Source organism: Oncorhynchus nerka, linkage group LG13, assembly GCF_034236695.1.
Source record: "Oncorhynchus nerka isolate Pitt River linkage group LG13, Oner_Uvic_2.0, whole genome shotgun sequence".
In the NCBI taxonomy this organism is placed as follows: Eukaryota; Metazoa; Chordata; class Actinopteri; order Salmoniformes; family Salmonidae; genus Oncorhynchus; species Oncorhynchus nerka.
Genome location: NC_088408.1, coordinates 41,460,642 through 41,748,999, shown reverse-complemented (window position 1 = coordinate 41,748,999; position 288,358 = coordinate 41,460,642). Strand labels below are relative to the sequence as shown.

The 288,358-nt window shown below is 41.4% G+C and overlaps 1 protein-coding gene across 3 annotated transcripts; it reads right to left on the bottom strand.

Annotated features, from left to right (window-relative positions):
• Nucleotides 1–84,422: 84,422 nt before the first annotated feature.
• adgrl2a (adhesion G protein-coupled receptor L2a) lies at nucleotides 84,423–283,887 on the bottom strand. 3 transcript variants are annotated; one of them, XM_029677042.2, is made up of 23 exons: nucleotides 283,563–283,887; nucleotides 248,692–248,865; nucleotides 181,756–181,969; nucleotides 155,787–155,896; nucleotides 145,993–146,793; nucleotides 127,647–127,955; nucleotides 126,934–127,037; nucleotides 124,229–124,414; nucleotides 123,527–123,565; nucleotides 121,626–121,809; nucleotides 120,746–120,868; nucleotides 120,120–120,325; nucleotides 112,452–112,625; nucleotides 111,625–111,834; nucleotides 110,614–110,834; nucleotides 109,916–109,982; nucleotides 102,256–102,347; nucleotides 99,761–99,929; nucleotides 93,830–93,958; nucleotides 92,936–93,032; nucleotides 91,118–91,246; nucleotides 89,920–89,937; nucleotides 84,423–86,960 (listed from the first exon to the last, which is right to left on the bottom strand). In XM_029677042.2, exons 2-23 carry the CDS (start codon nucleotides 248,789–248,791, stop codon nucleotides 86,140–86,142), a joined length of 4,503 nt encoding a protein of 1,500 aa, XP_029532902.2. In that variant the 5' UTR covers nucleotides 248,792–248,865; nucleotides 283,563–283,887; the 3' UTR covers nucleotides 84,423–86,139. The 3 variants fall into 3 exon arrangements, with proteins under 3 accessions (XP_029532902.2, XP_029532905.2, XP_064882501.1); XM_029677045.2 differs by lacking the exons at nucleotides 89,920–89,937; nucleotides 91,118–91,246; XM_065026429.1 differs by lacking the exons at nucleotides 89,920–89,937; nucleotides 91,118–91,246; nucleotides 92,936–93,032 and having other exon boundaries at nucleotides 86,841–86,960.
• Between the last annotated feature and the right edge of the window lie 4,471 nt (nucleotides 283,888–288,358).

The window sequence follows — 288,358 nt, the reverse complement described above, 5'->3', positions numbered from 1 at the left end:
GCAGTGCAAGTACAACAATGTCAATGTGTTGATAGAACTTTGGTAGCATTTTCCTAACATTTTCTTTGTTAAAACCCACAGCTACAATAAATGCAGCCTCAGAATATGTGGTTTCCAGTTTGCACAAATTCCAGTGTAGTTCCTTGTGGGCCGTCGTGTTATCGGCTTGAGGGAGAATATACACGGCTGTGACTGTAACCGAAGAGAATATGTTCGCATTTGATTGTCGGGTGAACAAAAATACTTGATTTTCTGTACGTTATCACAATTACACCATGAGTAGTTAATCATGAAACATACAACCCCGCCTTTCTCCTTCCCGGAAAGTATTTATTTCTCTCTGCGCGATGTACTGAGAACCCAGCTGGCTGTATGGACGAGGACAGTATATCCAGAGAGAGCCATGATTCCGTGAAATAGAGTATGTTACAGTCCCTGATGTCTCTAAGGAAGGAGATTCTCGCCCTGAGCTCGTCTATTTTATTGTCCAGAGACTGAACATTAGCAAGTAATGTACTCGGAAGAGGTGGATGGTATGCACACCTCCTGAGTCGGACTAGAAGTCCACCTCTTCTCCGTCGGAGACGTCTTGGGATAAGTTCAATTGCCCTGTGGGGTACCAAAAAAGGATCCAACTCGGGAAAGTCGTATTCCTGGCCGCAATGCTGGTGAGTTACCACTGCTCTGATATCCAAAAGTTATTTCCGGCTGTATGTAATAACAAAAAAAACTTTCTGGGCTAATAATGTAAGAAATAACACACAAAAAAAACAAAATACTGAAAAGATGCTTAGGAGCTAGAAGCAGAGCTGCCATGTCTGTTGGCGCCATCAATACAGTATGGGACACCATAAGAAGGGATGACAACTAACATGTACCACCAGACAAAATGCTGATAGGTAAAGTATCTGTATTGGTTGTGAATGACAATAGAAGATAAAAGACAAGCATAATATTTGCACGTTGTTATATTAGCAGAACACCGCTTCTACAGTATTATGTGAAGGATAGTTTATTCTACATGGAACGGTTACACTTGAAAGTGATCAAAACACTTTTTCTGAATACCTACATAAGTTCAGCAATTGCACTCAACTCATATTACTCTGTAGGCTTCCTCCTGGTGTCATCTTAATGTATCTCACATCTGCCTGTAGTTATTGAACTCTGCCTGCTGACCCGTGGGTTGAGGCAAACTCAGTCATATCCAGGATGGAGTGTCATGCACTCCACCTCTCCTGCCACCTGACTACACCTGTCCATTACCTGTAATACATTACATAGATGGAAGGAACTTCATGACCCACTGGAGACTTGAAGAAAGAACCTCACCCAGAGAGCTGTGCATGTCAGTGTGTGGTTAGACAACCAAATCCTTAAAAAACCCACTGAACTTCTAACTCTTTGCAAAGCGTTAATAGAATTTAGGATGACATATTCTGAGATTCCTACAGAGGGCGCACGAGCATAACATTTTGCTCTATTTTTCTATCTCTGACTAGTACCCAGAGCAATTGACAGAAAGTGAAAGCTAAAATATTAGAAAGTATAAGTTAATACATTTATTGAGAAATTCTACTCAGATAACATTTTGCTTTGAAGTATCCATTCTAGAACATGGAGGTTTTTGTCCAAGAGTTTCCGCGAGCGGGCGCTATGCTAACTGCTAACTGCTAACGCGACCCTAGGTTCATATGGCGATTTTGTTAGCCCCATGCTAACCCTGGTATCAGTTATGCCATGGTGTACCTCCTTGAGCAAACCTATTCTTTACTAAGAGTATTGTAGCCCATTTGCACATACAGTTGAGACCAGAATATTTCAGTAATTTCATGTTCTTTACACATTGAGGTGACATTGCTATTCTATACACACAGATACACACACATAGACAGTGTTACACTTAGAATAGACCATAGAAATGGCACTATGCATTCGGGCGTGTAGCGTTCTCTGGGCATCCACCAAACCCAGATTTGTCTGTCGTACAGCCAGATGGTGAAGCGTAATTCATCACTCCAGAGAACGCGTTGCCACTGCTCCAGCATCCAATGGCGGTGAGCTTTAGACCACTCCAGTCAACTCTTGGCATTGCGCATGTGGATCTTAGGCTTGTGTGCGGCTGGAAACCCATTTAATGAAGCTCCTAATGAACAGTTCTTGTGGTGGCGTTGCTTCCAGAGGCAGTTTCGAACTGGGTAGTGAGTGCTTGAACCGAGTACAGAAATTTTTTACACGCTACGTGCTTCAACACTCGGCGGTACCGTTCTGTTAGCTTGTGTGGGCTATCACTTCGCGGTTAGCCGTTGTTGCTCCTAGACATTTCCACTTCACAATAACAGCACTTACAGTTGACTGGGTCGGCTCTAGCAGGGCAGAAATTTGATGAACTGACTTGTTGGAAAGGTTGCATCCTATGATGGTGCCACGTTGAAAGTCACTGAGCTCTTCAGTAAGGCCATTCTAATGTCAGTGTTTGTCTTTGGAGATTGCATGGCTGTGTGCTCGATTTTATACACCTGTCTGCAACAGGTGCAGCTGAACTAGCCAAAACCACTCATTTGAAGGGGTGTCCACATACTTTTGCGTGTATAGTGTAGTACCAATACTTTTTGAGTGTGGACTGTACTGTATTGCATTATGTTGTATTATATGGACAGGAATTATGGACCTCGTTCAAATCATGAAGCTGGGAGAGAATATGTAATTTTTTTATTTTATTTTACCTTTATTTAACCAGGCAAGTCAGTTACGAACAAATTCTTATTTTCAATGACGGCCTAGGAACAGTGGGTTAACTGCCTGTTCAGGGGCAGAACGACAGATTTGTACCTTGTCAGCTCGGGTGTTTGAACTTGCAACCTTCTGGTTACTAGTCCAACGCTCTAACCACTAGGCTACGCTGCCGCCCCAGGGGTATTAGCAAAATATATATTTTGAAATATAATTTACATTTACATTACATTTTATAATTAGTAGCCTGACGCATATACCGTGGGGCAGACAAAATGAAGAAAAAAAATCCAGAAAATCACATTGAGGATTTTTTATGAATTTATTTGCAAATTATGGTGGAAAATACGTATTTGGTCACCTATAAACAAGCAAGATTTCTGGCTCTCACAGACCTGTACCTTCTTCTTTAAGAGGCTCCTCTGTCCTCCACCCGTTACCTGTATTAATGGCACCTGTTTGAACTTATCAGCATAAAAGACACCTGTCCACAACCTCAAACAGTCACACTCCAAACTCCACTATGGCCAAGACCAAAGAGCTGTCAAAGGACACCAGAAACAAAATTGTAGACCTGCACCAGGCTGGGAAGACTGAATCTGCAATAGGTAAGCAGCTTGGTTTGAAGAAATCAACTGTGGGAGCAATTATTAGGAAATGGAAGACATACAAGACCACTGATAGTCCCCTTCGATCTGGGGCTCCACGCAAGATCTCACCCCGTGGGGTCAAAATAATCACAAGAACGGTGAGCAAAAATCCCAGAACCACACGGGGGGACCTAGTGAATGACCTGCAGAGAGCTGAGACCAAAGTAACAAAGCCTACCATCAGTAACACACTACGCTGCCAGGGACTCAAATCCTGCAGTGCCAGACGTGTCCCCCTGCTTAAGCCAGTACATGTCCAGGCCCGTGTGAAGATTGCTAGAGAGCTTTTGGATTATCCAGAAGAAGATTGGGAGAATGTCATATGGTCAGTTGAAACCAAAATATAAACTTTTTGGTAAAAACTCAACTCGTCGTGTTTGGAGGACAAAGAATGCTGAGTTGCATCCAAAGAACACCATGCCTACTGTGAAGCATGGGGGTGGAAACATCATGCTTTGGGGCTGTTTTTCTGCAAAGGGACCAGGACGACTGATCCGTGTAAAGGAAAGAGTGAATGGGGCCATGTATCGTGAGATTTTGAGTGAAAACCTCCTTCCATCAGCAAGGGCATTGAAGATGAAACGTGGCTGGTTCTTTCAGCATGACAATGATCCCAAACACACCGCCCGGGCAACGAAGGAGTGGCTTCGTAAGAAGCATGTCAAGGTCCTGGAGTGGCCTAGCCAGTCTCCAGATCTCAACCCCATAGAAAATCTTTGGAGGGAGTTGAAAGTCCGTGTTGCCCAGCAACAGCCCCAAAACATCACTGCTCTAGAGGAGATCTGCATGGAGGAATGGGCCAAAATACCAGCAACAGTGTGTGAAAACCTTGTGAAGACTTACAGCAAACGTTTGACCTCTGTCATTGCCAACAAAGGGTATATAACAAAGTATTGAGATAAACGTTTGTTATTGACCAAATATTTATAATTTGCAAATAAATTCATTAAAAATCCTACAATGTGATTTTCTGGATTTATTTTACTTTTCTCATTTTGTCTGTCATTGTTGAACTGTACCTATGATGAAAATGACAGGCCTCTCTCATCTTTTTAAGTGGGAGAACTTGCACAATTGGTGGCTGACTAAATATGTTTTTTGCCCCACTGTATATCCATCTTGAACAGGATTAGGCCTTTCTATTTTGGATGCAATTTGAATGGAAATGATGGCGAGAAAGACTGTGAGAGAGTGCCCGCGTGTGCACTGACTTAAGCAACTATATTTGAGTGATAGGCTGTTTTAAAACTCTGCAGCTGCAATTTTCAAAATGCTTCTTTACAATAAAAAAAATAAGGTGACCCCCAATATTTGTAAATTAGACTATGCTGCAGCAAATGTAGTCCTACCTTTCACAAGAAAAAAGTACATGCATTGTGAACTATGCTCCATAGGCTACTGAGATGCGCTGTCTATCCCCACCCTGAGCGTTGATGATTGATCATGCAGATGGCAGAGTATAGGCCATAGCCCGTAGAGATGCCAGATTTAGGCATATCATTTAACAGTTCCATTTCACGTCATGCTGTTCATATAAATCATTTATTATAATTTACCCTTTCTCACAGTTATTTTTCCCAGGAAAAGGGAGTGGGTTTGGGTGGGAAATCTGAGTAAATATTAGTAACCTGGTTCCCTCTATTCCACCCTAGTCCTGGTCAAGGGTTTCTTGTCTTTCTTCAGTTAGGGGGTGACTGCAGCTGTTTTGAAGAGTGATGATACCTCCCCGGTTGCAGGCGACTTGTTGATTAGGGTGGTGACAAACTGAAGCAGGTTAGATGAGCAGGCTTTCCCTAGGGATGAAGGGATAGTGTCAAGGGAGCAAGTGATGGACTAAATTTTAAAGATGATTGACTGCACAGCGGTGGACTTAACTTCTGTGAAGTTGCTGAGGGGAGGGGCTGTCTGGGTTGGGGGCTCAAGCGATAGAGTCCAGGTTGCCTTAGAGGCCATGATGTTTGTTCTGATGGTGTCCAATCTTCATTTTGTAAAGATCTGAGAAGCGATTGCACTCAGGCATGAATTTTAGTTTAGTTTTATTGTGCATAAATGTATACAAGTACAATAAACAAACAACAAATCAATGCATTTGGATTCAACTGGAAGGTAAGTAATTGAACTGGAAGGGAAGATCGATGATCGAAGATATAATGGCATTGACATTAGGAAGCATTGATGATCAGATGAGCGGAGGATGGAGCCATTCAGAGTAGAGGCAGTCAGATCCGTACCCTCAGCAGTGCACCTCGCTGTTCACTCACATTGTCACTGCTCCGGGCTGTAGATGGTTACCTAGCTAGCTGGCTAGCCATTCCTCTCCACTATTAATGTGTAGCACCCACTTGAAATATTGGATAAAGTATGAGAGCTGTCCTCGATCCAACCTTTGAATAGTTTCTACATCAAAACTCGTGAAAATGCTTACACAGATACAGACGGTATGACTTACTGACTGGACTGTGCAACAATATTCACCTTTCCTTTAATTTACGGTATAGGGGACGCTTGCGTCCCACTTGGCCAAAAGCCAGGGAAAATGCAGCGTGGCAAATTCAAATAAATTCAATAAAAATCAAACTTTCATTAAATCACACATGTAAGATACTAAATTAAAGCTACACTCGTTGTGAATCCAGCCAACATGTCAGATTTTTAAATGGCTTTTCGGCGAAAGCATAAGAAGCTATTATCTGATAATAGCACAACAGTAAACAAAGAGGGTAGCATATTTCAACTCTGCAGGCGCTACACAAAACGCAGAAATAAAATATAAAACATGCCTTGCCTTTGACAAGCTTCTTTTGTTGGCACTCCAATATGTCCCATAAACATCACAATTGGTCCTTTTGTTCAATTAATTCCGTCCATATATATCCAAAATATCAATTTATTTGGCGCGTTTGATCCAGAAAAAAACAACTTCCAAATTGCGCAACGTCACTACAAAATATTTCAAAAGCATGTAAACTTTGCCAAAACATTTCAAACTACTTTTGTAATACAACTTTAGGTATTTTTAAATGTTAATAATCGATCAAATTGAAGACGGGTCTATCTGTGTTCAATACAGTAAGACAAGAAACCAAGCTACTTTTCAAGTCTTGCGCAACTCTCAACAGTGTTATGCAGTTCCTAGATGGCCATACTTCTTCATTGCACAAAGGACTAACCTCAACCAAATTCCAAAGACAGGTGACATCCAGTAGAAGGAAGGAACTGAAAAGAAGTTCCTAAGAAATATTGTTTCCCAATGAGAACTCAATGAACAGACAGAGACCTCAAAAAAATAATTTATGAACGGTTAGTCCTCTGGGTTTTGCCTGCTACATAAGTTCTGTTATACTCACAGACATGATTCAAACAGTTTTAGAAACTACAGAGTGGTTTCTACCCAAATATACTAATAATATGCATATCTTATATTCTTGGCATGAGTAGTAGGAAGTTGAAATTGGGCACGCTCTTTATCCAAAAGTGAAAATGCTGCCCCCTATACCTTAAGAAGTTAACTTTCCAGCCACAAAATGCCCATATTAGAAAGTCCTACACAGAACGTGAAATCATCCTGCTTTCATTCAGCTAAGGTAAACTCATTCAACCAATTATAATTAATGGGTTGAGTACTGTAAATTAAGTGTTATGAATTGTGGTCTGAGGACCACATATTATCCTCCGGACGCTGTATGGCGAGGATAGTTGTGCTGCAAGACCATCTTCAGACGCAATTGTTAGAGAAGTGTAATCTAAGTATAGGAAAGGATGAAACAGAGTCTGTGCTGCTAGTAAGTACAGATAGTAGTATAAATCCTGTCACACAGTCCCCGCAGCTGGACAACTTTCTCATAGCTTCTGGAAGGAAATGCTGTAGGAATGCTCAACCAGTGTCGCTCATTCAGCCGACAGAAACGTTCAACCGGTTCTCCCCATTAAAACACAAACTTTTTTCCAAATTAACTCCATAATATCGACAGAAACATGGCAAACCGATGTTTAGAATCAATCCCCAAGGTGTTTTTCACATATCTATCGACGATAAAATCCTTCGTGGCAGTTGACTATCTCTTCTGAAGAAATGGAACGCGCATGGACCTAGAGATTACGCAATAATTTCGACACAGGACACCGGGCGGGACACCAGGTAAATGTAGTCTCTTATGGTCAATCTTCCAATGATATGCCTACAAACACGTCACAATGCTGCAGACACCTTGGGGAAACGACAGAAAGCGCAGGCTCATTCCTGGCGCATTCACAGCCATATATGGAGACATTGGAACACAGCGCCTTCAGAATCTGGGGCATTTCCTGTATGAAACTTCATCCTGGTTTCGCCTGTAGCATTAGTTCTGGGGCACTCACAGATAATATCTTTGCAGTTTTGGAAACGTCAGAGTTTTGTCTTTCCAAGGCTGTCAATTCCATGCATAGTCGAGCATCTTTTCGTGACAAAATATTGTGCTTAAAACGGGCACGTCTTTTTATCCAATAATGACATAGCGCCCCCATAGGTTGAAGAGGTTAAGCAGCGAGTCGGAGTCAGAGGCCAAGCCTTCTCTGGTCTTCACTCCTCCCGTTACGGGGTCTGAGACGCCAAAGACTCCCACCATTAGCTGTGAAAAATTAAAAACCCTAGTCATAGGCGACTCCATTACCCGCAGTATTACACTTAAAACGAATCATCCAGCGATCACACACTGTTTACCAGGGGACAGGGCTACCGACGTTAAGACTAATTTGAAGATGGTGCTGGCTAAAGCTAAAACTGGCGAGTGTAGAGAGTATAGGGATATTGTTAACCACGTCGGCACCAACGATGTTAGGATGCAACAGTCAGAGGTCACCAAGCGCAACATAGCTTCAGCGTGTAAATCAGCTACAAAGATGTGTCGGCATCGAGTAATTGTCTCTGGCCCCTTTCCCAGTTAGGGGGAGTGATGAGCTCTACAGCAGAGTCTCACAACTCAATCGCTGGTTGAAAACTGTTTTCTGCCCCTCCCAAAAGATAGAATTGTAGATAATTGGCCCTCTTTCTGGGACTCACCCACAAAAAGGACCAAGCCTGGCTTGTTGAGGAGTGACTGACTCCATTCTAGCTGGAGGGTGGCTCTCACCTTATCTACGAACATAGACAGGGCTATAACTCCCCTAGCTCCACAATGAGATAGGGTGCAGGCCACGCAGCAGGCTGTTAGCCAGCCTGCCAGCTTAGTGGAGTCTGCCACTAGCACAGTCAGTGTAGTCAGCTATGCTATCCCTATTGAAACCGTCTCTCTGCCTCGACCTAGGTCGGGCAAACTAAACATGGCGGTGTTAGCCTTAGCAATCTCACTGGAATAAAGACCTCCTCCATTCCTGCCATTATTGAAAGAGATTATGATACCTCGAATGTCAACATAGGGCTACTTAATGTTAGATCCCTCACTTCCAAGGCAGTTATAGTCAATTAACTAATCCTGATCATAATCTTGATGTGATTGGACTGACTGAAACATTGTTTAGCCTGATGAGTTAAGTGTGTTACATGAGGCCTCACCTCCTGGTTACACTAGTGACCATATCCCCCGCGCATCCCGCAAAGGCGGAGGTGTTGCTAACATTTATGATAGCAAATTTGAATTTACAAAAAAAAAACATTTTCGTCTTTTGAGCTTCTAGTCATGAAATCTATGCAGCCTACTCAATCACTTTTTAAAGCTACTGTTTACAGGCCTCCTGGGCCATATACAGCGTTCCTCACTGAGTTCTCTGAATTCCTATTGGACCTTGTAGTCATGGAAGATAATATTCACATTTTTGGTGACTTTAATATTCACATGGAAAAGTCCAAAAGGCTTTTTGAGCCATCATCGACTCAGTGGGTTTTTCCCAACATGTCTCCGGACCTACTCACTGCCACAGTCATACTCTGGACCTAGTTTTGCCCTGTGGAATAAATGTTGTGGATCTTAATGTTTTTCCTCATGGAACCCTGACCTGTTCACCGGACATACTACCTGTCCCAGACCTGCTGTTTACTCCTGAGGTGCTGACCTGTTGCACCCTCGACAACTACAATGATTATTATGATTTGACCCTGCTGGCTATCTATGAACATTTGAACATCTTGGCCATGTTCTGTTATAATCTCTACCCGGCACAGCCAGAAGAGGACTGACCACCGCTCATAGCCTGTTTCCGGTTTCTTCCTAGGTTCTGGCCTTTCTACTTTTTCCTAGCCACCATGCTTCTACACCTGCATTGCTTGCTGTTTGGGGTTTTAGGCTGGGTTTCTGTACAGCACTTTGTGACATCAGCTGATGTAAGAACGGCTTCATAAATACATTTGATTTGATTTGATATATGAGTCAGGCGCTGTCCTCAAAGACCTTTCCTAAAGAAGCTTTTTTACAATTATGAATTTGGCATTGAATTACATTTTGACCTCTTGTTTAATATAAAATGAAATTACAATTATCTTCTCTACTGTCTTAGCTGTTTTCTATTCAGCAGATAGGGCCCCTGTTTGTGTACCACACTTTATCTATTTGTCTGGGAATTTGGAGATGAGTTGTATGGTGGACCTTGTATCCCATGCAGGGTATCTTTGATTTAGTCCTGTGAAGGACATTGTTTGCCAGGCATGAGTAAAATATCCCTCTTGTTTATAGATATTTTTCCCACCGGTACTATATTTGTTAGATGGGCATGGGGAGCCTACAGCTGTTCTCTACCCTCAATATGGCTAAATATATGCAGAAGCATTGGTACATATCATTCATTTATAAGTCAAGAAATTGATGTAGAACCTGCTGATTTCCCCTTTATGTTCAACTCTTTAGGTCTTAAAACATCCGTAAAAATGTATATTAAGAATATCCTAATATTGATTATGTGCATTTATTCATTTACAGTGAGCTCCAAAAGTTTTGGGATAGTGACGCAATTTTTGTTGTTTTGGCTCTGTACACCAGCAATTCATATCTGAAATGATACAATGACAATGAGTTTAAAATGCAGACTGTCAGCTTTAATTTGAGGTTTTTTTCATCCATATCGGATGAAACGTTTAGAAATTCCATCACTTTTTGTACTAGTCCCCTCCCATTTTCCGTCACTTTTATTGTAAATAAGAATATAATATGTTTCAAAACACTTCTACATTAAAGTGGATGCTACCATGACATGGTTATGGATAGTCCTGAATGAATCGTGAATAATGATGAGTTACAGATGCACAAATATCATACTCCAAACATATATTTTGGGTAGGAGTGGTATTATATTTGTGCGTCTGTAACTTTCTCACTCATTTGAGACACAGACATATGTTCTGCTGACCAGTAGATGTTGGTGGGGGGAATTGAATACAGCCATTTCCAAACATCCTACACAGGTGTCTGATGTTAGGAAGTGGCATAAAATACTTAATGGGAAATGATTTGTTCCAGTGTTGGTCACTAGCTAACTAAATAGTAACACAGGATAAACATACACACTTAATACAACAAAAACAGGTCCCTAGCGGACTGACAACAATATGGCTGCTTGTTACAAAAGACATAGAGAGGGTGAGAAAGAGAGAGGGACAGAGACACTTAACCTCTTAAGTCGACCCTCTACTTTTTTGAACATTCTGTTAAAAATCGCGCAACATTTCAGCGCCCTGCTACTCATGCCAGGAATATAGTATATGCATTTGCTTAGTCTGTGTGGATAGAAAACACTCAGACGTTTATAAAACTGGTTAAATCACTGCTGTGGCTTTACCAGAACGGCATTTACATCGAAAAGCACAGGAAAAACTGATCACTGAAAATGGGAAAATATATCCATGCGCTACTTGAACCCATTGATAAAGGTGAACCACAATTAATTGACTGAGGTTGCAGTACCTACAGCTTCCACACGGTGTCTAGAGTCTTGTCATTTCCCTTCAAGTTTTTTCTTGGTCAAACATATGCAGGGCACCGTATCTCCTCAGGTCTAGGACCGGATATTTTCGTTGAGTTTCTAGCCGGACATTTTTCCAGACGGACAGCTAATGATCTTTACATCGCCTCCTGATGAATTTTATCGCTTATTAACGTTTACTAATACCTAAAGTTGCATTACAAACGTATTTCGAAGTGTTTTGTGAAAGTTTATCGTCGACTTTTTGAATTTTAAAAAATGACGTTACGTTTTGAAACGATGTTTTTTTCGTTTATCACACAGTCTACATATAACGATATCTTGGCTTTATATGGACCGATTTAATCGAAATAAAGACCCAAATAGTGTTTATGGGACATCTAGGAGTGCCAACAAAGAAGATGGTGAAAGGTAATGAATGTTTTCTATTTTATTGTGCGGTTTGTGTAACGCCGAAATGCTAATTATTTTGTTTACGTCCCCTGCGGGTCTTTTGGGGTGTTACATGCTATCAGATAATAGCTTCTCATGCTTTCGCCGAAAAGCATTTTAAAAATCTGACTCGTTGCCTGGATTCACAACGAGTGTAGCTTTAATTCGATACCCTGCATGTGTATTTTAATGAACTTTTGAGTTTTAACTAATACTATTAGCATTTAGCGTAGCGCATTTGCATTTCCAGAGCTCTAGTTGGGACGCAAGCGTCCCGAGTAGAAGCAAGAGGTTATCGTTGGTAAACTTTGCACATGAACCGCAAGCCGCTTGGAGTAAGAAATCATGGATGTATTTACGTGAAAGGCCGTATCTCTCGGAACCGTGCCGCCTTGGAAAGGGGGTTAGGCCTTTTCGCAGCACACTTGTAAGGCTCTGATTGTCCAAAAGGGGTTTCTCTGTTGTTCTGCTCTGCAGTCGTCCGGTATCCGGTGACTTGTCGTGTAGTCCTGAACAGAACTACAGTGTTTATTGTACTTCCATTTGCTCTGAAAGATGCTTCTTTGAAGATAGGCTAGCCGGTCATGTCAATAGTTCCCAGTGGGGTGATGAGAGTTGCGTACTACAGTGATTTGAGAAAAGAGGTCGAATGGTCCCACTTAAGTTCACTTTTCCAGATACTTTACTTAGGACAGCTAATCAGCCGTACCGGTGATTGTCCGAGAGGTGACTTAATCGTCTCTACCTCGTTTTGAGATTCAGAGTTCGAACCACTTTAAACATGAGCTGCAGCTCTACGTCTCTCTGGTCTGATATGTTAATTCTTAACCCATAATTTTATACAGTTGGTTCAAAAGCGGCGGTTCAGTCAGGCTGACATGCTCTGTGACCTCAGTCAAGCGGACAGTGACTACTTGCTGTGCACAGTTATAGAAACTATTTCATCTTATAGTTTCTAAAATCACATCCCTCTCTTAAAACGTGTTATTGCTGCAATACCCCCATCAGGATAAGTGTCAGCAACAACCGCTGAATAGCATAGCGCTACATTCAATAAATATTACTACAAATATTTATATTCATGAAATCAAGTGCAATATAGGAAAACACAATTTAGCCTTTTGGTAATCCACCTGTCCTGTCAGATTTTGAAATGATGCTTTACAGCGAAAGCAATCCAAGCGTTTGTGTAAGTTTATCGATCACACGACAAAACATTAAGTACACTTAGCATCAAGAAGCTTGGTCACGAAAATCAGAAAAGCAATCAAATTAATCGTTTACCTTTGATGATCTTCGGATGTTTTCACTCACAAGACTAATGTTCCTTTTGTTCCAGAAAAAAAAAAATTATATCCAAAATACGTCCGTTTGTTTGTCGCGTTATGTTCAGAAATCCACAGGAAACAGCGGTCACGACAACGCAGAAGAAAATTCCAAATAGTTTCCATAATATCCACAGAAACATGTCAAACGTTTTTTATAATCAATCCTCTGGTTTGTTTTTAAAATATATAAGCGATAATATATCAACCGCAAATGTCTTTCACAGTAGGAGAGGGAAAAGAAATGGCTGCCCAAACTCTGTTGTGCGAGCAAAACTCATGTGACCACTTGACGCGATGTTATCGTTCTGGCTCATTTTTCAAAATAAAAGCCAGAAACTATGTCTGAAGACTGTTGACACCTTGAGGAAGCGATGGGAAAAGGAATCTGGTTCATATCCCTTTAAATCCAGCAAGGGAGGCTATGGAACATGGAGTTTTAAAAATAGAAGCCACTTCCTGTTTTGATTTTCGTCAGTGTTCCGCCTGCAATATCAGTTCTGTTATACTCACAGACAATATTTTGACAGTTTTGGAAACTTTAGAGCATTTTCTCTCCAACACTAATAATAATATGCATATATTAACAACTGAGACTGAGGAGTTGGCCGTTTACAATGGGCACCTTTTCATCCAAGCTACTCAATACTGCCCCTGCAGCCATATGAAGTTAACAAATCTACTTTCATAATTTTTCATATAGCATGCACAATGCACAGGATGGAAACTTCGTACATGTAGTGTGTATACTGCGGGTGAAATCGAGTCTGGTTGAAGTTATTTATTCCGAAGCTGATATGACCTATTTGGATCCTTACAGGAGGGTCATGGCAGTATCCTCCATGTTGTGGGAAGGTTGTATGCAAAATAACCATAGTACAGCCACACTCTCACCAAGCTCTAAGAAACATAAGGTTCTCAGAACATTGCTGCACATCAGTTATCTAATTACAGTACCAGAAAATGAGATGTTTTGCATAGTAGGCCTAATCAACATTAATTTAAAGGCGAGTCTACTCTGTTGTTGCTCGAGTGGGCAAGGGAAAATGTTTCCTGAAACAACAGCAAATGTGTTTGTATGTAATGTAATGTAATCAGCGATGCCAGTGCTCTACCTTTTTCGTATGTACTATTTAACATGCAAGCCATTTGCAACCATTTCCAGTAACGTCTTTGGGTCCTCCAGTATGTTTACATGATGTTTGTGCCTGTAAACTGGCAAATAAATTTTGGAGCCACGTGCCAATCATTTTCAAACCTGTGAAAATGTTAGCCAAGTGCCTTTGAGAGCGCATTGTCAAAACCTGGTTATTACAACTGACACACTTTGTAGAGCTATGGATGAAGTTTAAACCCCTTAAGAGTCTATTGACATATACAAGAATCCCAATCAAAATGCATCAGTTTAAGCTAGAGATGTCTGGGGGTTTGCATGGGCTGCGTCTCAATCCACCGCATCCACCAATGTCGGCCTTCTGCATCTGCGATGGAAGGTGGCTGAGCTAAGGCGATATTTGTCAGATCATGAAACATCACCACAAACGGTCTTCCAAATGTATGTAGCATCCAAACAGTTTATGGAAAGATGAGACTCTCACAAACATGATGGTGTTAGTTAGCTAGGTCTAGCAAAATAGGTTATTTATCAGGTATGTGGAGAAACCTTAGTATGCTAGCCACCTTCAGTTCAAGACAGTCTAGTAGCAGCAATAGTTGTCAACATATCTATTTAGCTAGTGAGCTACCCTCATTAAAAGAGACCAACGTGGTGGGGCTATCCCCTGACGTTCTTACATTGGGAAAAAATAGAACTCAGAGCAACAAAATGGTATACGATGCACTGCATTTTTGGAACAATGGGGAAATTAATTATGCTTTGAAAGTTGACAAACTTATAAACTCACTTTTGAGAAAATGGCCTTTGAATGTTTTGGTACGTACTGGAGAGCTCTCTACACCAATTCAGCATTGTTCACATCCTCTTAAACCAGCCCCACCCATCTCTTTAAGGATTCACATGTGAGGTCATATGCTAAACAGTGAGTAGTGTAGTAAAGATTAAGACTAAAAGTGGTGGTAGCCTACAATAAAAATTCCAGGTAAACAGAACGTTTCCAGATGTAAATATTTTATAAATATTAGATGATGCTTACCCAGACACACTTGTCTAAATTGATGGGTTTTGTGAAAGAAATGCTATAACCCCCTGCCATATCTTGCCTAGTGGATGGGTCTCTACAGAAGGTGTAAACGGTACAGCCAAGTGGTTACCTACATAGTAGCAATATCAGAAATAGATAGTGTCAATATAAATAAAATAATATACAGTATGTACAAGAACAATAACAATATCAGTGATAGATGAGGTAGTTATATGCATACAATCAGGGGTAAAGTGGCTGAGCAGCAGGATAAAAAATATACAGTAGCAGCAACGTATAGCTTGTGTGTTAGGAGTGAGTCATTTCAATAAAGGCACTGCATATAGTGCTGATGACTGGTCCATCCGAACAACGCATGAACAAGGGAATCTATATTCGGAGAGCCTGTTTCTGTCCTGCCCTTGACTTTGGTGCAGGGCGTGTGATGTTCGTAGCCTCTTCATCGCAGATCTTTTCGAAAACATAAGTTTGTCTAGCTGTGTCCAGTCCAGGAGGTGCTTGTACAGGCAGGCCATCCATGGGAGGAAGGATGTCAGCGCTGTACAGCAGCTGAAACCTGATCCTGACCGAGTCCGAATGCTCCTTGGCGACAACAACACAAGGCTCCAGAGCATCAAAGCTGTAAAACAGGAAAAGACATTACAATCTTGCACAACATGAATTCATCTCCCAAGTTTAAATAAGAAGAATATGCTCATACAGTGCAATGAAAATGATATTCACCTGAAGTGCTGGTACTGCCTGAACTGTGGCAGCGGCCTGAAGTACAGAGTCAGGTGTTGTTGCCAGCCATAGCTTTCCACCAGCACTGTACCATCCTCCAGTCCAACCTGCTGTGGGATGTTGACTCCTATCACAGTGCTGGGTGGTGTCCTGGTAATACTATTGCATTATCCTCTGCGTAGTTGTTGATGAAGTTCACCACTCGCACCACTTGCTGCAGGTATAACCTGTACTTGCTTCGGACAGCTCTCTTTTGAAAGACTTGTCCTGAAGACACTCCTGGTTTGTCTTGGCTGTGTGCTTGGGGTTGTTGTCCTGTCGGAAGGTGAACCTTCGCCCCAATCTGAGATCCTCAGTGCTCTGGAGCAGGTTTTCATCAAGGATCTCTCTGTACTTTGCTCCGTTCATCTTTCCCTCAATCCCAACTAGTCTCCCAGTCCCTGCCGCTGAAAAACATCCCCACAGCATGAAGCTGCCACCACCATGCTTCACTGTAGGGATGATGCCAGGTTTCCTTCAGGTGTGACTCTTGGCATTCAGGCCAAGTAATTCAATATTGGTTTCATCAGACCAGAGAGTCTGGTTTCTCATGGTCTGAGTCTTTTAGTTACCTTTTGGCAAACTCCATGCAGGCTGTCATGTGATTTTACTAAGTGATTTCCGTCTGGAAATGAAATAAATGCCTGATTGGTAGAGTGCTGCAGAGATGGTTGTCCTTCTGGAAGTTTCTCCCATCTCCACAGAGGACCTTGGGAGCTCTGTCAGAGTGACCATCGGGTTCTTGGACACCTCCTTGACCAAGGTCCTTCTTCCCCAATTGCTCAGTTTGGCAGCGGCCAGCTCTAAGAAGAGTATTGGTGGTTCCAAACTTCTTCTATTTATGAATTATGGAGGCCACTGTGTTCTTGGGGACATTCAATCCTGCAGAAATGTTTTGGTACCCTTCCCCAGATCGTTGCCATGACAGAATCCTTTCTCGGAGCCTTACCAACAATTCCTTCGTCCTCATGCTCTGACATGCACTGTCAACTGTGGGACCTTAAGTAGATAGGTGTGTGCATGTCAAATCAAATGAATTTACCACAGATCATGTCCAATCAATTGAATGTACCCCAGGTGGACCCCAATCAAGTTGTAGAAACATCTCAAGGATGATCAATGGAAGCACCTGAGCTCAATTTCGAGTCTCATAGCAAAGGGTCTGAATACTTACATAAATAAGTATATCTGTTTAGTATTTTTTTTTTTCACAAAAATGTCTAAAAACCTGTTTTCACTTTGTCATAATTATCGCCATCAAAATAGGAACAATATTTCGGACACACCCACGGAAACTATAGCGCTAATGCTAAGATGTACCATTGCGTTAGTTTTGTTAAAAGAGCCCCAGATTGAGTTGGGTGGTACACAGCAGTGGTACGATCCTTAACACGTAGTTTAAATCAGTTTCCTATGAAACTGAGCAGTTACTATAAGGGGTTAAAATGCTGTTAAAACGCTGAATCACCTGAGAGGCTATTATTTTAACTGGAGAAGTCTTTCGTGAACCGGAGTTAAAGAAAAGTGGGTCTAAGTCTGGCCTTTTGCCCTGCAGTCGCTCACTAAACGGATAGCTGCTGGCCCTAGACAGCTTCATGACTGACTGCTTCTCCATGCAGGAACCGATTTTTCACATTACAGCTTGGCTCTGCACCGGATACGCTAAGACGCATTTGCCCATATAGAGAAGTGACTCTGGACTCACTGTGTGTGTAGTGTACGTGTCTACCTTTTTCTCACTTGCTGAAACATATCCGTCCAAATTTGACAGCACGAAGCAGACAGCCATGTTGCTGAATTCTGATTATCTAAATGCTCCGAGGCCTGGTTGAATAGCACTGCAGATGTGTGAGGAAAAAGAGCAGCCCTTCACATGCCTTCATACTGCATAAGGGACTCCCTGCCACTTTCGAGTGAAAATAATGCTCACTTGTCAATCTTTCCTGAGCCAGTCAAATACTCCAGTCCCTTTGAGACCACTTGAGGTGTATGCTTTGATTCATCTAGGGCATGCCTCAGAGGAGATGGGACTGCTGTATCAACTAATTGCTTCCAAAAAATAGGTTACAAATATAAATAAATAATACTGTAGTTTACAATTGACATAACCCTCAAAGTTGATTCTCCTAAAAAATGTCAACCTTATTATTCTCTCACCCAATATTCCTTATCTTAGAGAGTGTATCGGGAGCAATATGTAATGTTATAGTCATTTAATGTTAGAGGTTAAAGCCTTGAAACCTGATAGGGGGATTAAGTGCTCAGACTAGAGAGTATTTAAGCCCCCATCCATTTTGCACGACTTTTACATTGTAATCCACAGGAACATGTTCAATAAACCAATTGTCCCAAAGCTTTTTAGGTAATCAGATAAATCACTGCTCTGATTGCTCAAATAATCATGTGATGAATCATTCACTACACTGTTGAGTACACAAAGGCGCTGGCTACATCCAGACATAGTTATCTGCATTCCAAACAAAGCTACAATATATATGAGTTTTAACAGATTTTTCTGTGCACCAAGGCCAATGAAGGAAAGTATTTGTTGCAATGAGGGGACCAGTCGAGTCCCCACATTGTCCAGTCTTGTCTAAAGCCAATCTGTATGTCAGTTTGCACAAAAACTGTCATGCTGGTCCGAAATCAATTTTCAAAATAGAATGATTTAAAGTGGTGTTTTTAGTTCATAACCTTGAGAGAGACATCACTCAACTACTAGAAAGCCCCTTTTATAAAGTTAACTGTCTTGGCTAATGACAATGCACAGACAGACCCAGAGCAGTAAACCATGTATGTAGCCTACAGTGATTGTGTTAAGAGAGAATTTGAATCATGATTACTCTCATGGGAGGTGTTAAATGGGGAAATGTATATAATTCTATCTCACGGAGTAAATGAAAGTTTAGCAAAATATTTGCGGGTAATATAAATCACAGTCCATGTCAATATTTTCAACCTTGGAGAAGTTTCCCATTCCATAATACAAATGCCATGGAAAACATTCTCCAATAAAAATGGAAAAGCAGAGTATCCCATCCGGAAGCTCATCATTAAATATGAGATTTTTTTTCTCAGGGATTGTCATGCAAGTTAAGGAGTCTGGTCTACCAGAACTATGATTCTAATGATATATGTTTGTTAAATTGTTAATGCCCTGCAAATCCAACGCATTTATGATTGTGCTAAACCTTTATGAATATACCATATTAATATTGACACCGGACAATCCTAACGCTCATTTAATTTTTGATTTGCTATTTATTAACCTTTATTTAGCCAGGGAGTCATGCTGAGACCACGATCTCTTTTGCAGATAAGCCCTGCATGAACACATACATAAACAACAATTACACTATACATTAAAGTAAATATAAAACATGAAAAGCAAAACACATTCATATGATACAAACACATTTTTCACAATCTTTTTAATAATGTTTGCATACAGTGGCTTGCGAAAGTATTGACCACCTTGGCATTTTCCCTATTTTGTTGCCTTACAACCTGGAATTAAAATAGATTTTGGGGGGGTTTGTATGATTTTATTTACACAACATTCCTACCACTTTAAAATGCTTTTTTTTTTATTGTGAAACAAACAACAAATAAGACAAAAAAACAGACAACTTGAGCATGCATAACTATTCACCTCCCCAAAAGTAATTTCAATGTTTCCCCTTAAACCACTTGAGTGTTCATTTGGCACTATGCTTAGGGTCATTGTCCTGCTGGAAGGTGAACCTACGTCCCAGTCTCAAATATCTGGAATACTGAAACAGGTTTCCCTCAAAAATGTCCCTGTATTTAGCTCCATTCATCATTCCTTCAGTTCTAAACAGTTTCCCAGTCCCTGCCGATGAACAACTTCCCCACAGCATGATGCTGCCACCACCATGCTTCACTGTGGAGTATGATGTTCTCGGGGTGATGAGATGTGTTGGGTTTGTGCCAGACATAGTATTTTCCTTGATGGCCAAAAAGCTCAATTTGAGTCTCATCTGACCAGAGTACCTTCTTTCATATGTTTGGGGAGTCTCCCACATACCTTTAGGTGAACACCAAATGTGTTTGCTTGTTTTTTTCTTTAAGCAATGGATTTTTTTCTGGCCACTCTTCCGTAAAGCCAACCTCTGTGGAGTGTACGGATTAAAGTGGTCCTTTGGACAGATACTCCAATCTCCTCTCTGGAGCTTTGCAGCTCCTTCATGGTTATCTTTGGTCTCTTTGTTGCCTCTCTGATTAATGATTAATGCCCTCCTTGACTGGTCTGTCAGTTTTGGTGGGAAGCCCTCTCTATGCAGGTTTGTTGTGGTGCCATATTCTTTCCATTCCTTAATAACGGATTTAATGGTGCCCCGTGGGATGTTCCAAGTTTCTGATATTTTTTATAGCCCAACCCTGATCTTTACTTCCCCACAACTTTGTCCCTGACCTGTTTGGAGAGCTCCTTGGTCTTCGTGGTGCCACTCGCCTGGTAGTGCCGCTTGCTTAGTGGTGTTGCAGACTCTGGGGCCTTTCGGAACAGGTCTATATACAGTGCCTTGCAAAAGTATTTGGCAGGGACAGGGAAGATGGTTAAAATTGATGGGAAGATGGATGGAGCCAAATACAGGACCATTCTGGAAGAAAACCTGATGAAGTCTGCAAAAGACCTGAGACTGGGATGGAGATTTGTCTTCCAACAAGACAATGATCCAAAACATAAAGCAAAATCTACAATGGAATGGTTCAAAAATAAACATATCCAGGTGTTAGAATGGCCAAGTCAAAGTCCAGACCTGAATCCAATCGAGAATCTTGTCGAAAGAACTGAAAACTGCTGTTCACAAATGCTCTCCATCCAACCTCACTGAGCTCGAGCTGTTTTGCAAGGAGGAATGGGAAAAATGTCAGTCTCTCGATGTGCAAAACTGATAGAGACATACCCCAAGCGACTTGCAGCTGTAATCGCAGCAAAAGGTGGCGCTACAAAGTATTAACTTAAGGGGGCTGAATAATTTTGCACGCCCAATTTTTCAGTTTTTGATTTGTTAAAAAAGTTTTATATCTTTATGTTTGAAGCCTGAAATGTGGCAAAAGGTCGCAAAGTTCAAGGGGCCGAATACTTTCGCAAGGCACTGTATACTGAGAACAGGTGTGTATATACACAGACATCACCTGACACTCAGATTGCACACAGGTGGACTTTATTTAACTAATTATGTGACTTCTGAAGGTAATTGCTGGCACCAGATCGTATTTAGGGGATCCATAGCAAAGGGGGTGAAAACATATGCATGCACCACTTTTCCTTTTTACATTTTTTAGAATTTTTTGAAATGCAGGTAAGTTATTTTTGTAATTTCACTTCACCAATTTGGACTATTTTGTATATGTCCATTACATGAAATCCAAATAAAAATCAATTTAAATTACAGGTTGTAATGCAACAAAATAGCAAAAATGCCAAGGGGGATGAATACTCTTGCAAGGCACTGTGGACCCCAATAGGTCCACAGACTACGCAATCGCAATCACACTGCACACTGCCCTAACCCATCTGTACAAGAGGAATAGCTATGTAAGAATGATGTTCATCGACTACAGCTCAGTATTTAACACCATAGTACCCTCCAAACTCGTCATTAAGCTCGAGACCCTGGGTCTCGACCCCGCCCTGTGCAACTTGGTCCTGGACTTCCTGACGGGCTGCCCCCAGGTGGTGAGGGTAGGAAACAACTACTCCACCCCACTGATCCTCAACACTGGGGCCCCACAAGGGTGGGTTCTCAGCCCTCTCAGCCTGTTTTATTATGATTGCCAAATAACTCTGAAGGTATGCGGGGGCACGTGATGTCATCACATACAGAACAAGGCACGGATGTTGGGAGGTTTAGGCCTGGCTCGCAGTCTGCATTCATCCCAAAGGTGTTCGATGGGGTGGAGGTCAGGGCTATGTTCAGGCCAGTCAACTTCTTCCACACCAATCTCGAAAAAACATTTCTGTATTGACCTTGCTTCGTGCACAGGGGCATCGTCATGCTGAAACAGGAAAGGGCCATCCCCAAACTTTTGCCACAAGGGTGGAAGCACAGAATCGTCTAGAATGTCATTGTATGCTGTAGTGTTAAGATTTCCCTTCACTGGAACTAAGGGGCCTAGCCCAAACCATTAAATACAGCCCCAGACCATTATTCCTCCTCCACCAAACTTTACAGTTGGCACCATGCATTCGGCAGGTAGCATTCTCCTGGCATCCGCAAAACCCAGATTTATCCGTCGGACTGTCAGATGGTGAAGCGTTATTCATCACTCCAGAGAATGTGTTTCCACTGCTCCAGAGTCTAACGGCGGGGAGCTTTACACCACTCCAGCAAACGCTTTGCATTGCGCATGGTGATCTTAGGCTTGGTGCAGTTGCTCAGCCCTGGAAACCCACTTCATGAGACTCCTGACGAACAGTTATTGTACGTTGCTTCCAGAGGCAGTGAGTGTTGCAAACGAGGACAGATGATTTTTACGCACTACACGCTCCCATTATGTGAGCTTGTGTGGCCTACCACTCCGTGGCTGAGCCGTTGTTGCTCCTAGAGATTCCACAATAACAGCACTAACAGTTGATTAGGACAGCTCTAGTAGGGCAGAAATTTGACAAACTGACTTGTTGGAAAGGTGGAATCCTAAGACAGTGCCACGTTGAAAGTTACTGAGCTTTTCTGTTCGGGACATTCTACAGCCAATGTTTGTCTATGGAGATTGCGAGGCTGTGTGCTCGATTTAATACACCTGTCAGCAATGGGTGTGGCTTAAATAGCCAAATCCACAAATTTGTAGGGGTGTCCACATACTCTTGACCATGTAGTGTATCTTTAAAGTTCCACTCCACATTTAATTCTAAATGCTTCATGCTTACTACATATATTTTTGCAACTATAAAATAATGTTTTTTTGCAGAACAAGGATTGTCCTGACTTTCAATAATGTCTGAATTGCTTAGCCTGTTGCTTCTACCCTCTACTTTTTTGAACATTCTGTTAAAAATCGCGCAACATTTTATAAAACTGGTTAAATCACTGCTGTGGCTTTACCAGAACGGCATTTACATCGAAAAGCACAGGAAAAACTGATCACTGAAAATGGGAAAATATATCCATGCGCTACTTGAACCCATTGATAAAGGTGAACCACAATTAATTGACTGAGGTTGCAGTACCTACAGCTTCCACACGGTGTCTAGAGTCTTGTCATTTCCCTTCGAGTTTTTTCTTGGTCAAACACATGCAGGGCACCGTATCTCCTATGGTCTAGGACCGGATATTTTCGTTGAGTTTCTAGCCGGACATTTTTCCAGACGGACAGCTAATGATCTTTACATCGCCTCCTGATGAATTTTATCGCTTATTAACGTTTACTAATACCTAAAGTTGCATTACAAACGTATTTCGAAGTGTTTTGTGAAAGTTTATCATCGACTTTTTGAATTTTAAAAAATTACGTTACGTTTTGAAAACGCTGTTTTTTTCGTTTATCACACAGTCTACATATAACGATATCTTGGCTTTATATGGACCGATTTAATCGAAATAAAGACCCAATAGTGTTTATGGGACATCTAGGAGTGCCAACAAAGAAGATGGTGAAAGGTAATGACTGTTTTCTATTTTATTGTGCGGTTTGTGTAACGCCGAAATGCTAATTATTTTGTTTACGTCCCCTGCGTGGCTTTTGTGTTGTAGTGTATTGGTGCATGCTATCAGATAATAGCTTCTCATGCTTTCGCCGAAAAGCATTTTAAAAATCCGACTTGTTGCCTGGATTCACAACGAGTGTAGCTTTAATTCGATACCCTGCATGCGTATTTTAATGAACGTTTGAGTTTTAACTAATACTATTAGCATTTAGCGTAGCCATTTGCATTTCCAGAGCTCTAGTTGGGACGCAAGCGTCTCAGGCAAGCGTCCCTATCTAAGGTCTTCGAAAGCCAAGTCAACAAACAGGTCACTGACCATCTCGAATCCCACCGTACCTTCTCCGCTGTGCAATCTGGTTTCCGAGCCGGTCACGGGTGCACCTCAGCCACGCTCAAGGTACTAAACGATATCATAACCGCCATCGATAAAAGACAGTACTGTGCAGCCGTCTTCATCGACCTCGCCAAGGCTTTCGACTCTGTCAATCACCATATTCTTATCGGCAGACTCAATAGCCTCGGTTTCTCGGATGACTGCCTTGCCTGGTTCACCAATTACTTTGCAGACAGAGTTCAGTGTGTCAAATCGGAGGGCATGCTGTCCGGTCCTCTGGCAGTCTCTATGGGGGTGCCACAGGGTTCAATTCTCGGGCCGACTCTTTTCTCTGTATATATCAATGATGTTGCTCTTGCTGCGGGCGATTCCCTGATCCACCTCTACGCAGACGACACCATTCTATATACTTTCGGCCCGTCATTGGACACTGTGCTATCTAACCTCCAAACGAGCTTCAATGCCATACAGCACTCCTTCCGTGGCCTCCAACTGCTCTTAAACGCGAGTAAAACCAAATGCATGCTTTTCAACCGATCGCTGCCTGCACCCGCATGCCCGACTAGCATCACCACCCTGGATGGTTCCGACCTTGAATATGTGGACATCTATAAGTACCTAGGTGTCTGGCTAGACTGCAAACTCTCCTTCCAGACTCACATCAAACATCTCCAATCGAAAATCAAATCAAGAGTCGGCTTTCTATTCCGCAACAAAGCCTCCTTCACTCACGCCGCCAAGCTTACCCTAGTAAAACTGACTATCCTACCGATCCTCGATTTCGGCGATGTCATCTACAAAATGGCTTCCAACACTCTACTCAGCAAACTGGATGCAGTCTATCACAGTGCCATCCGTTTTGTCACCAAAGCACCTTATACCACCCACCACTGCGACTTGTATGCTCTAGTCGGCTGGCCCTCGCTACATATTCGTCGCCAGACCCACTGGCTACAGGTCATCTACAAGTCCATGCTAGGTAAAGCTCCGCCTTATCTCAGTTCACTGGTCACGATGGCAACACCCATCCGTAGCACACGCTCCAGCAGGTGTATCTCACTGATCATCCCTAAAGCCAAACATCTCATTTGGCCGCCTTTCGTTCCAGTACTCTGCTGCCTGTGACTGGAACGAACTGCAAAAATCGCTGAAGTTGGAGACTTTTATCTCCCTCACCAACTTCAAACATCAGCTATCCGAGCAGCTAACCGATCGCTGCAGCTGTACATAGTCTATTGGTAAATAGCCCACCCATTTTCACCTACCTCATTCCCATACTGTTTTTATACTGTTTTTATTTATTTATTTATTTACTTTTCTGCTCTTTTGCACACCAATATCTCTACCTGTACATGACCATCTGATCATTTATCACCCTAGTGTTAATCTGCAAAATTGTATTATTCACCTACCTCCTCATGCCTTTTGCACACATTGTATATAGACTGCCCATTTTTTTCTACTGTGTTATTGACTTGTTAATTGTTTACTCCATGTGTAACTCTGTGTTGTCTGTTCACACTGCTATGCTTTATCTTGGCCAGGTCGCAGTTGCAAATGAGAACTTGTTCTCAACTAGCCTACCTGGTTAAATAAAGGTGAAATAAAAAAATAAAAATAAAATAAAAATAAAAAGGTAGAAGCAAGAGGTTTTTAGCTTTTTTTGGTTGGCTGGATGCAAGTTTCATCATCAAATTATTTCCATTTTCAACTGCCATACCATGCCGTCATGCAGCCAATAAAGATGCTCTCGATCTTTAGAAGTTTGTCAGTATCTGAGGAGCCATGCCAAATTTCTTCAGCTGCCTGAGGAATATGACGCGCTGGTACACCTTATTTACTGCTGTACTGGTGTTATGGATCCATGTCAAGTCTTTAGTGATGTGTACACCAAGGAACTTGAGGCTGCTGACCCTCTTGATGATCAGCTACTTAGTTTTACTGGGGTTGAGGGAGAAGTTGTTGTGCCGGCACCAAACTGTCAGATCTCCCCGTTTCATTGTTCATTGTCAGTCCATCAGCAAACTTTATCATGGAGTTGCAGTCGTGCTTTGCCATGCAGTCGTGGTTGAACAGGAAGTACAGGAGGGCACTGAGCACACATCCATGGGGGGCCCCTGTGTTGAGAGTCAGTGTGGGCGAGAACTTATTGCCTTTCATCGCGACCTGTGGTCTGCCAGTCTGGAAGTCCAGGATCCAGGGTGGTGTTCAAGTCCAGGGCCCTGAGCTTGAATACAACATGTATATAGTTTTGCATGCCATTTCAAATCAAAATCCAATATTAGTTGTCACATACACAGATGTTATTGTGGGTGTAGCAGAGTGCTTGTGCTTCTAGCTCCAACAGTGCAGTAATATCTAACAGGTATTATCTAACAATACACACAATCTAAAGTAAAGGAATGGAATTAAGACTAAATATTTTGAGTCAGAGCTGCATAGACCACGATACAGTAGAATAGGACAGTATACATTATATACATATGAGATGAGTAACGCAAAATATGTAAACATTATTAAAGTGACTAGTGCATCCTCTAACTAGCATCCTCTAATGTACTAGTGAGGGCTTTTTAACAGTCTGATGGCCTTGAGATAGAAGCTGTTTTTCAGTCTCTAGGCCCTGGCTATGCTGCACCTGTACTGACCTCGCCTTCTGGATGATAACGGGGTGAACAGGCAGTGGCTCAGGTGGTTGTTGTCCTTGATGATATATTTGGCATTTCTGTGACATCGGTTGCTGTAGGTGTCCTGGAGGGCAGGTAGTTTGCCCCGGGTGATGCCTTGGGAAGACCGCACCACCCTATGGAGAGCCCTGCAGTTGCGGGCGGTGCAGTTTCCGTACCAGGCAGCGAAGAAGCCCGACAGGATGCTCTCAACTGTGCATATGTAAAAGTTTGTGAGGGTTTTAGATGCCAAGCCAAATTTCTTCAGCCTCCTGAGTTTGAAGAGGCACTTTTGCGCCTTCTTCACCACACTGTCTGTGTGGGTGGATCATTTCAGTTTGTCAGTGATGTGTACGCCACATCAGTGATGTGGATAGTGGGGTGCTCCCTCAAGTCCACTTGCTGTTTCCTGAAGTCCACTTTCAAATAAAGTATCGAAAGCACATTGATTTCTTATGCTTTTGTGTTGCACCAGCTTATTCTTCAATCAACAAGTGGCTGCTGATAACACTAATGCTGAGCGCAGATGAAGTGCACCGATTTCCAATGCAGATAATCATCTTGTTTATTATTCAGATTAGCCTCTCGACTGTTGATTATTGCTGATGATCAAATATGTACACAGGGACGAGTCAATTCGCAACGCATCTTTAATGAATTGGACCTTTGTTTTCCCATAGTGAGCCTATCCCCGGCCTTGTTCCTTCACACATTGTTTCACTATTGATCAGGATAGACATCCTTAGACAGATAAAGAAACATATATTTTTAACTTGACTGCTCTCTCCCTCCCATCTCTTTTCTTCTCTCTAGCTATCCCTCCCTGGCATCCTCAGGGAATGTGCAGGCTTGGTTGGTGGAGGTCCATTGAGCATTCTATCAGTTGAGAGGAGGCAGTATCCGCCCATGTCTGTTGCCCTGACCCTAATGGACCTTCTAGCACCATCAACCAAGTGACACCAGTGTACCATTAAGGAAAAACATTTTCTTCCTTCCACGGAGAGGTCCCATAGTGGCACAGGGAGAGCACTGCGATATGACTGACACCGGGTAACAAACACTTTGAACTCCTGAACAGGAAATTAATGCAGGGAGCACCGCTCGAGGCACAACACGTTGCATGTTGCACACTTAAATTGACACGTCTTGCCAGATGACATGCTGATATCCCGTTATGGCCTAAGCACCACTTGTGATTCTCTATGGTTGCTTGTCCTGGCGAGCGCTTGGCACATTGTTGTGTACATAAAGACAGACGTTGCAGATAGAAGGCCAGGGAATACAAATGGGGTTTTAGGTAACCTCTACTTCAGAGCAAATCTCAACATTGAACTGTGGTGGTATTAAAAAGCTATGAAAGGGACCATGGTGCTAATCAAAGAGACCGTTGAATTCAAAATACCTACGTGACAACCTACACGTGGAATATCTATATTAAATATCTAATATCAGCAATTGATCTTTGTGACCAACAGCTGTAAGCTACTGCATCAAAGAGTGTCCATAATGTGGTTTAGACTTCATATCACCTCCAAAGTGAAGCTCGTAATGTGCCCAAGACAAAACAGCCATTCCACATCTGTCAGGATCCCCCTGGCTGTACTTAAATGGCACGAACGAGGGCATGTTTTGTGAGGATGCCCAGGAGCGACCAAGCATATGTTATATAAATAAATAAAAGTTTCTTACAAAAGTATTCAGACCCTTTGACTTTTTATAAATTTGGTTTCGTTACAGCCTTATTCTAAAATTGATTAAATCATTTTTTCCCTCATCAATCTAAAGACAATACCCCATAATGACAATGCGAAAACAGGCTTTTAGAAATTTGGGCAGATTTATTAAAGATAAAAAAACAGAAATAAGTATTTACATAAGTATTCAGACCATTTGCAATGAGACTCGAAATTGAGCTCAGGTTCATCCTGTTTCCATTGATCATCCTTAAGATGTTTCTACAACTTGACTGGAGTCCACATGTGGTAAATTTAATTGATTGGACATGATTTGGAAAGGAACACACCTGTCTATATAAGGTCCCACAGTTGACAGTGCATGTCAAAGCAAAACCCAAGAATGCACAGTGATTCCGAAAAGCTGGTGGTTTACCCAATAAGTTACTGGGAGTTTATACGTAGAGTGTGTGACTCTCTTTGTTTTTAAAGCAAAAACCAAGACAGGATTGTGTCGAGGCACAGAAAATAGTGGCCTCCATAATTCTTAAATGGAAGAAGTTTGGAACCACCAAGACTCTTCCTAGAGCTGGCGGCCTGGCCAAATTGAGCAATGGGGGCAGAAGGGCCTTGTTCAGGTAGGTGAACAAGAATGCAATGGTCACTCTGAAAGAGCTCCTGAGAAGATGGGAGAGGGACTTTCCAGAGGGACAACCATCTCTGCAGCACTTCACCAATCAGGCCTTTATTGTAGAGTGGCCAGACGGAAGCCACTCCTCAGTAAAAGACACATGACAACCCGTTTGGAAATTACCAAAACAAGATTCTCTGGTCTGATGAAACCAAGACTGAACTATTTGGCCTGAATGCCAAGTGTCACGTCTGGCGGAAACCTGGCACCATCCGCACGGTGACGCATGGTGGTGGCAGCATCATACTGTTGGGATGTTTTTCAGCATCAGGGACTGGGAGACTTGTCAGGATTGAGGGAAAGATATTTTATGAAAACCTGCTCCTAACCACAAAGCTAAGACAATGGAGGAGTGGCTTAAGGATAAGTCTCTGAATGTCCTTGAGTGGCCCAAACAGAGCCAGGACTTGAACCCGATCGAACATCTCTGGGGAGACCTGAAAATAGCTGTGCAGCGACCCTCCCCATCCAACCTGACAGAGCTTGAGAGGATCTGCATAGAAGAATGGGAGAAGCTCCCCAAATACAGGTGTGCCAAATTTTTAAAAACCTATTTTTGCTTTGTAATTATGGGGTATTGTGTGTAGATTGATGAGGGAAAAAAACTATTTAATCATTTTTAGAAGAAGCCTGTAACGTAACAGAATGTGAAAAAGTAAATGAGTACTTTCCAAATGCACTGTATACTATTGAACACTGTCGATGTCATATCCTTGTTCTCCACTGTCACGTCCCAGTCCTTGTGTGACTTTTTTGAAAAAGCACTATAATTGATCACTTTGTTCAGTGTGATGGTAATGATGCAATACCATAAGACATCTGTATTTCATAGAAAATAACATATTTAGTTCTGATGCACATCAAAAAAATAATAAAGCTTTCATTTGACTATTTTTCAAAGAGGTGCATTAAGTATTTTCAAATTATGAAAATGTTTAATATTGAAATACATAGCAGAAGTTCAAAAGTCAGTATGTGAGACAGCTGCCTTAATGAAATTCAGTAAAATCCAGAAATAAAATACTTGAAAATGGACATTGAAAAAGAGGCAAAATCATGAAGTTCAGCCGCACTTTAAACATGTATTTTTATTTTTCAAATATGTTTTTTTAGATTGATAATTAAGAAATGCAGAAGCAATAACTGAAGCCAAGGGAGAGTTGTGTTGGGGAGTTGGTTTAATGGTGGTGTCTCTTGTGTGTGTGTTCATGCGTGGCATGCGTTTGTACATTCACTCTGCTAAAACAGTGCACCAGTACAGGGCAGCAGGTAGCCTAGTGGTTAAGAGTGTTGGGTTTGAATCCCTGAGCTGACTTGGTGAAAAGTATATTGATGGGCCCTTGAGCAAGGCACTAAACCCTAATTGCTCCTGTAAATCACTCTGGATAAGTACATCTCCTGAAATGTAAAAAAGTACTCCGTTACAGTGACTCACCCTTCTAGATAACTTGAAACAGTCTAACCTGGTCTTGAAGTGGCCTACACTAGCTTGTACTAGTCAACTTCTCCGCCAATTAGCTTCACATTACAAAGTTTCTTGGGCTACATAGGGACCGTAAATGAATTATACAATGTAAATTGGACAATACCTTTCAGCTGTCTCATTCAATTCTTTGTGTATGAATTTCTACAATTTGTAGTTGGTTTGAGGTTTTCAAGTCATTGAAATTTGGAGCTATTGACATTTAAAAATATATCATCTTATGATGGTCCCTAACTAGCCCCATAGGGATAGTGAATACTAAACCAAATTGACCATGGGCATTATGATCAGGTTGTGTGCAGCTGCGCTCCGAATTGATGATTTGTTTGGTGCTGGCAGCTGTGGCCATGAATTGAAATGTAGTACAATGTTCAACCCTGAACCATTTGAATCATACAATATCATTTAGATTGGAGTTGAAAAAAACTTTTGTTGCCACACACCAGTAGTGGCACAAGAGTGTTGGTTTGTCAAAAGCTGTGAATTGAGGTGACAAAGAAAATGTGGTCAATTGATGCATGGAGCAAGCAACAAAGCAAGCATCTGACTACATTTTTACATGATCTACTGGTTAAAACCATAAAAATAGGTGTTATCCACACATACTGTATGTTGGTTGTCCAGGAAAACATGATATGCTACCATTAGCATACATTTTCATGTTTTCATGGACAACTTAAAAATCATGAATAACATAATGCACCCTGTCCAATGATAGAATGATTAGCAGCATGTACTCTTTACAATAATTAATTACAGCATGTACATTTTTGCATTACTTAGATATGCAAACTCTTGTTATTACTGAAATGCCCCCCAAAAATTGACCGCATTATTTTCAGAACAGTTTAAGACTAGTTTTGACATCAGCGGTTGTGCTAGTGGTGATAGCCTTGAGTGAAATAATGTGTTGATATACATCAAAAAGTGAAATTGATTTCTTGAAATGCATTCTTATTTTAATAAACTGAAATTAGATTAGATCTCTCCACACTTCACTCATGTTATATTGAAACTGACCCAGGGTTCAGAAGATATTAAATTATAGAGGATGAATTCCTCGATCTCACGAATCTCAGATATGTTTATATTTTATTATTTTATGTCTGCCTCATTTAATTGCTTGTGAACCAGATGACAAAGAACACTAAATAAAATAACTGACCTGAATTAAAATGACATTCTAGATCCTACACAGCGTTTGATAAATGACAATATACAATCAAAGCATGTATGTACTGTAGACCTACAGTACATACTGTACACACCTACTCTTTTCTCACATTGCTTTAGACAGAAGACTGAACCACAATAGTCTGTGTTTCTAATACTCCTGAAATGAATTGAATACAGCTGATTTTAATACAGACATACACTATATATACAAAAGTATATGGACACCCCATCAAAAGAGAGGATTAGGTTATTTCAGCCACACACACTGCTGACGGGTGTTTAAAACCGAGTACACAGCCATGACATCTCCATAGACAAACATTGGCTGTAGAATGGCCTTACTGAAGAGCTCAGTGACTTTCATAGGATGCCACCTTTCCAACAAATCAGTTGGTCAAATTTCTGCCCTGCTAGAGCTGGCCCGGTCAACTGTAAGTGATGTTATTGTGAAGAGGAAATGTCTAGGAGCAACAACGGGTCAGCTGCGAAGTGGTATGCCACACAGATCACAGAATGGTCCCGCCGAGTACTGAAGCACATAGCATGTGAAAATCGTCTGTCCTCAGTTGCAGCACTCACTACCGAGTTCCAAACTATCCCTGGAAGCAACGTCAGCACAGAACTGTTAGTCGGGAGCTTCATGAAATGGGCTTTCAAGGCCGAACAGCCGCACACAAGCGTAAGATCACCATGTGCAATGCCAAGCACTGGCCAGAAATGTTGTAAAGCGTGCTGCCTTTGGACTCTGGAGCAGTGGTAACACGTTCTCTGGAGTGATGAATCAGACTTCACCATCTGGTAGTCCGACGGACTAATCTGAGTTTGGTGGATGCCAGCAGAACGCTACCTGCCCCAATGCATAGTGCCACCTGTAAAGTTAGGTGGAGGAGGAATAATGATCTGGGGCTGTTTGTCATGGTTCGGGCTAAACCCCTTAGTTCCAGTGAAGGGAAATCTTAACGCTACAGCATATAATAACATTCTAGTCAATTCTGTGCTTTCAACTTTGTGGTAGCAGTTTGGGGAAGGCCCTTACCTTGATCAGCATGACAATGCCCGAGTGCTCAAAGTGAGGTCCATACAGAAATGGTTTGTTGAGATCGCTGTGGAAGAACTTGACTGGCCTGCACAGAGCCCTGACCTCAACTTCATCTAACACCTTTGGGATTTATTGGAACACCGATTGCAAGCCAGGCCTAATCTCCCAACATCAGTGTCCGACTTCACTGAAGCTCTTGTGGCTGAATGGAAGCAAGTCCCCGCATCAATGTTCCAACATCTAGTGGAAAGCCTTCCCAGAAGAGTGAAGGCTATTATAGCAGCAAATGGGGTACTAACTCCATATTAACGCCCATGATTTTGGAATGAGAAGTTACTTTTGGTAATTTAGTGTAGATATCAGACGACAGAACAAGCAACACAAAAGCTTTGACTACCATGGTCCTTTGTGGTTCATTTGATAGGGTATGAAGCTTGCAACATCAGCATCGTGGGTTTGATTCCCATTGTGCCCACCATACTAAAATGTATGAACGCACTACTGTAAGTTGCTTTCTATAAAAGCGTCTGCTAAACGGCATTATAGTATATACTATAGCTATAAACGACTACATTTCGAAAAAAGCTAAAAGGCTTTGATAGAAATTAGCGCTCTCCATCCCATTTACCAGCTCCTTGGACCCAATGGGACTTCTATATCAGGATTAACATGACAAGGTTCCTCCCTGAATCCTAATTAATACAGCCGAGACATGAATAATATATTTAAAATCTTGTCTTCTCAGACACCTTGCACCTTTGCCATCAGCAAGGAAACTTGGAATCAATATGATGTTGCAATACATACCTTTATTCTGGTTACAACCTATTTTTCCTCAACTTATTAATTAAACAAGTATGCCCAAGTCTGTTTTATGGAACAAATCTTCCTCTCAGTATAAATAGAGTTCCCAGAAAGAGTGTTATTATTAACAAGTAGGATGAATGATCAGCAGCGCTTGGTATTTTGTTCATTGGAATAGGGAACTGGCATTTTATTACATTCCATATTACTTATTCAAAACATTGCAAATTGTTTCCTACATTTACTACGACATGTAACTCATTATGGTGAGATGATTATTTTCACTATCAGTATGTTGCATTCGTATCGATCACAAAACAAGCTTTGCAAAGTCGATGAAGTGGTAATAATTCATGCCCATATTCTTTGTGCTCACCAGCGAGGTTTAAATATTGAACAAATTATGAAACATTCTCTTTTATTAAGTTAAAAGATGGATAAAATGTAGAGTGAGAGAAACACAAACCCTGAGAGAGTTTCAAATACATATTTTAAAGTCCAGGAATGACCTTCTGAAAAGACTTGATTTTGAATTCAGAGGCCTAACTGGAGATCTTGTGATGTTCTGGAGTGACAAACTATTGTCCATATAGGTCAAAAACACTGAAATACTAAAAACATACTACACAGAGCCTTTATTAGTCGACATTTTAGACATGGTTTCTCAGTCTTCTCCTCTTGATCTGCTCTATAAGTTGCCTGACCTACAGTAATATTCGGGTGATGCAGTGAAGGGATTGAGCAGAATGGAGAAGCTAACCGCATGTAAATGACAATCAGATTGTATACATAGTGGCCATTTAAAAATAAAAAAAGTTTATTACACTGAGTGTACAAAACATTAGGAACATCTGCTCTTTCCATGACATAGACTGACCAGGTATATTCCAGGTAAAAGCCATGATCCCTTATTGATGTCACTTGTTAAATCCACTTCAATCAGCGTAGAAGAAGGGGAGGAGACAGGTTAAATAAAGATTTTTAAGCCTTGAGACAATTGAGGCATGATTGTGTATGAATGACACGGTCCACCATCCAAAGGACATCCAGCCAACTTCACACAACTATGGGAAGCATTGGAGTCACATAAAATGAAGACATATTATTATTATTACATTTTTTTATCATGTGGCTGGTTTTCCTTTTGTAGTCTGTGATTGTAGACCCTGCCATTTACGTCTCGTGTCTGAGCAGTTGAATTGAGACTCCACTACGTCTCTGTACTAACGATTTGCCTGTTTTATTGCCTTACGTAGGGAATAAATACACTGTTTCTCCTATATTCCCAGTCACCTTGCTATGGTTAAATGCGGTGGTTCACGCTTTCAGTTTTGCGCGAATCCTGCCATCTATCCATGGTTTCTTGTTAGGGTAGGTTTGAATTCACAGTGGGTACAACATCTCCTATACACTTTCTTATAAACTCAGTCACCATATCAGTATATTCGTCAATGTTGTTCTCAGAGGTTACCCGGAACATATCCCTCCACGTGATCAAAACAATCTTGAAGCGGGGATTCCAATTAGTCAGACCAGCGTTGAATAGACCTTAGCACGGGTACTTCCTGTTTGAGTTTCTGCCTATAGGAAGGGAGAAGCAAAATGGAGTCGTGATCGGATTTTCTGAAGGGAGGGCGGGGGAGGTCCTTGTAGGCATCCCGGAAGTTGGAGTACCAGTGGTCGAGTGGTTTAGCAGCGCGAGAACAACAACGTCAATGTGTTGATCGAACTTCGGGAGCTAGTTCCTCAAAATATGCTTTGTTAAAATCCCCAGCTACAATAAATCCCTGAACTAGGAACCCGACCGCTGTACGGACTCAGACAGTAATTCCCAAAAGAGCCATGTTTCCGTGAAACAGAGTATGTTATCCCGGATGTCTCTCTGGATGGAAATCCTCACCCTCAGCTCGTCAACTTTATTATCCAGAGACTGAACATTAGCAAGTAATATACTCGGAAGCAGTGGGTGGTGTGTGCGCCTCCTGAGTCGGACTAGAAGTCCACTCTAACTAAGTACCTCTTCTCTGCCGCCGATGTTTTAGGTCGGGCCTCTAGAATCAGTTAATTTGCCATGGGGAATACGAACAAAGGATCCGATTCAGGAAAGTTATATTACTTGTCGTAAAACTGGTAATGCTGGTGAGTTACCGCTGGTCTGATATCCAACAGTTCTTCCCGGCATTATGTAATAACACAAAAACATTTCTGCCCTAATAATGTAAGAAATAACACATAAAAAAGAGGAAATAATGCAGAGTTGGCAGATGTATGGTGAGATGCCGGTGGACACTTTGAATAGGTCAGTAGCTTATAGAGTAATTTGAGAAGAATGCAATTGCTGAATATATTTAGATATTCTAAACTAAGTGTTTTGATAACTTTCAAATGTAGTCACAGGTCCATGTAGAACAAACAACCCTTTACATAATAACATATAAGCAGTGTTCTGCTAATATAACAATGTGCACCTCTCACCTTTCATTTTCCTTCGCAGCCGGTACAGATATTGTGCCTATCGGGATTTTGTCTGGTGGTAATGGGGCTACCTTCCTGTGTTGTGTCCCGAATACAAAAGGAGTTCCCTGATCCTGTTGCAGAATAAACTGGGTTTCTCCCTCCCCATATTGACGGATCCCATTCAATTCAATAACTTTAAAAAAAATACAAGTAAAAGTTGTGTCTAGTACAAAATGTGCCTGGTCTCTCCATTTAGAGACATCAGTATCAAGCCCGTCTGTCAGTCTGGACTTCATCACATCATCTTGCAAGTCTCCATGTGCTGGCTCCATACATGTTTTTGTGAACACATTCACACATAGTTACTGTTTTATTACCAATGGCAGTTAAGATGGGTAATATCTGATACACAAACTATGTTGGAGTTTGAACAGGTCAGATAAAACCTACCCAATTATGGTCTCCCCATCAAACGACTGAGGCTGGCATCTGGCAAAAGCATCTATAGTCCTCTCCATCTGTAGAAATTGGCAGAGTTGAGGCAGAGTGCATCAGTGAAGCATGGAATGAAAAGGGTGTTGCAAATAATATACATTTCTGCTGTACTGTTATATTAGTAATCACCTTCAGACCCACAATGTGGATGTGTTGAGTGCCAGGTCTCTTTCCATTCAGAGAGTATCAAGCCTGTCTGTCGGTTAGGACTCCATCACATCATCTTGCAAGTCTTCAAGTGCTGGCTCCATAGATGCATCTGTGAACACGTACACAGTCACTGTTCTATTACCAATGGCAGTTAGGATTGGTGATATCTGACAAACAAACATATACTATGTTAAAGTTTGAACAGGTCTCCCTCTACGACCGTTGGTGAGCAGGCAAGAGGTAATGCTGGAGGCAAGGTCCTTGCCTGTGCCCCGTTTATGGGCATGGCAGCGTAGATCATCTCCTGGCCCCTCATTAGAGATACTGGTCGGTCACACACAAACACACACACACAGAGCACACAATACCGCATAATATCAAAGCAGAATAATGTTTTTCGAAATTTCTACAAATTCATTTCAAATGAAAAGCTGAAATGTTAAAAAAAAATACCCAACAAAATCCATTAGTTTAAGCTAGACATATCAGTTTTTTTTGCATGCGCTGTGTCTCATTCCATCGCATCTGCCTATATCGGCCTTCCGCATTGGTGGAAGGTGGCCGCGCTTCAGCAGTGTTTGTCAAACCATGAGACATCCTGAAAATCGGTCTTTTCACGAAATATCTGTAGCGTCCGAACGGTTTGGACTACAAACTATTATGACCACTCTATGGAAAGGGAAGACTCATGAACACAATGTTGTTGCTCTACGACCCGCACAGGTGTTATGGGAGCATCATGGTTTGGGCCTGCTTTTTTGCCTCAGGGCCTGGAAAGCTTGCTATCATCAAGACATTTTGCAGGAGAATGTAAGGTTATCTGTCCGCCAATTGAAGCTCAACAGAAGTTGAAACAGGACAACAACCCAAAATCAACAACATAATTTTTTCTGTTGAACACTCCTCAGTTCACTGCCTGTTCAGGGGCAAAACAACAGATTTGTACCTTGTCAGCTTGGAGGTTTGAACTTGCAACCTTCCGGTTACTAGTCCAACGCTCTAACCACTAGGCTACCCTGCCGCCTTCTGGAATGTCAGTCCTGACCTCAACCCGATTGAGATGCTGTGGCATGACCTCAAGAGTGCGGTTCACACCAGACATCCCAAGAAAAATGTGGAACTGAAACAGTTTTGTAAAAAGGAATGGTCCAAAATTCCTCCTGAACGTTGTGCAGGTCTGATCCGCAACTACAGAAAACGTTTGGTTGAGGTTATTGCTGCCAAAGGAGGGTCAACCAGTTATTAAACCCAACGGTTCACGTACTCTTTCCAACCTGCACTGTGAATGTTTTCACGGTGTGTTCAGTAAAGACATGAAAAATTATAATTGTTTGCGTGTTATTAGTTTAAGCAGACTGTGTTTTTCTATTGTTGTGACTTAGATGAAGATCAGATCAAATTTGATGACCAATTTATTCAGAAATCCAGGTAATTCTAAAGGGTTCACATACTTTTTCTTCACACTGTATGTAAATTAGATATTTCTGTACTTAAATTTCAATACATTTGCAAGAATTTCTAAAAACATGTTTTCACTTTGTCATAACAGGATATTGAGTGTAGATGGGTGAAAAAAATAATCACATTTATCCATTTTGAATTCAGGCTGTAACAACAAAATATGGAATAAGTCAAGGGGTATGAATACTTTCTGAGGCACTGTATATTATACATGGTGGTTATGATAAGCATGGAAGAACCAACCTGATCGCTGCATTCGACTTTCTAAGATTCCTTCAAATATCATGATATGTGAAGTGAAATTGAATGCGAAAAGCAACGATCAGGCTGGTTCCACGTGGCAAGGTTATGACAAATTTAGTCCTGTGTAGCTCAGTTGGTAGAGCATAGAGCATAGTGCTTACAGTGCCAGGGTTGTTGGTTTGATTCCCATTGGGGACCAGTATTAAAATGTATGCACTTGCTTCTCTAAGACACTATGTGAAATGTAAGTGTCCTCCCTATTCCAATTATAGAAATGCTCACAGAGAGGGCATTTCTGCATGATGCTTAGGATCTCCTTGCTGGTCTTCTATATGTTGCATGTTCAACTGCAAACTAGACATTTCTCAAACAAATGCACCAGGCAAAACTCATAAACAATGTACTTCCTCATCTTATGAGGTGGTGTCAACTGCGAGGGCCTGTGACATTGTGATACAATAGGCAGCCAAGTGGTAAATTACATTTTGTTGTAAAGAATTGACAAAGCGTTGTGATAATGCACTTCACAACCAAAATGACTCTACTACTTGTATCTGCTTGGCTGGTTAATTAACCCACTGGTTTATCAAACCAGTTGATTTATGTATTTATTTTACCCCCTTTTCCTCCCCACTTTCATGATTACGATCTCGTCTCAATCGCTGCAACTCTCCAACGGGCTCTGGAGAGGCAAAGGTCCAGTCATGCGTCCTCCGAAACATAAGGATCCTCCCCTTTTTTCCCAATTTTCGCCTAAAATGTCATACCCAAATCGAACTGTCTGTAGCTCAGGCTCTGGAGCAAGGATATGCATATTATTGATACCATTTGAAAGGAAGCACTTCGAGGTTTGTGGAAATGTGAAAGGAATGTAGGAGAATATAACACATTAGATCTGGTAAAAGATAATACAAAGAAAAAAAAAATTGTACCATCACTGAAATGCAAGAGAAAGGGCATAATGAATTAACCTAGCCCAAGCGCAATTTAAACTTTGGCCACTAGATGGCAGCACTATTTACACAAAGTTTTAGAGTGATCCAGTGAAACCTTGCAGATCTATTCAAAATGTTGTGTCAAGACTGACCAAATGTGCATAATTGGTTTATTCATACATTTTCAAGTTCATAATTGTGCACTCTCCTCAAACAATAGCATGGTATTATTTCACTCTAATAGCTAGTGTAAATTGGACAGTGCAGCTAGATTAACTTTTTATGGCTGCAGGGGCAGTATTGAGTAGCTTGGATGAAAAGGTGCCCATATCAAACGGCCTTTTCCGCAGTCGTAGTTGCTAATATTTGCATATTATTAGTAGTATTGGATGGAAAACACTCTGAAGTTTCTAAAACTGTTTGAACGTTGTATGTGAGTATAACATAACTCATATTGGCAGGCAAAATCCTGAGTTGAAATCAAAACAGGAAGTCCGAAATCTGAGCTTGTATGTATTCACCAGAGTCCCCAATGAAATCCCATTGAGATATGAATGATGTTGCACTGCCTAGGGGTTCCACTAGATGTCAACCATCAATAGAAATTATAATGAGGCTTCTATGTTGTTGCGGGAGTAAATGAGAGCAGAATATATCAGCTGTCCATCAAGCAGCCATTTTGTGATCCCACTTTTTCCTCGTGGTAGTCACTTGCGTTCCATTGCTCACGAAGACAAGAAGGAGTACTCCGGTTGGAACTTTATTGAAGCTATATGTTAAAAACATCCTAATGATTGATTCTGTACTTAGTTTGAAATGTTTCTTCGACCGGTAATATCACTTTTTGAAGTTTTTGTCCGATATAACGCTGACCAGAATTAGCGTTTGGATATGTATACCAAACGCTCTAACAAAAGAAGGTATTTGGACATAAATAACGGACATTTTCGAACAAAACAAACGTTTATTGTGGACCTGGGATTCCTGGAGTGCTTTCTGATGTAGATCACATCAAAGGTAAGGGAATATTTATCATGTAATTTCTAGCGCCACCCCCCCTCCCCAACATTCCGCTGAAAAGGCAGCGTGGGATATTCAAAAATATTTTTGGGAAATATTTAACTTTCACACATTTACAAGTCCAATACAGCTAATGAGAGATAAACATCTTGTTAATCTACCCATTGTGTCCAATTTAAAAAGAAAATGTTTTACAGCGAAATCACAACATATATTTGTTAGATCACCACCAAATCCCCCAAAACACACATCCATTTTTCCCAGCCGAAGATGGTCAGAAAAGCAGAATTAGAGATAAAATTAATCACTAACCTTTGATAATCTTCATCCGATGACACTCATATGACATCATGTTACACAATACATTTATGTTTTGTTCGATAATATGCATATTTATATCCACAAATCTTGGTTTACATTGACGCCATGTTCAGAAATGCCTCCCAAATATCCGGAGTATTACAGAGAGCTACGCCAGATAACAGAAATACTCATCATAAACTTTGACGAAAGATACATTTTTTACATATAGTTAAAAATGCACTGCTTCTTAATGCAACCGCTGTGTCAGATTTGTTTTAAAACGTTACGAAAAAAGCATACCATGCAATAATCTAAAACGGCGCTAAGACGTAACAATATTTCTCCGCCATGTTGGAGTCAACAGAAATAAGAAATTACATCATTAATAATAATAAAGGTAAGGGATACCTTTGATGATCTTTCATCAGAATGCAGTGCAAGGAACCCTAGTTCCACAATAAATCGTTGTTTTGTTCCATAGTGTCCAATTAGCTGCTTTTGCTAGCACCATTAGTTCACATGTCCAAAAGCTGGTGCTGGTCCAGGCGAACTCGGACGAAAACTTCAAAAAGTTATATTCCAGGTCGAATAAACTGGTCAACTTAAGAAGAGAATCAATCTTCAGGATGTTATTTTCATAAATATCCAATAACGTTCCAACCGGAGCATTCGTTTTTGTCTACAGAGTCATGGAACGCAGGCGATATCAAAATAAATGTGCGCAACCAGGAACTGGCATTCTGACAGACCAGTGACTATTTCCCCTGCCATCCGGTCATACATCACACTAGAGGCTTCATTCCACGTTCTACTGACTGTTGACATCTAGTGGAAGGTGTATGAAGTGGAATTAGATCCATATCTCGTTTGGATGTGGATAGGCGATAACTTGAAATTCGACCAGCCCTAGAATTTCCACTTCCTCTTTGGAAGTGTGCCTGCCATATTAGTTCTGTTATACTCACAGACATAATTCAAACAGTTTTAGAAACTTCTGAGTGTTTTCTATCCAATAGTAAAAAATAATATGCATATATTAGCATCTAGGACAGAGTAGGATGCAGTTCACTATGTGCACGCAATTCATCCAAAGTGAAAATGCTGCCCCCTATCCCTAACAGGTTTTAACGGATAATCTCTGCATGTATGGTTCCCACCGTGATCATAACCCTAACCCAGATTTGGTGCACCTGTACTGACCTCGCCTTCTGAATGATTGTGAGGAGAGCAGGCAGCGGCTCAGGTGGTTATTGTCCTAGAAAATATTTTTGGCCTTCCTGTGACATCGGGTTTTGTAGGTGTCCTGGAGGACAGGTAGTTTGCTCCCGGTGATGCCCTGGGAAGACTGCACTAACCTTTAAAGAGCCTTGCAGTTGAGGGCGGAGCAGTTGCTATACCAGGCAGTGATACAGCCCCACAGAATGTGCTCGTGTGTGCATCGGTAAAAGTTTGAATGCTTTAGGTGACAAGCCACATTTCTTCAGCCTCCAGAGGTTTATTAAGAGGTGCTGTTATGCCTTCTTCACCAGACTGTCTGTGTGGGTGGACCATTTCAGTTTGTCTGTGATGTGTACGCCGAGGAACTTCAAACTTTCCACCTTCTCCACTACTGTCCCGTCGGTGTGGATAGGGGGATGGTCCCTCTGCTGTTTCCTGTAGTCCACTAGCATCTCCTTTGTTTTGTTGACGTTGAGTGTGAGGTTATTTTCCTGACACTACACTCCGAGGGCCCACACCTCCACCCTGTAGGCCGTCTCATTGTTGTTGGTAATCAAGCCTACCACTGTAGTGTCATCTGCAAATTAGAGGATTGAGTAGGAGACGTGCATTGCCACACAGTAATAGGTGAACAAGGAAGTACAGGAGAGGGCTGAGAACGCACCCTTGTGGGTTCCCAGTGTTGAGGATCAGCAGGGAGGAGATGTTGTTTCCTACCCTCACCACCTGAAAGCGTCCCGTCAGAAAGTTCAGGACCCAGTTGCACAGGGCAGGGTCGAGACCCAGGGCCCCGAGCTTAATAATGAGTTTGGAGAGTACTATGGTGTTTAGTATGTGAATAGGATATTTAGTATATGTGTAGAGTATGTATATTAGAATAGTATATATATAGATAGTTTAATAGGATGGTATTCACTAGCATACAGTATATAAATATTAAATTAGGAAAACAGTATGTAAACATTATTAAAATGACCAATATTTCATTATTAAAGTGATTAGGGATTCCATGTCTATGTAGATAGTGCAGCAGCCTCTAAGGTGCATGGTTGAGTAACCCCGTGATTGCGGTGACGGTGGCTGAGTTCAGGGCAGGGTACTGGGCGGAGGCCGGCTAGTGATGACTATTTAACAGTCTGATGGCTTTGAGATAGAAGATGTTTTTAATTCTCTCTGTCCCAGCTTTGGTGCAGCTGTACTGACCTCGTCTTCTGGATAATAGCGAGGTGGACAGGCCGTGGCTCGAGTGGATGATATCCTTGATGATGTTTTTGGCCTTCCTGTGACATCGGATGCTGTTTGTGTCCTGGAGGTCAGGCAGTGTGCCCCCGGTGATGTGGTTTTGGGCGGTTCAATTGCCGTACAAGGTGTTGATACAGCTCGACAGGATGCTTTCAATGGTGTAAAATTTTCTGAGGGTCTTAGGGGCCAAGCCACTTTTCTTCAGCCTCCTGTCTGTGGGTGGGTGGACCATTTCAGATTGTCAGTGATGTGTACGCCGAGGATCTTGAAGCGTTTCACCTTTTCCACCGCGGCCCCGTCGATGTGGATAGGGGTGTGCTCCCTCTGTTGTTGAGCACACAACCTTGTGTGGCCCCTGTGTTGAGGATCAGCATAGTGGAGGTGTTGTTGCATACCGTCACCACCTAGGGCACCCCCCCACCCCCCGGACATGCGGCTCCAGCTTCAGGACAACGCCAACCAGGAGGCCCCGAGGGCGAGGAGCTCCTTGAAGACTGTTGGAAAAGCATTCCAGGTGAAGCTGGTTGAGCGAATGCCAAGAGTGTGCAAAGCTGTCATCAAGGCAAAGGGTGGCTACGTTTTGATGTCTTCACTATTATTCTACAATGTAGGAAATAGTTTAAAAAAAGGAAACCCTTGAATGAGTAGGCATGTCCAAACTTTTGACTACTACTGTATATACTGCAAAGTTGCTTCGAGCTAGAAGCATTGCTGCCATGTCTATCAGTGCCATCTTCAGGGAGGTTGACATAATTATAATCCAATCCCAACTTTAATTGACTCATTGTGATGCACTGAGGTTCTAAACTCCATTTTAGACGAGACTGACTTTTGGACCAGAACTATCATATTTATACTTTGTAGTCAATTTAGCTTTTTAGGGGCAGTTGCTCTTTAATCACCATGTGCAGTCTGTGTTGTACCATTTTGGACTGAAATATTCACGGCATGTTTTCACCCCTTTTCAACTTTGACCCTGGCCATATGAATTACCTGTTCTCCCTGGAGCAAAGAAAGGATGGGTGCAAAATTAAATATCAGCCTGTGTGCTGCCTGTCTGGCTCACTTGCATTATTTCATCTCCATGCTTTGCAAAGTAGAAGTCGCTCTTATCCTTTTTCATTTGAAATCCTGCATCTGGTAATTTCATAATTATGGGAGGGGATTATCGGGCCAGCAGCTGGAGCTGCAGGTTAATTGGGTTTTTCACCTCTGTGGGACTGGATCTAAGTCTCGAACAGGCCGCAAATCCACATATTTGAAGTTGAGACAGGACAAAAGAGCGTTAGAGAAGAAAGAAGCTGCATAGTTAAAGGTTATCCTTTAACTTAAAGACTTCTAAATAAGTTACTCTGCACTGTGAGTTGGGGTTTGTGACTCATGAGACTTTTTTTCAATCACCTTCATCCACCAATCGGATGGTATCCATGCTTGGCACGGTGTGGTAGGTTCACAGATGGTGTTGCTACAGTATGTTGGTAATCCCTCCTCAACAGTGAGAAGTTGCATTGAACAGGTCACCATCACAAACACACTTGAATATGGAAGTGGAGAAACTAGGAATGAACATGGTTGCAGAATGAGAATATGGTTTGTATCATCTGAATGTCATTTTTCAGTTGATCCTAGTAAGACACCTTATTGATAAAATGTTTGTGAAACTTGTATTATCACTCTGCATTCATTCACCTGCACATTGTTCCTGTATGAGGTAAAAATCGAATCCAAAGTAGATCCATACCATCAAAATACCAAAGGCCACATTATTTATATGTACAGTAGCTACATCCCCCTTCATTTTTCAGTTCACATACTGTGCTTACTGTGCTCAACTTCTCTTCTGATAAATATTAAAACATAGCTCTACTGCAGAAGCTTCCAACTTACCAAACTTTGTTGTTAAAGTATAAAAACATGAAATACCGAACCTGTTCACAGCAGTGGTTAACTCTTGAGTTTCCTTAGGTCTCCACTGAACTAGGCACAATAAATCCGTTTTTAGTTTGAATGCACCTCATTGCTGGAACCAACTACAGAAGAAATTACAACTGGATGTTCTTGTGGCACTCGGGCTATTTAAATATTGATTGGGGACCTTTGAACTGAGGAAGGTAACCATTTTTTTTTTTTATATTTGTGTTGTGCTGTATTTTTATTTTATTTTTACTTTGTATCTTGTGAATTGTGTCTCATGAATTCTAAATGCAGGGCTCCCTTGTGAAAGAAACCCTGGTCTCAATGGTGAGTCCCTATTTAAATAAAAGTAAAACAAAACAATTACAAATCACTCCCAGTGGTGGCTAACGGTAGCTGAAGTTTTTTGTAGCTGTTTAATGAAAGCTGAACCATGGATTACAATTTATCTGGCCCATTGACTACCTTCAGGATGAGGAACCATCTAATATCAAGTTGGAAAAACCTGAACTTCCCCTTAAACTTCCCCTTTCTTGGGGGCGTTAGGCCTTCTTGAAGGTGCTTCAGCACCCCTCCCTAGCGCCATCCATGTCTGCTCCAAGCCTACCTACCAACTCCACACATCATCAGCATATCAGTCCTTTCACACTTTATCCACCTTAAATTGACACTCGGGGTATGATGTTGCAACGGTGTGCTTCACACATCTGCAACATGATAGCACCACGACCAAAAGTTAGCAAGTGTTTTTGTTAGGCGTATGTGACAGTTCGCTTGGCAGCCCCAGCTATTTTGCACAATAAAAGTCATTGGGCTCATTCGGACGGATCACTTTTGTCAAGACATTGACCATCGTTAGACACCGCCTTTGAAAGTGTGTTGCATTATGGAGATAAACATTTTCCAACTTGATGATTACATGTCAACTGCACGAACTTTACAAAAATCATGTGATCAAAGGTCATGCAGTTTTTGATGAAGTCACCTTCAAGTTGCTTCAGTTGCTTCTCACCAACTACACCATGCAGCAATCACCTTCCTTTTTGGAAGGTGCTATTTGCAACAAATCATTAGGGTGTTTTTTGTTTGACCCATGCAAACATGGCCAAAGATGTGACTGAAACAGGAACCAAAATTTGTCTCGATTCTAAAGCTACAGCGGATACAAATGAAAGTGATAACTCTCTAACCAATTAATTTTACACACGTTATGTTGTCAGTTTCTGAGTGTGTGATATGGAGGTATAGAAAAGTTTATTTAGAAAAACTTTTAGAAACAATAGCAGCTACAGGTAACTGCCAAAATAAAGGAAACACTTGAGTAAGTGAGGGATACAAAGGACATATTTTAAAGCAGATGTGTAACGGTCGTCGTCGTCGTCTGATGAGGAAGAATCGTATCAAATCGCAGCGTGGTAAGTGTTCATGACTTTTATTAAACTGAACACTAGAACAAAATAATAAAGTGAATAAACGAAACCGAAACAGTCCTGTCAGGTGCAGAACACTAAAAATAACTACCCACAAAACACAGGTGGGAAAAGGCTACCTAAGTATGGTTCCCAATCAGAGACAACGATAGACGGCTGTCCCTGATTGAGAATCATACCAGGCCAAAACAAAGAAACACGAAACATAGACAAATGAACATCGACTGCCCACCCAAATCACACCCCAACCAAACCAAAATAGAGACATAAAAAGCTCTCTAAGGTCAGGTCGTGACAAGATGCTTCCACACAGGTGTGGTTCCTGAGTTAATTAAGCAATTAACATCCCATCATGCTTAGGGTCATGTAAATGCCCAGTTGCCCATTATTTTGGTTACCATGGCTAGAAGAGTTCTGTGATTTTGAAAATAGGGGTCTAAAAGGAGCATAGGGGATTAAAGGGGGTGTGTATGTATGTGTGTGTCTGTCTGTCTCAGTCACCAGATCTTAGTTTGTACGGCCTATCCCGACTCCCTGTGAACCCCGCTTACCTCCTCCAGAGAGATATTTGGGGAATCTTGCTACCTGCCTGGGTTTTCTATCTCAGCACTCGCTTATTTTTGAGCTACAGCCATCTCTGTTTTCTTCAGACCGATCGAAGATGGAGTATATAATTACGCTAATGTCGGGAAGGGCGCTCTCCTGGGCTATGTTGTTCCCAAACTGCCAATCTGCCATGTGCGGTCATTTGGAGGAATTCATGGCAGTGAAGTATTTGAGTCTCCGGGAGCAAGGCGGACAGCAAACTGCTTGACTTACGTCAAAACTCCCATAGTGTGGCAGACTACGTGGTCGACTTTCAGACGTTGGCCACCGAGAGTGCTTGGAATCCGGAGTCTCTTTTCGATACTTTTCTGCACAGATTATTTTAGGAAGTTAAGGATGAGCTAGCTGCTTGGGAACTGCCGGTGGACCTTGACTCCCTTATCATTTTAACCATTAAAATTGATGGACGCCTAAGGGAACTCAAGCCTGAGAGGAGGTCTGGTCTCAGGCACACTCGTGCACCCGATATGGCTCGTTCACCTCCTATGGAATCTGTACGTTTCCGAAGGCAGCTCACCCGAGAGTAGTCGAAGCCACCCGAGCTCTCTCGTGAATCTACGATACGTGAGTTGTATACTCCTGAGCCTATGCAGTTGGAAAGAACTAGGCTATCAGTTTGGGAGTGCTCACGGAGGATGAACAGTAACTGTTGTCTGTACTGTGGAGGGGTAGGACATTTTATAGCTACCTGCCCTATTAGGAAACCCTCGTCTTTTTAGCTGGTCACCAGTACCATGGTGAGTCAGACTTGGAGTTCCCTAATTCCCATCACCCGCACAACCCTTTTTGCTCTTGTGCTGTGGGGAGACCAAGCTAAGTCTCTCCGAGTGCTCATTGACTCTGGGGCTGATGAAAATCTTAAGGTTACCACGATAGCTTCGGAGTTTGGTATTCCCACTCAGTCTCTCTCTGTGCCCATGGATGCTAGGGCACTGCACGGCCGCTCTATTGGGGATGAGGGTAGCAAGTTTTAAGTTCCTCGGCATACACATCACAGACAAACTGAATTGGTCCACTCACACTGACAGCGTCGTGAAGAAGGCGCAGCAGCGCCTCTTCAACCTCAGGAGGCTGAAGAAATTCGGCTTGTCACCAAAAGCACTCACAAACTTCTACAGATGCACAATCGAGAGCATCCTGGCGGGCTGTATCACCGCCTGGTACGGCAACTGCTCCGCCCTCAACCGTAAGGCTCTCCAGAGGGTAGTGAGGTCTGCACAACGCATCACCGGGGGCAAACTACCTGCCCTCCAGGACACCTACACCACCCGATGTTACAGGAAGGCCATAAAGATCATCAAGGACATCAACCACCCGAACCACTGCCTGTTCACCCCGCTATCATCCAGAAGGCGAGGTCAGTACAGGTGCATCAAAGCTGGGACCGAGAGACTGAAAACAGCTTCTATCTCAAGGCCATCAGACTGTTAAACAGCCACCACTAACATTGAGTGGCTGCTGCCAACACACTGTCATTGACACTGACCCAACTCCAGCCACTTTAATAATGGGAAATGATGTAAATATATCACTAGCCACTTTAAACAATGCTACCTTATATAATGTTACTTACCCTACATTATTCATCTCATATGCATATGTATATACTGTACTCTAGATCATCGACTGCATTCTTATGTCACTAGCCACTTTAACTATGCCACTTTGTTTACTTTGTCTACATACTCATCTCATATGTATATACTGTACTCGATACCATCTACTGTATGCTGCTCTTTACCATCACTCATTCATATATCCTTATGTACATATTCCTTATCCCCTTACACTGTGTATAAAACAGTAGTTTTGGAATTGTTAGTTAGATTACTTGTTGGTTATCACTGCATTGTCGGAACTAGAAGCACAAGCATTTCGCTACACTCGCATTAACATCTGCTAACCATGTGTATGTGACAAATAAAATTTGATTTGATTTGATTTGGATGTCACCAATAGTACTGTGCCCGTTCAATTACAGGTTTCTATTAACCACAGTGAGACAATAGTTCCTCCTCATTACATCTTCCAATGTTCCGGTTGTGTTGGGATTTTCCTGGCTCCAAAAGCACAATCATGTGATTGACTGGACCACAAGCTCCATCCTGGGTTGGAGCCCATTTTGCCATTCCCACTGCCTTCAAGCAGCACAGCCTTCCTAAAGTTGTCTTCCTCTGGATGTTAGCAAGACTGTGGAGGTCTCTACTATCCCCACAGAATACCATGACCTCCTGGAAGTGTTCAGTAAGGCACGTGCTACTTTCCTTCTCCCGCACCGTCCTCATGACTGTGCCATTGATCTTCTCCCGGGCACTACACCATCTCAGGGTCGATTGTACTATGTCTGGAGCAGAGGTCAAAGCTATGGAGGAGTACATAGAGGAGTCTCTGGCCACTGGGCCGTCTTTCCATCTGCATCTCCTGCCGGCGCATGGTTTTTCTTTGTGAAGAAGGACAAGACCGTGCGCCTGTGCATTGGCTAATGGGGACTTAACGATAGCACTGTCAAAAATGGTTACCTCTCCTCTCCAGCATTTGAACCTCTCCAGGGGGCTACTATGTTTTCCAAGTTGGACCATTGGAATGCCTACCACCTGGTTCAGATACGCGAGGGAGATGAGTGGAAGACAGCCGTCAACACAGCCATTGGACATTGAGTACCAGGTTATGCCATTTGGACTCTGACGCTGTCATCCAGGCTTGGGTCAATGATGTGCTTCGGGACATGCTAAACTGGTTTGTGTTCGTGTACCTGGACGACATCCTGTTTTTTTTCCCGATCTGCCCAAGAACATGTACTCTGTCAGACAGGTCCATCAGCGCCACCTGGAGAACCAATTGCGAGTGAAAACCGAGTGTCAGTTCCACCACTCTCTACAATCACCTTTCTGGTATATGTCATTGCTGATGGCGATGTTCAGATGGATCCTGGAAAGGTGAAAGCAGTGGTGGATTGGCCTCAACCAACATCCAGGACGCAGTTGCAACGATTTCTTGGGTTTGCAAACTTCTACCACCATTTCATTCGGGATTACAGCACCCTGGCTGCCCCCCTCTCGGCACTCACCTCCCCCAAGGTATCGTTCAAATGGTCTCCAGCTGTCGACAAAGCCTTTGGCCCTGCAGCATCGGTTCACAACAGCACCCATCCTCATCCATCCGGACCCCTCGTGTCAATTTGTGGTGGAAGTGGATGCTTCGGTTGTTGGCGTGGGGGCCATCTGTCCCAGCGATCCACCCAGGACCAGAAGCTTCATCCCTGTTCTTTCCTGTCCCATAGGCTCAATCTGCTGAAAGGAAGTACGATGTTGGCAACCGAGAACTCCTGGTGGTAAAGATGGCATTGGAAGAGTGGAGCCACTGGCTGGAAGGAGCAGAACAGCCATTCCTGGTCTGGACCGACCATAAAACATGGAATATCTCCGTATAGCCAAGCGCCTCAACTCCAGGCAGGACCGGTGGTCCCTCCTGTTCACCAGATTTAACTTCACCATCTCCTATCGCCCAGGGTTTAAGAATGTGAAACCTGACGCAGTCTCCCGCCTATACAGTTCCTCTGCCACACCCTTGACCTCTGAAACCATTCTCCATACCTCATGCCTTGCTGCCACTGTATTGGGCTATTGAGAACCTGGACCACGAGGCACAACACTCCCATTCTGGACCTGAAGGGGGCCCAGCTAACTGGCTGTTTGTCCCTAATCCAGTCCTGTCTCAGGTCCTGGAATGGGCTCATTCCTCCAGGCTGACCTGTCATCCAGGGTCCCGTCGCACACTAGCCTTCCTTTGACAACGTTTCTGGTGGGCCACAATGGTCCCTGAAGTCTCTGCCTTCGCCACCGCATGCACTGTGTGTGCTCAAAACAAGACTCCACGGCAAGCTCCTTCTGGCCTCCTGCACCCCTACCGGTCCCTCATTGTCCCTAGTCTCATATCTCTGGACTTTGTCACTGGACTTCCTCCATCTGATGGCAACACTGTAATTCTGACAGTAGTCAAACGATTATCCAAGGCCACCCATTTCATCCTCTCCCCAAACTACCTTCTGCCAAGGAGACGGACCAGCTTATGGTGCAGCGGATCCATGGACTCCCGGTAGATGGACTCCCGGTAGACATGGTCATTCTGCACCCTTATTGTGTCATCGGCCAGCCTTTCATCCGGATTCCATCCCCAAATTAACGGTCAGTCGGAACGAGCCAACCAAGACCTGGAGACCACCTGGAGACCACCGCCACAACCTGAAGCTGTCAACTGGTCTGGGTGGAGTATGCCCGGAACACTCTTCCCAGTTAGTTCTGCCACGGGACTCTCCCCTTTCGAGCGCTCAATGGGGTATCAGCCTCCACTCTTCCCTGATAAAGAGCAGGAGGTCAGCGTACCCTCAGCCCAGATGTTTGTCCGCCACTGTCGACGTATCTAGAGAAGAGGTAGGGCGGCTATTCTCAAGACCAACTCCAGGTATCGTCGACAAGCGGACCGTTGCCTGACTCCAGCTCCCCACTACCACATTTAGCAGAGGGTATGGCTGTCCACACGGGACCTGCACCTTCGGGTAGAGTCCCGCAAACTGTCCCCCCATTTTATTGGTACTTTTCCCAGCTCCCGAGTCCTGAGTTCCACTGCTGTCTGTGTCTTGCTACCCCATACCCTCCATATTCACCTTACATTCCATGTGTCTGGAATTAAACCCGTGTCTCACTGTCTTTGTCTTCTGTCCCCAGGCCCCCCGTCTCATTGATGGCCATCCGGCATACACGGTGAGATGTCTCCTGCGTGTTCAATCACGGGACAGGGGTTTCCAGTACCTGGTTGACTGGGAGGGTTACGGTCCGGAGGAGAGGTGCTGGGTTCCCGCTAGAGACATCCTGGATCCAGCCCTCATCGCCGATTTCCACCGCCGACACTCCGGTCAACCAGGTATGTGCCCTTAGGACGCCAGTTGGCACCCCTATGGGGGGTGGGTACTGTCACACCCTGATCTGTTTCACCTGTCCTCATTATTGTCTCCACCCTCTCCAGGCGTTGCTTGCTTCCCCAGTGTATGTATTCCTGTTTACTGTCCCCCTGTGCCAGTTTGTCTTGTATGTCCAAGCCTACCAGCGTTTTTTCCTGCTTTGCCTTTTCTCATTTTTCTAGTCCTCCCGGTTTTGACCCTTGCCTGTTTCTGGACTCTGTACCTGCCTGCCTGACCATTCTGCCTGCCCTCGAGCTGCCACTCTGTACCTCCTGGAATCTGGTTTTCACCTCTTGCCTGTCCACAACCATTCTCTTGCCTATTCCCTTTGGATTTATTAAACATCTTAAACGCCAGCCATCTGCCTCCTGTGTCTGAATTTGGGTCTCGCCTTGTGCCTTGATAGGAAGGGGTTTTAAGCATGTCTGATACGGGACCTGCATGGCTAAAATAATGCGGGCCTGCCTACAATGTATAGATAAAAAGGGAATGTCAGCTCACTGTTTTACTCCTGTCAAACCTTACATTTTAATAAAGCTTTGGTTATTAAGATCTAGTTCTAAGTGGTCTCGGGAGCCAAACCCTTTATTGACAGTCTTGACTTTTTTTGCGATTGCATTGGGCTGGACAAAAAAAAGCCTTCAATGAGAGGGGAGGCTAAGCTTGGTTTTTAACCTCTTCCCTCTACTCGGGACGCTTGCGTCTCAACTAGAGCTCTGGAAATGCAAATGCGCTACGCTAAATGCTAATAGTATTAGTTAAAACTCAAACGTTCATTAAAATACACATGCAGGGTATCGAATTAAAGCTACACTCGTTGTGAATCCAGGCAACAAGTCAGATTTTTAAAATGCTTTTCGGCGAAAGCATGAGAAGCTATTATCTGATAGCATGAAACAATACACTACAACACAAAAGACCCGCAGGGGACGTAAACAAAATAATTAGCATTTCGGCGTTACACAATAAATCGCACAATAAACCGCACAATAAAATAGAAAACATTCATTACCTTTCACCATCTTCTTTGTTGGCACTCCTAGATGTCCCATAAACACTATTGGGTCTTTATTTCGATTAAGATATCATTTATTTAGATATCGTTATATGTAGACTGTGTGATAAACGAAAAAAACATCGTTTCAAAACGTAACGTCATTTTTAAAAATTCAAAAAGTCGACGATAAACTTTCACAAAACACTTCGAAATACTTTTGTAATGCAACTTTAGGTATTAATAAACGTTAATAAGCGATAAAATTCATCAGGAGGCGATGTAAAAATCATTAGCTGTCCGTCTGGAAAAATGTCTGGCTAGAAACTCAACCAAAATATCCGGTCCTAGACCTGAAGAAATACGGTGCCTTGCATGTGTTTGACCAAGAAAAAACTCGAAGGCAAATGACAAGACTCTAGACACCGTGTGGAAGCTGTAGGTACTGCAACCTCAGTCAATTAATTGTGGTTCACCTTTATCAATGGGTTCAAGTAGCGCATGGATATATTTTTCCATTTTCAGTGATCAGTTTTTCCTGTGCTTTTCGATGTAAATGCCGTTCTGGTAAAGCCACAGCAGTGATTTAACCAGTTTTATAAACGTCTGAGTGTTTTCTATCCACACAGACTAAGCAAATGCATATACTATATTCCTGGCATGAGTAGCAGGGCGCTGAAATGTTGCGCGATTTTTAACAGAATGTTCAAAAAAGTAGAGGGTAGAGGGAAGAGGTTAACCTCTGTAGGGGTCCCATCTGGCCAACATCCAGTGAGGTTGCAGAGCGCCAAATTCAATTATAGAAATGCTCATTCTAAAAATTCAGAAAACAAAACATATTTTACATAGGTTTAAAGATGAACTTCTTGTTAAACCAACCACAGTGTCATATTTCTAAAATGCTTTTTTGCGAACGCATACCTAGCCCAGAACATACCTAACCCAGAACATATCCCAGTTGACAAATTATTACAAACAGTACCCAGCCAAGCAGAAGCGTTACTAAACTCAGAAATAGAGATAAAAATGAATCCCTTACCTTTGATCTTCATATGGTGTTAATCAGAAGACATTCATTTACTCAATAAATGTTCCTTTTGTTCGATGAAGTCTCTTTATATCCAAAAACCTTCGTTTTGTTATCACGTTTTCTTCAGTAATCCACAGGCTCAAACTCAGTCAAAACAATCAGACAAAAAAATCCAATTGTATCCGTAAAGTTCATAGAAACATGTCAAACGATGTTTATATTCAATCCTCATGTTGTTTTTTATCCTAAATTATCTATAATATTTCAACCGGACAGTAACGTCGTCAATATAAAAGGTAAACAAGAAATGCACATGCGCCTGAAAAAACTCTGCGTCACGTTAGGGCCCACTCATTCAGACTGGTCTTACTCCCTCATTTATAAGAATACAAGCCTGAAATGATTTCTAAATACTGTTGACATCTAGTGGAAGGCATAGGAACTGCAAATTGAGTCCTATGTCAATGGATACTGTAATGGCATTGAAAAGAACAATACAAAACCCCAAAAAATACTTCCTGAATAGATTGTTCTCAGTTCTGTTATACTCACAGACACTATTTTAACAGTTTTGGAAACTTTAGAGTGTTTTATATCCAAATCTACCAGTTATATGCATATCATATCTTCTGGGCCCCGAGTAGAAGGCCGTTAAATTTGGGCATGCTTTTCCTCCAAAATTCATAATGTTGCCCCCTACCCTAAAGAGGTTTAACCAAATTAAACAAGATGGTATACATGCACAAAAGGCTACCCTTGTTCCATACGCATATGGACAGTGTGCGTCATGGCTGGATAGGCTGCGTTTCCGCATGACATAACCAACTGTTACCACTAAAACCAGCTTTTGGTTGGTCTTAAATATCTATATCAGTGCTGCCTGAAATTAGCACTTTGGAACATGTTTTAAGGACACCTCACCTCTCCTCTCCAATCTGAGCGCAATAGAGCTAATATAAGACAGGTAACCTGCCGAACCTGGCGTTAGTGTTGGAAAATGCTAGTGAGACAGTTTTTACATGATGAAATAGCAAACTAATGTGCATTTGACATTAGCACCGCCGTAACACCAGCCGACAATAAAGCCATATGTTGGTGTTTCCTTTGTGCAATATAACCTAAGAAATTAGGTTAAATGGCCAGAGATTCTTATGTGGCTTAATTATAGGCTATCGCTATTATTGGACGATGCCAGCCAATAGGCCAGACATAGTTTGAAAGAGAGCCAGAGTTGAAGCAAGAGCGGACACTTGAACTCAACCTTAGCTATGTTTTGCATATAGCCTACCTCTTAGGAATGGGAAGATTTCCTGGCAGAGACAAAGACATGGGTTTTCAATATTTAAGAAACTATGAGCTAATCATATATTAATGATGTTCATTTCCTTGGAAAGAGGCAAACTGCCTCATTCTTTTCCACCGTAAATATAGCCTAGTCTAGGCTATAGGTTACGTCTGTGCTTAATTGAGATGACACGTATAGGCACACTTAATCTTGCACGCCCAAAGAGAAAAGGACAGGTAGCCTACTGAACTTGAAACAGCAAAATTGATGAGAGAGCGGACACTTGCACTTCTTGAGCTACATTTTGCATATAGACCTACCTTTTAGGAGTGGAGCGGAATGATTTGCAGGCAGAGACCAATAATGGGTTATCAATATTTAATTTAATTCCAGACAGTGTAGTAAACTATAGCTTATGACATTCAGGAATTGTATTTATTCGGAAAGATAACTGTCCCTTGCTTCTCTGCATATAGCCTACTCTTTTTAATTGAGACGACACAAGCTAAAGGCACACTTGATCTTGCACGCCAACTAGGAGAGGAGAGGTAGTCTAGGTACTGTACTTGAAGCAGCAAATAATATGTGTGTGAATAGTGCAACAGAGGTGATTGTATTACAATAGATAGGCTAACGCGTACAAAACAGAAAGACAAAAAATATGCAGACAATTAACTCTTTTGAAAACCCAGTTCAATACTCTTCCAACTTCAACACAGCACGGGATGGAACAATGCCCTTAGTGTACAGGAAGTTCATAATTATTGATCCTTATTAACAGATTATCATTTTGATTGAGGTTTTACAGAAATCCAATGTCTGTCACAAAAGCCAGCTCTTTTTGGAAAACAACATTGGCACCTTCCCAATACATTTTGTGATTTGGAGAAACCCTTGATTCTAGAGCACAATCAGTATCAGAAAGGTTCATCATCATTCATCAACCATAACATTTACAAATGTATCAATAATAATTTAAATGTGATCACATTGTGAGTAGCTGGTAAGAGTTTGCCAAACATGACAACCCTATTGTCAACAACATTTGTCAGCTGCCAGTGTGTCTCCCCTTTCAGAAGTTTACCTATCAATCACAATTCATTTCTCCTGATTCTGCTGACAGTATTCTATCCCCAGAGACCGTGTTCTCCTCTACGGGAGAGCCAAAGGGCCATGCGTCCCTTGACTCCCATGGCCTTCTTCTAAATCAATGTTTGACAAAGTGAGTCTCCACCGGTGCTTGTGGGGGTTATGGAGGCTCTTAGATTGAGAAGGCCACACACAAGGCTAGAGGGGTGAGTTCAAACTCCCTGTTTCACCATGATAGCTAGCTAATCCTGGATCATATTGCCCCTTAATAATGAAAATGAACCCTGCGTGCCAGCCAAGCTTGTCTGTGCCTAAGGCTGCAATGTCAGGTGAACAAACTGCAGTGAGAGGTGAGTAGTGGGTTGACTATTTGTTTTCTTTTATGTATTTTTTTCTTCGTCTGAAGACGGGCTATAGTCAGGCACTCTTCGGGGTAAAGCTTAAGTTTGATTAATGAGCAATATTTGATTTAATTTAACCTGAAATCACTTTTCAGTTATTAAGTTATGCATGGAATATAATATGCCAAAAGTTTACAGCATTTGGGGGCCCTAAGCAAGATTTGGTCGGGGGCCCCCACCACGAAGTCGGCAAAACATTTTAGTGGCTCCTCTCTTGGCGGCAGAGAGGAAATTGGGTCGCTTTAAAGTTAATTTCTTGCAGTTCTAACATTTTTGCCATGGGATGGAGGGAAAATGTTACAGAAACTATATCTAAATCCAAACGTTTTTTTCCAGCAGGCTACTAAGAAATGCACATCCCATGTTTACAACAAGCTCTCACAGTCTCACATCAGAATTCAATGTTTGTCCATGTTTCACAAATGTCAAATTTTGAAGTGTTTAAGGTTAAGTTTAGGCATTAACACAGAAATCTTGAGGTTTGGCATTAACTCCAAATTGTTAAGCTTACGGTTAAGGTTTGGCATAGGCTTAAAACAAAAACCTAAAAAAAACACTTTATTGCTGGATTCGAACATGATGCTTACGCCCATCAGCCATCCCCAACCACAACACCCTAGCAAAACCGAAACCTTCTTGAAAGTAAAAGCGCTCACTGTAGTTGCCCGTTTCAACGTCATCACCCGACATCCTCAGACAAATGACAAATACTGCATTGTATCACTGGTGGCCCGGCTGTATGTTTAAGAGGGGGCTGTATGCATATTTTGCAGATTAACCCCACACATTTTTGGTGGACTGACAGTGGAATCATATTTAAATATCTTCCTTTTTAAATGAAGCCATACAGAGTTGGCAGCCATTTTAATTTCATCCCCCAGAAAAGGTAGATCAAATATTACAGAAAATAATATGGTTAAACAATAAGGCTATAATATTTATGAAGGACATTGTAAACAAGGACGTTACCATTGTCACACAAGTGTATGGAGGTGTATGCTCAATATGTCACGTTCATTATAGGGATCGGACCAAGGCGCAGCATGGTATGCGTACATTCTTATTTATTAAAAGAATGAAACACTGAACAACCTAACAAAATAACTAAATTAAACGTGAAACTATACGAATAGTGCAGACAGGCAACTAAACATAGAACAAGATCCCACAAACACCAAAGGGAAATGGCTACCTAAATATGATCCCCAATCAGAGACAACGATAAACAGCTGCCTCTGATTGGGAACCATATCAGGCCACCATAGACATACAAATCACCTAGACCTACAAAAACCCTGGACATACAAAAAACCTTAGACAATATATAAACTAGCGTATGCACCCTTGGCACACCCTGACCTAACCAAAATATGAAGAAAACAGAGATATCTCAGATCAGGGCGTGACACAATACAAAATTATAACCAACTCATCATGGTTCTACCACAAAATTGGAAGAGGCAGTAGAAATGAACGAGTCTGTCTGATACGCATTAAAAACCATAAATGGCTTAAAAGTGTTTGTATAAATAAAAAATATATAGCAGTTTCACTTAAAGTCAAAAGGTTTGAAAGCTATGTTGCATAACTTTCAAGTCAGTTGGGAACAGGTCTTTGGTGTCCCAATACCTTGGCATCGGGTCTATGAACTAATATATAAAACAATTGAAACATCAATCTGTTCATTTCCATTTAAGCTGTTATATAAAATACTTGCTAAGACATCACAGTAAAATGGAGGGAAGCATTGCAAAAGGAAATAGCAAAATTGTATTATACTGGGAAAGATGGATTCATCTGTGGACATCGGAGGGTGCTGCAGAACCCCCTGAAAAATCACAAAAAAATGTACTAAAACTGTAAAAAACATAGATATATAATTTCTTCACAAAAATAGTGCACTGTGCCTTTATTAGTTCTGTATTAGTGAAGCGGTGTACCCATCTGTAGCACAGGTCAAACATTTTTTCAGCCTAACTCCAAATGGAGTCTGAAGGAAAAAACACACATGGAAAAGTGGTAATATAGGTACAAAAAAAATAATTCACAAAGCCATATTCATTTATTGTGTTATCGGTTTCATGATGCTTGTGTCTACACCAAAGTAGATAATTTTAAGATTGTTCTATATATAAGTTGCGGCCTCTATAAGCTTCAATATGAGGTCCTAAACCTAGCATGAAAGTGCATCCTTGTAGATGTGTGGGCTAATATAGTCAATGTTTGCTTTGTGGTAAGCTGACCCCATAGCTAAATTGAGCCAATGGTTCAGCCAATGGCAAGATGGGCAAATTGAAGTGTTTTATTGCTGGGATATGAGGTAATGACAGGGCCTGGCCTGTGTAAAAACACAAAAGTACAAAGTGTTTGTTAGGTATTAAGCCTGTGTTAAAATATGCTTAAAATGATTCAACTACACACACATAAAAATATTGTGTTGAATTGTGTTTGGGAAAGAAATATAGTTTTAAGAAGGTAGTGGTAATATTTCATTCAGTACAGACATTTGTAGGCAACTTAACATTCCAACCGCCAAGACAGTCCATCTGACCGTTTTCAATTTTGTAATTTCAAGAACTCCAATTCAATAAAAACCTTGAACCCACTTGTCCCTGACTTTTCCTAAATATGTGTATTTTACACTCTTTTACCAGAACATTGAGATAAATATAATTAAAAAAAACATCTAATTCTGATGATTTCTACCTCAAAGTGCCATGATGGTCAAAATGAGCATATGCATATGTAACAGAAGAATAGCCTGGCCTCAACAAGTACCAATAGTAAAGTAAATCAATTTAATATACACAAAAAGTTTATTAAGAGTTAGGAAGGTCATAAAAAACCTAATACTAAGAAATGTATTTCAAAAGAACAGAATAGCATTTTTCTAGTTTTATTTCAGGCCTACAGTTTCTGTGCTTATGGCTTTTCCATGAAATCAACTTGTTCATTTAGCAGACATCACGCGCTTATATTCCCCTGCCCTACCACAGTCAGCACACATATATTTTAGAGTAAGAATATAATAGAATATAACAGCATAGAATAGAAAGTATATTTTTCCCAAATGGCTATAGCTTATTGTCACAAGTACTCAAATGAGGAAGGAGTTATGGGAACACATGGAGATGCAGTTATTGTAGGAAAAAGTTGTATTTTGAAAATGAACCCATCCGTGCAATTTTGAGATAATTCTGGCAAGATTAGGTTCAATTAAAAACCTCAGAATATACTTTTTTTTCCTCGATAGGGTATAGCAATCAAATCGTATGGCCTGCATGGGCTTCTGGAGGATTATTGGAAAAGGTACTGTTTGGCAAGCAAGCTCTGTTCCCTTCTTTGTCAATAAATGCTGAGCGGGTCAACAGTCTCTTCATTCTCAATTTGACAATTGATAATATTGTCACCCATCAGACCTGTCAATTTTTGTCTTTATCTACTATATATTCAGTGTCTTCGGAAAGTATTCAGACCCCTTGATTTTTTCCCAAAATGTTGTTAGGTTACAGCCTTTTTCTAAAATTGATTAAAAATAAATAAATCAATCTACACACAATACCCCATGATGACAAAGCAAACCCTTTTTTTAAATAAAAAACTTATCACATTTCCATATGTATTCAGACCCTTTACTCAGGACATTGTTGAAGCACCTTTGGCAGCGATTACAGCCTTGAGTCTTCTTGGGTATGACACTACAGTGGTTCCTCAATTAAAAGTTTTCAGATTATGCCGTGGGATTTCGAGGTCATTTGTGGGTACCCTGCGTCACTGCTTCATTGCGCCAGACCACCGCAAGGGAGAGTTAAAGCATTGATTATGCTTTTGGAAGCTGTACATTTAAAAAAAATATATTATATTCCATTATATTCTTAAGATATATGTGTATGTGTATAATATAAGCAGCGAGTGATGTTTGCTAAATAATCAAGTTGATGGCACAGTTGTAACGGCGTTCGTCTGTTGTTGAAAGAGAGTCGGACCGAAATGCAGCGTGGTGGTTACTCATGATCTTTAATGAATGAAAACGGAATGATACATGAAATAACTTATAACTATGAAAACAACAAACGGAACGTGAAACCTAATACAGCCTATCTGGTGAATACACAAAGACAGGAACAATCACCCACGAAATACAATGTGAAACTAAGGCTACCTAAGTACGGTTCCCAATCAGAGGCAACGAGAATCACCTGACTCTGATTGAGAATCGCCTCAGGCAGCCAAGCCTAACTAGACACACCCCTATTCAGCCGCGATCCCAAATGCTACAAACCCCAATACGAAAAACAATAACATAAACCCCTGTCACACCCTGGCCTGATCACATATATAACGAAAACACAAAATACAATGACCAAGGCGTGACAGAACCCCCCCCCCCTAAGGTGCGGACTCCCGGACGCACCTCAAACCATAGGGAGGGTCCGGGTGGGCGTCTGTCCATGGTGGCGGCTCCGGCTCGGGATGTGGACCCCACTCCATTAATGTCCTTGTTCCTCCCCTTCGCGTCCTGGGATAATCCACCCTCTCCGCCGACCATGGCCTAATAGTCCTCACCCAGATCCCCACTGGACTGAGGGGCAGCTCAGGACAGAGGGGCAGCTCGGGACAGAGGGGCAGCTCGGGACAGAGGGGCAGCTCGGGACAGAGGGGCAGCTCGGGACAGAGGGGTAGCTCGGGACTGAGGGGCTGCTCGGGACAGAAGCAGCCCGGGACTGAGGGGCAGCCCGGGACTGAGGGGCAGCCCGGAACTGAGGGGAAGCCCAGTACTGAGAGGAAGCCCAGTACTGAGAGGAAGCCCAGTACTGCGAGGAAGCCCAGTACTGAGATGAAGCTCAGGCAGGTAGTAGGCTCCGGTAGATCCTGGGTGGCTGGCGGATCTGGAAGATTCTGGTTGACTAGCAGATCTGGAAGATTCTGGTTGACTAGCAGATCTGGAAGAGACTGGTTGAATGGCAGATCTGGAAGAGACTGGTTGACTGGCAGATCTGGAAGAGACTGGTTGACTGGCAGATCTGGAAGAGACTGGTTGACTGGCAGATCTGGAAGAGACTGGTTGACTGGCAGATCTGGAAGAGACTGGTTGTCTGGCAGATCTGGAAGATTCTGGTTGACTGGCAGATCTGGAAGATTCTGGTTGACTGGCAGATCTGGAAGATTCTGGTTGACTGGCAGATCTGGAAGAGACTGGTTGACTGGCAGATCTGGAAGAATATGGTTTACTGGCGGATCTAGCTGCTCTATGCAGACTGACAGCTCTGACTGCTCCATGCAGGCTGACAGCACCCTGCAGACTGGCAGCTCTTTGCAGACTGGCAGCTCTGGCTGCTTCATGCAGGCTGACAGCACCCTGCAGACTGGCAGCTCTCTGCAGACTGGCAGCTCAGGCTGCTTCATGCAGACTGACAGCTCCTTGCAGACTGACAGCTCCTTGCAGACTGGCAGCTCTTTGCAGACTGACAGCTCTGGCTGCTTCATGCAGACTGACAGCTCTCTGCAGACTGACAGCTCTCTGCAGACTGGCAGCTCAGGCTGCTCCGAACAGGCAGGAGGCTCCGGCAGCGCAGGAGAGGAGACAGGCTCTGGCTGTGCTGAACAGGCGGGAGACTCCAACAGCGCAGGAGAGGAGACAGGCTCTGGCTGCGCTGAACAGGCGGGAGACTCCGACAGCGTAGGAGGGAAGGAAGGCTCTGGCTGTGCTGAACAGGCGGGAGACTCCGACAGCGTAGGAGGGAAGGAAGGCTCTGGCTGTGTTGAACAGGCGAGGCGCACTGAAGGCCTGGTGCGTGGTGCTGGAACTGGAGCTACAGGATTGAGGACACGCACAGGAAGCCTGGTGCGGGGAGCTGCTACCGGAGGACTGGTGTGTGGAGGTGGCTTTGGATAGACCGGACCGTGCAGGCGCACTGGAGCTCTTGAGCACCGAGCCTGCCCAAGCTTACCTGGCTCGATGCCCACTCTAGCCCGGCCAATGCGAAGCACCGGGCTATGCACCCGCACTGGAAACACCGTGCACGCTCCATAGCTTAGCACGGTGTCTGCCCGGTCTCTCTAGCCCACCGGAAAGCACAGGGAGTTTGCGCAGGTTTCCAACCTGGCATAGCCATACTCCCTTCTAGCCACCCCCCAATAATTTTTTTGGGTTGCTTTACGGGCTTCCTTGCCAACCGTGTTCCCTCGTATCGTCGGCTCCTATCTCCGGCTGCCTCTTTCTTGGGACGGCGATATTCTCCCGGCTGCGCCCAGGGTCCTTTTCCGTCTAATATCCTCTCCCAAGACCAGAAGTCCTTATATTGCTGCTCCTCACAATTAACAGGGAGAGCAGGCTCAGGTCTGACTCCTGACTCAGCCACTGTCCCTCTGAGCCCTCCCCCAATACATATTTGGGGGTTACTTTCAGTTTTCGCTCTGCGCCGCCGTGTTTTCCTTTTCAACTCCATTCGCCTATAGCCCTCTTCACACTGTTCCAGCGAATCCCAGGCGGGCTCCTGCACTCTCTCTGGGTCGGCCGCCCACCTGTCGATTTCTTCCCACGTCGTATACTCCATGCCATTGCTGTCCATAACGTCCTCCCTTCGCTGCTCCTGCTGTCGCTGCCTGTAACCACGCCGCTCGGTCCGTGAGTGGTGGTAGGTGATTCTGTAACTGCGTTCGTCTGTTGTTGAAAGAGAGTCGGACCGAAATGCAGCGTGGTGGTTACTCATGATCTTTAATGAATGAAAACGGAATGATACATGAAATAACTTATAACTATGAAAACAACAAACGGAACGTGAAACCTAATACAGACTATTTTTTTTTTAATAAAAAATAATTTATTATCTTCAATACCATTCATTCTTTACAACTCATAATTTACATACATACTCAAATAATGGTATTTTAATTAAACTAATTAAACTAAACATAAACCCCAAACAAAACCTCAGGGAGCATCTTCCTCCCGTTACCCTACAAAATACCTCTCCCTATCTCCCGTCCCTAATCTATCCTCTTACAAATCTAAATGACACCCAGCCCTAAACCCCTCTTCCACCTCTCCCGCGCAGCATGCTGCCCCCACTTCCTCTCCTCCCTCTTCATCCTCCCCTCAAATCTCCTTCCACCCTCCTCACTATCCCTTCCACCCCCAATCTTTCCCTGTCTTCACCATGTTCTGCCTTGCTTCCCACAGCCCCCGTTTAAAGAGACTCATGAGAAGCCAGAGCAGAAACCTGTCCCTATCCGTCCCTCTCGCTCTCCCTACACCCCTCTAACCTGGCCCACGTCAATACAAAATCCCCCTTTACCAAACCTAACAACACCCGTGCCCTAGCCCATACTACTCCGGCAAACGCACAGTCCCAAAAGACATGGTGCACAGTCTCCTCCCTGCCACAAGAGGATCTTAGACAGGTGGGGGATTGCACCAAATTATACCGGTACAAGATGGAAGGTACCGGCAAACACTTATGAAGGCTCAACCAATTCAGGTCCTTGAGTCTGTTATCCAGACCCCGCGCCTGCACTCCCTCCCAGACCACTTCCGAGATGCCCACTACAGGCGCCGGACTCCCTGCCTTTCTGACCTCCTCGTACAGGTGCCTGTGATCTAAACCTACTCGGGCAACTTCAACCTCAGGGTGCGCACGCAGCCACTTGGCCGCATGACCAAAGTGCCACGGCAGCTGTTCCGCCCGAGGACCCGTGTTAGACCACACCATTATGCTTCTCGCCTGATACGAGAAAAACACCCGCAGGAGGTAACCGGACGGGTGTATCACTGGCTGAGCAAGCTCCGTTAACAAGAAAGAAACAAAAATTGAGTCCAGCTTGAGGGGAAAATGTGGTACCCCCCCTACCTCCCTCCCCGATGGGACAGATCATGCGTGCCCTGGCGACCCACTCGCACCTGCCACTCCACATAAACTGAAACACAAGCCTCACTAGAGGCCTCCTCAGACAAGCTGGCAATGGGTAGATGTATGCCAAATACAAAAGAGACGGCAACACATCCACCTTTAGGACCAGGACTTTGCCCATAAAAGACAAATACCTAGCCTTCCACATTGCTAGCTTCCTCTGTACCACTGCGATACGCATGTTCCAGTTTAGCGTCGCTGAGCCAGAGGTCTCAAAATGGACCCCGAGAATCCTCAGGGCCCCTTCACAGAGAGATAACCCCCCAGGCACATCCGTTCTACCGCGCCATCTTCCGAAAAACTTGACGGAAGACTTTGCATGGTTCAGAACTGCTCCCGACGCTCGGGTGAAATCCCCAAAGATGGCAAGGGACCTTGTCAGGCACGAGTCCTTGCACAACAGCAAGGAAGTGTCATCGGCGTACTGCGTCATCTTAACACGCAGCCCACCACTTCCAGGGATCAGCAAGCCTTCCACCCCTGCATCTGCCCTAATGGCAGCCCCCAGAGGCTCCATGTACAGAACGAAGAGGAGAGCCGAGAGTGGGCACCCCTGCCTGACCCCAGACGAGAGGTCAAAAACGTCACCCAAGTGACTATTTACACTAACTCGGCACCCCGCTCCGACATATAATGTACGAATCCATTCTATAAACTTCTCCCCAAATCCTAATCGACCTAACACTCTGAATAAAAAGGATCTATTCACGCGATCGAAGGCTTTCGCCTGATCTAGCGCTGCTACCATTAAAGGCAGACCTCTATCTTCAACCCAAGCGATGGAGTCCCTGATTAACTGTAGGTTCCATCTAATAGAGCGTCCCTCTACCCCGCACGTCTGATCCTCATGAATGACGTAGGGAAGGGCTGTGCGCAACCGGTCTGCTAAAACCTTTGCAAGTAGCTTGTAATCTACACACAGCATGGTCAACGGCCGCCAGTTGCCAAGGTCTGTTACTTCCCCCTTCTTATATAAAAGTGACAGCACACCAACAGCCATTGATTCCCCCCGGGACTCCCATCTCAAGGATGGCCTTCAAGACTTCGAGGACCACTGGTCCAAGTATACCCCAAAACTTGAGATAAAACTCAGCCGGCAGCCCATCTATCCCAGGCACCTTCCCTTTTCCCATCCTCCTAAGAGCGCTCTCAACCTCTTCTAGTGAGATCTGGGCCTCCATCACTTCTCTAATGTCCTCTGGCAACCGCCTGGACAAGTGTTCTAAAAACACATTTCCCTGCTCTACATCTATTTCCCTTTCCTTAAATAAACCTTGGAAATGATCAGTTGTCACCCTGACCATATCCTCTGGTTCTCTAACTATACTACCATTTCTTCCCTAACACCATGCATTACCTTCCTACTCTGTCTTGCCCTAACCAACTTAAAGAACATAGCAGAACAAGTCTCATTATGTTCTAGAAAGCCACTATGCGCACGCTCAAGGAAAGCTCGAGCCTTCCGCTCCTGCAACTCCCTGAGCTGCGCCTTTAGGGTTGCGGATCTCTCCCAGTCAAACGACCCACCGAGGTTGCCTGCCTCGTATTCGAGTTCAATTAACCTCTGGATACGATCCACCTCCCTCCTCTCCTCCCTTTTTTTCCTCTTGCAATACCCTATTATAAAAGCCCTAATCCTCACCTTAACTAATTCCCACCACTCTAACACCCCCTCACACATGGACCGGAGGCCCTCAAGCCTCCAAAAGAAAACATAAAACCCGTCAACAAAAGCCTGCTCCTCCAGCACATCCCGATCTAGCTTCCAGTACCCTCTACCAAAGAGGCAGACTGGCGACCCCACCTGCAGGAGCACCCCGTTGTTATCCGAAAAGAAAACAGGCAACAGCCGCCCAGACAACTTACCCAAAGACCTGGGTACAAAAATATAGTCGAGCCCCCGCTCAACCCCCCTGGAGTTACGCCATGTAGGACCGTCCATTTTTGGAGTAGTGTGCAGACCACCATCTACCAGACCATGGCAAGCCATTAGCCTGGCAATGATCCCCCCCTATCACTAATTTCCTATTTGTGACACACAGGGGCGTCAGACAGTCCACCATCTCCCTCCTGTCTGCCACCACCTGTGGCCCATACACCACCACTAATCTAAATGTACAATCCCTTATCGTGACATCCACCCCTATAACCCTCCCCTGCATTACCACAAAAGAATCCTCCGCTTTTACCTCCCTGTGCCCACACAAAATCCCTACCCCCGATGAGTGCACCCCCCCAACACCCCAAACCGACTCCCCCTTGTCCCACTCCCTCTTAAACCTAATAACATCCCCTCCATCCCTCAGGTGAACCTCCTGTAAAAAAACAAAAATCAAACCCCACACCCTCCAAATAACTAAAAACCGCACTCCTCTTAACAAAATCCCTTAATAAACCCCTTACATTTAAACTAACAAAAGTAAAATTAGACTCCATGAAAAAAAATAAAAACATGTAATACACTCAAATTCTAAACCCAGACAGAAAGAAAACATAAACAGGAGACTCACCCGATGCCCCCCTGCTCCATATCTACCGGTGAGAAAACCATCCGTAATCCCGACATCCCCCCCTCTTCCTCCATCACACCATCCCAGGATGCAGGAATAGTGTTTGGCTCCGGGGTGCCCTGCACCCTGGGTCTACCCCCGCAATCCTCCCCCTCCCCAGTGTTGCAGCTGGTTTGGAAAAAAATTGGGGAGGCTGAGTCCCCAAACAAAAAACTCCCCACCTCCTCTTGTACCCAGTCCTGAGTCTTATTATGTGTGTCCCCACCCAACAGAAGTTGAGGGCCTGGGGAAACCAGCAGCAACCCAGAGGTTTCTCCCGCCCCATCACTCTCTTGGCCATCCCTTCCCCTCACTGTCGGCCAATCGCCCCTCCTCTTCATACTCTTCTTTGATGATGGCGACAGTGGAGAGATACCACCCTCCCCCGCCAGCTCCTCTACCATACCCCTCATCTCTTCCACCAGGGCACTTTCCCCCCAGTCCACTTTCTCTTCCACCGTCTCCTTCTCCACCACTCCTCCCTCGCTTTCTTCTCTCTCATGCTCCTCCACTCGGTTGCCTTCTTCCGCTGCTTTTTCTGGTTCTCCTACTCCCGTGCCTTCAGTTTCCTTCTCTCTTCCATCCACCGCTTCTGGCTCCTCCTCCTTCCTTGTGGCCTTCCCCTCTGGACCTGAACTCTGGTCACGAGGCGTGCTTCCTTCCCCTACTCTTCTTCCCCCATCCCCCGCTCCTGCTCCCCCCCAGCCGCAGACGCATATGACCTCTGACGGGCCGGGCACCCCCTCCACAGGTGTGCTGACGATCCACACCCATGGCACGTCTTAGGCTTGTCACAATCCCTCGCCTCGTGATCCTCAGATGTACAAAATCTGCATTTTCTTGCACTGCATGAGGCGAATATGTGACCGTAGGCCATACAGCGTCTGCAAAATGGGGGCTGACGTGCATAATACAATGTCCCCCTGTCAGCCCCTAGGGAGAACATAGCAGGAGGATGGAGGTAGCCACCGTGTCCCTTTGGGTCCTCTCTGAGGAGGGCCTGGAAGCCTCTCCTCCCATTCCAAAACCCAAGGGAGTCTTTGAGGTGCCTTGCTAAGGAGACGTTATCCATGTATCTCCCCAGAAAAGCCCTCACCTCTTCGTCCTTAACGTAAGGGTTGTAAATGTTGACAGTTACAACCCTAAAGTTATTCTTCGCCAGGCTTGTTATTTCGTAGTGGCACATCGGCCTCTCACCTCCCACTGCTCTTGCCCTTCTCAGGATATCATTGTGTTTTTCCTCTGTATATAGTGCAATGTCGTATGCTCCCTCCAACGAGTTGCCTTGGAAACAAAACACGTCCTTCACCGTCAGCTTTAGAATCCCCATCAATATTATCCTTCCAAAGGATTCCCGTCCTAAAGGCTCAAACTCATTTTCCTTCCAAGCAAACCGAATCGTGTTGGCCAGCCCAACACCGACCGTGTTGATGTATTTAGCACCATCTCCGCAAGGAGAATGGCGCTCGTTCTCTTCTCTTCCAAAACAAGTGAAAAGAAAAAACCAAGTGACTGAGCCTAATCTGGTGAATACACAAAGACAGGAACAATCACCCACGAAATACAATGTGAAACTAAGGCTACCTAAATACGGTTCCCAATCAGAGGCAACGAGAATCACCTGACTCTGATTGAGAATCGCCTAAGGCAGCTAGACACACCCCTATTCAGCCGCGATCCCAAATGCTACAAACCCCAATACGAAAAACAATAACATAAACCCCTGTCACACCCTGGCCTGACCACATATATAACGAAAACACAAAATACAATGACCAAGGCGTGACAACAGTCATATAGCCTCGGCTCCTACATAAAGCTGAGTGACTCACCCATTCGTGGCTTTGGATCAAAATAAATTAGTACCAATATTCTTTCTGATAGTTTAGAAGTGAAAAATAGAAAATAGAAGTGATTATAAAAAGACACAACTCCACAATTGATTGCTAGTTTTGGTCTCAAATAAGCATGGTCTGTAAAGCGTGTGCAACTAAAATAAGCTATTTTTGTGGAAAACACAAGGAATATATAGACCTAGACCTATGAACACTTAAAAAAACGGGAGTCAGGGTTAGTGCTTTGTGTATTATATTGGTTATCCTGACCTGGGTGCCTTGTATTACAGTCTCCAAAAGGAAACATATTATCACCGTCCTTTCATAATGCATCCTTATTTACAAAGAGATTATTATTATTAATATTAACCCTGAATTATAATGATATTAAAGCCCCTTAGATATTCTCACAGATCAGATTTGCCCTAACGACAAATGCCCATTAGATGTTAATTTAGAATCCTCCAATCCTCTAAATTGTATTATTGATGGAGAGTCACGTCATTGACGGAGAGTCAGGCGGAGAGCGACCTGTTTAAATTATATGAGCAAAAAATATTCAATTTGATTTGGAATGGCAAGCCAAACAAAATTAAAAGGGCCTATTGTCTCACCCTATGTTCAAGAATGGCCCTTTTCCACTTATTCAGATTAAAAACGCTCACTTTCGGATATTTGAAAATATAATCTCCAAAATATTGTTGTTTTTTCAACAAGGACTTGAAAATGAGATTGTGAACTCTGCAAACAACGTTTCCAGTCGGATAATAAGAATGGTATATGACTGCATTTAATTCCTATATTGGAATACAAAAGAAGCCATCCATCCACCCATTATGGGCTCTTAGCAGAACCATAGACTCTTACCAAGGAGAGTAGGGGGTTGTATCGTCAAATTCTCAAGCCAAAACGTGTTGATGTCCTTCACCAGTTCATCTTTGCTTGTAGGCTTGGCACAGTTACGGATTAATGTTTTCCGTTTATTCCCAAAAAGTTAGATTGAGTTTAAATCAGGAGACCTACAGTTGAAGTCGGAAGTTTACATACACTTAGGTTGGAGTCATTAAAACTTGTTTTTCAACAACTCCACAAATTTCTTGTTAACAAACTATAGTTTTAGCAAGTCGGTTAGGACATCTACTTTGTGCATGACACAAGTCATTTGTCCAACAATTGTTTACAGAAGGATTATTTAACTTATAATTCACTGTATCACAATTCCAGTGGGTCAGAGGTTAACATACATGAATTTGACTGTGCCTTTAAACAGATTGGAAAATTCCAGAAGATTATGGCTTTCGAAGCTTCTGATAGGCTAATTGATATAATTTGAGTCAATTGGAGGTGTTCCTGTGGATGTATTTCAAGGCCTACCTTCAAACTCAGTGCCTCTTTGCTTGACAACATGGGAAAAGCAAAAGAAATCAGCCAAGACCCCAGAAAAAAAATTGGAGGCCTCCACAAGTCTGGTTCATTTTTGGGAGCAATTTCCAAACGCCTGAATGTACCACGTTCATCTGTACAAACAATAGTACGCAAGTATAAACACCATGGGACCACACATCTGTCATACCGCTCAGGAAGGAGACGTGTTCTGTCTCCTAGAGATGAATGTACTTTGGTGCGAAAAGTGCAAATCAATCCCAGAACAGCAGCAAAGGACCTTGTAAATATGCTGGAGGAAACAGAAACAAAAGTATCTATATCCACATTAAAACGAGTGCTAGAACAACATAACCTGAGAGGCCGCTCAGCAAGGAAGAAGCCACTGCTCCAAAACTGCCATTAAAAAAAGCCAGACTACGGTTTGCAACTGCACATAAAATCAAATCAAATGTATTTATATAGCCCTTCGTACATCAGCTGATATCTAAATGTGCTGTACAGAAACCCAGCCTAAAACCCCAAACAGCAAGCAATGCAGGTGTAGAAGCACAGTGGCTAGGAAAAACTCCCTAGAAAGGCCAAAATCTAGGAAGAAACCTAGAGAGGAACCAGGCTATGAGGGGTGGCCAGTCCTCTTCTGGCTGTGACGGGTGAAGATTATAACAGAACATGGCCAAGATGTTCAAATGTTCATAAATGACCAGCATGGTCGTATAATAATAAGGCAGAACAGTTGAAACTGGAGCAGCAGCACGGCCAGGTGGACTGGGGACAGCAAGGAGTCATCATGTCAGGTAATCCTGAGACATGGTCCTAGGGCTCAGGTCCTCCGAGAGAGAGAAAGAAAGAGAGAAAGAGAGAATTAGAGAGAGCATACTTAAATTCACACAGGACACCGAATAAGACAGGAGAAGTATATAACAAACTGACCCTAGCCCCCGACACATAAACTACAGCAGCAATTTTGGACAGAAAGTTTCTGATTTTTGCAATGTTACGTAGATGGAAAAAAGCTGTCCTTGAAACAGTCTTGATATGTTCGTCAAAAGAGAGATCAGGGTCCAAAGTAACGCAGAGGTCCTTCACAGTTTTTTTTTTGAGACGACTGTACAACCATCAAGATTAATTGTCAGATTCAACAGAAGATTTCTTTGTTTCTCGGGACCTAGAACAAGCATTTCTGTTTTGTCCGAGTTTAAAAGTAGAACGTTTGCAGCAATCCACTTCCTTATGTCTGAAACATAGGCTTCTAGCGAGTGCAATTTTGGGGCTTCACCATGTTTCATTGAAATGTACAGCTGTGCGTCATCCGCATAGCAGTGAAAGTTAACCTGTTGCTTCTACTCGGGACGCTTGCGTCCCAACTAGAGCTCTGGAAATGCAAATGCGCTACGCTAAATGCTAATAGTATTAGTTAAAACTCAAAAGTTCATTAAAATACACATGCAGGGTATCGAATTAAAGCTACACTCGTTGTGAATCCAGGCAACAAGTCAGATTTTTAAAATGCTTTTCGGCGAAAGCATGAGAAGCTATTATCTGATAGCATGTAACACCCAAAAAGACCCACAGGGGACGTAAACAAAATAATTAGCATTTCGGCGTTACACAAACCGCACAATAAAATAGAAAACATTCATTACCTTTCACCATCTTCTTTGTTGGCACTCCTAGATGTCCCATAAACACTATTTGGGTCTTTATTTCGATTAAATCGGTCCATATAAAGCCTAGATATCGTTATATGTAGACTGTGATAAACGAAAAAAACATCGTTTCAAAACGTAACGTCATTTTTTAAAATTCAAAAAGTCGACGATAAACTTTCACAAAACACTTCGAAATACGTTTGTAATGCAACTTTAGGTATTAGTAAACGTTAATAAGCGATAAAATTCATCAGGAGGCGATGTAAAGATCATTAGCTGTCCGTCTGGAAAAATGTCCGGCTAGAAACTCAACGAAAATATCCGGTCCTAGACCATAGGAGATACGGTGCCCTGCATGTGTTTGACCAAGAAAAAACTCGAAGGGAAATGACAAGACTCTAGACACCGTGTGGAAGCTGTAGGTACTGCAACCTCAGTCAATTAATTGTGGTTCACCTTTATCAATGGGTTCAAGTAGCGCATGGATATATTTTCCCATTTTCAGTGATCAGTTTTTCCTGTGCTTTTCGATGTAAATGCCGTTCTGGTAAAGCCACAGCAGTGATTCAACCAGTTTTATAAACGTCTGAGTGTTTTCTATCCACACAGACTAAGCAAATGCATATACTATATTCCTGGCATGAGTAGCAGGGCGCTGAAATGTTGCGCGATTTTTAACAGAATGTTCAAAAAAGTAGAGGGTCGACTTAAGAGGTTAACATTATGTTTTCGAATGACATCCCCAAGAGGTAAAATATATAGTGAAAACAATAGTGGTCCAAAAAAGGAACCTTGAGGAACACCGAAATTTACAGTTGATTTGTCAGAGGACAAACCATTCACAGAGACAAACTGATATCTTTCCGACAGAGAAGATCTAAACCAGGCCAGAACTTGTCCGTGAAGACCAATTTGGGTTTCCAATCTCTCCAAAAGAATGTGTTGATCGATGGTATCAAAAGCAGCACTAAGGTCTAGGAGCACGAGGACAGATGCAAAGCCTCGGTCTGATGCCATTAAAAGGTCATTTACCACCTTCACAAGTGCAGCCTCAGTGCTATGATGGGGTCTAAAACCAGACTGAAGCATTTCGTATACATTGTTTGTCTTCAGGAAGGCAGTGAGTTGCTGCGCAACAGCCTTTTCAAAAAAAATTGAGAGGAATGGAAGATTCGATATAGGCCGATAGTTTTTTATATTTTCTGGGTCAAGGTTAGGCTTTTTCAAGAGAGGCTTTATTACTGCCACTTTTAGTGAGTTTGGTACACATCCGGTGGATAGAGAGGCATTTATTATGTTCAACATAGGAGGGCCAAGCACAGGAAGCAGCTCTTTCAGTAGTTTATTTGTAATAGGGTCCATTATATAGCTTGAAGGTTTAGAGGCCATGATTATTGGCATCATTGTATCAAGAGATATAGCACTAAAACACTTGAGTATCTCCCTTGATCCTAGGTCCTGGCAGAGTTGTGCAGACTCAGCTTTGAAGGAATACGCAGGAGTCCGTAATTTGCTTTCTAATAATCAGGATATTTTCCTCAAAGAAGTTCATTAATTTATTACTGCTGAAGTAAAAACCATCCTCTCTTGGAGAATGCTGCTTTTTAGTTAGCTTTGCGACAGTTTAAAAAATAAATTTTGGATTGTTCTTATTTTCCTCAATTAAGTTGGAAAAATAAGATGATTGAGCAGCAGTAAGGGCTCTTCGATACTGCACGGTTCTGTCTTTCCAAGCTAGTCGGAAGACTTCCAGTTTGGTGTGGCGCCATTTCCGTTCCAACTTTCTGGAAGCTTGCTTCAGAGCCCGGGTATTTTCTGTATACCAGGGAGCTAGTTTCCTATGAGAAATCGTTTTAGTTTTTAGGGGTGCAACTGCATCTAGGGTATTGCGCAAGGTTAAATAGAGTTCCTCAGGTGGTTAACGGATTTTTGTCCTCTGACGTCCTTGGGTAGACAGAGGGAGTCTGGAAGGGCATCAAGGAATTGTTGTGTTGTCTGTGAATCTGAGCAGATTATTTGTTGCAATTGCAAACGTAATAAAATGGTGGTCCGATAGTCCAGGATTATGAGGAAAAACATTAAGATCCACAACATTTATTCCATAGGACAAAACTAGGTCCAGAGACATGTTGGACAAAACCCACTGAGTCGATGATGGCTCCGAAATGTGAATATTAAAGTCACCAACAATTAGAATATTATCTGCTATGACTACAAGGTCCGATAGGAATTCAGGGAACTCAATGAGGAACGCTGTGTATGGCCCAGGAGGCCTGTAAACAGTAGCTATAAAAGGTGATTGAGTAGGCTGCAAGGATTTCATGACTAGAAGCTCAAAAGAGGAAAACATCATTTTTTGGGGGTAAATTTAAATTTCCTATCGTAAATGTTAGCATAACCTCCACCTTTGCGGGATGCACGGGGGATATGGTCACTAGTGTAACCAGGAGGTGAGGCCTCATTTAGCACAGTAAATTCATCAGGCTTAAGCCATGTTTCAGTCAGGCAAATCACATCAAGATTATGATCAGTCATTAGTTCATTGACTACAATTGCCTTTGAAGTAATGGATCTAACATTAAGTAGCCCTATTTTGAGATGTGAGGTATCACGTTCTCTTTCAATAATGACAGGAATGGAGGATGTCTTTATCCTAGTGAGATTGCTAAGGGGAACACCGCCATGTTTAGTTTTGCCCAACCCAGGTCGAGACACAGACACGGTCTCAATGGGGATAGCTAGGCTGAGCTGACTACATGGACTGTGCTAGTGGCAGACTCCACTAAGCTGGCAGGCTGGCTAACAGCCTGCTGCCTGGCCTGCACCCTATTTCATTGTGGAGCTAGAGTAGTTAGAGCCCTGTCTATGTTGTTAGATAAGATGAGAGCACCCCTTCAGCTAGGATGGAGTCCTTCACTCCTCAGCATGTCAGGCTTGGTCCTTGTCGTGGAAATTTCCTCGATTTACCAAATCATGAGAGCAAACCACACACAAGTCAGAGTTAGTTATCACAAAGTCCATCTTTAATCATATGAGCTCCATCACAACCCTGTGACTCTCAGATCAATTCAGTGTCTACAAATGAATTCTCTGAGAGTCCCTTACACATTGTAACTGAGATCCTTTATAGCAAATACACACGTAGCCAGACATGGCCATAATTTATGGTTCAGCTTTGATTTGATTTGATTTGAGCTTTGTCTCCTAAACTATGTATTTTTCTCAAACTCAGAACCATAAACCAATCCTCCATATCAACAGGCATATATCAAATCCATCCTATCTTGACAAGATCACAGAGACACATTGACTGGCACACAGACATTGTGGAGCCAAGAGATACACGCTTGACCTCTCCCCTCTCTCCGGCCCAAATAACTTAGTCTTGACAGAGAACAGATACTGCAACCCCGCCACAGTATTATACAAACACATTCTGATGAGAAGTAACTTGCAAACATATGATGAATATAAAACATCTTACCTATGTTACCAACTAATTCTGATTATTCCCCAACATCCTGTTTGTGGGTGAGTCCCAGAAAGAGGGCCAATTATCTACAAATTCTATCTTTTGGGAGGGGCAGAAAACAGTTTTCAACCAGCGATTGAGTTGAGTTGTGAGACTCTGCTGTAGAGCTCATCACTCCCCCTAACTGGGACGGGGCCAGAGACAATTACTCGATGCCGACACATCTTTCTAGCTGATTTACACGCTGAAGCTATGTTGCGCTTGGTGACCTCTGACTGTTTCATCCTAACATCGTTGGTGCCGATGTGGATAACAATATCTCTATACTCTATACACTCACCAGTTTTAGCTTTAGCCAGCACCATCTTCAGATTAGCCTTAACGTCAGTAGCCCTGCCCCCTGGTAAACAGTGTATGATCGCTGGATGATTCGTTTTAAATCTAATGCTGAGGGGACAAAGATCATACTTTTGGAGAAATGTCCTCTGTTCTGATGAAACAAAAATATAATTGTTTGGCCATAATGACCATCGTTATGTTTGGAGGAAAAATGGGGAGGCTTGCAAGCCAAAGAACACCATCCCAACCGTTAAGCATGGGAGTAGAAGCATCATGTTGTGGGGGTGCTTTGCTGCAGGGGGGACTGGTGCACTTCACAAAATAGATGGCATCATGAGGGAGGTAAATTATGTGGATATATTGGAGCAACATTTCTAGACATCAGTCACGTAGTTAAAGCTTGGTCGCAAATGGCTCTTCCAAATGGACAATGACTCCAAGCATATTTCCAAAGTTGTGGAAAAATGGCTTAAGGACAACAAAGTCAAGGTTTTGGAGTGGCCATCACAAAGCCCTTACCTCAATCCCATAGAAAATGTGTGGGCAGAACTGAAAAAGCGTGTGCGAGCAAGGAGGCCTACCAACCTGACACAGTTACACCATGCAAACCCGGGTGGCAGTGTGTTTTGGTCCGAGCAGACTCTTTTCCGGCTTACAGACATCGCCAGCTTATTTCTATGGTACTACCCATTCTAGGGTTAGGACTGTAACCACCAGAGGACTTGAAAATGAGTCGGAGCTGAGAGGAACACCAAAACTTGGTTTCAGTGCATTTTCTTAAAAACAAAAATGTATGTAGCCGATCAATGTGTAGGCATACTTTGTAATAAAATCGACAATTGTGTACTATAAACGTGAATGTGTTTTTGCACAGCATACAACCATGCCGACAACCATCCGTGGAGATCAGGGGACAAAGAGCTAGACAACAGGCCGCAGCAAAAAAAAATGCATGGTTCCACAGAATACCAATTGGGATGGATCCCGAGGCAAATGTGGCTTACCAGTGAACCTACGGGTGTTCATCATTAATTCTGTCTCAGAAGTTTCTGTCCATGACTGATACAACCCGAAAAAGCATTAAACCTCTTCAGGATTGGTATCTCATCCACGGGATGGTTGAGCTAATGTGCGCTATTATGATTAGCATGAGGTTGTATGTAACAAGAACATTTCCCAGGACATAGACATATCTGATATGGGAAGAAAGCTTAAATTCTTGTTAATTTAAATGCACTGTCCAATTTACAGTAGGTATTACAGTGAAAGAATAGGTCCTGAGCTACAGGCAGTTAGATTTGGGTATGTCATTGAGGTCACCGAGAAAGTCTGGACATGGCCTGCTCTCCCTTAAGTAAGGAATTAGGCACTTTACCATATTTACTACATACTGTAGGCTATGTTTACTTGTCAGACTGCACAGTTGCCTAATAAACATATGCAGGCAGTTTCCATCTTCAATATGCTTTAAATGCTTTATTATCCAAATGTTTAAAGTGCGTGTGGGCGACCTCATGCAACCGCAAAATGTCGGATAAAGCATATACTGTATAGTATTTCTTCATCAACATCTTTATGCTTTCGTTAATAAAATAATGATAAAAAACTTTGAAAATGCAGATGTTTATGAGGTTGGGAATAAATATCACCGAATGACAGAAATATTGGAACAAAGTAGGCTAATGAAGGTAAACAAATTGTTGCTTACTGGAAAACCAGTAGGGATGGTGCAAGGCTTCCTAATTGCCATTCAGGCCAAAGAGTTCAATCTTGGTCTGAGAGGCTTTTAGGTGCCTTTTGGCAAACTCCAAGCGGGCTGTCATGTGCCTTTTACTGAGGAGTGGCATCCGTCTGGTTACTTTACCATAAAGGCCTAATTGGTGGAGTGCTGCAGAGATGGTTGTCCTTCTGGAAGGTTCGCCCATCTCCAGAGAGGAACTCTAGAGCTCTGTCTGAGTGACCATCGGCTTCTTGGTCACCTCCCTGTCCAAGGCCCTTCTCCCCCGATTGCTCAGTTTGGCTGGGTGCCCAGCTCTAGGAAGAGTCTTGGTGGTTCCAAATTTCTTCCATTTAAGAAGTATGGAGGCCACGGTGTTCTTGGGGACCTTCAATGCAGCAGAAATGTTTTGGTACCTTTCCACAGATCTGTGCCTCGGCACAATCCTGTCTCGGAGCTCTGCCATGCACTGTCTACTGTGGGACCTTATATAGACAGGTGTGTGCCTTTCCAAATAATATCCAATCAATTGAATTTACCACAGGTGGACTCCAGTCAAGTTGTAGAAACATCTCATGGATGATTGATGGAAACAGGATGCACCTGAGCTAAATTTCAAGTATCATAGCAAAGGGTCTGAATACTGAATAATTCTGTTTTTTATTTTTTATAAATTTGCTAAAACTTTTAACAACCTGCTTTCGTTTCGTCATTACAGTGTATTGTGTGTAGATTGAGGCTCTCAAAAAAATATTCAATCAATTTTAGAATAAGGCTGTAACGTAAAATAATTTGGAAAAAGTCAAGGGGTCTGATTACTTTCCGAGGAATGAAAATAGCTGTAAGTAGCAGTAGAAGACATACTGTTGTCCGTTAGTTTACTCTAATCAGGGAAGGATGGTAGGGTTGGGGGAAAAATTAAATAAGGGGGTTGAGAATTACGCAAACAACTAATTTGATTGAACCCAAAATGTATCTGCAATATTAAAGTTGAGAAATGTCTCTCGCTATATTTAAAAAAAATATTTTATGAATTATTGCTTGAAACATCTATTCTGATAACAACAATATTCTAGGGTGGACTTATATTTATTTATTTAAAGAAAGCTAATCTCAACACGTCCAGTCTTTACTTACAGGAACCAGTAATCACATATCACTTGAGAGCAAGGACATATTCAAGATATGACATTTAAATAATACCTGTATCAACACAAAATGGTCAACTAACCCAAAATGGTTTTGGTCTGTGGCATTTCACAACACTCTCATTTTGTGTAAAACAAAGAGACACATTTCAACTTGACTGTCCATGACGACCAAGGAGAAGGATGATTTTAATTCACTTTTATTTAAGCAGGGTAAAAAACACGTTGAGACCTATGTCTCATTTGCAAATGTGCCCTGGGAACAATACAGAAAATAAAATTGCACATTATAAAACACCAAATTAAATAAAGTAAAATAACAGTAGCAAGACTATATACAGGGAGTACCGGTAAAGAGTCAATGTGAAGGGGCACAGGTTAGTCGAGGTAATTGAGGTAATATGCATACAGTACGTAGGTAGAGTTAAAGTGACTATGAATAGATAATAACCAGAGAGTAGCAGCAGTGTAAAAGAGGGGGTTGAGCGGGGGGGGGGCAATGCAAATAGCTGATTAGCTGTTCAGGAGTCTTATGGCATGGAGGAATAAGCTCTTAAGAAGTATTTTGGACCTAGACTTGGTGCTCCGGTACCGCTTGCCATGAGGTAGCAGAGAGAACAGTCTATGACTAGGGTGGCTGGAGTCTTTGACAATTTTTAGGGCCTTCCTCTGACAGCACCTGGGATATAGGTCCTGGATGGCAGGAAGCTTGGCCCCACTGATGTACTTGGCTATTCGACTACCCTCTGTAGTGCCTTGAAGTCAGACGCCGAACAGTTGCCATGCCAGGCAACCATGCTCTCAATGATGCAGCTGTATAACTGTTTTAGGATCTGAGGACCTTTGAGGATCTTTTCAGTCTCCGAGGGGGAATATGCTTTGCCGTGCCCTCTTTACGACTGTCTTGGCGTGTTTGGACCATGATAGTTTGTTGCCGATGTGGACACCAAGGAACTTGAAGCTCTCAACATGCTCTACTACAGCCGCGTCGATGAGAATGGGGGCATGCTCGGTGCTCCTTTTCCTGTAGTCTACAATCATCTCCTTTGTCTTGATCACGTTGAGGGAGAGGTTGTTATCCTGGTCTCTGACCTCCTCCCTATAGGTTGTCTCATCGTTGTTGGTGATCAGGCCTACCACTGTTGTGTCGTCGGCAAACTTAACGATGGGGTTGGAGTCATCACTGGCCATGCAGTCATGGGTGAACAGGGAATACAGGATGGGACTGAGGATGCACCCCAGTGGGGCCCCCGTGTTGAGGATCAGCATGGCAGATGTGTTGTTACCTACTCTTACCACCTGGGGGCGGCCTGTCAGGAAATCCAGGATCAGTTGCAGAGGGAGGTGTTGAGTCCCAGGGTCCTTAGCTTAGTGATGAGCTTTGAGGGTACAATGGTGTTGAACGCTGAGCTGTAGTCATTGAATAGCATTCTCAAGTAGGTGTTCCTTTTGTCCAGGTAGGAAAGGACAGTGTGGAATATAATAGAGATTGCATCATCTGGGATAATGATGTTGATGTGAACCATGACCAGCCTTTCAAAGCACTTCATGGCTACAGACGTCAGTGCTACGGGTCGGTAATCATTTAGGCAGGTTACTTTAGTTTTCTTGGGTACAGGGACTATAGTGGTCTAATTAAAACATGCTGGTATTACAGACTCAGTCAGGGACAGGTTGGAAATGTCAGTGAAGACACTTGCCAGTTGGTCAGCGCATGCTCGGAGTGCACGTCCTGGTAATCCATCTGGCCCAGCGGCCTTGTGAATATTGGCCTGTTTAAAGGTCTTACTCACATCGGCTACGGAGAGCGTGATCACACAGACGTCTGGAACAGCTGATGCTCTCAAGCATGGTTCAGTGTTGCTTGCCTCCATCGTGAGCATAGAAGTAATTTAGCTCGTCTGGTAGGCTCATTTCACTACGCAGTTCGCGGCTGTGCTTCCCTTTCTAGTCTGTAATTGTTTGCAAGCCCTGCCACATCCGACGAGCATCGGAGCCGGTGTAGGACAATTTAATCTTAGTCCTGTATTGACGCTTTGCCTGTTTGATGGTTTGTCTAAGGGCATAGCGGGATTTCTTATAAGCGTCCGGGTGAGAGTCCCGCTCCTTGAAAGCGGCAGCTCTACCCTTTAGCTCAGCGCGTACGTTGTCTGTAATCTATGGCTTCTAGTTGGGGTATGTAATTGATTAAGCCAGTGACTTATGTGATGTACTCCTCAAGGCCATCGGAAGAATCCCAGAACATATTCTAGTCTGTGCAAGCAAAACAGTCCTGTAGCTTAGCATCTGCGTCATCTGACCACTTCTTTATTTACAGTCACTGGTGCTTCCTGCTTTAGTTTTTGCTTATAAGCACGAATCAGGAGGATATAACTATGGTCACATTTGCCAAATGGAGGGCCAGGGAGAGCTTTGTACGCATCTCTGTGTGTGGAGTATAGGTGGTCTAGAGTTATTTTTCCTCTGGTTGCACATTTAACATGCTAGTAGAAATTTGGTAAAATGGATTTATATTTCCCTGCATTATACCCCGGCCACTAGGAGCACCGCCTCTGGATGAGCATTTTCCTGTTTGTTTATGGACATATACAGCTCATTGAGTGCAGACTTAGTGCCAGTATCGGTTTGTGGTGGTAAATAGACAGCTACGAAAAATATAGATGAAAACCCCCTTGGTAAATAGTTTGGCCTACAGCTTATCATGAGATACTCTACCTCAGGCGAGAAAAACATTGAGACTTCCAAATATTAGACTTTGTGCACCAGCTGTTGATTACAAATATACACAGACTGCCACCCCTTGTCTTACCGGAGGCAGCTGACCCATCTTGCTGATGCAGCGTAAACCCCGCCAGCTGTATTTTATCCATGTCGTCGTTCAGCCACTACTCGATGAAACATAAGATATTACCGTTTTGAATGTCCAGTTGGTAGGATTTTCGTGAACGTAGCTTGTCTATTTTGTTATCCAATGATTGTACGTTGCCTAATAGGACTGATGGTAGAGGCAGATTACCCACTCGCGTTGGATCCTTACAAGGCACGCCGACCTACGTCCCCAATATCTCCGACTCTTTCTCCTGCGAATGACGGGGATGTGGGCTTTGTCATGTGTCTGAAGTAAATCCTTTGCGTCCGACACGAGAAAAAAAATCTTTGTCCAGTACGAGGTGAGTAATCGCTGTCCTGATATCCAGAAGCTCTTTTCGGTCATAAGAGACGGTGGCAGAAACATTATGTACAAAATAAGTTACAAATGACGTGAAAAAACACACAATAGCACAATTGGTTAAGAGCCCGTAAAACGGCAGCCAACTCCTCCTGGCGCCTTTCATCTTCACAAGGTAGACAGTTGATCCAGAGCGTACAAGGATTCACTGGGGGTTGTCTGGTCCTCTATCAAGTTGATTAGCAGCTGGGAGAGGGACGAGCAGTTTACTTACTGACCCAGGTCTATTAAACCAACATTTCTTTCAAACAAAAACAGAGGACAGAAAATTTTGATAAAAAGCATGCCCTATCTCATTTTTTCAGTAATGATGTCAGAGTTCAGTATAACCTTCTTGGGTAGGGAAGCATTTAAAAGGAGCGTGTTTATCTGCAAGTGATATAAAAATAGATGACAAATGCTCAATTGCTAATTCAGGGTCAGGTATACACTTGATGGTACAAGTCATGCATAAACGCTTGGGCAGAAAAGTTTTTAAAATGTATCTTCCTAATAATACAGGGATCAGAATTATGTTGTCTAGTATCTCCAAAACAGGCTATAGGACAATGATCACTAAGTTTGCAAACACACCAAAAGACACATACTTATGTGGGTTATTTGTGAAAATGTAATTCAATCATGAGGCTCTATCTAGATTTTTCACATTTAACTGAGTGGGTTTTGTGATCAGCTGGGTTATATTAAGATCAAAACAAATGTTCTTAAAGTTATCCGAGATCGGTGTCAGCTAGTCCGGGTTAAACTCACCTAAGACCACCAGTTCAGATGATAGAAAAGGTTGTAAATGCTCAACTAGGATACTAATCCCATGAATTAAAGCAGCAGTGGGCCTATACTGTACACTCCAGCAACAAATACACTCACATTTTGTCTCCTGCTCATATCTAAAACCAGGATTTCACATTTCTGAGGTATAAGAGCACATGATGCTACAAAAGTGGATTTTACTTACATCGCCACCCCTCCACATTTTCTCTGAAAAGATCAAAAAATCTTGTAATTAGCCATGTCAATATCAATGTCCTTATCCATGATCAAATCATTTAACCAAAACAAGAATGTTTGTGTTCATGTCATGCATCCAGTTATTGATCAAGTCAATCTTTTACATCATACTTTGCACAATTAAATGTCACAAACCCAGCCCTTCGCCAGACTTAAAAACAGCAGGGGTATCCATATTTACCGTAACCAGGTCGTTATAAACTTGATCATTAAGTAAGTCAGGAAATTTCATAGGAATAGAAATTAGATTATCAAAGCTTGCCCCGATGGGCCTACGGCTGCATCTATTTGGTGGCTGTTGAAATGAAGATAGGGATAATGTACATTTCCTTGACTTGACTAGAGTATTTCAACGTGAGGCATCCTTATTCAAAATTAGACACTCATCCAGATGTTTAATTTCCTCAAGTAAAGTAATGATCCTCTTCTTGGCAGCATTTAGTTGGTGGCATTTGACACAGGTGAAGTTTTCAAAAAAGTCCTTCACTGGGATTACTGTGAACATGTCACATAAAAGGCATTTAATTGCCTTATGGTCAGCGATAGAGTCAAAGGAGTTTTCACTGCTTTGTGCTGATTGAACACCCTTTACCCAATTCAGCCATTTTGCTTACCAGCCAATAGGCTACTAAAAGGTTACTAAAATGATCCAGGGACAAATATAGAGGTCCCAGCACTGTGGCTATCTGCGTCGCTGGATCCAAAATAAATAATAAAAACTGGATATAAAATACTAGATATAAAATAAAATGATATAATAATCATATAATTCAAAGTATTCACTAAAACCGTTTGTCAGAGAACCACCATGGGAGCATTCATCAGCTGTTTCCGTTGATAAACCGAGAATGTGAGAAACCCGAGAATTCGCAGTTAATAAATTGTCCCTCTGATAATTGCAACAATATCTCACACTCAATTATAAGAAAAGCAACATCAACAAAGTTTATGCAACTTAAGAGTATAGTTCCCCGAAATTGAAGTCATTAATTTGTAATTTGGGTGAACTGTCCCTTTAATGTGAACTTCCTTTGACAGTGAGAGCGTCTTGGCGGTGCAGATCCTGAGTCATTTCCTTCAATGGCAAATGATAAACAGTGTAATTTCCAGATTCCCTGCAGTGAGCTGTCATCCTGCTCTAACCAGTGGCTTATTTACACTATTAGAATGTGTCATAAATTAGCAATACCTGAGGCATTAACCAAGGACTGACTTTTGTCCTCAGCGGGAGTGGGCATTAATTGGTGCAAATATGTGTCATAAATAAGACATATTTACTGTGATTACTGTATTTCTCCAAACCGCCTCCAACTATAACAGCGACCCTTGTAAAGCATCAGACTCATTTCCACTTACATATTATTAAAAAGCCAGCTGATGAGTTACAGAATTGCATCACCTAGATTTTAATGGTGTCTGGTGAAGTGCTCAATAATATACTAATCGGACAATGTCATGAACCGGTGTAATTTTCGAACTTTTATTGGAGTGTTACAACCACACAGAGGAACATTTACAATGTAATTTTCCTACCTGAGTTTCTCATAATTGAATCACATGGAAAGATTTGGCTTATCAACACATAAGGTGAAATGAGCTTGACTAATAGGCAAAGTCTTTGATAGAAAACAAAAGCAAAGCAATCCCTCTGAAAATATATCACTGATAACCTTCCAAGGTGCTTGGGATGTACTCATGACTTGAGTCAAAAGTGTATTTTGTCCATAGCAAAATAATCAAGCCTAAAACTTCTCCAATGGTACAAAAACACAAAACATTAATAAAACTGTCATTTTACAAAAAAATCTCACATTTATTTATTTGTTAAACAAGTGTTGAACTTTACATTTGTCTTTATTGATGGGCCCCTTAATAGCATGTTTACATAAAAAGAAGGACTATGTATACCAGTGCTGGAAAATATTACATTTTCCAATGTATAATCTTTTGAAAATATTTCAATAAATAAATGTCCATACCCAGGCAGAAGAAATACATGTATAATGAATAAAAATGTTATGGTAAATGTTTTATCTCGAGTGGATGTTAGTCTTGAGTGGCCCATTTCTATGTCATGATTGTCTATCCAATTAGATTATTTAAATCAAATTCACCCCCCAGAAAATGGCATTGCATGACTTTCATAGGGCACTGTTGTATTCCCACTTTACTAAAATAACGACCTTTTAGCAATATAAAATCATATAAATTTCAAATGGACAACATACTGTATATGAATTCAGTATGGAAAAACACTTCACAAGTGGAAAAAATTAGTATGCATTAACCTTGTTCTTTGTAGACTTATTTTGTTTTCATCTGCTTTTTTTGTTCAAACATACAATAATGAATGATGTGTAAGAACTATAAACACATTTTATAACATATGTGCAACTTTTACACAATATTCTCTTCAAATGTTACATTTTCAATTAAAAGGTTTCTTTATATTTACGGGTTTCCATGAATTTTATTTTACACTAGCAAAATATATATTAATTTTGCCATTTCCCTTGACAACAGCTCAATTGAGAAAATATAAGGCCTGGGGCTTGATTGCTAGTGGTTAATCCAACCTTCACGGTGATGGGGACAACTCTAGGATCCAGGACCTTATATTCCTAATTAATAGTCTGATCAGGAACACCATCAAACAAATAAGTCCTTATCCTGGTCCGAGAGCTTCATTTTGTATGTAATACGAAACGGGCTTGACAAGGATGGTGGGAGTGTATGTACAACCTTTGGCCAGAAAAAACTGCTGAACTGGATTGGCCGATAACATTTTTTAAATAGTTTTTTATATCCTTTTTTAAAATGCAACAGCAGCAGAATAATTAAATACAGAAATGGCATGTGTCTTAAATTGAACTCTGCATTTTATATACAGTCTGTTTAAAACTCCACTCCAGCGGTCGGGGTAATGTCGCACTGCCATCGCAGTGCACTTAAGTCTGTTGGTTTGTGAGGAGGATGGGGTGTGGCGAGTCTGGGGGGGAGAGGAGTGACTGAGTGTGTGTGTGTGTGTGTGTGTGTGTGTGTGTGCGTGCGTGCGTGCATGTTGGGGGCTCTAAGGCTCTTTGAAAAAAACTTCCCCGGCATCTCTCAGAGTACAGTACTGTTTGTCCTCGAGGATGTCGGGACTGCAGACAGGGGACGATGAATTAAATATATTTTAAAGGCTTGTCACTAACTGCATCTGTCCTTCCCGTACATCTCCTTCAGGGATGCAGCCCTCTTTAGTAATAGGGATGATGTAACCATCACTGTTTCCTCTACTTATCTGGTAGTATGCTTGAAGCTGGTGTCCTGCTCCTAAGTTAGGCATGCTCTTGTAGTAAACGTCCTCGTTCTCGCTCCTCTTAGAGGGGCTCGAGAGGTCCTCCAGCTCCTCCGCATCAGGGCTGCTCTCGGGGTATGGAGAGTCCCTTAGGGTGGGCATACTAGTGTACAAAGAGTCTCTGTTTGGGGACTGTAGGCTGTCCCCGTGCTCGTTGGTCGTGAGCTGGCTGACGTAGCTCTCCAAGCCCCCCTCAGTGGTCTTCACTCTCTTCTGCGGCTGGTACAGAAGTGAGTGAGTCCGCTGGGGGATGAGCGGGGCCTCCAGCTCCCGGTGGTGCAGCTCTATGCCCAGGCCCACCGGTGTGTTGATATTGTGGCCGTGCACCAAAGATGAGGTGTCAGCCACGATGACGTCATCTTCGCTGCTGCTCCCGCCCACCACGTCCACCTTCTTGGACGATGGAGGAAGAGGAGCCCCCCGCTCCACATGGTGGTTGTGGCTCTTGTTGCAAGCCCGGAGGTTATTGTGCACCAGCTCCGATATTAGCATTTTTTCAAAGGCTGCGTCATCCAGGCTGAGTCCACAGTCCACCACCTGCACACTGTTGCCGTAATCCCCGTTGCGAAGCGAGTAGCTATTGTTAAAGTTACCATTTAGCGGTAGAGTATCCATTGCACTGGTGTCCCTGGGATGGTTCAGTGTGTGTGAGTGTCCTGGAATGAGAAAACATATGAGGGGATTTAAATTAGTCACAACCATTCTTCTGAAAGCAATATGAAAAAAATGAGAAAAGTGGTTTAATGCTGTTCAGGACGCTGGAGATAATTTGGCACAAGACTACGATTCAGCTGTACCAGGTTACTAATTAGACAATCTGTAAGGAGAATGTGTATGTATGCATATACACAATGAACAATCATTTTACATTCTCAGTTATGGGGTAATTTGGAAAATGTTTGTATATCATGAACTAATACTTTCTCTAAAAGCCTTTCCAATTCACTAAAATATTCTGCCTTTGACTCTCTAGTAACAAAGGGACAGAAGTGATCCCAAACAACATTAAAAAACATAAAGAAATCATGAAGATCACAACACACATGTCAGAGGTAAATGTACAGGGCCCGGTTTCCCAAAAGCATCTTAAGGCTACGTTCATCATTAAAACCTTCGTATGAGCATAGTTAAATCTCTGAGCTGTTTCCCAAAACCATCGTTACTAAATATGATCTTGAAAACGTTTGGTATTTAACGACTGCTTCAGACCACTTGTAGAATAGCTAAGTACATCGTTAGATTGTTTTTCCCCCTTCCGTGTCACTTTATACACAGAAGGTCTCAGCTAAACACAAAATCAAGATGTTTATCTGTCTTTCTGTGACCGCTGAAAGCTTCAGAACGACGTGACAGTGACGACAAATACAAAGTTGCCCATTTCTTTGCATAACAAGCAAATGATATAAAGACGCTTCAAATGAAAACTGAGAACTGTATTAAAAGATAAATACAGTATAGGCTACATAGATCTATATATTTGAATGACATTTAAATACATTTTCATGTTAATTCAATTGAGTTTTATTTAGCTATTTGTACACTACTGTCTGTAATTTTTGCCTCAATATATTTCATGATGTGTAACGTGCGCAATGATGTGAAAAATCTTGATTTAGTGCATTATTATAGGGTAAGCATTAGAATAAGCCACCTCAATATTTACAGTCATAGGTGATAATATCTCTCTAGGAACTGATCCGTCGTCAGTATTGTGGAATAATTCTAATGTAAAGGTATGTTTTGAAAGGGAGGAACGCTGATCTGAGAGCAGTGCTTCCTTTTTTTTCTCTCGATCTTTTCAGTTTCGACAAATGCCTCAACGATGCACTTAGCGAACATTCTCTCTGCGTGGTGTTTTGGGAAATGCATGTTACATTTTCGTCCGTTGTAGGAAAGATGCATCGTTAAAACACTCGTAAGCCTAAGTTCCATCACTATCAGAAAACCGGGCCTTGGTATGTAGCCACAAATGGGCAAGCTACGACATAGACAAGAAGTTGTCTAGCAACTCTTTGTTGGAGGTGACAGGGAAAAATAATGGGAAAATATGAATGTATACAGAAAGGAGAGTCATGGTCAACACGGACAGCCATCTTTCTCACTTCAGGGCCCACAAGCACCATCCGACATCACGACAGACAGCAGGTGGAGAGACTCACTTTGGACAACTCACATCATGTTTGTCTGTTCAGGCTATCTGGCCTAAGAGTAGCTGATGTACAAAAGAAAGTAAAATGATTTATTGTAACATGAAGAATCACTGAAAGGAAAAAAATTAAAACATAGCAACTTAGTTAGAGCAAGGGTTCAGCAAATTTGATTAACAAGCAATCAAAGCTTTTTTTAAAGATTAAATGCCACCAATTTTTATTTAAATTGTTTTAATAATTTAAATTTATTTTGGCTGTATTTGTTTAATTGAGTGGTGTCTGAGTTGTGTTTTTTTGTATTTTCTCTCAGGCAAGGTCAGAGTTAGCCGGCAGCCCTGCGGTTCACATCAGTCAAAATGACAGTCCCCAGTGTACGCCCGGTCTCTACAAGAACAGCCCAAGAAAAACACAGCTGGGATGGTCAGATGCAGTCATGTTATGAATTTCTGTATGCACAGGGCCATGGAAATCAGGCGGCGATAGAATAAATATTAGTGGGGTGTGATTGGAGAGAGAGGTTGTGTATCTGCCGTGGCTAACACGGCTTTGGCACAGAAAGAAATTGCGAAAAACATTTCTATAAATTCCTGCCGCAGATAGAAGAGAGAGATTAAGAGGAATGGGTATTTTATGGTGACATGCTGTTGTTCAGATAAGGGGATAGACCATTTTTGCAGACCAGTGGAGGCTGCTGAGGGGAGGACGGCTTATAATAATGGCTGGAACGGAGCAAATGGAATGGCATCAAACCATGTATTTGATGTATTTGATACCATTCCACCCCAGCCATTACCATGAGCCCGTCCTCCCCAATTAAGGTGCCACCAACCTCCTGTGTTCCAGACACACCGACATGTAAAACAGACATCACAGAGTTTAGCGGAGATGAGAGGAGAGAAATGACAAGAAAGGAAAGAGTGAAAGAGGACAACAAAAAAAAGGATTACAGCTGCTACCATGACGTTTGTACATTTTGTTTATGCCTCACTAGGAGAACAATTTTCCCCACACAGGTGATGTCTGGAGAATAGGGGAGAGATGTGAGGGGAATGTAACTGGACACAGAATGCTGAGTGCCACAGGGAACGGCATTCACGTAGGAAGCCTCTCTTCTCTCAATTCACCCAGGAAATATTCTTTGCCACCCCAGTAACAAAGCTACAGTTGATGTCTGCAGATCACAAACTACTTATACACATCCAAGAGAAAGAAGAAGAGTATCTGAGGTATAACAAAACCATTCTTTCTCCGTTGTCTTAGATAGCTGTTGGATCCCAAAGGAATGCAATATTGGAAAGTAGTATTTTCCTATTGGTGGAATATAATTTGGTTGGTATAGTTTGTGAACCACTTGCCCACTGAGTAAATGCCAATGACCATTGATGTACCAGGGAGTTGTTGTTTTTAATAAGCATGCTTAAATAAATTTACATTTGATAGGCAAAGTTAAGTTTTACTCCCATACTTGTCTCTCTGTAGGTCACTAGAGGGAAGCGTAAGGAGAAAGCAAAAAAACATGACAAAATATACAATGTAATTAAAAATGTATTTTTTAAAAATTGCATTGCATTGCATTGTAACATAATAATCCCAGCACACAAATTGAAATACTGGACTAACACGTAATATCTCATGATCATTTTCCTAAATGAACTGTTTGTTTATCAAACAGTGTCTAGTGACAGTTGTCAGAACTGGTATCTGTTTATACCTGAAAAACATATCATTGATCAAAATCAAATGTTGATTTAAATCATGGTGTGTCACATTCATGAATACACAAATATTCAAGTACAAACTGAATATTTCAGCTTGCCTGTATTGTAACGTATACGGTTTAAGGGGTAAGTTCACTCCAAAACACAAAATAAATAAATAGCAGAAAATCTTTTTTTAAAAGCTTAAGGAAAAAGCATAAATCGATAACAAAAAACTTTTTTTTTTAAACTTAAATTGTCATGTTAAATTCTAATTTAAAAAAATGTAAAAATCATTGCATTGTACCATAATAATCCCTACACACAATTTGAAATACTGGACAGACACATTTTAAATATCATGATCATTTAGGTAAATTAACTGTTTGCTTATCAAACAGCATCCAATGATGATTGTCAGGATTGGTATCTGTTCTGTTCTTTGCGTCACATTCATGAATACACAAATATTCAAGCACAAACTGAATATTTCAGCTTGCCCGTATTGCAACGTATACGGTTTTAGGGGTAGGTTCACCCACAAAACACTAAATAAATAAATCACAAATCATCAATCTCAATAATCCTGCAATTTCAGAGTACAGTTTGAAAGGCTATGACAATGTTCATACTGTCTTTCATGGCAGTACATGGCAGTACACTGAATCACTTTATCTCATTCAAGAGAAACTTTAAAAGATCTAAATGTGAAACTGCACACCAGAGGTCTCTTAATAAATCACAAACCAAGTCATACACACGGTGCTTTCTTACAACACCGATTTCAGCAACCATTGTCTGTTACCCATTTGGGGATCCTGCTGAGATCCAGATTGGAAGATGATACTCGATAATGTTCTGATCTTGATAAGGCCACAATAACTCATAAAAAAACTAGTCAAAGTATAAAAAATGAAGAGAGAAGAAGAAGTTAACTGTACGTCAAGAAGTGTTAAGTAAGCACACCTGGAGAGTTAAACACTGGAGCCCTGGGAGCGTTACATACGACTGTTTCAGCCAGTAAGGTGTTATAAGGGTTGTTAGTGCCTTGTGGTCGAAGAAGAGGGTTTGTTAGAAGATAATTGCCCGTCATTCCTGGAGGCGGTAAGACAGAAGAAGACAGATCAGTTTTTGGCATTGGTACAATGAGTGCTTTTTGGGGTGATTTATGGAACAAAATGTCAAGTACATCTAAAACTGGGCTATTATTTTCAGAGTAAATATTGAATTTTGGAATTTTTTGGGGAGGACAGGATATTAATATTATCTCTGGATGTCACTTGAGCAAAGTGTACAGGCATTTTGTGGAAGCAAGGATTAGGATACAGAGGGGATATAGAACATCTAAACAGTCACTACCACAAAAGGCACTTTTGTTCACCTCATTCTAATTCTACTACAATCTGCTATGTAAATGAGAAGCAATGTAACAACAGAACAAAATTATAAAGTCAGCCTGTTTGTGTTTTTGTTATTTGACAAGAAAGGTAACTGGTGAAAAAACTATCCTCTCATTTAGCCTTCTATTGCTGTGGATATTAATGAATTGTTAAAACTGCATTATCAGGTATTTTCTGCATTGCAACGCTTTTTTTGTCCATTGCTCCTGCTAGGCCACAGTTTTAAGTCGAAGTCCTATGATGCAATTGCTTGAAACGTGTACACAACAAATGACCACACCCTTGTATCCTTAGTAAAATATCACACGAACACTAACTTCACCTGGATGCCAATACTTTACAATGTCAGATTTTTTCTTCAAATACTCAATTCACCCCGATTATAATATTATAATTGATTTCTTGCATCACGTTTAAAAACTAGACATTTCCAGTCACATTGTTATAAGATGTGTACTAGAGAACCCCATCACTCTTGTAGGGTATTCTCTGAGGATGTTATAATGACAAGGAGTGGTTTCTGAAGAGCGGGCCATCCTCAGTACAGTGTACTCAAGTGTAACTAGGGTAGTACACTGGAGCATGATAGATAAATATAACCTTAACATCTAATATACCGCTTATCGGGACAGAAAAATATTGACAAGATGAAATTCAAACTACTGTTTGTAACATTTTACCTCAAGGAAATTGAAGTGTGAAAAATAATAAGGGGGAGTTTGGGAGAGGGAAGTCAGACTACCTCAGGCTAACCTCTTTCCTTGCATACTTGGAAAGCCATTTTAGAGCCATGCCGAGCCGTAAAGGCTGAACAACACACTAAGCACTCAGGGTCACCCAGAGTTGAACATCTTCTCATCATCATACTTGTGCTCTGGCTAAATAATAAATGACAAGGTTGTTTTCCTCCCTCCTGAATCCTTGAAATAGCAGAGGTCCCCTTACATACCGACCAAAAAATGTGCCCCTGCGTGTCAAGCAAACATAGGTCTAAAAATAAAAACAAAACTTTATTTAGAGTTTGTTGGCATTTCCTTCTTCTTCTTCCTCTTCTTTTTTTAATGGACTGAGCCACATGAACTTTGGACTTAGGACAAACAGTACAGTGGCTGCCCCAATTCGTGTTCGACATTACTGCCCAAAATGACAGCACAAAGTATTTGAGGAAGGATTTCTGTAATCCTCAGTTGGCAGAACAGAACAGGGAGACTATCCTTGCTATCCCTTTTAGCACAGTGCCGCAAATCTTATCAAGCCCAAAGCATTCACTACAATTTCTCAGGATGTTAGCTCCTCTGTATGAAATCATTGGTACTTGAAAATGTATTTTATGTCTCGATGATTGTGAATGGTGTGTGAAGAAGAGATGAGGTGTGTGACTGACCTTGGTTAAGGGTGGAGGTGCTGTTGATGTCACCTGAGATAAAGGAGGACTCAGATTGCTTTCTTACGGTGTCATTCCACATTCTCCTGATACGGCTCTGTCAGATTAACAAGGGACAGTTATTAGGACTTAAAGAATCCTGTTCACTGTTGAGATCAACTTTCATTAAGTTTGCTGTATGTAGTGTTCCTGCATCGGCGAACCGACTCTTCACACAAAGTGCAACAAGTGCAACGTCTGGCCTCCACACATTATATTAACTCAGGCTTTGAGTGACTACTTTTATACTTCCTGTCAAAAGTAGTGGATGTAATAGGCGGGTGCTCCATAAGTTTTAATGAGCCATTAAGATGGAAATGTCTTGTGACGGTTTGTCTTTCTATTGCCACTGTGACAGTGGTTAGAGCATTGTCTGCTATCAAAACATTTATTTAAAAAAGTGGTTCAATAGCAAAGGAATAACAAAGGAATTAACATAAAATTGAATTTGCATTCTTGTTTTTCAAAGGGTAAAAGTGACTGCAATGCTCTCAAATAGCGCAAATAGTTCCATGCACAGTGGCGTTAGTGAGAAAAAAGATAAAAGCGAGTGCTAAGGGGTAGAGTGGAAAAAGGTGCACATGCAATACAGTAGATACTGCGTGAAACAGTTAGCTTAATTTAAAGTATACATGTCACTGTTTAACTACGGTCTGTGTTTCTGGTACAATTACATTGGCCAGCGGTCTTGAAAAATATAACATTTACTGGGCGCTCTGATGGATTCAATGGATTCAGAAGTCATTGGAGACTCTCCTAGTTAACTATTATAGGTGATACTTTGCGGTAAACTGGGTTTATGCCAATCTACCCTGACATAAAGATGAATCCCAGTCAGAATCCCCGGTATAGTACCTGTGTGCCTGAGGAGTAGCGTGCACTTGTCCTTGTGGTGGAGGTCTTTGTTGAGCTGTGTGAGCTCTCAGTTGGTAAGCCACCACAGCAATATGTGTGGCGGAAACATTTGATGTACTCTTTACGGACCTGTGGAAGCAAAAAGAAGGGGGCGCTAAGTCAGTGGCTATGTTTATTTTGTGTGTACCTTTTGTTTGCGCTTACAGTGCTTTCAGAAAGTTTTCACACCCCTTTACTTTTTCCATATTTTGCTTTGTTACAGCCTGAATTTAAGATATATTAAATTGAGATGTTGTGTCACTGGCCTACACACAATACCCCATGATGTCAAAGTGGAATTATGATTTTTAAATTCATAAAAAATAAAAAGCTGAAATGTCTTGAGTCAATAAGTGTTCAACCCCTTTTGTTATGGAAAGCCTGAATAAGTTCAGGAGTAAACATTTGCTTAAAAAGTGACATAATAAGTTGCATGAACTCACTCTGTGTGCAATAATAGTGCTTAACATGATTTTAAATGACTGCCACATGTCTGTACCCCACATACAATTATCTGTAAGGTCCCTTAGTCAAGCAGTGAATTTCAAACAGATTCAACCACAAAGACCAGGGATATTTTTTAATGCCTCGCAAAGAAGGGCACCTAATGTTAGGTGGGTAAAACATGTAAAAATCTGATATTGAAAATGCCTTTGAGTATGGTGAAGTTATTAATTACGCTTGGATTGGTGTATCAACACACTCAGTCACTAGGGTCCAAACACATTAATCCACTTACTTTACATATAAAACAAAGATAAAACGGAACATCATACAACATTATTACACCACTTCATATCTACAATACCAGCATACAACAATATTACAATGTACGTGTGTATAGAGTGCGTGTGCTTACGGTTGTTTGCGTATGGATTTCTGTACTTTTGTCTGTGTCTCTTCACAGTCCCCGCTGTTCCATAAGGTGTACTTTACCTGTTTTTTAAAATCTGATTCTACTTCTTGTATCAGTTACCTGATGTAAAATTATGGACAGACTTCTCCCCATCTTAGCTTCTGTTGTATTAATATGTTTTGACCATGACAGTTTACAATCCAGGGGTACTCCAAGAGTTTATTCATCTCAACTTGCTTAATTTCCACATTATTCATTCCAAGATGTAGTTGAGGTTTAGGGTTTTAGTTTTGAAATATTTAGAACTTATTCCTTGCCACCCATTCTGAAACTAACTGCAGCTATTTGTTAAGTATTAAAGTCATTTCAGTTGCTGTAGTAGCTAATGTGTATAGTGTTGAGTCATCTGCATACATAGACACACTGGCTTTACTCAAAGCCCATGGCATGTCATTAGTAAAGTAGAAAGGGGCCTAAACGGCTGCCCTGAGGAATTCCTGATTCTACCTGGATTATGTTGGAGAGGCTTCCATTAAAGAACACCTTCTGTGTTCTGTTAGACAGGTAAATCTTTATCGACAATATGGCAGGGGGTGTAAAGCCACAACACATATGTTTTTCCAGCAGCAGACTATGATTGATAATGTCAAAAGCCACACTAAAGTCTAACATAACAGCCTCTGATCTTTTTATCATCAATTTCTCTCAGCCAAGTCATTTGTGCTGTGCTTGTTGAATGTACTTCCCTATAAGTGTGCTGATTGTATGTGGTCAATTTGTTTACTGTAAATAGGAATTGTATCTGGTCAAACACATTTTTTTCCAAAAGCTTACTAAGGGTTGGTAACAGTCTAATTGGTCATATAATGGCTGTGATAGGAGACAACTGAGGATGGATCAGCAACATTGTAGTTTCTCCACAATACTAACCTAATTCACAGAGTGAAAAGAAGGAAGTCTGTACAGAATAAACACGTTCCAAAACATTTATCCTGTTTACAATAAGACACTAAAGTAAAACTGCAAAAAATCTGGCAACTTCATGTCCTGAATTCAAAGCGTTATGCTTGGGGCAAATCCAACACAACACATCACTGAGTAACACTCTTCATATTTTCAAGCATGGTGGTGGCTCCATCATGTTATGGGTATGATTGTCATCGGCAAGGACTAGGGAGTTTTTACTGGATAAAAAAATAACAGAATAGTACTAAGCATAGGAAAAATCCTAGAGGAAAACCTGGTTCAGTCTGCTTTCCAACAGACACTGGGAGACAAATTCACCTTTTAGCAGAACAATAACCTATAACACAAGGCCAAATATACACTGGAGTTAATAACCAAGATGCCATTGAATGTTCCTGAGCGGTCTAGTTACAGTTTTGACTTAATCTTTTACTGCAGTGGGCTAAATCACGGTCACACCGAATGTTTCTTGGTAAGTCTTAAGCAAATCTAGTTTGAAACAAATGTATACACCTCACACACATGGTTATGGGTTTTAAAAAAAGAAGACACCTGTACCATGCCAGATATAGAGTTGAAATGTATTCAATGTTGATTTTGCATCCCAGAAATACACTTTAAATACATCACAGAAGACTGAAATATAACACAACTGTTTGCCATAGAAACACCGGATTTTCAGCGTTTAAGAATATATATATGTTTAGTAATTATGAAAAATATTAATAACATTCAACCCATGAGGCCACTAGGCCATTTGACTGCAGGAAATGGCTACATTGGATTGAAAATCTATGGAAAGATTTGATAATGGCTGTCTAGCAATGATCAACAACCTACTTGACAGAGCTTGAATAATTTTTTAAAGAATGATGTGTAAATATTGCACAATCCAGGTGTGCATTGCTCTTAGCGACTTACCCAGAAAGACTCACAGCTGTAATCGCTGCCCAAGGTGATTGTAACATGTATTAACTTAAGGGTGTGAATACTTATCTAAATGAGATATTTCTGTATTAAATTTTCAATAAATGTGCAAACATATCTAAAAACATTGCGGTATTGTGTGTAGATTTGTGGGTAAAAAATCTATTTAATACATTTTTAATTCAGGCTGTAACACAACCACATGTGGAATAAGTCAAGCGGTATGAATACCTTCTGAAAGCACTGGAAACCTTGTCCCAAAAAGCCCTTGGAATATACCGTACCATTCGAAAGCCTGAGGAAGTTTTTGTCAGCTAAAAGATGCTGGATGATATATCCAAGCCATTTGTCCCTGCCAACAATTGAAATAGGCACATTCAAACAGGCAGATATTCAAAACCAGATATTCAAAACCAAAACCAAACTGCGAAATATTTTCACCCAAAAATTATCTAGATTTTGTCATTACAACAAAATTACATAAAACATTTGATAGACATTATTTCTGAATGTTAATTCTCTAAAAGATAACATGCTAGCAATGCTTGGACCATACATTAGCTTACTCTGGATACGTTTTGTTTCTGAAGAGGGATTGAAAGGGTGGCTGTTTAAAAAGAAATGTATATTCATAGCAAATCAGCCAGCATCTGATGGCAATCAACACTCCACTCATATTCTTCCAACATAACCTTCCCCAGGCTTTTGAGAACAACGTGAGCCAAGTCTGAAAGCGGAGGCTATGCTAAGCCTACATTGTCTGTTATCCTATATATTTGTAAATTAACTCAAATAAAATACAAATACAGGAGTAATGAACAAAGGATGGTTCCTTATGCTCAAAACTACATTGAAATATGTTTAGCAGAGAGTGGAGTATGTTGAGACAATTTTTTACATTCAGCATCACTACGTCTAGGGGAATATAATATTATATAACATATAAGATAATAAAGATATCTAAGTACAGTGCCTTCGGAAAGTATTCACACCCCTAGACTTTTTCTACATTTCATTTTGTTACATTATGAAATTAGTCTAAAATTGTTTTGTTTTTTATTAAAAAGGTTTTACAATTTTTATTAAAAATGTAAAACAGAAATACGTTATTTAGATAAGTAGGTGAATCCTGTTTCCATTGATCATCCGTGAGATGTTTATACATCTTGATTGGAGTCACCCTGTGGTAAATTCAATTGATTGGACATTATTTGGAAAGGCACACGCCTCTCTATATAAGGTCCCACAGTTGACAGTGTGTGTCAGAGCAAAAACCAAGCCATGAGGTCAAAGGAATTGTCCGTACAGCTCCAAGGCAGGATTGTGTCGAGGCACAGATCTGGGGAAGCGTACCAAAACATTTCTGCAGCATTGAAGGTCCCCAAGAACACAGTGGCCTCCATCATTCTTAAATGTAAGAAGTTTGGAACCACCAATACTCTTCCTAGAGCTGGCCACCTTGCCAAACTGAGCAATCGGCAGAGAAGGGCCTTGGTCAGGGAGGTGTCCAAGAAGCCGATGGTCACTCTGACAGAGCTCTAGAGAACCTTCTAGAAGGACAACCATCTCTGCAGCGAAAGCCCAGACATGAACCCAATCTGACATCTCTGGAGATACCTGAAAATAGCTGTGCAGCAACTCTCCCCATCCAACCTGACAGAGCTTGAGAGGATCTGTAGAGAAGAATGGGAGAACCTCCCCAAATACAGGTGTGCCAAACTTGTAGCGTCATACCCAAGAAGACTCGAGGCTGTAACCGCTGCCGAAGGTACTTCTACAAAGTACTGAGTAAAGGGTCTGAATACTTATGTAAATGTGTAATTTTCATTTTTTGGGAATTAGCAAAAAATTCTAAAAACCTGAATTTGCTTTGTCATTATGGGGTATTGTGTTTAGATTGATGAGATTTTTTTTTAAATTTAATCCATTTTAGAATAAGCATGTAACCTAACACAATTTGGAAAAAGTCAAGGGGTCTGAATACTTTCCCTGTATCCCAGAAATTAGGCAGAATTAATGTAAACACAACAGTTTTGAAAACATAGCTTGTCCAAAAATAGTGGTCTCGGTATGGGGTAAATTGAGCATAGGAATTGGGTAAGTTGAGCCGCCTTGGGGTGTGGGTAATGGTGCTGGTAGGTCAAAGTTGAATTCAAGGAATGGGGGTTTGGTATATTGTATATCTTAAATGTATGCCTACATTCAGATATAGATCTCTGTCTTCAATATGACTTACCCTTCCATTTATTGACCAGTTGTCTGGGACATGGATGTTGTTTCGATGTGCTAATTCGTAGGCAAGTTCTCTACATTTGAGGCTACTAAGCCCATGAAACTGGTCTGCAAGATTCTTGATATCGTTAGCAAGCTCAACCTTCATTTCATCAGATAAGAAGTTGTGCACCTCTGCTGCTCTGTTATAGACTCTCTTTCGGACAGGTACATGTTTGTTTTCTTTTTTGTCAATGTACCTCTTCAATGTCATTCAGACTATATTTCATCACTTGCTGCTGCTCAAATGGACTTCTTCCCTTCTCTCACTTCCTTGGCTTCTCAAGAACCTCAAGGGGGGCTAGACCCCTGCTTGTTTACGGTGCATGATGATGTCTGCTCTGTAACAAAAATCTTGAGTTCATATGCATGACACATTGCACAAATACTATGCATAGTATGGATAAAACTGACAAAATGTAATAATAATTTGTATGGGATATTGTGGCCATTATCTCAATTTGCCCCAAGGCAAAATGTTGACTTTATTAGCCCACACATGTACAAGGATGCACTTTCATGCTAGGTTTAGGACCTCATATTGTAGCTTATAGAGACCCCAACTGATATACAAAACAATCTTAAAACTTTTGTTTAGATACAATCATCATGAAACTCATAACACAATAAATCAATTTGACTTTTCTTTGGTTTCTTCTTTTACCAACTCCATGAAATGATGACCTCTTCCTAAATATTTGATCACCTGATTAATTTTGTGTATGGTCTCCTAGAAACAAAGGGTGACTCAACCAAACCTTTGGCTCAACTTACCCCACTCACCCCTCAATTGTTTAATGTGACAATTGATTCAGTCTCACATAGTGTTTGTGCAACATTATAGTACAAACTTATAAAGGAAGCAAACATACTTTTTTCTGGAGAAGGCAGTGGAAAATGAAGATGAACATTCCTTGGAAGGTGTTGAATATTGTGAAGAGGTAGGCCATCACCACAGAGGACTCGTTGATAAAGAACAAGCCGAACGACCACGTCAGTCCCATCAGGCAAAGCAGTGCAAACGCCCCCAGGACCCAGGATCTGAACAAACAAATAAAAATGTTTTTAAAGGAAATCCAGAGTGAGGGGGGTATTGTGTTCTCTTGGAATAACGATCAATCTGTGCTAGCTAGACCATGACAGGTGGACAGACTGGACATCTACACCGGCAGATTCAGCCAAGGAGTCCAAAAACTCAGACCACATTCACACAATGTTTATGGGACACGCGAGCTTGACTACAGATACTGTTCTTTTGGTATCATATCATATCTGGGGAGGGGGGTCAATCTCGATAAAAATTATTACCTGCGTTTTGTCTCTCTTTCAACAAGTCTTTAATATATTTATTATTTCTATAGGAAAGCCTGGAGCCGGTTGTGTGAAGGTCCTATGGAGCCTTCAAACACCTTCACAGGTGAAGACACACAACAGCAAACTGGATAAAGACAAGACGGACGGATGGGCGGAGAGACATGGGGATATGAACAGTAAGGAAAGAAAATGAGGAGCACCTTGGAGTGATCACAGAGAGAGAGAGAAAGAGAGAGAGAGAGAGAGAGAGAGAGAGAGAGAGAGAGAGAGAGAGAGAGAGGCAGAATGGTGAGAAAAAATCAACTACAGGCTGAAGAACAGTCTCAGACTTCTGAGGCTAATGTCCTTACTTGATAAATGGTTTATTATCTTCATAGCTAGAGAGCATGATAAGCGGGAAAGAGAAACACAAATTAGATCAGACGCATCACAGCGTGGTTAGTTGGCATTTTGAGGCAGAGATCTTCACCTTTGATTTTAGGAAAATTACGAGGGAATGAAATTAAGAGGCTAACAAGTAGCGAGAGTCTGTGTGTGTATTTGGCTGTTGATGAAATTACAAAATGTGTAAACTGGTCAGTTCAAACCACTTGCGTGCCGTTCAATTTGTGTTTATATCACTATGTCCGCTCTGCGATGAAGACAATTTGGGGGAAATGTATGGTGAAAGCTTACCCAGGCAAATCGGTATTATAGTAGCCGTCACAAACGCGATAATTACTGGTGTGGAAGACAGGACAGAGAGAAAAGAAGAAACGCAACAGGAAGAGAAACGAGAGACGCTGCAGATTAGCTTTCCCTTTGACATGCAACATGCAATGACACTGGTGCTATGCTGATTCCCATCTATGTGGTTGACTAACCAAAGTCCTTGAGGATTGGTGCAGACAACATAAGACCACAAGAAGACAACAGAAAATACAGTAATACTTATACGTGTACAAACATTGCTTGGAGGAAACATGTTATGCGGTGTAGTTTCATTACGCACCAAAAAGACAATATCCACTAGTGATTCAACTGCAACGTGAATAGAACACATGTAGAACTAGAATGTGAGCAAATGTGCACATTTAAAACACATAATCACCTAATGCATTTCATTAAACATTGCAGAGGTGAACTGGATGTCTATTGGCACTACTTATGGTTGTGTTTTTTAAATTTATAATAGTAATTAGACCACTAAAAATAAATGCCTCAATGCTCCTACACACACAGTGGGATGGAGCTGAGTTGATGTTGTAATGTCATGGTGTGAATTGGTTAGGGTTAGGCTATGCAACCAAGCCATGGCATCGAAGATAACACTCCCTAACCAACAAACCAAAATGCCCATATCTTTCAGGAGCCCCTGTATTCTGCTCACTTATTTCAAGCACAATATATCGTTTTTTTTTTGTCAATGATAAACAATCAAGACTTTGGAAAACATTTACTTTCCCCAAAGCAAAACATGTAGCAAATGCAGAGGTGACTGAGAAAACCACACTCGTTAAAGGATGGGGAGGGAGTGGAGTTAAGGGAGGGTGGACTTCTTTTCTAGGACTCAAATTGTTTTTGTTGTTCCATGGGAATCACATGACAGTGCTTCCACTCACCCCACCCTGAAGCCCTAACAGCGTATACAATGAGCCAGAAGCTTACGAATGGTTTGTGCCATGCCAACACAATCCAGTGGTCGCTGACACAGAGGAATACAACAAAGACTAAAGACCATTCACAAAGTAAACGTTGTCATCATTGCAGGACGGTCATGCCATAATCCCCCACCCGAAACCACCAGTCTCTGTGTAAAATATGATCTCCCTGGAGATCAATTGGAATTCCTCTGGTCAATTTTCTGTATGGACGATTTAAATGTGTACCAGATATAGATACATTAATGCTACCGACAAGGACACAAATTCGACTTATTAAAAACATTACCTCTACAGTACATGGAACATTTTTACCATGCCATACAGTACTATTGTCTTTATGGGTTTGTGGAAATATCTGTTTATTGTCAAGAATATTGGAAAATGTGCATTTACCCAGAATCTCTACTTACTTGATGTTCTCCAATCTGCTGGAGTCTGGTTTCAGAGTAGTGGAGTGCTTCCCCATTTTGTACATGGTGATGACCAGGAAGATGAGATTGAGCTGTCAAAACAGAGTAATGGCTTTGTTAATTGATGGAGATTAATGGCATGGTGAAGGAGAAAAAACTGTTAATTTGTCTATAACTATTAAAATAGGAGTGCCTTCCCGAGCTTCTCTCATCCACTGCCCTAATGTAATAGACATCTATCGTCCTGCAAGACTCAGACAAGCAGACTGGCGCCAAATGTTGTGTCATTCTATATCAATAAGACCATGAACATGCATTAAAATCCATCGCAGTCCAGCCAAAAAACACAGCTACAGTCTGGCAACTATAAAACGCTATATGGAAGGCAGTATATTTCTTAAATTCCTGTGCAGGAAAATAGACAGACAGGCAGAGAGGGTGAGATTCCCATCACTTTCACTTCCTTGTTTTAATACCAGATGAAATCCTAAGAAAGCCAGTGGTACATATCAAGTTCAGAGTGGTATACTGTGTGCTGTATCTTTCAGCCCTTAAAAATATATCAATACCATGATTTAGTGACACAAAGAGGGAGCTGCATGGGCCAATCAGGAGCAGCTCCAAATGATTTACTCCTAAAACTATCTATTCTGAGACAGAACCGGGTCTCTGACACTTGAACACACGCACATATGCATAGCCTACTGTCTACAGTACCGTTCAAAAGTTTGGGGTCACTCAGATTTCCTTGTGTTTGAAAGAAAATCAAATGTTTTGTTCATTAAAATAACATCAAACTGATCAGAAATACAGTGTAGACATTGTTGTAAATAATTATTGTAGCTGGAAACAGCATATTTTTTTATGGACTATCTACATAGGAGTACAGAGGCCAATTATCAGCAACCATCACCCCTGTGTTCCAATGGCACATTGTGTTAGCGAATCCAAGTTCATCATTTTAAAAGGCTAATTGATCATTACAAAACCCTTTTGCAATTATGTTAGCACAGCTGAAAACTGTTGTACTGATTAAAGAAGCAATAAAACTGTCCTTCTTTAGACTAGTTGAAAATCTGGAGCATCAGCATTTGTGGGTTCGATTACAGGCTCAAAATGGCTAGAACCTATTACTTTCTTCTGAAACTCATCAGTCTATTCTTGTTCTGCGAGGAATTGCCAAGAAACTGAAGATCTCGTACAACGCTGTGTACTACTCCCTTCACAGAACAGCGCAAAACTGGCACTAACCAGAATAGAAAGAGGAGTGGAAGGCACCGGTGAACAACTGAGCAAGATGACAAGTACATTAGAGTGTCTAGTTTGAGAAACAGATACCTCACAAGTCCTTAACTGGCAGCTTCTTTAAGTTAAGTCTACCCCCTACTTTTTCGAACATTCTGTTAAAAATTGCGCAACATTTCAGTGTCCTGCTACTCATGCCAGGAATATAGTATATGCATATGATTAGTATGTGTGGATAGAAAACACTCTGACGTTTCTAAAACTGGTTAAATCACGGCTGTGACTATAACATAACGCGTGTTTCATCGAAAAGCGCAAGAAAAACTGATCACCAAAATCTGGAAAATATATCAATGCGCCACTTGCATGTATTGTCTATTGGAAAGCAAATTACATGGGGCTGAGATTGCAAGTCATACAGCTTCCACACGATGTCGCCAGTCTCCGACAGGATGTTTTGGAGTAGAAATTTCCCGACCATGATTTTAAGACGTGGAGCTATTGAATACACATCGCCCCGTGATCAATTTGATAGATTATTAACGTTTACTAATACCTAAAGTTGGATTGCAAAAGTATTTCGAAGTGTTTTGTGAAAGTTTATCGTCGACTTTTTTAATTTAAAAAAATGACGTTGCGTTTTAAAACGGTGTTTTTTCCTGGATCACACACTCTTCATAGATCGATATTTAGGGTATATATGGACCGATTTAATCGAAAAAAAAGACCCAATAGTGATGTTTATGGGACATCTAGGAGTGCCAACAAAGAAGATCGTCAAAGGTAATGAATGTTTAATATTTTATTTCTGCGTTTTGTGTAGCGCCGGCTATGCTAATTATTTTGTTTACGTCCCCTTCAGGTATTTCGGGGTGTTGCATGTTATCAGATAATAGCTTCTCATGCTTTCGCCGAAAAGCATTTTAAAAATCTGACTTGTTGGCTGGATTCACAACGAGTGTAGCTTTAATTCAGTACCCTGCATGTGTGTTTTAATGAACGTTTGAGTTTTAACGAGTGCTATTAGCATTTAGCGTAGCGCATTTGCATTTCCAGATGGCTAGATGGGACGCATGCGTGTCGGGTCGACTTAAGAGGTTAAATAGTACCCGCAAAACACCAGTCTCAACATCAACAGTGAAGAGGCGACTTGATGCTGACCTTCTAGGCAGAGTTCTTCTGTCCAGTGTCTGTGTTCTTTTGCCCATTAATATTTAATTTGTATTGGCGAGTCTGAAATATGGCTTTTTTTTCCAACTCTGCCTAGAAGGCCAGAATCACCTCTTCACTGTTGACGTTGAGACTGGTGTTTTGCGGGTACTATTTAATGAAACTGCCAGTTGAGGAATTGTGAGGAGTCTGTTTCTCAAACCAGCCGTTTCCAATTACAATAGTCATTTACAACATTCACAATGTCTACACTGTATTTTTGATCAATTTGATGTTATTTAATGGACAAAAATGTTGCTTTTCTTTCAAAAACAAGGACAACTGACCCCAAACTTTTGAATGATATTGTATGTTATTAACAGGGTTCGTACAGACATTGGCAAGTCAAATTCAAGGACTTTCAAGGAATTCTTCAAGCACTAAATTGCCATTTTCAAGGGCCTCGATTTTATATTCAAAAGTATAGAAAAAAACTCTCGCCCAAAAGCATGCAAAAATTGTAAAAAAAAGTATACATTACAACTAATGCATTTTATAGTTCTTCCTAATGGCACTATGCATTTGCATTCAAATTATGATGACATTCTAAGTATGACAGGATAATATGGACATTGCCTGACTAAATAGATTGCATGCGTGATGATTTGTAATGCCTACCCGTAGAGGTGTAGACGATACAAGCACACTGATAACGCCTGTCCACGTAGGCTAGCAGTAGCATTATGCTCACCCTCGCCATTTGAGATGTTCTAGGGGTTTGTGTCATGGTTTTGAAATGAGAAATCTCAACCCAAAAATGTTTTCACTTTGTATTGGAACGCTTTGTATGGAAAGCCAAGTTGAAGCCAACATTGTCGTCCTCACAATAACTGCACATGGTTTTACCGCAAAAACATGAACAGACGAGCGCAACCCATGTCAATTGAAACGACGGGAACAAACAAAAGTGTCTCCCTCTCACAACAATTGATCAGAAATAAAATTTCTGGATAATTATATTGAGCAGTCCGAGCATATAAATCGGCTCCAATAATTTCAAGGACTATTCAAGGAAAAAAAATAGAGGAAATGTCCGATTTTCAAGGTATTCCATCACTTGATTTTCTGACCTCCAAATTCAAGTACTTCAAGCACTCTGTGTGAACCCTGGACGAATGTAGAAAGACTGCTAATAAATTATAGAAACAAACAAACAACCAACAACAAAACATGTTTGTTCTACTAATATTAACCTTCCACATCTTGATTTCAGAAATTACAGAAATTCTGGTGAGGGGTGATTTAACTATATTAATTTTAAATAGTTTACTTAGTTGAACATGAACAAAGCTCAATTGTCTCAGGTTATCTTCTGAATGCTGCAAGAGCAAATGAAAGAGAAAAAGAGTGTGAAAACACCAATGTGAAGGAATGAGACAAATGGAGGTGCTTTGTGAGCTCCATAATGTACTGGACATGTCTGGCTGTTCATTCACGCTCCCCTTGCGCTCTACTGCACTCTGCTATGAAAGGAGTAGCTAGGTGATCAATATCTCCCCCTCCCCCGCCTAATCAACCAGTGGAGTCACAGAACAATAAGCAGAGCATAACAAGAGAAGGCGAGAAAAAAAAACATAAATGGAGCAGCTCCTTTATATCATGGACTTTCATAGTGATGCAGCGTTTTGTTTATGCCGCCATCAGACAAATCATTTTTGTCACTTTGCTTGCATGAGTCGGGCACTTGGAAATGCCTTTCACACACCCTGGAGTGGTGACATGGATCCAATGAGACAGAGGACGGAGACAACAGTACTTTAAAGGACCCTAGCTAGCATAGCACATGTTCACTACCCCCACCAACATGCTTTCTCTGCCTTCCCCAGGGCCCAGTCTACCTCGTGAGAGTGGCAGCCTGCAAGCTACTAGGCCTGGGCCTCTCTCTCTCTGCTCTGAATCATCACCGCTAGCCAAGCAGAAGCATCTCTGCCACACTGGGACCGAGGAGAAAGCTTTTTCCTGAGCGAGTATGTGTCGAGTGTGTGCTACAACCCTGAACTCCTTGTGAACTGGGGATGAAATATTAAAGGTGCAGATGGAGCTGTCCGGATGATAGGAACTGCTTGCGACGTGTCATGATCCAAAGTCTTGCTGTTAAAGCATCTCAGGCATACTAATGGTTTCCCCCCACCACTCATTACTTCCATGTTCCTTCTTCATGGAGCTAATACCCTCTGTGCCCGGAGACAGGGCCAACTAACCTCTTGCCTGAGAACAGGGCTGAACAGAGTGCTTCTTCAAGCTTCACTTCAAGTCTGGGCTTTAAGACGGCTTTCAGGGAGGTGGGGGGAGTAAAAAAAAAAATAGGGAGGAAGAGGAAAAACAACATTTTTGTGAGTGCTTTTCACTGAGCCTGACCAACTCGGGTTAGACCAAAAGTTACACAGCGGGAGAGTATGGTGTTCGAAGACAGGAGCTGTGGCTGCTGCAGCTAGCCACTGAATGTGAGATTGGATGTTTTTTTTTGTCTGTCTGTGTCTTCCTCTCTCCTATCTCATTGACAAGGACAAAGCCAATTTGTTGAGGAACCAGGGTCACAGGTTGTGGAAAACCTTGCTCCCACACATTCCCTTGAGATCCCCTACCCTTGTGCTTCACCGTTTGTTGTCAATTTCTGCAAAAAGTAAAAAAGCAGCATTACGATACCTCCCTCCGCTAGAACTGCAAATCCTCATTCCTGTCCAACATTAGCACTGCAACAATATATCAGTTTTGTCAGGGTCACCATTTTATCATGCAGGTCACTGGGACTGGGATTCCGGATTATCATCTCAACAGCCAACACATTTTTTCATGCAAATAATTCTGAAACCAAAGAGAAGAAGAAAAAAAAAACATGTCCAATTTAGAGAATAACTATCTCACGCAGTTGGCAGAGCATTTGCTGACACGGGGATAAATATTTGACACACCCCCTTTCATTTGCAATTTAAGGGAATTGTATTATATTTCTCTACTGAACGGGTAAGTCGTTCGTGTGTTACAAAGCCTCGCTGGCCAGCCGTTGTCATAAAGCAACAAAGCACCACAATAAGACGCGGCAAAGAGGAAGCCCTCCTTCTGGCAGCTGTGTTCTCACTCAGGGAGATCAGCGCATCTGTAAATCCAGCCATTATGCCCGATAATGAACACAGCGCTGAGCAAATATTGCTCTTCCTACCTCTTCACAGGAGACAGTTTGGAGACTGTTACCATTCACCTGGTGTGAAAGAGGCCAAAACAATGGACAGTCAAAAGGGCTCTGACATCCGATGAATGCCACCAGCAATTTCATATTTATTTTTTTCCAAATGGGAAAATAATACTCCCCCGGGCCTCTTCCCTGGGAGCCACCGAACCTCCATTGATCGAGTTGGAGATAATAATGTCATGACCAGTAAATAACGCTTGAACAGCACATACATTGAGTGAACAAAACAGTAGGAACATTTGCTCTCAGAACAGCCTCAATTCGTCAGGGCATACAAGGTGTCGAAATTCTTCCCATGGTGACTCCAATACTTCCCACAGTTATGTCAAGTTGGCTGGATGTCCTTTGGATGGTGGAACATTCTTGACACACACAGGAAACTGTTTGAAAAGGTGTGAATAACCCAGCAGCATTGCAGTTCTTGACACACTCAAACCGGTGCGCCTGGCAGCTACTACCATACCCCGTTCAAAGGCACTTTAATATTTTGTCTTGCCCATTCACTCTCTGAATGGCACACATACACAATCCATGTCTCAAAGCTTAAAAATCCTTCTTTAACCGGTTTCCTCCCCTTCATCTACACAGATTGAAGTTGATTTAAAAAGGGATATCAATAAGGGATCATAGCTTTCCCCTGGATTCACCTGGTCGGTGATGTTTTTTTTGTAAGGACTTACAGACTCACGGTCAAAACATATAGGTTGCTAAAACGGGAAGAGGTCTGTCCATGATAAGGCATTGCTCTGCTTTCTTCACATCTCAGTCAACCAGACAGGTCCTACAGGCTCTAGTTTAGTCGCACCTGGACTATTGCCCAGTTGTGTAGCCATACAAAGAGGGACAGGTAAATTGCAGTTGATCCAGAACAGAGCAGCACATATTGCACTTAGATGTACACAGAGGGTGAATGTCAGGAACATGCATGTCAATCTCTCTCGGCACAACGTTGAGGAGAGATTGACTGCATCACTAATGGTCTTTGTGCAAGGTACTGAACTGTTTGTTCAAGCAGTTAGCACACAGTTCGGCCACTGTTGCTGGATCGAATTCCCGAGCTGACAAGGTAAAAATTTGTCGTTCTGCCCCTGAGCAAGGTAGTTAACCCACTGTTCCCCGGGTGCCGAAAACGTCTGCACCTCTCTGATTCAGAGGGGTTGGGTTAAATGCGGAAGACGTATTTCAGTTGAAGGCATTCAGTTGTACAACTGACTAGGTATCCCCCTTTCCCTTATCAGTATAACACAAGACATGCATTCCGAGGTCTCTTCACAGTCCCCAGGTCCAGAACACAGGCTAGGGAAATGCACAGTATTACATAGAGCCATGACTACATCAAACTATCTGCCACCAAAGGAAACTCATGCTAGCAGATAAAAGAACACCTTATGGCACCATGGGGACTGTGAAGACACAGACATGTTTTATATATTTTGTATTGTATTTTGCACTGTATTATTTATTGTATTATGTAGGTGGGTGACCTTGCACGAATCCTTGGCTTGTGCGAGCTGCAACGGCATAAAGGGCAGGAGACATCTCTTGTTTCTGAAGCGTGAGGCAGAGGCAGGATATTATCTAGTGTATATTATGTGTATTATGTATATTATGACTATTATATTATGTATATTATTTGTTGTGTTTAGTTTCCTGTTTGGACCCCAGGAAGTGGTTAATTCTGGATCCCAATAAATACTACTAATACTAATAAATACTACAGCATGGAGGCATGAAAAGAACTGAAATGTTTTGTATTTTGTGTCCTCTTTGTTCAACAAATGGATTTGAGCAGGAAACGTTGGGTTTCACAACAACAACAAAAAAATTCAAAGATACTATTTGACCTTATGTCTTTTCACACTGTGGTTGTTGTACATCTCATCGGTCCTTGATAGAGACAATTGCGAGTAACTATGAACATAGTGTATCAGTTTGGCCAATCACTGAGGAACATTTTTCTCTCTCTCTTTTCCTATCTCTCTCCCTCTGCCTCTCAGGAAAAGAAAACTAACTTACCATGATGATGAAGGTGACAGGTCCTAAAAAGCTCCATATGAAGTGATTGTCCACTCTTAGCCAGCAACTACGATGGAAGATAAAAACAAATATTAGGAATCCGTAAAAGAACAACACACACGTAAGAGGAACAACTAAACCCAGTCTATCAACAGCCTCCTTAGGCCAAATATTAATGCACGGGCATGAAATATGAGGACAAAAACGTACCCTGCCCCTGTTAACACATGGTAGTTAGTTTATTGTCAATAATCAATGGAAAAGCCACCTAAAAAAGCCATCTAAAAACAAAGTCCCACGTTGCAGTTACATGGTTACACAAGACAAAAGTGAGGACTCTAGCCTCAACCCTGAAGCTTAGCTAAAATACTATCATTAATCTATGTAAAAGCCTTTTTCCAGACAGCACTCCTCTCTTTAAGAGAGCATTTAAAAACAAGAGGTCGCAGGAGGGTCTTTGAACAGAAAGGCATTAATGTTGCCATGCCCCCCTAGAAACCACAGTGTTGAGTCTGTCAGGCTCTTTAAAATGACATAAAAAATGGATCAGTCCATTCCAGGAAGGGGTCCCAGGTGCAGACAAAAGCAACGACAGAAAATATAGTTCTTAGTCACAGGGCTGCGTATACACACGGACTAAATGGACTAAGACAGTTTTTTAGAGAACAAAATAGCGGAATTTTAAAATTTTTACGTACGCTTTCTTTGTCCCGTAGCTCCTGTAGTCGATAGCAGCAGAGACACCCACCACAATGGCTGGGAGAAGGTATCCAGATACATAGTAGTACTTCTTCCTTGAATGTTCACTCTCGAAAACTTCCACCATCATCAGGTACAACTGAACGCCCTCCAAACACATCCAGGAAAACGAGGCCAGGAAGAAGAAATGCAAAATCCCAGCGACGATGGAACAGCCAACCTATAGTGGATGGATTCATCATTTCAATTGATCAAAATACTATAGATATTAACTTGAAATAAAGTAACAACTTATGAGGAATTAACTGAGCAACAACATTCCATGTTAATCTTCTCAAATCCCAATGAAAATGATGTCATTTAATTGAGTGCGATTGTTATTATACAGTGGTTATGTGCATTTCAATGTAAGTAATGAACAGAAGTAAAAGTTATCACGCTTCCCTTTGAAAGACAAGAAAATATTCAAACACACTATGCTCCGTACAGGTTCGCTCAAGTTCGACCTTGCAGCTGGCTGCTTAAAATGACAGTTGTCTTGAAAGGCTAAGTGCTGCAGGCTCCATGGTCAACCTATTTGAATGACTTCTGGTTTTGTCCTTTCATTGAGCCTTGGTTGTACAGTGAATACTGACTGTGTGGAGGTGGAAGGTACTATGACTACACAAAGGCCATGGAGAGAAGAAGAACTAAAAGAGAATACAGAGGAAATTAAAGAACTAAAAAGCATGCAGAGGCTGTATTGAGTGTTTCAGAACGTTCTAAACGAAAGCTTTCAGTGACGAAGAAAAAGGTGGAAAGTACTGCATGACATCCCTCCTCTCTAATCCATATTAATGGTGCTGTCTGTCTGACCCATGCCATGCAGAGGACAAGTACTGAAGGTTAAACACAACTATGTTTGAAAGTCACATGACTTTCACATTGAAGGGTTTTTAGTTTGGGGTGCAATAGAAAAATATACATAAAATAATATATTCACAAAAAAGTGGTAAATCTGTGCTGCTTACCTTGGGTTCGGTCATATCAATACCGATTAGGAATATTAACTCGGCAATGAAGAGATTGATGCACAGGTTCTTGTGGATGGTGTTGCGATCGCTCTGCAGGCCCCGGAAGAAGCAGAAGGTGAAAATGCTGATGGCCAAGCACACCAGCGAGACAACGATGCCCACCCGGGTGATGACAGTCAAGAGTAATTCGTGCACTCCAACTTGGCCCTACGGGGATAACGGATGGGGCATATTAATATGCCTGTTTTTGTCAATAAAAAATAGAGGACGGCCAATGCTTCCATACTTCATTTCGGCAAGAGCCATGGGAAAATTACTTTTCTATTGCATAGGAGACATGAGGAAATAAATGCTCAGCAGCCATCAATCATGGACAGAGACTTTCAGATGAGTACAATTAGCATCTGATAGAGGACAATTGACTGGGTGGAATTTAAAGCAAGGCGCTGTAGTTAGGCCACATCGTATTAACTCCTACAGAGGCTTTTTTAATTCCTACAACCTGCATACACCTGAAAAACATGATATTTTAAACATGGAGTATTAGGCCTATAGACCCTCATGAAATACACTTTGTGGTACAATAAAAATCATTGAAATTAATGGGCTTTAGGAAAATGAATTAATCTAATGAATAGAGGGAAATAAAGATGAAAGATGATACTGCAAATCTACCAAAATGTACATTAGAAATAAGTGTATTTAACTATTTCATGTGTTATCATCTGTGATTTCTTTGTACTTTTAAATTGGTTTAAACTATACAAATTGTTTTACCCAAGAATAAATCCATTAATCAATATACCAAAACAGGAGCTGCTTACCGAGATTTCCCGATGTGCCATGAGAACTGCAAAGTTGGTGAGATGACTGCAGGAGCAGGTGGTGTGGGTCTTATTGGAGCCCAGGAGCTTGCAGCCCTGGGTGGACCAGTATCCCATCATGCTCCTCTCCGAATAATTCCAAAAGGAGCAATTGGAGTTGAAGTAGTGGTCCATCTGATGATAAGATTAAGTGTTGAAATAACTGACTGTCCAAATCATAATTTGTACAGAACCTATGAACTTTTTTCCACTCGCATAAAGATACTGAACTGATAAAGGGGAGGTGCATATTGCATTTTCTTAATTTATTTAATAAAATAATATCTAATTTGGTTGCCTACTTACTAAATCTACCAAGGCAATACCAACAGGACCCTGAACAGCTTCTACCCCCAAGCCATAACACAACTAAATAGTTAACCAAATAGCTACACGGACTATCTGTATTGACCCTCCCTGTACTAACTATTTTAACTAATCACATACACTGCTATATGTACATATCTACCTAAATTACCTCGTACACCAGTGGCAGGTAGCCTAGTGGTTAGAGCATTGTGCCAGTAACCGAAAGGTTGCTAGATCGAATCCCTGAGCTGACACGGTACAAATCTGTCATTCTGCCCCTGAACAAGGCAGTTAACCCACTGTTCCTAAGCAATCATTGTAAATAAGAACTTGTTCTTAACAGACTTTCCTAGTTAAAAAAATAAACATCAACTTGGTAATTGTACCCTGTGATAAGTGATAAGGCCGGTGTTTGGAGGATGTGTTGTAGGCCAGAGATGAAATCCCGACACAAATCCAGGGTTGCAACCCAAGCCGGCTAGATGTTAAGACTAGGTTCCTTTTGGCAAACTCCAAGCGGTCTGTCATGTGCCTTTTACTGAGGAGTGGCTTCCATCTGGCCACTCTACCATAAACGCCTGATTGGTGGAGTGCTGCAGAGATAGTTGTTCTTCTGGAAGGTTTTCCCATCTCCACAGAGGAACTCTGGAGCTCTGTCAGAGTGACAATTGGGTTCTTGGTCACATTCCTGACCAAGGCCCTTCTCCCCCAATTGCTCAGTTTGGTGGCCAGCTCTAGGGAGTCTTGGTGGTTCCAAACTTCTTCAATTCAATAATATTTTTAAAGCTTTTTTTAATTGAACCTTTATTTAACTAGGCAAGTCAGTTAAGTCTGAATACTTACAGTTGAAGTTGGAAGTTTACATACCCTTAGTACCTGTGGATGTATTTCAAGGCCTACCTTCAAACTCAGTGCCTCTTTGCTTATGTAAATAAAGTATTTCTGTTTTTCATTTTTAATATGTTTTCTAAAATGTCGAAAAACCTGTTTTTACTTTGTCATAATGGGGTCATTCCAGAAGATATAGTCCCGACACAAATCTAGAGTTGCTACCCAAGCCGGCTGGTCGTTTGTTCTATTGGTTCGGTTGCTAGAGACGAGACCCAGTCGTTCAGTCTTTTAATTCAGTATCAATGGATGCAACCCAGTCTTTTGTTCTAAAATGTTCTTTTCCCCTGCTTGCTAGCTAGCCAACTACGGCTAACTTACAAAAAGTGCAACCAAAATAACAGCAGAGTAGACAAATTTGCATTTGTTTAAGCTGTTTTCTAGTACATTTATTTGGATAAATCAAGAATGCACTAATGAGGAGCGATTTCGCATGGCATAGAAAATGTGCCCACTCATCAGGACAATGTTGTTCAGAGGAGCTAGCCAACAACACAGCTAAAACAATCACTTCAAACTGAAGCTGGAAAGACTGCAAACTAGCTGCACTTTGTTTAGGTTTACACTTTTTCAATTGACATTTCTTTGTATATATATATCCATATGATCCCAGCTGATTCATGATATCGACTGGTTGAGAAACGCTGCCTGCCTGTTTGTTCCTCATGTTATTATTGTTTCTTTATACAATTGGCTTGTCTTTGGAAATGAACAATTTCCTGGATAAAGAACGGACTCATGCGTAGCCCTCTGGGAGTCCATCTTGACAACTTTAAAAGACAAAGTTTCGTCTGACATTGTATGTCTAATCTACGAGTTAATTTGTTCCTCCATAAAATAAATGGGAATATTTTATATCCTAATGTTGATATAGACAGTGCCTTCAAAAACTATTCATATCGCTTGACTTATTCCAAATTTAGTTGTGTTACAGCCTGAATTCAACAGGGATTACATTTATTATTTTTTCTCACCCATCTACACACAATACCCCATAATGACAAAGTGAAAACAGGTTTTTAGAACATTTTGCAAATTTATTGAAAATGAAATGCATTACTCATTTACATAAGTAATCACACCACAGAGTCAATACTTTGTTAGAAGCACTTTTGGCGGCGATTACAGCTTTGAGTCGTCTTTGGGATGTCTGTATCAGATTTGCACATCTGGATTTGGGGATTTTCTCCCATTCTTCCTTGCAGATTGTCTCAAGTTCTGTTGAGTTAGATGGGAGCGGCAGTGAACAGCAATCTTGAAGTCTTTCCATATATTTTCAATGGTATTCAAGTCTGGGCTTTGGCTGGGCTACTCAAGGACTTTCACATTTTTGTTCTGAAGCCATTCCATTTTCATACCACAGAATCTTTTCATTAACTTTCACATGCCATTTTGCAAACTCCAGGCATGCTGTTGTGTACCTTTTTCTCAGGAGTGGCTTCCATCTGGCAACTCTCCCATAAAGCCCAGATTAGTGAAGAGTTGTAGATACTGTTGTCCTTCTGGCAAGTTCTCCCATCTCAGCCAAAGAAACTATGTAGTTCTGTCAAGTGGTCATTAGGTTCTTGATCACCATGCTGACCAAGGTCTTTCTTGCCCGGTTGCTCAGTTTGGTCGGACGGCCAGCTCTAGGCAGTCTGGTAAGTTCCATATTTTTTTTATTTCTCAATGATGGAGAACACTGTGCTCTTTGAAACTTTGAACACTCGAGAAACTGTTCTATATCCTTCCCCAGATACAGTTGAAGTCAGAGGTTTACATACACCTTAGCCAAAAACATGTAAACTCAGTTTTTCACAATTCATGACTTTTAATCCTCGTAAAGATTCCCTGTCTTAGGTCAGTTAGGATCACCACTTTATTTTAAGAATGTGAAATGTCAGAATAATAGTAGAGAGAATTATTTATTTCAGCTTTTTTTCTTCCACAATAAGCTTCCCACAATAAGTTGGGTGAATTTTGGCCCATTCCTTCTGACAGAGCTGGTGTAACTGAGTCAGGTTTGTCGGCCTCCTTGCTCGCAAACACTTTTTCAGTCCTGCTCACACATTTTCTATAGGATTGAGGTCAGGGCTATTTTGTCAATATATCCACATAATTATCCTCCCTCACGATGCCATCTATTTTGTGAAGTGCACCAGTCCCTCCTGCAGCAAAGCACCCCCACAATATGATGCTGCCACCCCTGTGCTTCACAGCTGGTATGGTTTTCTTTGGCTTGCAAGCGTCCCCCTTTTTCCTCCAAACATAACAATGGTCATTATGGCCAAACAGTTCTATTTTTGTTTCATCAGACCAGAGAACATTTCTCCAAAAAGTACCATCTTTGTCCCCATGTGCAGTTGCAAACCGTAGTCTGGCTTTTTTTTATGGCGGTTTGGGAGCAGTGGCTTCTAATTTGCTGAGCGGCCTTTCAGGTTATGTTGATATAGAACTCGTTTTACTGTGGATATAGATACTTTTGTACCTGTTTCCTCCAGCATCTTCACAAGATCCTTTGCTGTTGTTCTGGGATTTTTTCACCACCAAAGTACATTCATCTCTAGGAGACAGAACGCATCTCCTTCCTGAGCGATATGACGGCTATGTGGTCCCATGGTGTTTATACTTGGTTACTATTGTTTGTACAGATGAACGTGGCTTGTGGAGGCCTTCAATATTTTTCTGAGGTCTTGGCTGATTTCTTTTGATTTTCCCATAATGTCAAGCAAAGAGGCACTGACTTTGAAGGTAGGTCTTGAAATACATACACATGTACACCTCCAATTGACTCAAACTATGTCAATTAGCCTATCAGAAGCTTCGAAAGCCATGAAATAATTTTCTGGTATTTTCCAAGCTGTTTAAAGGCAGCCAACTTAGTGTATGTAAACTTCTGACCCACTGTGATTGTGATACAGTGAATTATAAGTGAAATAATCTTTCTGTAAACAATTGTTGGGAAAAATACTTGCGTCATGCACAAAGTAGATGTCCTAACAGACTTGCCAAAACTATAGTTTGTTAATAAGACATTTGTGGAGTAGTTGAAAAACGAGTTTTAATGACTCCAACCTAAGTGTACGTAAACCGGAAGTTTACGTACACTTAGGTTGGAGTCATTAAAACTCAACTGTATATTCCTCATCACAATTCTATTCCAAAGATCTATAGTCAGTTCCTACTCTGACATGCAATGTCAACTGTGGGACCTCATATAGACAGGTGTGTTTCCTTCTAAATCATGTACAAACAATTGAGTTGGCCACAGGTGGACTCCAATGAAGTTCTCAAGGACGATCAAAGGCAATTGGATGCACCTAGGCTCAACACTCTATTTAGTCAATTTTGAATTCAGTCTGTAATACAACCAAATGTGGAATTTAAAAAAATATATATTTCTATACAGGTAACTGACAAAATAAAGGAAACACCAATATAAAGTATCTTAATAGGACGTTTGGCCACCACGAGCTGCCTGAACAGCTTCAATGCACCTTGGGATAGATCCTACAATTGTCTGGAACTCTATTGGAGAAATGCGACACAATTCTTCCACAACTAATTCCATCACTTGGTGTTTAGTTGGTGGTTGTGGAAACGGTGTCTCGGGCGCCGCTCCAGAATCTCCGAAAAGTGTTCTATTGGGTTGAGATCTGGAGACTGAGACATACACACACACCCTTTAAACTGTGTGTGTATCGGTCTGTCTCAGTCACCAGATCTCAATCCAATTGAAGACCTACTCGTCTCAGTCACACACACAAGACAGTGGGGCAAAAAAGTATTTAGTCAGCCACCAATTGTGCAAGTTCTCCCACTTAAAAAGATGAGAGAGGCCTGTAATGTTCATCATAGGTACAATTCAACTATGACAGACAAAATGAGACCAAAAAATCCAGAAAATCACATTGTAGGATTTTTAATGAATTTATTTGCAAATTATGGTGGAAAAGTATTTGGTCACCTACAAACAAGCAAGATTTCTGGCTCTCACAGACCTGTAACTTATTCTTTAAGAGGCTCCTCTGTCCTCCACTCGTTACCTGTATTAATGGCACCTGTTTGAACTTGTTATCAGTATAAAAGACACCTGTCCACAACCTCAAACAGTCACACTCCAAACTCCATTATGGCCAAGACCAAAGAGCTGTCAAAGGACACCAGAAACAAAATTGTAAACCTGCACCAGGCTGGGAAGACTGAATCTGCAATAGGTAAGCAGCTTGGTTTGAAGAAATCAACTGTGGGAGCAATTATTAGGAAATGGAAGACATAAAAGACCACTGATAATCTCCCTCGATCTGGGGCTCCACACAAGATCTCACCCCGTGGGGTCAAAATGATCACAAGAACGGTGAGCAAAAATCCCAGAACCACACGGGGGGACCTAGTGAATGACCTGCAGAGAGCTGGGACCAAAGTAACAAAGCCTACCATCAGTAACACACTACGCCGCCAGGGACTCAAATCCTGCAGTGCCAGACGTGTCCCCCTGCTTAAGCCAGGTACATGTGCAGGCCCGTCTGAAGATTGCTAGATAGCTTTTGGATGATCCAAAAGAAGATTGGGAGAATGTCATATGGTCAGATGAAACCAAAATATAAAACTTTTTGGTAAAAACTCAACTCGTCGTGTTTGGAGGACAAAGAATGCTGAGTTGCATCCAAAGAACACCATGCCTACTGTGAAGCATGGGGGTGGAAACATCATGCTTTGGGGCTGTTTTTCTGCAAAGGGACCAGGACGACTGATCCGTGTAAAGGAAAGAATGAATGGGGCCATGTATCGTGAGATTTTGAGTGAAAACCTCATTCCATCAGCAAGGGCATTGAAGATGAAACGTGGCTGGGTCTTTCAGCATGACAATGATCCCAAACAGACCGCCCGGGCAACGAAGGAGTGGCTTTGTAAGAAGCATTTCAAGGTCCTGGAGTGGCCTGCATGGAGGAATGGGTCAAAATACCAGCAACAGTGTGTGAAAACCTTGTGAAGACTTACAGAAAACGTTTGACCTCTGTCATTGCCAACAAAGGGTATATAACAAAGTATTGAGATAAACTTCTGTTATTGACCAAATACTTATTTTCCACCATAATTTGCAAATAAATTCATTAAAATTCCTACAATGTGATTTTCTGGATTTTTTGGTCTCATTTTGTCTGTCATAGTTGAAGTGTACCTATGATGAAAATTACAGGCCTCTCTCATCTTTTTAAGTGGGAGAACTTGCACAATTGGTGGCTTACTAAATACTTTTTTGCCCCACTGTATACCAACGTGATCGCGATTGTCTATACCGATCTAAAACAACACATACATCTGTGACGCTTTAGGCTAGAAACAAGTGGTAAAATACCAGAGGAAGACGCAAATCTGATACACATGGTAAGATCTTTACTCTATGACATTCAGAAGCTGACATACGACCTTCTAAAGTTGAGGACTCAAAGAAATTGGACATTGCTTGGGAAGTAATCTTATACAATGTGTGATTCTGTTGGTATCACTTTCTGTAAAACAGAATATGTATAATTCAATTGAAGGTTCATGTAAATTATCATAAAGCATATTTGGTAGCGGAATAACATTTTGGGAAATCGGGTCTAGACTTTATTTTCCTTATTCATTAATCTTATTATCATCATTAAAATAGTAATGAGTCTTGTTAGACTATGTAGAAATGCAGGAAATGAGCTTCAAAACAACATTTCCTAGGTCCCTCAAATTAAACAAAATGATGGTGTATTTAATATAGGCTCTCTCAATAAACAATGATCTAAACCAATTTAAATGTAAATAAGGGGGCCCTGGGGATTTCTTTTTGGAAACCACTGCTTTAAACCCCTTATTGTTTTATATTTAACTAGGCAAGTCATTTAAGAAAACAATTCTTATTTACAATGATGGCCTACCCCGGCCAAACCTGGACCAATTGTCTGCCGCCCTATGGGACTCCCAATCACGGCTGGATGTGATACAGCCTGGATTCAAACCAGTGTCTGTAGTGATGCCTCTTGCACTGAGATGCAGTGCCTTAGACCGCTGCGCCACTCGGGAGCCCATGCTCCTTTGATACCCCTCTTTCAAAGTAACTGATATCTCTTCTTTGAGCCATGTAGCTACAATAATGGCCAACTGGGTATTTTTATACATGACCCTAAGCATGATGGGCTGTTTTAATTGCTTAATTAATTCAGGAACCACACCTGTGTGGAAGCACCTACTTTCAATATATTTTGTATTCATCATTTACTCAAGTGTTTCCTTTATTTTGGCAGTTACCTGTGTATGCCATTTAGACTATGCTTTTATCCAAAGCAACTTACTTTGTACTTTTACATTTTACCTAGCCAGGCATTTATAATGAATTAAACGATTTCTGCCTGCCAGGCTCTTCTCTTTCCCAGCGGTTTTATGACCTCTCCATTCATTTAGCTTGGGAAGACTTACGTCAATGTGTTCCAGGGTGAAAATCACAGGGTCCGTGATGAACACACGACTGGACTCTTTGTTGATGGAGGCGGCGATGATGTCTGAATTTACGGCCACCGACACATTCCGCCCATAAGCATCGTTGGACATTTTGATCGTGGCGTTGTCAGTGCTGAGAAACTGCCCAAGGTTTTTGTACATAACAAACACCAGCTTGGCAACACCTGAAGAAAGGAAAAACAGAATAGGTAAGCGGCTAGGAAAACATGTTCCTTCCAAATAAAAGCAGCAGTAACTGTAGTGTTAAAAAAAACTAAGGGCTGAGAATAAAAAAAACGGATTAGACCATCGGGGAACATAAGTGGGCCTTGTCAGTTATCTTCAGAAAATATCATGGTGCTGGGTTTTAGGGTTCAAATCCTTAGTGGTCGCTCCTATCTAACAGTCCCACTGAGTAATCACTGTGCATTGTCAGTTTTGACAAGCTGCATTGACAGACCGGTTCGTCAGACTCTTCACCTTTTCATAGACACTGGAATGGAACAAAAAGTCTGAGCTAACACTCACACTCGGGATAAACACCCGCATGCAGCTCTGCCTGTGAATGAAGTGAGATTTCTGAGAGGGAAGTGTATGGGGTTTACCATTCCGACTGTTGAGCTTGACAGTATTGGAGGACAGCTGGATAGAAACACCACCCTTGCTGGCCTGTGGAAATTTGAAATCCTGAACCTGGCCGTCCGTGCTGAGCACATACACATCCAGGACTGGGGTTTTGTTGATGAAGGGGGAAAAAAGAGACAAGAAAAGAGAGAGACCGGGAGAGAGAGATACCAGACGTTACAGTGTGTTTTGAGTAAGACGAGGGCAATAAAAAAGAAAAATGTTGATGCCCAGGACATGGTTGCTTACATTCCTAAGGCGAAGCAAGAGTGCGGGGGTGTTAGGTACTACAGCCACTGAAGACATTGTTCAAGTGATTCTATGCAACAACAATGTTGCTGCCGAGTTAAAATGTCAGAACCAAGGTGATCCTTTAGCTCCTGTTGAGTCCCTTTGTGGGATACAGTACACTTGTGAAAATCCGGTGAAAGACTGGATGTACAAGATAAAACTGCAGCATTTTAATAAAAAAAAGAAGAAATGTTGTTGCAATGCACAGTGAAACATTTTACATTCATTCCCTCTCATGTCCCGAGAGCTTTGAGGTTAAAGGAGGAGACAGGGTCTAAACACTGTTTTTACTAGGTCTCCGCAGTAGGGTAATGTTCACATTAATGTATAGAATTACATGGGGCAGACCTACGCATTTATAAACCAAGTCCTCCCAATCTATTAACCTGGAAATTGTCTGAAATTCATCACTTTGTTTTACATGTACATTGTGACTGAACTCATTGAACAGACTCATTTTCTTTCTCGACATGAGTAGTTGCAATATGCATAAAGCATCAAAAACGACTGATTGTGTTCAAATCACTGGCCGTACTTTATTATTTGTTTACCGGGAATTCAATTACTTACTTATATTATCAGCGGGTACTTTCACAATAGCCGGCTCCATTAGGTTGTCGGCAAGGACGAACGCTCCTTCCTCTAGGGTATCCAGTAACATAGTAGCAGCATGTGTCTGTTCCGTGCTGTTCATATCATGCCAGGACTTCAGAGCCTCTGGTCTTAGAAGGTTGTCAACTGTGTCTACAATGGCCTGTGTCCATCAGAAAAAGAGATGTGTAAGCAATTCTGAAAACATTCGACTACAGTAATTGTCATAAGCAAAAACAAAGAGGGGAGTCATATGAATAGCTTTGATAATGCATGGCGAAGCAATCCCATTGACATATTATGGACGATCATAAAAAAATTGTTTTGGGTTTTGAGTAAGTGCTAAACAAATGCTCCACACAAGTATCTTCTCTGTATCGATGTGGTGTAAATTCTTGTGATTTGCTGTGCATTCAAGCAGATAATTGAATATGTTTAAAACTGAGGGGTGTTTCAATGTTTCTTGGACACATTTATTTTTTATCAGCTAATCTTTATAATGTATTGTATAATAAACATTTAACACTATTAAACAGCTCAAATCATTGAGAAAACCAAAACATTATGCATTTTGAAATATTAAATCCAAGCTGTTTAGCCAGTCGCTAGAACTCCACAGGCAGTAGATAAAGTACATACAGACGCTAGTGGGATCTCCTAAAAAAATGATCAAATCAATCAGACTAATCAGGTAATCAATGGGGGCCCGGTTCCTCTAGCTGGCACGGATGGCTAATGTGACTTCCCATCAACTATATTGTATGTCAAATACTGCCGACACAGCATCCCACTCACACACACTGTCATCTAGTCACATACATATTTCAAATCTTCTCTCACTAACAAAAAATAGACCCATGTGCCACAGAAACACAGAAACATGCAATGCACTGGAAATTTGCAACAAAAAATAATAATAATATGAATGAGATGACGATAATGAGACATTTGGGGAGAAAGGATAGTAGCTATTAGCTAAAATTCTTCTTTTTAACAAGTATGGCCATCTAAGGACTAATTAACCTGATCAATTTTAACACCGTCCCTGAGGATCGATCTGGATGTCAGAGAGCTTGACTTTGGAGGCAGGTGGAGAAGGATGTTGAGAAGTCCCTAATGGCCAGAGGAGCGATATGGCCAAAATACTTAGAGCGGCAGGCCACTGGAACTATTAAATGGAGAAGGACACAAATTGGTTTGCCCCCACCAGCCTTATTAGTCCAATGGAAAGCGCAGATTTGTGCCTCTAATATATGACACAAATTAAAATCTGTGCCCTGATGAATGCACAGTCATGAATTAACATGCTAAAGGTCAGAGTGTGGCCGAGGAAGACACAGGTTTGAATACATCACAGGTGGAAAGAGAGTCTTAAGTACAGCTATCTTTAGCACTGTAGCACTGTAATGGGCTTTTCTATTGAGGAGACTCGCAGAATCGGAGGTGACTGTAAAAAGGAATGTGTGCCTTAAAAGACACACAGGCTAACTTTATATAGGAAATTACCCATATTTTAGCCATGAAATGCAGTTTGTGAATCACTGTGTTACATATTTAGGCATGTACATTCTTAAAGCAAAAAGAGAAAGGACCATTCAATGGAAGACAAAGATAAGCGAAAAACAAAAACAAATCCTCCTGTAAATATAAGGGAGAAAATAAAGTTACATTGGTAACTGCCAATGATGTCTCGGCCACTTAGCGTGTACCTTTGGCACAATTATGGCTGTGTGGAAGCAATTACTCCAAAATGCAGGAAGCAGAGAGGGGGGAGAGGCTACATGACAATACCGAGGGTACATGCTGCTGAGCAGGGGAGTGGAGGGGAGGGAGGGAGGTGCAGAGAAGCAGAGTGTGGTGCATTAGCATAGATCAGATACCTTCATGTATGCCCTGCATGTCCTTTCTCGTTTTTGAAGCTTTTTCATTAGGTAGAAAAAAGATAAAACAAAGAAACACACAATTAGCAAAAATGTAGAAACTTGAGAACAAGTGTTAAAGGCTTCAATTATTTTCTGACTGATCACTCCCCCCCTTTCAGCTGGCTTTCTCCTTCCTCATGCTTTAGGCTACGCAACCTGCAGGTTCCAGACAAAAGAGCCCTCACTTCCATTTGTGGCATGATGTATTTCTCTCAAATACACCGGAGACTTCACAGAACAAGCCTTGGTTGAGGCAATTACAGCAATTACTTCAGGTGTACAACTATGTCAGGGAATAACATGATCTTATTGCATTTCAGTACATATAATTTAATATCCTAATTGGTTTGCTGTTTCTTTATTTGCTTGAGTACATTTGTCTGACTTTGAAAGAAAGGGACAGAGGAACAGACATAATATGAGGAAAATTAATAAAATAGAACCACTAATTTCACTGACTAGAAGGAATCACATTTCTCCTAACTTGGAGCGGGAGACTGCTCAAAAGAGCATCACAAAACGTCTAGCGGTGACTCAGATCCAGAGAGATTGCTGGTGGGGAGAAATGGCAGTGCTATTTATCTCCATAAAGCACAGTACGTGATAGGGGAATGAAGATGTCAAGTGGCAGCCATTTTGAAAGGGTGGAAAATCATTTACCTTGTTAAAACTGCGGCCCGCAGAGTCTTTCTCGCTGGGTCTCAGCTCCTGAAGCTGAGCATCCAGGATGTCGACCAGCTGTTCCATCAGTCGGACTGATGAACTCACGTCGCCGGCAAAGATGGGTCCTTTGGTGTGCTTCGCCAGCTCGTTGGCCAGGTTAGCTGCGTTCTCGCCACTACGGATCTGGAGCGATAAAAAATATATTTGTAACACTGAACCTGGTTCCTCTCTAGGTGTTTTCTCAGGCTACTTCTAGGGAGTTTTTCCTGGCCTCTGTGCTTTTGCCTCTGCAATGCTAGCTATTTGGGATTTTAGAAATGTTATTGAATTTGATATTCTTACAGCCATGTTATAGGCTTAAGACTTGTTATAAGCATGAATACAACTTTATACTAAGGTATTTGTTATGTCTTTTTCGATGTTTTAAAATGGACAGCAGAAATGGCTGGTAGTATCAACTTTGCTAAGGCCTGTACCCAGATCTGTTTGTGGTCCTCTGAATATGATTATTATGCTATTGGCTTAATCACATACAGATCTGGGACCAGACTAAGGGAATATTCCACCAGACTATGAGGCTCTCTCCCTCCCGTTCTGACGTGAGGTCATTCTAGGATGAGCTGCCCCATATAACGCCAGTCTGGGTAGATGGGTGACTAATTACACTTAATAACACTCCTCGGGGTGCTGTATTTCTCATTTGATGGAAGTGAACACAAGAGTACAAAATGTTGAAGGGTCGTCCGTCGTGCTTAAATTACTACACATTCTATGTCTGAGTCACTTATCAGAACAAACAGCAGACAGCGCAACCTAGTGGATGGCCCGCGGCTATTTTGACTCTTTAATCATCATAAATGGTGGAAGATGAAAGGAAAGAGGTGCCATATAAGGGAAAGAGGAATATACAATTATTAGAGCGCAGTGCTTGAATTGAGCCAGTTCAAACTGGTAGAGATTACCGGTACCTCTTATCAACTATAAAATATGAGCACCACTACTGTAAGATTAAAATGATTACAGGCACCATTTTCATTCCACTTCAAGCACCGCAGTACCTACAGTATTTTAAGGGAATTAGTACATTTACTTACAGTTCAAGTCAGAAGTTTACATACACCTTAGCCAAATACATTTAAACTCAGTTTTTCACAATTCCTGACATTTAATCCTTGTAAAAATTCCCTGTTTTATGTCAGTTAGGATCACCACTTTATTTTAAGAATGTGAAATGTCCGAATATTAATAGATTGAATGATTTATTTCAACTTTTATTTCTTTTATCACATTGATCACATTGATCACATCAGAAGTTTACATACACTCAATTAGTATTTGGTAGCATTGCCTTTAAATTGTTTAACTTGAGTCAAATGTTTCAGGTAGCCTTCCACAAGATTCCCACAATAAATTGGGTGAATTTTGGCCCAATCCTCCAGACAGAGCTGGTGTAACTGAGTCAGGTTTGTAGGCCTCCTTATTCGCACACACTTTTTCAGTTCTGCCCACACATTTTCTATAGGACTGGGGTCAGGGCTTTGTGATGACCACTCCAATACCTTGACTTTGTTGTCCTTAAGCCATTTTGCCACAACTTTGGAAGTATGCTTGGGGTCATTGTCCATTTGGAAGACCCACGCTTGAACTTACTCACTGATGTCTATAGACGTTGATTCAATATATCCCCATAATTCCCCCCCCCCCCATGATGCCTTCTATTTTGTGAAGTGCACCAGTCCCTCCTGCAGCAAAGCACCCCCACAACATGATGCTGCCACCCCTGTGCTTCACTGTTGGAATGTTGTTCTTCGGCTTGCAAGCCTCCCCCTATTTCCTCCAAACATAACGATGGTCATTACGGCCAAACAGTTCTCGTTTTGATTCACAAAGTACGATCTTTGTCCCCATGTGCAGTTGCAAACCGTAGTCTGGCTTTTTTATGGCAGTTTTTAAGCAGTGGCTTCTTCCTTGCTGAGCGGCCTTTCAGGTTATGTCGATATAGGACTCGTTTTACTGTGGATATAGATACATTTGTCCTTTGCCGTTGTTCTGGGATTGATTTGCACTTTTCACAACAAAGTATGTTAATCTCTAGGAAACAGAACGCATCTCCTTCCTGAGCGGTATAACGGCTGTGTGGTCCCATGGTGTTTATAATAGCGTACAATTGTTTGTACATATGAACGTGGTACCTTCAGGCACCTTCAGGCATTTGGAAATTGCTCCCAAGGATGAACCAGACTTGTAGAGGTCTACAATGTTTTTCTGAGGAATTGGCTGATTTCTTTAGATTTTCCCATAATGTCAAGCAAAGAGGCACTGAGTTTGAAGGTAGGCCTTGAAATACATCCACAGGTACACCTCCAACTGATTCAAATTATGTCAATTAGCCTATCAGAAGCTTCTAAAGACATGACATAATTTTCTGGAATTTTCCAAGCTGTTTAAAGGCACATTCAACTTAGTGTATGTACAATTCTAAACCACTGTAAAAATAATCTTTCTGTAAACCATTGTTGGAAAAATGACTTGTGTCATGCATGAAGTAGATATCCTAACCGATTTGCCAAAACTATAGTTGGTTAACAATACATTTGTGGAGTGGTTGAAAAACAAGTTTTAATGACTCCAACCTAAGTGTATGTAAACTTCCGACTGTATACTGTAGCTGAAAACATTGAGGTAGTACAGCTCATACATACCTTCTGCGCTACTTGGTTGACCCAGTGGGAAGTGCAGTTGCTGAGATCAGGGCCCTTTGGGTGCCAGGCCCCCGTGGCAAGTACACATAAATAAGAGGCAGTGCCTGTCAGGAAAATACATTTACAATAGCTCAGTTATATAAGATATATATATTAGAAACTACATTGGATTATGTCATGTTATATTAGCCATATACCTCATCGTGTTAAACCAAAATCCTACATACACTGCATTTAATTGTTGTCTCTACATCAATAGCTGGTCATTTACCATAAATACTGACTATATTCTCCCAGTGCCAGTTTCACTACAAATTAAGTAATAATAAGACTTTTCCTTCCGTTCTAATTACACCAACGTCTAATGAACCCTGAATGATAACACAATTTCACACACAATCCAATAAGGCCTGAACATCTTCAATCAAGCTTGGGGAAACAGCTGAGCCAGTTCCCTTCAACACACTGGCTGCACATTGCCAAATACTATTTTGACCTATAACAATGCAGTGAATTATTTACACAACTGTAAAAATACAAAATCTTGTTGATTCCCTATACAGTCCTGCACGAATTGAATCTATCAATAAATGATTGTCAGAAACAATAACATACTGTGCAGGTAACAAAAACACACAAGCGATCTCATCTCTCCAACCACTCATCATGGTGATAAACAGTAGCTAATGCCCTAAGGTAAACCCTCTGCTTACCTCGGGTCCCCTTGGGGCAAGGCCTCTCTACTAACATGCCCCTCTGGGTCTGAGGCCACACTATGTCCCTCTTTTCCGTGGTCTCACAGAAGCGCTCTGGTAGGGGGAAGGACTCCAGAGGCGGCTGGGCGGTGGTCTGGGGAACCTCCAGAGGGGGTTTGGGCCCTCCTCTGTTGTTACCCTCCTTGGGCCCTGTTGTGGTCATGGTGTTTGCTACGCCTTTGTTGCGTGCTGCTGTGGTGGTTGTTGTGGTGGTTGTCGTTCGGAGAGGCTCAGCCGGCGCCAAGGTCGCTTCGGAGAGAGGTGGAGCTGGGGAGAAAATGATAACGTCGTCTCATTTTAGCTCGATCAAGTCTTTCTGTTCTCGTTCTTTCAAAACACACCTGGTACAAAGCTGGCTACACACAATGGTGGCTACACACAACTGGGGAGCTGGGAGTGCTTTGTGCAAATATATTTGCTTTCCCCTGGACTATATCTTATTCAAGGCACTCAGTCTGCACCGAACAAGACAATAATTACTGTAACATCTTCCTGCCTGGCAGTCACTCTTGCCTGAGAGACTATGAGGCACGGCTGATTACATTTTGACAGAGAAACAAGGAGCCCGTGTGTGTCGTTTTGTTGTCCGAACATTCATTCGGTGGTTGTTTTCCTTACTCGCCCCACATTTTGATAAAGCCGGTATGTGTTATGTGCCAAGGGCAAAAACAATACGTTTCAGTCAGGAGAGAAAAGGAAACACCACATTCAAATACATCCCTCCTTGCCTTCTGAAGTAATCACAGCTCGGAATTGGTTGGATTGTTGAAAGCAATAGGTTGGCGACCTTGCTTACACCTATCCATCACTTATAGATCTGTGCTTACCTCACGGAAACAAGGATGAAATTATACATTTCTGAAGTATTACAACAGGGCTTATGGCTGACATTTCTTTTGTTGTACTAGTACTATTATAACTGTATTTCCTGTAAGTGTATGAGTGTTTCATCCAGTGAAACGGTGATAACCATAAACCAGTCATTTGCTATACATCTGTTCACATCTCAAGGTACTGAAGCCAGAGTTTAGCAATATAATATAATTTTGAACACAAAATGATGTGCGAGGAATTTTATGCCTTTTATTATCCCATTAAGTTGTCCGTAACATGGAGGACTTTAAAGTGGTATTTGCTGTTGCCATTTTATCCCCGTAAATTTACGCAAATTCACTTAAACAACTACTGAGCTCACTGAGTGAGAGTGCGAAGCTCTCGCTTCCAGGCTTGCAGGGAAGACAGACATCACCACCATATCTATTGCTTCAATTGGATAATGGGACTGGGCTGATGGAAATAGTTTGCCTGGCAGCGCCCCCATGGTGTGGATGGAAGACTTCAGCACAGCCCAGGCTGAAGGGATCCCTCTTTGAGGTTGGCTGGTTAGCTTGCTACCTGCTGCGAGTTAGTCTCTATTGACCATTGGAGACAAGTCAATGCGCTTCCTGCCTAGCGGGAGCCCAAGCGGGTCCGCAATGGCACTCTACTCCCAACATAGTTCAATACATTTGACCAGAGCCCTATAGGCCCTGGTCAAAATGATATACACTATATAGAGAATAGGGTGCCATTTGGAAAGCACCCCCAGTCTTGGCTTCAGTAACTGCCTGTACATGATGCTTCCTGACTGAGACACAGACCTCAGACCTGAAATGGTGACATGGAGAAGTTCTCAGCTGACTGGATGTTTTGATACGGAGCTTGATGGTAAAGTTGGCTGTAATATATATGCCCAGGTAAACTACTGAAAATAACTATTCAGTCCTTTGTATTTCACATATACTGACCACATGTAGACAAGCTACCTCTGCAGATGATGCAGGTCTACTAGTTGAACATCGCTTGACACATAATAAGTGTATTATCAACAGTATTTACATCATGTTAGGCCACGAGGTAGTTGGAGAAAAGCCATGAATGATTTAAGTTCTCTCTATACTGTTTGGATGAGAAAATGTTTACATCTTTTCCTCCTTCGGACAGAAGTCAGATTGATGTGATAACACAACATGAATCCTTGATGTTTGGAGTTATATAAGATGAGGGGTTCACTCCCTAATACATCAAGATGCATGTGCAGTGCTATGATTCAAATACATTCCTTGAGCATGTTAGCTAATGATATTATGTCCACACCTCTCTTCAGAGAGCAGATCCTTGTACAGGCTTGATGCAGTCATTTCCATGTAAAAGGACCCTTAAGCACCAACATTTGAAGTTCACAGGAGCATGTTAAATCTAGTGTCAAATGAAAGCGAAGGGCCTAGATTTTTGAGAAATTAAAGCAGATATACATTTCTCATTAATATTAAATATGAGGAATAAGCCAAGGCTTTGATTTCTGGTCAAACAGACGGAAAAGGGGTGTTCTACACTCTACCATAAAAAGTCTTAAAAAGGTAGTATAAATACAACAACAACAATCATGTTGAAGTAAGGGGGGGGGGTGTAAAAAATGTACTAAAAACGAAAAATTATGTTACAGATTTTCCCTAATGCTGTTACAATTCGCAACAGAATTGTTGCAATTGAATTGCTTACAATAGCAAATCATAATAGTCATAAACCACAGTTGGATCACCTGTACAGTCCTCCCTTCCGTTGGCATACTGTTATGTTCAGCTCATAACTGTTTTCTTTCTCTTTCTGTCGTCTGGTGGTCAAAGCAAATGTAAAAACAGTCTGTAAAACCCCTCCCACTCACTCTTCCCCCCCCCCTCTTCTCTCTCCAGTTAATGTCACTTCTCCTGTCTGCAGGCTCAGCGTAGATCCGTTACCTTGGAATTGCCCTTTTGCTAAAAGACGTCCAATTGCATCTAATTGAAGTCTGTTCCTACAATCTGTCGCTTGGGTTATCAGCACAATAACAGTGAGGCAATTAAATGAGGCTAGGCTAACTGACTGTAGAGTGGAGCAAAATAGACAAAAATCCATATCACAATAAATTGACTGAATCAATACGATAACTATACATAGAACAATAAGTTAATAATAATGTGCACATTTTGTATCTATTACCCTTCAAACTACTAGTGCTAGATTGAATGTTGTAGCTATCAATTGTCCCAACAATCACCCATATTAGCAAACATTTTAAACTCCACATTTCTCTATTAAAGGCTTATTATCATAATGAACAATATCAGCAAAATGTCGAGGATAATTGGACGGTGTCGATAATTTTCGGTTTATTGTCCCAGCTCCAAAATTGAGTAGCATTCTTTCTCCTCTAGAGCTCTCCATTAGGTACACAATATATACAAAAGTACATGGACACCCCTTCAAATTGGCTGATTAGGCCACACCCGTTGCTGACAACTGTATAAATTCGAGCACACAGCCATACAATGTCCATAAGTCAAATTTTATTGGTCACATACACATGGTTAGCAGATGTTAATGTGAGTGTAGCGAAATGCTTGAGCTTCTAGTTAAGACCATGCAGCAATATCTAACAAGTAATCTAACAATTTCACAACTACCTTATACATACACACAAGTGTAAAGGAATTAATAAGAATATGTACATATAAATATAAGGATTAGCGATGGCCAAATGGCATAGGCAATATGCAGTAGATGGTATAGAGTACAGAATATACATATGAGGTGAGTAATGTAGGGTATGTAAACATTATATAAAGTGGCATTGTTTAGAGTGACGAGTGATACATTTCTTACATCAAATTTTTAATGAATAAAGTGGCTGCAGATTTGAGTCAGTATGTTGGAGCAGCCACTCAATGTTAGTGATGGCTGTTTAACAGTCTGATGGCCTCGAGATAGAAGCTGTTTTTCAGTCTCTCGGTCCCAGCTTTGGATGATAGCGGGGTGAACAGGCAGTGGATCGGGTGGATGTTGTCCTTGATGGTCTTTTTGGCCTTCCTGTGACATCGGGTGGTGTAGGTGTCCTGGAGGCAGGTAGTTTTCCCCCGGTGATGTGTTGTGCAGACCTCACTACCCTCTGGAGAGCCTTGCGGTTGTGGGCGGAGCAGTTGCCGTACCAGGCGGTGATACAGCCCGACAGGATGCTCTTTTTAAAAGTCTGTGAATGTTTTTGGACGATTTCAGTTTGTCCGTGATGTATACGCCGAGGAACTTCAAACTTTCCACCTTCTCCACAACTGTCCCGTCGATTTGGATAGGGGTTGCTCCCTCTGCTGTTTCCTGAAGTCCACGATCATCCCCATTGTTTGTTTACGTTGAGTGTGAGGTTATTTTCCTGACACCACACTCCGAGGGCCCTCACCTCCTCCCTGTAGGCCGTCTCGTCGTTGTTGGTAATCAAGCCTACCACTGTAGTGTCATCTGTAAACTTGATGATTGAGTTGGAGGCGTGCATGGCCACGCAGTCATGGGTGAACAGGAACTACAGGAGAGGGCTGAGAACCCACCCTTGTGGGGCCCCAGTGTTGAGGATAAGCGGGGTGGAGATGTTGTTACCTACCCTCATCACCTGGGGGCGGCCTGTCAGGAAGTCCAGGACCCAGTTGCACAGGGCAGGGTCGAGACCCAGGGTCGCGAGCTTGATGATGAGTTTGGAGGGTACTATGGTGTTAATTAAATGCTGAGCTGTCGTCGATGAACAACATTCTTACGTAGGTATTCCTCTTGGCCAGATGGGTTAGGGCAGTGTGCAGTGTGATTGTGTCGTCTGTGGACCTATTGGGGCGGTAAGCAAATTGGAGTGGGTCTAGGGTGTCAGGTAGGATGGAGGTGATATGATCCTTGACTACTCTCTCAAAGCACATCGTGATGATAGAAGTGAGTGCTACAGGGCGATAGTCATTTATTTCAGTTACCTTTGCCTTTTTGGGAACAGGAACAATAGTGGTCATCTTGAAGCATGTGGGAAAAGCAAATTGGGATAGGGATTGATTGAATATGTCCGTAAACACACCAGCCAGCTGGTCTGCGCATGCCCTGAGGACGCGGCTAGGGATGCCGTCTGGGGCGGCAGCCTTGCGAGGGTTAACACGTTTAATTGTTTCACTCACGTTGGCTGCGGTGAAGGAGAGTCTTCAGGTTTTGGTAGCGGGCTGTGTCCTCAAAGCGAGCAGAGAAGTTGTTTAGTTTGTCTGGGAGCAAGTAATCGGGTTCCGCAACGAGGCAGGTTTTCTTTTTGTAGTACGTGATTGACTGTAGACCCTGCCACATACCTCTTGTGTCTGAGCCGTTGAATTGCGACTCTACTTTGTCTCTATACTGACACTTAGCTTGTTTGATTGCCTTGTGGAGGGAATAGCTACACTGTTTGTATTCGGTCATGTTTCCGATCGCCTTGCCCTGATTAAAAGCAGTGGTTTGCGCTTTCAGTTTCGCGCGAATGCTGCCATCAATCCACGGTTTCTGGTTGGGGAAGGTTTCAATTGTCGCAGTTGGTACAACATCACCGATGCACTTACTAATAAACTCGCTCACCGAATCAGCGTATACATCAATGTTGTTGTTCAACGCTAACCGGAACATATCCCAGTCCACGTGATCAAAGCAATCTTGAAGCGTGGAATCAGATTGGTCGTACCAGCGTTGAACAGACCTGAGCACGGGCGTTTCCTGTTTTAGTTTCTGTCTATAGGCTGGGAGCAACAAAATGGAGTTGTTGTCAGATTTGCCGAAAGGAGTGTGAGGGAGGGCTTTGTATGCGTCGCGGAAGTTGAACAATGATCCAGAATGCTGCCAGCCCAGGTTGCGCATTCGATATGCTGATAAAATTTAGGGGGGCTTGTTTTCAGATTAGCCTTGTTAAAAAGTCCCCAGCTACAATAAATGAAGCCTCAGGATATGTGGATTCCAGTTTACATAGAGTCCAATGAAGTTATTTCAGGGCCGTCTAGGTAGATAATGCGGTCGGCATTTGATTGTAAGGAATTCTAGGTCAGGTGAACAAAAGGACTTGAGTTCCTGTATGTTGTTATGATCACACCACGACTCGTTAATCATAAGGCATACACCTCCGCCCTTCTTCTTACCAGAGAGATGCTTGTTTCTGTCGGCGTGATGCGTGAAGAAACCAGGTGGCTGTACTGACTCTGATAACGTATACCGAGTGAGCCATGTTTCCGTGAAACAGAGAAGGTTACAATCTCTGATGTCTCTCTGGAATGCAAACCTTGCTCGGATTTCGTCTACCTTGTTGTCAAGAGACTTGATATTGGCTAGTAGTATACTCAGGAGTGGTGGGCGACGTGCCCGTCTACGGAGAGAAGACCGCTCCGTCTGCCCCTTCCGCGGCGCCGTGGTTTTGGGTCGCCTGCTGGGATCTAATCCATTGTCCTGGGTGCTGGACCAAACAGTGGATCCGCTTCGGGAAAGTCGTATTGCTGGTCATAATGTTGGTAAGTTGACGTTGCTCTTATATCCAATAGTTCCTCCCAGCTGTATGTAATAAGACTTCCTGGGGTAAAAGTGTAAGAAATACTACATAAAAAAAACTAAATACTGCATAGTTTCCTAAGAACGCGAAGCGAGGCGGCCATCTCTGTCGGGGCCATAGAAATGGCACCATCATGGGATGCCACCTTTCCAACAAGTCAGTTCGTAAAATGTATGTCCTGCTAGATCTTCCCTGCTCAACTGTAAGTGCTGTTATTGTGAAATGGAAACATCTAGGAGCAACAGCGGCTCAGCCGCGAACAGTTATTGTGCTTCCAGAGGCAGTTTGGAACTCAGTAGTGAGTGTTGCAACCAAGGACTCACAGGACGGGACTGCCGAGGGCTGAAACGCGTAGCGTGTAAAAATTGTCTGTCCTTAGTTGCAACACTCACTACCGAGTTCCAAACTGCCTCTGGAAGCACAATAACTGTTCGTTGGGAGCTTCATGAAATGGATTTCCATGACCGAGCAACCGCACACAAGCCTAAGATCATCGTGCGCAATGCCGATGTGGTGTAAACCCATCCGCCATTGGACTCTGGAGCAGTGGAAACGCGCTCTCTGGAGTGATGAATCACGCTTCACGATCTGGCAGTCCGGACGAATCTGGGTTTGGTGGATGCCAGGAGAATGCTACCTGCCCCTTAGTTCCAGTGAAGGAACATCTTAACCCTACAGCAATGACATTCTAGACCATTCTGTGCTTCCAACTTTGTGGCAACAGTTTGGGGAAGGCCCTTTCCTGTTTCAGCATAATGCCCCGGTGCACAAAGCGAGGTCCATACAGAAATGGTTTGTCGAGATCGGTGTGGAATAACTTGACTGGCATGCACAGAGCGGTGACCTCAACCCCATCGAACACCTTTGGGATTAATTGGAATGCCGACTGCGAGCCAGGCCTAATCGCCCAACATCAGTGCCTGACCTCACTAATGCTATTGCGCCTGAATGGAAGCAAGTCCCTGCAGCAATGTTCCAACATCTAGTGGAAAGCCTTCCCAGAAGAGTGGAGGCTGTTATAACAGCAAAGGGGTGACCAACTCCATATTAATGCCCATGATCTTGGAAAGAGATGTTTGACGAGCAGGTGTCCACATACTCTACATGACCAAAAGTATCTCTTGTTTGATGTAGGCTCCTGTTTTGCTGATTCTCACTGGTTTTTGCTCTGTAGAACAGGGGATTGTTTTACGAGTAGCGCAAAACTAAGGGAAATGAATTCACTTAGGCAATAACAAATGTTTCAGAAGGCTGTGCTGTTACTTTGCCTTGATAATTCAACAGAATTGCTGCCAATATGCAAGTCCTAAAAAATATGTATACATGGATGACACTTGTTATGGAAAAGGCCCTTGATGATCCTATTTGTGAGTTTTGCATTCAGGTTTCTAAAGGGATTAGAGATTAGCCTTCTTATGAAATTGATGCCCATTTGAATTAAACTGCACATAACTTAAAGATGCTCCAGAACTTTGGCAACTATACATTATTTTTGAAACCTCCCGCTTTGGGCTGGACGTGTCAATGTGTAATTCATACATGCATAATCACCTCAATTAGCTATGAAATCCTTCATTTGAAAGTAACTGTTTTTCTGGAAACTGTGCTACCCCATTTTCTCTAAATTTTCCCCCACTTGGGCCAGTCCCCTAGCAATTAGAGTTAAACCAATGAGCTTCACCCCCTCACCATATGAGCAAAAGGCACATGATGCACCCACAGCAGAACGAGAGAGAGAGCAATGATTTGGTGCACAAATCTCCACGTATGCATAACATAGTCCGCAATTTCAGGATACACTTTTGGCTTGTGAGCACTACTTTTTGAACTACTGGCTAAAAACTATACAAAAGTACCGGAGAATCTCTTTAATAAAGTTGGATACAAACAGGCCTACACAATGTTGGTGTTTCTCTAACCCTTATTCAAATGTTGTGCTATTCAAGTTGATGCAGTTTGTTGGTCTGTAATTCTAAGAGCTATATAATCTCATTACCTTGATGCCGAAGATTCCTTTAATACAATGAAAACTGGGAAGAATTAACGCTACAGTTATTCAAATGGACACTCCTACCATGCTGTTGCTGGTTTGCAGTATACAGTGATGGCTATCTTTGGATAGGCAGCGGTTCGTCCCAAATGTTTATAGTGCACTTCTTTCGACCTGGGCCCAAATGGTCAAAGATAGTGTACACTATAGGGAATAGGGTGCCATTTGGAATACATGCACACTCTTAGGGGTTCTATTTATTGTTTGTTCTGCTGTGGCAGCAGATTCCTCCTGCCTCACATCTGTAACATATGCAGATGAAATACATGTTTTGTTCACCTGTGAATCCCTCCTGTACAATTTACTTTTGATTACAACTCAAGCAAATCTATCTCAGATTGGAGAAACCAGAGAGGATCCCCCCAATTAATGTCTGTCTAGCACTCAAGCCCAAGAGGGACCTTCAATTAACTGTCATGGAGTTATGAGTGTAAGGTAGTGATATCCTCCAAAGTGCTGAGAATTGTCAAACATGGACACATTCATAACCTCTTTATGTGATCGCCGCCCACGTCTTTTTGCCTGGAAACATATTTTCATCGCTCGGTTATTACTACTTTGGGTATAGGGCATGGGTTTCATCTGAGATGATATGACAATAATCCAGGAGAGGAAGGAGAGGAGAGAAAGAGGAGAGGAGGGGGGAAGTGCTGTCTCGTGTTGTCAGAGCTGCATCGAGCATAGATTGGACTTCTCCAGGCCTCACCAGTCTTGGCGCAGTTGAAAAATGAAAACTGACAGCGAGTGTGTCTTTTATATTATGCTTAATGGCCGCACTTACGCTGTGCACCGCATGGTTGTTCACATGAGTAATGCTTCATACACGTTATCAGGGGCTGTTTATCTGGAGAGAAAAAAAGGGAGGAAAACCTATATGGAAGGTTTGTGAGACCAATGTTTCAGATAATGCGCACATAAGGGGTAAAATAGTATTTCATTTAATTTGTACCAACTATTGCTTGTCACTGAAGAAAAACCAACAACATTGTGTCAAATAAACCTGCTGAAAAGATCTCCCTCTGAGATTCTCCCTCTGCCTTTCTGGTGCAAAACTAAAGGGGTCCTTTAAACACAGGCTTTTATCAGTTGTGAAATATGGGTCCCAGGTGGTAATCAGCTCCTAATAGAAGAGTAAAAGCAAACAGAAGAAGTCAACAGAGGCTCAAATAAATAAAACCCTGTTTCTCAGATCAAAAAGGAGCCAAGTTCAGCCTTTGTGAAAGGGCCAAGAAAATCATACCAGGAAAATAAACTAATAAGCCATCTACTTCACAAGTAATTTGAAAAAAATAATTAACCCCTTATCGGCTACAGTGAACTGCACAGGGTTCCGTTTACCTGAGCTATAAAGATGGAAGTGATAACCTCATAACCAATCCTTGCAACCAAGTGTCACATTTTTGCTAAAGTGCACACATTAACATCGTCCTATGTATTCATTAATTTCCCTGGGCTTTCAGTGAAAGATCCACCTGGAAATTATACTTGCTGATTGTTGTGATAATATGTCTGCAGTAAATTCCAATATCCTCCTATCATAACAATAACACACATGAAAAAATTAAATAACATTGTTTGGTTCAGAGATATCAGCAATATAAGCAATTCCTTAAGATGTATTTCCTAAGAGTAATGTACTTGTGTTTATAGGTCCATGTCTGTGTCTAAGCGAACAAAACCTAATAGCTGTTAGAGGTTGTCTCGAATGGAACACATACATTTAAGTACAGAGAGCAGACACACACACAGCAGCTGCCAGACTAGAGACTGCTTTTTTTTCTCTCAGCTTTCTCTACTGTACGTGCCTCACATTTCAAGCATTAACTCAGAGTGCAAAGAACTAGCCTACATTTGGTGCCATACACACTGGGTGTCTATTTCAGAACATCCCCAAACACACAGACATACAGGCAGGCAAACAAACCACCCAGCAGAACATCCATCCACACACACATGCACACGCACACACACACTCACAGCCCAATCCCAGAACAAATATTCTCAAAGGCACAATAACTGTTAGTGGACTGTATAGATGTCTCAATAATAATAGTGACTTCAATATGCATTGTTTAAACCGTAATCAAACATGAGACTGAGCTGATCCTTTCAGCCATACCTCAGAGAAACAGTAATCATCCTCTTATGTAAAACAACTCTGTGACATTGTGAAACGTAACCCAAGGCTGAGGGTTGCCCACATATGCTGTCATCACACATCATTTTGCAGTAGTTTGTTTGGACTATATGACACAGTAGAGGTCTAGTTCAACATGATGTAACCCAAACTGTAAAAACGTATTACCTTCAGTGTTGGAATACAAAATATCATACATGTGGATGCTTGGAAGTGCACAAATTGTTCCATGTCTTACAATGAGTGCAATAATAGCACCGTTTGGGAATGTGCGGAGAGAAAAACTTGAAATCGATCACATTTTAGAGAAATATCTGACGTCCAACCCTGTGTATCAAAAAATACACTTCTCAGAATTGAGAATTTTAAGAATTGAAAAACCTATAAATCTTCAACCAGGGACATCCCTACTGTATATTAATAAATAGGATCCAATGGAAACACATTGTGAAATCCCAGTACATCTGGGAATGAGCCTGCTAGAACAGCCCTTGTCGGATGAATCACGACTGAATACAGAAATAATATAAAAAGATATGGACTCATTTGGAGGAAGAAGTGAAGAGAATCCTGAGAGGGAGAGGAAAAAGCCTCAGAGCGGGTGCCGCGCAGGGGCCGGGGATCCGTCATTGAATTAGCATGTTCCTCCTATCATCAGTGCAGATTGCGGAGGTAATTCATTCCTCCATTGCTAATGCAGAGGAGGGGAGGCGGTGTGGACGCTGCCGGCACTGGCAGGGACGTGAGTCTGGAGAGTAACGGGAGTATAGAAACGCTGCCTCTGGGCAACAGATTGGCTTGCTGAAGTCTAACGCTGATCCTGGCCAGCAGACTAAGCCAGACACAGGCCCTGTTCAAATCATAATACATAATAATAGAATCCACCCTTCCATTCTTGTTTCCTTCAGGTAATCACAGATCTATAAGTGATTGGATAGGTGAAAGCAAGTTCGCCACCCAATTTTTCCCCCCAATCCAACCAATTCTGGTTATGTGATTACTTCAAGGAAGGGAGGTAGGAATGATGCATTTTCTACAGGGCCCATGGCAGGGCTGCTCATCTACAGGGACATGGGGCTATTGACTATGGAGAACAATGGCTCTCGCTATCAGCAGCCGCAGTAAGACAGGCGACAGGCCCGTCGAGTGTGTCCACACCAGAGAGAGAGAATGTGGGAGGAATAAAAATGGCAATTTTCCACATCAATACGCTCTCCCTTTCAAGTGATGTCCACTCGGACGCCGAGGACATGGGGTTGGTTTTGTCAAAACAAGCAGTGTCATCTTTTGCACATTTTTCCTCAGCACCTTGATCTCTGATCCGGGATAACTCTGGAGCATGTAGAGAGGGGCCTTCGCTGTTACCATGCAGAGCACCTTGGCTCACTGCGAGGCTGTGCCTTACACATTCAATCCCCTCTCTCTCATGGTGTTCTAGGTATGTGCACACATGTAGCACCCATTTCCATCCATTCTGTGAGCAGACCTGCATAGAATGGTAGAATGGCCTACATTTAAGAGGTACAGGAAATCATGAGATTATAGAGTTGATTGGAAAGCTGTGAATTCACCTGAAATGTGGGGTGAACTTACTTGGCCATTTGCTTATGTGTTACAGTTAATGTATTAGCACGGTTTTCTTGTATTGTGCTGTGCACTAATAAAATAACGCAACAGCAGGCCAACGTTCGGCCACATAGAGATACTGGTGAGCTAATTGGTAAATTGTGTCACTGGCGGCATGGCGCGCACCTTATAATTTACAATAAATTGGGTCATTTGAAGCCGTAAGAGCAGCACTTGCAATTTGAGGCTCGCCAGATGAAATTGCATACCAATGTATTGACATCTAAACAATTAAGAAGCCGGTGGTGAGTTGTGTGGGTCTTAATTGGCGCTCAGGGGGATTTATTCCATGAAAGCAATCAGCAATTTCATTTTACAACTCAGGATAAATAAAGGGGTTCCCCAGCTAGGACTGACCTGTGTCCCATTGAGCTTCTAGACCGAGGCCCAATGTTCATCTCTCAGTCAAAAAGCAGCTTTTTAGATGCTTACTCAGAGAATTTAGACAATCTATCTGTGCTTTGGATGCATAAACAGGCCTTATAATTGTGTGCCCGATGAGACTTCCAGTGTAATGTCTTATTTAATGTAATCATCTCACTAACAGGAGCTGATGGAGGAATACCTCTTTTTATGAGCTGTTACATGAAATCCGTAGTGGTTTAAAAAGAGCTGTGACGCCATGTGATGTAACATTGGATTAGAGTTCATACGTGAGACACATCTGGGTGTGATTGGTCATGATGGGTCAGGTGGCTGACCCATTTAACTTAGGGCTGTGATGGTCATGGTATTGTTACACTTTGTAGTTAATGTTGACACTAGATTAAATGTTTCTGACGCATATATTAATGGCACATAGGCCGTTTCCAAAACGAGAAGTTGTTTTCTAGGGGTGGTCGCTCTTTATAAGGTTATAGGGTAATTGTGCCAGCCCTATTTAACTTACACTTCCAGTCACTGCGTGTTGGATTCAACCCCATCTACTCCCACCTGTCAGCGTGATCCCACAGGCTGATTCTCTTGCGTTGACATAAACAGCATTCGCACTAGACAAGGCCCCGATCTACCAGTGTCTTAAAAAAATGTCCTTACACAACTTCATGTGATTGAATTCTGTGTTAACAAAATCTGTGATATAGTTATGTTGTAACTTGAATTTAGACACCAATAGTGAGTAATGACTTTCTAAACAGGTACATTTTATTTGATGTTGTAAGAATAGTCTAACTAGTAGGGCTGTCAAACAATAAAAAAATGTTAATCGCAGGATTTGCTTGCGATTACTCACAAATTCTGAATTTGCTCAATTTCAGCTGTAATTTAAGAAGTTTTATACAAAGAACATTACAGGAATATTGACTGTCTAAAGCAGTGGTCACCAAACTACGGCCCGCGGGCCGGATACGGCCCGTCAGCACATTTGGCCCGGCCCTCTGAACAATACCAGAGACGCTATCGAATTTTTTTCCTATTTGGCCTACAGAAAAAAAATCCTAGGCCCGGCCCTGTCAAAGAAAAAACGGAATAATGGCGAAAAGGTTAGGTAAGAGAAAAATTGATTCAGAATGCAGGGTATTTAACCTGCAGTGGACAAACAATTTTTTTTTTGTTCAATGCAAAGAAAAGGCTGTTTGTCTCATCTGTCAAGAGACGGTGGCGGTATTCAAAGAATACAATCTTCGCCGACACTATGAATCCCGTCACAAAGACAAGTACGATAGCTTGCAAGGCCAAATACGAGCAGACAAACTCTCAAAGCTAAAAAGTGGACTACTATCTCAGCAGAATACATTTGTACGCCAAGCTCAGCTGAACCAGGCATCCGTTCGGGCCAGCTTTCGGGTTGCTAAACTGATAGCAAGAAGCGGTAAGCCTTTCACTGACGGAGAGTTTGTTAAGAAATGTATGGATGCTGTCGCGGAGGAGGTGTGTCCCGAGAAGAAAGATGCATTTAATGCCGTAAGTCTGTCGGCGAGTACAATCACCAGACGCGTTGAAGAAATCGGGAGTAATGTATATGCCCAGCTGCAGCAGAAGACGAAAGAATTTGACTTTTTTTCATTAGCACTGGATGAGAGCACGGACGTGCAAGACACAGCGCAACTGCTCATTTTTATTCGTGGAGTTAGCGCAAACTTTGAGATATGCGAGGAGCTGGCAGCCCTCCAAAGTCTCAAAGTGACTACAACGGGAGAGGATATTTTTGACAAAGTGTGCCAAACCATGGAGAAGTTGGACCTGGACTGGTCAAAGCTAGCTAGCATCACGACTGACGGGGCTCCAGTGAACTACATGTTCATGCAAAAGAAATCCGTCTTTTTCAGAACCCCTTTGTTGCCGACATTGATGAAGCCCAGCCTTCATATCAGTTTGAGTTGGCTGAGTTACAGAACTGTGATGTTCTGAAAGACGCATTCAAGCCCAACAGTCTCATTGACTTCTATGCCGCCCTCCAAAACGACACATATCCAAACATCAAAAAACACGCAATGAAAATGTCCACAGTTTTTGGCAGCACGTATATCTGCGAGAAAACCTTTTCTCGCATGAAACTGCTGAAAACCCCGATGAGATCAAGATTGACAGATGAACATTTGCATCAGTGCTTGAGACTGGCTGTAACTAGAATGGAACCTGATATTCAACTTCTCACCAGCCAGATGCAGGCCCACAGTTCACACTGATGAACATACATAGGTAAGCTCACTTTTCTGACTTGAATGAGTCATTCTGAGCATAAACAAATATAATCATAATAAAATCTACTGGGATAAAATCCATCTTTACAACCATACTGGTAGTGAAATGTATTGTGCTGTGTAGGTGCTGTATCACTTAGTTCAGTTTTTCAACCTGCTTCTTTTGTGGTTTTCACAGGGAAGTTGATGAGAGAGAGCTGCAAACAGCGGTGTCTACAAGCCTACTGGAACCTACAAAAGGATTATAAGGAAGGAACACAAGAACTTTAAGAGACTGCTCATATGTGTCAGAGAGATTCTGCTCTGACAACTGAGCTGAACTTTTATCTGTTAAGATTGTGCATGGCACGACAGAAAGTTAATGTTCCATGGCTTTTTTTTCTATGAAGAACCCAGAGAGAGTTATTTAGTTATTATTTATTTCCTGTTTTTTCTGTGAAGAACTCAGAGAGGGTTATTTAGTTATTATTTATTTCATTAATAGTGTTATTATTTGTTTCCTGACTTTTTTTCTGTAAAGAACCTGGAAAGGGTTATTTGGTTATGTGTGGCTTTCTGGAAAACAATACATTTTTTAAGCTCCCCTACGATCGTCACACTTTTTCTGTTACAAACTGACACCGGCCCCCCATCAGAGAAGGGAAAAGTTATGTGGCCCTCACAGGAAAAAGTTTGGGGACCCCTGGTCTAAAGTATTGGTTAGCAAAATTAGGTAAATTGAGAAAGCACAATCTTCTCTAACCTCAATGTCAAATAGTTTTACATTGCAATGTAGACTTTAGCTGTATAGATTATGTATTTTGGATGTTCAATCATGATTGCGATTAATCATGATAAAAAATTGTGTACCCCAAAAAATGTCAAAACAAAACTCTGACAGCCCTAAAAATTGCCTGAAATTACACAGTAACAATAGTTTTTTACTGAGTTACAGTTTATATAAGGAAATCTGTCAATTACAATCAATTCATTAAGCCCTAACCTATGGATTTCACACATTTCGCACAGCCATGGATTGGCCTGGGAGAGCATAGGTCCACCAACTGGGAAGCCAGGCCCAGCCAATCAAAATGAGATTTTCCCCACAAAAGGGCTTTATTACAGAAATAAATACTCCTCAGTTTCATCAGCTGTTCAGGTAACTAGTCTCAGATGATCCCGCAGGTGAATAAGACGGATGTGGAGGTCCTGGGCCTGGCGTGGTTACACTTGGTCTGCGGTTGTGAGGCTGATTGGACATACTGCCAAATTCTCTAAAAAGACGTTGGAGGTGGCTTATGGTAGAGAATTATCATAAAATTCTCTGGCAACAGCTCTGGGGGACATTCCTGCAGTCAGCATGCCAATTGCATGCTTCCTCAAAACATGAGACATCTGAAGGCATTGTGCTATATGACAAAACTGCACATTTTAGAGTGGCTTTATTGTCCCCAGCATAAGGTGCACCTGTGTAATGATCATGTTGTTTAATCAGCTTCTTGATATGCTACACCTGTCAGGTGGATGGATTATCTTGGCAAAGGAGAAACACTCACTAACAGGGATGTAAACAAATGTGTGCACAGAATTTGAGAGAAATAAGCTTTTTGTGCATATGTTTCATTTTTGTGATTTTTTTATTTCAGATCATGAAACATGGGACCAACACTTTACATGTTGGATTCATATTTTTTGTTCAGTGTAGTTAGTGTTTAGGCCCAAGGGTATAATGTAGGTATCTTGCATCCCAGACGAGCCCCTAAATAGGCACTATGTTACAGCCCAGGTTCTCTGTGCTGTGTGAAGAGTTAAGGATGCTTGTTGGACACACGTTTGACTGAAACCAAGTCTTATTTTGTACAGCACCTTTAAAGTGCTTTCTTTTCTAAATTGGCATTCAATGTGCATTCAACATATGTGTTAATCAACTGAGCATTGCAACTCTATTCCATGAATCTGCAAAAATGGTATTGAAACCATATGTGTTTCAGTTCAATGTCTGGCTTTTATAGTCGTATAACTTGGAACTGTAACAAAAATATTGTAATACTTCTTAGATTTAACGAGGTGACAAGTGTTTTTGCTACTACCATTACCATAGCTGTATGTAAACAGAAATGTAATATACTAGCTGCCTTTCTGCTGATTGTCACCTATTTGTATTTGAGTATCTGTTAATGACAATCTATTTGCCAAATGGGAAATCGGAAAAGAAAATTACATTTTGCTTGTAATGCTGCAAATATTCAATCAAAATCCACAAATACCTCGTTATTGGCTAAAGAGACACTTTAAACAAGTTGCTCATGGACAGCAGTAAAGGGAAATGAGTGCATTTTCATCTTCCTCCCCTTGATGACTTCACTTCAATCCAGTGCACCCACTGCATACTAATTTCCCCCTAAGGGTCTGTATCTAAACTTAGGAGAAGTTATTTTGTTACACTAAAGCCTGTCTGGCTCTTACTATAGTGGGCATGTTCCACTGGTTGAACCCAATTTAGCCTCCTCAGCCCTATCAATACAAAAGTGGGCTAGCAAATACATTAATAAATATTGAGCTGTGGTAATCTGGAGGAAAGTTGCTTGACCTCCACGCTCATCGCCGACTGTATGGAGTATTACATGGATTTAGGACTCGGGGTGAGGAGGGGATTAGGGTAATTACAGTTATTATATGCTCAATGTAAAGACTATCTGGGGCCTAAGCGGCCTCATGTCAATTTTTGACAGTTAAATTAAAAACATATTCATCTGACATGACCCGAGTGATTGATCCCTTCCCCGTGTTCTCTGCCTCCTCGTCTTCCAGAAGTCACACTGTTCCTCATACTAGCCTTATATGGTGAACTTTTTTTTTTGTCATTTAGCAGACGCTCTGATCCAGAGTGACTTACAGGACCAATTAGGGTTAAGGGCCTTGATCAAGCGAACTTCAACAGATTTTTCACCCCGTCAGCTCAGGGATTTGAACCAGCAACCTTTCGGTTACTGACCCAATGCTATTAAACACTAGACTACTTGCTACCTGAACGGTGCCCGATGGGGATTAAGGGTTTCTGTACCAGGGGGAATAACACTTTGTACCTGTCCAGGAAGGTATGATTCCAGTGGTGGGGGTAAATTTCCTCTCTCTCTGGGAGAAGAGCTGGTGGCAGCAGCTACCCCCATGGGCCTGCCTTTGCACTGGGGACGTGGGGGAACGCCCGCACTGTAAACCCAAGTAAATCCCCCGATACTGATCCCTTATGAGATGGTAAGTGGGTGATGTTGTTTACTGCTGAGCAACACAACTTCACCCCGAGAAGCTTCATGCACTCCAAAGCTTCCGTAACATATCTAACACATATTCAATTCTAAATAAACAAATCTGCCATCCGTGACACTTGACACGCAGGCCGTGGAATACCAACACACTTTGTGGCAGATAAATTCGCAATGTCACAAAATGCAATTTACCAGTATTGTGCGCTGATGAAATGAGATGTTGCTTACCGTGAGCGGGATCGGGTGGTCCGAACTCCAGATTATATCTCAGGATGTAAAAATTATTCCACACGTATAGCTGGTTATCTCTGGGATTGTAATCCACAGCTGCGATATACTGGTACTGGTTGGGAAAGTGGATATCTACATACTCTCCACGGTTCTGTTTGGTATTGTAAACATAATCTATTAAGCTTTTGCTGACTTCACTCTCGTTATCTTCATATGTGGACCTCACTACGTAGAGTACTCCACAGATCATGAAGGCATTTGAGGCCGATCGCTTGTCATACGTCGTCTCCCAGGTGGCCTCGAAGCGCAGTGTGTAAGGGTTCAACTGGCTGATGACCATCATGCCATTGTTCTGCTCTGTGGCGTAGATCACCCACAGGCCGTTCTCATCCACGGCCAGGTCAATGTCCGTTTTCCCACCCCACTTGTAGGGTGACGTGTCATGATAGTTGGCGTTATTGATGATGGCCTCGCCGCTTTTGATTCGGGTCCGTATGTCAAACTTTACAATGTTGCGGGTTCTCTCCTTGTTGAAAAACACGGCCCCATCGTAGACCACAAATCCAGTGCCGTCCACCCGGTGGGGGAGCTTGTACGTGATGGTTTGCCGGGCGTTTTGGAAGTCGTCGAGGGAAGAGTACTCAATGAGTGTGTCTGTCCGGTAAGGAGTCCAAGGCATGAAGTAGATTTTGTCACCGGCTTGTAGAGGGTCTTTGCACCATGACCCGGCTTGCTGCTCCGCTTCAAAGAGAAAGGAAGGATCACCGACAGCTTTCAGGGTCCCAGGACAAACAAAAACTAGTGATGGGGGAAGAGTAAAATAAGAAACAGATTTAAGTCAACAAATCCAAGTGAAACGTATCAAAATAGCAGAAGACAATGTCAAGATATCTCTAATTTCTCCATTTTGTTTTACGGGTTGTCCAAAAAGAGAGTGGGGACAAACACACATTAAAGTGCAAAAAAGACAACTACAGCTATAACCAATGTTCACAAGCAGTATGGGGAGTTTGGTTTTGTGCATAGAAAGAAAAAAAGGAATAGGAAAGTTGTTAAGCAAATGTATAGTATATGAAGTAATAACATAACTTTCTGAAACAAAAGAAGCCTTGTCTCTTAGACATCTACTGTAGGGGAATAGAAAACAAACGAGGGGGAGAATAGAACAGAACAAAAACCAAACAAAATTCCTGTAAACAAAAAAAGCAGGCAACTAAAGTCATTTGGCAACAGACTGGAGGTTTCAATCGAGAGCAGGATTCAGCAGGTCTGAAAATGTGTATTCTGAGACATTTGCCACTTACACCACTCGTTTTTACCATATACCTGAGAGGTTTGTTGTGACAAAATGTTGCAAATTTCCTAACCATTAAAGTTACAAGTGAGCGTGTTCTTGAGGTGTTTTTGTTGTTGCTCTGAGTATGTGCATGAATCAAAGGAAAGAAGAGCAGCAAGTGGCAGGATAAGGGATGAGGAGGAAGAGGGAGGGGATAAGGGGGAGAGGGAAGGGATGAGGGATAAGGGGGAGAGGGAAGGGATAAGGGATAAGGGGGAGAGGGAAGGCATAAGGGATAAGGGGAAGAGGGAAGGCATAAGGGATAAGGGGGGAGAGGGTGCTAAGAGAGAACAGGACATTAGAACCAGTAGATTTCAAAGGGCCAGAAAACACTGTTACCATGGCATGCTATGTAGAGGGGTTTGGAAGCCAGGCAATATGAGATTGGGCTGAGTAGCAAAAGCACCCAGGAGGATGGGGGAAGAAACCCCTATGGACTCCAGCTACTACACTCTGCACTTACAGCTGTACTGCTGCTAGTGTTTTATCATTTTTTTCTTTAAATCAGTCTCACTCTCATCGTTGCAGTTTACTGACTACTGTTATATGGGGAATGTGTTTGTTGCTACTGCCTGCTATGGGGTTGGCACACCGTAGTGGGGATAGGAAGATTTACAACCATATGCCACAAAACAAGGATCTAGGGTTTGGATTGTGTCAGTTATTTACCTTTTTGCTCCACTTCTATTTTAAGCATTGGAAGAGAGAATGAAAGGGGTGCAAGGGAAAAAAGAGATTAATATGAATTAACTGTCATCTCTATGGTTACATAAGCAGTAACATATAATGACACATGGACAAAGATAGGCAGACCTATTTTGAGAAAGGAAAGAGAAACAGGAGATACAGTAAACACCATCAGACAGTGCAGACGACCCCCTATCTCGAGGGAAAGATTAAGGTTAGGACACCCAGAGAGGTCCAAATGGACAATGTATGGAGCTTTGACCAAGTGTTAAGCTTGGTTTATAGAAGGTTGGTCAACCACAGTTGGCCACAACATTGTTCATTTTATATTCAGGTCAACAGTCTGTAGGCTGCTAGTGTGATTACTGTTGTCACTTTTGATAACATATACACTATTTTGAGTTTTGATATATCTGGATGTAACCATTGGACATCAGACGATAAAATAATGTTAATGACATTGCTGTGATTTTTGATGAACGGCAATTGACCAGCAAACTATAAACCAAGTAACTCTGCTGCTAACAGAGTAAATTATTAATATCATATGTCAATCAAATATTTCCACAACAAAAACTCCAAACTCAATTTACAGATTAACGCTATTGAAAGGGAGCTGAGTCCCATAAAAGAGGAATCTGTACATTGTCCTTTTAAAAACAATCTGATCACCAGGGTCGTGTTCAGTAGGCAGAAACTGGAGATAGTTTTTTACTGAAACAGTAAACTTGGACTTGAGTAACACTGATGAGAAATATAAAGGTTCGTTTTCCGTTTTTTTTTTAATTCAGTTGCATGCCGTAAATGGACACGACCCAGGTAAATAACACAATTGCCAAACACAACACCTTCTTTGTGCTGGCAACAAATAATACAGTACTAGTTAAATAATTTGTGTCATGAAACCAGAGGACTAAAAGAGAGTTAAACAGTATGGTTCAAAAATAGAGCCTGCAGTTCACAGTTTACTGTACAATATTGCAGTGATCCAACCTTCATAGAGGCCTATTTCATTACTAACAGATTGATATAGAACCTATGATACACTGTAAGTTGGTGATTTAATATTCTTGCACCAAGGCTTCCGGGACCTGCTGAGTATGACTTTAGGCAAAACAGGTGCAAACAAAAACAAACCCTGAAGCATCTGCTGACATTTGTGGTTTATTTCCCCTCTCTCCATTGAGGAAGTAGATAATCCGTTAAAATATCTACTAAAAGTAGTGTGTTATAGTTCTAGAACAAATACAATAGTGTAGCAATGTTATGACAGTCACCATGCATTAAGTTGCAAAGTAAACATTGCACTTAATTAGTTGTGTAAATTGAGGTTAACGATAATAGTGCCATTTGACTTTTGGATTGATGGTGGATTGACTCGTTTGCTAGTTCATCGATCTGAAAATCTTATTGAATGAAACACAAGAATGCTAACCAAAAGGTGTAAATAGTGTTAAGTGTTACATACGGTGATATGTTTTCATACGGTGATATGTTTTCATATAAAGACAGCCTATTAGTACTCTAAATCAAGAATATAATACAAATTCAATGTCACAATGGGACATTGAGTAGAAAAACCAATCAATATCAATAGCAGAGATTTCATGAGGCCGTCCATTTAATCAGATAGAATATAAATGATGCTTTTATAGTATAATACATACTATTTTACTGTTCTAAAATATATCCCTCGAGTGTGTGGAAAAGAGTGAAAAGAGAAAGAAAGAAAAAGGAGAGAAAGAGGGAGAGGCATAAGCAAGCCCTCCACTCTGCAAAAATGCAAGTGATTCAAGTGTGAGGAAGGCATGGTTAAGAAGGAGCAGAGTTCTGGCTACCTACAAGATTAAATGGCAGAGATGCAAACAAATTAACAGACAGCAGAAATTCTCAGACACAGCCAGCCAGATACAAATTGAAGAAGACGGAAATCTGAAAAAGGAGAGGAGACAAGATGGAAGACCTGAGCAGACATTAGTGTAAAACTAAAAAGGTCACCAGAAACTGGTCAGTAGAGGAACATAATAAGAGTCAGGGAGCCAAGGAAGTCTCCTGCAGATTGCACAAGGGAAGAAGAGAAGTGAATAACATTTAAAAGAGCAGCATTACAAAAACAAGATAGCACCAAAACCCTGTCCTCATTATCACCAAACATAGCAGTAAAGGGGTCCCTGTTCACTTATTTTAAGGTATACACCTATAAATAACATGAATGTTCTGTCTTTATATAATCATTACTCTACTTTAACCTTGACTAAGAACAAACCTCTCTATTTGCTGCAGACAGAAGCTCCTTTGATTTGCATGTAATGTACTTTCTGGAGTGACTAGACTGGTGTATTGGCTGCAATCCATGGCCTCAGAAGCCTGCTGACCACTATGTAGACTCAATCAGTGGCTCCCGTCTCGTCCAGAGGGCAAGACATTCAATTGGATTAAATTGGGGGATAATGCAAATTCTAAATAATATAATTGAGCAAAGCAAACTACGCTACTAATGTCAGCAAATGTAAAGAGTAAAGTTCTCAAATGTAAATGTGATGGAACATAAGCTGAAGCATTATGCCTATTTTCTTTGCCTGAATAAAATACTTATGTCTGTTTCTATATTGTACAGTTTTGGAGGATAGCTATGATAGCTCCAAGTCTCCGACCACTACCTTGTATCCTTTTCCCTCTTGCTCTCATCCAACACTTCCCCCACTGCCCCTACTCGGATGGTATCGCGCCGTCCCAATCTTCGCTCTCTCTCCCCCGCTACTCTCTCCTCTTCCATCCTATCATCTCTTCCCTCTGCTCAAACCTTCTCCAACCTATCTCCTGATTCTGCCTCCTCAACCCTCCTCTCCTCCCTTTCTGCATCCCTTGATTCTCTATGTCCCCTATCCTCCAGGCCGGCTCGGTCCTCCCCTCCTGCTCCGTGGCTCGACGACTCATTGCGAGCTCACAGAACAGGGCTCCGGGCAGCCGAGAGGAAATGGAGGAAAACTTTGGCATCCTTTCACTCCCTCCTCTCTACATTTTCCTCTTCTGTCTCTGCTGCTAAAGCCACTTTCTACCACTCTAAAGTCCAAGCATCTGCCTCTAACCCTAGGAAGCTCTTTGCCACCTTCTCCTCCCTCCTGAATCCTCCTCCCCTCCCCCTCCTCCCTCTCTGCAGATGACTTCGTCAACCATTTTGAAAAGAAGGTCGACGACATCCGATCCTCGTTTGCTAAGTCAAACGACACCGCTGGTTCTGCTCACACTGCCCTACCCTGTGCTCTGACCTCTTTCTCCCCTCTCTCTCCAGATGAAATCTCGCGTCTTGTGACGGCCGCACCAGACCATTTCCGGAGACCTTCTCCCTTACCTCACCTCGCTCATCAACTCATCCCTGACCGCTGGCTACGTCCCTTCTGTCTTCAAGAGAGCGAGAGTTGCACCCCTTCTGAAAAAACCTACACTCGATCCCTCCGATGTCAACAACTACAGACCAGTATCCCTTCTTTCTTTTCTCTCCAAAACTCTTGAACGTGCCGTCCTTGGCCAGCTCTCCCGCTATCTCTCAGAATGACCTTCTTGATCCAAATCAGTCAGGTTTCAAGACTAGTCATTCAACTGAGACTGCTCTTCTCTGTATCACGGAGGCCCTCCGCACTGCTAAAGCTAACTCTCTCTCTCTGCTCTCATCCTTCTAGACCTATCGGCTGCCTTCGATACTGTGAACCATCAGATCCTCCTCTCCACCCTCTCCGAGTTGGGCATCTCCCGGCGCGGCCCACGCTTGGATTGCGTCCTACCTGACAGGTCGCTCCTACCAGGTGGCGTGGCGAGATCTGTCTCCTCACCACGCGCTCTCACCACTGGCGTCCCCCAGGGCTCTGTTCTAGGCCCTCTCCTATTCTCGCTATACACCAAGTCACTTGGCTCTGTCATAACCTCACATGGTCTCTCCTATCATTGCTATGCAGACGACACACAATTAATCTTCTCCTTTCCCCCTTCTGATGACCAGATGGCGAACGCATCTCTGCATGTCTGGCAGACATATCAGTGTGGATGACGGATCACCACCTCAAGCTGAACCTCGGCAAGACGGAGCTGCTCTTCCTCCCGGGGAAGGACTGCCCGTTCCATGATCTCGCCATCAATAAAGGTTGACAACTCCATTGTGTCCTCCTCTCAGAGCGCTAAGAACCTTGGCGTGATCCTGGACAACACCCTGTCGTTCTCAACTAACATCAAGGCGGTGGCCCGTTCTTGTAGGTTCATGCTCTACAACATCCGCAGAGTACGACCCTGCCTCACACAGGAAGCAGCGCAGGTCCTAATCCAGGCACTTGTCATCTCCCGTCTGGATTACTGCAACTCGCTGTTGGCTGGGCTCCCTGCCTGTGCCATTAAACCCCTACAACTCATCCAGAACGCCGCAGCCCGTCTGGTGTTCAACCTTCCCAAGTTCTCTCACGTCACCCCGCTCCTCCGCTCTCTCCACTGGCTTCCAGTTGAAGCTCGCATCCGCTACAAGACCATGGTGCTTGCCTACGGAGCTGTGAGGGGAACGGCACCTCAGTACCTCCAGGCTCTGATCAGGCCCTACACCCAAACAAGGGCACTGCGTTCATCCACCTCTGGCCTGCTCGCCTCCCTACCACTGAGGAAGTACAGTTCCCGCGCAGCCCAGTCAAAACTGTTCGCTGCTCTGGCCCCCAATGGTGGAACAAACTCCCTCACGACGCCAGGACAGCGGAGTCAATCACCACCTTCCGGAGACACCTGAAACCCCACCTCTTTCAGGAATACCTAGGATAGGATAAAGTAATCCTTCTCACCCCCCTTAAAAGATTTAGATGCACTATTGTAAAGTGGCTGTTCCACTGGATGTCTTAAGGTGAACGCACCAATTTGTAAGTCGCTCTGGATAAGAGCGTCTGCTAAATGACTTAAATGTAAATGTAAATAGCAGACGATGACATAAAACAAAACGAGGTCTGACTGCTTTGGAATCCTGTTAACATATGTTTGCATGCCTCTGCATTTTTACAAGGTGCCGTAGAAGCAGTCGTGGCAGATTTTGTCTCGCTGCTTCGATGCAGAATGCAAAGAATGGTGTTAATGAAGACTTGTATGTCACTTTTATATCGTCCTGGCAATTAACACAGGCAATTCAGAGGGCTACAAGATGCCAGGTTTAAGGCCCAACCCACATCCACAGACTAAACACAGAGATAATGGGGCCTAATGAGGATAGCTCTTGACATGAACCAAATAAGAACAAGAGGTAGATTTATGGAAATAGAGGTTATACAGACCCAGGTATTTTAACCATGTATATGGTGGAAATATAGGTTTTTGTTGGTATGTGCTACTTTGAAAGATCCAAGATGTATCGAAGATGGACCAGTTCAATTTGAAGGCTTGTTAAAGAAAAATAAATAAATTACACAGCATATTACATCAAACCAGTGGTAAAGGTAAAATGTGTTGGATATATTCTGAAGTAAGATTGTCAGTTATGTTGCAGAGGCTCTAGAAGCCTTGCTTTAGTCTAGAATGATGATGCATATGTCTACTGGTCTTCTTCACTCATCTCACTTGTGGATTGGCTTAATAGGGGTTTAATATGTTGACTTGAAAAATATCTTTCCTAGGACCTCTCTAAGGGCCATATTTATTAATAGTTTGAACAAGGTCAACGTTTTTAATCAAAATATCTTCATGTTCTCCATATGATTTGCTCCCTCTGGTAAAAGTGGTAATATCTCTGCACATATGCAAAAGCTTACTAAATATTGCCCAATGAAGGCAACTCTAGGCTCGAGACAAATGTGATACTTCAGAGTTTAAAGACAGTCTTAAGGGTAGTCACTGGTCACTGGTTGGGTGCTTGTGTGAGGAAAGACAAGGGGTTGGTGGGGGAAACAAAACCAAACACAGCAATGCCCCATGGGACACAGTCTACAACAGCACTGGGTGGTCTAGCTGGGTGGGGGAACACTAAAAAAAGGTCTGTACGGAGGGGGGGGGGACACACACTAAGAACTTACCAGGGCAGTTGATATACGACACATTCTGTATCCTCGGTCCTATTTTGGGCGGACATGGACCTTTACGGAAATTAAGAAGCAAAAAGATGGCGCTACATGCATGGACTATGGATCAACCAAAGAGTATAGAGAGGTTTGCTTGGGATGTTTTACAAAAATCTACCTATAGCTGGGATTCAACAACCTCGTAGTTCCTTTGACATGTTCCGAGGGAAGTTTGTCTGCTTCCTTAGCACAAGAAGGGACAGGAACCCCCCCCAAAAAAATATTGAGGGTGTCTAGGTGGACCTTGGGGCTAATCCTATGATTAAGGTCTCAAGCAAAACAGCAAGAGATGGATCGATAGTTTCCTTATAACTTTGAGACAAGCAGAGAAAGATCCTGGAAAACAATACTGGGAGAGGGATTTTCAGCTAAAAATAATGAATTATGGTGTGCTTTCGTACTTTAATCCTATTTCTCATTATTACATAGTTCATTGATAATCTCGGGTCTTAAAACCTTGGAGAGGTCAAACTTTAACTTGTGATGAGGTTCATATTCTAATGTTGTTCACTTAGCTATTCGTATGAACATTCTACGGAGAATGGTTAGAGCAGGAACCCTGGCTTTGGGTCGTATAGACTATAATTATTCCAGATGCTCTCAGACGCTCTGAAATCATTTGATTAAATGGTCAAATCTACACGATGTACATGTTAGTAGGTTGAGCTCACAAACATATTAACAGCTAAAATAGAATTGTAAAGCTGCTAGTAGAGCTGGATCATGCTCAAATCATTGAAAGGGAAAATCCCTTTACTCTTTTAAGTATTTTTTTCATTAGTCCACTGTTGATACAGTCCCAAAAACGTTTTGTATGTCAACAGTCACGTTTTTAAGATATTGGACTTTCAAGAAGCAAAGTATCACCAGCCACATCATCATGACTATATCAACAGTGGAGTAATGAAAAAATGACAAATATTGTTATGAGTGGATTTTCCCTTTCTTTTGAATTCCTGGCAATTCATTGTACTTGCATATCAACAACATTATTAGGACAATGTTTCAGACAAGGGGTATGTATAGATTATTTTGGAGCTAAGCCACAATGAATATTTTAGCATCCAAGTGACAAGAGACAAATGTTAATCCTATAATTTTGTGTGATACATCACCTTGTTGAATTATCTAATTGGAGACATTCTGTTTTCCTTCATACGAAACATCTGTTGACAGATCTCAACACCTGTTGTTCAGAAACTACATAGAACCATTGCAATGAGCAGTGGTGATTATTTTGCTGATATCAATCCTAGGTATGCATTCCAAAGTGCACCCTATTCCCTATATACTGTAGTGCACGACTTTTGACCAGTGCCCTATGGAGCCCTGGTCAAAAGTAGTGTACAAAAAAGGGAATAGGGTGTTGTATCTGAGGGATGACTAGATCACACCTTTAATTGTATTACTTTAATATATCCCTCCACTAACATCGTCATATATTTAAAAATGACCTCAGCACGGTCCATTGACAAATGGTGTAGAGATAAAACATTGTATATAGATCCTCCCTAGGAACCAATACTTATGCAAATAATTTGAATTTATCTTGCATTAGAGTGTAAAGAGAGATACATTATCAGAGTATATAGAGGGATACAGGGAGGGATCGAGAAAGTGAGAAAAATTATAGAAAGAGAGCCAGAGAAGAGGACAGAGAACTGTTAAATGCATGATGGAAAGTTCATACTTACTGTAGGGAACACACTCATACTGGACCTCCAGATATTTGTAGGTCCCTGGACAGGGGTCTGGGAAGACATCAGAACCTGTGATCACTATGCACTGGGTTCGATTGTTGCACCTGGAGGAAAACAAGAGAGAAGCCATTAATAAAAGGCAGCTTTCCTTAACAATCTTCACACTAGTAATACAGTACAGTTATTGTTGTTATAATAATCAATAAGTGCAGACAAAGAAAATGGCATCCTATGCTAGGAGCAAATGCATTGTTACGTTCCTTGTCAATAGTTCAAACTTGACTTTAAAAGAGGCAAGAAAAAAAACAATGCGTGCGGCAATTGCAAAAATCGCTGAAGTTGGAGACTGACATCTCCCTCACTAACTTTAAGCATCAGCTATCTGAGCAGCTAACCGATCGCTGAAGCTGTACATAGCCCATCTGTAAATAGCCCACCCAACTACCTACCTCATCCCATATTGTTTTTATTTTTTTGCACACCAGTATTTCTACTTGCACATCATCATCTGCTCATCTACCAATTCAGTGTTAATATACTCAATTGTAATTACTTCGCTACTATGGCCTATTTATTGCCTTACCTCCGTACTCCATTTGCACACACTGTATATAGATTGTTCTATTGTGTTATTGCATTTTTATGAATATAATGGTATTTTATTAATCCATTTAGCGCTGCTATTCAGTTATAACAATGTTATACCCAAGGTCAATACATTCTGTTTTGATGCTTGGGCATTGTATCCATTACTCAATAACATTGTGTGTTTCTATCAGCAGGGGTGGTTGACAATGTAATTGTGTTCACAGTAAAGGGCATATGCAGTGCATATATATCTCTCTCCAAAAAATCTTGATATTTAACAAAAATCGTGTTTGTTTCATCTGAGTGGATACACTGATCGACAGATACCCAGCAAAAATAATGACAAAATCTCTAGTTTCACATAACATTTCCTCTGCAGAATGTACTGTATGTGTCATTGTGCCGCAGTATCATTTGTGTTGGCCACACCGTGACTTTTAAGGAGACAATTTTGACAACAGTATCTTCCCCCCTATTTTCTGAACAGATATACGTTACAAACATTTTAATTGAACAATAAGTGTTTTGTGGTTCCAGGGAATTGCAGGTGGCCACCCCTTGCTACCTACGAATCATGATAAATACATCAATACCCTGAGCTGGCCATCTTGCCGATGGAGACTATCTGCAGCGCATAGTTCTTAAATCAATAGACCTGTTCTGCTGATTTAGCAATAACATTTGTTTCTCTTTTCACAAACCAGTGCCCACATTTACAATAGATCATTGGAAATATATGACAGTTTGTTGGGTAAATATTTATTTATTTAGGTTTGACTCTTCCTGCCTCGTTTTAAAAAGGCATCCTCAGTGCCCGGTCATTGATTCTAAGTCGTTAGCATAGTCATGCTAGCCTATGGTTACCATAGATATGCAGTGCATATGTAGACAGAACTTTTAGATAAAACTTGACAAAATCTTTATCTTAAGGATCTCTTCCAACTTTCTGCAGTGTAAAATCCACTGACTTGTACAAACAATCCAGTGTTAAAATGAAAAGCCCACTAAATCATGATAACATTAGGGAGCTGAATTAGACATTAGATGTTTCCTGACCGGGCCTGAAGGCAATTAATAAGTCCCCTTTCTTTTTTTCCACCTTCCCCAGTCAGCATCTATGACAATTAATATAATTCACTACTCTATTTTCTTCAAATACTTACAAGGAGCAAATGTTTACTTTGTCAAAGGTAAAATGTAATTTGTTATGCTTTTGGCATTAGTAAAAGCAGTTGTAGCTCAGTGTAAAATCCAATTTAGACAGTGTCACGAAACAAAACGCAAGCTGTATATTCCCAATGGTCACATGCACAAGAGTGTGAGAGAGAGAGAGAGAGAGAGAGAGAGAGAGAGGGGGAGAGGGAGAGAGAACAACCAGAGAGGGAGAGGGAGAGAGAACGACCAGAGAGGTGTCTCATAAGGGACTTTACTTTATTAACGACCTTCATGTGTGATAACAGATGAGAAAATCAGCATATTTGTTCATATAAATTAGTTACAGCCTCCCGAGTGGCGCAGTGGTCTAAGGCACTGCATCGCAGTGCTAGCTGTGCCACTAGAGATTCTGGGTTCGAGTCCAGGCTCTGTCGCAGCCGGCCGCGACCGGGACACCCATGGGGCGGCGCGCAATTGGCCTAGCGTCATCCAGGTTGGGGTGTTTTGGCCGACAGGGATATCCTTGTCCCATCGCGCACTAGCGATTCCTGTGGCGGGCCGGGTGTAGTGCACGCTGACACGGTCACCAGGTGTACAGTGTTTCCTCTGACACATTGGTGCGGCTGGCTTACAGGTTAAGTGGGCATTGTGTCAAGAAGCAGCTTGGTTGGGTTGTGTTTTGGAGGACATACGGTTCACGACCTTCTCCTCTCCCGAGTCGGTACGGGAGTTGCAGCAATGAGACAAGACTAACTACCAATTGGGGAGAAGAAAGGGAAAAAAATATATATAATAATAAAAGGAATTAATTAAGATTCTGGAAACACACCTCATTCTGAGCCCTTAATGTAGCGCTCTGCTGTCTTGCAGGTTGCATTTCTTGAGTCTGCAGTGTGTCAACATTTTCCATATTTTATGTGGTGACTTTGATAATCCTGTTTTTTTATGCATAAGCATATCATGCAAAACTAATATGAATTACAGCTGGCTCCAACTCAAAAGAAACTGCTGAAAGAATGGAGAATTAACATCTGTCTTGTTACGTGTATAACTAAATAACCACTACAAAGATTCATGAATCTAACAATAATCTAGGTGTATCATGTAGGAAGGAAAGCATTAGACAAAGAAAATGTTCCCAAATATCCCTAACCATATCTCTCAATGTTAGCATTTGCATTGATGGGACATTGAGATATCCAGGATTGCCCTAATTTTACAGCTGGAGAGTAGGACCTGGCTCTATAGGAGTATCTATGGGAGTCTGTGACTTTGTCTCATTTGTGAGTCGGTGAACTCTTTAAAAATATATATATATTTTTTTCACCTTTATTTAACCAGGTTAGCTAGTTGAGAACACATTTTCATTTACAACTGCGACCTGGCCAAGATAAAGCAAAGCAGTGCGACACAAACAAAAACACAGAGTTACACATGGAATAAACAAGCGTACAGTCAATAACACAATAGAAAAAAGAAAGTCTATATACAGTGTGTGCAAATGGTGTGAGGAGGTAAGGCAATAAATAGGCCATAGTAGCGAAGTAATTACAATTTATCAGATTAACACTGGAGTGATAGATAAGCAGATGATGATGTGCAAGTAGAAATACTGGTGTGCAAAAGAGCAGAAAAGTAAATAAAAACAGGAACATGGGAAGAAATTAAACTCCCTTCTACTTTCACATCCTCAGTCTTCAATATAGTGGCTTTTCAATCAGAGCGATAACATTCCAACTCTAATCCCTTCACATCCCTGACCTTTTGGGAGAGCCAGACATCAGCACAATTAGATCGCCGTAGAACACTGCATGGATCTGATGCAAATCTACTTTTGAAATGAGCACTTGGGCTGACAGCAGGAAGTGTCTGATAAGATGCCAACAAAGTGTAACTGATAGCACTCGTAATACCATGTACCCACATGAAATTTAACCTTTCACATTTTGATCATAAAGCATGTCAAAGGAATAATTGGACAAAGAGATAAGGGGCTAATTGAATAATAAATGAAAAGGATCATGTAATTCCCATTTCCACAAAGAAATACAGTGGGGTCCGAAATGATTGACACCCTTGATAAAGATTACCAATAATGACTGTATCAAATAAATAATAACAATACTGAGCTATATTGTATGCTCCCAAAAATTTGGAAATTCAATATTTTTTTATAATAATACATTTTTTCTTTCTCAAAGTTAGGGGGCAAAATTATTGACACTCCTAAATTCTTATAAATAAAGTTGTCAAAAGTATAGTATTTGGTTCCATATTCCTAACACAAAATGACTAAATCAAGCTTGTGACTCTACAAACTTGGATGCATTTGCAGGTTATTTTGGTTGTGTTACAGATTATATCACGTTTATTATCATGTTTATTACAGCAACAGGGGCAGGCAAACGACAAGAAACAGGAGACAAAGGGCTGTGAGACTTGGGTTTACATCTAGAAGTATACAGAGGGTACGGAGCAACAGAGAACAAACAGCAGAAGGGCTAATGACTTTGGAGCAGGAGGGGAAAGGTCTCGGTTTCCAGGGGTGTAGCAGCGGGGCTATAGCGGCGTGCCAGCACATCCGGCTTAACATCCTTGGGTACAGGTCGGTGTTGCGGAAGCGAAGTGGCCCGGGCCTGAAACCCTCCCAGAGGTCGTGGCACTTCACGGGAATGGCAGAGAGGTTCGGGGCAATTTCCAAGCCCCCAGGAAGACGTCCCGGGGCTGGCAGAGCCGATTTCAAGAAATGAGCATGGCACAAAAGGCTCCAGCTGACGATGGCACCAGTAGACCAGTCAATCGAGGGATTGTGTCGCTGGAGCCAAGAGAATCCCAATACCGCAGGTACCTGCGGAGACTCAATTAGCAGGAATTGGATCGCCGTGCTGTGGTTCCGCGACACACATAGGTCGATGGGGGTGGGTGATCCGGCCTATAGAGCGGTCGTCCAACGCTCTGACATTCATGGGAATGGAGTTGAGCTCGGACGCCAGAGTAACATCCATAAGAGTCTTATCGGCCCCCAAGTCGATGAGTATCTGGAGAGACTTTGACTGGTCGCTCCCACCGCAGGGTGGCATAGAGAGGGGGGCGAGTAAGGGGAGAAGCAAAATTATCCTGAGGACCAACCAGAGTACTCATTCCTACCAATGAGCTAGGTCTCTTGAAGGGACAAGTAGACACATAATGACCGGCAGTACCGCAATACAGACAACTCTGGGTGTTAAGTCTGCGTATGCATTCAGTTGGAGACAGCCTAGCCCTGCCGAGCTGCATCGGCTAGGGAAGAGGTAAATCGGCAGGCTTCATGGGCTCATGGAGGAACTCGGATAAGCTCGGGTCCCCTCGGGACTTCCCGGAGTTCATCAAATGCAAGGTGGGATCCTTCAAAAAGCAATTGGGACCACAATCAGACCTCTTCTCCCTCCTACGTTCCCGTAGCCGACCATCAATCCGGACGGTTAAAGTGATGAGTGAGTCAAGAACCGTCGATAGTTCCCGGGTTGCAAGCTCGTCCTTTACTTCCTCCGATAATCCGTGCAGGAACATGTCGAACAGCGCTTCCGGGCTCCAGGCACCCTCCGCTCCTAGCGTGCGGAAATCAACTGCATCGTCTGTCACACTGAGGGAGCCCTGCCGAAGCTGGAGTAACTTCCGGGCAGCCTCTCTCCCGGACACCGGAGCCTCGAAAACTTCTCACCTCCGCCACAAATACCTCCAGACTGAGACAGACGATGGATTGTTGCTCCCACACCACCGTGGCCCAGGCGAGTGCCCTCCTGGACATCAGCGTAGTAATGTACGCTATCCGAGGGGAACAAAGAAGGCTGCAGCTCGAAAATGAGGGAGCACTGGGAGAGAAAGACGTGGCAGGTTCTGGAATCTCCATCGTAGCGCTCTGGGGGAGGTAAGCGGGGTTCCCAGGAAATCATGGTGATGGCGTTGCTACCAGTCGGGTTACTGAGGGGCTGGGAGGTTATTGTTGTTGTAGCCTGCCTAGTAGGCAACCCACAGAATTGCTCCCGCAACGGTCCAATTCTGGGTCATGACGTTTGGCCACGTCCTGGAACCCTTCCATCAGACCATGAAGCAACTCCTCGTGTTTACCAATGACGGCTCATTGGGAGAAGATGGCGTTGCGGAGCTGGTCCAAGTCTGCTGGATCAGTCATGGCCAGTTCGTACTATCACGTTTCAGGTAAGACCCAAGTGCAGACTGTGTTGAAGTAACAATGTTTATTACAGCAACAGGGGCAGGCAAAAGACAGGTCAAGGGAGATAATCCAGAGTAGAGGCAAAGGCACAGGACGACAGGCAGGCTCAGGGTCAGAATCAGGCAGAGTGGTCAGACAGGCGGGCTCAGAGTTAGGACAGGCAAAGGTCAAAACCAGGAGAGCGAGAAAAAAAGCAGACTGAGGAAAAGCAGGAGCTGAGACAAAACGCTGGTTGACTTGACAAACAAGACGAACTGGCAACAGACAAACAGAGAACACAGGTATAAGTACCCAGGGGATAATGGGGAAGATGGGTGACACTTGAAGGGGGGTGGAGATATTATTTGATCAATTAAATTAATTAAATTCTAAATAATGTATTCTGTCATTTTGGAGTCATTTTTATTATAACTAAGAATAGAATAACACTTCTAAATTAATGAGGATGCTACCATGATTACGGATAATCCTGATTGAATCGTGAATAAAGATGAGTGAGACAGTAACAGAGGGTCAAAGTTCATACTCTCAAGACATGCTAACCTCTCAGCATTACCAATAACAGTGGAGGTTAGCATGTAGTAGCTTCCATTAGCGAGTTTATGAGCAAACAACTGACAATGAGACCACAGACAATAACTTTCATTTAGCCCATAAGAGAAAGGCGATGTGACTGAGTGAAGCGCCGCGTAAAAGAGGACAATTTACTTCGCGGAACTTCCACTTTCAATTACTTCCACATTTATTTAGAGTGTTAAACTCTGAGTGACACGTCTAGCTCCATTTAATCTGAAATGCTGATCAGGATCGCAGCGCAATTATCAAGGCAGACATGCCACTCTAGGGGGTGTGGCCATTTACAAAATCAAAAGAATTCACCGCCACAAAAATGTAGAAAGGGTAGCATTGGAAAACAAAAACAGCACACTCAGTCATCCCTGATACCAGGAAATGTTGACCTATTTTCAACTGCCAAGGTTGGTTTACTGGTTTAACAAGTTTTTATGTGAAATAGGTTGTTAAAAATGAACTGTTAGCAGTGGGTGGGGGTGGAGTGGGGGATATCTAAATCAGTATGTTGCCTTGCAATCTAAACATACTGTCGTCAAACTGTCATCCTGGCTACAGATTACTGTATCTAGGGCTTACAGAAGAACAAAATGAGAGGCCTCGTATTAAGCAGCACTCTCCTCCAATAGTCGATATTGACAATCAATTCTTCCAGAGGCCATCATATATTCATACTGGTCCAGCTGAATGATAAATTTGTACCGATCCAGCTGAATTCAAAAGGAACATTTATCTGACCATTTGAGTTCAATCAGTCATTACAGCAAATATCTCTCTCTCTCTCTCTCTTTTGTTTCATTTGACTAGTTAAGTCTAGTTGAAGCTATTGAATTGAGGTCCATTTCCTGGTTTTGGAGGCATATGAAATCTTAATCTGGACTTCTTTAAATAAATACTAACACCATATGTACAGAAGGGGAAGTACAAGGCTGTGTGCTGTCAGGCGGCAGAGATGGAGGTCCTTGGAGAGCCCTGCAAGCACTTCTGTCACTGATATAAATAGTGTAAGCACAGAGCATTATTCAATGCTCAGGATCAAAACCTGATGGACATTTTTCCTTTGGCCTTGTTTGCCTTTCTAAGAACCTAATGGCTACTTGAAACATTATCATGATTACATTATCCTGAAAAATTACAAGTGATAGTTTGTAAAAATGTTCACAGCAGTAACAGGGCTGGTTGAAAAGTAAAATCCAGACAAAAACATATGCTACAATTTGATACAATTATCCCAGCCCTCATTAGAGACCCATTTACATTGATCATTCTCGCTATTGATACGTTCACCCAAAACACATGATCCACAGACCAGACAGGACTAGGCCTTGTCATGTTACAGTGATCAATGACCCTGTTATTGAAATCTTACAATAAACCTCATTAGTCTAAAAGAAATCCATACAAATGTGGGCCAATTAGTCATCTTTCATTTCAGAATCGGGTGTACACAGCGGATTGATACAGTCATAATGTACAAGGCAGGGCCGGATTAATGCAGGGGCTTACCCTTCAAGTTAGTGGATTCTGCTATTTCAGCCACACCCGTTGCTCACAGCCATGCAATCTCCCTAGAGAAACATTAGCAGAAGAACGGCCCGTACTGAAGAGCTCAGTGACTTTCAACGTGGCATCGTCATAGAATGCCACTTTCCCAACAAGTCAGTTCGTCAAATTTCTGCCTTGCTAGAGCAGCCCTGGTCAACTGTAAGTGCTGTTATTGTGAAGTGGAAACGTCTAGAAGCAACAACGGCTCAGCAAAGAAGTCGTAGGCCTCACAAGCTCACAGAACGGGACCGCAAAGCAACGTCAACACAATAACTGTTCGTCGGGAGCTTCATGAAATGGTTTCCATGGCCGAGCAGCCGCAAACAACCCTAAGATCACCATGCACAATGCCAAGCGTCGGCTGGAGTGGTGTAAAGCTAGCCAACATTGGACTCTTGAGCACGTTCTCTGGAGTGATGAATCACACTACACCATCTAGCAGTCCGACGAACAAATCTGGGTTTGGCAGATGCCAGGAGAACGCTAGCCTGCCTAAATGCAGAGTGCCAACTGTAAAGTTTGGTGGAAGATAAATAATGGTCTGGGGTTGTTTTTCAAGGTTTGGGCTAGGCCCCTTAGATCAGCTTTAATACTGCAGATATATGTGGCTTCCATCAATGTAATTGTCTGCATAATTTCCAATCCACCATATTTTGTTGTAAATATACACTAACGTTCAAAAGTTTGAAGTCACTTAGAAATGTCAGTGTTTTTGAAAGAAAAGCTCATTTTTGTCCATTAAAATAACATCAAATTGATCAGAAATACAGTGTAGACATTGTTAATGATGTAAATTACTATTGTAGCTGGAAATGTTTTTATGAAATATCTACATATGTGTAAAGAGGCATACTTTCAGCAACCATCAATGGCCATCAATGGCACGTGTTCCAATGGCACGTTGTGTTAGCTAATCCAAGTTTATCATTTTAAAAGGCTAATTGACAATTAGAAAACCCTTTTGCAATTATGTTAGCAATTAACTGGCCTTCTTTAGACTAGTCGAGTATCTGGAGCATCAGCATTTATTAGGATAATTTATTAGGCTCAAAATGGCCAGAAAATGGCCAGAAACCTTTCTTCTGAAACTCGTCAGTCTATTTTTTTGTCTGAGAAAGGCTATTCCATGCAATAAATTGCCAAGAATCTGAAGATCTCGTACAGTGCTGTGTATTACTCCCTTCACAGAACAGCACAAACTGGTTCTAACCAGAATATAAGGAGAAGTGGGAGGCCGCGGTGCACAACTGAGCAAGAGGACAAGTACATTAGAGGTCTAGTTTGAGAAACAGACACCTCACAAGTCCTCAACTGGCAGCTTCATTAAATAGTGCCTGCAAACCACCAGTCTCAACGTCAACAGTGACGAGGTGACTCCGGGATGCTGGCATTCTAGGCAGAGTTGCAAAGAAAAAGCCATAACTCAGACTGACAATTAAAATAAAAGATTAAGATGGGCAAAAGAACACAGACACTGGACAGAGGAAGATTGGAAAAAAGTGTTATGGACAGACAAATCTAAGTTTGAGGTGTTTGGATCACAAAGAAGAACATTCGTGAGATGCAGAAAAAATTAAAAGATGCTGGAGGAGTGCTTGATGCCATCAGTCAAGCATGTTGGAAGCAATGTGATGGTCTGGGGGGTGCTTTGGTGGTGGTAAAGTGGGCAATTTGTACAGGGTAAAAGGGATCTTGAAGAAGGAAGGCTATCACTCCATTTTGCAACATCATGCCATACCCTGTGGACGGCGCTTAATTTGAGCCAATTTCCTCCTACAACAGGACAATTTAAAAAAAAATATATATATATATCCAGTGGGGAGAACAAGTATTTGATACACTGCCGATTTTGCAGGTTTTCATACTTACAAAGCATGTAGAGGTCTGTAATTTGTTATCATAGGTACACTTCAACTGTGAGAGACGGAATCTAAAACAAAAATCCAGAAAATTACATTGTATGATTTTTAAGTAATTAATTAGCAGACGATGATATACTTTTTCCAATCTCTACTTTTCTACACTCGCTAAAGTGTATCTGACAAATACAATTTGATTTGATTTGTCTGGGGTGATTACGGTCAGCGATTGTATTTCATGAACATGTGTACATGTCTAGATAAATGTGTTGTGTAAGCGTCATCTAAAAAATATAAAATATTTATGACACTTTCTGTTTTTGATATTGCTGCTACGCTAGTACAAGTTTATTTATTTATTCAACTTTATTTAACCAGGTAGGCCAGTTGAGAACAAGGTATCATTTACAACTGCGACCTGGCCAAGATAAAGCAAAGCAGTGCGACAAAAACAACACAGAGTTACAAAAACAAACATACAGTCAATAACACAATAGAAAAATATATGTACAATGTGTGCAAATTTAGAAGAGTAGGGAGGTAAGGCAATAAATAGGCCATAGAGGTGAAATAATAACAACTTAGCATTAACACTCGAGTGATAGATGTGCAGATGGTAATGTGCAAGTAGAGATACTGGGGTGCAAAAGAGCAAGAGGATAAATAACAATATGGGGATAAGGTAGTTGGGTGTGCTATTTACAGATGGGCTGTGTACAGGTACAGTGACCGGTAAGCTGCTCTGACAGCTGATGCTTAAAGTTAGAGAGGGAGATATAAGACCCCAGCTTCAGTGATTTTTAAAATTAATTCCAGTCATTGGCAGCAGAGAACTGGAAGGAAAGGCAGCAAAAGGAAGTGTTGGCTTTGGGGATGACCAGTGAAATATACCTGCTGAGCACATGCTGCGGGAGGGTGTTGCTATGGTGACTAGTGAGGTGAGATAAGGCGGAGCTTTACCTAGCAAAGACTTATAGGTGAACTGGAGCCAGTGGGTTTGGCGACGAATATGTAGCGAGGGCCAGCCAACGAGAGCATACAGGTCTCAGGCGTGGGTAGTATATGGGGCTTTAGTGACAAAACGGATGGCACTGTGATAGAGTACGTGTTGGAGGCTATTTTGTAAATTACATCGCCGAAGTCAAGGATCGGTAGGATAGTGAGTTTTACGAGGGTATGTTTGGCAGCATGAAGGAAGGAGGCTTTGTTGCGAAATAGGAAGCAGATAATAGATTTAATTTTGGATTGGAGATGCTTAATGTGAGTCTGGAAGGAGAGTTTACAGTTGAACCAGACACCTAGGTATTTGTAGTTGTCCACATATTCTAAGTCAGAACCGTCCAGAATAGTGATGCAAGTCGTGCAGGCGGGCGGGTTCGGGCAGCAATCGGTTGAATAGCATGCACTTAGATTTACTAGCATTAAAGTAGTTGGAGGCCACAGAAGGCGTGTTCTATGGCATTGAAGCTTGTTTAGAGGTTTGTTAGCCCAAGAAGGGCCAGATGTATACAGAATGGTGTCGTCTGCGTAGAGGCGAATCAGAGAATCACCAGCAGCAAGAGCGACATCATTGACATACAGTGGGGAGAAGAAGTATTTGATACACTGCCGATTTTGCAGGTTTTCCTACTTACAAAGCATGTAGAGGTCTGTCATTTTTTTTATCATAGGTACACTTCAACTGTGAGAGACGGAATCTAAAACAAAAATCCAGAAAATCACATTGTATGATTTTTAAGTAATTAATTTGCATTTTATTGCATGACATACTGTAAGTATTTGATACATCCGAAAAGCAGAACTCCAGCCTAACTGGTGCTTTCATCGGGACAGAGATGTTAGCCAGGAGTAGCCACTCGGATAGCAGCTAGCTAGCTGCGATGATCTGGTGTAAAGGTTCAGAGCTTGCGGTAGGAATCTGGACATGTGGTAGAGAAAAAGCAGTCCGATATGCTCTGGGTTGATATCGCGCTGTGCAGACTGGCAGAAATCGACTGGACTGAGGCTGGCTGATGTCTGAGTTAACGGTGATGACCGGTGATGGAAATTGAGATTAAAAATATATACAAAGAAAACGATATATACACAGGATAGAAAGGGACAAGACAAAACAGACATCCAACTGCTACGCCATCTTGGAGACCATCCAAGTACTATCATTGTACCGTTTACACCTTCTGTATCCTGTGCATGTGACAAATAAACTACCACATGTGAATCATTAAAGAGATGGGTAAGGCTTAAGAGGGTATGAACGACGCTGAATGGGTGCAGACAAAGAACAGCTCTCCAATAAGTGTACCAAAACATTCAAGGACCATTTTCTCAAAAGTGGGGTCACAAGTTTATCAACTTTCAAAGCAGAATTACTTTCCCATTGTTCCTCAACTGCAGTGTATGATATACCATTTTCTAGCTCTCAAATGTTCCCCATGTTCACCACTTGAGCTTATGCCACATTGCAAATGTTATTATCGGTTTATTATGACCCCTCCTGTCTTAGCCTCCAGTATTTATGCTGCAGTAGTTTATGTGTCGGGGGGCTAGGGTCAGTTTGTTATATCTGGAGTACTTCTCCTGTCCTATTCGGTGTCCTGTGTGAATTTAAGTGTGCTCTCTCTAATTCTCTCTTTCTCTCTTTCTTTCTCTCTCTTGGAGGACCTGAGCCCTAGGACCATGCCTCAGGACTACCTGACATGATGACTCCTTGCTGTCCCCAGTCCACCTGGCCGTGCTGCTGCTCCAGTTTCAACTGTTCTGCCTTATTATTATTGGACCATGCTGGTCATTTATGAACATTTGAACATCTTGGCCATGTTCTGTTATAATCTCCACCCGGCACAGCCAGAAGAGGACTGGCCACCCCACATAGCCTGGTTCCTCTCTAGGTTTCTTCCTAGGTTTTGGCCTTTCTAGGCAGTTTTTCCTAGCCACCATGCTTCTACACCTGCATTGCTTGCTGTTTGGGGTTTTAGGCTGGGATTCTGTACAGCACTTTGAGATATCAGCTGATGTTCGAAGGGCTATATAAATACATTTGATTTGATTTGATATAAAAGAGCCTTTTTCTTCAACAGTAAATTTATGATGGTGATTGGGGTAATAAAAAACAACCCTGGGGCCTATTCCGGCCCTGATACTAGGAAACAATGTATTACTAGTACAATTTTAAATATTAAAATATTAATACTATAAATTTGTATTTAAAATCTGTACTAAAACTCTATATCCTTGCAGGTCCAAAAATGTTGGGGAGGGGTCTCATTTAAACATTTCTGTACAGACAATCACCCACTTGAGCTGCCTAATTGCTTGCAGCTGGCCATTCTAATTGAGCTACAGCAGTCCTAGGGCTATTTTCATGAAATCATGGTGCTCATATAAAACCCGATATAAAAATAACTCCTAGTGCCAACAAGATCCATCAAAGTCATTGCGTCTATGTGATACTACAAGACAGCAGTTGTAGCATCATTATGTTGCGAACCGTTTTCGATTACAGGAGGGTTTACTTAGATGATGTGCTTTCTTATCTCAGATTAGTTGTGGAAAAACATTAAAGAAAGTAATGCCCGCTGTGGGTCCTAAACATATGATTGCAAAATTATAAGAGAGAACATACATAATTGTATGCCAATTGTCCCACATATGGAGTTTTTCAGCTCATTTCAGCTCAAAAAAGGGCAAAGAACAGTACCCCATTTTGACTTGTGGAAATGCAGATCAGATCTCCTGGCTATAACACTGACTTTGCATTCTAATACCCAGTGAAAATCATCATATGTTTTGAAGATAATTGATGTTGGTTGCTTAGGCATTGTTTCATTGGATTTTCTTTCCATATTTCCTAAAAATGTGATATAACACTAAAAGCTTCATTTTTTAATTTGGATCATGAGTAAAATCATGCAGTATTTGATTTGTTTTATTACAATTTTGAACCAAACGTGACCTTTGTCCTAAGGTTATGGGACATTGACTTTAAGTACATTTATGAAAAAATTATTTTACTTCCCTTCACCTACTCTTGTAGTTATAACACATAAGTTTATTTCAAGAAACAATAGTCCCCAAGTCTACCAGTTCTGACTACATTTTCATTCCAATCTCCTTTGCATTAGCGTAGCCTCTTGTGTAGCCTGTCAACTATGTGTCTGTCTATCCCTGTTCTCTCCTCTCTGCACAGACCATACAAACGCTCCACACCGCGTGGCCACGGCCACCCTAATCTGGTGGTCCCAGCGCGCACGACCCACGTGGAGTTCCGGACCTCCGGTAGCCTCTGGAACTGCCGATCTGCGGCCAACAAGGCAGAGTTCATCTCCGCCTATGTCTCCCTCCAGTCCCTCGACTTCTTGGCACTGACGGAAACATGGATCACCACAGACAACACTGCTACTCCTACTGCTCTCTCTTCGTCTGCCCACGTGTTCTCGCACACCCCGAGAGCTTCTGGTCAGCGGGGTGGTGGCACCGGGATCCTCATCTCTCCCAAGTGGTCATTCTCTCTTTCTCCCCTTACCCATCTGTCTATCGCCTCCTTTGAATTCCATGCTGTCACAGTTACCAGCCCTTTCAAGCTTAACATCCTTATCATTTATCGCCCTCCAGGTTCCCTCGGAGAGTTCATCAATGAGCTTGATGCCTTGATAAGCTCCTTTCCTGAGGACGGCTCACCTCTCACAGTTCTGGGCGACTTTAACCTCCCCACGCCTACCTTTGACTCATTCCTCTCTGCCTCCTTCTTTCCACTCCTCTCCTCTTTTGACCTCACCCTCTCACCTTCCCCCTACTCACAAGGCAGGAAATACGCTCGACCTCATCTTTACTAGATGCTGTTCTTCCACTAACCTCGTTGCAACTCCCCTCCAAGTCTCCGACCACTACCTTGTATCCTTTTCCCTCTCGCTCTCATCCAACACTTCCCACACTGCCCCTACTCGGATGGTATCGCGCCGTCCCAACCTTCGCTCTCTCTCCCCCGCTACTCTCTCTCCTCTTCCATCCTATCATCTCTTCCCTCTGCTCAAACCTTCTCCAACCTATCTCCTGATTCTGCCTCCTCAACCCTCCTCTCCTCCCTTTCTGCATCCTTTGACTCTCTATGTCCCCTATCCTCCAGGCCGGCTCGGTCCTCCCCTCCCGCTCCGTGGCTCGACGACTCATTGCGAGCTCACAGAACAGGGCTCCGGGCAGCCGAGCGGAAATGGAGGAAAACTCGCCTCCCTGCGGACCTGACATCCTTTCACTCCCTCCTCTCTACATTCTCCTCTTCTCTCTCTGCTGCTAAAGCCACTTTCTACCACTCTAAATTCCAAGCATCTGCCTCTAACCCTAGGAAGCTCTTTGCAACCTTCTCCTCCCTCCTGAATCCTCCTCCCCCTCCCCCTCCTCCCTCTCTGCAGATGACTTCGTCAACCATTTTGAAAAGAAGGTCGACGACATCCGATCCTCGTTTGCTAAGTGCTCTGACCTCTTTCTCCCCTCTCTCTCCAGATGAAATCTCGCGTCTTGTGACGGCCGGCCGCCCAACAACCTGCCCGCTTGACCCTATCCCCTCCTCTCTTCTCCAGACCATTTCCGGAGACCTTCTCCCTTACCTCACCTCGCTCATCAACTCATCCCTGACCGCTGGCTACGTCCCTTCCGTCTTCAAGAGAGCGAGAGTTGCACCCCTTCTGAAAAAACCTACACTCGATCCCTCCGATGTCAACAACTACAGACCAGTATCCCTTCTTTCTTTTCTCTCCAAAACTCTTGAACGTGCCGTCCTTGGCCAGCTCTCCCGCTATCTCTCTCAGAATGACCTTCTTGATCCAAATCAGTCAGGTTTCAAGACTAGTCATTCAACTGAGACTGCTCTTCTCTGTATCACGGAGGCGCTCCGCACTGCTAAAGCTAACTCTCTCTCCTCTGCTCTCATCCTTCTAGACCTATCGGCTGCCTTCGATACTGTGAACCATCAGATCCTCCTCTCCACCCTCTCCGAGTTGGGCATCTCCGGCGCGGCCCACGCTTGGATTGCGTCCTACCTGACAGGTCGCTCCTACCAGGTGGCGTGGCGAGAATCCGTCTCCACACCACGTGCTCTCACCACTGGTGTCCCCAGGGCTCTGTTCTAGGCCCTCTCCTATTCTCGCTATACACCAAGTCACTTGGCTCTGTCATAACCTCACATGGTCTCTCCTATCATTGCTATGCAGACGACACACAATTAATCTTCTCCTTTCCCCCTTCTGATGACCAGGTGGCGAATCGCATCTCTGCATGTCTGGCAGACATATCCGTGTGGATGACGGATCACCACCTCAAGCTGAACCTCGGCAAGACGGAGCTGCTCTTCCTCCCGGGGAAGGACTGCCCGTTCCATGATCTCGCCATCACGGTTGACAACTCCATTGTGTCCTCCTCCCAGAGCGCTAAGAACCTTGGCGTGATCCTGGACAACACCCTGTCGTTCTCAACTAACATCAAGGCGGTGGCCCGTTCCTGTAGGTTCATGCTCTACAACATCCGCAGAGTACGACCCTGCCTCACACAGGAAGCGGCGCAGGTCCTAATCCAGGCACTTGTCATCTCCCGTCTGGATTACTGCAACTCGCTGTTGGCTGGGCTCCCTGCCTGTGCCATTAAACCCTACAACTCATCCAGAACGCCGCAGCCCGTCTGGTGTTCAACCTTCCCAAGTTCTCTCACGTCACCCGCTCCTCCGCTCCCTCCACTGGCTTCCAGTTGAAGCTCGCATCCGCTACAAGACCATGGTGCTTGCCTACGGAGCTGTGAGGGGAACGGCACCTCAGTACCTCCAGGCTCTGATCAGGCCCTACACCCAAACAAGGGCACTGCGTTCATCCACCTCTGGCCTGCTCGCCTCCCTACCACTGAGGAAGTACAGTTCCCGCTCAGCCCAGTCAAAACTGTTCGCTGCTCTGGCCCCCCAATGGTGGAACAAACTCCCTCACGACGCCAGGACAGCGGAGTCAATCACCACCTTCCGGAGACACCTGAAACCCCACCTCTTTATGGAATACCTAGGATAGGATAAAGTAATCCTTCTCACCCCCCCTTAAAAGACCTAGATGCACTATTGTAAAGTGGCTGTTCCACTGGATGTCATAAGGTGAAAGCACCAATTTGTAAGTCGCTCTGGATAAGAGCGTCTGCTAAATGACTTAAATGTAAATGTAAATGTAAAATTTTGTCCCTAAACGCAATATCCACTTGATGTGACATAATTCTGGGATTAAACAAAGAGTCAGCATTTGGGCACTATTGCGCTGAGAAGGGTTCTCTTGCAATGAGGAAGTACAGAAGATATGGCTGAAGCACATGGCCTGAACAGATTGTAAACCTCATCAGAAATATTTAGCAAAATATTCAATTTCTCTGCCATTGAAATTAAAGGGGTCAGTTTCTTAGTCATTTGGGTCATTTGGTGTAACGCCTTTTGAACCTATATATGAAAATAATTCATATATTTTTAAACAATTTAAGTATAAAATACAATGAAAACATGTTGTGGTGAAATCATATGGAAGGCTTACTGTTAAAAATAAGGCCCCAAATAGACCATACAGCCTGGGATTTCTTTGTGACAGCTTACTTTTTCCTTGCTGTGATATGAAAATGGTGTCACACCTGAGGAAATACAGTAGCTGTCACTCCAGGGGACATAACCAATTAATACACTTCTATAATTAACTTTTTCAAATCTATTTTTCATCAAATAACACGTATTGGCATTAGATTTATTTGTATCCTGTTGCAATTTTGTTCCTTTTAAGTGGTTATGAGTACAATATTTATATACTGTATTAATTCTCCCACACATGGTTTCTCGCTCTTGGCAGGTGACCATTCCTCTCGTGACCTCTGAGTCAGTCTCTGCCCTCTGGGGAGGGTCAAATTTGTTTTTACCTTTCCCTAGTGATGATGCAGGTAGATACAGTGCCTTCAGAAAGTATTTACATCCCTTGAATCTTTCCACATTTTATTGTGTTACAGCCTGATTTCATGTCACTGACCTACACAATTTCCCCATAATGTCAAAGTGGAATTACTATATGGTTTTAGAAATGTTTAGAAATTAATAAAAAATGAAAAGTTGAAATGTCTCCAGTCGATTAGTATTCAACCCCTTTGTAATGGCAAAACTACAATTATTTTGATTTGTATTACCTTTATTTAACTAGTCAAGTCAGTTAAAGAACAAATTCTTATTTATAATGACGGCCTACCTTGCCAGATGCTGGGTCAATTGTGTGCCTGCCCTATGTGACGCCCAATCACGGCCGAATGTGACTCAGCCTGGATTCGAACCAGGGACTGTAGTGACGCCTCTTGCACTGAGATGCTGCGTCACTCGGGAGCCCAAATAAGTTCAAGAGTAAAAATTATTTAACAAGTCACATAATAAGTTGCATGGACTCACTCTGTGTGCAATAACAGTGTTTAACACGACTACATCATCTCTGTACCCCACACAAACAGATAATTGTAAGGTCCCTCAGTCGAGCAATGAATTTCAACCACAGATTCAACCACAAAAAAACAGGGAGGTTTTCCTATGCCTCATAAAGAAGGGCACCTACTGATAGATGGGTAAAAAAACAGACATTGAATATTCTTTTGAGCATGGTGACGTTATTATTTACACTTTGGAAGGTGTATCAATACACCCAGTTACAACAAAGATACAGGAATCCTTCCTAACTCAGTTGCTAGAGAGGAAGGAAATTGAGGATGGATAAACAACATTGTAGTTACTCCACAATGCTAACATAGAGTGAAAAGAAGGAAGCCTGTGCAGGAAAAAAAAAAAAAAAAAAAGCTAAAACATGCATTCTGTTTGCAATAAGACACTAAATTAAAACTGCAAAAGATGGGGCAAAGAAATCAACTTTATGTCCTGAATACAAAGCATTACGTTAGGGTAAAAGCAACATAACACATCACTGAGTACCACTTAATATTTTTAAGCATGGTGGTGGCTGCATCATGTTATGGGTATGCTTGTTGTCGGAAAGGACTGGGGAGTTATTTTTGGTGATAAACAGACACTGGGAGACAAATTCACCTTTCAGCAGGACAATAACCTAAAACACAAGGCCAAATATACACTGGAGTTGCTTACCAAGATGACATGGAATGTTCCTGAGTGGCTTAGTTACAGTTTTGACTTAAATCAGCTTTAGAATCTATGGCAAGACCAGAAAATGGCTGTCTAGCAATTATCAACAACCAACTTGACGGAGCTTGAATAATTTTTTAAGAATAATGTACAAATATTCTATAATCCAAGTGTGTAAAAGCTCTTAGAGACTTACCCAAAAAGACTCACTTCTGTAATCACTGCCAAAGTTGATTCTAACATATATTGACTCACAGGGTGTGAATAGCTATGTAAATTAGACATTTCTGCGTTTAATTTTCAATACATTTGCAGAAATGTCAAAAAACATGTTTTCACTTTGTCATTATGTGGTATTGTGTGTAGATGGGTGAGAGAAAAACATATTTAATCAATTTTGAATTCAGGCTGTAACAAAACAAAATGTGGAATAAGTCAAGGGGTTTGAATACTTTCTGAAGGCACTGTATTGGGTGGGCTGTGTTGCTCCCATTCCTGGTCCTCACTCCCTGCATTAGGCCATCCATCCCCTTGGTCCCTCTCTGTCTGTCTAACCAGTTTCACTCCTCCTGGCCGATTGTTACGTGATCCACCCTGGGAGGGCCCCCATCAGCCGTGCATCTTTTAGAGATTTCCCCACTGCTCTCCAACACGCTCGGCCTCCATCTCAGTGCTCCTCCCATAGCGTTCCGATTCAGGGCATGGCACACCTAGGCAGCGTGCCTGGGGGGAGGGGGAGGAACCATCCTATTACGCACTGACGCCGGAGAACCATTACGTTTCTCAAACCCTGTCGTTGACTGTTATGTTCTATACTCCAAAAACCCTCCAATAGAACACCTCTCGAGCGGCTTCGGCTGTGGGTAGGTCAGGGCCTCCCACTCGGTGCCCACAAGTGTGCTTGGGTCTCATCAATCACTGGAGGACTGGGTCCCTGTGCTTCGCTGTGTGCCCAGGTAAACCTCAATGTTGCAGGGTTGATCCTGGTTGATCCTGCCAGCATTTTCTTCAGGTATAGATATTTCCGTGAAATGCTTAATTACAAGCCCTTAACCAACAATGCAGTTTTAAGAAAATAATTACTAAATAAACTAAAGTTTTAAAAAAGTAACAATAAAATACCAATAACGAGGATATAAACAGAGGGTACCGAATCAATGTGCATGGGTACAGGTTGGTCAAGGTAATTGAGGTAACATGTACATGTACAGTAGTTAGGGTTAGAATGACTACGCATATATAATAAACAGCGAGTAGCAGAAGTGTAAACAAATGCAAATAGTTCAGGTAGCCATTTGATTAATTGTTCAGCAGTCTTTTGGACCTAGACTTGGTGCTCCGGTACCACTTGCCGTGCGGTAGCAGAGTGAACAGTCTATGACTTGGGTGATTGGAGTCTTTGGCAATTTTTTGTGCCTTCCTCTGACACCGCTTAGTATAGAGGCCCTGGATGGCAGGAAGCTTGGCCCCAGTGATGTACTGGGCCATACGCACTACCCTCTGTAGAACCCTACGGTCGGATGCCGAGCAGTTGCCATACAAGACGGTGATGCAACCGTTCAGGATGCTCTTGATGGTGCAGCTGTATAACTTTGAGGATCTGGGGACCCATGCCAAATCTTTTCAGAGGGGGAATAGGTGTTGCCTTCTTCACATACCAAACATTAAGCTATGCAAGTCCAAAGATTAAGCCGGTCTGTACAGTGAAAGTGTGAATGGCTCATTATATCAGCTATGGTTCGATTAATCGCTCTAATGTTAATCGCTCTAATGTTACTAATGTTACTCTAATGTTACTCTAATGTTACTCTAATGATAACTGTGGCAATTCTAGATGTGAGATACTGTGCTGAACTTTGGGAATGCATACATTTAGCAGAGCCAAAACCTATTTTTACATTGAAAGAGCAGGTCATTTCCATGTAAAAGGACCCATCAAATCAAAAAAAAGATTTGGGAATTTATAACAAATTTAACCATTATCCATCCTAAAAATGTGAAATAAACAAAGGCTTAGATTTCTTGTCGAACAGATGGAAAATGTTTGACCAGAAAAAGTCTTAAAAAGTATTAGAAATACATCAAAACACAATAATGTTGAAGTAAAGACCCCTGCCAACTATTATCAACACATATTTAGTTTTGGATCCATTTTTCTGCCTTCTGTAAAGTTTAAGAAACATTGCCTTATGCCTTGAAATTCCATTACCAAAAACCCACATATTTTAGGATATATAAGGATAATATAAGGATAATGAAAGTTCACAGAAGTAACAAGTAAAGGTAGACCTATCAATTAGTTGGAGTGTTTTTGTTTATGAATTATTAAGTGATTAAAACTCAAATTTCCCCCAAAAATCGGTAACTGAATTTCGGCAATTGAATTGGCTACAATAATCATAGTAGTCACAATTCACAATTCGTTAAAAGTAGTCCTAGTGCATATAGTTGTATGGTTTGTTAAACTTTTAAATCAATGGTTTTGTTTAGCATACATTTTAAGTGAAGTGAGTCTCTGTTACTGTGGAATTGCCCCGCATTTCATTAATGCCTTGTGGTCTTGGGTGCTAATTCAAGCTGCCCCTAATGATAGAATTATGAAAATGATTTGTTTTGCATTCACCCATTAATAAGTTATGCAGCAAACAATATGTTATTATAGTGTGAAGACTAGATAAAAGAAAACATACCACTAAATCCTAACTTCAAATACATTTATTTTCCGTGGCTTTCACATAAAGCATGCATTGATGTCAATGGAAGATTTTCACAAAATATGATGTTATCCAGTGTTAGTATTTGGCTCAGCGTGATACAGTTGTGCGAATGGTCAAAATATTATTATTATTTTTTTCCATTAATTGTCTCTGACTGGCATGAGCTGGTTTTAAACATACATGAACCATTTCATCCAAAAAATGATACACTTTTATGGACAAGCTGTGCATTAAAAACAAAGCAAAATAGATAAATTATAACGTCAATGCAACCAAAAGCAGTCACTCGCTAATACAGTATTATCGCTGATGGAAGCCAGCTAGTTTATTCAACACTATCACAATGGAGGGTCATATTCTCATAGACACCTTTGTAAAGTCTGTGGAACCATTGCCTTTGTTCCAACGAGATACACCCTTTTCACATTATTGTGCCGACCCCATGTGTACTCTGCTAGCTCGGAAATTGTATTTTCATATGGCCCATTCCAGCAACGATGGTGGATGTTTAACCAGGACCATGCAGTCAGAGGAGTTTGGCTTGGTTTGGCCGGCGTGAAAAGGCTATTAGAGGCTTGGGTGGAAAATATGTTGAAGAACGTCTAAGGACAATGTTTGATACAGTGGGCAATTTCTCTGTGACTATATGTCTGAGCCTGTGTACTACTCAGCAGGGTCAAACACATGGGGTATTAGAAACCTCTCAGGCCCGGATCAACCGTGGGAGTCAGCTATCTGACTTCATCAAATACGACTTGACAATAACCCCCCTGAATACAACGGCAACTCTGTTTTATTTCATTATTTCTTATTTCCCCAGACAGATTTGCCAGAGTTGCTGACAGCCTCAAATGATCCAATATCTTGGGTTGTGGCGCTCGTACGTCATGCCATCCCATGCACTTTGTCTCACTGCAACCCTGTGTGACAGGACCTTGTGTATTAAGATGCACAGCTATACTACGGATTGTTTACTGTGGTGTGCAGGTGTTCATATCTATTCCAGCCACATTAAAGCAATGCTTTGTGTAGTCTGAGAAAGTGCTTACTATTAGAATATTAGTCCATTTTTTATTATGAAAATCCGTGTATTGCTAAAAAGACTATCCTGAGCCCTATACTACGAATATAGTTTGAGAAATTAGCGAGGAAACTTTGGTCAACTCAGAGTTCAAACTGGGATAACCGGTACCACGAATGTGGCTCACCTTTTAGCCAGGAAAATGTATATGGCAACAAATCCTTCAGAACTTACCTGCTCCAGGGTAGGCTAACTCAGGGCTAACTACATTCATCCCGAATGAAGAATCTAAACAGCAAGGTGAAGAACAATTAAATCAGATTCTCCCTCTCAGTTTTTCACAATTCCTGACATTTAATCCTCGTAAAAATTCCCTGTTTTAGGTCAGTTAGGATCACCACTTTATTTAAAGAACGTGAAATGTCAGAATAATAGTAGAGAGAATTTATTTAAACTTTTGTTACTTTCATCATATTCCCAGTGGGTCAGAAGTTTACATACACTCAATTTGTATTTGGTAGCATTGCCTTTAAATTGTTTAACTTGGGTCAAACATTTCGGGTAGCCTTCCACGAGCTTCCCACAATAAGGTGGGTGAATTTTGGCCCATTCCTCCTGACTGTAACGCTCGTCGTCGGTGGAAGGAAGAGTGGACCAAAGCACAGCGTGGAAAGTGTTCATGATATTTATTTTCAAGAAACACTCAAAATAACAAATCAAAAAACGAAAGCGAACAGTTCCGTCAGGCACAAACACTGGACAGAAAATAACACCCCACAAAACCCAAACGGAAAATCACAACATATGTATGATCCCCAATCAGAGACAACAATAGACAGCTGCCTCAGATTGGGAACCACACTTGGCAAAACAACAAGGAAATAGAAAACATAGATTTTCCCACCCGAGTCACACACTGATCTAACCAAACATAGAGAATAAATAAGGATCTCTAAGGTCAGGGCGTGACACTGACTGAGCTGGTGTAACTGAGTCAGGTTTGTAGGCCTCCTTGCTCGCACACACTTTTTCAGTTCTGCCTACAGATTTCTATAGGATTGAGATCAGGGCTTTGTGATGGCCACTCCAATACCTTCACTTTGCTGTCCTTAAGCCATTTTGCCACAACTTTAGAAGTATGCTTGGGGTCATTGTCCATTTGGAAGACCCATTTGCGACCAAGCTTTAACTTCCTGACTGATGTCTTGAGATGTTGCTTCAATATATCCCATAAGTTTCCTCCCTCATGACGCCATCTATTTTGAAAAGTGCACCAGTCCCTCCTGCAGCCAAGCACTCCCACAACATGATGCTGCCACCCCCGTGCTTCACGTTTGGGATGATGTTCTTCGGGTTGCAAGCCTCCCCCTATTTCCTCCAAACATAATGATGGTTATTATAGCCAAACAGTTCTATTTTTGCTTCATCAGATCAGAGGACATTTCTCCAAAAAGTACGATCTTTGTCCCCATGTACAGTTGCAAACTGTAGTCTGTCTTTTGTATGGCGGTTTTGAAGCAGTGGCTTCTTCCTTGCTGAGCTGCCTTCCAGGTTATGTCGATATAGGACTCGTTTTACTGTGGATATAGATACTTTTGCACCTGTTTCCACCAGCATCTTCACAAGGTACTTTGCTGTCGTTCTGGGATTGATTTGCATTTTTTTTTAAAGTACGTTCATCTCTAAGAGAACGCGTCTCCTTCCTGAGAGGTATGACGGCTGCCTGGTCCCATGGTGTTTCTATTTGCTTACTATTGTTTGTACAGATGAACGTGGTACCTTCAGGGATTTGGAAATTGCTCCCAAAGATGAACCAGACTTTGATATTCCCATAATGTTAAGCAAAGAGGCACTGGGTTTGAAGGTAGGCCTTGAAATACATCCCCAGGTACACCTCCAATTTACTCAAATAATTAGCCTATCGGAAGCTTCTAAAGCCATGACATCATTTTTGTGATACAGTGAATTATAAGTGAAATAATTTGTCTGTAAACAATTGTTGGAAAAAGGACATGTGTCATGCACAAAGTAGATGTCCTAACCGACTTGCCAAAACTAGTTTGTTAATAATTAACAAGAAATTTGTGGAGTGGTTGAAAAACAAGTTTTAATGACTCCAACATAAGTGTATGTAAACTTCCGACTTCAACTGTATGTATCCTATTCTACTGTATCTTAGTCTATGCCGCTCTGACATTGCTCGTCCATAAATGTATATATTCTTAATTCCATTCCTTTACTTAGACTTGTGTGTATTGTGCATATGTTGTGAAATTGTGAGATGTTACGTATTAGATATTACTGCACTGTTGGAGCTAGAAACACAAGCATTTCGATACACCCGCAATAACATCTGCTAAACACGTTTATGTGACCAATAAAATTGGATTTGATTTACAATAATTGTATCGATAGGAGAGGGAAAAAGGTGCTTGTGCATTGATAACCACACCAATGCACACCACAGTAATACAATAAAGATGCCACTTCAAAAAGTATATTTCACACGATAGCCTGCTGAATTTGCAATATAACTTTTCTTTCATTTTGATTTTGGCACAAATTAAAATGTGGCACTGACTTGCGCATGGATTGATGTTTCAGCAGTGTCTCAATGAACACCCATACAGAAAACTAATGTATTATAATACACACTGAGTATACCAAACATTAGGAACACCTTCCTAATATTGAGTTATATATGTCTTAATTGTCTCAAGGTTTACAAATCCTTCTTTAATCTGTCTCCTCCCCTTCATCTACACTGATTGAAGTGGATTTAACAAGTGACATCAATAGGGGATCATAACTTTCACCAGCATTCGCCTACAGTATGTCATGGAAAGAGCAGGTGTTCATAATGATTTGTACACTCAGTGTATGTCACTATATTAGGGTTTGGTATGGACAGTTCGGCGTTCGACTAGCCATGTGCGACATGCAAGCACAGTTACAAGCCTGCTAGAGTTAGGGGCAGGTGGACGAGCAATATCCACTGTCATAGTATGGATGAAGCCTGAGCTGGAGTAGCAAGCTAACTGAAGCCGAGTAGATCTAGCTTGCTTCATAGTATACCCCTCTGTAGTGTGTAGTCCAAAGACTCCTGTCTGTACAAAAAATAGGTGTAAAAACAATAGTTCCCATCAGGAATTACAGGGGGTTTACCTTTGTGACATGATCTTGTAGGCGTCTGGGAGATAGCAGTTTATGTTCTCCATCTGGAAGGGGTCAGCGTCGCAGATCTTGTCGTCAGTTCGGCCGTAGTTGGCACTTTCAATCATGATGACATCACTTCCTGGACAGCGTAGGTCGATCGGATAACCCTCACAAGACAGCTCTCTCCTCACTAAGCCGAACGGCAGGGCAGCCCGGATAAACCCTGAGGGAATAGAAGAGTCTTCTATCAGTACAAAAGAAAATCAAAGAGAGAAATGTAGCCACTGAAAAAGACTCACCAAGGCTGTAGCCTGGAAAATTACTAAGAATTACAAAACGTGCTTGGCTAAGACAGGGATATGAGATGACAGAACTTTCATCTCACAAGTACATTTCTGAAGAAATGTTACATCACTAAGTGTTTGAAAAATAGTTAATTGTTTTGGATCCTGAAATCACTGTACTGTTTATCAATGACGAATGTGAAACCTCTCCTTTAAAAATGTTACTATTTTGATTAACAGTTTCGGGCTCTCCTTTTTAACTGAAATGCTGTGTATCAATTAGCTTTAACGACACCATTTGAAGCACTGCATTTAAGTTTCCTTTATTCTCTCCATGGAAATTTAGAGAGGTGGGGGCTTGTGTTCACGGCCAAATAGCTGTGCTTATGGCTGGGTAAACTATTTTGCTCCGTTTTCTTCTCTCTCAATTAATGATCAATTAATGACAGCTTTCCTTCCATTCCAGCTATAAACTGTAACATCTTCAGAATATTAAAGGAACTGTAGCTAATACATCATTCTCTAGAAATAGACTGAACACTCTAAAACTTGTCCATGACAATGGTTTCACCGAGTTACAATTTAGTACAGACACAGACTTCTGGCATTTGCACTGCTGAGGAGAACTCTTACCACATATTGCCCTGTATATAATAACGTTGTTAACTGTAACTTTTCTGTCTTGGTTGAAGCACATGTCATTAAGTGTTTACCGACTTCTTCCTCTCTAATGAGTCTGTGTACACAGTCTGATGGCTTGAAAAAATGTCATAACTCCATTTCATACACTCATTTGTTGTGTAAGACTGGCAATGGCAACCGGGACAGATCCTGTCTGTGCTATCCTTGATAATTACCCAGGGCCTTTGCATTTCATAAATTAAATAGTTCATACTCACCAAGCATGAGCGCAGTGTGCTCAAAGCAATTCACTTGAACTCTGCTAAATTGGCCCGCGAGGCTACGTTTTTTTTCTCTCATCGAATGCTTCATCAATTAACAACCAATAAGATTACTTTGCACAATGTAACGCTGTACTACTGTTGTTAGAGACAATCAACATTCCGGGTTTTGTCCCTCTCTAGAAGTGCTACCCTGGTGTTTTGCTAAGGAAGATTAATGTCAGTTTAGATTGTCTGATGCTTCCGCTTTTGTGCCAATAAGATGGTTTTGCTAATGTGCTCAATGCTTTACAGTGTAGATTTTAGAGGAAATAATGGTTGCATCACTATAGAGTCAGATTGCTGTCTTTAATAGTTGTATTCGTCTTTTATTTATGTTTGGAAGAACCAGAACATGGGGGAAAGAGGCTACTTTGCTATTGGTCTTTTTTTGACATCCAACTTTCTCATCCGACCAATTAACCATGAAAAGGGAAAAGCATTCAAGTCTGATAGGCTTTCACCTTACTTCAAAGTCTGCAGTTTTTTTTCTCCTCACTTTCAGTAGAAAAAAATAATGCTTTAGGTGATACACAATTCAGAGGTGTTGTTGGCTCGCGAGAAATTCTCAAGTTAAAAAAAACAAAAAAACGCAGCATGTCAGAAACATGATTTGACAACCAATCTAACGTTTATGTCAATGCATTCCAGCATAGCTCTATCATAAGTCAGTCACACACAATGTAATAACTAAGAGCACCTATGTAATACATCATACATTATCCTTATTATGGACATAAAATACTTTAAAACACCAGCAAATCAGATACAAGTGATTTTAATTTTGGAAATCTGTTCCAAAGTATTCCCACACATAATAGAGAGATATACAATGTGTGTGATTGTATACAAATGTAAGCAAGGTTTGAAATGATTGTGTTTTAGTCAAACGTTACATATGTTTGGGCTTTTTGTAGTCTACAAATTATTTCTAATTATGTTCTGGCCCTCTTCCCATCCGCTCAAGAAAAAATTGTCGCTCGGCTGAATCTAGTTGATGATCCCTGTATAAATCAATCGATGACAATTTACAATTTGTATACTCACACACCCCTTTGAGACTAGTCAATGTGTAATGTCTTTCTTTTATGTCTTACGGTTTTCACTGGAACAGCCAGCTTTGCTTTTAGCACCAGTATGGTACAGGTAAAACATTTAGAAAGCTCCTTTTCAATGTTTTCCCCTGAAAAATGGCTGTGTCCACAATTGTACTGTGAGTTAGCAACAAAACTGGTTTCAAGATTGTGGCACATTTTCAAGGTGAAGACTAAAATGACTACGGGGTTATACCCAGGACTTGTACAGTATTGGTACGTAACACATACCTAGTCTGACAAAATTGAACATTATTATTATTACTATGTTTCCTCAAATTGAGAACTTTACATTTGCCTTTGGTGGCCACTGGCCAGTTGGCTATTGCCAAGCTTCAAATGTCATGAATATTTTGATCATATTGCCAACCAGATTCACACAGACCTTGAGGGGCAGGTGCTCGCTCAAAGAAGAAAGGAAAAAAAGACCCCCCACAACAACAATTTTTTTGCCCCAAATTATCTACTGATAATACTTCAGAATTCTGTACTGCTCCCTTTAGTCAAATTTCATTTTTTATTTTAATAGACCTTTCTTTTTCAGCAAAAACCTACTGCTCACAGAGGGCAAGGTTATCAGCTATGTAGTTAGCTGGCTAACTATTAGCTATGCTGTTGTAACAATTTAACTACTCTTTACTTGTTTGGAGTTTGTTCTGCTGCTAACATCTGCAGTAGGCATTTTACATCTGAAAGACGATGCCCAGAGCTTACCCAAGATGTTGCACAACGATTGAAGTCAATAACTCAATGATTAAGTCAAAGTATGATATATTTGGGCTTGAAGTGGAAAAGTGGGGACATTGGACTTGTTCCAAGGCAATGGTGTTTGATGATATGACAGACTAATACTTTTCAGACTATGTTTCTTTTCAGGGAGGGTTATGTTTGAATGTTACCACCCACCAGCATGGCAAAGTTCTTCTTCTTCGTGACGGAGCCAAAACAGCCTTTCGACATTCATTTGCTATTGCTCTTGCTATATCTATCTGTCTGTCTATCATTATCGTTTGTGCTTTGTCCATGTATCTGTTTGTCTCGGTTTGTAGCTTTATACATTCTGTCTGCCTGTCTGTCCATTTGTGCAATCCCCCCTATGATGCTTGTAGGATTGCCAGTTGGAACACCAAAGACCTGGGATTGCATGAGTTGCCCTGCCGACGTCAAGTTTACCAGCAGCCAACGTCAATTTTACCAGCAGTGGATACGTTTCCTCGGATTGGATGAGCAGGATGAAAATGAACAGGCATCATTTTGAAATGCACTTTTCAACCGGGAGTCTTTCTCAAACTATTTACTGGTGGAGATGGACTTTCAGAGGAGACTTCGGCTCAAATATGATGACAATACGACCATCTATCCGGACGGCGAGACTGTAAGTAAAAAGAGCCTCTGAGCTACTTAGCTGCTCAAATGTCAATTCTAAACTTGCCATAGGAAATGTGCTTCTTGAAATGCTTTTGCAATTAGAAAGCTAACATTTGCTGGGATAGCTAACGTTAGCAGTGCTAAATGTGTAACGTTATGGTATCAAAACTTTGGAGTGAAGTGAGAGGTCATATTTACATATATTTACAGGTTTCTATCACAAGAGAGAACAGCTGCCAGACAGACCTGCCACAGGCTTGCGATTTCTCAGCACAGAATCTGTGTGTCTTGCGATACAACACCACTAGCATGCATGCCTGAAGCTTCGGTGCCTACTTGCATTCCAGTGAAAAGGCCAAGAGTGGACTGTTCCACTGATGACTACAGTTATCAGTTATCACTGGCATCATCTGCGGCATGGAACTGTAAGATACTTTGTAGTGACCTTGTAATGGTCATGTATGACTAAATGTGTTGTTGCACAGATACATTTGATAGGTGAAATGTATTGCTGTGCCAAAGTACTAGATCTAGACTAATGTAGACAGTGAAAAAATTGTACCTCACACCTGCAACCTTTTATCACTGCTACAGAGTCCCAGACACGCCTGTTCTTATGGTGAGGAAGTACATTGTGTATGAAGACTGCCTGCTGCAGCAGCTTTTCCAATCCTGTCCAGTTTGCACCAAAGAATGTGAAATCATGAAGCGGCTCCAAGTTACCCTGATCTGCATTGCCCAGATTTGCCCTCACTGTGACAACGCCAAGATGTGGACGAGTACAACACCCCTTCAGGCAACCTCCACCTGACTGCAGGTATAGCTTTCACCGGCTCTTCTTTTGCTCAGACAACAAAAAAAAGCAAAATAAAAAAAGCAAAATATGTTCTAGTGTAATCTGAAACCTTGGATGTAAGTATATAATGCTGATCTACGTTTTTATGTGCTTCATTTATATTTCAGTTCCTGAATGTGCTAAAAGTGCAGACCATTTGCAAATAAACCGACTACAACCATCAGTGAAAGGTACTGCATCCAACCACATACTGGCAGTGGAAGTCGGAGTAGAAAGTCCTCCTCCGGCAGTCTGACGCGGAAGCTGTGGATCTGAAAGCAGACTCACCTGGCCACTGTGCAAAATTTGTTTTGTGAAATATATTTGCACGCTGTCTGTCTACTTTCGAATTACATGTGGACAAAGGCACACACATGCCTGCATGTCCTATGCATATTTGCCAATAAACACACACATACAAAATGTCCACACTTCTCTTGAGTTGGACTGACATTGATCTCAACCTCTAACATCTAACCTGGTCCTACACCAACTTGAACATCAATCAGTGGAGGCTCCTCCTCAAAGGAAGGGGAGGATCATCCTCCTCAGTGAATTTCTTAAAATAAAAAATGGTAAAACATTGAAAAACTAGACTAAATATATTCATGTCACCAAATAATTGATTAAAACACACTGTTTTGCAATTAAAGTCTACAATAGCCTCAACAGCACTCTGTAGGGTAGCACCATGGTGTAGCCGGAGGACAGCTAGCGTCCGTCCTCCTCTTGGTACATTGCCTTCAATACAAAACCTAGGAGGCTCTTGGTTCTCACCATTACATAGAAATACACAGTAATTATGACAACTTCCGGAGGAAGTCCTCCAACCTATCAGAGCTCTTGCAGAATGAACTGTCATTGTTTCCATCCAGTGAAAGGATCATAGAAGGAATCTAGTACTGAAAGCATAAGCTACAGCTAGCTAGCACTGCCGTGCATAATATGTGGTGAATAGTTGACTCAGAGAGAATTGTTTTCAACAAATTAATTTCTTCAAAAATGAAGGAGAAGCAAGAGAGAGATTGTCATTTGTTTCACTTTCAGTTTCACTTACTTAGCTAGCAAATGCAGCTGGCTAGTTTAGTTACGCAAACACTCAAACAAAGGAATTCTATGTTAGCTAGCTGGCTATGACTATCCAACACAACACTGGAATTCTTCAAGTCAAGGTAAGCTTTTGGTTTTATAAAATTATTACTACCGGGGCCCGCCGGTCTAACTGCTTACTGACTATACACTGTAACGTTACTGATTGTAGCAGGTTCACCAAGGCATTAGTTATATTACCTATGTTGACTTTACTTTAGCTAATATGGGGACAACGATGTAGGCTGTGTATAGCGGTTATGACATGGTTTGGCTTGGAAAGTTTTTTTTTTGCCAGGTCACATACAGCTGATGTGTATTCATTCCACCGATTCTGTCAAAAAATGTTTCATAAACGAAACTGGGATGAAAATACCTGAATTTGTCCAATAGAAACTCTAATTTGCATCTGTTGGAATAGTAATTACACCCTAGATAAGCTAGATGCAGGCAAGAGTGTGCAGGACTGAATTTAATGTGTCACTGTCTGTCCATGTGTCACTGTGTGTCATCTGAAAATGTTCTCTCGACCTGTGTGCACCTACATTGTAAGCTTTCATTCATAGGCTAAGTTGTTGGGAATATTTGAGTATCACGTAGTAGCCTAAACCTATCGATGTTACACTGAAGTGGATGAATGAAATATGAATGAGACATACAATCAACATGCCGTATTAGAAATAAGGCCTTGCTCATGAAAAAAAGTGTTCTCCCTCATCATAAACGGCACTGACCGCCACTGACATCATTAGAGCGTTGGACGTACAACTTGTACAGGTGAGCTTTTCATCCATGGAGTACCTATGTCTGCCTAGATAGGCATCTCTGTGTCATGTTTGTAATGGCATCTCTGAATCCTGAATTGGAAGCCTCTGCCCAGCCTAACATAGGTTGAAGTAAACATTTCCAATAATACTGTTTTTCGCTTACACAGAGCAACAATGTTGGCAACAGCTTGAGAATGGAGGAGGGACTGCTGAGGAGCCTTGCTGCCCTGGAGGAGGCAGATGTCAGCATTGGCTCCATAGTCACAGATCGACACCCCTCGATCCAGAAGTACCTGAGGGAGGAGAGGCCTGACATCAAGCACTACTACTACAACCACCTGTACTGGTTGGCCTCAATGTCAAAGTGTGGTAAGAAGATGGTGGCAAGGTAGACATCGGTAGCTAACCACATCCAGGATGTTCACAGTCCCGATGACGACATATTCCCAAACTGCCTGCACCAACCCATTACAGGTACAGAGGCCAGGGATTGCCTCAAACCGAGTATGTATAAATAGTTGTGTGAACGTTGCTTATCCCTCTATTTGTGAAACTTTGTGTTTAACAGACTTACAACTACTCTATTCAAAAGGCACCGGTGAACTCTGCGTATTTCTACATTTGGTGGGGAGACCAAAAATAGGTAGGTTTAGTCTGACCTGTTCAAACTACAACATAGAATATATAATATGATACACACAAATAGATACTAACTGCCACTGGTAATAGTACAGTGTCTATGTGTGTATGTGTTCACAGATGTATGGAGACTTTGAGTCCAGACCGACAGACGGGATTGATACTAATGTCTCTGAATGGCGAGAGACCTTGCACTCAGCATTAAGACACAACTTGTATTTACTAGACACAACTTGTAATTGTGTATTTTTTTATTATTTCATTGTATGCTATTAGTCAACAGGGGGAGGGAGAAACCCTGTGTATTACGTACAGTGTTGTTTGTTCTACATGGACCTGTTACTAAATGTGGAAGTTATCCAAACACCTAGTTTAGAATATCTACATAAGTTCATCAATTACACTCTTATATCTCTGTAGGCTACTAACCGATTCAAAGCTTCCTCTGGCATCTAACCATACATCTATCTGCCTGTAGTTATTGGACTCAACCTGCAGTACCCATGGGTTGAGGCAAACTCCCTTATACCCAGGATGGAGTGTCATGCACGTTACTCCTCCTGCCACCTGAATGCACAGATCCATAACCTGTAATGCCTAAACACCCACTGGAGACTTGAGACAGCACAGCTTTGCCTAGAGAGCTGTGCAGTGTGCATGTCAGTGTGTAGACAGTCAAATCCTGTCCCTGTGGTGAGGGGGGTGTAAGAAAGCTACTATACACAACTTATTTTGATGCTAGGTAAAGTGTATGCACACTGTCTTCATATAAGCACATCATTATGTTTTTTTTTTTTTTACAGTAGAAAAGTTTGGTCTGTGTAGCACCACCACACACACATAATTAGAGTTGACAAATCAACATAATACACAACATACCTCTGCAACCTCCTTAGAGCACAAGTTCTGAAGCTTGGAGAGATTTGTGCAATGTTCATAAGTGAACCCAAAGGGGATATTTATATGAGGAGTTCTGGGATTAGTCACCCTCTACAGATCTAACAGCAGCCATAAGGTTGCTAGCTACTTTTGTAGCAAGGTGTGGTAGCAAACGAGTGTCATGACACACATGCAGAAAATGGCTCTTGCCGTCGTCTGCATAACTGGATTTCAATGGAGAAATATCAGCTAGCATGTCTAGCTAGCTGCAGATATGGCTAGCTCACAGGAGGTTGGTGGCACCTTAATTGGGGAGGACGGGCTCATGGTAATGGCCGGATGTATCAAATACGTATCATGTGTTTGATGCCATTCCATCTGCTCTGTTCCAGCCATTATTATGAGTCGTCCTCCCCTCAGCAGCCTACACTGGGCTAGCTAGCCATCAGCTTGGCTAAACATAGAACGTCAGCCCAGGCGTTAGCATACAGAACAGAATAATAGCTACCATCGCTCGTTCTGATTTAGGGCTAGCTAGCAGGCAGAAAAGCCAGGCAAAATCAGTGAGTTTAGCATCAGCAACAACAGATAACATTAGCTAGCTAGCAACACTGAACCTCCCATTTCAAGAATATGTATTACTAGCCCAGGTCATTCTTCGGAGGTGGAACATAAACAAGCATTTCCTCTCTAAGACAGAAATTATGTTGAAATAGAGGCGGCACTGCCCTCTGGTGGGCGCATTTAAAAACAGTCGAATTGAACCCTTCCCTGTCTCTGACCATGAAACTGACATAAAACTCAAAAAGTAGCCAGTGTGCTACTAATCTTACGACCGCTAGGCGTGTGTAGTTTCTGCTTGTGCTGCAGCAGCAAGAAGACAAGTGCAGTGTATGCTCGCATGGGTGTAGAGAAGCGGGGAGGGGACATTTTCCAAGATTCAAAAATGAGAAAATACCTACTTTGATGGTCAATTCTTCACAGAACAGGAGAGAAAAGAGACTAAAAATAAAATAAAACATTTAGTAATAAAAATAAAAAAATGCTACCAATCTAAAAGTGCACCCCTAGAGGCCTATCTGTGCACGTGCCTATTGCCAATCAATGTCATCATACTAATTTATTAAATAAGCAACTGCATGATAGCGCAGGAATTGAATGGGATCAATAATCTTAAAGCACAAACATTTTGGAAAACTGACTGGATGTAACAAATGTAAAATGTTACTTGATGTTTAAACTGCCATTTTTTTTCATTGTTATGTTTAAACATAAACCAAAAAAATCATCAAATTATGTGAAATCACAATCCAGATATGGTTTTGCGTATGACCACTAGGGGCAATACAGTTCAATCTACCGCAGTCCTGGCTACCTACCTACCAGTTCTCACTAGTTACCACAACCAAAACTCACAAAAGCCTGCCTATTTCTACAACTGATCTTCTTGAAATGTGATTTTAAACCTACTGGACTTGTTAATGTGTGAAAGTTACATATTTCTAAAACATATTTTTGAATTTCGCTCGCTGCCCTTTCAGCGGAATGTTGTCGAGGGGTTCCGCTAGCGGAACGCCTGCCCTAGACAGGTTTAAACGTCACACCCCTAGATATTACTATGTAGAGGGTTGTTGCCGATTGTTTTAGCACTTGAAACCATGTTTTTTTCTCCAATGGTCTACATTGGGCTGCATTCCTGTTTGACTCAATTTACTTCACATGGATCAAATAGGTTGCAGTCGTGTAAATCTGAATGAGATATAATAGCTTGCGCTGCCCTACTTTGTGACTGGAAAATATCTGGTTCTTGAGCCAAAAATGCATGCCGTCAGAGTTTGATCCTCTTTATGTGCGATGCCAAACCACCCATGCTCTGCGTCCTAACAACACTGTTAAAACACTTACGTCATTCTGCAGTGCCTCTAAAAATTCAGATTTTGGTTTTATGACTGAATCCTGGTGCAGTTATTATGCTTTAGGTAGAAAAATAAACCAGCACGACATAATTAAAGAAAAATATTAACTTAACAGCAAAGAGTCATGATCAACTCTCGATAGATTTCATTTTCTATCATGAAACATCTTTAATGTCATCATGTTCTTGTTAAAAATCCCAGCACAATAAACAGAAACATGTCAACAGCAAAATGAATGCAGCATAGTTGACATGTTTCTGATTCATGTCCAGAAATGTTGAACATCCAAATAGTTCATACATCATAGAATCAAAGCGTTGTTCGTAAACCACATCCAAAAAGCCTCTCAATTGATTAGGCCAGGGGTTGAACTAGTTCCTAACCCTGGTGTTGTGTGATGCTCCAGGACAAGGGGATGACTGACACAGACAAATCAATACAATGATGGGTAGCTATATCTGGTCAGGCAAACTACCTTATTTCAGACTAACGGTATGGTGTACATGTTAGGACATTCTCAGTCTTTAGGCTTCCCTACTATTTTATTTCAGACCAATGGTACATTTAACATGTTAGGACACCCTCAATTTCAAACCCAAACCCACTAGTTTATTTCAGACCAATAGTACGGTGTCGATTTTAGTACACGCTCAGCACTCTGAATCAGGTGATTGAAGTTCTGGTTCTATCACACCTAGAGTACTGTCCAGTCATGTGGTCATCTGCAGCAAAAAATAGAAACAATCTCCAACTCACTCAAAACAGGGGTGCCAGATCAGCAGTGCATTGCTCTATCCGTATGAATGTAAACTGAATGCATCTTAATCTCTCATGGCTTCCCATTGAAAGCAAATTAGTATCCAGTCTAGATATTGTTTAGGAATGTAGTAATTTTAAAGACACCAAATATTTTTGAAGACCACAAGCAATGAACAAACCACTAAACCAGACAGGCAAATTCAGGACAGCTGATACCCCCCAGACCAAGGACAAATATCCTCAAATAAACAGAACCATCACTAAATATAATTATTTACCAAATCACAAAAAGTAAAAAGTAAACCCACCTTCAAGAAAACTAAAAAATAGCATCTAATGTGATCTGTCATATGACTGGACAGATACTAAACCCATTGAAGTTAAATGTATTACAGCAAATCACATTTTATTAGTCACATGCGCTGAATAAAACAAGACCTTACAGTGAAATGCTTACTTAATAAGAGCCCCTAACCAACAATGCAGTTAAAAAAAATAAGGATAAGAATAAGAAATAAAAGTAAGATGTAATTAAAGAGCAGCAGTAAAATAACAATAGCGAGACTGGACAGAGGGGGGTACCGGTACAGAGTCAAAGTGCGGGGGCACCAGTTAGTAGAGGTAATAGGCACATGCAGGTAGCGTTATTGAAATGACAATGCATAGATGATAACAACAGGAGTCTTAAGGCTTGGGGGTAGAAGATGTTTAGAAGCCTATTGGGCCAAGACTTGGTGCTAAGGTACCGCTTGCCTTGCGGTAGCAGAGAGGAGAGTCTTTGACTAGGGTGGTTGGAGTCTTTGACAATTGTTAGAGCCTTCCTCTGGCACCGCCTGGTATAGAGGTCCTGGATGGCAGGAAGCCTGGCCCCAGTGATGTACTGGGCCGTAAGCACCCCCGTCTGTAGTGCCTTGCGGTCAGAGGCCGAGCAGTTGCCACACCAGACAGTGATGCAACCAGACATGACGCTCTCGATGGTGCAGATGTAGAACCTTTTGAGGATTTGAGGACCCATGCCAAATCTTTTCAGTCTCCTGAGGGGGATTAGGTTTTGTCGTGCCCTCTTCAAGACTGTCTTGGTGTGCTTGGACCATGTTAGTTTGTTGGTGATGTGGACACCAAGGAACTTGAAGCTCTCAACCTGCTTCACTGCAGCCCTGTTGATGAGAATGTGGGGCGTGCTCGGTCCTCTTTTTCCTGTAGTTCACAATCATCTCTATTGTCTTGATCATGTTGAGGGAGAGGTTGTTGTCCTGGCACCACACAGCCAGGTCTCTGACCTCCTTCCTATAGGCTGTCTCGCTGTTGTCGGAAAACTTAATGATAGTGTTGGAGTTGTTTCTGGCCATGCAGTCATGAGTGAACAGGGAGTACAAGATGGGTGTGAGCATGCACCCGTGAGGGGCCCCTGTGTTGAGGATCAGCGTGGCGGATGTGTTGTTACCCACCCTTACAGCCTGGCGGCGGCCCATCAGGAAGTCCAGGATCCAGTTGCAGATGGAGGTGTTTAGTCCCAGGGTCCTTAGCTTATTGATGAGCTTTGAGGGCACTATTGTGTTGAACGCTGAGCTATAGTCAATGAATAGCATTCTCACATAGGTGTTCCTTTTGTCCAGGTGGGAAAGGGCAGTGTGGAGTGCAATAGAGATTGCATCATCTGTGGATCTGTTGGGGCGGTATGCAAATTGGAGTGGGTCTAGGGTTTCTGGAATAATGTTGTTGATGTGAGCCTTGACCAGCCTTTCAAAGCACTTCATGGATACAGACGTGAGTGCTACGGGTCGGTAGTTGTTTAGGCAGGTTATCTTAGTGTTCTTGGGCACAGACACTATGGTGTTCTGCTTAAAAACATGTTGGTATTATAGACTCGGACAGGGAGAGGTTGAAAATGTCAGTGAAGACACTTGCCAGTTGGTCAGCACATGCTCGCAGAACATGTCCTGGTAATCCGTCTGGCCCTACAGCCTTGTGAATGTTGACCTGTTTAAAGGTCTTACTCACATTGGCTGAGGAGAGCGTGATCACACAGTTGTCCGGAACAGCTGATGCTCTCATGCATGTTTCTGTGTTATTTGTCTCGAGGGCGAGCATAGAAGTAGTTTAGCTCGTCTGGTAGGCTTGTGTCACTGGGCAGCACTCAGCTGTGCTTCCCTTTGTAGTCTAATGGTTTGCAAGCCCTGCCACATCTGACGAGCATCAGAGCCAGTGTAGTACGATTCGATCTTAGTCCTGCATTGACGCTTTGCCTGTTTGATGGTTCATTGGAGGGCAAAGTGGGATTTCTTATAAGGAGTCCCACTCCTTGAAAACGGCAGCTCTAGCCTTTAGCTCAGTGCGGATGTTTCCTGTAATACATGGTTTCTGGTTGGGGTATGTATGTACGGTCACTATGGGGACGATGTCATCAATGTACTTATTGAGGAAGCCAATGACTGATGTGGTGTACTCCTCAATACCATCGGAGGAATCTCGGAACATATTCCAGTCTGTGCTAGCAAAACAGTCCTGCAGCTTCGTATCTGCTTCATCTGACCACTTTCTTATTGATCTAGTCACTGTTGCTTCCTGCTTTAATTTTTGCTTGTAAGCAGGAATAAGGAGAATAGAATTATGGTCAGATTTGCCAAATGGAAGGCGAGGGAGAGGATTGTACGCATCTCTGTATGTGGAGTAAAGGTGGTCCAGATTTTTTTCCCTCTGGTTGCACATTTAACACGCTGATAGAAATTTGGTCAAACGGATTTAAGTTTCCCTGCATTAAAAGTCCCTGGCTACTAGGAGTGCCGCCTCTGGGAGAGCTTTTTCTTGTTTGCTTATGGCAGAAAACAGCTCATTCAATGCTGTCTTAGTGCTAGCCTCTGACTGTGGTGATATGTATACAGCTACGAAAAATACAGACTGTGGTCTACAGTTTGTCATGAGATACTCTACCTCAGGCGAGCAATAGCTCGAGACTTCCTTAGATATCGTGCACCAGCTGTTATTTACAAAAATACATAGTCCGCCGCCCCTTGTCTTACCAGACGTCGCTGTTCTATCCTGCCGGTGCAGTGTATAACCAGCCAGCTATATGTTGATAGTGTCGTCATTCAGCCACGTCTCCATGAAGCATAAGATATTACAGTTTTGAATGTGCCGTTGGTAGTTTAATCTTCCGCGTAGGTCATCTATTTTATTGTCCAAAAATTGCATGTTTGCTAGCAGAATGGAAGGAAGTGGGGTTTTATTCGATCGCCTACCAATTATCAGAAGGCAGCCCGCCCTCCGGAAACTTTTTCTCCACCTCTTCACGCAAATCACGGGGATCTGGGCCTGTTCCCGAAAAAGCAGTATATCGTTTGCATCGGCCTCGTCAGACTCATTGAAGGAAAAAAAGGATTCTGCCAGTCCGTGGTGAGTAATCGCAGTCCTGATGTCCAGAAGTTATTTTCGGTCATATGAGACGGTAGCGGCAACATTATGTTCAAAATAAGTTAACTTTTTAATTTTTTTTACAAACAACGCAAATAAACAAACAAATAAACTATCGGTTGGGGGCACGTAAAACGTCTGCCTTCTTATGAGGCGCCCTCTTACATGTAAGGTATTTTAATTGTCTGTAACGTCTACTTATAACATTTTTGTAGTTGCTTAATGTAAAGTGTATTGTAATGTATTTTAAGTTCTGTGTTGGGTTCCAGGAAGATTACATTTTGCCGCCAGCTATTGGGAATCCTAATAAAAATTCAAATTCAAGCCTCACCCTACTAGCTTATTTCAGACCAAAGGGACGGTGTCCAATGTCTATTTTAACACTCTCAGTCACAAGCCTGAGTCACCATCATCATCACCATCTGTATTGTGTTTGTTGAGTGCAATCCAGTTTTATTCTCTATGACAAGACCTGACAGCAAATATCTCTGCAATATCTCGAAATTATGAAAAGATGGCTTGCCAAATCAGTTTCTAAGATTGACAATCAAGAAGGATGCCTGTGATCCTCACTCAAAATGTATGCACTTCAAATATTTCTGTCAACATCATTCTCTCAAACTGGATTTAGTGGATGCATGAGAGGCAATTACTAATCAGATAAGGCAATGCTTCTCCTAGCTTCTCCTATCCAGAGATGATTTTCACTGGGTAGACAGGGAAAGCGAAATGAAAGTTGATCTGAAATATCTCAATGGCATAAACTAAACCTTTTCCTCACTATAGCAGTCACTAACTTAATAATGGGCTGCTGTTTCATTTTTTGTTCAGACTTGAGGAGAGAAAGGAACCAAAGCACCATTGATCATGGCCTCGTACCACAAAACACTGCAATTACGCAAGAAGAATATGCTTTTTGCACATCTAACATTACAAATAAAAATACTGATTGTGCCAGGCTCGCTCTTTTCAAATAATTATCACATCATCCAAAAAGTGAGAGAAAGTACATTTGATTTAGATCATGGAGCTAATAGCTTAATAATGCAGCAAGATTTACACCGATCTTATTTACTACTTATGTATCTCTGCAGTTTAGGCTAGAGGATATGCTGCCACACACACGAACGCACACACACAGTTTTACAAAATAGTAAACGTAAACTATAAAGGTCGTTCCACAAATAGAGTACATTTTGGGTAGTGTAACTTAGTAAAAAAACAACTATTAATTTCACCTAAATGTAACATTCTGTTATGAAGAGCACATGATCAACTTAATAAAAAACATGTTTCAACATCTCAAGTGGTTGAATAATATTTTCTGCTACAGTAAGTGTCATTAAAGTAACATGGTTGACCGTAACAGGATGGGGGTTTTCATCTTAAATCAGCCATGAATCCCCTTGTGACAGGGGGAATAAAATAAAATAAAAATGTATTGGTCACATACACATGTTTAGCAGATGTTATTGCGAGTGTTGTGAAATGCTTGAGCTTCTAGTTCCAACAGTGCAGCAATGTCTAACATGAAATCTTACAATTCCACAACAACTACCAAATACACACACATTTAAGTAAATTAATGGAATAAGAATATATACATATAAATATATGGATAGAAGAGCAGCATAGCCAAGATGCAATAGATTGTATAAAATACAGTATATACATATGAGATGAGTGATGCATGATATGTACACATTAATAAAGTGGCATTAAAGTGACGAGTGATCCATTTATTAAAGTGGCCAATGATTTCAAGACTGTATGTATGTAGGCAGCAGCCTTTCTGTGTTAGTGATGGCTATTTAACAGTTTGATGGCCTTGAGATAGAAGCTGTTTTTCAGTCTCTCGGTCCCAGCTTTGATGCACCCGTGCTGACCTACCCTTCTGGATGGTAGCGGGGTGAACAGGCAGTGGCTGGGGTGGTTGTTGTCCTGGATTATCTTTTTAGCCTTCCTTTGACATCGGGTGGTGTAGGTGTCCTGGAGGGCAGGTAGTTTGCCCCCGGTGATGCATTGTGCAAACGGCACCACCCTCTGGAGAGCCTTGCGGTTGTGTGCAGTGCAGTTGCCGTACCAGGCGGTGATACAGCCCGACAGGATGCTCTCAATTGTGCATCTGTAAAAGTTTGTGAGGGTTTTAGGTGGCAAGCCAAATTTCTTCAGCCTCCTGAGGTTGAAGAGGTTCTGTTGAACCTTCTTCACCTCACTGTCTGTGTGGGTGGACCATTTCAGTTTGTCCATGATGTGTACACAGAGAAACTTAAAATGTTCCACCTTCTCCACTGTTGTCCCGTCGATGTGGATAGGGGGGTGCTTCATCAGCTGTTTCGCGAAGTCCACGATCATCTCCTTTGTTTTGTTGACGTTGAGTGAGAGGTTGTTTTCCTGACACCACACTCCGAGTGCCCTCACCTCCCCATGTTGTCGTTGTTGGTAATAAAGCCTACTACTGTTGAAAACTTGATGATTGAGCTGGAGGTGTGTATGGCCAAGCAGTCATGGGTAAAAAGGGAGTACAGGATGGGGCTGAGCACGCACCCTTGTGGGGCCCCAGTGCTGAGGATCAGCGAAGTAGAGATGCTGTTTCCTACCTTCACTACCAGGGGGCGGCCAGTCAGCATGTTCAGGACCCAATTGCACAGGGTGGGGTTGAGACCCAGGGCCACAAGCTTAAGGATAAATTTGGAGGGTATTAATGGTGTTGAATGCTGAGCTATTGACAATGAACAGCATTCTTACGCAGGTATTCCTCTTGTCCATATGGGATAGGGCAGTGTGCAGTGTGATGGCAATTGCATCGTCTGTGGACCTATTTGGGCGGTAAGCAAATTGAAGTGGGTCTAGGGTGACAGGTAAGGTGGAGGTTATATGACCCTTGACTACGCTCTCTCAAAGCACATTGTGATGATAGAAGTGAGTGCTACGGGGCGATAGTCATTTAGTTCATTTACCTTTGCCTTTTTGGGTACAGGAACAATGGTGGTCATCTTGAAGCATGTGGGAACAGCAGACTGGGATAGGGCGAGATTGAATATGTCCATAAACACACCAGCCAGCTAGTCTGCGCATGCTCTGAGGACGCTGTTAGGGATGCTGTCTGGACAGGCAGCCTTGCTAGGGTTAACACGTTTAAATGTCTTACCCACTTCGGAGAAGGAGAGCCCACAGTCCTTGGTAGTGGGCCGTGTCAGTGGCACTGTATTATCCTCAAAGCGAGCAAAGAAGGTGTTTAGTTTGTCTGGAAGCAAGACGTCAGTGTCTGTGACGTGGCTGGTTTTCCTTTTGTAGTCGTGATTGTCTGTACCCTGCCACATATGTCTTGTGTCTGAGCCGTTGAATTGCGACTCCACTTTGTCTCTATACTGACATTTCACTTGTTTGATTGCCTTGCGGAGGGAATAACTACACCGTTTGTATTTCGGCCATATTCCCAGTTACCTTTCCATGGTTAAATGCGGTTGTTCGCGCTTTCAGTTTTGTGCGAATGCCACCATCTTAACACGGTTTCTCGTTAGGGTAGGTTTTAATAGTCACAGTAGGTACAACATCTCCTATGTACTTCCTATAAACTCACTCACCGAATCAGTGTATATATGTCAAAATTATTCTCTGAGGCTACCCGGAACATGTCCCAGTCCGCATGATCAAAACAATCTTGAAGAGTGGATTCCAATTGGTCAGATCAGCGTTGAATAGTTCTTAGCACGGGTACTTCTTGTTTGAGTTTCTGCCTATAGGAAGGGAGAAGCAAAATGGGTTTGTGGTGAAATTTGCCAAAAGGAGGGTGGTGGAGGGCCTATACATTGTGGAAGAAAGAGTAGCAGTGATCCAGTGTTTTACCAGTGCGAGTGCTACAGTCAATATCCTGATAAAATTTAGGTAGCCTTGTTCTCAAATTTCCTTTGTTTAAATCCCCAGCTACAATAAATGCAGCCTCAGGATATATGTTTTCCAGTTTGCAGAAAGTCCAGTGAAGTTCCTTGAGAGCCGTCGTGGTATCGCAGCAGGTGGTGTGTGCGCCTTCCGAAGTCTGACCAGAAGACCGCTCCGTCTACCTCTTCTCTGGCGCCGTTGTTTTGGGTCAGCCTATGAAATCAGTTCAAATGCCCTGGGTGGTTCGGACAAAGGATCTGCTTCGGGAAAGTCGTATTCCTGGTCATAGTGCTGGTAAGTTGATGTCGCTCTGATATCCAATATTTCTTCCCGGCTGTATGTAATAATACTTAAGATTTTCTGGGCTAACAATGTATGAAATAATACATTTAAAAAAATGAATACTGCAAAGTTTACTAAGGACTAGAAGAAGCAAGGCAGTCCTCTCTGTCGGCACAATCATCTCTTCTGGAAGCTTGTGTCCAACAGGAAGGGGCAATTGAATATAAGCTTCACAAAAAAAATGACATTGTAAAATAACTGATAGCCTAGCTATCTATGGGTAAGATGGTGGTGGTATGCTCGACACATTCACTTTTCCACCACAAAACACCAGAAGATTGCCAAAAAGAGTAGAACCAGCTCACCAGCGTTTGCACTATGATTTGACTATTACATGTCCAATGTTTCTTTAGAAAAATGTTTTTTTAAGAAATAGTTTCACCAAATGGTCGACCTTAAAATCAATGAATCACTAATCACATTAAATAAATAATAACCTACGAAAATGACTTAATTAAAGCAAGAACATAACTAGGGGTTTACAATTATGGTGAAAACTTGAAGAAATGTTGGGGTAAAGAGGTTAAAATCTTCCTATAAGTCGTAAAAACATGACAAGGGACATGTCAAAATGCAGATTTACAGCACCTAAGCAATTAAATTAAAAAAAACAGATGTAATTAATTTTACATGTGGTCTATATTAAAGGGTACTTATAACAAGCTTTTAAAAATGCAATATTGCTGCACAATATCTGCTTAAAATATCAAAGGGTTGCTAAATGTACTCTATTTGTGTAAGGACCTGTATGCACATGATTTGCTCATTGTTCAAAAGGCTATTACATGCACACATTCTGTATGTCTACAGCTCTATATCATTTCCCTGTGTTATTTTTGATGGCTTTTGTGGTTGTGTCATGAAACGCATCTAGGGGATCTCAACAGCGTATTAGTATTTGAGACCACTTGTTGCTATATTGGGTTTCAGAGGCCTTTCTAATACCATGCATTGTGCCATGGAGAGGTGCTGTAGGGACCAACAAAATGAGCAAACAGGTTCCTCTGCTCTTCAATGATCACAAAGTGGGGCACAAATGCACTTGGATAAACTAAGAGAGAGAGAGAGAGAGAGAGAGAGAGAGAGAGAGAGACATTTAATATGTGTGTTCTTTAAATTATCATCAGGCACACCTAACAGCCTTTTCAACACTTGTGTGTCACTTCAATGTGATAGTAGTAAAAAACAACAGAAACATATTTACTAAAAGAGAAAAGCGCATCTCAATCAAGACATATAAAGGTGACAGATTCTCAAATATCTGCCTCCGCTTCTAATTAAATGATGGGAGTGTGGAACAGAGGTAGTCAATAATATATTACAAGGAATGCTCAATCCTGTGTCCATGGCAATCGGTGGTCCACCAGTGCCGTAATTGCAGAGATCCTCCTTGTTGACATGGCACCTTATCAGGCATTCTGGTCAGTCACTCGGTGAGTAGCTTTTCAATTCCTCTCAGGCAGCGATGTTGCCAGCGTTGAACTCAAGTGTGTGTGTGTGTGTGTGTGTGTGTGTGTGTATTCAGCGAGGCCCCTTCACTCAGTAATTAACTTGTAAGCTTGGGTAAATAACACTGTAGAGCCTTGATTTGAGATCAACATGCAACAGAGTTGGGGCCAATTCAAATTCGAATCCAGTCAATTGAGAAAGTGAGCCAAATTCCAATTTAAAATGTTCTCATTGAAAAGCAGAGCTGGTTCGGTTGTTTTATGTTATCCAGAGCGTTGGTGACTGCAACTGTGCCGCTGGCAAAAATGTTATTTAGCTTATCTGCCAACGTTTACTGACACCGGCCATATTCAATGGGTGTTGAGCATTCGTAAAGTCGTCAGTTATTCTGCGCTCTGGCACACTCAGACGAGAGTGCTCTGAAATCTGAGAAAATAGCCAGAGAGAATTACCAGCTACGTCTATCGACAGTTGTCGCAGTGACATCATAAACATTATATTGAAATAGTTACTTGCATAGTGGAGTCTTTTGTTTCGACATGTAGCTAGCTAGCTAATCAATTAACCATAATCCCAAATCATAACGTTACTACCCTGCATGAATCTGCAGGTAGCTAACCATCCAGGTTCAATGTTAGCTAGCTAACATTAGGCTATAACTAGCAATGCAAATGGCTCTGAGATACAAATAATATTATTACGCAGATCATACATGTAATGTTAGCTAGCTAGCTAAGAGTACACTTTAACTTGAAATGAAAACGACTGACAAAATTAGAAACGTGTCATATCTGAAAATGTATCTCGCTAGACTCTCTTACCCGTATACGGATGCTTCTCCCTCTCTGTCACGGATGCCATGGTTGCCCTTAGTTTGAAAAGGTAATCCGGTGACAGGTGTTTTATACAACAGCCTTCTGTGTGTTCTCTTTTCGACTCCGTCTGCATATTTGCAATCAAACGCCAGAATTTTCTCCATCTCCTTAGCTATCATACTCTAATTCCATTGATTTCAAAACTCAACACTTATGCCGTTGTACTATGTGATATCTTTCAAAAAATCAGTGTTAAAAAGGATTACCTGCACATACAGACCAGCTTATATTATAGACAGATACGTGCTACATGGCAGACCAATCCAAACTCATCTCTCAGCATGTCCAGCCCACTCCTTACCTCAGCCAATCATGGTTAGCGGGAAGGTTGCTGACTTTTTCCATGGCTAAACCAACTAGGCTCATAATTTAACAATTGTATTTGTATTTAAATGGCATACACATTAGTTATTAAGGCACATGAAAATTCACATGTTCCAGAAGGCATTTCTGCCCAAAAACATTTTTTTTTTAAAGTTTACGTTCAAATGGTGCTCCTGTGAAGTAGGGATGTGCGACATACGCTTAGTTTCCTGAAATGAGTCACGTATTAAACACCATCTCTCTGGTGCTATAAAAGTTTTGAAAAAAATATTCTACAAGACAAATCAATTGGAAAGTAACCATCTGCCAGGATATGAGTGTCACTGAAGCGGGGGTAATGAACAAAATGTTTCCTATTTCACACAAACAGAGAGTCATTAGGATGTGTCCTACACCACAATCCTAAACTGCTGAGGGGATATTACTATTAGCAAACAGACGTGGGGCATAGTGTAGCAGCACACACAAACATACACACAGAGACACATGCACCGACGCAGGTAGGCTCGCAGACAGGCACAGGCATGCACACACACACTAAACTGAGGAATACAAACCATATGGAATATGGAATGTTGGGGAAAACTAACATTGATTTTTCAGAGCTGAATTGCTGACAAACTATGGCACTCTCATCATCAGCAACTGCTATTGCAGATTGGAGAAGCTTTGTTTTCATTCATCAGTGACCATTGTGCCTACAGTAGACTATTTTCATATTAAAATGGCATTGGATAAAGTTTCCAAAGTACAGTCAGAGGCAAGGGGAACCTGATCAAAAGGCCCATTCACCCCTCTCATACTGTGCCCATTGTGGCCACAGCACAAAGGCACCTCTGGATTATTTTGACATGAAACCAGATAATTTCTCTCTTCAATGGGAATGAGAAGTGTGACGACGACTCTGCAGACGCTTGTCGTCTACTGTTAACACAGCTTTTGTTTCTCCTTTGTTTCTGACAGCTAGCATGCTAACATCTCTTCTCTGGCCGCCATTATTCCACACTCTCCGTCGACAAGGTCGCTTGCTGAGGGGATTTGGTGCCAGAAAGGAGAGTGTGGCCTATAGCATTAGTCATGGCCACAGGAAACCCAGCTTGAGTCCTCTAGGTTTCACTTTCTCCCCCCTAAGGCACAGCACAACGGAAGTCCATGGAGCAAAATAAACCTTTAAGTCAAGTTTCTTCCCACAGTGCTGATTCAACTTAATCCGCAGATATCCTTTACATCAGCGTGTATTCTTAAGAAGTCAGGTTCACACAGGGGAGGAAGAGAGAGGAAATATTGTATATTTCTGAGAAGAAAGTGAATGTGTTAGCTTGAACAGCAGGCTACAATGTACAGTATGCTACAGCCTTCAAGTAGTAATTGAATGTATTTATTTTTTATTCAAAAATGCAAAATATTATTTTCCAGAAATGTTCGAAAACTGACATTAATATAAAACACAGCGTGAAAGAGAGAGAGCTATACTGTGTTCTTCTTACCATGACATGGGCTAGTGAAAAGACATTTTGTTTGAAATATATTGCAAGGAAATTGTATTCTGACTGGCTGGGCCTGGCTCCCCAGTGGGTTGGCCTAGATCCCAAGTGGGTGGGGCTATGCCCTCCCAGGCCCACCCATGGCTGTGCCCCTGCCTAGTCATGTGAAATCCATAGATTAGAACCTAATGAATATATTTATATTGACTGATTTCCTTATATAAACTGTAACTCAGTAAAATTGTTGAAATTGTTGCATGTTGTTATTATTATTTTGTTCAGTATGTATTGTTTACAAACATTGGAGTAAAGCAAGCTTATGCGTTGGATTCTGATGAGGTATGACAGTTGAAATGTGTAAGTCAAAAAATGTATTTTGTTAGAATAAATCAAGGGCAGATTTTTTGGTTTTATCATATACACTTTACGGAAGGATTTTAGGACTAATAAGGACGTTGGAATTCATTTTCTGGTCAAGGATGGATTGATTCTTATAGTTTGCCTTGATTCTGTTTGCAGTCTCCGTATATGTTTGCAGCCATATTATTGTTTCCCTTCACTTGAGTGGTGCTGGATCTTGGCTCCCTCATTTTCATGAGCTTGTTTAGAAAGTTTCCCTCTTTCAGCCAACAGGAACAGATATCACAGGCTCCAATAAACTGTTGAAGAGATCCATTATCATAAAGGTCAATGACACACAAGAGCTCAAAGCTAACGTAACTCTAGGTAGCCAGTGCGCAAACAGCTGAGAGTGACAGCTGTCCATCACTGCATCTGACTGACGAAACCAGGGGTTAGACAAATTGCTAAGATAAGGTTCTGAAACCTAACTTACGACTGAACAGACTAATACTGTATAACTGAAACAATTATCTAATTGACTCACTTTTGCACCAGCGCCGAAAACTATTTTGAACATTTTATCTATCGGGATAGTCAATATATCCATAGCCATATATTTATAGAGTTGGGTTAATGTTTTAAAATTTAGAGTTTAGAATGTTTACATTTTTTCTAAATTCTAGACATTCAGTTACATAGCATTATTTATACAACGGGTGGGTCCAATCTTGGATGCTAAAATCGCATTCCAGACGTCTTTTATTTATTTATTTTTTATTTCACCTTTATTTAACCAGGTAGGCTAGTTGAGAACAAGTTCTCATTTGCAACTGCGACCTGGCCAAGATAAAGCGTAGCAATTCGACACATACAACAACACAGAGTTACACATGGAATAAACAAAACATACAGTCAATAATACAGTAGAACAAAAGAAAACAAAAAGTCTATATACAGTGAGTGCAAATGAGATAAGTTAAGGAAATAAATAGGCCATGGTGGCAAAGTAATTACAATATAGCAATTAAACACTGGAATGGTAGATCGGCAGAAGATGAATGTGCAGGTAGAGATACTGGGGTGCAAAGGAGTAAAATGAATAAATAAATACCAGTATTAGGATGAGGTAGGTAGATAGATGGGCTGTTTACAGATAGGCTAAGTACAGGTGCAGTGATCTGTAAACTGCTCTGACAGCTAGTGCTTAAAGCTAGTGAGGGAGATGTGAGTCTCCAGCTTTAGAGATTTTTGCAATTCGTTCCAGTCATGGGCAGCAGAGAACTGGAAGGAAAGACGACCAAAGGAGGAATTGGCTTTGGGGGTGACCAGTGAGACATACCTGCTGGACCGCGTGCTACGGGTGGGTGCTGCTATGGTGACCAGTGAGCTGAGATAAGGCGGGGCTTTACCTAGCAGAGACTTGTAGATAACCTGTAGCCAGTGGGTTTGGCGACGAGTATGAAGCGAGGGCCAACCAACGAGAGCGTACAGGTCCCAATGGTGGGTAGTGTATGGGGCTTTGGGGACAAAACGGATGGCACTGTGATAGACTGTATCCAGTTTGTTGAGTAGAGTGTTGGAGGCTATTTTATAGATGACATCACCGAAGTCGAGGATCGGTAGGATGGTCAGTTTTACGAGGGTATGTTTGGCAGCATGAGTGAAGGATGCTTTGTTGCGATATAGGAAGCCGATTCTAGGTTCAATTTTGGATTGGAGTTGCTTAATGTGAGTCTGGAAGGAGAGTTTACAGTCTAACCAGACACCTAGGTATTTGTAGTTGTCCACGGAGCCGTCCAGAGTAGTGATGCTGGACGGGCGTGCAGGTGTGGGCAGCGATCGATTGAAAAGCATGCATTTAGTTTTACTTGCGTTTAAGAGCAGTTGGAGGCCACGGAAGGAGAATTGTATGGCATTGAAGCTCGTCTGGAGGTTAGTTAACACAGTGTGCAAGGAGGGGCCAGAAGTGTACAGAATAGAAACACATGGTTTGCCTAACACCACCCAAGCCAATATATCCTCCAAACACCGGCTTCTTGGGCATTATCACTTAATTAAACATTCCCCATGTAATGTTAATGGGGTGCTAACATGGCTGCCATAGAATTTTTAAGGGTCATGTAAATGCATCATAATGCTCATTCTAGACATTATGTTCCCTATGTAATGTTAAAGGACACTAACGTGGCTGCCAATGATTATTGTAGTGCCATGTAAATGCATCGTAAATGCAGCAACTTCAATTGCCCAACTTTCTAAACACATGACTCTGGATTAAGGCTCTAAATGAACTTCTTGACGCTACCCATCCCTTTAGCTGGATAATTGTCATCAACAACCGCTGAATTGTAGAGCGCCACATTCAAACAATATGGTTCTCAATCAGAGGCAGGTGTCGTTAGTTGTCTCTGATTGAGAATCATACTTAGGTAGCCTTTTCCTACCAGTGTTTCGTGGGTGATTGTTTTCTGTGTCTGTGTTCCACACGGAACTATTTCAGTTTTCGTTTCTGTCTTTCTATTTGTTATTTTGTATTTTCGCATTCAGGGATTTTGTTAATTAAAACATGATGAACACGTACCATGCTGCATATTGGTCCGATCTCTCATACTCCTCGTCAGAGTTATACAAACGTTACACAAACGTTTTTTATCATCAAACCTCAGGTTGTTTTTAAAATATATAATCGATAATATATCAACCGCAACTGTCTTTTTCAGTAGGAGAGGGAAAGGCATTGGCTGCCCAATCTCTGTTGCGCGAGCAAAACTCATGCGAACACCTGACGCAATGTTATCTTTCTCGCTCATTTTTCAAAATAAAAGCCTGAAACTATGCCTGAAGACTGTTGACACCTTGAGGAAGCGATAGGAAATGGAATCTGGTTGACCTCCCTTTAAATGGAGCACAGGCAGGCTATGGAACATGGAGTTTTCAAAATATAAGGCTCTTCCTGGTGGAATTTTCCTCAGGGTTTCGCATGCAGTATCAGTTCTGTTATACTCACAGACAATACTGTGACAGTTTTGGAAACTTTAGAGTGTTTTCTATCCAAATCTGTCAAGTATATGCATATTCTAGCATCTGGTCCTGAGAAATAGGCCGTTTACTTTGGGAACATTATTTTTCCAAACATGAAAATAGTGCCCCCTAGCTTCAAGAGGTTAACATTTTTAACTGATAGCACTGGTGCTCAATAGTTTAAAAAGGTTAGGAGCACCACATGAAATTTAGGGGCACCAGAAAAATATATTTTGTAATGATACAGCCTATTGTCATGAAGTTGGCCTGTGGGTGAGGTTTATGACCCCCCCCCCCAAAAAAAAAATACCTTTCTCCCTTTCCCCTCTCTTGACTCTACAGAAGGACTCTTGAAAAGCCTTTGTTAAACATAGAGAGTCTGGGAACATCAAAAGGTGGGGGGAAAGGAGCCATATTTTGGTAATCCAACTAGCTGAAAATATGCATTGGTACTAAATGAATATGATGCCAGATCAGTTGGTGTCTGAGACATTATTACTGATGATAGGACGACAAACTTTATCTTGGAAAGTCTACACATTATAGTTATCAGATTCACATGGAATTGTTGTGCAATTTAAATGTTTAAATATGAAACTATCTGTGAAAAGATTAAATGTAATTTAGCTTCTTAACGAGAGAACGCTTTGTCATAGAGTAAACTATGCTCAACTCATTGGCCCTGCCCATGTGAACAGACATTGGTTATAAACTAACACACCCATCTCTCCCCTCCTAAATAAAGCCCTTGATGAAAATGTAACTTTCTGTTCCGAGGACATTAGGGCAACAGACCCACGTTTAAAAGGGCTCAGATAATAAGCTGTTCCAAGGACGTGTGGACTTGAGGTCCCCACGTTGAAAGGACAAAGACCACCTACAGAACTAAGCCAACCTTAGAGAACCTAATGATATTAGCATCGAATTTCAATGTGAAGGTGACGACCTACACCCCGGGAAGGATGAATTATATTCGACTATACCAGCCAGAATATAGCATGAGCTTAAAAGTATTGCAACTTGGTATGAACTTTGAACTCTTATTCACTCCAGAAGTGATACCTCCTAGCCATTGAGTTAGCAGCAGTTGCTAAACGTGGGCAAGAAGAGGACGGGCAGAGTATTCGTTTTACCACTCTCCAGTTCACCACTAGACATTCTTCAGAGGACCAGAGATCCATTAAGGACAAACCGGCAACCCATCGACAACCAATCTACCGAAGCGCAGATCAGAATAAATATTTATTGCATTCTCCTTTTTCAAATGGGCGGTTATTTAGAATGCATAAGATTCTGTATTTACGATAACATAGCTTCTCCCTTTGTTACTTAGTCTTCCCTCTCTTTCACTCAAACCCAAACCCCTCTCTGTGTAACCAGCCGTCGTATCTGTTCCGTCCACCAGGGACGTTTTCTTTATGACATAATAGGTCCATCAATATATGATTCATTATGTTTATATGATTCATTCTGGGTATATGTAATTCTGTGTGATTAGTTAGGTATTTAGTAAATCAATAATTAACCTCATAGTCCGCCCCATCCCGCATGCGGTATCGTTACTACAGCCTCAAGCTCATTACCATAACGCAACGTTAGCGATTTCAAAAAATCGCAAATGAAATGAAATAAATATGCCTGCTCTCAAGCTTATCCTTTTCTTAACAATCCTGTCGTCTCAGATTTTCAAAATATGCTTTAGAACCAGAGAAAATCAATAATTTGTGTAAGAGTGGTGATAGCTAGCTTAGCATTTAGCGTTAGCATTTAGCACGCAACATATTCACAAAAACCAGCAAAGGAATCAAATAAAATAATTTACCTTTGAAGAACTTCAGATGTTTCAATGAGGAGACTCTCAGTTACATAGCAGATGTCCAGTTTTTCCTGAAAGATTCTTGTGTAGGACACATCGTTCCGTTTTGTTACTATGCATTTGGCTACCGAAACTAACCGAAAATTCAGTCACCTACACGTCGAACTTTTTTCCGAATTAACTCCATAATATCGACTGAAACATGGAAAACGTTGTTTGAATCAATCCTCAAGGTGTTTTGTCATATATCTCTTCATTGAAATGGCAGTCCTAGAAGCCTTCTTTGTTCTCTGATTCGGATGGAAAAATACTGGTAGCTGACTTTTGCGCACCAATTTCCACGCAGACACCGTGCGGGACACTTGGCAATTGTAGTCTCTTATGGTCAATCTTCCAATGATATGCCTACAAATACGTCACAATGCTGCAGACACCTTGGGGAAACGATAGAAAGGGTCCGTTCATTCCTGTCGCATTCACAGCCATATAAGGCGATCATGGAAAACGTAGCTTCAGAAATCCTGTTCATTTCCTGGTCGCTCAAACATCTTGGTTTTGCCTGAAGCTTTTGTTATAAGGCACTCACAGTGAAAATCTTTGCAGTTCTGGAAACGTCAGAGTGTCTTCTTTCCAAAACTATCAATTCCAAGCATAGTCGAGCATCTTTTCGTGACAAAATATTGCGCTTAAAACGGGCACGTCTTTTTATCCAAAAATGAAATAATGCCCCTATAGGACTAACAGGTTAAACCCAATTTTGTATTGCTGATTCCACTTGTTAGCCAGGCTTTGTGAAGATAACCAAGAATTTACCACTTTCAGATGAGACTAAACAAGGTGACGATTAAATATTGACTGCTATTGATGTAAAAGATTACTAGAGTTAAGAGTTTATTCAGAAGATAACAGCTCTATAAATATTCTATCGTGGTGCCCCCACTTTCTAGTTAATTATCTACCTGATTAGCTTAATCAGGTAATATTAATTACAGATAAATGATTTTATAGAATAGCATGTCATATCACTTAATCTGGCATAGCCAAAAACACAACACTATATAGGGCTTAAATACATTTTTGCTACTTTTGAAGCACATGTTGTGCCCTAGAAATTAATATGTAAGACTGTAAAAACAATAGTTTATTATAAAAGCTAAAATATTGATGTGAATACCTATTAATGAAATTATAGAGTCATTTGTGGAATATTAGGTGTAAAAAGCACTATTTTCCTGTTGAGATGAATCACATAAAAAATGTCAGGTTTGTGCTGATGACATGTCATTCATTCATTGCTATGCTATGATCACTGATCTCCTGAAGAAGCTATCCCTTTCCCTTTCCTTCTGTGCCCCCAAATGTTTACATATACTGGGAAAGTTAGCTAGCTAGCCAATTAGGTAACATGACATTAAAAAGTGTAAACAAATGGTGAGCAGTTTTATAACGGCCAACAACATAGTGTATGAATTTAAAATGTCATCCTGGTGATTCGATAAAATATAAAAATGTTGAGCTGGTGATATGGGTCAGATATTTTTACCTGTGTGTGCTAGAAGCAAGCCGTTAGTAATGGTGCAACCATCTAATCACTTTTTCTCTAGGGCACTCGGAAACAACGGTACAACGAAGCCTTATAATTACAACAATTATTATCTGGGAGATGTTTTTCATAGTCGCACAGTGCTCCCAAAATAAAACTCCTGGTCGCACAGTAAAATATTTTCCTGCATATCCGTCCAAATTAGGGTTGCAAAATTCGGGGAACTTTCAATAAATTCCCTGGTTTTCCCAAAATCCCGCTTGGAGGTTTCTAGAATCAGGAGAGAATAAGCAGAAAATCCAGAATCCTCAAACCAAGATTTCTGGAAAACAAGGGAATTTATTGAAAGTTCCAGGAATTTTGCAACCCTCATCACAATTGGTCACACATTAAAGCCCTGCTCTGGATATAGTGCGTTTTGGTATGAAACAAGTACTGTATGTCGGGTATAGGATTTATAAAAATAAAAAAAACTCATTTTAAAGCACATCTAAAGTAAATGTTTTAAAAGCAGCTATAATTCATATGCACAGAAAGTGACCCATTAGAATTAATTTCAGATAAAAAAAGTGAAAAATGTGTCATTATCGCATTTTGTAATGAAACTCTTCAATTGGACATTTAATGCACTTTATCTCTGGTGTGTCTTGTCTGTACAACACATTGATTCTAACCCACAAGGTTTATTTCACTCTGATGTCTAGAACATTGACTCAGACACTTATGCAACATGTAAATGTTCCCACCCACAAACGTGGACACACATTGAAGGACATACGGGTTATGTCCCTGCCTCTGACTTGTATGACATCGAGCTAGGCGTCTCTGACCACAAGGCTGTAACACTGTCTCTGACTGCTCCAACTCCTCTCCACCGCCCAAAGAGGACCATTGAATTCCGCAACCTTAGCAAACTTATCCCATCCCTCTCCAGGAACACATCCAGCCCACCTTTGAGTATGTCTGCAGTAAGCTGGTCCTCGATGACATGGTCAATATGTATAACAGCACTCTCAGTAATACCTTAAACATCCTTGCCCCAGAAAAAACATGTGAAATAACATTCCAACGCTTGTCTCCTTGGTTCACTGATGAACTGCGCAGAATGAAGACTCATAGGAGTAAGCTTGAGAGACATTGGAGGAAGGATGGCCTCATAAATCCCACCAAGCAACCTATTCTGCTGCCTTAAAATCAGCACGATCAGCCCAAATACTATCTCAGGCACTGCTCCAGAATCTCCCATAAGTGTTCAATTGGTTTGAGATCTGGTGACTGACACACACACCCTTTATACCCCCTCTTTCAATGTCACTGAGATCTCTTCTTCTAACCATGGTAGCTTAAATAATGGGCAACTGGGCATTTTTATACATGACCCTAACCATAATGGGATGTTTATTTTATTTTTGATTTAACTAGGCAAGTCAGTTAAGAACAAATTATTATTTACAATGACGGCCTAGGAACAGTGGGTTAACTGCCTTTTTCAGGGGCAGAAAGACAGATGTTCACCTTGTCAACTCGGAGATTCGATCTAGCAACCTTTCGGTTATTGGCCCAACACTCTAACCACTAGGCTACCTGTAGCCACAATGTAAGCTTAATTAACTCAGGAACCACACTTGTGTGGAAGCAACTTCTTTCAATATACTTTGTATCCCTCACTTACTCGTGTTTCCTTTATATTGGCAGTTACCAGTAGGTACATGACTCTGAAAAAGATGTACCCTGTCAGTGGTTCCTTAGATTGCACCTCCTACCCAACGCCCACTTGTAGATTGATAACATAGATACACAAGCCCACACAGGGACAAATGTGTGCTTGTCCTCAATGGCACTGCATTTGCATAGTTTTCTTAACAAAGGTTGAATATGTTTATTGTAGGTATTACTTTTTGAGTGTTAGGACAAACTACTTTGCAGTGTAGATGTAAAGCCACATCACAAGCAATATACTACATGGAGATTTCCATTTCAAAATGTTTTTTTGGAAAGAAAAATAATTGTAAAGAAAAAAAAAGAGAGCCCAGAAATGGATGTGTATTGTGCCATCGGGAAATGTACTCTCATCAGATTCTATGTACACTTGTACGTAAATCAACCTTTAAGCCTAATTAAGAACTATTGGCCTCCTCAAGGTAATAAATTCCTCTTGTATAATGCAATATTGACTACACAGCATCTGCACATGGCTATATTGGATATCCATGGGGGTACTCTGTACATTAGGTCACCAAAAAAAACAAGGACATCTTCACGTAATGAAATAGCCTCGATGACCGGTGGATACATTCAGTGAAACTTTTTGATTTACTTCCCCAAAAAAACTAATGGTTTGCTAGGTATTTAGCACACAATAAATTAGACTACACTGTTTAGACAAGAAGACAAACATGCTGCATGGTTAGTTACTAATCTAATGAGTCATTCCTGGAAGGAAATTCTTTATTCGACAGTTCCTGTTTGAGGTGTGGTAATCTACTAAAAACATGGACTTTGCACTGCATTTGTCATTCTTATCATCGACATACCTCAGGCATTACTACCAAACAAACCCATCTATAGTTTTACCGCCATAACAAATATACTATCAACTTCAACAATGATTGATATGACTATTATGACCACTATAAAATGTTACGTTTTCATGTTTGACTTTGCCCTCATAGGTTTGCTGTGCCCTCATATCCTCCATTGTGCCAAACACAAAAGCAAGACAAAAGCAAGGCAATGGATAAAAGCAGATAGAAACTCAGTTGTACAGTGTCCATATTGGGGCAGAGCACACTTCCCTCTCTGCCCCAATGAGCCATTGTATGCCTCTCCATTCAATAAAGAAATAATATTCCATATGGGTCAACAGTGGCACCTCACGCAAACCAGAAGGGTCCTTATGCTCCGTTTGTGTTTCCACATGTAGCTACTTCCACATGGACCACAATCTTCCGTACAGAGCAGGGCGACTGCGTGCGCTCTCATGTGTATACATTTGTGCCACATTATTCAGACTGCTTCCGACTGACCCCCACCTAGCATTTAAATTCCCAGACCAACAGGATAGTCATGCCCGATGACACTAGCTGCTCGAGCTGTTCTTTATGAAATCTTATTCATTGTGACGCTTCAGTGGATCAGCTCGTGGTTTGGCCAATTCTTATGTGCCAGTGCCACAATAATTTTTTATTCACAGTGATGCTTTGGTCCAGCCTGGGCTCTGGCCCAGGCTTTTGTTTCCTGACAGAAGCTCACTCAAGGTTAGGTGCAAGCTCTGAAATAACCCAAGATTTATAAGCACAGCTTATTTAGCTTGTACTGGGAAATATAACCAATGCTATTTGTCAAAGGTGCCATTCAATAAGCAAATGGAAACACAACACACGTATGATAGAACAAACCAAATGATCACCAGCCATTTGACAAATGTAGCTCATAATACTGAAATAGAAGAAACTATACTTATGCATATTGGATTGCATACTTGGATTGAACAAATTATATTGTTCTGTGTAACCTCTGTCACGTTGTCACGCCCTAATTCTGTTGATCCCCTTTCCCATACATATAAAAAAATGTATGATAAAATTGCTATGGCTTTAGAAAGAGCCCTCTACAGGTTTTTTCGATAAGAAAATTCAAATTTGGATTAACCTCTTTAAATCAAGTCCACTGACTTATCATGCCGCCTACTTTTCCCATTCTTCCCTTCATTTTTTGCACTCAAACAGACACAGCAGGAAGACTTTTATGTTCCCACTTAAGAGTTTATCAGATGTCTCTCATGCTTATCAGTCTCAATTATTGCTAGTTGGCTACTTAAAAAAGAATGTAGGAAATCTGGAAAAAAATGTGTGGAAATTATGTTACAAGGCAACAATTAATGGAGCGTAGTGTTCCTGCAGTCAACATCATAAAGGTTGCTTGACATACTATGCGCTTGATTTGAAATGACTTTTTGCTTTGATATTGATTGATAATGACTTTCCGCGGCATATACTCCTTAAGGATTGTTTGTTAGCCATCATTTACTCCAGACCGGTGCCAAAGTGCTACACACAGAGGTACTCAGAGGTCAAATAACTCAACCAAGGTCACGATGTGACTCAAGGTGAGGTAATACTGATTACTCTGGTATATAAAGGGCCTCAGTTGGCGTGCGTTCTGTTTCCCGGGAAGTAAGTCAAGTCTTGCTGAGCTTTCAACTCCAAATGACAACCGCCGATGCTGACTTACTGATAAAATACCTGAATAAATTATGACATATTTAGTACAACAAATAGGATCGCTATTTCAGGGGCACTTCTGAATGCAGGTAAAGGGGCAAATACAGTATGACAGAGCAAAACATTGCAGTGAGTGGACACTCCATGAGTGCCTTCAGAAAGCCTTGCTCCTAAATCCTTTATATTTATGGGAGTACCCTCACCACCTCAGGTTTACAGGACCCTCTTTAGGATGTATGACAGTTCACTGAGGGCAAGGCAGAACATCCACCATTTTATTTTCTTGGAAAGAAATTGATCTGTGAAAAGATGCCACCATTTGTTACTCTATTGCACCTCAGGTGGATTTGATTCCCCTCCAAAATGTTGTGTTTATCTCCTATTTTGAGCCTTTTATACGCTGTAAAGATCTCTCAGCAGGAATTGTGTCCATGATGTAGGTGATTTTACCATATAATTGTTTATTCTAGACTGTGGGTTATAATCAATGCCATGCGTGTCTCAGCTTCAGTACACATGCCTCTCAACTGCCCCGATCGCCATTAAAAGCCATGATTACATAGCTTTGAAAACCCGCAGTTTGTCAACGTTTAGATGTATTCCAACTGATATAAGACATGTCATGTCCAGAAGTTGATAGTCACACAAACAGCACTTCACACAAGCACCCCATCCCCCCTCGCTAGTCACCAGCGATGGCCTGGTGTTTTGAGGAGCTAAAACCTCACTGGAAAACTGGAATAGGATTTACTAATGACTTGTAATAGGGGACAAACAAATGACCATTGGACTTTTCCAGCATCAACTATTAATTTATCAGTGGGATGTAACGATGTAAAGAGCCCTTAGTGGGGTTTTTTCTAATTGAGGGTAAAACGCTCTAGCTTACATGAGTCACATGAAATGAATATTGCAGATTGATATTGAACTGTAAGTCATTTCCCCCTTTTGGTATTCAGACCGTAGTCTCTACATCTATCGCAGCATGTTTTGTTGACTGTTAGGGATTTACTTGTTAGAGACCCACATAACTCAACCTTGGCAAGAACAAAACAAGACAAAGCAAGAAATTAGGAAGTCAAAAACAGATAGGATGTGGATAGATGACTAATCTAGGTGCTGAGTCTCCACCCAGTAAGGGACCCCTGGGCCCAATGTGAGCAGTGCTTATCCACTGATATAATTGTTTAATGATAGAATTGATGTCTTCTCCTTCTACGCTGAATGTGAAGCACTGTCAACTGAATGTGAAGCGCTGAACCACTGTGGGAGATGAGGTTGAAACCTAATTAAGGGAATATGTTAAAGGTTGAATAACACGTCAAGTAACACAAGTCGTGTTGTTGTTTTTACTGAAGACCACTATAGTCAACTCGTCGGTACTTAATTAAACTACCTTGAACTCCCTGAAGAAATGCCCTTTGCCTCAGTTTATACAGGAAAAAACATGGGTCAGGAAATCTGAAAGGAGCACCAACTACAGAATGAAAAGAAAAATAGATGCATAAATTACTGTTGACCAACCCTCTACACTGAAAGTCTTCACTTTGACTGAGTGTGACTGCCGTTTTAAAAGGCATTGTATCCGCTGTCTGTGCTGCCAAATCGGTGTGACGGGGGAAATCGCAGAATGAGTTATGGAAGGTGACAGCAAACAGAAAACTAATGATGCTTCTCAAGGTTATCCCTGTATAAATAAACATCAAGAGGAATGCTGACGCAGGAGCCCAAACTCAAAGAACCTGACATGGGCCACTAAAACAAGCTTACAACCAAGGGCAGTGGGCTCAAAATAATTTGTTTCCTATATATAGTATTCAACTTTAGCTCCAAATACACCAAACTAGGAACACTGTTTGTACCTAGTTTTGCTCTCAGTGAATTTAGGTATTCTCTGGTGTTTGGGGGTATTTCACATCACCAAAAATGTCTGTCAAATCCGCATCTGATAGGAGAATGTTAGCATGCCACAGCCACCCTCCATGCTCTTGCATGACAAACACCAACCTGGAGCCAGCTGTGACAAAGCATAATCCATTAAATCCCTCCTTCCTTTGCTGATACTACCTAATGAGGATTTAAATTGCTCGGCAGGAGAGGGGACAAGAGGCTGCAGTCACACCTTGCCACCATTGTCCTCTTATCTCCTTATCTGTAAGAGCTGAAAGAGTCAAGCAGCATGGGCCCAAGCACAGGGCCTACCGCCCCCTGCACTGGCCGCCTGAGTGTTTTACAATAGATTTTAAGATTTTTCCATTGGTTTTTAAAACAATCCACATTTGGGCACCCCAATGCATGTCAGACATGCTTTTAAGTAGGTACCCAGTAGGTCCCTCAGGTCCTCTGGCACTGGCCTTTTAACTATCCCAAAGCCTAGGACGAAGAGGCATGGAGAGACAGCCTTTAGTTATTATGCCGAAAGCCTCTGGAATATGCCAGAGAACCTGAGGGGGGCCAAAACATATTTAAAATAGATCTTAAAACGCATCTTTTTAGCTTTGCTTTTCCTCAGGGTGATTTTTAGTCGTTCAGTTTTTGTTATTCTTTAGATTTTTATCTTATGTTTGTTGTGTAGTAAATATTTCAGCTTTTATTTTCATTGTTTTTAATTAGTTGCATTCCATGTCTGAAATGTGCTGTATAAATAAAGCTTGATTTAAAAAGTCGATTTCTACGGCCATGTGGAAATGTAATTACCATAACAATAACAAATCTCAATAAAATTCTGTCAGTTTAAGACAGTGATATGTTTTTTTGCATTGAATGCGTCTCAATCCACCAATGTCGCACTTCTGCATCTGCGGTGAAAGGGGACAGTGGTGTTTGTCAGACCATGAGACATCCCGAAAATTGGTCTTCTCACAAAAATCATCTGTAGCTGTCACATTCGTCATAACAAGGAGACCAAGGCGCAGTGTGATATGAATACATTCTTCTTTATTTAAATGAAGAACACTAAACAAACTAACAAAATATCAACAGGAACGTGACGCTATAACATGAGTGCTGACATGCAATTACACATAGACAATAACCCACAAAAAACAAAATGGAAAAATGGCAACCTAAATAGGATCCCCAATCAGAGACAACGATAAACAGCTGTCTCTGATTGGGAACCAATTCAGGCCACCACAGACCTACATATACCTAGACATACTAAAAGCCCATAGATATACAAAAACCCTAGATAGGGTCAAACACCTAGACAATACAAAAACTAAACCAACCACCCTTGTCACACCCTGACCTAACCAAAATAATAAAGAAAACAAAGATAATTAAGGTCAGGGCGTGACAGTAGCGTCCAAACGGTTTGGCCTACAAACTTTCCCATTATGGAAAGATGAGACACTCATGAACACGATGGTGTTCTCCGTTTTGCTCAATGGTTCACACAAGCGTCTTGGGACTTGTCTCAAGTCAGTACTTTCATTCTGTATGCGCCCGAACCGTTTGTGCTACAAATTAATATGTAAAGGTGAGACTCTCACAAACACGTACATGTTGGTAGTTTTGCTCTAGGACACCCACAGGCCTCAGAGTGTGCAAGGCTGTCATCAAGGCGGGTGGGTATTTTAAGGGTGGCTATTTTAAGAATATCAAATATAAAATACATTTTGATTTGTTTAACACTTTTTTGGTTACTACATGATTCCATATGTGCTATTTCATAAAGGAAAAACCCTTTAATGAGTAGGTGTTCTCAAACTTTTGACCGGTAGTGTACGTTGTTCCATGTAGTGAATCTGTTATTCAATGTGTTCGTATGGGCTAATAGCAGGCCAACTACATATTTCATCAAACAATTGTTTTGTATATTTTGTTGATACTTCTAGGGGTCTTAAAATTCTAAATCAAAAAGCTAACTGATCCTTAGTATGACCTTCTTAAAACAATTCCATATAGTTTAGTAGATTACAAGGTTTGCAAAACACTTATCTTTGCCAAATCACTCAAAAATTTTCACAAATCACTCACTTTTTCCAAGAATAACCGCTGTTCGCACTCCAACGTGAGCAGGAAGCAACAGCTCACCTACAGTAACATAAACTAATGAAAATGCTATTGAGTTATTTACATTTTTAAAAAAATATTCTAATGTTACCCAAGACCTTCATAAACACAATCAGGATTTTTCCGATAGCATATATAAAATGTATTAATTAGACTGTTAGAATGTTGCAGTGAAAATGGCTGCTTATTGGCATAGTCAGGGGGGTAGTGAGGCCCGGCAGTTTAGCCATCATAATTACTACTCTTAATACTGAAATAAGATGATAGAGAAAAGTAGGTTTGTGGTCAAATCCATTTCAATGCAGACCATTCAGGCCTAATGCAGCCATTTTTATCTCAATATCAAATCATTTCTGGGTAACAATTAAGTACCTTACTGTGATTGAAATGGCTTCTTAGGGAGTGAACATAATTTATAATAAGGGTTACATGCAGAAAATGAATTGTCCTCCCTTCAGAAAAATATATTGTACCTAAACTATCCCTGAACGCTTGAAGAAAAGTGACGCTCCCCTATACCCAAAATAATAATTAAAACAAAGTGAATAGCGGAGAACATGTCTACCATTTACCATCACTTCTTAGACAGACCAGAGCCTTAGATAATGTAGTTTTAGAAACTGTACTTTGTTCTGTATGCATTACATATTGGGCTGAGGGCCAGAAGGTTGTGGGTTCGCAGATCCACCGTGGACAAGAGTAGGGGTGGAAAGAATGAATCTACAGTAGCGGTGCGTGGCAAAAAAAAGCCTTATTACAAAAAAAGCCATATTACAACCTACACTGTATGTGGTGATAATTACGTTGTTTGCTGTTAATTCATATGTCTTCCAACCATGATATGTAGGCCTAAAGGCAGAGACAATAAGGAGACAGTAAGATAACAAGGAACCAAACCTTTGCTTTCTCACAAAACCGGATAGCAACCTCTGTCCGGTGAAGTCCATGACTCATATTGCATGTAACAGACAGTTATATGACCTACAGCATGGTTAAGCAAGTTAATGTTTCCAACATTTTTGAACCACTAAACAACTATTGATTTAGAACCACAGAGAGTTACCGCAAGTCACAAAGAAAACAGGAGCTGCCTCCACTGTTACAGCACCATTTCAACATCATCAAATCACCTCTACTTTGTCTACTACAGTGACAACTAAAACGTACCAAAAACAATTTAGTCCAATCAACATAAGCTAAATATGATGTGGCTGTCCATGGTTTTGATTTCTGTTTGCGTTTGTGCAAGTAGAAAAACATGTTGACTCACCCTACTTGTAGAGAAATGCCAATGCCATCCTCCTCTCTTTCATGACCGAAACGGTCTATCATTGTGTCACACAGAACACACTTTTATTTATTGTTGACATTAGCCTTCCACATGTAGCTACTGTATATATTGAACTTCCATCCTCTCAGGCCAGGGACACAACAATGGATTAACTAATGGTTGGATCAGAATCGCCGTTATAATCACTGGCCTGTGCGGAGAATTAAGTAAAACCACAAGTCCAAATCCCTATCTCCAGGCATGGCTAATTTAGGAAAGGGACAATTTTAGCTAGCTAGCTAGCCACCGTAGGACAACAACACAAAGAGATGCAACAATTCAAGTTGTTTCTGTTAAAGTATGCTCTCAAAGCGGTTTGATAGGAGAGACGCCAAATCCAAGCTGGCTTCCCTTTTTTTCCCCAACCAGGACTATTCACAGTTGAGCTCGCTTAAACGCTCGTTCAACGCAGATTGTAAAATTGTTATACTTTTTTGTCAAAAGGAGGCCAAATGCTCACTTGGCTTCCCTTGCATTCAATGCCAGGGGTGGCGGCAACAATGTCATACTAGTTTCGACCAGACAGTATCAGATGAAAAGCATGCCCAAAGTAAACTGCCTGTTACTCGGGCCCAGAAGCTAGGATATGCATATAATTGGTAGATTTGGATAGAAAACACTAAAAAAAAATTTAACTGTTAAAAACATGTCTGTGAGTGTAACATAATTGATAAGGCAGGTGAAACTCTGAGGACAAACCATCCCCCAAAATAATTTCAGCCAACCACTATTTTCAATGGCTGTCACTTTTATTACCCCCTCCCAGATTGCAGTTCCTAGGGCTTCCACTAGCTGTCAAAAGTCTTTAGAAAGAGTTTCAGGCTGGTTTTTGGAAAAATAAGCCAGAAATGGTCGTTTTTATAGATGGCTCCCATTGTGGCTGTAGTGTTTCCAAGCGCGTGAATGAGAGCGTATTCTTTGGTATTTCTCTCCGGTAAAGACAATAACGATTCTCCGTCTTAAATTTTATCATTTATTTACGTCTTAGGGTATCTAAGGTTTGATTATAAACGTTGTTTGACTTGTTTGGAAAAATGTATTAGTAACGTTTGGGATTAATTTTGTATGCATTTTGATGGAGGGAAACTGGGTGGATTATTGACTGAAGCGCGCCAGCTAAATTTAGTTTTTATGGATATAAAGAAGGACATTATCGAACAAAAAGACCATTTGTGATGTAACTAGGACCTTTTGGAGTGCCAACAAAAGAAGGTCAAAGGTAAGGCATTTGTTATATCGCTGTTTCGTGTCTCACCTGCCTGGTTGAAATATGTTTTTCATGGTTTTGTATGCGGGGCGCTGTCCTCAGATAATAGCATGGTGTGCTTTCGCCGTAAAGCCTTTTTGAAATCTGACACAGCGGCTGGATTAACAAGAAGTTAAGCTTTATTTTGATGTATTACACTTGTGATTTTATGAAAGTTAAATATTTATAATTCTTTAGTTTGAATTTCGCACGCTGCAATTTCACCGGATGTTGGCCAGGTAGGACGATGCAATGCCAAATCAGTGTGTCTTGTTTGCAACAAAACTGTGTCTTGTTTGCAAATAATCTGAGACGTCATTAAGAATCTGAGCAAGGTACTTTCAAAAGTTATGCCTACCTTTCCAATCCAGACAGAGCAGGCCTCCCGATGTAGAAAAATGTAAGCTTTACCTGCTGGCTACTCTTCTTCCATGGCTTAACCCAATGAGAGAAGGTCACAGATGTTTCCCTAAAAGCTGCCTGGGTTTAAACATATTCTATTGTACTGAAAGTGAATAGCTTAATCGATAGTGACATAATTAGATTACTTCCCAAACAAAGTCTGTGTTTTGTCTCCTCAGCTACAGAAGGTTGTTGCTCAGCCTCTGAATCTTAAAGAAACTAAACAATGATATTCCCATATGCATTGGAGACACATCTTTCCCAGGTATTTTACAGCTTGTTTCTAGCATAAAGCATAGCGGACCAAAGCCCTGTTATAGATCACTTTGTATAATCAGATTAATTTCATTTACCACAAAATCATAAGCATACAAGAGGTAGGCACGTGCTTTTTTGCCATTTAAATGGCATACCTTCTCATGCCCACTCAATTCGAGTCTTGGTTTTAACTTAACAGCCCTTAAGTGACACAGAGGTAGGCTATTTAAAGAGTGCATGGTGGGTTGAGGAATTTTCTGAAAAAGCTTTTGACTCTCCTCCTGAACTGCCAACTACGCCTAGTCGGCACAGCCATCGGTTAGGCAGCACACACAAAAAATATTTTGATCAGATCAGACTGGGTCCCAGGGTTGGAATATCCAGCCTAGTTGTATTTACACCATCCCAGCAGCTCTCTTTGACATATAACTTTTCTCTGTGCATCTCATAGCATGGACTTCATAGCCTATAGCCTATTGGCTATGGATCATTTGATTGAAACCCCAATAAATAGCCTATAGGCACACTTGATATTGCGTACCGAGCAGAGAATCAGAGATGAGGGGCAGCATCGGGCACATCGATATACACTGAGTATACCAAACATTAGGAACACCTTCCTAATATTGAGTTGCACCCCAACATTGGCAGCTGACCCCAACGCTGAAGAAGAGCACAAGTAAAGATCATTCTTACGCATTATGGCTTTTTCTTATTTCCAATAAATACATATTAGACAAGGTGCTTTGTGGGCCTATTTCATAAAATTTACATTACAGTAGCCTGCACACAAAAAGTTTATATTTATTTTACAAACAGAAAAGGGGATGTTTGAGGAGCCCTTGTGTGTCGCCCTTGAGAAACCTGAAGTACTTCAAACATTGCAGGCTTTGAGAAGGAACAATACACTGAGTTCAGGGTATGTGGAGGGGAGGAAACAGAATTTCTTCATGACAGACATGTCTACACAAGTTCTGCCATTGAAAGAGTTGGAAATTGCTTTCATATCACAGCCTAATCTTTGTTCAACCTCACAAAGATAACCGCTACACACTCCTCAGCTACAGAACTTATGTCTTCCAATGCCCTTATACAAAAACAAACACAAAAAGAAACAATGCCCCAGGAGAGAATGGCTGCCGTCTCTTAACCAATTGTGCTATTGTGTGTGTTTTTTCGCGTTATTTGTAACGTATTTTGTACATAATGTTTCTGCCACCATCTCTTATGACCGAAAAAAGCATCTAGAAATCGGGATGGGGATGACTCACCTTGTATTGAGAGACTATTTTTTCTTTAACGAGTTGGACGAGAGGGATTTACTTCAGACTCCCGACAAGGCCCTCATCCCCGTCATTCGAAGGAGAGAGAGATCGAGGACGAAGGTCGGGTTGCTTTGTGAGGATCCGTCAGCGAGTGGGTACTTTGCCTTTACCATTGGCCCTGTTAGCCAACGAACAAGCATTGGATAATAAAATAGATGAACTACAGATATTAAAAACTGTAATATCTTATGTTTCACCGAGTTGTGGCTGAACGACAACATAAATAACATACAGCTGTCGGGTAATACACTGTATCACAGGATAGAACAGAAGCCTCTGGTGAGACAAGGGGTGACGGTCTACGTATATTTGTTTAAAAAAACAGTTGCTGCAAGATATCTAAGGAAGCCTCAAGGTTTTGCTTGCCTGAGGTAGAGTATCTCACGATAAGCTATAGACCACACTATTTACCAAGAGAGTTTTTATCAATATTCTTCGTAGCTGTCTATCTACGACCACAAACTGATGCTGACACGAAGACCGCTCTCGAAAAGCTGTATACGGCCATAAGCAAACAGGAAAACCCTCATCCAGAGGCGGCGCTCCTAGTGGCCGGGGACTTTAATGCAGGGAAATTTACAGTTGAAGTTGGAAGCTCACATACACCTGAAACTGAGTTGAAATGTATTTGGTTTTCACAATTCCTGACATTTAATCCTAGTAAAAATTCACTGTCTTAGGATCACCACTTTATTTTAAGAATGTGAAATGTCAGAATAATAGCAGAGAGAATGATTTACTTCAGCTTTTATTTATTTTATCACATTCCCAGTGGGTCAGAAGTTAACAACACTCAATTAGTATTTGGTAGCATTGTCTTTAAATTGTTCAATTTGGGTTAACCTGTTGCGACGAGCAATCCCGTATCCGGGAGTGTAATTATAGCCTCAAGCTCATTACCATAACGCAACGTTAACTATTCATGAAAATCGCAAATGAAACGAAATAAATATATTGGCTCTCAAGCTTAGCCTTTTGTTAACAACACTGTCATCTCAGATTTTCAAAATATGCTTTTCAACCATAGCAAAACAAGCATTTGTGTAAGAGTATTGATAGCTAGCATAGCATTAAGCCTAGCATTCAGCAGGCAACATTTTCACAAAAACAAGAAAAGCATTCAAATAATGTCACGGTTGACAACTCCATTGTGTCCTCGTCCCAGAGCGCTAAGAACCTTGGCGTGATCCTGGACAACACCCTGTCGTTCTCAAATAACATCAAGGCGGTGGCCCGTTCCTGTAGGTTCATGCTCTACAACATCCGCAGAGTACGACCCTGCCTCACACAGGAAGCGGCGCAGGTCCTAATCCAGGCACTTGTCATCTCCCGTCTGGATTACTGCAACTCGCTGTTGGCTGGGCTCCCTGCCTGTGCCATTAAACCCCTACAACTCATCCAGAACGCCGCAGCCCGTCTGGTGTTCAACCTTCCCAAGTTCTCTCACGTCACCCCGCTCCTCCGCTCTCTCCACTGGCTTCCAGTTGAAGCTCGCATCCGCTACAAGACCATGGTGCTTGCCTACGGAGCTGTGAGGGGAACGGCACCTCAGTACCTCCAGGCTCTGATCAGGCCCTACACCCAAACAAGGGCACTGCGTTCATCCACCTCTGGCCTGCTCGCCTCCCTACCACTGAGGAAGTACAGTTCCCGCTCAGCCCAGTCAAAACTGTTCGCTGCTCTGGCCCCCAATGGTGGAACAAACTCCCTCACGACGCCAGGACAGCGGAGTCAATCACCACCTTCCAGAGACACCTGAAACCCCACCTCTTTAAGGAATACCTAGGATAGGATAAAGTAATCCTTCTCCCCCCTCCCCCCTTAAAAGACCTAGATGCACTATTGTAAAGTGGCTGTTCCACTGGATGTCATAAGGTGAAAGCACCAATTTGTAAGTCGCTCTGGATAAGAGCGTCTGCTAAATGACTTAAATGTAATGTAAATGTAAAATCATTTACCTTTGAAGAACTTTGGATGTTTTCAATGAGGAGACTCTCAGTTAGATAGCAAATGTTCAGTTTTTCCAAAAATATTATTTGTGTAGGAGAAATCGCTCCGTTTTGTTCATCACGTTTGGCTGAGAATTTTTTTTTTTTCCAAATTAACTCCATAATATCAACAGAAACATGGCAAACGTTGTTTAGAATCAATCCTCAAGGTGTTTTTCACATATCTATTCGATGATAAGTCATTCGTGGCAGTTTTGTTTCTCCTCTGAATCACATGGGAAAATGCATGCAGCTGGAGATTACGCACCAATTTCGACGGAGGACACCAGGCGGACACCTGGTAAATGTAGTCTCTTATGGTCAATCTTCCAATGATATGCCTACAAATACGTCACAATGCTGCAGACACCTTGGGGAAACGACAGAAAGTGTAGGCTCGTTCCTGGCGCATTCACAGCCATATAAGGAGACATTGGAACACAGCGCCTCAAAAATCTGGCTCACTTCCTGTTTGAAGTTTCATCTTGGTTTCGCCTGTAGCATTAGTTCTGTGGCACTCACAGACAATATCTTTGCAGTTTTGGAAACGCCAGTGTGTTTTCTTTCCAAAGCTGTCAATTATATGCATACTCGAGCATCTTTTCGTGACAAAATATCTTGTTTAAAATGGGAACGTTTTTTTATCCATAAATTAAAAGAGCGCCCCCTATATCCAAGAAGTTAAACATTTCGGGGAGCCTTCCACCAGCTTCCCACAGTAAGTTGGGTGAATTTTGGCCCATTCCTCCTGACAGAGCTGGTGTACTACAGCTCAGCGTTTAACACCATAATGCTCTCAAAGCTCATCACTAAGCTAAGGAGCCTGGGACTAAACACCTCCCTCTGCAAATGGATCCTAGACTTCCTGACGGGCCACCCCAGGTGTTAAGGGTAGGTAACAGCACATCTGCCACCCTGATCCTGAAAACGGTGTTTCTTCAGGGGTGCATGCTCAGTCCCCTCCTGTATTCCCTGTTCACTCATGACTGCATGGCCAGGCACGACTCCAACACCATCATTAAGTTTGCTGATGACACAACAGTGGTAGGTAGGCCTGATCACCGACAACGACAAGACAGCCTATATGGAGGTCAGAGACCTGGCCATGTGGTGCCAGGACAACAACCTCTCCCTCAACGTAATCAAGACAAAGGAGATGATTGTGGACTACAGGAAAAGGAGGACCGACCACGCCCACATTCTCATCGACGGGCTGTAGTGGAGCAGGCTGAGAGTTTCAAGTTCCTTGGTGTCCACATCAACAACAAACTATCATGGTCCAAGTTCGGCCCAGTACATCACTGGGGCCAAGCTTCCTGCCATCCAGGACCTCTATAACAGGCGGTGTCAGAGGAAGGCCCTAAAAATTGGCAAAGACTCCAACCACCCTAGTCATAGACTGTTCTCTCTGCTACCGCACGGCAAGCGGTACTGGAGCGCCAAGTCTAGGTCCAAAAGGCTTCTCAACAGCTTCTACCCCCAAGCCATAAGACTAATCAAATTGTTACCCAGACTATTTGCATTGCTCCCCCCACACAATTTTACGCTGCTGCTATTCTCTGTTTATTATCTATGCATAGTCACTTTAACTTTACCTACATGTACATATTACCTCAATTGCCTCGACTAAATGGTGCCCCCGCACATTGACTCTGCACCGGTACCCCCTGTATACAGCCTCGCTTTTGTTATTATACTGCTGCTCTTTAATTATTTGTTACTTTTATTTCTTATTCTTTTCATGTATATTTTTTACTTACCACATATTTTTCATAAAACTAAGCATTTCACTGTAAGGTCTACGGCACCTGTTGTATTCGGCGCATGTGACAAATACAATTTGATTTGATTAAATTTGTTTTGAGAGGGCACATTTTCTAGTAGTACAACCTGTTGCAATCCATAGGAGCCATTAGGCTAAGGCGTCAGTACCATAATGCACTCAGGCACTCAATATTGCACTTTCATAACATGTTTTTCTGGCACCACATAGCAAACTTTGCAAATCCTATCTCTGACATGAGTCTTATACACTTTTTACATAGGATTTACAGTATGTTGCCAGTAAAATGAATTGGGCAATGTTTACATGACCCCCTTTCATACCTACTATGTGCATGCCTGCACCAGTGACGAGTAGCAGTAGTAAAATAAATCTATTGATTTCCTGAGTGGCGCAGCTGTCTAAGGCACTGCATCTCAGTGCTAGAGGCGTCACTACAGACCCTGGTTCGATTCCAGGCTGTATCACAACCGGTCGTGATTGGAAGTCCCATTGGGCGGCACACAATTGGGCCAGCATCGTTAGGGTTTGGCGAGGGTAGGCCGTCATTGAAAATTAGAATTTGCTCTTAACTGACTTCTCTAGTTAAATAATATTTTTTTAAATAAATACACAGTCACAAAAAGAATCCAACATTACTTTGTTTAGGCAGGTACTCTAACACTAATAAAATGTATTTCAAAAGAATAGAATAGCATATACAGTATATTGAGTTGAATTATGTTACTGGTCTGTGCAGCCTATACTTTGTTATTTTGTTCATTAAAACCGACAAGACACACTTACATTCACCTGCCCTGATCACAGTCAACAAATGTATTTTAGAGTACGAATATAATGGAATATAACAGAATAAAATTGAGAAAACAATTCCCACACAACTTGAGTGTCACGGGAACGTGTGGAACAGCTGTCATAACAAAAATGTTGTTATGTTATTTTTTTTAATGGATGACATTTTTTTTTTCCCTCATCAATCTAAACACAAATCTCATCTGTGCAAATATATTACAAATACAAAACAAAAATACCTTATTTACTTAAGTATTCAGACTCTTTGCTATGAGAATGGAAATTGAGCTCAGGTGCATCCTGTTTCCATTGATCATCCTTGAGATGTTTCTACAACCTGATTAGAGTCAACCTGTGGTAAATTAAATTGATTTGACATGATTTGAAAAGGCACACACCTGTGTGGTAAGGTTCCACAGTTGACAGTGCATGTCAGAGCAAAAACTAAGCCATGAGATCGAAGGAATTGTCTGTAGAGCTCCGAGATAGGATTGTGTCGAGGTACAGATCTGGAAAAGAGTACCAAAACATTTCTGCAGCATTGAAGGTCCCTCAATCATTTTTAAATGGAAGAAGATTAGAACCACCAAGACTCTTTTTAGAGCAGGTCGCCCGGCCAAGCTGAGCTATTGGGGGAGAATGGTCTTGGTCTGGGAGGTGACCAAGAACACAACGGTCACATTGAAAGAGCTCCAGAGTTCCTCTGTGGAGATTGGAGAACCTTCCAGAAAGGCAACCATCTCAGCAGCACTCCACAAATCAGGCCTTTAAGGTAGTGGCCAGACAGAAGCCACTCCTCAGTAAAAGGCACATGACAGCCCCCTTGGAGTTTGCCAAAAGGCACCTAAAGAACTCTCAGACCACGAGAAACCATATTCTCTGGTCTGAGGAAAGCAAGATTAAACTCTTTGGCCTGAATGCCAAGCGTCACATCTGGAGGAAACCTGGCACCATCCCTACAGTGAAGCATGGTGGTGGCAGCATCATGCTGTGGGGATGTTTTTCATCGGCAGGGACTGGGAGACATGTCAGGATAGAGGGAAAGATGAAAGGAGCAAAGTACAGAGAGATCCCTGATGAAAACCTGCTCCAGAGCGCTCAGGACCTCAGACTGGGGCAAAGATTAACCTTCCAATAGAAAAACGACCCTAAGCACACAGCCAAGACAACGCATGAGTGGCTTCAACACAAGTCTCTGAATGTCCTCGAGTGGTCCAGCCAGAGCCCGGAATTGAACCTGATCGAACATCTCTGGAGAGACCTGAAAATACCTGTGCAACAACACTCCCCATCCAACCTGACAGGGTCTGCAGAGAAGAATTGGAAACTCCCCAAATACAGGTGTACAGGCTGGAATCGTTGCCAACGGTGCGTCAACAAAGAAAAGGGTCTGAATACTTATGTAAATGTGATATTTAAAAAATATATACAGTGGGGCAAAAAAGTATTTAGTCAGCCACCAATTATGCAAGTTCTCCCACTTAAAAAGATGAGAGAGGCCTGTAATTTTCATCATAGGTACACTTCAACTATGACAGACAAAATGAGAAAAAAAAATCCAGAAAATCACATTGTAGGATTTTTAATGAATTTATTTGCAAATTATGGTTGAAAATAAGTATTGCCTCAAGAGGCGGGTGGACAAACTAAAAACCCACAAATTCTGACAAACTCCAAGCATTGATTATGCAAGAATAGGCTACCATCAGTCAGGATGTGGCCCAGAAGTTAAATTGACAGCATGCCAGGGCGGATTGCAGAGGTCTTGAAAAAGAGGGTCAACACTGCAAATATTGACTCTTTGCATCAACTTCACGTAATGGTCAATAAATGCCTTTGACACTGCTAGTAATTATACTTCAGTATTCCATAGTAACACCTGAAACAAATATCTAAAAACTCTAAAAACACAACTGTACACATGCTGAAGGTTATTCCACGTGTGTAACTACTGATGTTTTTACACATTTTCTTGTTCCACTATGTAACTATTGTTTTGTAATTACATGTGTGAAAGTCACCTGTGAATTACCATGTTGATAACTCAAACCAAAATTTGACCTTGTTACAAGGTGACACTACCATGAAATCCACATGTAATACCAGGTTTGATAAATATGCTAGGACCTGGTAACAACAACTGTAACAATGCACACTGTGTCATTAACTACCAGTCATTTTCAATTAGACCGGAGAAAATGTGTTATAACCCTTTTAGTTCAATTGTACTTTATTGTAACAATCTGTACAATGTTCTCCTGTCTTCTAATTTATCCTGATTAGCCTATTGTCTGCAAAGGTTGTTATATTGTAACTGGTTAGTAATTATAAATGTTATACCCTACTGGGTTTCAATTTAAATTAAGTTGCTTGCTCCTGGGTAGGTACATGATAATTACAAGTATATCCTATGTAACTGCATTGTTCTTACATTACACTTGATTCGGTATAGTCTGAGGCAGGTCATAACATATAATTAAACTATTTGATAATGATATAGTTAATGACGGGGACCACAGTGTGAAGGAAAATCAGCCTACAAGTGCCCAGCATATGTGGGAACTCCTTGGAAAAGCATTCCTCCTGAAGCTGGTTGAGAGAATGCCAAGAATGTGCAAAGCTGTCATCAAGGCAAAGGATGGCTAATTTGAAGAATCTAAAATATATTTTGATTTGTTTAACACTTTCGGTTACTACATGATTCCATGTGTTATTTCATAGTTTTGATGTCTTCACTACTATTCTACAATGTAGAAAATAGTAAACATAAAGAAAAAACCCTGGAATGAGTAGGTGTGTCCAAACCTTTGACTGGTACTGTATGTTGACCTAAGAGTTGTGCAGAGTTGGTAGAATCTTATTCAACATTATTTACATCTGTAATTGCTGCCAAAGGTACTTCGACAAAGTATTAGGCCTAACTCTGGGCTGTGAAGACATACACAATCAAGACATTTTCGTTTTTATTCATTTTTAATTTGGAAAAAGTTCTTAACTTTTTCTTTCACTTTGAAAATGTGGAGCAGGTTGTGTAGATTTGTTTGAAAAAAACTAATTGAATCCCTTTTTTGATAGAATTTTAAGGCAGCAAAATGTGACAACTGTGTAAGGGGTGTGTAGACTTTCACTAGGCACTGTAGATTGCATTTATTTCCTATGGGGAGGACATCAAGTATCACAGGATATGTATGTGGCTGATTCCACATGGTTGGTTGATTGGCTGCAGGCTAAAGAATGCTTGGATCGGTACAGTATGCCACATTTAGCTTCATTAAAGTAATAATGATTACCAAGTACATGAGGTATAGTCACTGACATGGTCAGTTCAAATAACAGAAATAAACTGTACATCTCAGAGATAATATTGTACATCTCAGAGTGTACTGGAAGAAGATAATAAAGAGGAGTGAAGAGGAGTAAAGGTCTTGTAGGGAGAGAAGAGCTCTGTGAATACAGATGAAGGATGTGAACACTTGGTGAAAGATCCACTTGCGGCTAAGTTTCAGCATCCTAGCAGAGGTTTTTGGCTAAAATGTCCTGGTACTGGGTGAAGTTCATGATTTGTATTTGTATTTATTATGGCTCCCCATTAACTGCTGCCAAGGCAGCACCTACTCTTTCTGGGGTCCAACTAAATTAAGGCAGTTATAATGATGACGTTGACTTTAACAAGGGCCCCAGGCCCAGTGGAAGCAAAATAGCCCCATAACATCAAAGATCCACCACCATATTTTAGAGTAGGTAATGGGGTTATTTTCTGCTTATGGATTTTCAATTCGATGCCAAACCCACCACGGGTGTGAGCTCTATTTTCATGCCATCTGAGCAGAGCACTGGTTTCAATAGAAGTGGCAATTCCGTTTACCAAATTCAAGGGGCCTCATTTATCAGTGTTGCGTACGAACAGAAATGTTGGTGAACCATGCATGCAATCATTTCTAAGCAAAGTCTGGGAATTATCGATTTGTACTGATACTTGAGAATGTGTTGGATTTATGAATTTGTACTGATACTTGAGAATATGTGTACATTTAAGCACACCTCTGACCTTGCGTACACACAGCATCTTGTGCCAATGAAATACCATCCACCAAATGGAGAAAGGATTGACATACAGTACTGGACCAAATCATAAACTATGAAGAAAAAAAGAAAATACATTAATAGTTTATTCATGTATTTATTTTATAGAAACTTAAGCTTCTAATCGTTTTTTCAGGGTGCTATTGAATTCATAAACATGAAACCATTTAAGCCTAATTGAAAAATAAAGTAAATTAGAAATAGAGTGGAATGTAAGGTTGGAGGCAATTTAGTTAAACCAGTTAAATAATATAAAAGGCAACACTGAGGCATTGTGACTTGTCCAAAATGGCAAATCTTGCATTGCTGGAGGTTCTGGCACAAGCTGCATTATGCAAGGAGCGTGTTTTCAATGAGGGTGCAGATCTTTTTGCTGAGAGCGACGCTTGGCTTATTAGTAGATTTCGTTTTCCAAGGCATATTTTATTGTATCCCTGCAACCAACTCTCTCCATTATTAGAAAGGGAGACGAAACACCCCAATGCCACCCTAGTGCATACCCAAGCCCTTTCCACCCTAGGACTTTTACATTTACATTTACATTTAAGTCATTTAGCAGACGCTCTTATCCAGAGCGACTTACAAATTGGTGCATTCACCTTAAGACATCCAGTGGAACAGCCACTTTACAATAGTGCATCTAAATCTTTTAAGGGGGGTGAGAAGGATTACTTTATCCTATCCTAGGTATTCCTGAAAGAGGTGGGGTTTCAGGTGTCTCCGGAAGGTGGTGATTGACTCTGCTGTCCTGGCGTCGTGAGGGAGTTTGTTCCACCATTGGGGGGCCAGAGCAGCGAACAGTTTTGACTGGGCTGCGCGGGAACTGTACTTCCTCAGTGGTAGGGAGGCGAGCAGGCCAGAGGTGGATGAACGCAGTGCCCTTGTTTGGGTGTAGGGCCTGATCAGAGCCTGGAGGTACTGAGGTGCCGTTCCCCTCACAGCTCCGTAGGCAAGCACCATGGTCTTGTAGCGGATGCTTTTGGCCACTGGAACATTCCAACGGGAGATTGCGGATCGGTCTGGCATTTCACAACCAACCATAAGCCAGATATTGCCTGCAGTCCTCCCTGGCATAATTTGATTGACCCCACAATACACACAGTTTCCGTACACTGCTGTGCAACAGGCCAGAGTGAAAAAGGATTTCCATACCATAGCTGGATGTCATTGTCATTGGAGCAGTTGACTGCACCCACATTGCAATAAAAGCACCATCATTGAACGAATTCAACTTCGTCAACAGAAAAGGCTTCCATTCTGTCAATGTGCAGGTCATCTGTGATTCACATTTGTCTTAAATGTAGTGGCCAAATGGCCATGTGGGACACATTATCATCCATTGTGCAGAACAGATCAGTCGGCCTTAACCTCCAGGAAGGAGCTGTTGAGGATGGATGGCTTATTGGTAAGTGACTTATGTTTTATTTACAAGGTTTTATTTGCCATGTTAGACCTCTACTAGGAAACAATATCTGACTGTTGTGCTCATAACTGCAGGAGACAGGGGCTACCCATTAAAAACATGGCTGATGACTCCCCTCACAAACCCCTCAAACCAACAAGAGGCAAGCTACAACCAAGCCCACGCATACACAAGAACAGTGGAGCGCACGATAGGCCTGCTGAAAGTGCGTTGGCTGTGCTTGTTTGGGACAGGAAGAAGACTGCAACACCAGCCTAGCAAGGTTTGCCTCTGAAATTACATTCCTTCAAATGCCATTACATGAATGTAATACAATGTGCAAATTCCTTTTTAGGTTTGCTACATTGTCAAGGCTTGCAGTGTGCTCCACAACATTGCAATCAAAAATGGCATTCCACTGAATGATCCACCCAGACCCGATGAGCCCATGCCTGACAGGGAGTGTTTCCCACCACCCATAGCCCTGGCACTGAGGACAAGAGTCAATATCATACAACGGTTTTAGATATTTGTTCTTCCAAATATAGTAATCAAATCGACAAGGAAAACACATTTACATTGCACAAGAATTTATTGTCTTACATGTTTGACACAATCAACAAGTTCTTTCAATGATTGATTTCTCTCTCTCAGGCCATTGCATACATCCTCCAGCTGCTGTTTGAGTCCAATAATTGATGTGTTGATCTCTTCTTGTTGTTTCAGGACTGTGTCAGTCAAAACATGCGGTGCAGCTGAAGAGCTTGCCAAAGAGGACACCCTTCCGGTAGGCCTGGGGATGAGGGGTCAGGCAAATCACCCACATCTGTGAAGATTTCATGATTTGTTATTTTTGTTATATTCATTTTGTTATATATATTTGTTATATTTATTGTCAAGAAAAAATATTTAGATGTGTTCCATGTCTGAATATGGTTGCGAAAAAAAGGCTTGACTTACCATCAGTTGGTGTGTCTGGTATTCCTTCAGGGTCTGGGAGAGGGTCCTCAGTATCGCCATCACAAATGATGCCACACACTGAGGTCTCTCCAATTATGGTGCCAATGTGCTGGTCCATTGCAGACAGTGAAGAGTCACTTTGCCCTCCTCCTGTTGTACTTATATCCCTTTTGAGGATACTTTTTTTTGCATACGTTTTCAAATCAAACCATTTCTTTTTAATTTCATGAACTGTTCTGCACTCAAATGAGGTCGAATTTACCACAGCTCTAACCTGCTCTCAAGCAATGTTTTTTTTCTTCTCTTATTTGCCAAGCCATTGCTGAGGGCTCCAAAAAGTATGGCTTGTTTTGCTTCCATTTCGGTGATCAAAAGCTTGATTTCTGGTCCGAAAGTTTTCTTTCTTTTGTTTTTGATTTCTCCATGTTGACGGACAGAAATTAGTGACATTTCTTGGAGCATTCTATATTTTCTCCGTACAAATGAATATAGAAGCTTTTCTTCGCAACATTGATAAATGAGGGCCCAGGCATTTACATTTGTTGGATGACATGAAAATAGAGTTATTTGGCCACGCACACCAGTGGATATGGTATTGAAATTACATAATACATAAGAAAATACATGAGCAGAAAATAACCCTTATACCTACTGTAAAATATTAGCCAAAAACCTTGTTGCCTCTACCAGGAGGCTGAAACTTGGCCACAAGTGGATCTTCCAGCAAGACAATAACCTCAAGCACACAACAAAATCCAAAGAAATCAAATCAAATTGAATTTGTCACATGCTTCATAAAACAACAGGTGTGGACTAACAGTGAAATGCTTACTTACGGGCCCTTCCCGATTATGCAGAGAGAAAGAAAATAGAGAAATAATAGAAAAGTAAAACACATAATAGTAAAACTAATAATAGGTACACAATGAGTACAAACTATAACTTGGCTATAATAGGTACACAATGAGTACCAACTATAAATTGGCTATATACAAGGGGTATCCGTACCGAGTCGATGTAAGAGGTAATTGAGGTAGATATGTATAACTAGGAATCAAGTGACAGATAGTAAACAATAGCAGCACGGTATGTGATGAGTTAAAAAAGTTATTGCAGAATGTGTCAACACAGATAGTCTGGTTAACTATTCAGCAGTCTTATGGCTTGGGGATAGAAGCCGTTCAGGGTCTTGTTGGTTCCAGACTTGGTGCATCGGCACTGCTTGCCATGCGGTAGCAGGGAGAACAGTTCTATGACTTAGGTGGCTGAAGTCTTCAACAAATTTTAGTGCCTTCCTCTGACACGCCTGGCATAGAGGTCCTGGATGGCAGGGAGCTAAACCCCAATGATGTACTGGCCCGTCCGCACTACCCTCTATAGATGCCTTGCGGTTGGATGCCAAGCAGTTGCCGTACCAAGCAGTGATGCAGCCAATCAAGATGCTCTCGATGGTGCAGCTGTAGAACTTGATGAGGATCTGAGGGCCTATGCTAAATCTTTTTCACTTTCTGTGGGGGAAGAGGTGTTGTCGTACCCTCTTCAGAACTTATGGTTATGGTGTGTTTGGGCCATGATAGCTCTCAACTCGCTCCACTACAGCACCGCCGATGTGAATGGAAGCGTGCTCGGCCCTTCGTTTCCTGTAGTCCACAATCAGCCACTTTGTCTTTGTCTTGCTGACGTTGAGGGAGAGGTTGTTGTTCTTGCATCACACTGCCAGGTCTCTGACCTCTCCACATAGGCTATCTCATCGTCGTCAATGATCAGGCCTACCACTGTCGTGTCGTCTGCAAATTTAACGATGGTGTTGGAGTCGTGCGCAGCCACGCAGTTGTGGGTGAACAGGGGGTATAGGATGGGATTAAACACATACCCCTGAGGGGCTCCCGTGTCAAGGGTCAGCATGGCAAATGTGTTGTTGCCTACCCTTACCACCTGGGGGCGTCCTGTCAGGAAATCCAGGATTCAGTTGCAGAGGGAGGAGTTCAGTCCCGGGGTCCTTAGCTTAGTGATGAGCTTGGAGGGCACTATGGTGTTGAACGCTGAGCTGTAGTCAGTGCAGAGTGCAAAAGAGATTACGTCCTCTGTGGATATGTTGGGGTGTAATGTAAATTGGAGAGGGTCTGGAAAAATGGTGTTGATGTGAGATATGACCAGCCTTTCAAAGCATTTCATGGCTACAGATATGAGTGCCACAGGGTGATAGTCATTTGGACGGGTTACCTTGGCATTCTTGGGCACAGAGACTATGGTGGTCTGCTTAAAACATGTAAGTATTAAAGAATGGGTCTGGGAGAATTTCAAAATGTCAGTGAACACTTGCCAACTGGTCACGCATGCTTTGAGTACGCATCCTGGTAATCCGTCTGGCCCGCGGCCTTGTACGGAGAGCGTGATCACACAGTTGTACGGAACAGCTGGTGCTCTCACACATAGTTCAGTGTTGCTTAACTCGAAGCGAGCCTTGAAGGCATGTAGCTTGTTGGGTAGGCTTGCGTCACTGAGCAGGCTTGCGTCACACGAGCATCAGAAGCAGAGTAGTGGGATTCGATTATATATATATATTTTTCTACCAAATTTCATGATTACGATCTCATCGCTGCAAAACCTCAACTGGATCGGGAGAGGCAAAGGTCGAGTGATGCGTCCTCCGAAACATGACCCGCCAAACAACGCTTCTTAGCACCCGCTCGCTTAACCCGGAAGCCAGCTGGGAAACACTGTTCAACTGACAACTGAAGTCAGCCTGCAGACGCCAGTCCCCCCTGCGTGAGTCTGGCCAAAATTATGACACACTAAATGTGTTTGATGGATCGCGGGAAAAGAGCAGGAATTGGCTTTTGTAGGCTACAGTCCAAGATATGTCTTCCAATGGTGTGACTACTGTTGGCATCCAAAGGTTATCCAACTTGTATAAATGCTTGGAGGTAAGGATGACAGCACTTACTATTGATATCTACAGTTGAAGTTGTAAATTTACATACACTTAGGTTGGAGTCATTAAAACTCGTTTTTCAACCACTCCACAAATGTATTGTTAACAAACTATAGTTTTGGCAAGTCGGCTAGGACATCTACTTTGTGCATGACACAAGTCATTTTTCCAACAATTGTTTACAGACAGATTATTTCACTTGTAATTCACTGTATCACAATTCCAGTGGGTCAGACGTTTACCTACATTAACCTGTTCAACCTATGGGGGCGCTATGTCATTATTGGATAAAAAGACGTGCCCGTTTTAAGCGCAATATTTTGTCACGAAAAGATGCTCGACTATGCATGGAATTGACAGCCTTGGAAAGACAAAACTCTGACGTCTCCAAAACTGCAAAGATATTATCTGTGAGTGCCCCAGAACTAATGCAACAGGCGAAACCAAGATGAAGTTTCATACAGGAAATGCCCCAGATTCTGAAGGCGCTGTGTTCTAATGTCTCCTTATATGGCTGTGAATGCGCCAGGAATGAGCCTGCGGTTTCTGTCTATTCCCTGAGGTGTCTGCAGCATTGTGACGTGTTTGTAGACATATCATTGGAAGATTGACCATAAGAGACTACATTTACCTGGTGTCCCGCCCGGTGTCCTGTGTGCGTAATCTGTAGGTCCATGCGCGTTCCATTTCTTCAGAAGAGAAAGTAAACTGCCACGATGGATTTTATCGTCGATAGATATGTGAAAAACACCTTGAGGATTGATTCTAAACATCGGTTTGCCATGTTTCTGTCGATATTATGGAGTTAATTTGGAAAAAAGTTCGCGTTTTAATGACTTTATTTTATTCATTTTTTTTCCTCCCCAAATGTGATGAACAAAACGGAGCGATTAGTCGAAACAAATAATATTTTTTGTAAAAATGGAACATTTGCTATCTAACAGAGTCTCCTCATTGAAAACATCCGAAGTTCTTCAAAGGTAAATGATTTTATTTGAATGCTTTTTCTGGTTTTTGTGGAAAATGTTGCCTGCTGAATGCTAACGCTAAATGCTACGCTAAATGCTACGTTAGCTATCAATACTGTTACACAAATGCTTGTTTTGCAATGGTTGAGAAGCATATTTTGAAAATCTGAGATGACAGTGTTGTTAACAAAAGGCTAAGCTTGAGAGCAAATAGATTCATTTCATTTCATTTGCGATTTTCATGAATAGTTAACGTTGCGTTATGGTAATGAGCTTGAGGCTGTAGTCACGATACCGGATCCGGGGTGGCTCGACGCAAGAAGTTAAGTTGACTGTGCCTTTAACCTGTTGCTTCTACCCTCTACTTTTTTGAACATTCTGTTAAAAATCGCGCAACATTTCAGCGCCCTGCTACTCATGCCAGGAATATAATATATGCATTTGCTTAGTCTGTGTGGATAGAAAACACTCAGACGTTTATAAAACTGGTTAAATCACTTCTGTGGCTTTACCAGAACGGCATTTAAAATCGAAAAGCACAGGAAAAACTGATCACTGAAAATGGGAAAATATATCCATGCGCTACTTGAACCCATTGATAAAGGTGAACCACAATTAATTGACTGAGGTTGCAGTACCTACAGCTTCCACACGGTGTCTAGAGTCTTGTCATTTCCCTTCGAGTTTTTTCTTGGTCAAACACATGCAGGGCACCGTATTTCCTCAGGTCTAGGACCGGATATTTTCGTTGAGTTTCTAGCCGGACATTTTTCCAGACGGACAGCTAATGATCTTTACATCGCCTCCTGATGAATTGTATCGCTTATTAACGTTTACTAATACCTAAAGTTGCATTACAAACGTATTTCGAAGTGTTTTGTGAAAGTTTATCGTCGACTTTTTGAATTTTAAAAAAATGACGTTACGTTTTGAAAACGCTGTTTTTTTCGTTTATCACACAGTCTACATATAACGATATCTTGGCTTTATATGGACCGATTTAATCTAAATAAAGACCCAATAGTGTTTATGGGACATCTAGGAGTGCCAACAAAGAAGATGGTGAAAGGTAATGACTGTTTTCTATTTTATTGTGCGGTTTGTGTAACGCCGAAATGCTAATTATTTTGTTTACGTCCCCTGCGTGGCTTTTGTGTTGTAGTGTATTGGTGCATGCTATCAGATAATAGCTTCTCATGCTTTCGCCGAAAAGCATTTTAAAAATCTGACTTGTTGCCTGGATTCACAACGAGTGTAGCTTTAATTCGATACCCTGCATGTGTATTTTAATGAACGTTTGAGTTTTAACTAATACTATTAGCATTTAGCGTAGCGCATTTGCATTTCCAGAGCTCTAGTTGGGACGCAAGCGTCTCAGGTAGAAGCAAGAGGTTAAACAGCATGGAAAATTCCAGAAAATTATGTCAAGGCTTAGAAGCTTCTGACAGGCTAATTGACATCATTTGAGTCAATTGTAGGTGTGCCTGTGGATGTATTTCAAGTCCTACCTTTAACTTCAGTGCCTTTTGTATTCACATCTTCAGAAAATCAAAAGAAATCAGCCACGACCCCAGAAAAAACATTGTCGATCTCCACAAGTCTGGTTCATCCTTGGGAGCAATTTCCAAACGCCTGAAGGTACTACGTTCATCTGTCAAACAATAGTTCGCAAGTATAAACACCATGGGACCAGGCAGCCGTCATACCTCTCAGGAAGGAGACGCGTTCCGTCTCCAAGAGATGAACGTACTTTGGTGCGTGCAAATCAATCCAAGAACAACAGCAAAGGACCTTGTGAAGATGCTGGAGGAAACAGTTAAAAAGTATCCACAGTAAAACAAGTCCTATATCGACATAACCTGAAAGGCCACTCAGCAAGGAAGAAGCAACTGCTTGAAAACCACCATAAAAAAAGGCCAGACTAAAGATCATACTTTTTGGAGAAATGTCCTCCTCCTATGTTTGGAGGAAAAAGGGGGGTGGCAGCAACATGTTGTGGGAGTGCTTTGCTGCAGGAGGGACTGGTGTACTTCACAAAATAGATGGCATCATGAGGAAGGAAAATGATGTGGATATATTTAAGCAACATCTCAAGACATCAGTCAAGAAGTTAAAGCTTGGTTGTAAATGGGTCCTCCAAATGGACAATGACCCCAAACATATTTCCAAAGTTGTGGCAAAAACAAAGTCAAGGACCTCAATCCTATAGAACATTTGTGGGCAGAACTGAGAAAGTGTGTGTGAGCAAGGAGGCCTTCAAACCTGACTCAGTTAGACCAGCTCTGTCAGAAGGAATGGGCCAAAATTCACCCAATTTATTGTGGGAACCTCGTGATAGGCTACCCGAAACGTTTGACCCAAGTTGAACAATGTAAAGGCAACGCTACCAAATACTAATTGAGTGTATGTAAACGTCTTACCCACTGGGAATGTGATGAAATAAATAAAAGCTGAAATAAATAATTTTCTCTACTGTTACTCTGACATTTCACATTCTTAAAATAAAGTGGTGATCCTAACTGACCTAAGACATGGAATTGTTACGCGGATTAAATGTCAGGAATTGTGAAAAACTGAGTTTAAATGTATTTGGCAAAGGTGTATGTAAACTTGACTTCAACTGTACATAGCGCATTGATGTGAATAAATACCACTGCTCTCTCATTTAGCTATTGGTGCCTTACGGATTCACAAATCTTAATGTGTATTTGAACCCAATAATGGTTGAATTGAAGAAGTTTAAGCTGCCTATCAATCATTGTATTTGAAACCGGTGGACAGCCAGTGAAAAATGAGCTCTTGCAACAGCTGCACGGTGTGGATCCAAGCCTATGGAATACAAGTGGGGATTTTTTTTCATCAGTAGTGCTCAAAGCATGCCATTTCATCATTGCAGCATGTATTTTTCAACTCTAATCAATGAGCCCAATTAGTTCTCCATGACAACAAATTCATAAACAACAGAGTAGGGCTGGTAAATAAGTCCTTAGTTTTGGGGTCATGCTCAGGTAAACAATTTGGCTAATCTATACGTCCAAGTCATATTCTTGAAAATTAAGGGCTACATTTTTTGGGGGAATGACTGGAATTCTGATAGACCTTGGTTTTTAATGTCAGAATATAATTTAATCGTATTATTATATGTAGTAGGAAGCGATGGGTTAGAAGAAGCCTACATAACCAATCGATAAAGTAAAAGTTTACATCCTTATATTGCCAGCTATGTTAACTTGTAACATTGATTCATCCTGCAATCGATGTCGTTCAATTGGTAATATACATTTTTGTGTTTTTCTAATGCCTCTGAAGGGGAAAGTAATCTAAAAGTAACCGAATGTAATCAGATTATGTTACTGAGTTTGGGTAATCCAAAATTTGCGTTACTAATTACAATTTTGGACAGGTAACTAGTAACTGTAACAGATTACATTTAGAAAGTAACCTACCCAACCCTGGAAATGAGAATAAATGGGAGCTCAAACTCTCTAAATGTAACCTCAAGTCTCTCTCCCTATCCTCTTCTAACTGGGACACATGCACCCTATACCAGCTCCTACCTCACAATACTTTAAATAGATTCAAGACTTTCTCAAGCCTTCACAGTCTGGTTGGGTTACCAAACACATCTCCAAACTCCTGGGCCACACCCACCAATAGGATCCCAGGGTGCCCAGTCTGACCCTGGCTCTGGCTCTGACTATCTACCACAGCCATCCTCTCAGCCTTCAACTCATCAACTGGCGGTGGTGGAGCACCCTAACCCCTTTCTCCCCCTATTGCAACCTCTGCCGGACAATGGGGCCAACATGATGGAGCTCCTCGTCACCTCTACTTATGTTATACCCAGACCTAAGCTGCCTCATTTTGAAATTGGGCAAGAGAGTGATTTCACCCTCTTGAACATGGCCTTAGACAGTATCCTATGTAACCATGGTCACCTCTCAGAACAGTGCAAGTTTCAAGTTCTCCTGGATCATCTGAAAATGCCAAGTGCACAGCAACTGGCAAAGTAATACATGTACGACACTAGGCCATACACCTCAGCTCTCAATGCCCTAAATGTCAAGTATGGACAGCCCCGTCAGCTCGTCCAGTGTGACATTGGCAACATTCTCAATGCGTCACATGTGAAGGTAAGAATTTGCTTTCTCCATCCAATCATTTATAGGCATGCTGCAGACATTTGAAGGTCACCAGGGTGCTGAGTTCAAATGTGTAAAAGCTACTGGGTAAATTGTCACCTGAATACCGTGATTGGGTTTATTGAGAGCTGCTTGACTCATGGTCTCTTAGAGTAGGACAAACCTATACCCTCCAGAACCTGTCTGGCTGGTTGCAGGTGTAAGCAAGGGCCGGAAGACACAGACAGCCTCTGTTCTCTACCAGGACAAGCGGGAGGTTAACCGGAAAGAACCATGGTGCCTGGGTACCACCATGTTCCTGACCAGTGAACATGAACACACACAAGCCAGTTACAGATCTCCTCGTGGTAAGCAGCAACAATCGAACCAAAACAAGCCCAAGTTTGAATTCCATTGTCCTTACTGTGAAGGGGAAGAACACTTCTCAGGCTCATGTCCTGAGTTCAAGCAGCTCTCGAGGGAGAAGATCAGGGATTGGATCTCGGTTAAAGTATGCTGCTGGAAGGGTGGGCGAAAACACCCCCCAAAGGAATGCACCCTAAAAAACCTATGCAACACCAGCATGGAGGTAAACCTCACCGTGCTACATGAGGTCATACCGCAAGAGAACAGGAGCGTCCTTATGGTCAGCACCGACAAAGCCGAGACTGGTGTCCTGCCCAAACCGCTCAGCACGAGTGATGTTAAAACTGGTCAGACTAATCTTAAATCATGGTGAAGAGGCGATGGAGACCTTTCCCATCTTTACTACGGCTCTGAATGTTCCATCATTCTCCCTGCTGCTGCCTACTGCCTTGGATTAGAGGGTGAATCAGAGGTACTGAGCCTTCAAACTATTCGTCAAGATGTACTCCAAGAAAGCAGAGCTTCTGTGTCATTCACCATATCCCCTGAAGGAGACAGCGGCACCTGGCATCAAGTCCACAGTGCAGTCACAGCAGACAACCTCCCCTTCTGACATGCTTCAGAGGAAGTTCCCACAACTGAAGGTAATGCCGCTGCCAAAGATCCACAGGCCGCGGCCTCTATTGCTCATAATCTATACCTGCTGGTCCCCATTGAGCCAGTCCATACTGGCCCTGTGGGAGGCCCTGTCACTGTCCACACCTTGCTAGGTTGGGCTGTGCAGGGCCCAGCAAGCCTGATGTCACACACACATGTCCAGCAATGCCTATTTGCTACCATTGCTTCCCCAGCCACTGAATTACTTAAGAATGTACAGAAGCTATTTTAGATGGACACATTCCCTCATTGGAAAGGAAGTCACATGTTCCAAACAAGATCAGTGTGTCTTGAATCTCCTGGAGGAAAAGACCACAATAATCTTGGTGGAAGTGCTCCAGAGATATGCAATGGGCCCCCATGAGCCCACAGCTGCATGTTACAAAACAAGCAGTGATGCCTTCCATTCATGGCACTGAGCGTCGGTTGCTAAAGAATCCAAGGCTGGCCAAAGTCCACCATTAGGAGATACAGAAGCTGGTAACCTCAGGCTATGTCGCCAAACTTACTCTTGATCCGGAGTAACGATCCCTGGAATCCTGTTACCTGCCACGCCACCTCTTTGAGCAACACAGCGGCAAATTCAGACTAGTGTTCAACCTAGCTCCTGGTGAAGGGGACACTGCAAGGCACCTTCCTGTGGAGTGCAAGCCAACTCCACCTCACCCCCCAGTGACAGGAGTCAGATCCTCAGTGTTAACAACAGCATGCAGCTGTGGGCTCATAGGGGCCCAGAGTAGAGGGATTGCATACCTCCTTCCTGCAATTGCCATTCATGCACGCCACCCTCCAACAGAACCACCACCCATGGTGCTCCATGCGGCAGCAGTACCACTCCCCTTCATCATCCGCCTACCTGACCTGGACCCAGTCACGGCAACATAGCCAAATCCTGGCTGACCCCTTCTGGGCAAACATCAAACCCTACTTCAGACTGGTGGCCTGTTTGATTAACTTGCCTGAGGTTGACCTAGATCAAAGCATGGCCTAGATCAAACCAGGCCCGTTTACAGAGCCCCTGAGGAGTAAGAGCAAAACCAGCAGAGACCACTTTTAGCTGTAGAAAAGGCAAACGTTAACCGTCTCTTTTTAATTGCACTAACTATCCCTTTAATTGCAGTTACCTCTGAGCCATAGATCGTAACGTATCAGTCCTCAATGGCACTGCCCATGTTATACAGGCTTTTGGACACTAGAAACTAGAGGTTGACCGATTAAATCGAAATGGCCGATTAATTAGGGCCGATTTCAAGTTTTCATAACAATCGGAAATCTGTATTTTTGGGCACCGATTTGCCGATTTATAAAAAAGAAAAAGTTATACCTTTATTTAACTAGGCAAGTCAGTTAAGAACACATTCTCATTTTCAATGACGGCCTAGGAACGGTGGGTTAACTGCCTTGTTCATTGGCAGAACGACAGATTTTCACCTTGTCAGCTCGGGGGATCCAATTTTGCAACCTTACAGTTAACTAGTTCAACGCAATAACGACCTGCCTCTCTCTCGTTGCACTCCACAAGGATACTGCCTGTTACGCGAATGCAGTAAGCTAAGGTAAGTTGCTAGCTAGCATTAAACTTATCTTATAAAAAACAATCAATCATAATCACTAGTTAACTACACATGGTTGATGAAATGAATAGATATTATCTAGCGTGTCCTGCGTTGCATATAATCTGACTGAGTATACAAGCATACAAGTATCTGACTGAGCGGTGGTAGGCAGAATCAGGCGCGTAAACATTCATTCAAACAGCACTTTTGTGCGTTTTTCCAGCAGCTCTTCATTGTGCGTCAAGCATTGCGCTGTTTATGACTTCAAGCCTATCAACTCCCGAGATCAGGCTGGTGTTACCCGAAGTTAAATGGCTAGCTAGTTAGCGCGCGCTAACTAGAGGGACGGAAGCTATACTGTTACACTGGCAATACTAAAGTGCCTATAAAAACATCCAATAGTCAAAGTTTAATGAAATACAAATGGTATAGAGGGAAATAGTCCTATAATTCATATAATAACTACAACCTAAAACTTTTTACCTGACTCATGTTAAAAGGAACCATCAGCTTTCATATGTTCTCATGTTCTGAGCAAGGAACGGAAACGTTAGCTTTCTTACATGGCACATATTGCACTTTTACCAATTTTCCTTGTTAAATACCTGTGAGTTAATTGGTCTTATTAGTTTAGTGCCAAGCCATCCAAGCAGTAGTAAAAAACCTCTCCAGCATTTATCATTTTATTTCTGTTATCTGTGCATCCAATACCCAACTGTGAGTAACCCACAATACTGTTTACATTTTCCTTTCTGTTTGATATTTCAGTTAATGTGCATCTAAAGACGCACTGTTGGGAATAGTGGTAGAATGTTTGATGTTATACAGAAAGTAATGTTGGGTATGCCTTGAAATTCATCTATTTGTAAATGCTTTGGGGAGAATGATGGTTTATGATTTGACTACTGGCTCTGAGATTTTGTTGGAATGCTGATGACAGGGAATAATATTATTGTGTTTATTATATATGGTCATGTGGATTCTTCATATCTTTTTTTTAAACATACAATCTACTTGCAGAGAAGCCACTCAACATTTTACATTACATTCAGTCACTTAACAGACTCCCATCCAGAGCGACCCACAGAAGCAACCAGGGTCAACGCCCTGGCACAGACAGATCTCCCACAAGCTAAAAAACAGGAACCCAAACCAGCAAAATATCAGCCTCTGTCCGGCCCAATCTCCCAACTGCCAGGCCACCAACACTCCGAGACCAACTGCCAGGACACCAGCCCTCCCACAGTTCCTGAGAGCTTCCCCTCAACCATCAGAGACCCTCCCCCGCCCCCAAAATCATAATTAAATTATTCGATTGTATAATTATTCCATTCCATGCATGTGTACAAACACCTGTGCGGCATCAGCCTCAAGCAAACAGGCATTAGCTGTAACAACGTTGCCCCTCAGTGTCATTCAAACATACTTTTTGTTTTGTTTTATTTTGACTTTATTTTTGTACTTTTATGTTTGACCATCATTCTATCCCCCACCCAGCAACTCCACTCCCACTTCCACAATTCCAATTCCACATCCCAACCCTCAGCCCATCCCACCCATCTCTGCTGGCCACCTCTTCGGATTACACGCCATATATCTTTCAACTATGCTGTGATGTTTAACATACAATTTGAATCTATCTAATCAAATAAAATCCACAGATTGCAAGTTGAAGATAAATACTTTTACTAAGAGTATTAGTAATTGACTGACCAGGTCTCTCCAGATCTCCTAACAACGCTATTTCCAAACTCAATTTTAGATGAATGTTATTCGACCTCACTCAGTGCGCTAGTTAAATAGGCAATCTGCCTTAACAGTAGTGTTTGCTCATCTTTATCATGGTGTCAATCATTTCGGACCCCACTGTACGTCTGCCCACAGAGTCAAATGGGGACGATTAGATGTAAATTTTCGAAGGAATGTAAAGGAAAGAAGAGCGGGAGAACCCTCAGAGCAATCAATCTTGCAGTCTCTTAAATCAAAACTTCTAGCCATTTATAGCACGGCAGTAACCCATTTGAATTCAATTATAAAAATGCATTAAAAATATATTACAGGCAGGATGCAGTTTAATGAACCATGTTTACTTGGGAATATTATTTAATGAAACTCCGGCAAGGCCGAGCCCCATTGTTAGAACGGGACTGCGAGGAGAAGAGGGGCTCACGAGAAACCAAATGAAAAGGTTTCATATGGATTAGTGAATAGGTGCATCTATTAACGCAGGCTGAAAACAGTGACCACCTTCTTTGGCTTGTTTTCAGGACAATATCTCTCAGTTTAGGCAAAAGATTACTGTCATCATTCTTCAAACTTCACATTTCTCTAGTATCTGCTACTTATCGTGATGAACGATATCAGAGAAGTGTCTACGATAAGTGCTCGGTTTGGTCGGTGTTGATAATTTTTGTTTTATCGTTTCACCTCTCGTCAGCATTCACCTTGGTCCTCTACTACGTAAATCCATTCCAGCCCACAGGCTACACTACACCAGACAAGCAGCAACAGGCCATTGTAGCAAAGACTGTGGCTGTTTTTCCAAGTGGCACCCTATTCCGTACATAGTGCAATACTTTTGACCAGAGCCCATAGAATGTAGTGCACTAAGTAGAGAATAGGGTGCCATTTGGGACAAATTCTGTTGTGAGTCCACCTCAGTGTTAGATGGGATCATAATATGCACAGGATTGGGCATCTATATTTCATGAACAAATTATGAAATCATGACAATGTGCATCATTTTTTGTTTGATTCACCCATATAGGATAACCGCTCCTTGTCAATCCAACCATTAGAAGAAAGAGCCGTGAACAGTTGGCACAAATAAACCCCCCAAACAGTGCCTTTACTGATTCCTTGCATTGTAAAGATGCTACATTTGGCATAAAGCCTAAATTTGAAATATTGAAAGATCCTAATACATTTGTGGGTGTACTATTCCTGCCATTATGCATATTATGTTGGCCTGAATGGTTATGAGATAGTTCAGGCATGATTCTGATCTATTTTAGTCTATTAATCAAAGCCCAATTTTTCTGTGATTAAAAACATTTATGGTTTAGATTTCTAGGTTAAGATGTACAGTATATGCAAGGGAATCTCAGTGCAAAATTAAACATGTATCCAGTAGAAGCTTTGATTGCACCAGGGACAACTGAGGCTTTGAAGCAGAAAATCTCAAACCAATCACAATTCACCAACTAATGAAACCACTCAATATTATCCCGCATCCTCTGAGGCCACTGTATTCATACAACTACTGCATGTAGTTAGGGGCGCTACTCTGGCAAAAGTGACCATTTTATTTCAGAGCCTAAATGCAAAACTTGAGGAAGACAATGAGAAGAACAGGCCCTTGACACATTCCCTATCTAATTGTTACAAAAAAAACATTGATATTAATATATCATTTTCTAACTTCAAAGGATTTCAATATTAGGTTATTGCACATAACAGGACTGTGTACTTACCCTCAGAAGACTGTATTAGGGCCATTGCAATAAGCCAGCAGAAGGTTGGTAGTTTCCACAGAGAGCATGCCATAGTGCCTTGTGTGGATGGTCTCTGCATGATTTGGTAGCGATGACTGGAGGTTAAAGTCCAGGCAAACAGCTCTCAAAGATGTTCATCCTTGATCCTCTCACCTGCAAGGCAAAGGAAGGGAGACATTCTTCTCATGTTCAAAAGTCCAGTGGTGTCAGTCAGTCTTGAATTTCACACAATATGTACCATCCTCATTTAACATCCTCCTCAAAACTTCAGTTCTGATGCTGCTCTGTGTGCTTTAGTTCGTTGTGAAATTTTTTAAAACCAAACTGTAAAATGCTACAAATCCAGACCAGCTAGTAAAAAAAAAGCCACAGTCAATAATCCGGAGGAGGGAAATCCCTTAATGGAAACTAAGTGCTGGGCCTAGTGGCTGCTACTACTCAGAGGTCCCGCTTTCACCTCCACATGACCAAGAGCTAGCAGTGCTCACCGAGTTATCTGCTGCCCCAAACAAACAAACAAGCTAGCCAAATGGTGTCTCTCCACACAGTTGTTCTGAGTGAACACAACCAAGTTATCATGAGTAGCTCCTCCCACCCCAAAATCCCTCACCGGTCATTCACATAGGCTGAATTTGTTGGTTTGTTTTCTTGCTACTACAAAGGAAAATAGCAAGCTGTCATGGATACAGCGCACAACCAACTGGCGGGCTTGCTGGGTGAAACCAAAATGCCTTACCTGGAAGCTCATGCGTGGTGCATGCACTCCTAATGGATCCCCTTTGTCTGCATGTTTACACTCACTAGCTGCACCCGTCCTCGTCTCCCCTCAACCATTATCACATTCACCCAGGGACCCACCATCACTCGGGTAACAAGGCACACAGGAACCCAGTAGAACCTTTTCTTTTCTTTTGCCTTTTGAGAAGTAAAAACAACTCCACTCTTATTTTTCTGCTTGCTACACTGCCCCAAAGGCCAGAATCACAATATTCTTCTAGATGCTGTAAGTACTTGTAGTTGCATTCTTGTCAGCCAGTCACAATAACACTACAGAAACATTTATGGTGATGAAATCTATTTGTAATATATTGCACAAATTTGATACAAAACCTATCTGTGTGCATTCGCTTGCATAAAGTTACTGGTCATTGCATGCGGCATCAAAACAGATATATCAAGGAATGTGATTATAGTTAGTGAATTCTTAAGACCACTGTAAACCAGATCTGAGTCTGAACAATATCCATATTACAGTACATTGTGTGTGTAACCGGGGTGAAATGGCTAGTTAGTTAGCGGTGCATGCTAGTAGCGTTTCAATCGGTGACGTCACCCACTCTGAGACCTTGAAGTACTTTTTCGCCGTGCTCTGCAAGGGCTGCAGCTTTTGTGGAGCAATAGTTTATTTTTTTATTTTATTTTTTTACAGGTAATTTGACTGAGAACACATTGTCATTTACAGCAATGACCTGGGGAATAGTTACAGGGATGAATGAACCAGTTGGAATCTGGGGATGATTAGGTAGCCATGGTGGTATGAGGGCCAGATTGGAATTTAGCCAGGACACCGGGGTTAACACCCCACCGATAAGTGCCATGGGATATTTAAAGACACAGAGAGTCAGGACACCTGTTTACCGTCCCATCCAAAAGACAGTACCCTACACAGGGCAATGTCCCCAATCACTGCCCTGGGGCATTGGTACCATGTGTAGGGTACCGTCTTTCGGGTGGGACGGTAAATAGGTGTCATTGAATCTCTGTGTCATTAAATATCCGATGGCACTTATCGTAGGAGTGTGTTCAGAGGGTCCCTGGTTTGAGCCCAGGTTGGGGCAAGGAAAGGGATGGAAGCAAGCCTGTTAGTTTCATTCTGTTGACACGGATCACACTGCTGGAGTTGCTGCAGAGAAGAAGGTCAAAGGGGGATGAGTGTAACCACTGTGAATTGGCTAGCTAGCGGTGCACGCTTTGTAGCACTTCAATCGGAGACATCAGTCACTCTGAGACATTTAAGTAGGCCCTTGTGCTTCATTTATAAATGTTACGTACTCAATATGCCCCAAAATATGCGCCACTTTTCACGCAAAAGTTGCCATTTGTGACTCGTTTCAGGAAACTAGTCATATGTCGCACATCACTACTTCACAGGAGAGGCATTTGAAAGTAAACATACATTGTTTATCGAAATGCATTTTTGGGGGCAGAAATGCCTTCTGGAACATGAACTTTCATGTGCCTTAAATAACAAACGTGGTTTACATCTGTAAATACAAATAACATTGTTAAATAACGAGCCTAGTAGTTTAGCCACGGAAAAAGGGAGGAACCTTCCTGCTAGCCATGATTGGCCGAACTAATAGATGGGCTGGACATGCAGGGCGATGAGTTTGGATTGGTCTGCTATGTAGCATGCTTCTGTTTATAACGTGAGCTGCTCAGTATGTGTTGATAGTCATTTCTACCGCGCTGTTTTTTAAATATATAACTTTAGCCATCGAGAACTACAAAAGTTTTGCTACTTTTCTCAACAACATTGATGCCCTAATTTAGCAGGCACTATCGTCAGATCAGTTGGAAAAAGTGACTTGCTACTGACCATGGTCAGTCTGAACCGGAGTGACTTGACACAATGCTGGCCAAACAAGATGTAGCTACAAATAAAACTTAGTTAAATGGTTCCAGTCTGCTGTGAAGCATTCATCCATGTATACGGGTAAGAGGCTATCTACATTTTCAGATATTATAGGTTTCTAATTTTGTCAAAGTTGTTTTCATTACAAGTTAAAGCATACTGTTAGCTAGATAGCGAAACCTTATTCAAATCAGAAATCAATTTGCATTCTTAGTTAGAGCCTAATGTCCGCTAGCTAACATTGAACCTGGTTGGTTAGCTTTAGCTACCTGGAGATATATACTACAGCTACGACAATGTTTGTATTGGTTGGTAGTAGTATGAGTTGAGATTATGCCGGTCCATTGTTTAGCTAGCTAGCTAGCTACATGTCTACACAAAACACCACCCAAGATGATTACATGACCCATCAAGTTAGCCAGGTGTGTCTGGGGGTGATTACTGCCATCAATTGTATTTCATGAACATGTGTACATGTCTAGATAATAGTGACCCATCCACCAGCTAGATGTGTCTGGAGGCTCTTTATAGCATTTTCTTCACATGACCCATCAAAGTGTGTCAGAAAAGTGTAATCTAATAATTATAATCTAATATATCTAATATATATCCAATATATATAAAATGTTTTATCTGCACACTCTGTTTTTGATAATGCTACAATGCAAGTAACCATTTCACTGTACATTATTTTCATTTTTGGAAAAATAACGTTCACAAAGTAAACGGGCTATTTCTTAGGACCAGATGCTAGAATATGCATATAATTGACAGCTTAGGATAGAAAACACTCTAAAGTTTCCAAAACTGTAAAAATATTGTCTGTGAGTATAACAGAACTGATATTGCAGGCGAAAGCCTGAGAAAAATCCAGTCAGGAAGTGACTCTTATTTTGAAACCCCTGTGTTCCTGTGCATCCCTATTGCCCATTGAAAGGGATATCAACCAGATTCATTTTTCTATGGTTTCCCTAATGTGTCTACAGCCACTAGACATAGTTTCAGGCTTTTATGTTGAAAATTGAGTGTGAACGACAACATTGCATCAGTGGTCAGGTGGTGGCTTTCAGAGTGATTTGTGCGTAATAGACAAAGGCGGCCATTGTTCCTCTCGCTCCTACTGAAAAGCCAATTGTCCCGGTTGATATATTATCGAATAGATATTTGAAAAACACCTTGAGGATTGATTATAAAAAACATTTGCCATGTTTCTGTTGTCGTGACTGCAATTTCCGGTGGATTTCTCAACAAAACGTGGACAAGAAACGGAGGTATTTCGGCTATAAAAATAATCTTTATGGAACAAAAGGAACATTTGCTGTCTAACTGGGAGTCTCGTGAGTGAAAACATCCAAAACTCATCAAAGGTAAACGATTTAATTTGATTGCTTTTCTGATTTTCGTGACCAAGCTTCCTGCTGCTAGCTGGACATAATGCTATGCTAGGCTATTGATAAACTTACACAAATGCTTGTCTTGCTTTGGCTGTAAAGCATAATTTCAAAATCTGAGATGACAGGGTGATTAACAAAAGGCTAAGCTGTGTTTCACTATATTTCACTTGTGATTTCATGAACATGAATATTTTCTAGTAATATTATTTGTCCGTTGCGTTATGCTAATTAGTGTAGTTGATGACCGGGAGGGGTAGTTTCAAGAGGTTCTTAAGAGACGGTGTACGATGCTGAATGGGTGTAGACAAAGAAGACCTCTCCAGTAAGTGTACCAAAACATTCAAGGCCCATTTTCTCAAAAGTTGAGTTACAAGTTTATCAACTATCAAAGCAGAATTACTTTCCCAATGTTCTTCAACTGCAGTGTATGATATACCATTTTCTTGCTCTGAGTCTCTACTTTTATCCAATGTAAAAAAACACAATAAAAATGTTTTCTACATAAGACCGAATCTAGGCGGCCGGTCACATTTATAAAACTGAACTTGACTATCCTCCCACAAACTTTAGACCATGCGTACACACAGTTTGTTGTGGTTACAAAAGTTGTCTAGTAGTAGCCTTGTACAAATGGGGAATATATGATAACACATATTCATAACAAAAAAATGGGTAGGCCTAGTTAAATATAATAACAAGATGCAATAATTTGCCATTAGTGAGAAAAGCGAAAAGCGATTTATCTTTGCATACTACAATAATTAGAAATAGGAATAAATTTTCTTTTTTTAAATTTCCATGATCATTGCAGAATAAATTCCTCACCTTTTCTCACTGTGATGGTTTCATAGGCTACTCGCGAAATAGCTTATAGGCCTATAACAAGTTAGGATAACTACCATTCACCCCATCTCTCATTGAATTGGACCCGCTTCACAATTGTAAATAGATAAGCTATTTCAAGTAGCCTATTTTACTCTATGCGAGTTTGATGGTAGATCAGATGGTTCACCTTTTCCATTGACTTTTGTAGGCAATGTCTGAGTACTGTAATGTGACATTTCTAACATAGAAAATATTTAATTTATAAACATAATACACATCATAACCACTGCAGAATAAATTCCTCACCTTTTCTGGTCATGATGAGTTTATATTCCCATAGTAGCCATATACCAAATTGCAATGCGCATCTCCCATTTAATTGACATTGTAAGTAAACGTTTTTTTCTCTATGTAACCGACAGCATGTGCGGTTTATAAGATACAGTAGAATTTAATAGGTGAGCAGACAGTTGATATTTTGCATTGAAGTGTTTAGACTCCCACTGTAAGTCGGCCTACTATAGTTTAAAAAAAAATCAAAATAGACAATGTTTCAAAATTCCCAGGCAGTGGCATATTTATGTTTGAGGAAAATGTGAATAAAAAATATTATTGCATTTAAACAATCTATTTACAGGTCCACAACAATTTGGAATTTCTTTCATCTTTCAGAAACAGTCAGATAACACAAACTCCTCCAAAGACATTTGATCAAGTTCGCCATTGCAATTCCTTTAGATACTGTCTTGGCCTAATTCCAATACTTCCAAACTATACAGTAAATAAGGATGTATTGTCACCATAAAAGGTGAGTGATGGGAGTTTTTCAGGTGGTATTATAATACTCATCCACGTGTGCAATTTTATGACAGGTCTGATTTAGAATGGGAAACATGGGTGTGTAGTTTATAAATCTTTAGCAGATATTTAGTGTTACATTTACACAACGGGGGGGTGATAGGGACTGTATGGGACAGAAATGGTCATATTTTCCTACACCAAATCATTTTAGCTACTATGACTGGTATGTTAATCTGTACAACTATGGTTACTATTTTTGGCACTAATAGTATTATTATTTTAATGTTAATACTACAGTTGGTATTATTATCATTATTGGTATTATCATGATTATTGAATTAAATTCATGTATTATGATAAGTATAACTGAAACTTGTATCTCATTATGGTAAGTGGTAAAATAAGTATAGCTAATTATAATTTGTAATGGTTTAGCAGATTATAAAAAGACGATCAATCTTTACCTAGCTAAAAGACCAGGAGTGTAATACCTATTGTTTACAGTAAACTCACTCTACAACTATAGATGATGTTGTGTGGACAATGGACTGAGAGGGACACGTTTATTTCTGTGGGAGAAAAAAAATCTAAAGGGGTGATGATATTAATTAACAATCATTTTGATCCAAAAGTGAAAATTATCCAAACAGAACACAAGGAACATAGAAATCCCAAAATCATAGAAAAACAAACATAGACTGCCCACCCCAACTCACGCCCTGACCATGCTAAATAATGACAAAAACAACAGAAATAGAGGTCAGAACGTGACACTCATTGATCTATACGGACCAAATAATGATGATCCACACTTCTTCAAAAATATACATAACAATCTATTGAGCTTGCAGGGAACACAATATCATGTTATTATGGTGGGAGATTATAACACAGTTTTAAGCAGAGGTGGGGCCAAGTCACTATTATTCGAGTGACAAGCTACAAGGTTCAAGTCTAAAGTTGAGCCCCAAGTAGAATGGGTCGAGTCAAGTTCAAATCGTGCATTCTAAGAGCAAGACAAGTAAAAAAAATCTGGCAATGATTTGTTCAACTACAAATCTTTGTTTATTTATTGAGGCTACCAGACAGCCCTTTTCATTATTTTGTCTACAAACATTTTGATTATATTATAATTAATTTGAACAACAAATTCCAAATTCAAGTAAATTATCAATTTCAAGCAATTTTGACATACCAAAAAACCAGAAGGCCTATGTTAGCAATTGCTGCGTGATGCACCTTTGCTGGTGAGCTTGCAAAGTAAACGGTTCATATTCTCAATCACCAACCAATTTTTGGAGTGGCATATTCATTTATGGCAATACTCTCTCCCTACAATTTGACGTTTGTGCAGCACCAGATCCTATAGCTCTATAGCAAATCAACAATCTGCTTGCTAGCTCAGTGGTTTTTACTTTTTGACCTTTGTTATGAGGTTCTATGGACATATGATTCAAAAGTGTAACTTTTTGGACGACATGGTTCACATTATGCCTGGAGAAATCCAAACACTGCATTTCACAGGAAGAACCTCTTACCAACGGTCAAGCATGGTGATGGCAGGGGACAGCAGGCAGCCTAGTGGTTAGAGCGTTGGACTAGTAACCAAAAGGTTGTAAGATCGAATCTCTGAACTGACAAGGTAAAAAACTGTTGTTTTACCCCTGAACAAGGCAGTTAACCCATTGTTCCTAGGCCTTCATTGAAAATAAGAGTTTGTTCTTAACTAACTTGCCTAGTTAAAAAAAGGGTGATGCTTTGCTGCCACAGAACCTAGACAGCATGCCCTAATAGAGGGAACCATGAATTCTGCTCCGATAATTCTACAGGAGAATGTCAGGCCATCCATCTGTGAGCTGAAGTGCATCTGGGTCATGCAGCAAGACAATGATCTAAAACACACAATCAAGTCTACATGAATAGTTTTCTAATGTCAAAGTCCAGACCTAATCCCAATTGAAACGTTGTGGCAGGGATCGAAACGAGCAGTTCATGTGTGAAAACCCACAAATGTCGCTGAGTTAAAGCAGTTCTGCACGTGGGCCAGAATTCCTCCACAGCGATATGATAAACAACTACAGGAATCATTTGGCTGCAGTCATTGCAGCTAAAGGTGGCACAACCAGTAATTTAGTGAACGGAGGCATTTACTTTTTCACACAAGGGAATAGGGTGTTGCATAACTTTGTTAACCTGTTGCTTCTACTCGGGACGCTTGCGTCCCAACTAGAGCTCTGGAAATGCAAATGCGCTACGCTAAATGCTAATAGTATTAGTTAAAACTCAAAAGTTCATTAAAATACACATGCAGGGTATCGAATTAAAGCTACACTCGTTGTGAATCCAGGCAGCAAGTCAGATTTTTAAAATGCTTTTCGGCGAAAGCATGAGAAGCTATTATCTGATAGCATGCAACACCCCAAAAGACCCACAGGGGACGTAAACAAAATAATTAGCATTTCGGCGTTACACAAACCGCACAATAAAATAGAAAACATTCATTACCTTTCACCATCTTCTTTGTTGGCACTCCTAGATGTCCCATAAACACTATTTGGGTCTTTATTTCGATTAAATCGGTCCATATAAAGCCTAGATATCGTTATATGTAGACTGTGTGATAAACGAAAAAAACATAGTTTCAAAACGTAACGTCATTTTTTAAAATTCAAAAAGTCGACGATAAACTTTCACAAAACACTTCAAATACGTTTGTAATGCAACTTTAGGTATTAGTAAACGTTAATAAGCGATAAAATTCATCAGGAGGCGATGTAAAGATCATTAGCTGTCCGTCTGGAAAAATGTCCGGCTAGAAACTCAACGAAAATATCCGGTCCCAGACCGGATTAGATACGGTGTCCTGTATGTGTTTGACCAAGAAAAAACTCGAAGGGAAATGACAAGACTCTAGACACCATGTGGAAGCTGTAGGTACTGCAACCTCAGGCAATTAATTGTGGTTCACGTTTATCAATGGGTTCAAGTAGCGCATGGATATATTTTCCCCATTTTCAGTGATCAGTTTTTCCTGTGCTTTTCGATGTAAATGCCGTTCTGGTAAAGCCACAGCAGTGATTTAACCAGTTTTTTAAACGTCTGAGTGTTTTCTATTCACACAGACTAAGCAAATGCATATACTATATTCCTGGCATGAGTAGCAGGGCGCTGAAATGTTGCGCGATTTTTAACAGAATGTTCAAAAAAGTAGAGGGTCGACTGAAGAGGTTAATAAAATAAATAAAACAACCATCAATTTTGTTAATTTGTAAACTCCGGTTCCTTTTATCTAATATTAGGTTTTGGTTGAAGATCTGATAACATTCGGTATAAAGACGTGCAAAAATAGAGAAAATCAGATAGGGGGTCAATTATTTTTCACAGCCCTGTACGTTGTGTCAAGCTGGTTAAAGGGCAAACTGGGAATAGTTATATCTGTCATAGTTTGGAGAAGAGGAATTGTTTAGATTATTTGTGCATCCTCCGCCCAGAGGAAGCTTCGCGGCTCAGGCTCAACCTGTGGCGTGCTTTGCTCTCCGGGAAGACGGCGCCGCTCAAAGGCATTATCAGTGGGGTAGCATTGAGTCTAGAGGTAGATCAAATGGAAAATAAAATTCCTGGTGTTTGTGACGCAAGGCGTTTGGTGAGACGTAGACCCAGTGGCAATGGCGAGAGTGAGAATACCCTGTCTGTCTTGTTGAGCTTTGACACAGAGTTTCTACATGATAAATTCAGGTTATATTATATTTGCTATTCTGTGAAGGCCTATGTTCCGAACCCACTACAGCACTTAAGGTGCCAAGGATTCGGACATACTGCAGCAGTGTGAAGAAGGAGATCCCATGATGTGAGAAATGTGTATGAGTGTGTCACAGGTTAGAGGTCATCATGGAGTATTATCCCTGAGGGTGCCACTGGAGGGCACCCTTATGTTTCCAGTGTCCAGGTGAGCCTGATTGGGATTATTGGGTTCACCTGGTTTAGGACTATTTAGGTTCCTCTATGGAACTGGGCCAGTTGCTCAGGTCTCTTGTCTTGTTTTGTATTGTACTCATGTGCACTTGTTTTTCCTGTGAATACTTCAGTAATCATTCTGGATTTACCCTCACCTCTGCCTGCTGTGTTTCTCTGCTCCTGGGTCCGAGTTCGTACTAGAGTTATTGTCACAGGAGGGCATAGTCAGAAGGAGTGTACAGTTGGGATAGAGAGAGCACTGTGGGTCAACTGTGGGGGTGCCCATGCAGCTGGGGATCTGAAGTGCCCTGTGAGAGAGAGACAGGTTGAGATTGCCAGAGTTTGAGTTGGGCAGAAAGTTTCCCATGCCGAGGCAGAGAAGAGAGTGGATGATAGCTGAAAGGTGGGTGATTAGACTGGGAGCCAGATCCAGAGAAGATGATTAAGGTTGGTGGTAAACTGAAATTATGTTAGCACAGCTATAAACTGCTGTTCTGCTTAAAGAAGGAATAAAACTGGCCTTCTTTAGACTAGTTGAGTATCTGGAGCATCAGCATTTGTGGGTTTGATTACAGGCTCAAAATGGCTAGAAACAAATACCTTTATTCTTGTTCTGAGAAATGGAGGCTCTCTCATGTGAGAAATTGCCAAGAAACTGAAGATCTCGTACAAATGTGTACTACTCCCTTCACAGCACTGCACAAACTGTCTCTAACCAGAACAGAAAGAGGAGTGGGGGGGCCCGGTGCACAACTGAGCAAGAGGACAAGTACATTAGTGTCTAGTTTGAGAAACAGACGCCTCAAGTTCTCAACTGGCAGCTTCATTAAATAGAACCCGCAAAACACCAGTCTCAACGTCAATAGAGAAGAGGCGACTCTGGGATGCTGGCCTTCTAGGCAGAGTTCCTCTGTCCGGTGTCTGTGTTCTTTTGCCCATATTAATCTTTTCTTTTTATTGGCCAGTCTGAGACATGGCTTTTTCTTTGCAACTCTGCCTAGAATGCCAGCATCCCGGAGTCGCCTCTTCACTGCCGATAGTGGACAACCTTGTTTTACTCCTCTTGACATTTTAAATCTTTCTGAGAAATAGCCATATTTAACCTTTTTACTCCTAGGGTTACTATACATTATTTTAACACATTTTACAAGAGAAACTCCAAAATGTAAATGTTCCAGGCATTTATATATAAACTCAGTCATACTTTATCAAAATAATAACTAATAACAATATAACTAATGTAAAACATACTGTGCCTGTAAAACGTATATAGGTTAAGAACTTTTTTGAAAGAGCACAGTTTGAAAGATATGGCAATAGAAATAAAACGGGATGGACATCATAAATATATTGGAGAGGTTGAGGGAAGAGTTAAAACAAACAACATAAAACTGTTGAAAAATACTGTCCATAAAATGTTTATAGTATGTATAAAATGGAAATACAGGACTAAATGTTGTTCACTAGTTTACTCCAATTGGGGGAGAAGAGGTAGGGTTGGAAGGTAAAATTATTATTTTTTATTTAAAGATGTGTATACAGTTTACATACACTGTAGCCAACTACATTTAAACTCCGTATTAAACAATTCCTGGCATTTAATCCTCGTAAAAATTCCCTGTCTTAGGTCCGTTAGGATCACCACTTTATTTTAAGAATGTGAAATGTCAGAATAATAGCAGAGAGAATGATTTACTTCAGCTTTTATTTCTTTCATCACATTCCTAGTGGGTCAGAAGTTTACATACACTCAATTAGTATTTGGTAGCATTGCCTTAAAATTGTTAATAAGTTGGATGAATTTTGGCCCATTCCTCCTGACAGAGCTGGTGTAACTGAGTCAGGTTTGTAGGCCTCCTTGCTCGCACAAGCTTTTTCAGGTCTGCCCACAAATTTTCTATAGGGTTGAGGTCGGCTTTGTGATGGCCACTCCAATACCTTGACTTTGTTGTCCTTAAGCCATTTTGTCACAACTTTGGAAGTATGCTTGGGGTCATTGGCCATTTGGAAGACCCATTTGCGACCAAGATTTAACTTCCTGACTGATATACTGATTGAGAAAGGATCAAGTTTTTCTAAGACATGAGACACATTTGATAGAAGTACCGAAACTAACACAAATGCTAGTACCGAACCATTTTTCATGTTATAGTATCGAAAAAGTACAGGAGTTTCACTATACTGTGCAACACTAGCATCCATAGCAGATTGCTAAAACGGTAGCCTACTTTATATGAGTAATATTAATGTAGGTAGACTACTTTCTGGTCACTAATCTGTATATATGCACCTGCCTTTGCACACCAATGCTGATGACTGGTCATTGGTCAACAGTCAAGACGTGAAACTTTTTGGTTCTGAGGCACAGATTAGATTTTTTTTAAACAAGAATTTGTTGCAATGCCATAGGCCTATGTTTGTGACCAGATCAAATAAGCAAAAGTATGAATATCAAATACAAATGGTAGGCTAGCCTATACACTGAGTGTACAAAACATTAAGGACACCTGCTCTTTCCATGACATAGACTGACCAGGTGAATCCAGGTGAAGGCTATGATCCCTGATTGCCGTCACTTGTTAAATCCATTAAATCCAGTTTAGATGAAGGGGGGGACAGGATAAAGAAGGATTTTTAAGCCTTGAGACAATTGAGACATGGATTGTGTATATGTGCCATTCAGAGACAAACGATCACGACTATGATGGACACATTAGAACTTGTGGATATATGGAGGCTTAAAATCTCTGACCTAGTGAAATATACAGTACATGTAGGAGGCTTAATCAAGCTAGTCATCTTGACTACTTTGTTGTTTCCTTTTTTGCTGGCACCTAAAGTAAAAAAAAAAGTGTTGTATAGCGGACAGAATGCGATCACACCACCACCTAATTGGCATCCACATTACTCTTACAGAATTTCCACGTGGTCGGGGATATTGGAAATTGAATCAAAGCCTACTGGATGAAAATGTGTTCTTAACCAAGACAAAATTATTTATAACTGACTTTTTCTTGCATAACACAGGAACTGCAGTAGAGGTCGACCGATTAATTGGAATGGCCCTGAGCCGATTTCAAGTTTTGATAACAATCGGAAATCGGTATTTTTGGACACCGATTTGGCAGATTTTTTTTTATAATATACTTTTTTTTACACCTTTATTTAATCTTTATTTAACTCGGCAAGTCAGTTAAGAACACATTATTATTTTCAATGATGGCCTAGGAACGGTGGGTTAGCTGCCTCGTTCAGGGGCAGAACGACAGATTTTCACATTGTCCGCTCGGGGGATTCAATCTTGCAACCTTACAGTTAACTAGTCCAACGCTCTAACCACCTGCCTCTCATTGCACTCCACGAGGAGACTTCCTGTTACGCGAATGCAGTAAGTCAAGGTAAGTTGCTAGCTAGCATTAAAATTATCTTATAAACAACAATCAATCAATCAATCATAATCACTAGTTAACTACACATGGTTGATGATATTACTAGTTTATCTAGTGTGTCTTGCATTGCATTTAATCGATGCGGTGCGTATCGTTGCTCCAATGCGTACCTAACCATGAACATCAATGCCTTTCTTAAAATCAATACACAGAAGTATATATTTTTAAACCTGCATATTTAGTTAAAAGAAATCCAGGTTAGCAGGCAATATTAACCAGGTGAAATTGTGTCACTTCTCTTGCGTTCATTGCACGCAGAGTCAGCGTATATGCAACAGTTTGGGCCGCCTAATTTGCCAGAATTTGACATGATTATGACATAACATTGAAGGTTGTGCAATGTAACAGGAATATTTAGACTAATGGATGCCACCCGTTAGATAAAATACGGAACTTAAACGTTAGCTTTCTTACATGGCACATATTGCACTTTTACTTTCTTCTCCAACACTTTGTTTTTGCATTATTTAAACCAAATTGATTTTATTGATGTATTATATTAAGTTAAAATAAGTGTTCATTCAGTATTGTTGTAATTGTCATTATTACAATTATGATTTATTTTTTAATCGGACGATTAATCGATATCGGCTTTTTTGTCCCTCCAATAATCGGTATCGGTGTCGGCATTGAAAAATCATAATCGGTCGACCTCTAAACTGCAGATCCCCTTATTGTATGGTACACTTTCAAATGTGCCTTCAGTGGCCATGCAATTCTCTACTTATCTTTAAAACAAACAATTTCAGTCAAAAGAGATTAGACTAGCAAAGGAAATACAGGAACTAACTTCACAGGTGGATGGCAATAAAAGCTGTACCATAGAGGCACAGAATAACGAAGAAAAACTAAAAAGAACTGGAGAAACGTATTCAAGAAAGATTTAGTGTAACATTATACAAATAAAGAGAACTGGATGGAAAATTGTGAAAAATTAACCAAATTCTTTTGACTCTTCAACATAAAAATCCTACGAAGAATAATTTACAGAAACTCTGGAGAAAAAATGGAGTCATCCATGATTCACCGATTTGATACATTATCTTGAAAGAAGCAAAAGATTTTAAGCATACAGCGCCTTCAAAGTATTCACACCCCTTTACTTTTTCCACATTTTCTTGTGTTACAGCCTGAATTTAAAATGGATTAAATAGTGGTTTTGTGTCATAAATAGAGATTTTGTATCACTGATCTACACACAATACCCCATCATGTCAGTGTAATTTTGTTGGTAGAACATTTTTTAAATTTAAAGCTGAAATGTCTTGAGTTAATAAGTAATCAACCTCTTTGTTATGGCAAGCCTACAGTTCAAGAGAAAAATGTGCTTAACAAATTGCATAATACGTTGCATGAACATTCCATGTTCAATAATAGTGGTTAACATGATTTTTCAATGACTACCCCGTCCCTCAATCGAGTAGTGAATTTCAGCCACAGATTCAACCACAAAGACCAGGGAGATTTTTCAATGCATCGCAAAGAAGGGCACCAATTTGGTAGATGTGTAAAAATAAAAAAGCAGATGCTGAATATCCCTTTTTTGCATGGTGAAGTTATTAATTAGGCTTTGGATGGTGTATCAATAAACCCAGTCACTACAAAGATACAGGCATCCTTCCTAACTCAGTTGCCGGAGAGGAACCATTACAGAGTTTAATGGTTGTGATATGAGGAAACTGAGGATTGATCAACAAAATTGTAGTAACTCCACAATACTAATCTAAATGACAGTGTGAAAATAATGAAGCCTGTAGAGAATAAAAATATTCCACAAGTATTCCTGTTTGCAACAAGGCACTTAAATAATACTGCAGAAAATATGGCAAAGAAAATAACTTTTTGTCCTGACTACAAAGCATTTTCTTTGGTGCAAACACAACACATCACAGAGTACAACTTTTCATATGACAGAGCATGAAGAATTGTAGAAAGAATAATGGGCAAATATTGTACAATCCAGGTGCAAAGCTCTTAAGAGTTATCCCAAAAGACTCACAGCTGTAATCACTACCAAATGTGCTTCTACAAAGTGTTGACTCAGGGGTGTGAATACTTATGTAAATTTGATATTTCTGTATTTAATTTTCAATTATTTTCAATCATTACGATAAAAAAAAAAAATCACAACAAAATGTGGAATAGGTCAAGGGGTATGAATACTTTCTGAAGGCACAGTATGTTCTCTTTTTAGTTACCTCCATCTTTAACGAATGATAGTAACTGTAAGGACATTTTTCCTAATAATAGTGTAAAATTCACAAATGTACAAAAATATTTGTGTGAAGGCCAAATTACAGGGGAGGAACTTCATGACGATATTACATATTTTCAGTTCGGAAAAACTCCAGGGCTTGATGGCATACCAGTAGAGTTATACAAAAACTTTTTTTATGTACTAAAAGATCCACTATTAGCATGTTTTCACTACTCCTATTAAAATGGTTGACTATCAAATACTCAGCAAGAAGGTCTGATTTCACTATTACTGAAACAGGACCCAGGTGGTAAGTATAAAGATTGAGTCCACTTAAAAAACTGGAGGCCCATTACAACTTCAATGTTGTGATGCAAAAACCCTGGAAAAATGCATAGCAGGTAGAGGTTTTACCGGATATTATTCATCCTGATCAGACAGGTTTTTTTTATGCAAACAATACATTGGAGATAATATAAGTCAATTACTTAAAACAATAGAACACTATGAAACATCGAAGAAAATCAGGCCTGGTCTTAATAGCAGATTTTGAAAAGGCCTTTGATAAATTCTAGTCATACTTTATATATAAATGACTGGACTATTTTAATTGTCAGTCTCTTATACAATGGCTTAAAGATATGCATAGCAACCCCAGATGTAAAATAGTAAATAATGGTTACTTCTCAGAAAATATTGATTTGTCAAGAGGAGTTTAACAAGGTTGTCCACAGTTTCCATATATGTTTGTTATGGCCATCGAAATGTTAGTTATTAAAATCAAGGGGTTAGAAATCCAGGGCTTAAAAACAAAAATATCAGTGCATGCCGATAGCTCTAATTCTCTTAGGTCCTCAATCTGGATCCCCGCACAGTCTCATTGGCGACATAGATCATTTCTCTAGCCTCTCTGGACTAAAACCTAATTATATGAGTAAGAAATATTTCACTTTATTTGGAAAAGTAAGCCAGGCAAAATTAAATGTTCTTATTTATATAATGAATACGAGTTTGGGGGGCTAAAATGATGAAATATTAAAGCATTAAACGTCTCACTAAAAGTTGCAGTCATACAAAAGTTATACTACATCCAAACTCGTTCTGCAGCAGCTTAGTAAGAATAGCTCTTTCTCCTGCTGTTCAAAGATGACCTTCTTGCCTTTACCCAAATTACAACCTTTCATTTTTGGTTCATTGAAAATGAAACAAGCAATACGAAGCTGGTTACAATTTACATTTCATCCTCCTGAAAAGCCAGACCAAATATTATGGTTAAAATATACTGATTGATGAAAAAACATTCTTTTTGGATAAAAAAAACAACTAATTGTATTATCTTTACTATGAATAAAAATGGGGAAGTTATGTCACACATGCAGCTTTCAAAAAAATATGAGAATGTTTGCTCTATCCAAAGTTATAACCAACTGGTTGCAGCATTACCACAGAAATGGAGGAGGCATGGGAAAAGGGGAGAAAGTCAGGAACATTTATTAGAACATTTATTCTGATATTGTGCCCATGTGGCTTGTTTCTGGTCACAGGTTCAGGAATGGCTGAAAATTCACAAAATTCACAAATTCACAACATAGTATTACAATCTGTGGATACTATGAGATTAGAAAGGTTCAGAATTCATGTAAGACATCACAGCAAAGTTGAAAAATATATGGCACATGGAAAACAAGAGCGGGTGGTTTGCGGAGATAGGTGGGATGGGCTGAGAGTAGCTGAGGGATAAGATTAAAAACTCTTGATCTGTAGTGGCTGGGGCCGAGAGCACCAGGAATCATGTGTGCCGCATGTGTCTGAATGTGGTGTGTATACTGAACTGTATTTTTGTCATGTAATCATGTAATACTGTGTGGAAAAGTTCCATATATGTGAAATGTATGTAGCAAAATATCTGTATAAACAAGAGTGTAAAACAAGGTTGCCTTTGTCCTCCGAAGGGGTGGGAGGTGGTGGGGGGATGGGTTTGAAATAAAAAAACAAATAAATAAATAGAGAGGTAGGGAATCAATACTGTTACATGTGTATGGGCTAAGAGATTTCCTTTTCACAAGCAAGGTGCCATCCCATACAAAATTGGATTGGATAAAGCAAATTTAAAATAAGCCAACTCTGTATTATGTCTGCAATAGGAATTGAGATGACCTTGAAAGACCACAAACATATTCAGACTTTACTTTTCACAATTGCCTCATGAGGAGCAGGGACGGCTCTCATAGCTTTTTCAATATAGGACAAAATCGTCATAACAGGAACCTAGTTTCCTTTATCTTGAAAATTAAACTACAGTACAACCGAAGAACACTCAAAAAAGAAGAGTTGCACTGAAATCCTTTATGACCTAAAAACACATTTATGCACTATTGTAGTTTTCGTGAAAAACCCCATTCTAGAGCAGATACAGAGAGACAAGAAAACGTTTCCTTTGCTTGAGGCCATGGTACTGTATCAGTATGACTAGGCTTCTATATCAGCATCATATATGTAGGGATGTAGCAGCTGCAGCAGACAAAGACAGAATGTCTTCAACAGCACTGCGCTGTCTGCCTCAGAGGCAGCACGCTCCCCCACATCGAAAATAAATAAATAAAAGAGACGGCAGATCCCTACTACATGGAGAATGGGTGTTCTGTAAATGGATGATAACAGTTCTATACTTTAATAATCTTTGTATCATGCTGAGAGTGTTTAGCATCCTGAGACACCAAAGGCGAATGGGGGAGTCTGCCTGCCTGCCATTCTCATCATTAAACGTGCCGAGGTCTCCCTTCTCTGCTGGATACCTTTTTTACCCTGTAGCTAGAGCCGAAACCACCGGTGATCATATCCTGACTGTTTTCTTAACCAACTCTTGACTCTGATTTGATCTGAGACGGGCCTTAAAAGCGCCAACTGTCATATTGAAAGTTGTCAGAGGAATCATCATTTCACAAGAAGCATGATAGGAGGTCAATGTACTGTGAATGGTAAGAACAGATTGTGAAATGTCAACAGGCACAGCATTGTCTTTGCTAAATACGAGGCAAATGCAGACAGATGCACTCGGAGAGATAGAGAAGCCACAGAGGTGTTGGCCCAAAGGCTTTCAACATATGTGCACATGCTGTATCCAACCAAAGCACCGGCAGACAGCTTTATAATCAAATCGACGTAAGAGTGACAAACGTGAATTGCGGAGCCCATTTGTTCTTTTGATTAAAAAGCAACAAAAGCTAAGTATTCGGGAGGAAGGGAGCTATTAAAAAGGAAGAGTTTGAAATTTGAATGACGGGCCCCGAGAACAAGTGGCAGATGTGAAAGAATGCTAAGTCCTTTGGACAAAGATCTGTTGTCCCTCTCAAGCTGCTGAAGGGGGCCACAAGAGAATAGAGGAAGAGCTGGCCATTATATGAAACGAGGTCTGGAAGAATGGGGAGGAGACAGGATAAAGCGACATAGGGGGATGGGTCTAGGTTACAATAAAAGATTGACAGCCTGCAGGTGTTTCTTGACCTCTGCATTAGCCCCCAGGCTTCAAGAAAGAGTAGGGATGTTAATTGTCACGGAACATCCCAACAATGTAAAAAAGGGGGCCAGTGATTCACCAAAATGTAAATCGCATCCAACGATTTGGTGTGCTGGTTCAGCACATGTTGAATGAAAATATAGCTGCTCCCATTTGGTTTAAAAATAATAATAATCATACAATCACACTATAGTCCTTTCCACATTTATCCAAACTCTCCTTATCCTCATGTCTTACCAAGTAAAAAATTATAATCTTTGAAGGCATAAAATACCTAGGGACCTGTGGCTCAGTCATGGAGTAACCTAGCCTGGATCGTTGAGGAAATATATTCCTTAAAGAGATTGCATTTCTTCTCTGACACTGCTGCAGATGTACAATTTGCAAGCGTAAATCAGAAAATTCTCCCTCCGGTGGGGAAGAGATTGAGCCAGTGATCAGATGACTTGTGGAGTCCCACTGAGTTCGAAATGGCGGGGAGTGGAATCAAGTCGCTGACCCCTCGGTGGCGGAATGATTGAGAGCAGCATGGAGCAGAGTCAGAACAAGGAGCATGACTGACACCACAACCAAACATAGTGCGACTGCTGTTGCCCCTGAACACAGCCCCATGACCCTGACAGAGATCATCATGGCGAAATACTAGGTCAAACACACACTGCTCACCAGAACAGCTTTGCTGCAGCTATTCTGGGAGGGATGAGAAGGGAAGGGGGCACACAAAGCAAAACCAAAAAATCATACTTTTCTGAAGTAGCAGTGGTAAATTGGGTCACTCCACTATTTTAGGAAAATGAAATGTCGCAACAGATGGCTTACAATCTCTTATATAAATGTTGTGTGTGTACATTCTCACTAGTCCAGTAAAAAATGATTAGCTAACAATTCATTACACCCCTCTCCCTTGTCCAAAACATATTGCAGTAGTCAGAGCTGTCTTTTCAGGACAAAAATAAAATACTGCTCCTCCATTTTGCTTCTAAAACAATGACAATTCGCACTGTCATGCAATCGTAGACACAAATCTACAACTCAGAGATCTGAGTCAGGTAAGTCTTTCCCATTCTCAGTTATTAACTAGCTGTACTTAATCATCTCAGAGTATATGAACACAGTTTTTTCAGAATATAACTAAATATTGGGATTTTTCTCTGAATGTAGCAAAGAGTAACCATTCAGTTTTGCTACACCTCCACTATGGAGAATGATACAGTAGTGTAGACTACACAGTGAATACATCTCTAAGGTTGGAACTGTACCACCCATTGCTCTTTCTCCATAAATCATTTTTACTGGCCATTCAATTAATCGATTAGCGCATTCCCCATTGGCCAGGAGATATGGCTACTAAATAAAACAATCATGACCTAAGATAGGTCATTAATAAAACATTGGGGGAGAAAAAGGAAAAAGGCCACTAACCAAAATATGTCTTGGATGAGCAAGACATATAACTAAGTACGAATTCGCTTAGTTAATACAAGTCAACAATAAACCAGGAATAAACATATTGGTGGGAAATCTACACCATCTCTAATCTCTATTACATACAGTATCATATGTCTACATTCTGATCCCAAACAGTGGTTCAAATATCTTCTCTGGTTCAGCATGGAAATGTGTCTATTTTTTTGTATTTAGGAATGTGAAAATATTATTGAGCTGTACCAATACATGGTTTGTGTTGTTTTGCCCTTTCTCCCACTAGTATGGAATCCATAACCCCATAATCATTTTAGCAATGCAACCGAAAACCCTATCAGTTCTGAGAGAAGCCTATACCTGTCTCTCCATGTAGATTATAGCTAGATGATTTCAGATAGTAACAAGTTCTAATACAGGTTCCATACATTATTAGTGGTCATTTTGATGTTTTAGTGGAAGTGAAGTGGATTATAGCAAATCAAATTTGAAAATGTAATTTCCATTTACTGATAGCACAAAACTATTCCTTTCGAGACAAAGGAGATAAGAATTGTTCTGCCATAGCTGTTAGATGGCGCCATTGTCAATGCTTCTCAGCTCAGGAATTAATAGGCTGACATTAATACAGGAAGATAAATAAGGAGGTCAGAAATGTGAGACCCACCATTATATAGGTGTCTCATGGCGATAGTACCTGCCAATCAACTCCAATAAGTCCTTGATACTATACATTTATCCTTGAAAAAGACAGATAGTGCATGGAATACTCTCAGTATAACATTGGATGCAGGGAGACAGACAACCCAATGTGGATATATTTAGTAGGATTTCTGTTCAGAGTGCATTTCATGAGCACAACAGAGGCGTTTGTCCTATGATCCATTGTGCCATGATGCTGTGCCTAAATTAGTCATAACAAATCAGGGTTCACAAAATGAAGCTCGGCAGTTGGCCCAGCCAAGTTCTCCTTAGCTCATCTTCTCAATTTCAGCGGAATGCCTCAGTGTTGCGCTCATTAAAAAATGATACAATGCGGTATTGGTGAAGACAAAGTCAGACAGGCACTTGGCACAAAATACTGGGTGTCGGGTCAATGTTGTCCACTTCATCTGTGCTGACGTATTCCCGAATCAAACTTCCACATCTAATAACAACCCGGTCAGAGAGAGAACTTCCAAGGCTATGGCAAATCGCCAAGGCTGTCTGAGCTTTAATTTGCCACGCGGATACAACACATTAGTTGTATACAGTACACAGAGAGAACACATAATACTTAGTGTTGATACTGAAAAAGTATACCGTTAGGTTCACAATACTTGTTTTTTCCTCCATGCAAGTGGAAGTGTGGTTACCTTTACCATGAATTGCACCAGTGAGCAGCTTTAATCTCTCTGTACAACAGGATGAAAATAAGCAGATGAATGGGTAAAAAGCCTGCTCTTTCCCTCTATTAAGGACCAGGCCCATCAATAATTCACCATGATCGTGAGGCATTATTTAACAGGAAGGTTAATTTTTAAGATGGTGAGTGGCAACACTAAACATGAAAAACGTAACACAGACGATGACTCGTAAAAGCAACATCTAGAATGGATGTGGAGCAAGTAGGTAAGCAGCCAATTTATCTCCATTTAAACAAATCTTTGCTATCACTGGAAGACAAAATAGAAAAAGGGTATGGTAGGAGACACTATAGAGTGATATGATTGTATATATAAAGTGCACAGAAGTGTGGTGTACAGTATAGGCAAAACAATAGTTTAGGAAGGTGTGCTAATTCTTTAAGATGACACATTATACTCCAGTTTTCCTGTCCTGGCACACTATCTAATTGAGGCTTTGATCCTTCCTATGGCTCCGAGGAAGGACAAACGAAAGCAAAATGAGGGATGCTATAATCTCAGCCCTTACTAAAATAGACAGCAGAGCAAGGACCTTTCCCTTAGAGCAGCAACACAAACACATTCAGCCAGCACTGGAGCAGACACGTCAAACTTCACCCTCTACATTTTCTCGCTGCTGTAGCATCTATTTTCAATCTCAAAAGACGACATGAATGCCTTCGTGAGACAAGGGAAGTGTTGTATGTCATTGCATGCTAAACAAGGTAGAATAACACTGGTTGGCTCTCATCAGGAAACCAGGAGGCAAAAATAAGTTGGTGTAGTATTTCTTGAGAGCAATCAGTTGTCAGCCCTAAATATTGACTAACAGGTAATGCAACTTGTTAAACCTTGTTTCGTATATTTACCTTTTTTTAAGATACTGTTGCTTGCAAATGAATGGTTTGCCTCTCCAATGCACCGTACAACATGAAGTACAGTATATTATATTAAGTATAACTATTATAACAGATTTTAGGCACTAATATCATAAATACTCACTCATTCAATGCAGTCATTTTAAACTGGTTTGGTTGTGGAGCTATATGAATGAATTTACATCATATTTAAGGCCATGTTCGATCAGTATCAGTGCTTGTTGCCCTCTGACTTGGGTTGTGACAGAGAGCAGCTTTTGGACTGAGCTTTCATCTGTGCAGTTACATGTTCATTAACATGTGTTCACCCAGTGTTATACGAACGATTGTGATGCAAACGTCCTTGGATTGGCTCATTGAGCACGCCCGTCTGCATAACTGTAACAGAGTGGAGCCCAGGTGTGTGTCTAGGCCTACTGTAGACTGACTGGGTTGCAACAACTCATCGTCTTTAAACAACGAGGAAGTCATAAAATGTTGAAATAGTTTCAGCTGTGTTATCTTCAAGGTGTAAACATTGTGGGCTTTTCCATAAAATTATAGTGAGAATTGATTATTTTTCCACATGCATAAAACTTAAACAGAATACATTGTCAGTGCTCTATGAAACTGAAAACAATTTACTATAATTGCTGTATTACATGTTGCTATATAACCAAAGGGCTGAACAATAAACAAACATGACACATATTGCAACCTACGGTATTAAACAGCCACATTCCATTTCATTGATATATATTTCTTCAATATAACAGATATATATTGAGTGTTAGCATCTTATTTCCAATCCCTTTTGTTAAAGCTACAACGTCAGACGTGCAAAAATATGTCCTTTCAAAAGGACGTGCCTCCCTTCAATGGACAATAATCTTTCCAAGAATCAGAGTCTTGGCGTGATAAAAAATTATTCTAATGTAAATGGCTTACTGGCAACGTTATCGCCCTCTACCACCCACAGCAGGACAACCGATACAGCAATCACTGCTTCTGCACCTTGTGTATGTTTAAGATGTGTTTGCTCTTTTGTGATAACAAAGGAGGGAAAACAAACGACTCAGAGTAACTGGACCAAAGTCGGCAAATCCAAAGACACAGAGGATGATACAGCAAACTGTAAGCGAATTGGAGATAAAATATTCACTGGGAAAATTATCTTTCCTGTCATAAACCCTCTCCTTTTGAATACCAAAGGAATTCAAATTCTTAAACAAATCCTGAAAGGTTGACCCATTCTGTGTTATACAAACTGATAAAATTTCAGTCTAGGTCATACCTTTGAACTGCTACGCCGAGCCAACATGAGGTATAGATTGCCATCTCTGGTATCTCTGCACAGGTAATCCACTGAAGTGTAATTACCACAGCTCTAAATTATACAAAATTATAATAGGGAGTTAAAAACTCCATATGAATATGGAGGACGTGTGATAACAGAGCACCATGCTGTGAAAGAGGGTAATATCTCGATAATGGCCCTTGTTTAGTGGTGGAAATCTCCTCACAAGACAACAGGCTCCCTGTGAGATATCTACTTAAATGTTTCTTGACACGGGCGAGGCATTCACAGAACAACAAAATGTACTAAGCCACGGCGACAGAAGATAATCTAATTACAGGACTAATGTGGCTTTGACAAAGGCAATTGCTTAAATAGGACCCAACCCAAGATTCCCCACAAACACAAGACTTGAATTGTCGTTGTTGACATGTTCCACAATGCTTTCTCTTTGTCTACTTGGTTCCTAATGGTATGACTTGAACATGGTGTGAAGGTTTAATAAAATTGAGAACTCATGACACCAGATTGCAAACATTGAGAAATTCCACACTGATTCAATGTCCAATCATACCTTCAGTTAACCATCCTTAGTGCAGACCAGTGACCCCTATAGGTATTAGTTGTGAACCTAACGTGAATTAAAACCTCTTCTATCTGGCAAAAAACAGAGATGGAATGGTATGGAAGTAAAAAATGAAAATTGACAAACAGCATGTCCCTATATGTATTTACACTTAGGCTAAGCACATCAACAACACAATTTAACTTCAGTAACATTAATAAAAAAATACAATGTTGATATCTGTAATTGTCGTACACTACCGTTCAAACGTTTGGGGTCACTTAGAAATGTTCTTGTTTTTGAAGAAAAAAAAGGTCCATTAAAATAACATCAGATTGATCAGAAATACAGTGTAGACATTGTTAGTAATGTTGTAAATGACTACTGTAGCTGGAAACAACATATTTTGGGGGGAATATCTACACAGGCGTACAGAGGCCCATTATCAGCAACCATCACTCCTGTGTTCCAATGGCACATTGTGTTAGCTAATGCAAGTTTATCATTTTAAAAGGCTAATTGATCATTACAAAACCCTTTTGCAATTATGTTAGCACAACTGAAAACTGTTGTTCAGATTAAAGAAGCAATTAAACTGTCCTTCTTTCGACTAGTTGAGTATCTGGAGCATCAGCATTTGTGGGTTCGATAACAAGCTCAAAATGGCCAGAAACAAAGACCTTTCTTCTGAAACTCGTCAGTCAATTCTTGTTCTGAAAAATGGAGGCAATTCTATGTGAGAAATCGCCAAGAAACTGAAGATCTCGCATAATGCTGTGTACTACTCCCTTCACAGAACTGCGCAAACTGGCTCTAACCAGAATAGAAACAGGAGCGGGAGGCTCCGGTGCACAACTGAGCAAGAGGACAAGTACATTAGAGTGTCTAGCTTGAGAAACATATGCCTCACAAGTCCTCAACTGGCAGCTTCATTAAATAGTACCCGCAAAACATAGATACAAAATGTTTACAACTTTTGCTAATGGTCAGATTAATCAAGTTCTCGAGGCTACGTTTCCACAACGCTGTTCATTTAGTAAAGGCTACAGGGTTAACAACAGGAGGATCTCTCAGGCAATGCAAAAAAAAGGTGCCTGTGCCAATCCTAGATGTTATCAGGCACAACAAAGCCAACTTTTTAGAGACTTTGAACAGGCTCCCTTTTGGAGCTGTGGCTCCTTGGCTGCCCTAGGGCCTGCTGGACCTATTTCTGATGGTAATGGGGGCTGGATGCATCCTGTCAGCTCGCTCCAGACTTGCTAGTTATCAGCTCGAGGTGATGAATGATGGAAATGCCACGAGCGGCAACCAGTGCAGCTCTGCAAGGACAAAAATACACCCCTGCTTCCCCTCTTTTTGTCTCTCTTTTTTTAAATAGTATTTTATTCCATCAACTACCCAATTGCATGGCTTACACCAGTTGCTGCAGGGGATTGAGAAAAGGGATGTTCATGTTGCATGTTACTGACAATAGCCTATATATTTTAATTCAGTGCTCACTCAAGTGTAACAAATCCTTTGCGCACAATAAGCATTCATATATACAACTAAACCTAATTTAGTGTAAAAGTTTCATATTTATGGTCATCTCCAATTTCCTAACTGAAAGAAGTGCAAAAAAATAAAAAATAAAGAGCACATTGTTTATTCCATGTCTTAAAGGATGTTAATGGTAATACCAACTCAGGCATGAGACATGTGGCTCAGTTCAGATGATAATGCCAGGTGTGTGGTGGTAGGGGTTATATTTCTCATACCATATTTAATTACAACCAACCTAGTAGGAGGTGAATCACTATTCAGCAAACAAGTCCCCTGAATGGTAAAAGAAGTCATAGTTTGTGTGATTTTGTGACAGAAATGCCACCTACTAATGTTCCACACTTTATTTGGACGGAGGCATAGATTCTGAGTGTAGTTTCATCACGTCATTTTTTAAATACACTTTTGGAACATACAAGAAGCTCTGTACATTTTGATATTCCAACTGATACAAACATTTTTTTTATAAAACTGAAAATCTAACTGTCAGACAGATAAACCCAAATATAGCCCATTCTGGGCAAGCGTCAGTACGATGCCAGGCCTGGTGCAGCTGTACAAGCAAAGCTGTACAGGAAAGTCACCACGGCCACAATCGCTCAATCTTCCCCGTGTTAATCCGACACAATCTGCATTCAATGCAGCCCTGCTCCTTGGGTCTCTGTGTTTCTTTTCACACCCCGAACTAGGGATTTAGACCTGGCAGGATAGTGGGCATATTGTAGAGCCAGTCCACTTTCTTACTGCTTAATCACACTGGGGTGTCGCAATGTTGTAACATTTGTCGCTAATGTGGCACTTTATTTCAGTTGTTTAATACGAACCATAACCTCACTACTGTCCATTGTTTTGTTACAACATTAGATTCATTGTATTATGCTACAACAGAGAAATGACGGTCGTTATAGTCTCTAACTGCGTTTTTTTTTTGTAAAAATGATTTAAATATGGCTAGCTAGCTAATGTGAGGCCACAACAAATTACAGTGGATTTAAAAATGGTTACATTTTCTTGTTTAAAGTGCCTTCAGAAAGTATTCATACCCATTGACTTATTCCACATTTTGTTGTGTAACAGCCTGAATTGAAAATATGTATCTCCCATCTACACACAATACCCCATAATGACAAAGTGAAAACATGTATTTTGACATTTGTGCAAATATGTTGAAAATGAAACACAGAAATATCTAATTTGCACAAGTATTCACACCCTTGAGTCAACTCATGTTAGAATCAACTTTGGCAGCGATTACAGCTGTGAGTCATTTCACACCTGGATTGTACAATATTTGCACTTCCTCAAGCTCTGTCAAGTTGGTTGTTGATCATTGCTAGACAGCCATAGATTTTCAAGACAATTTAAGTCAAAACTGCAACTAGGCCACCCAGAAACATTCAATGTCATCTTGGTATGCAACTCCAGTGTATATTTGGCATTGTGTTTTAGGTTATTTCCTGCTGAAAGGTGAATGTGTCTTTTGGAAAGCATACTGAACAATGGTTGCCTCTAGGATTTTACCTTTGCTTAGCCCTTTTTATAATTAAAAAAACTCCCTAGTCCTTGTTGCAGCCACCACCATGCTTGAAAATTTGAATAGTGGTACTCTTGCCCTAAACATAATGCTTTGTATTCAGTACATAAAGTTTATTTCTTTGCCATATTTTTTTGCAGTTTTACTTTAGTGCCTTATTGCAAACAGGATGCATGTTTTTGAATATTTTTATTCTGTACTGGCTTCCTTCTTTTCACTATGCAATTTAGGTTAGTATTGTGGAGTAACTACAATGTTAATGATCCATCCTCACTTCTCTCCTATCACAGCCATTCAACTCTTTAATTGTTTTAATGTCACCATTGGCCTCATGGAGAAATCCCTGGGCGGATTCCTTCCTCTCCGGCAACTGAGTTAAGAAAGACACCCGTATCATGGTAGTGACTGGGTGTATTGATAACCCATCCAAAGTGTAATTATTAACTTCACCATGCTGAAAGGGATATTCAATGTCTGTTTTTAATTTTTACCCATTGCGAGGCATTGGAAAACCTCCCTGGTCTTTGCGGTTGAATCGGTGTTTGAAATTCACTGCTCGACAGAGCGACCTTACAGATAATTGTATGTGTGAGGTACAGAGATGTAGTCATTCAAAAATGATGTGAAACAATTATTGCGCACAGAGTGAGTCCATGCATCTTATTAAGTACAGTTTTGCTCATTAACGTATTAAGACTTGCCATAAGAAAGGGGATGAATACTTTTGACTAGACATTTCACGTTTCCATTTTTTATTAATTTCTAAACATTTCTAAAAACATAAATCCACTTTGACATTATGGGGTATTGTGTGTAAGCCAGTTACAAAAAATCTATATTTAATCCACTTTAAATTCAGGCTGAAACACAACAAAATGTGGAAAAAGTCTAGGGGTGTGAATTCTTTCTGAAGGCACTGTAGAAATCACATCATTGCTAAATCATCCAGGCTTCATCTCTCAGGCTGGATACCCTCAGCACCCAAGCAGGGTGTTTGCTGTAAGGACGGACTAGCAACATGTTGTTAGGGTGTGCCACAAACAGTATTAGAGTAAAACATCAACACCAAATATATTGAGGTACAGGACAGAACAAATAGTTCAGTCCAATGAAGGTCAGTTTTTACTTCACAGTCTCATTGCCAGACTAAAGCTATGTTCTGCAGAGGGAAGAATTACATTCAGGCTCAAATGGAACTAAATCTCACCTCCCCAAGGGCCGATATTTCACTTAAAGGCCCAGTCCAGTCAAAAACGTGATTCGCCTGTGTTTTGTATATATTTCAACATTATGAGGTTGGAATAATACTGTGAAATTGAGAAAATTATAATAATGCCCTTTTTTGTCTAAGAGCTGTTTGAAAAGGCAGGCAGAAATTTCAGCCTGTTTTTATGGGATGGAGTTTTGGCCTGCCTGGTGACATCACCAGGTGGTAAATTAGTTAATAGACCAATAAAAAAGAGAATTCCAAACCTCTCTGCCAACAACAGCTAGTTTTCCATTTTCCCTTCTCCACTCAGACCACTCCCAGACAGTCTAAAATTCTTGCTTGAGAAAATGTTCATTTGCTAAGAAGCTATTTTTGTTTGTTTTAAATTGAAATTGTAAAACATAATCACAGTAAGGTACTTAATCGTTATCCAGAAAATATTTAATATTGAGATTTTTTTTTAAACGGCTTCAGTTGGGCGTTTGCGCATCTCTGTTGGGACTGGCATTTGTCCTCTGTTTTTCAGCATTTCCCCTGGAAATTCCTCTTGAGTTGACCCACCGTCTATATAGCTTCTGTTTTGTCAACAGAGAGACAGAGTGCCTCTGCAGGTCTAGCTGTGACAGTTGCCGCCTTGTTACAAGCTCCCTCACTGTAGTCAAGATGAGCTTCGTAGATGTAGCCACTCAGTGCAGTGGGTTATAGGCTAACCTCAACAATGCATCTTTGTCAAGAGCAGCTTTTCCAAGGACCGTCTCTGTTTGAGGGCACAGTACTGAGTGTGCTGTATGATCCAGGGCATCGGAAACCCCTTCTGATCACATAAGGTGCAATTCCGAAATATGGTTGTGCATCAGCAGTTTTTCTCTTGTTATGTCAGTCACTGGCAGTCACTCAATTAGCCCATGTCAGTAAAAAAAAAAAAAAGATGTGTAAATTAGTCTAGCCAGCTATCTAAACTTCTACTAATCACTCTCTCGTCACTCTCACTCAGAAATCATATGAAAACCTGCAAACATTTCTCTATATCCTATAGTAAAATATGTAGAATTTCAGGAAATGATCTGTAAAACTGCTAATTTTGCCTCCAACCCATGGCAAAATTATTAGAATTGCAGCAAACTTGCTTTACAACTGCAACATGTTCTTTACACCCATGGCAATTGCAGGAAATTAACTCTAAAACATACATTTTTTCTCTCCGCTAGGTGGGTGAGGGCCCCCAACAACATTTAACTTATGTGTGGGTATGGATGTGGGTAGACAGACTCGCGAGCCACTGCGGCCCCTCATGATGAGTTCAGATTTTGTGGCCACCTTTTTACCACATCAAAGTTGCCCATCCCTGTTCTAGCTAGGGTAATGACGACTCTGAGCATGAAATTTAACACTGTCGCTATCCTCTGTTTGTCATACCGCATTTCTCAGTAATTAAATACAATCTTGTATCTAAAAGGTAGCTGTTTACAAGGTCCAGCAAGGCACATTAGCAGGGCAGTCATAGGGTGTATTTTGTTAGGATGTATGGGTGTTAACAGATGCCATTGGAATATGGGATTCTCCTGATACTGCAATGCCCTGCCTGTCGTATTCTTGTGGATCATCATTCTCCTGAGTGCACTCCAGCCTATTCGTATCACTATTCGAAACATTTCAATCATCAGAAAAATACATTTCATCATCAGTTTTATCAAATTTCCCTGGCCCAACCATTATTGGAATCCTGGTGCCATTAGTGGCTGCTGCAGCTGAGAGAGCCGTAGTAGGTTAAAAGGTGCACAGACACGCACTGTTTTTTTTATTTCTTAACACAGCACGGCAAGCCCGAAACCTAACTGTGTGGTCAGGCTCAGGCTGAGAATAAGAACTTTAGTGCACGTACCACCAAAAGTGAGGTGTGTGTGTGTGTGTGTGTGTGTGTGTGTGTGTGTGTGTGTACGCACATATATTTACAGACATATTTTATTTTGCGTCTATATTCAGTCTTCATTATTGTTTAATTAAAAACAAATACAAAATAACTTTTTCTATTTAGTTGTACTTATTTTAAGTTTATAATATACTTAATAATAACAGTAATTCATATTATTACTTTCATAATTTGTTGATAATGACATAGTTAATTAAGTTACATGTTTGTCAGAACATTTTTGAATGATTTCTGTCAAAGCTGACAAAAGTCTCAATATACGGCACAAGAGAAAATATAACTGTCTCATTGGTTACACTTATGCCTGCCGCTTATGACACACTACATGTTCTATTCAAGAAAAAGAGATGCCTAACATATGCAATATGGTTCTGTAAAATATATATAGTTGGCCACAACCAGTAACAAAACATATTTGTTTAGCTTTAGCGTTGTTTTATGCCACGAGTCATGAGTTTTACAGCTACGCTTTGAAGTTCTTTGTGTCTCCGTTTTATTTCCAGAATCCTATTCAGAGGAGCACCAAAAGGGGCAAACTAATGAAAAAGAGATGCTAGATAAGCTAAGGATGGCTACCACTGGACCAGTGGAAAAGCAATATAGAAGCCATAGAAAAAGATCCTCACTATTTCTTTCACGGGTCTAAATTGACCCTTATTTATTGTCACCAATGTACATGCTATGTCATGTCCTTGGAAGGAAATTAAAAAGGCAAGCATAAAGTTTTACCTGCCATTTCAGAAGGTAAATAATTATCCACTGCTACAGAAGCCTTTGGCAAGTGGAAACAAATGTTTCAAAAATAGCAGGGAGGGGAACACCCTGGCTCATAGTGTTTTACCGATTGCCAATATTAAAATAAAATCAGTCATAAAATGGGGTGGTATTTTGGCCCAAAGACCTGCACATTACATACATTTTGCCTTAGCCCTTTTTACAGCCTTGTTTTTTCCATTTAATGGGAAGTGATTATCCGCACAGTAGGGCTCCATAAAGGGGAAACACCAACAGAAATGATTGTGTCCGAAAACGGCTCTTTGTACAAGACAGATAACATATTAACCATAATTAAGTGTCCGTTGAAGGGCTCATTGTGTGTCATTTTACTTGCGAAGGAAGTCACTTTAACTCTGTGAATGCATGTACTCTTGACCTGTGTCAATCTGGTGTTCCTTACATTGTGAATAAAAGCAAAAGCAACAGCTCCGGGCCATTCTGGACAGCATTCGTAAAAAGCACAACGGCACTTTCACACCACTTTATTTGGAGGAGCCTAGTCAAACAAAGCCCCAATGTGACTACGGTCACATTCTGAATGTGGGTTCAGTTCAGTAAGAATATTTTTTTTTAGCCAGTGTGCACAAAGGGGTCACAGTATAAATACAACTCCAAAATCAATAGTGCATTGCCTCAATACAGTCATAACAGATTAGGCTATCTAGTATGGTTGTGTAGCTTCAAAACTGTAGGAGACGCAAAATCATCTACATGATCCCATTGAAGTGGAGGAGATGCTCTAGCATGCCACTCAATCATACCTGAGCAGACTTCTCTTGGCATTTAGTGTTATCTATTCAAAAATATTAAATATAAACATTAATAGTGGTTCTTGATTTTTCTAGCATACACAATATGATATTGTACAGTATGTGCTACTTCTCCTCAAATACACGGTCTCTATGAGGTTAAAATTAACACTTTACTATTTTTGCTTGATCACAATAATGTAGGCTACAGCTGCAATCAAGAATAGAGAGCTAATGATAATACGTACCAGTTTGGTCCCCTAAATCCATAGAGAACTACACTGAGTCTATTGATCTGTGAGTGGAAATGAACAGAGAGGCAGAGGAGCAATCCGGGCTCTGGTACATCAACAGCTGCAGTTCTTTGAAACAGGACGCACTCCCTCTGACACAAGACTGGGTCGAAAAAGCGACTGTTGGTTTGAATTAAACAATACCGCGCTTATAAAGGCATATTGGCTCAGGAAAGTGTGATTGCATAGAGCTAAAATACATTAAATAGACCAACACATGAGAACCCACTGAGAAGCCTATAAATGGCCTAAGCTATACATGGGTGTATGATTCACAACAGCTTGAAATGTATCTAATGGTACTCTTTTCAACAAGCTTCTGATAGTTAACCAGATACTCTCTCTGTTCATAAAATGTACATGCCTATACCCATTCTGCAGATGTATTACATTCATAATCCTCAACTAATACACATTAGTAGATAAAAAATGTAGAATATCAAAACAACCAGTATTGCAGTTGAGTGGAAATAAAACTAGAAAGACATTATTACATGTTCCCGTGAAAATATCATTCAACTGGCAAACAAAAAAGCAGGGAGATTGTGTTTTCACATAGAAACACAATACAAGGGGTAGAGACGGGCTACAAGTTCACCTCCCATTTTACTAACTCACACTCCCCCTACCCTTTCGGCATCAGCTAACCCTATTGGTTACAAGGCTGGAGTTCTCTCCATTGAGCAAGAGTTGTGACCTCTGTCATTTGCTAATATATTCCTTCAAACATTTTTTGCAGAAACATGTGAAATGGCATCCCCTTTATGAAAGGGGCTGGGGAAGAAGAGTAGCAATGTGCCTCAACAAATCTAAGAGTGCAGACTCTGTTCAAACAACTTCACAGTTGAGTTATAATATTAGTTGCATCATTTGACCTACCCTGATTGCAGCCAAAAATAAAGTTACATTTTACCCTATGGGACTGATGAGATAGATGGACTAGAGCCTATTTGCAAGGGACAAAAGTATTATTCCATTTATAAACTAAGACAATAAAATACAGTTCGCCATTCTAGATGATCAGCTATAGCCTATAGCTTCATTTGAGGTAGGTTTATTCATATTTGTATAAATTAATATATATTGAGACGTTGAATTACTGACATATTTTTATCAATATAAACACTTTTTTATCTTGTGAGTAAGCCTACTTATTATGCTAATGACTAACCTTTATTTTGTCATTGCCATATCTAACGCTGGCTGATCGCACGCAGAAACAAGTGCATATAATTGATCAAACCCAGTCAGGAACTTTCATTAGCCTTTCACATCAGGCGTAACGTCTAACAAAATATGACAGAATCGAGAATCGTGCTGGTAGTTTAGTGGCGGAAAAGGGAATGCTGGACTGGAGTAAAATGTATGCTGTACAATGAATGATCGATATTTTGTTTTTCTCCTCTGTTCCACTGCTTCACACACAGCCGTTAGGACGCTGAGTTGGCCGGGGTAATATATGAGCTCCGCTCCGCATATTAGCTTTTTCTCCGGTCGTTAACAAATGCAGGTTGACAAGATGGTTTTGGTATTGGAAAAAATGCATATGCAAGTAAAATTATCGAATTTACTGCCACTGTGCGCAACTGGGTGTTTCAAATGAGACACAGATAGATGATATCTCGTCGTTTCCTTGGAATTTATATTTTTAACCAATTATTTCACATTTTCAACATCAAGTTTCTGCCTGTCGTATTAGGCTACATATTGTTCTTCAGTTCAATGCATTGCAGTTTAATTAACTCGTTTTACACGTAATATTGTCTGTCTACTATGATGCAAAGACAGGCTATTCTAGAGTTTTCCCTTCTCAAAATATAGCAGTCAAGGCCCTGGCTAGACTGAAAGAGCTTCATTGCTCTCCAGAATCACAGCCACATTGATCTTAGATCACTGCTAACATACAGCCCTATTCAAGCAAGGAACCCATTGATAGGCTACATGAAAAAAAACAGCAAGGAGCACAACTCTATCTACAACTTTAAAGGCATAAATTCAATTCCAATTAAATGGTGCTTTACATGTTCTGGTTCATATAAACGTGTCCCCTCATTTTAATAGTTTCCATTCACTTAAACTGAGAGGGAGGCAGCTGACCAAATCAATCCACATCTGGTTGTTTTTATTAACCATTTTTCAATTAACCATGGTATCCCTTGGATAATTTTAATTTGCCTACTTCAAACAGTTCTGTTCTTTAAAAGTTGACCTGATTCATGGCAAACCGGCACTTTGGTTTTTCATAACTCAATATTTCAAGCAGCCTACAGATGGTTTGTTTGTGGTCTGGGAAAGTAAAATATACAACTGTAGTGTGTGATTAATGACTTGATATCCTCACATATGTGAGTTGAAAGTATATCTCTGAACTTGACAAACAATTCCCCTAATAAAGTGATACAAGAAAGTTACAGACAGAGACTTTTCAAGAGATTAAACCACTCTTGGATATGGTTGGTAAAGTGATAGTAGGCCTAAGTAATAGGGAAATTCAGTTCTCTTAAAGGCAATCCTTACCTTTCTGAGAAAACAGTCACGATAAATGCGATGAAGTCAGAGGCAGAAAAAAAAATCTGTTGGACAATAGCTGTGTGTAGAAAGCAGGCAGTATTGTAACAGGAACTCCTCTGCAGATCAGAACACAGCAGCGTTGAGAGAATCTCTGCAGTTCTGATGCATGCTCCACTTATCTGGGACAGATAGGGCTTTATCAGGCAGCTGGTTCGTCTTTCAGCCCATACATTCCCCCAGACCGGACATACTCTTCCATGGCAAGGTGCTGCTCAGTCTTAACTCATCAACAGTTCTGCTTGAGCATTTAATCTCTGCTCCCCTGTTCGCCTGGAGTCAAAGCAACAATCCACAGAGTAGAAACCCGAAGAGACAGAGGGAAGAAGAGCGAACAGGCAGTGAAACCTGTTCTCTGCAGAAAAAAAAGGAGACTGCAGTTGATGTCAATCCACGCCGAGTTCCCCTGGATGAGAGAATGAGGTTCAATGGTACTGCAAAGTTAAAGCGGCTCGCGTTTGGGAAAAGATACCGCTCACAGCATTGAGATACTTGCTTGATTCACCGAAGCAGGCTTCCAGTAAACAGAGCCAGTGCCCAGTGCCGTGAGTCGCAGCAGGGCAGGCTGCCTTCTGCAAGAGTCGTCTGTGAATGGACTGCTGTCAAAACCTGACACGGAGTCCCGATCCACACGGACTCGGAGTCGACACACACACACATCCAATAGGAACGAATCATATAAACATATTATCATGTCCAGCAAGAAGACTAATGCTCGGCCGTTTAGCCCTGACTGTCGCAAAGAAGATTACAGTGAACAGAGTACAAATGTGAAGTAGATTATCTATAAATATATGCCACTATTTTACTTCTCCATTTTATTTTTGTGTAGGAGAGGCTCAATCCCCTCACAATAGGCAGTCCAGCCTATTCAACCAATGACTGAGGACTTATTCTTACTTGAACACTACCTAGCATCAAAAAGGAAGGAGCAGAAAAGTGCAGAGAGACTTTTTTCTCCAACTGGCCTCAATAAAAGACAGAACGACCATTGCAACAGTCCAGGGGGGAAGGTGATCTGCTACTGTAGAGAGAGGTGGGCAAAGCTGACCAATGACTAAACAATGTATCTTGTGTGATTGTGAATTGTTGCATAAGGGTGACAAATTGAATAGCAATAAACTGTATGACTGGAAATCTAAAATTATGTTTTATTTTTGAGCTACCATGGAATAAAGGGCTAATTGTTAAAATATTTTTTTTTTCTTATTTCAGAATCCTATACATCAACGAATGCAATAACTGAATATTTCATAATTTTTCAAACGTTATCTTAGTATTAATTTGCTTATTTTGGATTTAACTTCAGTGAAGATCAGTATTCTCAGGCAAAACTGCTAAGTGGCAACCATCAGACGGAGGTGATGCTGTGGAAAATGTTAGGATCTGCTTGAGGAATGCAGTCTGGGAACATTATCAGGCACCAAGAGACTGGTATACACCTGGCTTCAATAAAAACGTCCTTTCAACTGTTGTGGGGAAATGTGAAATTGAGTCATATTCACCAGGTGAAGGTGAACGGATGAGACTGGAATATTTGTGTTTTCATAAGCATTTTACACAATTATACAACCGTTTTTAAGGGACAAAAAGAGAAAGCAGATGTTATAAAGGTCATCCAAAGGCAGACATTCATATTTGAAGGAATACTGTTTCTGTATAACTAGAGAGAGTAGATCATGACAGTCTAAAATGGCTAAAAAAGGCATTTTGTATGCATGTACTTTTACATTTCACTTTCTTGGATATATGAGACATATAGGCCTACATACATTCTATCATGTTACATTGTAGCTATACTTGTTTAGTTACATCTGAATTGTTACACATATATTAACACATTATATTAATTAACTACTTTGTTATTGATAAGGCTGAACACTGTTAATACAATGTTACAATGATGATACCATCACACATTGACGTGAGACCAACAACTTTCAGTATGTGGTCCCTATTTATTGTTCAGTGCATTGAGCCATTAAGATTGTACAGAAATGGTATTTGTGTTTATGATGAACGTATTTGTATTTTTTAATTGACCCTTTATTTAACAAGGCAAGTCAGACTGCTTTGATACCAGTGATATCTCGCATGTGGTATGCTGGTTGCAAGTAATCACTTGCCAGACAGAAATGTTTTAAATGGTGCGTGCTTGGGGCACCTCGGGTTAAAGTATAACTTTTTCCAGACCTGATTGCTTGGCCCACCTAGCTTGCAGACAGGGAAATGAGGGAGGGAAACAGAGAAATCAGAGTTGCAAGATACTTTGTTTCTGAATTAAAACACTAGTAGCACCAATGTTGAATCAAGCCTTATTGAAGGCTACCAAAAGAAGGCTACCAGGTAGCCTAGTGGTTAAGAGAATTGGGCCAGTAACCGAAAGGTAAGGTTGCTGGTTCTGAGCCGACTAGTTGAAAACTCTGTCAATGTTTCCTTGAGCAAGGCACTTAACCCTAATTGTTCCTGTAAACCACTCTGGATTAGAACGTCTGGTAAATGAAAAATGTTTTGTTAGTGATAATGTAAATAAAGTGTATCTATCTGTTTTTATATTGGTTATATGTGTTGGGGCACACTTTGGAGGAAATGTAGTCAACCATGAGGAGAATAAATATGGCTCCCTTGTTCCCATGACTTGTTTTGAACCGTCAATTGTTCTTTGAACAATTTTTATAGTTTTTCCCCAAAAATATTTGCACACAAAAAGTCTGTGTCTCTCCATGGACTACTTGATAATGATGGCTAATGATTTGTAGAGGTTGTGTGCCCCATAGATAGTTCACACCTTAGTTAACAGATACTTGTGTATAATTCTGATTCTTTTTAACAAGTTTATAAGTTATCTGACTACATTGCCCTCTTGTTTCTTTGTTGTTGGCTTCCAATTCATATTGCAGCTAGCATATCTTAGCAGAGTTTTTTTTTTTTAATACTTTAATATATTTTTAATTTAATAATTAAATTACATTTATATTGATTTCCTTTATTATTTTCCCCTAACCTCACCACCCTTCCCCTAATTGGAGTAAACTAATGGACAACAACACTTAGGCTTCTACTTCCAGCGTATACATACTATATACATTTTAATCTCTGAACACCATCCAGTTTTGATTTCTATTTGTCATATATTTTTCAACTGTGCACTGATGTTTCAAAAAAGTTCTGAAGTTTCTACAGACTGTAAATGAGAGTTTTAGAGTTTTTTGCTAAGAGTATTATTATATTTTTGATCAATAGACTATGACTTTTTAAATCACACAGCAGTGCTATTTTCAGAGTTAGCTCCAGGTAAATGTTGCAATTCTTCAGTCTTTTCTGAACCTGTGACCAAAAACAAGCTACATATGGACAGTATCAAAACAAATGATCTAATGATTGTCTCTTTGCCGCAAAATCTGCAGAGCTGGTATGGTTGTACCCCCATATATATAACATTCTATTGGTTGCAAGAATGTATAATAATTTAAATGGAAAACTCAAAGTTTTGAATCCAGCGTTGTTTTGTGTATCAGTTCATAAACCATGTGCCATGGAATCAGTACATTGAACATCTCTTTCCAACTATTTTGCAATCTATATGGCACAACTGTCAATTGTTTGGTCCTTAAATGAAACGGAAGAGGTATTACATATGATAACTATTGATGCAGTTAACAATTGTTTTTGACAGTTCTGTGTCTGGAAAGCCCATGAAATAAACTTGAAAAACTCTCAATTCAATAGAGTTGTCATTCTAACTGTAAACTAAATGGTTTGAAAGTTTAATCTATGAAGGACCCTTTGAGGATAGAATTTCACCGAGTAAAAGTAAAATACCTCGGGCAAACCTCCAAATATGTGTTCCACCATGGAACAGGAACAAACTATCTAGCCGACAAGTATGCTATTTCTCTCTTCAACATATTTGCATAGAACTACTGGCTTTTCTTGACCCGTTAACCAAATGCAACACCTCTCTATATTAATTTGTTTGCATCAAACCAAGTTTTGTCAGATGCCTGCTGTACTCTCAGCGGATAGCGAAACCTCAGAGGAGATTCACAATCAAAGAAGCCCTCTCAAAACAGTGGAGGCTCAGTTAATATTTATGTAGCCATGGGCAACCCAGCAGCTTAGAGCTTTGACCTCCCTTCTTGTGCACCTTGTGGAGCTGCCCTCACACTGCAGAGAGTGAACTATGCACAGCGCTCATTTCAGAGTGGCAACAGTGCATAATGTTGTCTCCCTTGGTAAATCCTTTCCCATTACGGCAGGGTTAATCCGGCATTTTTACCCATCAGTTTCACTGAATGTGCCTGTCACAATCCTCGCTAAACATGTGTTTTCAGTCCATTGGTGAGTGAGGCAGGTTGACTCCAACTTCCTGGCTGACGCCCACGAGAGGAGTTACTACCTATGAAACTAAATGTTAAACAAACTCACTAGACTTTGTACTCCATATTTGTCCTTCATAGTTTTCCTTCGTGTGGTTGTCGTTACAATGGAATAAAGAGAGCTTGGGAGAGCTTAGCGTTGAGAGCTCCTTTTCTTTTCACCAGTGTGCAGTATGTCTCATGCATTGTTGAGTGTGCTGTATAAGGCTCAGTCTCACCAGGTCATTTCTAAGAAAGTTAGCCTTTATGTGTTATCCCTGCAGTATTCTTTAATAGTTTTAAATTGTCTTATTCATTGCTTCACGCATCTATCTTCACCTCAAAGTATTACCTGTAAATCTAATGGAATACTTGCAGATTAAGACA

Coding starts and splice junctions, on each gene's coding strand:
- adgrl2a (XM_029677042.2), bottom strand. CDS start 248,791: ATGCAGAGACCATCCACACAAGGCACTATGGCATGCTCTCTGTGGAAA. Junction 120,326..120,745: donor CAAGCTCAACAGTCGGAATG/GTAAACCCCATA, acceptor TCCTTTCTTCAG/GTGTTGCCAAGCTGGTGTTT. Junction 111,835..112,451: donor TGGCACATCGGGAAATCTCG/GTAAGCAGCTCC, acceptor TTATCCCCGTAG/GGCCAAGTTGGAGTGCACGA.